Consider the following 288,358-nt stretch of genomic DNA (forward strand, 5'->3'; position numbering starts at 1 on the left):
TATAGTTTCCATTCTTGCTTATATTTTCCACATAATGTTAGTTGTTGCAGTAATACAGAATAGCTGTTGCAGGAACTTAATGCATATATAGTGCAGACCCATTTCAAGTATTACATCCTTGGGTTGACAATCAAATGAACACTAGCTATGAAAATAGTGACTTTACCAAATGAATGTCCAAACTTCGGGTTGAGACTTCAACTAGAGTTATTATTCTTATTGTTGGGTTGAACATTTTTGGCGTCGTTGTCGAGGATGGTGTCAAACTAAGAACCTATTATGGTTATTGTCTTTTCAGTTTTCAGTTAATTATTTTTTGGCATACCTGATTGTTCAAAAAAATTCATGAATCTGCATGCATAGGTGAAGAAGAGATGTTCTAGGTAGATTTTTGCCCAGTCATCCTAATCATGCAGAAAACAATTCCTCAGATATAAACCCTTTTGTTGAACTTTATCAAACCCTAGAGAATTTGAACCATCCTGAATCTGAATTTCTAGAAGGTAGTCTTTAGTTCCTCTTTGGACCTCATGAAGAATAATTTCATATAGTAACTACCCCCACAAGTCCAATGCAAGGAAACCCACCTCCTGGTGGAAATAATCCACCACCACCACCTTTGGACCCAACGTTTTTGTTCCCCATATCTGATCAACATGATAATACTAATCTCAAGAACATTCCAGGTTCTTCCCTCCCTAAATTCTATGGATTGGTGATAGAGGATCGAGACACATTTATGTTTGAGTTTTATGTTCTCTGTAGGAGTTTTGACTATACTATAGATGCCCATAGACTCAAAATATTTCTTGCCACCTTGAAGGAATCATCTTTAAGATGGTTTATGAGCTTGGGTAGTAGCACAATCAATACATGGGATGAGATGAAATGATTGTTTCTTGCAAAATATAAAGAGTATTGTAGAGGCACTAATCATTGTGGGGATGATATCTTTAGAATGACACATAAAGAAGATGAGAGTCTTGAAGATTATCTGGAGAGGTTTTTGTTTAGTGTCAAAAAGTCCAAACATAGTACTCTAAATGAAGATTCCCTCAAGTCAATATTTTTGAGGGGAATCAGTGATGAATGCACTGATTCTTTGGATCTTATGGGAGGAGGTGACGTTACACAGTCCACATGGGCTGAAATAGGACAAATTTGTAAGAAGTATTTCAGATCTGCTTCTAAAAAGAACAAGTGTTTCAAGCCAGGAGCATCTTCATCAGCATGTCATACTAGAGTTTCTAGAATGGAACCTGGCCATTTATTGAAGGACCTTAAGGAGGACATCATAAATAATATGGCTACTTAGTTGGATACACTTTCAGCTAAGAAGAAGCATGAAGAAGCTGATGCATTTCTTGCAGAATTTTGCCCTCATTATAGACAACGAAAGAAAGATTGCAGATGTAAAATGGTTACAAATGTTGAGGTTCTTGACTTCAAGCCAATACAAGGTGAAGATGAGAAAGTTTTCTATGTTGCTCAAAGGAGGCCAAATTTCCAAAGACAAGGTATGCCTCCGGATCCACTTTCTTTTTCTGGTTATAGTGGAAATTCTTATGTACCAAATAACCAATGGCAATCACCATATGCTCAAAATTTTGGTAATTATCAAAACTGGTATGGTTCTCAAGGCCAAGGGCAAAATTTTGCTAATCAAATGCCACAGTGGCAGTAGCTACAAGGGAATTGGCATCCACCTTAGGGCCAAGGAAGTTAGTTTAAAGGGAATTGGCAACCTACTCCTCAATGGAGGGGGGGTTAGCCATGGACTGCCCAGTCTTCTAGTTATCAACAACCTATTCATTAGCCACAGCCTCCTGCAATAATGCCTCCTCCTGTAGCCACTGTAGTACCACCTAAACCAATGCAGATGCCCACTCAACCAATGTCAAATCCTACTATTAAATCTCAACAACAATAACAAGCTTATTCAGCTGATCTTAATCAATACCCAACCTATTCTCTATCCCTAAGTGATATTCACCTCCGATCTGGGACAACTCTGCGTAATCCATCTCCTCCAGTTATCACTGAGGTACAAGAAGAGCAAGAAATCTCTAATCCAATAGAACAATACCTCAGAAGCAGATATTACCGCCATTTCCCCATAGATTGCAAGAAAAGGAAGTTCTCATAGAACAAGAGCAAGGGTTTGATATTATAGATCAACTCAAACATGTTTGTGTTAAAATTCCATTGTTGCAAGCAATCAAAGATGTTCCTATATATAGTAAGGCACTAAGAGAAGCATGTTTAAAAAAGTCTGGCGGGAAGAAGAAGGATCCGCAAACAGTGCATGTTATGGGTCAACTGGCAGATATTATGTTAGGCAAGGTTGAAATTCCAAAATATTCTGATCCAGGTAGTCCTGTTGTAAGTATAGTCATTAATGGCAGTCGGATAAGAAATGTTTTAATTGATTTAGGGGCAGCCATTAATGTGATGACAAGAGAAGTAATGAAACATCTTGAAATCAATAGTCTAAGGCCTACACCCATAGTTCTACAACTTGCTGATAGCTCCACAGTGAGACCTGATGGAATGATTGAAGATGTCGTGGTTATTTTGGATTCCTGGGAATACCCTGCAGACTTTACGATTCTATCTCCAAAGGCAACACTCGAAGGATATCCGATGATTTTGGGAAAACCTTGGCTTGCCATGGCTGATGCATATATTGGATGTAGATCAGGGGATATGACTATTTCAGATGGGAACTCTACAAAAACATTAGCTTTGTATTCTCCTGCACAACCCAGTTTGATCAAGAACAAGTCGTTTGGCCTATTTTGGGAGAAGAATCTGAGGGAGTTGACTCTATTAATCACCTTATGATGATTAATCGAGGGCCATTTATGCAATTACATGATGAAGACTTGATTCTTTATAAAATTTTGATAAATGAGTTGATACAGGAAAAGAAATTGCAGGAGTTGGTACCGAATATTGCAGATTTAGACTTTGTTGCAGCCATTGATGTATTGGATACTCTGTTGCCACACGAAGTCTGTACTTCTCATTTTTTTGATATGTCCCAGATTGATCTTACTACCAAGATAGAAGTTGATTTGAATAAATGTTTGAATATCAGTAGAGATCTTTCAGATACTCAAAAGGGGGCCCTCGTGGACTTGCTGAAATGTCATAAAAATGCTTTTGTATGGGATTACAAGGATATGCATGGAATAGATCCAACAGTTTGCACCCACCGTATCTATATAAAAGAAGAATGTTGCCCACTCAGACAGCCGCAAAGAAGAATCAATCCTTCATTACAAGAAATAATTAAAGAAGAATTGCAGAAGTTGTTAAAGGTCGGGTTTATCTATCCTATCTCTGATAGCCAATGGGTATCACCTTTAGTAATAGTTCCTAAGAAAGGAGGAAAATGGAGGGTATGTGTTGATTATAGAGCCTTGAACTTAGCAACAAGAAAATATCATTTTCCATTACCATTTGTGGATCAGGTATTGGATTCTTTGGCTAGTAAAAGATAATTTTCATTTCTTGATGGATTTAGTGGTTACCATCAGATTCAGATAGCCTCGGAGGATCAAGAAAAGACAACATTTACTTGTCCTTGGGGCACATATGCATATTTTGTTCTTCCTTTTGGGTTGTGTAATGCTCCAGACACTTTTCAAAGAGCAGTGATCAGTATCTTCTTTGGCATTTCTCAAGACATCCTGGAAATCTATATGGATGACTTTACAACTTATGGTTTTGAATTTGAACAAGCATTGGAGAACCTGAAAAAAGTTTTGCAGCGATGTGAGGACTATAGTTTGTCATTAAATAGTGAGAAATGATTCATCATGATGCAGGAAGGAATAGTCCTTGGTCATCATATCTCTATAAAAGGAATACAGGTGGACCCAACAAAGATTGAAGTCATTCAGCATATCAATGCCCCTGTGAAGCAAAAAGATGTAAGAAGTTGTCTTGGTCATGATGGATACTATATAAGGTTTATCAAAGATTTCAACAAAATTGCAAGTCCCTTATATTCACTACTTGCCAAGGATATTGAATGTAAATGGACCTCTGCATGCAATGAAGCTTTCTTGAAACTTAAGCATGCCTTGACTCAAGCACCAATTCTTAAAGGTGCAAATTGGTCTTTACCATTTCAAATTCATATAGATGCATCTGATTATGCAATAGGGGCAGTATTAGGATAGAAGATTGACAACTTGGAAAGTGCAATATATTATATTAGCAAAGAACTTACAGGGACCTGAGTTGAATTACATAGTCAATAAAAAGGAAATGTTAGTTGTTATATATGCACTCAACAAATTCAGGCACTATATCATAGGATATCCTATATTTGGGCATACAGATCATACTGCAATCAGATATCTCATGAATAAGCCTTCAATTACTGGTAGATTAGCTTGTTGGTTATTGTTGATGCGGGAATTTGATATCACAATTGTTGATAAACTAGAGAAGTCTAATGTGGTTGCAGACTATCTTTCAAGACTTCAATTACAAGAAGATTCTACAGTAATAGATGATGTTTTTCTAGATGAACATTTATTCCTTATACAGGCTCACACTCCCTGGTATGCTGATATTGCCAACTAGTTAGCTGTTGCTAAAATGCCAATTCATTTCTCTCCTAAGGAAAGAAGGTTGTTACTAGAAAAAAGTTTTAACTTCTCTTGGATTACTGATTGTTTATTTTATAATGGGCCTAACCAAGTCATGAGAAGATGTGTAAAGGAAGATGAAACATATGATAGCCTGCATGCGTGTCATGATGAGCCATGTGGAGGACATTTTGCTGCCAAAAGAACAACACTCAAAATCTAAATACGGGATACTATTGGCCCACATTACACAAGGATGCAACACAGTATACAAGAAAATGTGACAGATTCCAGTGTATGGGAAGACCTACTAAATCTGATGAGATGCCATTATATCCACAAATATTAGTTGCACCATTTGATAAATGGGGATTAGATTTTGTTGGCCCAATTGATCCACCTTCTAATGGTAAATCCCACATTTTGGTGTGTACAAATTATGTAACAAAATGGGTGGAAGCTCGAGCCATGACACATGCAGGAGATAATAAGCTGGTTGAGTTTCTTTATGAGGAGATATTTACAAGATATGGAGTATCAAGAGAAATTGTATCAGACCAGGGCCCACAATTTACTTCAACATTGATTGCAGCTTTGGTAAATAAATACAATATAAGGCATAAAAAATCTACTCCATATCATCCACAAGCTAATGGACAGGTAGAGGTTACAAATAGGGAGCTTGAGGTTATTCTTACCAAAACAATATCTGTTCATAAAAAAGACTGGTCTCATGGGCTTTCAGAAGCAATTTGGGCATACAGAACAACTTGGAAAACACCAATTGGTTTCACACCTTTTGAAATGGTTTATGGAAAAGTATCTATGATGCTTATTGTATTTGAGCATAAAACTCTAAGGATAGCTTTGCAATTAAATATGACACTAACTGAAGCACAAAAAGAACATATTCAACAATTGAATGCTTTGGACAAATGGAGGAAAATGGCTGCCCAACAGACAAAACTGATCCAAAATCAGATAGCAAAGTGGCATGATAAATATATCAAAGAGAAAAAGTTCAAAGCCGGTGACTGGGAAATATTGTATGACTCCAGATATAAAGATACTATGGGAAAGTTGCAAACTAGATGGTTAGGTCCATATGAGATAGAAGAAGTTTTCAATAATGGAGTTATTCGTTTGATCACAATTGACCCTGTTCGGTTTAAGCTTTTGGTGAGTGGTCACCGATTGCGTCTTTATAATAAGTCAGCTACTAAAGAGGAGTTCCTGTAGCAATTTGCCCAAACAGATGAAACATGGGTTCTTGCAGCAACTGATAAGGTTCCTACAGCAACTGAGTAGGTTCATGCTGCAATTGAGCAAAGTAATAAAGGTAATGTTACTACAGCCACTGCAGTGAACATGCTTGCCACTTCATAATTCTTCTCGCATCATTTCATAATAATATTTTCATATCTTATGGGAATATTCTTCTCCATAAATAAAATTCCATCCACGTCATCTCATTTTCTTATCTGTCATTTCATTTCATTTCGCCATCATTTTTCGTACAACTGCAAGTATGTACATATTGTATTTTATTTTAATTACGCATTTATGATTATGCCTTCCTAAATCCATGTACACTCCCCTAAATCTCGTCAGCTTGTGTGGACACGTGCTAAGTTAAGTTGGGGGCTATTTTATGGTTCGGTTTCCAAAGTTAGTAATTATTCGTCCTTTTCGGTACTTAGAATTGATTGCTTGTCATCATTATTTTTAACAAGATATTCTTTCACGCAAGGAAGTAATAAATTTTGCCGCCGAATTTGGAGTTATGTATGGAATTTTTAATTTTCAAGTCTGTAGGATATTTTGGTTCTCCGTTTCTCAGCTGCAAAAGTGTGCTATACTAACAGAGTAAGAAATGGGTGGAGATCCAATCTGCCATGAACCAACAGTCCATGATGCATTGTTGCAGGATGCACTTTGTGAGCATTATTTTAGACACCATGGCTGGATTGATTACTTTTCAAAAATCAGGAATTTTACTGAAGAAATTGTTGTAGAGTTTATGCATTCCTTCGATGAAGGAGAAGCTACGGTTAAAGGTTTAAGGGTTATTTCTACGGAGCAACAGATAGTTGAAGTTATAGGGTTGCCGCAGGAAGGAGAATTGTTTCCAGAATCAAAAGACGCAAGGAGCGCCAAGGCAGAGTTTAGACTTCCCACAGATGGACCTCTAGTGGTGGACAAGCAAGGAACTAGGAGGGTTTCCCTACCAGCAGAGTGGCCTCAGGTAGCTTTATATGTCATGAAATACATTACTTGCGAAGGGAGGTATTCAAATCTACATTCACCACATTTTAAATTACTTAGTCATCTACGACATGGCCGGAGGGTGAATGTCCCTAATTTTCTATACCACCTCATTTCTACAAGTGCCAAAGAAATGCAAAAGAATGGAAGTCATTCTGTCAGCCATCATGGTTTGATTAAATTGCTTCTAGAACATTCTCTTAGAGATGTTTCACAGATGGAATGGGGGGTATTTGAGGGCATATTGCAGTTTAGTGTTGAAGATGCTCCTGTTGAAGATGCTTCTATTGCAAATGATCCACCAGTTGAAGAAGAAAATATAGCAAAACCCTCTTCTCCCATAGTTTCTGCAGAGAATGATTTGCTTGTTGCCGAAGGAGTTGCGGTTATTATGGAAGAAGAGATGGTTGAGGCAAATATGGAGCAACCCTCCAATTCTCTTCAAATTAATTCACCAATTGCTAAGAGAAAAGGGAAGGAATTGGAAATAAATGAGACAAATGAAGAACCTATGGTTCAGCTACATGCAACTCAAATTTCTCCTGCAACCAAGAGTCGTAGGTCGAAAAGAAAAAATCCTGCAGCAGAGCCGCAGGTAGAAACCATTCCTACAACCACTCCAAAGGTTTATACAAGAAGAACACGAAGTAGGACCCAGAAGGCTTGTCCAACAGGTGATTCGACAAAGGTTATTTAAGTGGAAACATCAGAAGAAGGGAGCCCTGCAAATGTTGAAATCTAGGAAGAAGGTGATGTAGATATACTGTCAAATCTTGCTTATGTGGCATAGCAGCTTGAGGAACCCATCGAAGAGATTCCATAGCAGCTTGAGGAACTTGTTGAAGAAATTTCACGGCCTAAGGTAACACCTATTAGACCTCCATCATCCCTAAACAATTTATCTATTGCGTTAACATTTTATAGACAATGAGAAATATAGAGGGCTAGATTGCAAGGGATTATTGACAAACAATAAAGAGAAATTGAAAAGAAGGATAACAAAATTGAAGAATTAGAGGCTAAGGTTGAAACAATCACTAGTATGGTCCTCGAATTGATGCTATGTAGGGCACCTCCAAGGGTTTATTCTCTGCATTTAAGGGAGTGGTATTTAAATTTCAAATGAAACCGCATTGTCAGGAACCTTGGCCCCTCTTTAGAAACCCCTAAGGAATTTTATGATGCTTACCAAACTTCTCCAGCAACTGTGAAAAATTGGTTATTTGAATTTTATTTACATAACTATGTTGTACCCTCAGATAGTGAGTGGAATCCTTTGTTATATATTGGTGATATCCATATAAAAGCTTTAATGTCATGGATTCAAAATGAGATCAGCATGGGGGCACAAGCCAGAGCATATAGAGATTTTGAATTTGATTGTCCATTACCATTGAGGAAGGAAGCAAAAGAGCCAAGAGTTCTTTATTATGAATGGCAGAAATTACTAGTAAGAAATGATGTTAGGAAACTAGTGCTTCCAATGAGGGAGGAAATATACCAGGCATATGAGCATTTAGTTTAGACTGACAGTGCAGCTGCAATAGATGGGTTAACTCACCGCTGAAATAACTTACTAGAAAATTGAAGTAGGGAGAACCTCATTCACTGCAAAATTTCCAGACAACTATGCAAAGAGCCCCCAAATATATATAATTGGGTAGAGAGAAGACCAATAACTAGTTACCACTGATCTTTCAACCTCCTATTCTTATGTGGCCACTATTGGGATGTAAGACTACAGATCAGCCCTATGAAGCAGTTACAGAAGAATCAACCAAATAGTCGAGGCTGGAAAAGATGAAAGGATTTACTGGAATTTAGCTTCAGGAGGAACGGGTCAAGGAACCATTGGTGATCTAAGAATTAGTGCAAGAATCAGAAATTTTCCTTTTGATGTAGGATCAGCAAGCTCTTAAAGTTGGGGGGCATGATGAGTTAAGACATTGTCATATTTCTATCCTCTGAACTCTTGAGTTTTTGTCATCTTTTGGTTTGCATAGTAGTAGTGATGTATTGGAATTTTACTATATGTATTCCATATGTTAGCCTGAACCTATTAAATCATATTTTATCTTTGCTAGTTTATTCCTGCAACCATGTGATTTATTCATGTTGCCATGCGGATTGTTTAGGGCAGTATCATATGTGAAATTAATAGATGTCCTGATTAGATAAAATGCGTATGTATGTTCTTGTAGGTTATTTCTTTTGTACTATAGGGAATAAATGATATTGCGGTGGATGTTCGCCTTTCATTCCAGTTGAAGGAAAGGATACTCAAGAAGATGACTAAAGATAAAACTGTAGAAAAGTTGAGAAGCGTGAGGAACGACATAAGAGGAGCAATCAAATGATACTACTGATGTCTAACTTAGGTGGACATTGAATTTGGAAATGTCGCCACAGTATGTTATGACTGTGGTTCGATTTAGATCCGCATTTCCTGCAGCATAACTCTAGCTATCTCCTTTCTTGGTCAATTATCTGCCTCTTCTTTTCGGCGTGATTTGTGTTGTCTGTTGTAGATGATTTCTTTTTAATAATAAGCTCTTTATCTTCTCAGGGGTTGGATAGAAAGGGAAGAGGAAAGGAGCAGAGGATTTTTCCTAAGTATTTTTTAGTTTTCTTTTCATATTGAATCATGTAATGACTTCCAAAGAACAATGAATAAAAATATGTTATTATGAGCTTTTAGAGTTGTTTTTGGGAAGCCTGGTATCACTCATCCAAGGGGGCTCACTTGGTGAGTGTCCCTACACATTTGTTCAGATTATTTTTCTTTCCTTAGCTACAGTGGACATTCTTGCATTGACTGTTCCTGCAGCCACTGGAAACAGATCCACTAACTATTCCTGTAGCCAAACCAAAACAGAGTAATTTATGTTTATCAACATTGAATTTATCCATTATTTCTTTTATGAATTTATGCAGAAGTTTTCCTATAGCCTTTCTATAGTTTCAATTCCTACTTATCTTTTCCACATAATGTTAGTTGCTGCAGTAATGTAGAATAGCTGTCGCAGGAACTTAGTGCATATATAGTGCAGACCCATTTCAAGTATTACATCCCTGGGTTGACAATCAAATGAACACTAGCTATGAAAATAGTGACTTTACCAAATGAATGTCCAAACTTCGGGTTGAGACTTCAACTAGAGTTATTATTCTTATTGCTGGGTTGAACACTCACTATAAGAAGCATTAGGAGTTGTATTGCAATTATGAATAATATTTTCACCCATTTCTTCATCAAAGTTTAGAGAAAGAGGAGTAAGAACACAAATAGGAGTACAACCATCACATGTTTCATGAAACTTATGATTTGGTGATGTTGGTTGAACATATTGCTTAGGAGAAAAGGGAATCATGTCAATTGTCAGAGTCTTAGGAGATGAGTATTTTGAGGGATAACTTCATGAGCTCAAACACAACATCTTTGTCGGTGTTCTCTCACACAACGATTCCATCGAGTCTTAGTGGAAGGTTGAGAAGGAGGAGGATTATTTGAACAAGTAGGAATGTTTCTCCTTGATAGTTGAAGGTTTAGGTTGAGGTCTTTTTGGTTGAACAAGAGGAGAAGCAGACCTCTTCACTCGATAAGAGGAAGGAGGTGGAACTACGCCATAGAAAGGAGGAATATGAGGTGTAGGGAGGAGACCAAATCCATCATGAGGAGGAGCTACAGGTCTAACCTCAGGAAGAATATTGTTGTTCTCCTTAAGAGAAGGTAAAGTCACATCCATAGGAATAGGTGGAAAATCTTCCGTATAAGGGAGATTATTTATTTTTGAGAGAGGAAGAAACTCATCTTGAAGAATAATAGGAATGTAAAGTGTTGGCAATCTAGGTTGACTAAAGGATTAAATCATATCATTCTTCCATTTTTGATAAGATTGAAAAAGAGCATCGCTCCTTGATGGAAGAGATTGAAATTGTTTAGGCCAAAAGAGATCAATAGGAACACTAGGGCTTCTTTCGGATGGATGAAATAAGCTATGGTTCACAATTATGATTTCTCCATTGTGAGGAAATTTAAGACACTTGTGGAATAGAGAAGCAATAGCCTTCATGGAAGATAGCCAAGAATAGCCCAACTTCACATGAAATTTCTCAGAAGAAGGTATGATAACAAAGTCAACATCCATGGATTTAGTATGGACTTCAACAGGAAGGGTGATAGAACCAATGATAGGACAAGAGAAGCCATAAAATAACTTCACAACCACATTAGAAGCATCATATAGTTTTTTATGCAATCGTAAAGTGAAAAGATACTCTTCAATTATGACATTAACCATGCAAGAGGGATCAATCAGGGCACCACGGCAAGGGATATCCTTAACCTTTGAAACTATGTGCTCTAATGGTCTCACTAGGGTCAAATGTAACACAAGTATCCTTAGGCGTATCTTGTGTTTCTACCATATTAACCAAGTTTGGAGCCATAGAGGTGAATTCTTTAGAAGTGAGAGAATTAGGTACAATCTCAATAACGTTAGAGGTATGAGATGACAAGGGATTAGTGAAAATATTAATATGTTGATTAGGAGGAGCAACTGATTTATTCTCTTTATCATTCACACCTGCCACATATATAGTATTATTATCAATCAAGTCTTGAACCTTATTTTTCAATGCAAAACATTTCTCGATATCATGATCAAGTTGATGATGAAATTGGCAAGATGAATTATTATCAAAATAAGGAGATGTAAGTTTGGAAGGATCAATTTGTTTTATAGGAGGAAGTTTGATAAAATTTATGTGCAACAACTGAGACATAATACTATGCAAAGATTCATTCAAAGAAGTAAACTGCCTTTCTCTCCTTTCTCTTTGAAAAATTTTAGAAATAGAAGGCACACCTGTTGTAGCATTCACATGGTTGTTGTTGATTGGATCATTGAACTTGATGAGCCTTTTTGTTGGTTTGAACTTCACAAATGGTTGTTGAACACTCTCCCCCTTATCACTCAGAGCCATAGGAGTGGATTGTGTGTGTGTGTGAAAAAGTGAAATAAGCCTGTAAGCTACAAGACACAACACTTCAATTAAGTCATTACATGTATGGTTAGATTGATATAAGCATGAATAATAAAACCATTACAAATCGGCTAATTACCTTCTAAAAGATGCGAGTATAAGATTGCTCTCAGATTTGTATAAGCAATACTAGTGACTAGACTACACCAAGACGAAGGATTTAATCTATATGAGCATGATATTAAGCTAAATGGATGCAAGATGGATGAAAGATTCAAGCAATCATGAAACATGCAAAAAGAAATTAAACTAAGATGCAATAATCTCAAAAAGCAAGCACAATATATTCAATGACTCCAGAGAAAAAAGTGTGTAATAATAAATCTCCAGGGTGTTTTGAATGAGAGATGAAGGCTGAATTTATAGAGAATCACAAGAGAGACCAAGAAAAAGCACAATTTAGGATAATTGAAATAATTGAGAAATCAGATTCAGTTAACCTTGAGATAGATTATGATCATAGTTTAATTGAAATGCATTCAGAAAAGAAGTTTGAGTTGCATTGGTGATAGGAATTAATTAATTCCATGCACTTGTGATAAAAATAGGTAATTCTTTGATTTATTCAAGAAAAGAGTCTTTTCAATGCAACTAAACTTCTTTTCTCAAAAGCTTTGAGTTCCCATTTTAGAGAATGATTAAATCCCTTTTAATTGTTTTTTTGATTTCAAGTTCTCAATTTAGAAGAAGAAATAATGTCTCAAGTTTGATTTCTCTCTCAATTCAGTTCTTTTATTTTATTTTCAATTTAACTCTTGCTTTGTGATTAATTCCTCTTTTGTGATAAATTAATTCCTTTTTTTTTGCATGATTAAATGGCAAATTTATTTATTAATTAACTATGCTAGGATATTTAATAAATTAAAATAGGATAATTGATCAAAATGATTTTCTTGGAATGATTTAATTAATTAAATAAATATTTAATTAATATAGAATAATTCACTTGCCATGTGACATTTAATGATTAAAGAATTAATAATGTTTTCGAGATTGATTTAATTGCCTTTGGTTAGGACCTTGGTGATGTTGTCAAGATTAGGGGCCCATGGTTTAGGTGACCATTTTTAGGGTATTACATATTGCTCCATTTGACTCACGACCAGTTGTAATTGTGGAGTGTTGCGCACAACTGCGAAAAGGAAGTAAACTTAGATAAAAGAAGCTTTTCCCTAATATCTTTTGTAAATTAGAAGTGAAAATTCATTGAATATTATTATCAGGCACATAAAAAGAAGTTTGAGCACACAAATGCTTATATCTACCAATGAAATCAATCAAATTTTCTTTAACACCTTGTTTACAATGCATTAAATCAGTCAAAGTGATTTTAGGACCAATGTTATTTTGAAATTGTTGGATGAAATCATTTGCTAGTTGTTGAAAGGAAGTGATAGAATAAAAAGGCAAAGAGAAATACCATTGTAAGGCCTTATCCCTTAGTGTTCTTGTAAAAAAATTTGCAAGCAATCGTTGATCATAAGCAAAATCAGTACACAAGGTTTGAAATGTTTTGACATGTGTAAGAGGATCACCTTTTCCATTATAGAGTTCTAATTGAGGGATCTCCACATGTTTAGGTGGCACCACTTTAACAATATCAAGAGAAAGTGGGCTTGCAACATCAAAGGTGGGTACACTAAAATTGGATTGACTCATAAAAGCAATTTGTTGTTGTAAGGAAGACACGGTTTGAGCAAGGTTGTTAATTGTCATTTCGGTAGAAGAATTGATGTTAGACACAGGTGATTGAGAATGTGGTGTGATGTTATTAAAAGAAGGCATGGACTGAGAATAAGGTGGTAGGACATTATGATAAGTAGGCATTGGTGATGATTGGGTAGGAAAAGGGACACTTAAAGGAGGAATAAAGTTGTTGAAGGAATTGCTCCCTTGTGTCACACTGATTGGTTGAGGAATAGTAGGAACACTTATGGAAGACATAGGTAATGATGGAGGATTAAATGAAGAAGAGGGATTTCCCCCATGACCAATTGTTGCAGAAATGACATTTTGAGTTGGAGTACCCATGATGTTGGATGTGAAAGGAGGAATACCAGTCATAGGATTAATCAAAGGAATCGAAGAATTGACTTGTGTTAAAGGTTGTGAATAACCTAGGGTTTCGACACAATTCTTGATAGGCATGACATTAGAATCAATAATATGTGCAATGCCACACAATATATCAATTCCATTCTTATCACTTCGAAGCATGCATTTAAGACCTTCAACTAATGGAAGAGCTTCACTATTAGGGTACTCATGGGACATCCATTGTTGAAAATTGTCAAATTGATTGTCCAATGTAGAAAGTTGATCTAAAGAAACCCTAGTTAAAGCTTCTTCTTCACCATGGGATTCATTAATGGGGTGAATAGGCACATGATTAGGATGGGAAGAATTAACATGATCCTCATTAAAGAAGTCACCCAAATTAGGCTCCATATCCTTGATAATTAAACCTTGGGAAGCCTTAATTCCAATGCTTCGTCTAACAGGGATAGGATAGGTAGGACTAATAGTGGTAAAACTCATGCACTAGAAGGAAATTTTGAATTTTGAATTGTGGAACAAAGCTTACAAAATTGAGTAATGTAAAATGTAAGAAAATAATGATTACACGATTTGAACTTTGTTGGGGGATGAGGATGACACAATTTCCAAAAATAAAAGGAAATTGGAATTTTAAAATTAGGGCCAAGGGAATACCACTCAATTTTAAAATTAGAATTTTTAAAATCAGGGCAGACTATAATTAACCTCTTAATTTTAAAAAAATTCTTGAAATATGAAATGCTGAATTTTGAAGGTATTTTCGATTCTAGAGGGATCAAAAATCGATAAAATCAGGCAATCTTCCATATTTAAGCTATTAAATACAATCATAACAATCTCTCAAAAAAAATTTAAAAAAGCTGAGGACCGTGGTGGGAACACACATGGTTCGACCAACTTTTTTCAATTTTTTTAGGGATGGATATTACGATAATTTTAAAGCTAACCCCAAAAAATTGGTGAATTTTACAATCTCTAGATGGGCGAAATGAAGGCGCAAATGTGAAAATAGGACCCTATTAGGGTTTTGAAGAAAAAGAGGAATTGAATTGCAATTTTGAAAAGGGTCAAACTTAATGGATAGGGACACCTTGGAAAATATTTATAAATCTGAATGTAAATGAAATTGATTTGAAATTCACACAAAATCCAATTAATTTTAAAGATTAGGGTTTGATGGCCTAACCACTTAATTTTGAAATTTGAATTTTGGGACAAAGGGGGGAAATTGAAAATGTGAATTGTAGGATTGAAGACAAATCTGAGAGCAATCTGAAATCTGAAAATTAAATTGAAATCCAATTTTTGCACAAGTTCAAGATAATTTATGAAAATTAGGGTTTTAACAAGTAACCTCTTAATCTTGTAAATTTTAATTGCAAATTGAACAAGACAACGAAGAAATTAAATTTGACAATCAAAACAATTTTCAAATCTAAGATAACCACAAGCAATTTTTACAAATCACAAGTTCAATTTTAATTTTAAAAACTAGGCTTTTGGATGATTTAACCACTAAGTTTGCATAAATTTGAAACTTGTAAATGAAAATAATGCAATTTTGTTCAAAGGAAAGCATGCAAGATGTCGGGTTCACCAAAATGTAATGGTGGGAAAATGGTGAATGATAAATCAAGAAGGAAAACTACCCTTTCCCTCAAAGAGAGATGAGAGTTTCGCTATCGATTACCATTCAAGCACTCTTCACCATTACATTAGGAAGAGGGAAGGATAATTAACTAGATTCGATCTCTCCACACAAAGATGGTAGATTGAATTATGAATGAATTGTGAATGCTAAGTTGATCCCCTCTTTCTTGTTTGATTTAGAAAGGAAATTGATTGAATTATGTAGTGCAAAGTGACAAAGAATTGATTATAACTTGAGATCAAAATATGGGATGAAGTTGTGCACCTGGATCTAGCAGTAAAATGTCAAGACGAAGTTGTCCTGCGAATTTGAGGAAAAGTTGCCCAAACCGTGGTGGGAATGTACATGGTCCTTCGAAAAAACCGCAAAACAAAAAGGGTTTTTTTGCCTCTACAAATGAAGCCCGAATCCAAAAGTACAGTTGCGCACCTACAACCTACACACAAAAAAGAGAGGAAATTGGGTTGGGACTGGGGGTTTGCCTTTAGGTCAAACCCCAGTTTTGGAATTAACCAAGTAATGAAAGAAAGTACTTGCAAGTAGATGTAAATGAAAGACTGAATTGTAAATCACCTCAAGGGAGGTTGTAGTAGTAATGTTGATAGAAATGCTTGTGTGGAATTGTATGTTGAAATCCTTGACTTGAATACAACACCTAGCCTTGAAGGGAGACTTGAGAATGCTCAATGCTGGAAGAGAATGCTTGAATGATCTTGAATGCTTGATCGCTTATGCAACATGACCTTATCAAAATTCCACTTATTGAACTTATGCAAATGAGAGGATGAATTACCCTTAAATACATGTTGGTGGATTTGAATTTCATCACAGACTGACATTGGGGGAGTTTCTCGTCCGAGGCACAACCCACAATGCATGCTCTAGGAAGGGTCCTGCCCTAAAATAGGGCAGCGACAAGGGTGCCACACCCCTGTTCTGGGAGGAAAAGGGCACCACACCCCTATCCAAGGGGGGACAGTGGTGCCACACCCTTGTCCTACCCCTTTCTCTAGGGCAAAATGTGGATGGGGTGATGCAGAGGCCAAGGAAGAAGCTCTTTTTGCAAGCCGAGCAATCTCCAGTCTCCGATCAGGATAGAGGATTCAAGTTCACATGCGTGAGGACCCTAATGCAGTAAAAAATTGCTAGGGTCACAATTTTATGACACTTTAGATGGCAACTCTTCTTGGTGATTCGATCTGACAATCATGATTCATCTTATTCAGAAGCATGAGTTAACCGGTAAAATAGGGCTATCTCGGTAATGTTTTGGTTCAAAATGACTTCCAATGATTGCGGTGATTTTGGTGGTTGATCTCATGTTTTTGGTGAATGGGAAGATCCTTAGGAAGTGTGTGATCATACTCTTTTGGTTCAGTGCTTTGTTTTGTTTGAGATTGAAGCTGACTTGGAGCTACACTTTACACTTCTTGAAGCCGACTTGAAGGGGACTATTTTTTATGTTAAGACCGGATATATAAGATCGAATTGGCGATTGGTTTTTAGTGTAATACTATTGTGGTGATCCGTTTTGGTGCAATTGAGCGCAGTTTCATGTGCGCATTTGGTTTACAGATAATTTGATAGCTAACTGAGACCAAAAATAGAGTATTGGCAGAGCGAGTGCAGTTAGAGACTTAGTGCTTAACCGAACTCATTCATGCATTGTCAGATGTTATCTCAGAGTTCGTTTTATAGTACTTTCTCATTGTAATCAAATTTTAAGTAAGTGAGACTTCCCTAAAGGTGGTAGCCTTTCGGGTCATTGTAATTGAGCAATGATCTTTAGGTAGTGAGCCTGAATGCAAGTGCATTCCCCATCTATGTAATATTTATGTACTCCTGGCCATAGTATGTGAATATTGTGGGTTCCAACCCCGCCGTTGTTTTTCCCTTTCTGGTTTTCCACGTAAAAATTCGGTGTTGTGGATTTGTGGTTTATTTATTGCATGTTTATGTTCTTTTTTGTTATGCATTGCTAACCGGTGGATAAAGAAAAAGTTTGTGGATCTGATTTCTGGTAGATCATCGACTTACCCCCCCCTCTAATTGATCTTTGATTCTAATAGTATGATAGGATTGCATAAAGATTCAAAGATTTGTGTTTTGGAAATGAGATAGAATGAAAGAATTAATAGATTTTAAGAATTAGGATGAAGCTGAGGAGTGGAGTTAACTGAATTAAAAATATAAATTTTTAGTTGAGAAGATAATGACAGAAAATTAATTTTGAGTGTCAAATGAATGTGCACACTTAGTAAGAAGACTAAGTTTCTAAGTGAATACTTTAGAGATACAAGTAGAAATTATAAATGGATAAATTAGTTTACATTTTAATTAAACAATGAGGTATTCACCTAACGAGTATACATAGAGTGGAATACAAGATTGTTGTATGCACACAACACTAAGCAATAAAAGATTACTATAAATGACAATATTCTCTTAAACTCTATAATGAATTCATATTCATAACTAGGTACAGGATACTCATTCTTTCTATTGAAATCCTTATTAAAGAGTAATCATTTGATTATACATCATCCCATAGATAAGAGATCTCTTGGCCTCGCCCAAGTTTCTCTAGTCATCGTGAGAATTTATCATTTAATCCATGGCAACTTCACATGCAACTTCCAAAATCATGAAGCTTCAAGCAAATGATTAATACTCAAAACCAAGAGAACCAACATGACCATTGTCAAAATTCCAAATGTAGAACTAGGAACACAAACGTGGTATAATGATTTCTAATTTACATTAAGGAAGATCATAATCTTCAAAGAACATATCATAAACTGACACCTCACTATAGAATCAGGATTCCTCCATGGAAAACTAAGATATTGACATCTTCAATCACATGAAGACAACCATCCATCATCAAATGATGAATCTGCATCACTTTTAAAGCTCCCGTTGAATCATGTAACCAAGATCTCTAGGCATCATGATAACTATCTCCTAATTGAAGATCATTCATGTCCTTAATATGATCAAATAACTCTATGTACCAAGAGCTTCCAAAGGGAAGAGATACCATGGTCTTCAAGCCAAGAAGATACAATTGCCACACATCGTTTGTCAATAAAACCGAATACGTGATTAAACTCTCACTGCAATTTAAAGGTATAATCTAAGAGCTCCACATGAGAAAAAACCATTGCAAAAGACCATGCATATTCTAATTAAAGATTATCCATGACTCACTGTGCCCTACAACAACAAATTAGAACCAAAATATTGAAAGAAAGAAGATAAAAAATATTATATAATTTCACAAAGCTCCCATTGAAAATGATACCAAGATATACATGGCATCATGAGAAATATCTTTACCGAGGCTCCACTAAAAGTGGACAAATCTTCTCATAGACATGACATACTTCTAAGATTCAAATGAACAATTGTATTAGGTACTACCCAAAAATAATTTTCTCATTGCAATCAACATACCAATGTAATAAATAATTATGACCAAGAATTAGGCCTAGGTCCAAAAAGAGTCCTCATCATACAATTTGACAAGATTTTCAAATATGCAGCATCTTAAAGGAGAAATGAATTCTCAATGCTCCAATCTCAAATAATTGAAAGTAGATTAAGCCCCACATTAGAATCATATAGAACAAAGGTAATCATGCATAACGTGTGAATTTCCAAGACTTAAACACCATAATTAATTCACTAGAACTAATTTGCCAAATAAATGCACGTAAGAGTAACCATAGATTAATAAGAATTTCCAAGCAATCACTTAAACTTGTAACTGTCTTAATCCATAACACCTTGAATATATTCTTATCAAATATTTTAGTTAACATGTAAAACTTGCAAAAATATCTACACAAATCTGAAATCCACCTCAACATCTAGACACTCACATCAAACATGACATCTAAACCATGGAACAAGCATAGATCTACAAAACTCATTGTTGAAAACTAGAGAAAATTGTAATTGAGTAGAAAAACCAAGTTGCTTGGGAACTTATAACATATGAAACATATCAACTCCAAAAATTACAAAGAGGTCAATGGCTTATCTCATAAAGCCAACATAAGCACTCCATTTTGTAGTCCAAATAACAAATGTTTCTCCATGTAATTAGGATGTCAAAAGTGACCATCAAACATGAACACCTTCTCGCTACACATGACCACAAGATAAAGGAACTCCGCAAATCACAAAGAGGTCAATGGCTTATCTTCTAGTGCTTGCATGTAACCAAGGGCTAAAATCATAAAGCCAACATAAGCACTCCATTTTGTAGTCCAAATAACGAGTGTTTCTCCATGTAATCAAGATGTCAAAAGTAACCATCAAACATGAACACCTTCTCACTACACATGATCACAATATAGAGGTATAAAGCTACCAAATAAATAGGATATACACATATATTCAACAAGAGTTTCAAGTTATGAAAACATAACTAACCCCACAAAGTTTTTGCCTTGATCCTTAAGAACTTGATTATTTTCCCACTATTGTCTAAAAATCAAATTATTTTCCCACTACTATCTTATCACTCTGCACTACTATGCTATTATTTTCCCACTATTGTCAATATGTAAATTATTTTTCCCACTATCCAATCCTTGTCCTAAGAATCAAACAGATGAAAGCCTTAAAAAAACCCTTGAGTATCACAAAATAAAATATGGAGGAAAATAATCTTATTCAAATCATGTTTGAATTATTATGCTTTTGTAAAGGACAAAATAAAATCCCTACGTTATTAAGGATCCTAGCAGTATTTCACCAAGACTCCTTACATGATATGACGAAAAAAAGAAAACATGTCAATATAGAACCAAAGGTCGGCAAGATGCAAATTGTGCTTCATCGAAAAGCAAGGTCACATAAAAAAGGAACTTTTTGAAGAGACATGTCTCATATCTCATCGAAATGTAGGTATCGGTGTGAGACTAAGGATCTGTTAAGACCGAAAGACATCTCACCAAAAGGCAAAGTCACTTTGAAAAAGGCTTATCGAGGAGACACATTTTATGTCTTACCAAAATATCAATATCGATGTGATATTGAAGATCTATTAAGACTGAGAGGAGTCTTACCAAAGAGTAATGTCACATCGAAAGAATTAGTTTTGATGAAACATGCCAATGTGTCATCAAAATATTGAATTTGATGTGACAGTGGATACCGAACAAGGAAAAAGGGGGTCTCATTGAAAGGATATTTCACATAAAAAATATGGAGGATCTCAAGAACATCAATAAGAAAAGTTGCTCGGCCTCTCCAACACAAAATAACTGATGTCGCACCAAGTAGATGCTATGTCCACATGAGTTTTCAAATTAGAGAAAGTAATGACCATTATGAGATGCTTTTAAAACAACACGAACACAACTTCCCAATTCAGATTCAAAGGCTAATTTTATGTATAATTGATGACCGCAAATGAATTGAAGGGTTGCTGAGTCAAAGGCAAAGAGAATTTTGGGTCAGACACTGTCAAGGAACTCATAATTGCTCACAGAAGTCCAAGTAAGTATCTAAATTGGTGAAGCATTGTGCATACTTAGTTATTTTCCTTAATTTAAAAAAATGGAGGGGTCATCGAAGAAACCTAGGGCTAGGAAGAAAAAAAAAAAGGTGATATAGGAAGAAATAAAAGCCAAAAGACATAAGAGAGGGGAGGCACCTAAACTAGGACTTAATGGATCAATTCCCTGAATCTAGTCCTAAATCCAAAAGGGTAGTCCAGTTAAAGCCTGATATGGAGCGACTAGGAGATGAATTTGAAAACCAAGGGGATTTGTGGACTCTTCAGAGCGGATATGAGTTGTTTATGTATCATTACATGATAAGAAATAGGGCAGAGCCAATATGTAACCCATGGGTCCGTAATGTGGGAAAACTGGTAGTCCCTAATATTTTCATGAATGTGGATCTAATAGTGATGATAGCCAAGAATTATAAACCACAGACAAGAACAGTCTATGATGCTATCGGGGAACCATTATTTCTCATAACCAAAGATTGCATTTCTCAGGTGTTTGACCTAGATATTTCATATGATAGGCCAATTGACTTAACTATTCTAGCCAATGAATACAATAAATTAGAGGAAGTGTATAAGAGGTGGACGCTACCAGCTCATAGGCCCAAGGACAATTTTTTTTTTAGGATATTCGATACATATGAGAAACCACCATTTGATGTGGAATTGTTCGAAGAGTATTTTAAATACACTTATTATTCAATTTGTCAGGTCTTAGGTGTAGAATCCAACCCACTTATGAGCATTGCACCTATGATACTCACTACAAATATCCATACACATGATGCTCGTCCATTTGATTATGTTTCACAAATAATGGACTAGATAAACCATGGTTTGGAGATGATAAAGAACAATCCCAATGAAATTCATTTCAAACATTATCCCGTACTTATGCATATGCTCTTGTATGTTGGACAAGTGATGAATTTATGGACAAATGATCTCAAGGTCATAGAATATGATAGATAGGGTTTGAGAAAACTTGTACAAATGTGGACTCCTATATAGGATAACAGATATCCATGGTCTCAATATTTGTACTTTGAATAACACTTTGTCAAACAATTATATCAACTCTTAGGCCACCCATGTCACTACACACTTACTCAAAAAATTCAATAGTTCCTTATGCCTAAAGAATGTGATGAGAAGTAAATAGTGAATCACAATTGGGGAGACTAAAATGCCTTTAAGGATTACACAAAAATAAGGGTCTATGGATTTGAACGTGCCCCTTTCCTACTGCCAAGAACAGTTCCCAATAGGATTGCTTACTTATAAATTATGAGACAATTGGTGGTTTCTAGTTCCATGCACCTCGGTTCACATGGAAAACAAACTCTTATGGCAGGGGCATTGTGTTTTGGAGAATTCTTAGTAGCTACTACCAAGGGATATGCCCTTATTGAGTCTAAATTAACATATTATGGCTTGTCACAAGGAGAGCCTAGAAAGAATTTTGATCCAAAAGGGTTTATCGGCCAAGCAAAGAGATCCCAAAGATTACACTCATATGAGCATGTGCGAGTTGAACACGATGACATTATTCAAAATTTGGATGAAGTGTAGGCCATAGTGAAATTAGAAGCATATGACAAAGTCACCAAGGCTGAAGAATGGAAGAATAACCATAACTTGGCATATTTTGATGCTTTCTCAAATATTGAGGATCCTATTACCAGGATGAATGAGAAAATTGCTCATGTAGATGAAATAATCGAGGGGGTACTGTCATATGTTTTCAAAATAGATTCTCATAGGCCAATGGGGACAAGCATTCAAGTTTTAACTCCTCTCATGCATCTGTCTCCATAACTTACCCCTATGATATAGAGTGATATTGAAGAAATACTTGAACAAAACAGAGGCTACGTTCTCGAAGCGAATTTAGATCAAGATAGAATGATTGTGGTAGAGCCTCCTCCAATTGATGAAAGAGATGATATTAGGCGACTGACTTGCAGATAATTTATTTCAGATGATGAGTTTATTTGTACTCCTAAATTCAGGTCATTTTATACAAATACAGTGGAAAGTTACTAAGGCAAAAGGTTAATGAAATTACTTTTGAGAATGAAGATGACATGTTAAAGAAGCTCCAAGAGGATGTAGATATAGAGATGAATACCATGACCCCTGCTAAAGGAAGACAACTCATACAAGATTCTGATGTTATTATTGTACCTGGATGGGACGTGAGTTCTGCCATTGTATTCGACAACTTTGTAAGAGACCCAGACATAAAAAGGAAAATGTTGCTTGAAGATGTAGATAGAATATACTTTGACTCTAGTTTTGACCTAGACAAGAAGGCCTTATAATAGTGGGAACTGTACCCCAAAAATAAAATGCCTACTCTTGTAGACACAAATAAGGTCTTCGGTCATATTATGGTGCAAAGAGTTGGAGAAACTAATCCCATTGTAATTGCAAACTTGAACATCAATGTTACAAAGCTCAACAAAGTGTAGATAGAGCAACTGATCAAAGAAAGAGATGCTTATAAAGATAAGTAAAAATTAGAGGATGAAAGGTTGCAACTAGAATACAAGTTAAAATCAATCATTGAGGAAGGAGAGCCCTCATTTGAAAGTGATCAACGAGTTGTCCTAGTGTTATTGGAGGCTAAGGGCACAACAATTTGAGAAGATGTTGAAGGAAAAAGGGCAACAAGCAAATAAAGTTGTAATTGATATGATGCTTGAGCTTGCTACACATCGATTCAATGAGATGATGCACTACTCTAACACTTTTGGAATACATATGAAGACACCTTTAAAGCTCTTAAAGAACATAGTAGGCTTAGTGACATAATGAAAGAAAAAATGGAGCAATTAAGAGATCAAGCATCTTCGGATAAATCTAAAAGGATAAAAAAAGTGCTCACAAAACACCAAGAATTTCAAGAAGAGCTTGTGGAGGATATGGAATGCCTGGACAAAGAAGACAAAGAGAACCTCCTGGCCATTTTGCATGGTGAAGATGGTTCACTAATTCCATTGGACTAGTGGAGAGATATGTTGGAAAAAGAGCTGCCTGAAGCTTTGGAGAAGATCAATGATGAAGTGCATATACTGAACAACATGAAGATTATCATGGATAGGTGGTATACGAAGGAATATATCATGAGACATTTCATCACCAATATTGAAACTTACAAAGATCATGATTATATTAAGAATTTGGGAGTTGTTAATCTTTTCTTATTAGAGGGATAAAAACAATGTTATTTCTTAACAAAGCTATGTAATTAAGACATGTTGTTTAAAACTAAGTGGTCCTTCCTTATAAAAGGAAGTATGTTTGTTTTTAAGATCATCATGAAAAAAACAAACTGAATATCGACAATATATAAAAATCTTTTCTCTTTTATGTTGTGCAAGAAATGTTATCGAGTTCCTTTGATATTTAGTTTTGCTTATTTTGGTTACAGTAACCAAGGATTGCTCAAATAATTTTTGTACATTGTGATTATCCTATTATTTCAATCTATTATATCAAGGATGTTTTAGAATGATCAAAGAGTTCTTTATCTTTGAATGATTGTTGTGCCTGGTTCTTTCAAGGAAAGATTAAATACATGCAGAGTGGTCATTGTAATAAAGATAAATCATCAAGTATAAGAAACTAAATAGTTGACAGACTCGTATCAGGTTTCAGGTTAAAAATTATCTAAGAGGAAACATAAGGAATGTCATGAGGAGCCAACTTGACTCTGCACCCAATAGTAGTAAGGCACTGATCTCATTAAGTATTCCCTTTTTGTATATGTTATTTAATTTACCCAATAGGCCACAAATTGTACATAATTTAACCTTATAAATATGCTATAATTTATTTGAGGTAGACCCGCCTAGGTATTAGTAGAACCTAAAGTGAAGGGATTAGCAACCATATTTGGTTTAATCCATTAGTTGGCCAATACTGATTGTTGAAATTGATCATTAAAATTAGCCTATTCTTGGAGTTTAACAAAACCTATAGTTTTGAGCTCCAACATTTTGCACCAATAATTTCCTCCAACTTGGGCACCCAAAATTAGAAGACAAACACTACATTAAATGTAACAAATGATGAAATACCAATAGACACTTATTGCCTCTTTCGAAGTACCACTTGGAGAAGATTAATGATCACTCATTTTTCCTCTTCACTTTTCATTATCCATCCCATTCTTGGCATCCATATGTGGGGAAAATAATATTAAATATTTACGTCTAAAAGTCAGCTTTACTACTACTAGTGGAACCCATCATCCATTATGGATGTATTACAAACAATGGTGAGAATACATATTACAAATTTTTCTTTCAATACACTCTAAGTGCTTAAGAACAATTTTCAAGGGTTTCAGAACCGTCCAATATCACAAAGGATTTACAAGGTAGATGAGACCTTAATCTTAACAATATGTCTTCAAACATTGGTAGAGCAATGTAGATGCAAGGTAACACCAACAAGACCAAAATCATGATATCATCCAACAACAAAAAATACAACCAACATAAGTTCTACTTTGAATGAAACACTCTTGAAATAGTAATTGAGTACAAAAACCTTGGGATTGACTTCAACAACAATCTTATTTGGGAGGGCTATAGAAAAATTAGAAGTTTGGGAGGTTGGAAAGATTTATATGCTCTACAAAATAGATGCAGAGAGGCAAAGCCATGTGATTGGAAAAACATTCAGATTCTTTTTGGGCTCTTAGTGCTTCTAGTGGAACTCTATGGGTATGAATTGTGGGCTAGTAGTACATCAAACTCTATGTGGAAACAAATTGAGAGAGTTGAAAAGTGCTTGATCACAAGCAAGTTCAACATTAAAGGTTCAGTTCCATATGGAATTATGCTAAATTAAATGGGGGTTGCCTCTATTGAAGCAATTGAAATGACGTGTCTCATAAGTTACTTAAAAATAATTGACCAAATGGAAGCTAGTAAGTGGGATAAGGTTGTTTTCAATGACATCATGAGAAAACACAAAAAATTATGGACAAAACAAAATAAATGGATGAGCAAAATAGATTATTTACTTGAAATCTTGTCCTACATATAATAAAGAGAAAATATTTTGTTTTAGATAAGTTCCACAAGCATATGTGGGGTAGAATGCTAGGGAGAAAAAGAGTATTATCTCGAAGACTTCAACTCCACATGTAACCATCAACAAAAAACCTACATAGCAACTAATATTTAGTAGAGAGCCAAAATTCTTATTGCTCAATTAAGAACCAACTCTCATAAACTCCAATGCAAAACGAGGATGCAGAAAAGACTTAAAGAAGCATGAGAAGAAAGAGTGTGTATAATTTACAATATTGGGGCAACAAAATTAGAAAAAAAAACACTTTATTATGGAGTGTGATGCCTTAATAACAATCTAATGACAAGTATTTATTGACATAATTTATTTAGCGATGATACCATTGAGAAGATGGGGATACTTATTATCTCTTTGACAAGAAAATGATTGAAATGCAAAAATATCAAAATGGAAAAGAGTATGTATAATTTCCAATATTGGGGGCAATGAAATTAGAAAAAAACTCTTTATTATGGAGTGTGATGCCTTAAAGGACATCAAAGACATGCATAGCAATCTAATGACAACTATTTCTTGGCACAATTTATTTACCAATGAGACCATTGAGAAGATAGGGATGCTTATCATCTTCTTGATAAGAAAATGATTGAAATGCAAAAGATCAAAATGACAAGGTTAGCTATCCCATAGACTAGTTTTAGCCTCCTAGATGTTAATAGATATATCCAATCCAATTGATTCTAATTATTAACCACTTTCCATTTTTTCGCCCCTTTCAATCATTTTTACCCCCTTTTAAAATGCAAATGGCTAATCTCCACACAAAATGACACTATAAAAAAATCCCAGCAAAACACTGCGTTTTTTTGTTCATTTTTTGTGTTTTTAGAGTAATAGAGATATAGATCATGAAGATTTAGCTACTAAAAGTTTTACAATTCTGTTGTGTTTTGTAAATTTTAAAAACTATACAAAATACTATTTTGTGTGGAGATTAACCACATCCTTTTTAAAATTATTTGTACAATATTAATGAAATATAAGTTTAAAAAAACTTTAATAAAACTAACCTCTAGCATTTCGCTTTACCCTTCATCGCCTTAACCCACGAGGAAAAAAGAACATGTTGTAGGTGGAAATTGCTCGAAATGTGTCCGAAAGCATTGTTAGTGCCCCTTTATTTGTTGATATTGAATAGTTTGACGAGAAAGAAGACCGGCAAAGCTCTGTAATTCAAATTTAAGGGGATATCTCCTGGGTTTAAGCACTGCTGGATTTGGACGCCTGCACTATCTCTCCTCTGTGAAGGCCGAGCGGAAAACTAGTAAACATATCCAATCCAAGCATATTAATATTTGTATCAATGGAGGCAGTAGTAATTGACGCGGGTTCGAAACTTCTCAAGGCAGGTCTAGCTCTTCCTGACCAGGAGCCGTCCATGGTACGTATGTTATCTCCATAGTTTTTTTTTCTACTATCTCTCATAATTTAGGGTATTTTACATTTTATTCAACTGCAAATACTGGTAATTTTGTTTTCTCTTGTTTTAATTCTACTTATAATCCACGCAAAGACAATGCATAAATACCAGGAGGCGAAGACATATATAGCCTGTGAGAGAAGCACGAGATATTGGAGAAAGCACACTGAGCAATGAAAAACCCGGGCATTTATTCCGGGAGCTGGTAAATAAGGTGTCCCACCACAATATGTGCCTGATTATATCATTATAGTGATTGTCAAATCCGTTATGTTGGGGTTTAATTTTTCAGATGTCCAGGCGGTGAATAGCCTCCACATATTCACATTTGAGTAAATGCCGCATGATCGCCATACTGGCTGTGGCTCGTGTCCCCCAATGAAGGACTGGAAATAAGATCTCTTGATCGAGTCACTAGCCAAACTGATACTTCTCCAGTCTCTTTTGTGAGCTGCTACACTGGCATAGATAGTTTGCCAGTTGATAATGGCAGATATCCATATTTTCAATTTGTCTCTTAATCTACTCGACCCACATTTTGTGACTTATCAATTTCCATTGAATTTACACTTACTATTGTCTAAAGAAATTGATCATTACTTACCTTACTCTCTTTTACAATGGCTAATCGTTTGGTTTTGTTGTTTGTACTGCAACCAGTGAATTTGTAGAAGACCTATCTACCTTAGCCTTTACTATCTCTTTCTATCCCTCTAATATAAGTTGACCAAGGTTTCCCCTGAAAACCCATCAAAGCGAATTTTGATTTAACAATGAGGCGAGTATCCACGGTGCACATGTTAACACTGCAAACGACTTAAATCATCCCCATTAATGGGGTCAGTTTTGGGGTAGCTCAAACATTATGGTAGGATAAAGTTATCCTTTGAGGGTTGATTATTATATGATTATCGTTTCCCTCAAGCATCTTTTTAGTCGCAACTAGTCTTCATGTAACCTTTATTTTTTTTAAAATGCTTACAATCTTGGCAAATTGCATAAAATCATGATCTACTTGGAGACTGGAGCTATATACCAAAGCAAAAAGTCCATTTTAAATTTAAGGGTGAAATTTTTTCCAGTCCTTGATTAGGTTGGAAAGAGGAAGACTATTATTTTGAGAGTACCTCATACTATCTATTCATTAGATTGGAAAGAGGAAGACTATTATTTTGAGAGTACCTCACACTGTCTATTCAACCTTTATCACCTATCAAAGTAATAGGGAGTGGTTGTTCCTATTAAGAAAGACAGTGTAATCCCAAGATCATGGAGTTATAACCTACGATGGATGGCCCACAAAAACGTAGAAATAGTTTTTGGTACAATATTGTAATGAGCAAAATGGCGTTAATAACTCTGCAAACATTACAATACACCTCCGTTGTATGATCCAAAACCAAGAAGCCTGTCCATGTATAGAGTGGAGTCCATGAGCCCAAGTTTAAGAATAAAACAATACAATAAGATTTGAAAGTTTCTTCAAGTTAAGCTAACACCTAAATTGGAATAAAGAAAACACAAAACTAATTTTTTTGCTTACTACAAAGTCAAATATACAAGTTGCATAATTAACTAAGTACTAAACATAATCATTTACACCAATATCCATGCCAGATTGACTTGGAGAAGAGCGGATGGAAGGAGGAGTTTCATGCTGTATCCCCTTATGACAACTTCGTTCACACTAAACAAAGTTTAAAGACAAACAAACTTGACCTATGCCAAGCAAAGAAGCATCAATTAATATCCACTTAATGTCAAAAATGTACGGGAATAATGTAGAATAATTGTGTTTTAAAAAATATTCTTTTGAGGAGGTAATAAATATGAACAATATTCTTTCATGCCTAGTGTCCATGTGCTTTTTCAAAAGATTGAGGGTTACAAGTCTCTATCACATGAGTCATAAGTGCTTAGTTGGCATGATAAACTTAATGTGTTGTACACGTCAACAATGAACTCGAGAAGCATCACTCCACTATGATCTGTGAGAAAAATCATGTTAAAAGAACCTATTGTAACAAGATGAGTTTAAAAACCCAAAGCTCCAAATCAAGTTGTTCCTCAAGCTTCTTATTAAAGAGGAGTTGTCTTTCAAATTAGGAAGCAAAGGAGGGGAACTAGGTGATAGTTCAATAGCATCAATGGAACTCTCATCTTGTACAAAGAGAAAATGAATATTGTGCAAGAAAGAATAACAATTGGTGTGAAAAGATAAGTCCTTTCTAAAAGTGGGGTGCCATGATCATCGAAAGTAGAAATTGTGAGAGGAAGAATCACTAAAGTGTCACGTGCATCCAAGGTAGGAATTGTTGGATGATAATTAGTGTCATGAACATCTTTAGAAGAAATTATGGTAGGTAGAGCTACTAGAGGAGATAAATATAATTGACGAGTGATCCTATGCTTAATTTGCGCTTTCTCCTTAGTATGTATTTGTTGTGATCATTGTGACTTAGGTTGACAAGTTTTGCCACTATAAGAACATTCAGGTGTAGTTAGTGTTGGTGTTGGAAATAAGCCACACCCGGACCAACGATGGACTGGTCCAAGAGGGGCCAGTGGCTCAGTGGGAGAGCACTCTAGTAGTGTATGGAAGGTCCTACGTTCGAGTCCTAGCTGGTCCATGTCTCAACATGGTATCAGAGCCAGGTCCAGGCTAGGAGCCCCAAGCACACGAGAGGTGTGGCTTAAGGGGGGGTGTTGGTGTTGGAAATAAGCCACACCCGGACCAATGATGGACTGGTCCAAGAGGGGCCAGTAGCTCAGTGGTAGAGCACTCTAGCAGTGTATGGAAGGTCCTAGGTTCGAGTCCTAGCTGGTCCATGTCTCAACAGTTAGATCAAAGCTTACCCTGAATTTAACTCATTTTTATAATGGGGAAATTAATATCTTCAAAGTGGAAGTGTTGTTTGTAACTAGAAATGGGCAAGACAAGAAACTAAGTGCTTTGTGATGCTTGTTAAGCAACTTTTTCTTCTCGTCTTCATCTAAATGTACATGTTAAGTGTTGAAAATAAACCCCCAAATAATTCCATATGCCAAAGTAGATCCTCCATATAGGATTTTCTTGGGAAGTAGTTGGCATGTGTCAACTGAATTCCACATGAATAAAGAGCCACAATGATAATATAGATAAATCAAGATGAGTATAAATTGAAGCTATTACCGGAAAGCATACTAGTTGTAAGACACTTTCAAAAAAATGCCACTTTAAAAGATGCTTGCATCACTAAGGTGCGCCCTTCACGAAGAGTGCTCATGAAAATGATAATTGTCCCAAAAATTCGATCTAGAGGCTGAACCAACTCTTGTGACAATGATAAAGTGATTAGGAAAAACATATATGCATGCTAGAAAATTTTTAGGCTAGGTGGAGAAATTAAAGTTTTGGCACAAATGGCAAGATGACCCAAAATTATAATTGAAGGCAGACTTTGTTCTCGGATAACAAAATTGATCAAATAACATATATCTAGTTGTTAGAATAATATTTAATATTATTAGTGTTAATGGTCAATAATGTAACTGGCTGTTAGACATCTTAAATGTCTACAGTAACAAGTAGTTAGAAGTAGGTAGTTAATTAATAGCTACAGTGTTTTGTATTTCTATAAATTGTAATCTTTACCAGTTAATATGAACTAAGATATTTTTGCCAGTAAATCTATCATTCACATGGTATCAGAGCCTGCTATAGGTTTTAAAAAAAATTCTTCTTGTGTAAAATTTCGTGGGCTTTTTAGAAGCTTTAATTCGAAGTTTTTGAAGGTTTTTTTTAGCTCTCGGTTCACGGGTCTGTTCGAGGGCATTTTTGCCCTACCCGTGTCTGTTGGCTCCCGTGGAAGGATTTGGTGGAATTTAATTTTCGCGACTTGTGTTTAGCATTTTCGCGTGTTTGTTTTTGCATGCCTTTTTGCTTGTGACCTCTGTAAATATTTTCGGCCGTTTTTTCTGCCCGCAGCGGCTAGGGTTTTCACGTCTGTTTTTTACATACTTTCGTGTTTTTCGCCCTCTGCCCGACGCGTGACTTCTTGCCCGCAATTTTCCACGAATTCTTTTGTTTCCCGCGCGACCTTTCGGCAGCGGCTCGTTTTTTTGCGCGATTTTAACTATAAAATCGCGACGCAGAATTTTTCCACATTTTGGTTTTTCAACGACACCTGTATCTCTTCCGCCTTGTCTTCCGTGCCCTAGGATTTAACCCTTCAGTCGATTTTTTTTTCTATTTACATATTCCTTGTGGGTTTTTCGAGTGCTCTTCTAGGTCTTCGTTCGATTTTTCTGGGTCATCTGAATTTTTTTTGCCTCGAAAACTGTGCTAGGGTTTCAATTCTTGTCTGAGAATCCGACTTGCGGAATTTCTAAAAACCCTTTGTTTTTATCTTTTGGTTTTCGTGCATTCGTGCCTTGACCAGTTCGACCTTGGGGTACGTGATGGCATCTCTGACCAATATAATGCTCGAAAGTAGCCAAAAGTTTAACGGCCGCAACTACAACACCTGGAAATAGCGTATGTTGACAATTTGTGAGTATCGATGTCTTGATGCCGTTTTTCTAGGCACGTCTCAACGTCCAGACACTGCCGAAAAAGATCAGGACAAATGGGATGAGCGCAACTGCGAAGCCGTCATGCTCATCAAACTCTCTGTTACCGATGAGTAGCTACCTCAGGTACCGTTCGACAAAACTACGAAGGAAATATGGGATCATTTGAAGAGTCTTCATGAAACCTCTGACAAGAGAAGAGCGTTCTTTCTTAAGAATATGCTCTTCATGATCATGATGGATGAAAAAACATCTCTTCAAGAGCATCTGACAAAGATCAAGGATATTTGTGACCAACTAGAAGCTATTGGTTGAAAAATGGAGGAAGAAGATATGGCAGTCATTACTCTGAAGAGTCTCCCACACTCGTATGAGCATTTCATCAAAACACTCAATATCACTTCCACTGACGTCGATTTGAAGTTTTCCGATCTTTGTAACAAGCTTTTACAACAAGATTGGTGGCGACAGTAGTTTGGAAGCAGTACTAGTTCTCCCTCCACCTAGCAAGCATTCTCTGCCAAATCTTTTGCTAAGAACAAAGGCAAGGCTCAATCTTCTTAGCCGAAAGGCTCTGGTTCTTCTCAGGACAGCAAGAAGAAGAAGAACGTTCAGTGCAATTATTGTCACAAGTTTGGTCACATGAAGTCCGAGTGTTGCATTCGATTGGCTTCTGAACAAAAGAAGCAGGGAGGGTCTCAACAAAAGGCAAATGTCGCAGAGCACTCAGAGCAGAAAGAATCTGCTTTCTATGCTTTTATGGCCAAGAGAACAACAGATCCAGTACAGTCTTCTACCTAGTATATTGATTCAGGGGCTTCGTGACATTTTACTCATCGTTGGGATTGGTTCACAAAATTTGACTCATTCTTAGATTTAGTAATCTTCGGAGGAGAAGAGTACACAGTTTCTAGTAAGGGCACTGTTCAGATTCACTCAGGAGGTAGAAATTTAATTTTTCTTGATGTCTACTATGTTCCAAGCATGGAACATAATCTTCTCTCTGTTAGTCAGATCATGAGGCATTCTCCTCAATTAGATGTTGTCTTCAGTTCGTCCATCTACAACATTGTTGATAGGGAGACTCGTACTACAACCGCCATGGGACTTGAGGATCATGGTTTGTATAGACTTGCTGATTCTGGCGATTCTCAGGAGCACGCTTTGGTTGCTTGGAGTACATCCATCCTAAGTCACAAGGTTCGAATTCGAATTCAAATTCGACAACCATGAAATTCGGATGAAATTCGACAAGGGAAAAATTCGAAAAAAAATTCGGATAAAATTCGCCTTCTATAATTTTGTTTATTTTTAAATATATGTATACTTCTAATAAATTATCAGAATAGTGACCCTTGTTGGAGAAAATCCGAGGGCGACCCAGCTATTGCAGACACCCATGACCCAATAGATACCAAGCATATACAAAGAATACCCATGATCAGCTGAGTTGTGTTTAGAGGCGGATAGCAGTTCTTTATAGAGGAAATTCGATTAAATTCGATTTTTTTTATAGAAGTTTGAAATTCGATTAAATTCGAACCTCATCCATGAAAATCGCCATATCATGTGACTTAGCATCCATCAAAACACTTTGGCATCAACGTTATGGGCACTTAAACGTGCACTATCTCTCTCAGTTATATTGGGAGGGTTTGGTTGCTGGTCTACCTGAGATGCAACCTCAAAATCATGGAGTTTGTGCAACCTGTCAAGCTGGAAAGCAGCATTGGACACCATTCTCGGATAGTGATTCTTGGCGAGCCTCCAAGGTTCTTCAGTTGGTTCACGCTGATGTATGTGGCCCAATGAACACTCCATCTGTTACTGGTTGCAAATACTTCTTATTATTTGTTGATGATTTCAGTCGTAAAATGTGTGTGTATTTTTTGAAAAATAAATCAGATGAGTTCAACACATTCCAACAGTTTAAGGCCTTAGTTGAGAAAGAATCCGGTTCTCAGATTGTCACTCTAAGGTCAGATAATGGGGGGGAGTTTTGTTCCAATGACTTCTCTACATTTTGTGCTACACATGGCATTAAATGCCAACTCACCACACCATACACCCCTCAACAGAATGGTGTCATTGAACGTAGGAATCACACCATTACTGAAATGGCTCGTTCTATGATAGAGCATAGAAATGTTCCTAAGAAATACTGGGCTGAAGCAGTTTGCACTGCAGTCTACCTTTTGAATCGGTCGCCTACACATGCCGTTAAGAATTTGACTCCTGAAGAAGCCTGGTTAGGACACAAGCCTAAAGTGGGCCATTTGAAAGTCTTCGGTTCTACCGCTCATGTATGGATTCGAGACGCTAAGCGTGCTAAGCTAGATTCAAAGAGCCAAACACTTATGTTCACTGGTTACATCGACAACCACAAGGCCTATAGGTTGATTGATGTGGAGACAAATCATCTCATTTTCAGTCGTGATGTTGTGGTTGATGAGACTACTGGTCCATTCATGCCTACTACTCCTAGTCCCGCGACTCCATCTATGCAGACTCCTGATGTTGGTGTTCGTCTTCCTCTTGGTTTCCATGATGGGAGGGCTTTAGAGCATTCTGACTCTGAAGATGAGGAATCTACTGATCCAGCACCACCTGGTTTTTCACAGGAATTGCATCCAGATGACTTTGTTCCAACAACTCCAGGGGATGTTGTTCCTCCAATGCCAGATATTGGTACTTCTACCCTCAGGCCTAAATGGTGGGCCAAGACTATAGGAGATCTTTGTGATGATGAGCTTCTTGAGGATAGACCAGTTCGCCGCAAGAGAAAGCAGCAAAATACAGTCAACCTTGCACTTATGGCCAACATCCACAACATCCATGAGCCTCGAACGTATTCCGAGGCTAAAGGCATTCCTGAGTGGGAAAAGGCTATGGACACAGAATACCATAGTCTTCTGAAGAATAACACTTGGGTTCTTTCTGATTTGCCTCCTGGGAAGAAACCTATCAGTTGTAAATGGGTTTACAAAGTCAAGTATCATGTAGATGGTACTTTGGATAAGTACAAGGCCAGATTGGTTGCTCGGGGTTTTACACAGCGGGAGGGCATCGACTACGAGGAGACTTTTACTCCTACTGCCAAGATGAGCACAATTCGTCTTCATCTTGCCATTGCAGCTCAGTTTCGATGGAAACTTCACCAGATGGACGTTAAGAGTGCATTCCTCAATGGTTAGTTACAAGAAGAAGTTTATATGACTCAACCTCTTGGCTTCAAGGTTCCTGGTAAGGAACGTTAGGTTTGTAGATTGGTAAAAGCCCTCTATGGTCTGAAGCAAGCCACTCGGGCTTGGTATTTCAAGATTGATCAGTATTTGGTTGAACATGGTTTTCAACGCAGTCCCTCTGACACTAATCTGTATGTCAAACTATCTGGTAACGATATCCTTTTACTTGTTGTCTATGTGGATGACTTGATCATTACTGGCAATTCAGCACATTTGATTACAGCCATCAAACATGACTTGTGCCAAGATTTTGACATGACAGATTTGGGGCTTCTCCATTATTGCTTAGGTGTCGAAGTGTGGCAGACTAGTGACAATATCTTTATTTCACAATCCAAGTATGCCCGTAGTTTGCTTGACAAGTTTTGAATGCAGGATTGTAAACCTGCTTCCACACCTATGGAGAAAGGGCTGAAGTTATCAACCAATTCTAATTCACCTGTAGTAGATGAGACTGAATTCAGGCAACTAGTAGGCAGCCTCATCTATCTCATGGCCACTAGACTTGACATCTGTTTTGCTGTCAACTACACCTCTCGCTTCATGACAGCCCCAAAAGCTGATTATTGGATTGCAGCGAAGCGAGTGCTGCGATATGTGAAAGGCACTTCAGACTATGGCATTTTGTATAGCAGGTGCAACGATCCAAAGTTGATTGGTTATACTGACTTAGATTGGGCAGGATCAGTGGATGATAGAAAATCCACTTTTGGGTACCTATTTAGTTTGGGTACAGGTGCTGTCACTTGGAGCAGCAAGAAACAATAGGCCGTAGCTCTTTCCTTGACCGAAGTCGAATACTGGGGAACAGTCAAGGCCGCATGTGAGGCAGTTTGGCTCTGGAGGATGCTTTGTGACATGTAGATGCCGCAAGCAGGTCCTTCTCCCTTGTATACTGATAATCAAGGGGTGCTCAAACTAGCCAAAAATCTAGTCTTCCATGAATGTACCAAGCATGTCGAGCTTCATTGTCACTACATCCCCGCCAACTGGTAGAAGACGGATCAGTTCAGTTGCAGTATGTTCCGATAGCGGATCAAACTGTGGATATTTTCACCAAGTCTTTAAGCCTAGATAAGTTTGTAAAATTTAGGGGACAACTTGTTGTTTTTGATAGATTGACCATTAAGGGAGGGTGTTAGAATAATATTTAATCTTATTACTGTTAATGGTCAATAATGTAACTGGCTGTTAGACATCTTAAATGTCTACAGTAACAAGTAGTTAGAAGTAGGTAGTTAATTAATAGCTACAGTATTTTGTAACTTCTATATAATGTAATCCTTCCTCAGTTAAGATGAATGAAGTTTTTTACCAGTTCATTTCTTGAACACTAGTTGCTGCTAAATTTCAGGCCAAATAAACAAGTGTAATGTCCCCTACTAGGTTTAGGACTGTTTTAACCATAATTAATCTATTTCAACAGACTTATGTCTTAAACTAAATTTATTAGGAGACAATTCTATCTTAACATGACTAAAATCACGGATAACGTAATCTTCTTTCTTATGTTGAATTGATGATAATCCAATTTGATTTATTTTCTCAGTCTTACTTGTTCATTCAGATTATTGTTTCTATATATGTATGTATATGTATATGTATATGCATACGTATACGTATACGTATACATATATGCATATGCATATAATCTGATTGATAATACAATATTATTATATATATAAATATATTATCCATATTCTGATTTGAAAATATAAATAAACAAATAAATGAATTATATTATAAATCATTTATATATTTATTAGTTACCTGTTTATTAACTACCTATTAGATGATATATTATATATTACTACAGAATAGTTTCCAGAAATTATTATATTATTATGAGTATTAATATAATTACTAGAATTCTGCATAAGTATATTATCAGTTGCATAAATTAAACATACATATCAAGCACATCTCATGCGTACCACTATGGACAAGGATGTTACTGCCTGTAACTGAATAAGAGTTCTGATCTGATCTGATCGATGGCTACCCGATAATATATATACCCCTTTTTTCCTTCCCTTCGTGCCTATATTATATATTCCCCCCCCGTGAATGAGCGCGATCTAATTCTTATATTTTTAGAATTGAAGAGTCGCATCTTCTGAATGTGAGGAATCATGTCTCTCTTGGATCGAACCACTCATAATTAGATACATCTCTTCATAACAAAGAAGAAGTCTTTATTATGATCGTTGTCTTAATGTAGTCATCGCATCTCTTCGTTAAGTCTCATGTAATCACTGGTGATTGTCATCGTCATACATTTCTTCATAACTTCATCATGCCCTAATATCAATTATAATTTAGACTTATCAATGCCTTGGTAATCGCTGCCTCCTCATAGCTGATCAATTATCGGTTATGATTGAGCTGTTACTAACTAACGGTGGGTTAGAGTGATATTATAGTTGATCATCATTAAACTACAGGCTATTAACAAAATTGTAATCACCAATCACAGGGGTGATAGATTCAATGGCTAATGATAATTGTGATCTGTGAAACAATCTTTAGGAACACTCGATATGTCGTAGTATCACTAATACTGCCATATATCATGTTCCTTGCTGTTAGATGCCTTCGATGATTATAACCGTTTTTGATTGACATTAGTTGGCCATAGAGGTAATCATCATGTCCGTTGATCTTAATTATTACAAGCGCTATCATATTGATAAAGATTCTGAATTCTCACTGATATGAATTCTTCCTTAATTGCTATTATAGAAGACTTAATATTACCTGTTGCCGTCTCATAATTTAATCAATTTATATCGTTGGGTGGCGATACTTGATGAAATTGGATGTTTATTTTAATACACCGCTGTCATCCTTATTTGCTTATTAACACCTTGATAAAAACTAATCATTGATTAGTCACCAATATTGTAGCCTCGGGTCTAATAGATGCTAATGTTAGTATGTCTGTGTAACCGCATGCATCAGTGTATAATACTCCAACTGTATTTATTTATACATTACAGATTATATTCATATACTGTGTACTCAGAATATGTATCTGAGTCTTCAACAAAGTGTATGAGTATTCTGTACAGCTATCCATAATCTGATCAAAATTTGTATTGTATTTTAATATTGGTTCTATTTATGGTATCGTATTAATACGATATTATTTATAATGTATTTTGACAATTTATGTTATATTTTATATTTATTAAATAGCACGTTATATGATAAGTGTAATATATTCAATATATCTATTTTATGTTTTAATAGTATTTTATGGTAAAATTTCTTTAATAGTTAATATAATATTAATAATTGAAATATGAACGTTACATTAAAATAAAATAATAATAATAAATAATAGTCATAACAAATAATAAACATTAATAATCATACATTAGAGGAAAATCGTGAAGTCTCATAAATGAGACGATTTTTCCAATATTATTAAATTTTAATTAATAAATGTTTTAATTATCGTATTTATTTAATCCAATGTCCAAAGAGGGGTTATGACAACAAGTTTTATTTTAGTACAATTTTCAAGGCAACCAAAGTCTGCTACATGAAGCCTATAACAAACCTTGGCACAAAATATATAGTTGTTCAGGATGTATTGATACATCTTTCCTTAAATTTCAAACCATTTAGACCTTGTTCTTAGTCTTTTTTTTTTTTAAATAATAAAATATAATAAAAATTTAGCATAGAAGGCCAAAACTGGTTGTGATATTTTTGTTCGAACTGGAGAAAATGGAGTTAGTTTCAGTATATAGAAGATTAGCCAAACTAATTGCTCTGTGTGCAACTCCATTGTCAAAATCTCTCTAAAAATAACCCTTACAGTTCCGGAACAAGCTTAAAAGGTGCTCTGATGCTGTATTGGGAAAAAAAACATTGTTTTCATTATCATAAAGCTGCAACCTACTACAGAAAGCCCACAAGAGCACAGATAATATTGATACAAATTTGTTCCTTGCAAAATTGCATTAATTATTCTTAAAATATTACAATCTGTCACTTGCATATTCAAAACCAGGAAATTTATTGTCTAAAGGCTTTTAAAGACAAAAGATAAGAATAAAATAAGAATGCAATAAACGGTAAAGCAAGCTATAAAAGCTTTTTCAAGTTTACATCAACTTGAAATAAAAACTTATGTATATTGCTTTTTCCAATTTGAATTTCAAGTTACATAATTAATTTGGTATAATGTAAATAATTAGTAACACTAGCCGTCCCTTCTTGAACTGATATGCAGTTAATGTTTTTAGACTAGCTGCTTTTTATTCCCTTGGATATTTTTCAGGCCACAGTTCCCTCATTCCATACCTTCCCGTGCTACTATCTTTGATGCAGACTAGAGTCTTGTTTTCAATTATCCTTCTTCTCTTGTCTCTATTGGTATTTGTCTTTGATGAAGACCCATCCTTTCACATGATTGATTTGTATTATACACCATTTCCATAGGTTGACTTGTCTAGGGTTTACCCTGTTATTTGTTTCCTTCATTTGACATGATTGTTTTGTATTATATGCCTTATGTTTAAATTGACTTATGCCTTATGTTTACATTAACTTGTCTAGAGTTTAGTCCATTTTTTGGTTTATTATACCATAGATTTAGTTTTAGATTCTTTAGTTTTCTGTTCATAAAGTTCCTTCTAGACCTCTTGGTTATCCATTCTAACATGCTGCACTTTATTCCCATTGACCAAGCTGGTTATTCATAGACATTCATTTAGTATATTTCTTTGCTTGCCTATCTAGGTTCAGTAAATTCTTTCTGCTGATCAAATTTTTTATGACTACATTCAAACCAGAACACACATGTTATTGTGAACTTGACTGTCTGGTTGTTGGTTTGCTTGCTCCAACCAAAATAGTTTCATTCATACTTTGTAGATGATACCTAATAGGCAAACGAATTTAAGGATAAACATGCTAGTGCAAGCTGTATTTGGTCATAAGAGGCCAAGATCTCAGTTGTCCATTATGATTTCTCATGAAAACCTGGTATATACCTAATAGGCAAACGAATTTAATGATAAACATGCTAGTGTAAGCTGTATTTGGTCATAAGAGGCCAAGATCTCAGTTGTCCATTATGATTTCCCATGAAAACCTGGTCTTCATGTGTAGTGCAACTAGTGATACATGGAGTATTTTAAGTAATTACTCAAGCTGACAAGTATGGATCAGTGACTGATTTTCTCTCTTAACGGTTAACTTTAAATAATTTGGGAATGTAAGTAATGTGTACCGAATGAAATTTAAATTATCTCTGAAAAGAGAATAAGCAATGTTATCCATTCAACCTAGAAAGATGGTATCTAGCCTATGTTATTGGGTACACTTATTTAGGCCCCAGTTTGGGTACCTATTCACTGTCTGGTACCTAGGGCACGCTTGGACAGATTCTGCATATCTGTGGTTGAGGATGCCAAAAAACATTTATCTAATAAAAAAACATTTTTTTACTCTAACACGCCCCCAACACCTCCATTCTCCCTAAAACAGCACTATTTTTTGTTTGCAACTCATTTGACAAACACAAAACACCTAGAAAAGCATTTTTTTTCCTCCAAGCTGCCATTGTTAAGTTATGAAGATTGCTTCATTTTTTATCAAAGGTGAGGACTACAAGGGAGTAAGACCTACACCAAAAGGTTAGGAATCGCTGCACAAGGAAGATATAGCCCTCAAAGGTGAGTAAATCTTTCATTTTTCTCAAGTTTATAATAATTTTTTCAAGATATTTCAAGATTTTTAATTTTTTTTTCCGAATATTTTTTTAATTCTTGATGCATGATAAGGGGCTACAATGCGGTTTTTAATTTTTTTTCAATTGTAGTGTTGTTAATTTGTAATTTTTTTATTTTATTTGGCATAATAGCCAATGTGGAAAAGAGTATAAGAGCTCATATTTTTGAGTGAAAGCTCACTTCTGTGCCATTCCTTTACAAGGAATAAAAATTTGTCTTGGGCCAAATAAATAAAGGTTACCAAAGGAACAAACATTTAGTTATATTAAAGAACAAGAAGATGCTGACATGACTAGTAAGAGATAAAGACTCTTACACATCCTCTTGTCAAGAGAAGTTCTTAGGAATTGTTGTCATTTTATGACGCCCTTGGTCCATTAGTGTGAATCGATTAGAGATATGCTCCATGGATTGGCGCTGCCCTAGTTGATCAAGAATAGAACCAATGGAATCATGAAATGTTAAGTGTTGTCTTGTCGGGAGGCGGAAGTTCTCAAGCCTTTCTCTTCCTTGATCCTGGAATCCTGAAATTCCTAGTTCTCTGTAAAATCCCCTAGCTAGGATCTGATTGTAGTTAGTTGTATAACCAGTATAAAACATAAACTTGTTTATACAGCACAGCCAATGGTGGGAATGAACAACTTAATACAGTTTTAATTTGGAATCTTCCTTGTTTGTTCAACACATAGTGTTTCTAAATTCTATTTTGTAAACACTGATAAACATAGCAAACTTGAACAATCATTATTCACAGACATTGATATTAGTTTATTAAATATTCCATCAAGGAGTAGGGAGAGAAATATCTTTTTATGATGCACTTGGTAGGTAAGCTGTAATTGCCGATGATAGACTTCATGTAACGCCAAACTTGTTGTAGAACGCTACCCAAGGATCTTCATAAACTTCTCAATGAATAAGCTAGAATAAGATACCCCCAGATGCAGACAATTTACGAGGGCTTTGAACTATCGAAACACCATATACATCAAGTCTGACATTTTGAGTTTTCCATGGTGTGCGGAATGCTATCAAACGCTCCCCAATCTTCCACACGATGCCGACAATCTCTACTCTGCAGCAACCCAAACCTCTTCCTTCGCGGTACTGCCGACTCTACACCACACTGCGGTCATAATAGTCTTCCTGCTACAACCCGATATCGGGTTACAAAGGCACGGAAGGTGGTGTTCATTGACGTCGTGTCTTGGGTTTCAAAGGCACGGAATGGTAGTGTGCGCTGACGCCGTATCAAATCCTCCACACCTTCGTTGAACGCATTTGCAGATTTGCGTGTAAGAATACGCATACCCGCATCACACACTAAGGGATCTCCCGTCGAAACTACACTCTGCTTCCTTCAATAATGATTCTTCTCCAGAATCGTGAGACCAATAGGCTAGTCAATGACTGACGAAAGGCTAGTTAACTTCGAGATGTGTAATAACACACACACAGGAATCAAATCTTCTCCTCCAGGCATGAACGTTAAATCTAGTGTCATGCTTTTATTTTTAAAATAAGTTGGTTGTATTTCCTGTAGGAACTACCTTTTTATTTAAATAATAGTTAAGAACTATTAGTTAAATAATATTAATTATTTATATTAATGAATGGAATATTGATATAAAATAATTAATATTGTTTCAAATTTACTTTTTTGTAACTTATTTATTAGGGGACATTACAGTCTCCCCTGCCCAATGTTGCTTGCCTGCAAGCAATTGTAATCCAGCATGCTGAAGAACCTGCTCATTTTCCCAAGTAGCATCATCCAATGGTAAATTCTGCCATTTAATGAGATATTCCTTGATTGTCCTATTCCGCAAATGCCTATCTCGGGTCTCCAAAATCACTTCGGGTATCATCGCTAACTTCCCTTCCTCATCCAGTGGTGGTAGATTTTTTGAAACTTTCACCTGTTGACCCAGAGCTTTTTTGAGACAAGATACGTGGAATACATTATGTATTTTGCTTTCTGCAGGTAAATCCAATTCATATGCCACTGCACCAACCTTTCGAACCACCTGGTACGACCCATAAAACCGAGGCTTCAATTTCTTTGCTCCACTACGCTTGAGGGATGACTGCCTATAGGGTTGTAGTCTGAGATACACCAATTCTCCCATTTCAAAGCGTCGCTCGACACGCTTCTTATCTGCATAAATTTTCTGTTGATTCTGAGCACATTGCAAATTTTCCTTAAGTTCTTTCAATATATCCTAGCATTCCTAAAGCACATCATGAGATTTGGGTACATTACTCTGATCAAAAGCAAGATCAATAAAAGATAGTGCATCATACCCATATAATGCTCTGAAAGGAGTCATACCGATAGATATATGATATGTAGTATTATAGCAGTATTCACCCAAATATAACCAACGGGCCCAGGCTTTCTGATGTCCAGATACATAATTACGAAGGTAACCCTCAATCCACTTGTTTACTTTTTCTGTCTGTCCATCGGTTTGTGGATGGTAACTCGTACTGTGATTCAATTCTTTACCTGTCAATTTGAACAGTTCCCCCCAAAATATACTCAAAAATCTGCTGTCACGGTTGCTGATTATATTTTTTGGTAAACCATGTAAATGAAACACCTCTCAAAAGAACATTTCTGTGCGCTGGACAGCTGTGAATTCTGTAGTGATAGATAAGAAATGTGCAAATTTAGTTAATCTATCAACCACAACAAAAATGCAATCTTTACCTTGAGATCGCGGTAGGCCTGTAATGAAATCCATTGATATACTTTCCCATTTCTGTTCTGGTATAGGTAATGGTTGCAATAGACCTGCAGGATAAGTATGCTTTGCTTTATTTTTTTGGCAAGTGATGCATTCTTTGACATAACGAAGGACGTCATTTTTTAGTCCTTTCCAAGTGAATCTTTCCCTTATCTGCCGGTAAGTTTTGAAGTATCCGGGGTGCCCTGCTAAAGGGATATCATGCACTGATTGGAGGATTTTCTCTTTCAACTTCGAACCTAGAATCAAGTAAATCCTGTCCTTGTAATAGATAACTTCATTTACAACCTTATATTTATCATCTTGTATATTACCATCTAGCAATTCACATGCAAAAGAATCCTTAGAATATTCTACCAGCAATAAAGATTTCCAATCAGCTGTTACTACAGATAATGCATTTATTTCAGGCCTTCTAGATAATGCATCTGCAACAACATTGTTTTTACCTTTCACATATTCAATTTCAAAATCATAAGCTTGGATCTTACTGATCCATTTTTGCTGCCTGTCGTTGAAGTCTTTCTGACCCAAGAAATATCTCAAACTGTTATGGTCAGTTCTTACTACAAATTTGCCACCAACCAAATATTGTCTAAATTTTGCCAATGCGTGCATGATTGCTAACATCTCTTTGTTATAAATAGAATACAACCTCTCTAGGTTACTAAGTTTCCTACTTTCATAAGCCACAGGATGTTTATTTTGCATTAAGACTGCTCCTATTCCCTCACTAGATGCATCACATTCCAAGACAAAAGGCTGATTAAAATCTGGAAGTGCAAGTACTGGGCAAGAACTCATTACCTCTTTTAGTTTCTCAAAAACTTGTTGTGCTTCCTCAGTCCATCGGAATGCCCCCTTTTTGGTAAGATTTGTCAACGGTGCCTCAAGTTGTGAAAAACCTCTGACAAATCTCCTGTAATAACTGCATAATCCAAAGAATCCTCGCAAATTTGTAAGATTTCGTGGCGGTGGCCAATCCAAAATGGCTCTTATCTTTTCTTGATGAACTTGTACACCTGTAGCACTGATCATATGCCCTAAATACAAAATTTTTGTCATTCCAAATTCACATTTAGAAGCCTTTGCATAAAGTGATTGAGATTCCATAATACCAAGAACTATATCAATGTGTTTCAAGTGATCTTCCCAAGTTTTGCTGTAAATCAATATATCATCAAAGAAAACTAGCAAAAATTTCCTCAACTGTTTGTTAAAGGTATGATTCATGTAAGACTGAAATGTTGCCGAAGCATTTGTTAAACCAAACGGCATAACCAAGAATTCATAATGACCATAATGACAACGGAAAGCAGTTTTATGAATATCTTGATCTCTTAACTTAATTTGATGATATCCTGACCTCAAATCAATTTTAGAAAAATAAACAACACCATGTAATTCATCTAACAACTCATCAATTCGAGGGATTAGATACCTGTTTTTGATTGTCTTCTTGTTAAGAGCATGGTAATCAATACACATGCGAAGAGTTCCATCCTTCTTTTTGATCAGTACTATTGATGATGCAAAAGGACTAGAACTTGGCCTGATATGCCCCATATCCAACAATTCCTTAATTGCCTTTTCTATTTCATCCCTGAATATTTTAGGATGTCTGTAAGGAGTTGTGATAACGGGTTTGACACCTTCTTCTAATTCAATAGTATGTTCAAATCCTCTGTCAGGCGGGACTCCTGGTGGTATATCATTGAAAACCAGATTATGTGAATCTAATACTTTTAGCAAATCATCTTGATAATGTTTAGATTCAAATCCTGATACCTTGTTAGAGATTAAACATTGTGACGACCATGCCACATCTCCATGTCTGAAAATAGCCTCCATTCTTTTAGCACTAACGATCCTGGTACCACCGTTAGACATACCATGAAGCACTACTTTCTTATCATCAATCTTAAAAGAAAATTCCAATCTTTTAAAACTTTGAGTGTACTCATCTAATGTTTCCATCCATTGAATGCCCAAAACAACAGTAGTATCAGCCAAATCAATCACATAAAAATCATCAGTAACAGCATAATTGCCAAGAGTAATACTCAATTTAGGAAACCTTATGAGTACTGGACAAATTAGTTCCACTTGCTACCCCAACATCAAAACTTTCATGTTTTTCAGTTTGCAATCCACGTTTTTCCACAAGAGCGGCATCTATAAAATTATGAGTAGAACCACTATCAAGCATGACAACCACACACTGCCCATTCAAAACTCCTCTAACTCTGCAAATATTATAATGAGGTGTCCCTGTCATAGATGCTATTAACCCTTCTCCATGTTTAGTACCTGTCTCTGATTTTGTGTTCTGTGGTGTAGGTTCTATATTAGGTTCAACATTCTCTTCATCGTCACTATCTGACATAACCTCAATGTAATGAATTTTTCCCTTTCCCAAACATCTATGTCCTGGCTGCCATGATTCTCTACAACTGAAACATAGTTTTTTCCTTCTGAGTTCTTCCCTCTCTTCTTTATCTAACTTGTTTTTAGGGAAATTATCTTTATTGAAAGGTTGTTTGTCATTTTTAGGTTTAGGTGGTGGTGCTTCATTAAAAAATTTCCCCTTTGAAGATAGTTCCAATTCTCTTGCTCTTTTAATAGCTGTTTGTAAAGTAGGAGGGTTCAAGGACTTAACCCAACCTTTGAGTGAATCAGACAATCCATCTATGGATATCACAATTTTGTGTCTCTTTGAAATTTCAATTACTAAAACTGCCAATTTTTCAAATTCTGAAATGTATTGTTCAATAGTTCCAGATTGCTTAAGCCGAGATAAATGTTTTAGATGAAGTTCAGGATCTTTAGAATCAAATTTGTCAATAAGTTTCTCAGTAAATTCAACATATGTAATAATTTGATTATGACCCAAAGTTACTTGCCCATGGTGCCACCATTCGTGTGCTACACCATCAAGATGTAATGCTGCATATTTGATTGCTTCATCTTCTAATATAGGATTTAATTGAAGGTAGGTGTCAAGTTTTTGTACCCAAGCCCTAGCTGCGGTTTTCCCAGACCCATCAAAGTAAGGGATAGACATCTTACTGATTTTCCTCTGTAATTCACTGTTATTCCTTCACTGTCCTCTTGGCCTATGTTTCATTTTGACATCCAAGTACTCTCTAAATGTCATTGCTGACCTAAAATCATCCCCTAATAATAACCAATCATGGTGTATCTCATCCTGTAATTCTCTAATTGTCGGTTCGTTTTGTGGTTGCACATTCCTAACAGTGAAAGTTGGCATAAAAGGTCTGGCTGTTCCTGTTCTTTCTGGCTGATTATTATTGACAAAATGCTCATCTCTACCCCCATTGTTTGTCCCAACATTATGGTGTTATTATTTCCATTATTTTGATGCTGATTAATAAATTGGGTCATTAAATTAGTCATTCTGTTGACATTGTCCTGCATATCTTGTTGACTTCTGATTAAAGCTGTTATGAGATCCCTATTATTTTCAGTTTCTCCCATACTGTTTATATAAAAAATAATCTCTTCGTCAGTTGCCGTATGGCTGTCTTCAATTTCAAACTGGATAGAAGAGCTACTTTCTGCTAAAGGCAAGTTTTGATCTCTGTTTTGTCGGACCCTAGTATTCCGAAAGTTATAATTTCCTTGGTGCATACTCAGCTACACATAGAATTTTCCACTAAAAAACACCACTATAAAATCCCCTAGCTAGGATTTGATTGCAGTTAGTTGTATAACTAGTATAAAACAAAAACTTGTTTATACATCACAACAATAGTGGGAATGAACAACTTAATACAGTTTTAATTTGGAATCTTCCTTGTTTGTTCAACGCATAGTGTTTTTAAATTCTATTTTGTAAACACTGATAAACATAGCAAACTTGAACAATCATTATTCACAGACATTGATATTAGTTTATTAAATATTCCATCAAGGAGCAGGGAGAGAAATATCTTTTTATGATGCACCTGGTAGGTAAGCTGTAACTGCCAATGATAGACTTCATGTAACGCCAAACTTGTTGTAGAACGCTACCCAAGGATCTTCATAAACTTTTCAATGAATAAGCCAAAATAAGATACCTCCGGATGCAGACAATTTACTAGAGCTTTGAACTATCGGGACACCATATACATCGAGTTTGACATTTTGAGTTTTCCATGGTGTGCGGAATGCTATCAAACGCTCCCCAATCTTCCACGCGTTGCCGACAATCTCTACTCTGCAGCAACCCAAACCTCTTCCTTCGCGGTATTGTCAACTCTACACCACACTGCGGTCATAATAGTCTTCCCGCTACAACCCGATATCGGGTTACAGAGGCACGGAAGGTGGTGTTCATTGATGCCATGTCTCGGGTTTCAGAGGCACGGAATGGTAGTGTGCGCCGATGCCGTATCAAATCCTCCACACCTTTGTTGAACGCATTTGCAGATTTGCGTGTAAGAATACGCATACCCGCATCACACACTAAGGGATCTCCCGTCGAAATTACACTCTGCTTCCTTCAACAATGATTCTTCTCCAGAATCGTGAGACCAATAGGCCAGTCAATGACTGACGAAAGGCTAGTTAACTTCGAGATGTGTAATAACACACACACAGGAATCAAATCTTCTCCTCCAGGCATGAACGTTAAATCTAGTGTCATGCTTTTATTCTTAAAATAAGTTGGTTGTATTTCCCGTAGGAACTACCTTTTTATTTAAATAATAGTTAAGAACTATTAGTTAAATAATATTAATTATTTATATTAATGAATGGAATATTGATATAAAATAATTAATACTGTTTCAAATTTACTTTTTTGTAACTTATTTATTAGGGGACATTACATTCTCAAACCTTTCTCTTCCTTGTACTCGGAATCCCAAAATTTCCAGTTCTCAAGCCTTTCTCTTCCTTGAACCTGGAATCTCGGAATCCTGAAATTCCCACTTCTCAAGCCTTTCTCTTCTTTGAATCCAGAATCCCAAAATTCCCAGGTCCCAAGCTTTTCCCTTCATGACCTCAGAATCCCGGAACCCCCATGTTCCAAGCTTTTCCCTTCATGACCCCGAAATCCCGGAACCTGGGTTCGAAGCTTTTTCCTCATGGCCCCAGAATCTTGGAACCCCCAGGTTCCAAGCCTTTTCCTCATGACCTTGGAATCTCGAAACCCCCAGGTTCCAAGCTTTTCCCTTCACGACCTCATAATCTCGGAACCCCCAGGTTCCAAGCCTTTTCCTTATGACCCCAGAATCCTTGAACCCCTAAGTTCCCATTTCCTCTCCCCTTGTGATAGGACCCGACATTTGGCTTTCGATGACTTGCGACACTTCCAGATGACATGATCAACACTCAAGGCTCTTAATGCTCCACCAACGATTGCGATTTGTTTACTTTCATTCATGGAGCTTGAGGGGCACATTTAATGCTTTTTGCAGGGTTGCCATCAAGTGGAGTCTAGGGCTATGCTTATTTATGGTTACTTGATGGCCTTAATGTCAGGTGTGCATGCTCTAACTTTGGAGCGTTAGGCAATCCACCTTATAGAGGTACTTTTTTCTTGGGATTGCCTTGTCAGAGTATGGCCAGGTTGCTTCCATACATACCATGTTAGGTCTGTGCACCTCCTTGCCTTCCTTGATTGACATTCTTTTGTGCACACCAGGGTCAAGGCTTTCTCTCCTTGACCATTGGTCTCTCCTCTGCGACCAGTTTGCTATATATAGGTTGTTAAGCCTCATTGTAAAGGGTTCTCTCCTTGCTGACTTGAGCTACTCTTTTCTCTTCCACTTCTCTTGAAGACGTGTATATTTTCTTGCATTTCTGCAATTGTAAGTTTGGCTATTGGCCTGAGAATGAATTAAAATTATCATTCTTGCCTTCCTTCAACTTATGTATGTTGTATATGTTTTCTTACCTTCATTGTAAGTGTATGTTTTGTGGCTTTCTCTCACGTATATGCTGTGTTAACTTGTTTTTAGGTGTGAGTTGTGGGAAATCTTCTCCCCTTTTTACACTCAACAAATTCTAACCTCCATACATACGTTTGGGTTCATTCATGCAACTGAAGTTTGTGCATCTCCTGGGTATTTTGATTGATTCTTTGTGTCATTTCTAGGTGGGGAGAGAAACATCTCTTATCTTGGTGCATCGCCACCTTTCATTTTAGCAGTTCTTTCTTCCCTTTTCCTTTGCAAGCTAGTAGGATAGGTTTAGAAGTAGAATTTGGAGTGTTGTGTTGGTTCAACACCTGCACTTGGATTGAGAAGGATGCCGGCCTTCTCCGGAGATTCAACCCCTTTGGGCAAGGTCCCACACTTCGGGGTTGTTTCCATGTTTATTAAGGTTGCCGAGTTGATAGTTTGGCAAGGGTGCAAACTTTTGTGACAATAGGAACCTCCTAGAGAAGAAAATGTTTTGGTTTTTGAAAAAAGAGGCCCATTGGACAAGAGCTTTAAAAATGAAATGAGGGAGGTTTTAGATCAGAGCATTGCTTGTTGCATTTATGGCAATGTGCTTCCTTTCAACATTGTTAGATCACCCTATTGGAAGGATATCGCAAAGACCCTTTGCAATACAACTCCTAATTATGTTAGTTATGGGTATGAAAAGGTGCAAACCACCTTATTGGTAAAGGAGAAACTTTCAATAGAGACATCATTAAGAGTAATCAATGATACATGGTGCAAAACAGGTGTTTCCATCATTTTTGATGGATGGAAAGATTGCAAAAATTAGGTATGTTGATATTGATCGTTCATGTATTGGTGAAATCTATGATGGCATGGAATCCACGGTGGAGAAAATAAGAGCAATAATAGAAGCCAAGGAACATGACCCAGTAGAAACATTTTTCAAAATTCTACAAAAGATTATCAATGATTATTAAAACAAGATGTCCACCCCCTTACATCTCTTATCATTTTCTTTGTCGCCAAAGTAGTATAGCAAAAAGGCACTTTCATTATCGAGGAGGGTGCTGGATGGGGAGGTTGCTGCTGGCTATAAGGCTGCAATTATAAATATATTTTCACATAAGTATTGTCTTGAGCAAGTTTGGCCACTTCATATCTTCAAAAATCATGCTGTTTCTGTTCTTCTAGACAAATATAGGAAAAATGCTGATGAATGGCGGTATCTACATGGTCAAGGTTCCATTTACTTGCAACCTCTTTCAATTAAATTCTCTCCCAAGTATGTATCTTTTTATTTTTTATTTTTCTCATTTTTCATTTGATGCTATTATGTTAATAGTATATTTTATGAATTATAATAATATAATTTTATAATGCTGAAAAAATTAAATACTAAATGTTGCATGCAAACTCAACAAGTTGCAAGTTCTTCAACTGAGCGGAATTGGAGAACATACTCCTTCATCCACTCGGTCAAGTGCAATTGTTTGGGTGCAAAAAAAGTAGTGGATTTGCTATATATACGCTCCAACCTTTATCTCTTCTCACATAAAAACCTTGAACACAATGAGGGTGTGAGAGAATTGGAATCTAACCCCTGAGTGTGCTGATTTAGATGCTACAATTGCTCAACTTGCTGAAGTTTTTATAGATGAGGTAGCTTCTGCACTTGACACAATTAGTGGGAGTGACAATCCAGTTGATTGTGGTTCAAATGAAATTGAACCAAATGTTGACTAAGACTTCAATGCTTTTGATGAACAGGAATATGAAGACTATAAAATATTGACTGCAATAAAATGACACACACACACACACGCGCGTGTGCGTGCACGCACACACACACACGCGCGTGTGCGTGCACGCACACACACACACACACACCCGTACACTTACCTGAAGTGGTGGCTTAGTATCTAGGTAATCACAGTGACTGCTCAATAGTTGGATTTGGTGTTTGTTAAAATATTTGAATATAGGCTTAAGGTAGTGTATGAAAGAACGCACACACACACACACACACCCGTACACTTACCTGAAGTGGTGGCTTAGTATCTAGGTAATCACAGTGACTGCTCAATAGTTGGATTTGGTGTTTGTTAAAATATTTGAATATAGGCTTAAGGTAGTGTATGAAAGACAGCTTGCTGGAATAAATCAATAGATTTTAATGTTTTAGGTTGATATATCCTCTTTCTAGAAGATTTTTAAATTCAATAACAGTGAGTACTTCCAATGGGGGGTATTCCAGGGATAATATTGAAGTTTTATAGTACGACACATTACCAAATGTTTACAATCTTACTGCTGGCTGTCTACCATTCTTGAAGTGATCTTTTAGAGCATGGGTTCCTGTCCTTGCTGTAGTTGGTTTTGAAGACGTCTACAAGTACCACCAAAGGTAAATATGTAATATAGAGTTGCAAAACAAAAAATATTGTTAGCTGCCTTGTAAAAAATTGTTTCAAGATCTTTTTGAAGAACCCTGTAACAGCTTTAAAGCTCTTCTTGCTTGTTGGGGTTGGTTTATGTCGAGGTTAGTCCATTTTAGAAGACAAGATGGGAATTTTGTTCACTTTAGAGATCATTGGCTAAAATAGATCAGATTGGTGCTTCTCTGGGAAATATTGGGCTCTGAGTCTTGTATTTGAACATCAAAGACTTCAATGTTAATGTTTTCTGGTTTTCAGGAGGCCTTTACAGCACCTTAATATGTCATAATTGCTATATTGTTGTTGATCTACCATAAAATCTTCTTTGCTTGACAGGTTAATTTATCCTCTACTACTGTAGATGTTGAGGGTTTCCTGATGATTACCAAGTTTGGATATATGAGTTTGTAGACAGGGAAATAAATCCAAAAATCTGAAAGCATCAGTTTAATTGCTGGAAAAAGCAGGGCAAGTTGGCGGGAGCATGATTCATTTTTGTCTTTATGGTATGGGACATGTTTTTAATTTAAATCATTTGAGAATGTTACTGGGATGTGTTCTTGTACACGTAATAATCTTGTATCAATAACCCAAAGGCTAAATGACACCTAGACTTAAAAATATTATAGATGTTCATTTCTCAGCAATCATGACCAAGCGTAGGCAAGGTCAAATGAGGTTTGGAGCATTGCACAACAATGAAAATAAACAAAACCCTCTTTGTATTCATCTTAAGAGTATAACAGGTTTATGATCTTGGTACACAATGTCATGTAACTCAGAGTATCAATATTCACAAGGTTGTGTTGGCACACAATTTTAAGGAACTCTAAATTTGAATGTGTTATTATGCACATGATGTTAATGCATTAGTAGCTTCTGCAAGATAAGACTCTCCTAACTCTCTACTCTGTTATTAGTTTACTTATTCATGCTTTATGTTTATCAGACTATAACATTGATCATAATTATGCTATTGATATTGGATAATGATGGATTAGATTGACGATCTACTTAACTATGTTAAGCGTCAATCTAAAGGGCTATCGGGCTACTAACCCGATAGCATACTGATGTTGATTCATGTATGAATCGGCATTAATATGCTATTGGGGTATTAACCCGATAACATATAATGCTAACCGTAATTGTTACTGTTTACTTTATATTATATGCTTTGATACCGATTCATTATCGGGTATGTTTTATCTGAAACAATTAACAAATAGTAAATACCGATAGCATGCTAATGTCGATTCATATATGAATCGGCATTAATATGCTATCGGGGTATTAACCCGATAACATATAATGCTAACCATAATTGTTACTGTTTACTTTATATTATATGCTTTGATACCGATTCATTATCGGGTATGTTTTATCTGAAACAATTAACAAATACCGATTCATGATCGGATGTGTTCATAAGCATTAACCGATTCATGATACCGATTCACCATCGGGTATGTTCATAAGCATTAACTGATTCATAATACCGATTCATCATCGGGTATGTTCATAAGCATTAAACGATTCATTATCGGGTATAAGCACTGTTATCACTATACCGATACATTAATGTTTGAAGCACCGATTAGTTATGGATCGGTTAAAGATAAGTAAGGGTCACGACCAAGTGACATCTTGGTCAGACATGTCTAAAACGATTCATTATCGGGTATAAGCACTGTTATCACTATACCGATACATTAATGTTTGAAGCACCGATTAGTTATGGATCGGTTAAAGATAAGTAAGGGTCACGACCAAGTGACATCTTGGTCGGACATGTCTAAAAGACATGTCCGATCAAGGTGCCACTTGATCGTGGTCATCCTTCTACTTATACATCATTCAAACCAAAGGAAATGACATTGAAATCGATACATGTTCATTCTCCTAACCTGCAGTAAAAAGAAAGATAGCAATATTAGTGTCATAGCCATAATATCAAAATTAAAATACACCATTCTGCATATAACCTGTTCATCAAATTGGAAATTACAATACTTTTACACATGATGCTATAAGCCATGGAAGAGGACATATGTTACCTTTTCACATTGCAAAACATAGTCCCAAAAGCTGAATTGCAATGCATATGTTTAGTTTGAAAATAAAATTATCTTACCAATCTTAATGGCCAATTAAATGTTTGAGGCTTGAAAAGGATGCACTTCAGATAAATAGTTCACGACCTTTCTGCCTTTTTTTTTTGAAAAATGGGGTAAAAATTTATTAATTCAGGAATAAGTAATACAGATCAAAGGGCCAGCAAGCCCGGAAGGGAGAAAATAACCAAAGAACCAATAAGAGAACAGCCCCAAAAGGGTCAGATCTAACTCATCTTATTCTCCCTAACAATCCTTTAACAATCCTTTCTAAATCTTGAGTATACTCTGAGGGTAGTTGGCCCCAATCTCCAACATGCCAACCCTCCAAGCCTTTCGAGGCCCACTTGGCCAAACAATCAGTAGCCCTATTCCACTCTCAGGGAACATAATGAAAGGAAACAAACTCTAAGGAGTCCTTCCAACTAAGAATCCGACGGCCCACCACAGCCAAATGCCAATCAACATCATCCATCTTCTGCCTTTTCAACATATCCACAACCACTTGGGAATCAGACTCACAAATAATCTTGCTCCATCCTGTTGTGACCTTTTCACACATCACCCCATTGAGAATGGGGACCCTCCCTTTTTTCCTGCTTTCTAGGGTTTTTGTTAGAGCCTTGTGACCTTCCTGACTTCTATGAAGTTTGCCCATGTATGAAGTTCTTGACTTCTATGAAGTCCGCCCTTGATTGAGAATAAGGTGCATAAAGTTAACAAAGTCCGCTCAAGGGTGAAGGAGGTTGCATGTGGGAGAAGTGTAAAGTTTAGAGCAAGTCCGCCCTCCTTGGTCATGAAGTGTAAAGGATGAAGTATGCCATAAGTTTTGGTGCACAAGTCCGCCTTGGAAGTGTTAGGAAAGATTTTAAAGTGCATAATGCAAATGAAGTCCGCCTTAAAGCAAGATAGGAGGGGCCTAAACTCAACCAAGTCTGCCTTCATGGTGCACAAGATCTATAAATTCTGCCTTTGATTGAGTGAGAAATGCAAGAGGTTAATGAAGTCTGCCTAGGTGTGGGTAAGCTTGGTTATGAGATAAAAGAAGTCTGCCCCCCATATGCTGGTGCATTAAGTCAACCAAGTCCGCCCAAAGGTTTAGGAAGATAGAAAACAAGTGGTGCACATTCTTCACCAAGTCCGCCTTATGGATGATAAAGAAGCTCCTAAGTGTGGAGAAGTCCGCCCTACATCAGCATACACTTGGTGCACAACCTCAACAAAGTCCGCCTTGAAGCATAACAAGGTCCACCCTTGGTCAATGCTATGTGACATGAAATCAATGAAGTCCGCCCTACCTCAAGTGAAAAGAGAATGAAACTAATGAAGTCTGCCCAAGAGAGAAAACCTGCTAAGTTTGAAACAAAGGAATATTCCAAGGTGATGTCATTAAGATTTGATTCCCAAGTTTGAACTGTGACAGATTTGGAAAGTTTTAGAAAGAAAATATTGAAGATCAAGTTCGAACTACAACTGAAAATGGATTTAGAAACTTTCATCTTGAACTGAAAATTGAAAGATTGAACTTGCCAAAGAGATGACAGTTCACTAAGGTCCGATTTGGAAACTTTCTTTGAAAGATTAAAGATTGAATGTCTAAATTCGATGAATGAAGAGCGAATTAGAAACAAATTTTGAAGATCCTTTGTGTTTCCAAATATGAAATTCGAACTCTTATACAAATACCTTATTCATTCTCTCATTTTTACACATGAAGTTCGAAGTTCTGAGTATATTGAGAGCAAGTTTGAGAGTTCTTTTGCAAGTTGAAGGTTATTTTGAAGTGTTTTTTGCAGATTGAAGGTGTTTTTGAGGAAGTTTTAAGTATAAGGCTGAGTTTTCAACCTCTTATTAACAAAGTTATATTCAGATTTTGAAAATTTCTGATTGATTGGAGGACAAAACCCACTGATTTTCTGAGTGTAGCATCTGAAAGTTGTTCTTGACAGCTTCTTTTCTCATTCTTCTTCATTCTTCAAAGGTGAAAGTCCATCAAGGTTTTAACATGGTTTTGTTCTGAAAAGAAAGAGTAAATTTCATAGATTAATCTTCTTCTCTGTCTTATTTTCTGCCTTTCAAATCAAGATTGAATGGAGTTTCTTGGACTTGATGTTTTCAAAATCTGATTTTGAAGTGAAAATCATACCTTAAATTTCCTAATTACCGTGATTTTCAAAGGATTCTCAAAATAATCAAGTGTGGAAAATCCCATTTTTTGTGGCTAAGTATTGAAAAGAAAGTGAAAACCATAGATTACTTAGCCAACAAACTCACAAACTACGCTTAAAAGTATAGATTTTAATTTGAGTTGGCTTGATTGTTTTGCAGATTTGGAACATCTCGCAGCCAGGATGAAGTTTCAGGTGGATAAAGATTCCCCTTTGGAATCTAAGATGAAGTCCAAGTGGAAGTTGGTCGGAGACACTATCAACTTGAGGGAATTCAAGAAGCGAATGTATGGCCTGGACAACCTGATGCCTACAACAACTGCCAGAAAGATGATGAGAAATGGAATCGTACAAGCTGCTGGCTTCCTTTCAGCGATGTAGTGTACTGAGTTGGTGGTGGAATGCTCTAAACATTACAATCCTATAAACCGAGAGATCGTAGCACCAGACGGGAGAGTCTTGGCAAACATTAGTGAGGTTGCTATCAAGGAAGCTTTCCGCATCCCTGAATATCATAACCCTATTTACATAATCAAGGAGGAAGCAACACAGCTGTATCAAGATAATGTTGAGGAATATGAGGCCAATATCAACCATTCGTGGTTGGATAAGCCAAGGAAGGGTGCTTCTAAGCTACCCAAGGATCTTGTGAGAGCCTACTTCAAGGATATTGGAGATCTGATAGTTGTGTTGGACAGAGTCATGGGTAGTCCACAAGGCACACCATTTGAGCCTTGGATGTACTACTTCATCAATGAATTAACTATCGGAGTGACGATGATTGATTGGGCAAAGATTATAAGCAATAATCTTGATGACCAACTGAAGAACCTGGAAGAGAACATGACATTTTATATGAGTTCTTATTTGGTGTATTCTCTTGCTCGAACTTATAGATATAGAGGACTCACCTGTAGAGGAGAAGTGGGGAATAAGGAGAATCAGTTTGTTGTTTATGATTGCTAACCACAACTGCACTTGGAGGAAAAACTTCACTTTAAGAGTCAATGATGCACATTACCAGGACGCTCCAAGGTGGTCTTCATCAGAGGCTCTCTCAGGAGTCTAAAGATTTGGTCAGTAGATTCGGGCATTGGTACATCCAATACCCTAGATTTACTTATCTGAGAATTCAAGGATTCTTCGGTCCTCCTTACAAGTTACCCATGTATCCCACCAACAAAGTAGTGTTACTCGAAGTAATCAGGAAGCTTGAAAGTTTTATGATTGTTCAAAGAGGGAAGCAGAAGACAGGAGCATCTTTTCCCCTTCATGTTGGAAATGGATTGGAGACATGTTCATCAAACTTCACTTTAGAGTCAATGATGCACATTACCAGGACGCTCCAAGGTGGTCTTCATCAGAGGCTCTCTCAGGAGTCTAAAGATTTGGTCAGTAGATTCGGGCATTGGTACATCCAATACCCTAGATTTACTTATCTGAGAATTCAAGGATTCTTCGGTCCTCCTTACAAGTTACCCATGTATCCCACCAACAAAGTAGTGTTACTCGAAGTAATCAGGAAGCTTGAAAGTTTTATGATTGTTCAAAGAGGGAAGCAGAAGACAGGAGCATCTTTTCCCCTTCATGTTGGAAATGGATTGGAGACATGTTCATCAACACAAGCTGCCACTAGTGTTGAAAAGGAGCTTTCTTGGTACCCATTCTTTCAGTATAAGGCCAGAAGGCATTTTGACCCTTTTCATCGGATGAAAAAGGTTGATGGAGAGATGTTCGAGCATAAACCCGATCTTGAAGACTATTGGGCTAATGCAATGATAGCTTTGAAATCAGAAGGAGATTGTGGTCTAGACTTCCCCTGAATTTGATTAGAGTATCAAAAGTATTTCGAGTAGCAGACCAGCTTGAGGATGATCTTGAATTTGAGCAACCTCACTTTGATAAATTGAGAAATGAGCCCCTTGCCTTGGTTGATTGGTCAGATTCTGAGAGGTCTGATTTGAACGACCTCATGAGACCAGTGATTGAGTATTCGAAATAGTGGGCAATGGAGAAGACAAAGGGTCTTAGATCAAAAGGTGTTGATCTCACATATGATCTCATGGGAACCAATGAATCAATGTCTTCAAACCATGGTGTTTTATCAAGTGTCGGGTCCAAGAAAAGGAAAGAATCCACTGAAAATTCTCTGAGGGGTAAAGGAAAGAAAATAATTGGAGATGCAAGTAGAAGGTATAAATCAGACGAAGGTTATTCGACCTTAAGTACCGCATCCGCTGCTCTAGTCAGGACTACAACTAATGAACAGGAGATGAATATTGATATGGGAGATAATGAGGTAAGAGTTCCTTCTCCTTCAGTTGAAGAGATAATGGAAGAACCAACTCAAGAGCCAAATTCTGCCAAGACTGTAGAAGTTGAAGAACCCGAGCCTTCGAGAGAATTCCTTGATGTCATTGTCACTGCACCCAAGGAAACTGAAGATAAATTTGATGAGAGTGGCATGGAGCAATCGACCATTCCACATTGGTTGAGAGAAAGAATAAAGGCTAAGGCTTCTAAAGAAGCTCATTCAGAAGAGAACACAACAACATTCCTGGTTATGGTGAATAAACCAATTGAGATAAGACCACCCAAACTAGCTAAGAAGTTATCTTTAATTCAAAGAGATAGTGCAGGATTCAGATCAGTATAGATAGCTGTACCCAAAGAAGGTAAAACTCGGGATAATATTGCTCCAGAAGATTATGAGATCACCACTGTGAACCTTGGAAAGAGTACCAAACTCTAGGAAGTTTAGGAGTTTGATGATTATTGCAATACATTGAAGGAAAGGCTGAACAAAGAAGTAGAGAAAAGGAAGAGATTGGAAGAAGAGAATGAGCAGTGGAAGAAATATGTGATACACTTGACGAAGCCACTCAATCAGGAAATATCAGTTGCTCCTCCTACGCCTCCTCCACAGGAATACATGAGGGACTATGATGATATGAAGGCTACCTTTAGAGAAGCCAAGGAATGGACTTCTGAGACATTAGAGCATGCAGATACACTTATTGAAAATCTGGTATCAGCATATGAGTCTACCTCTTCTTTGTTGGCAAGAATTCAGGATTTATCTGAGAATTGGGAAGAAGTCGAAGAAATTCAGAATAGGGTTCTCCCACAATTGAAGATCATCCAGGGGCTTTCTCAGCAGGAGTTAGTGGATGGAGGAGTCATTCAAGTAGGAAGTAGATATGACCTTAGCACTTGGTATTTTACTTTGATAACCAGAGTTGAAACCTTGAAGAAATCTGAAGCCAAGTGTTTGGAAGTTGAGAAAATTGTTAAGTATATTCAAGATAAGGTATTTCATGTGGCAATAGAAATTTGGCAACAAGAGGTGGTGCGAGAAAAATATCTACATGCCGAAAATCTGAGAGCTAGAATCCAATCAAACTTTTTTAAAGTTTTAGGAACGATTCTCAAAGGAGATTTCTCTAGAATTTCGAGTTTTCTCCTCATTGATGAGAATTTCCTTGCACAAGCAGTTTACTAGGAATGCATATTCGCCACTTGTACTGATGATGTGGACATGGTCAACTTCCAAATTAGCAACTTGCCAAGTGTCACCATGGAGGAGGTGTGACTTCTTGTGTCTAGGTACATCGAATCTACAGAAAAGGAAACTAGACACTCACCTTAGTGAGAATAGTAGCTGCGCCACTTGTCTCCTTCCTATTCATTTTAACTGTTAGAGTTTGGGGAAACCCTAATTAGGGTTTTGAACTTTTAATCTGAGCCCTTGATCATTGTTCGATCTTGGTCGTTCATAATTTCTAGACTACTATATAAGGTTGCCTCTTCTCATTTGGAGAGTGTGAAGTTTTTCTAATATTGTTGCATGAAGGTCATTTTTCAGATAATATATTACATGTGTGCTTTCTCTTAAGGCTTTGTAATCCCTATTGTTTGAGTGATTAAGCAAGGTTTTCAATTTTTTCAACACATTAGTTATAATTTATTTTACGTTGTTAGATGAATGAAAGATTTGATAAGTATTGGTTTATGGTGTATCTCTGCTCATACTTTTGGTGAATGGATGATTTTCATTCACTGTGCAAAGTTAGTCTGAGCTTTCCATTTTGTATATGCTTAAACTTCCAATTATAAGCACATCCCTTGACGATTGCATCCACTGTGTAAGTTGTCTCAAGTGAGGTAGAACAACAAAGTGTGGTTTATCGAGTTCACCGAATCAATATCGTCTCTGGAATTCATAGGATTGGAGTAGATTTCTCAACCCTTATTCCTTGTTTTTTTTGAAAGTCTTAAATCCCGAAAATCCCAAAAAGAAAGAAAGAGAGAAAGCTTTAATTGATAAATCCATCTAAGTTCGAGAGTTGACAATTCATTCAAGCGTAAGCCCCTTTGTGTATTACCAGCATATCACAACCCCCATTGAGCTTATCCACACGTCAAGACCTGACAAAAGAAACCTTGGAATCGCCATATGATCTTCTAGCAATCTTAGCATAAGCGGTGATTTTGTTCAAGAGAGGGTAAATTATCTTTGGGTACTTTATTCTAATGTTTGGTAGATGATAAAACAGACACCAACACATCCAAGAGCACACCCTCTTTCAAGAGCTAAGAGAATAGCAAGGGCCTCCATGTAATTATTGGTGTGATGCCCCTTATACATTGAAAATAAGAAAATAACATTACAAGAGTTATCCCTGCCAACTCCAACTCCAGCATGCCCCGGATTTCCTCTAGAAGACCCATCCGTGTTGTCCTCATTTTTGGATTCTCAAAAATGTGAGAACCCCTACAAGTTTTTGCCCAAAAGGTGTCATTTTTTGTCTCCAAGGCATGTTTTACAAGGTACAAAACTCACATTTGATAGTGTCAAATCATTGGGGGGTGTCTTTGCCATCATTGTCCAAGTTTTGGTGAGTTTTGGTCTTCCTTTTCCTAGCTTTCTATGCAATTTCAGGTTTCAGAACAGTCACTACAGGTTGAACATTTTAATCTATGGCACGTTTCACGAGGCAGAATTTCGCCTAATCCTTGGACTGGCTTAATCCCCAATCCATCCCCAAGCTATGTTTCAAATTTCGTCGCGTTTCGAGTCCGTTTGTTATGTTTTTGCTTCAATGTAGGGGAATTTTTTGATGATTACCAGTAACTGGTAATTTGTTTTTCAAACCCCCCTTGAAGCTTTTAGGCTTGTAGGGGAATTTTTCTCCAATTGCAAGTTTTTACAAAACTTGTAATGGGGGTTTTAAAACCCCCATTACCAGTAGCTTGACTTTAAGTGTTTAAAAACTTGTAAATGGGATTTTAAAACCCCTTTACATGTCTTTATAACTTAAAGTTGTTTTTATAATGTTAAAATAAAACTTGTAAATGAGATTTTAAAACCCTTTTACATGTTTTAAGTGAAATCACTTGTAAAGGGAATTCTATTTCGCTATTACAAGTAATTTTACTTGTAATTTCTTTTCTAAAACCTAATTTTGCTTATAAAATGCATTTTTGACATTTTAAACTTGCTATTTGTTCCAAAAAACCCGATTTGCAAGGAAAAATGTTTTTTGAGGATTTTTAGCAAATTTTTGTGGAGAATTTGTTGGAGGAGGAAGGCGGTTAGGATTCCTTCCTATTTCCATGCATTTTTAGACACCTTTCACGCCACATGGAGGTTAAGTTTGTTGTTTTTTTGGTTTATAACAGCAGCCATGTTTTTCCAAAAAACCACGTTTTTTTGCCATTTGGAATGTCACGAATCAGCAATGTTATGAATCGTTTTGGCTTGGTATGCTAAGGCGTTGAGGTTAGAAAGAGTCTTGGCCATTTTCCATGCCATTTCTCATGCACTTGCTGCCACGTTTTTCAGTTTTGGGCATTTTTTCAAAAACGTTGCTAGGGTTTTGGAATGCGGTTAATTTCTTTTTAAGAGTTTTTCTTTCTTCTTTCAAAGATTAATCATCTTGTTGAAGAAGCATTTTCAGATTGGAGCAAGGTAAGATTTTTTTTCTTCTTGTTTCATTTTTCTTGTTTTCAAATATGTTGGTTCTTCCCCCCAAAAATGGGTTTATGAGAGGAAATTCCCCATTTTACAAAGAAATTTGTAAAGTAAAGTTGTTCTTCCCCTTTGGAATTTCTCCTTCTTTACTTGTATTCGGGTTTTAAAAATCCGATTGCAAGTAAGAGGAAAATTAGTGTTCTTCCCTTTTTGGACAAAGACTTAATCTTCTTTGGTCCAAAAATCAAGTTTCAAAATAAGAAAGATGTGTTCTTCCCAAATTGAGTTCTACCTCTTGATGTGTTCTTCCCAATCATTTGCAAGAGGAATGTTTTGAGTGTTCTTCCCTTTTTGGACAAAGACTTAACCTTCTTTAGTCCAAAAATCAAGCTTCAATGATTAAAAAATCAAGTTCTTCCCATTTTCTTGAAGATGATCTTCCTAAAATCTTTTCATATTCATTTCCATCATCCGTACATACCATTTCATCCACTCATTTCACACCTTCATTCATTTTCCCCATTTAAAGTCTACCTGCGGTCAGCCATCCAGAACTCGAAATTGGTCCAAAATGCACTCAAAAAACACTTGTAAATGAGTTTTAAAGGTCCAATTACAAGTGCAAACTTGTAGTTACCCATTACACATATGAGGTTGCATGTTTGTTCTCCACAATTGCAAGTTAATGCTCTTGTTTATCCTACACGTGTAATGCAGCTTCCGAAACCAGAAATTCAATCTTGAGTCCATTTTTGCATCAATTTATCTCTTCCCTTGTCAGTCCGGTTTGCACACACGATCTACCAAATCAATGGATTAAGGCATGGGCCTTATTTTGCAAGAAGATTTCAAGAATGAAGGATGATACAAAGAAGAGATACAACAACAATTCATGGTTGAGAGCATAGAATGCTTTCAAGACAAAGATGGTCATGACGTGAAAAGAAGAAGGCAACCCTTTCCCTCTTGAAAAGCTAGTACTACCCCAAGCAAGAAGATAAGGATGCAAGTTCCCATTTCGGTTCAAGATGTCTTTACCAATCCAGAATACTTCAAGTTCTAGCATCCTGAAGCGACATGAAGATCATCACAGACAAAGGATGATGCAGTTAGAGTCGTGTCTTTAGACACATGAAATAGTTTTAGTTATGCATTTGTAATTTTGTTTTGACAAGTTACATGTAAAAGTGTTTTTTGTAAAAAGCAAGTTACACATTACTTGCACTTTTGTAATTACATGTAAGACAACTACAAGTTGTGTCCGATTAGGACTGTAGTTGGAATAAGTCTTAGTTAGTTAATGAAGTCTTAGTTAGTTATTGAATAAGTCTCGGTGGTTGAGAGAATCTCTCAAGTTAGTTAGGATCCTCCCACCTTTTTCTCAAGGCTCCTCTTCTATAAATACTGGAGGGGTCTATTGTAATATTTATCTTTTGGGAAAGCAAGCAAAAACTTTGCCAAATTTACAGCAAGAAGTCTTTGAGCTTATGTATGTGAATTGAAGGTTTTTGAAGAATAATAAAGAAGGATTACTCAAGTTTTGAGTCTTTGAGATACATGTTTGAGTTTGACTCTTTTTATTTCTTCTATGCAAAGTGTTTGTAAAGGAGCTTAGTCCAATCTAATTTGAAGTCTTTGAGCTGCAAGTAGAGAAGATTAATTAAAATAGGAAATCTCTAGAAGGAGCAGCAAGTCTTTGAGCTTGCTTCTATTCTTGAGGAAAAATTACTGTTTGATAAGAAATAGCAGCAAGTCTTTGAGCTTGCATTAGTTCTTATCTTTGTGTTGAAAGAATAGATTATTCCAGTCTTTGAGCTGTTATCTTTTATTCGTTGTAAAATTTAGTATAGCAAAGGGTAGATAGGACTTCCAATAGTCAAGTCTTTGAGCTTGATATTGCTGTCCCGTCCCGAAGCAAGTGACGGAAGTCTTTGCGCTTTCAGGAAACTTCATTTCCTTTCTCTCATTTCACTTGAAAGTAGTTACTGCTGTTCATATTCAATCGCTATCCTTTTCTGTGAAGAGAAAAGGATATTGTCTTTCTTGAAGAAAGAAGGAAGACTACTGTCCCATCTTGTTTTTATTTCAGTTTTAGTTAGATAGGGGGAGCCTTCTCTTAATTAGGAGAGTTTTTACTCGTATGCTGTGGTTGAAACCACAATTTTGTATATTTCCCCAAGTGTACAAAATTTTCAACCAACAGTTTTTTGGCGACTCTGCTGGGGACACGAATGCATTCAGAAGCGTCATGCTTTCGTTTGAAGACTAGTGTCTTGCTGATTTTTTTTTTTAAAAAGGAATAACTTTTCTTGGGTTTCCGCTGGAAATACCAATACGCATCCAAAAGCCTCACGCTTTTGTTTGATGTATATTGGTATCCTATTCGTTGTTCTTGCAGTTTCTCAACCTTTCACCAAGGACATGAACACAGGTATGCTTCCAAATTCCCCACTACCAATGCCAAACATCCCTAGAAGAAGGAACACTAGAAAAAGAGATGAAGACTAGTCTCCTCGCTATTTCCACACAAAACACAAATAGAAGGCCCTTGAAACTCCCACTTCCTGAGATTCTCTCAAGTGAGACATCTGGTATGCACCACCAACCACAAGAAAAAGTTACACTTAGGCCAAGCCATCCTGTTCCACACTTGCTACCCCCAAGGTACATTTGCCCTACTAAAAGCCAACCTGTCTAGTTCCTGATAACTTGAAGCCACTGTTAACTTCCCCTTTGGATTAGGGCTCCAGGCAAGAATATCTGCTTCACTGAGTGAGTTGCACATTCTCCCAGCTAAGATTCCAGCAAGCTCCTTCCTGTCTTCAACCGAACCTCCATGACCTTTCTTTTTCTTGAACATTCATACGATCCTTTTTTTTCATTCTGCTATGCCTAAGAGATGCATTCTTTTTACGACAGTGTCTATAGCTTGTTGCGTTTTCAAAGGACTTTTTGCATGGCGATTCTTGAATCTGTTACTTTGTGTTTTCAAATTTCTTGCGGTTTTGTATAATCAGAGGCTGTTAGATTAGTTCTTAATATCCTTTGTTTTGAGCTTTTGTTCTTTGGGGTTAGAAAATTAATAATAACTTCCAAATGAATTCTGGGTTCTTGCAATCTGCAGCCATGTGATTAAACAGTTTCATAAATTCCACTTTTGATACCTTCTCAAACCAGTACATGACTATGGGCACAAACATTTGCTGATTTCATTTATTACTTAAGTTTAGATTTTGAAATGATTACGCGATGATTTTGAAAATTGCTTTTAGTTCATAATGGTATATTTTTTTGTTTGGAAAAGACTTAAAAGTATATGCAGGATATATCAGCTTAGTTTTGTTGAAGGAAAGATTGCCTGCTTGGTTATTCATCAACTTAAAAGTATAATTGGCACATGATTTTCTGTCGCAGTTTCTTTGTTTGAATTTGGAAGAAACTTGGATATGGCTACATCTGATTTTCATTTTGACTTTTGGATGCAGATAATTCCAACTAAAATGCAAGGCATTGTGGAGGATGATGAACATGCAGATAAGACAGACCCTCAAGATATCACTGTTGATCCCATTGTAAGGGGAATTGTCAAAAATTGGGATGCTATGGAAGACTTGTTGCATTATGTGCTTTACACTAGAATCGGTTGGGAGATTGGCAATGAGGGACAAGTTTTGTTTGCAGATCCTATTCTAACTCCCAAGGTAAGAAGATTTGGTGAACTGCCCTTGATTTATTCCATATTTGTTTGGATGATTTGGATTGTGAAAATTTAATGGCTGCTCTTCTAATGAAGCTTTCAGCTGTAATTTAACTGATAAATCTAACAGCAATAAATATTCATTTGCATTTTTCATGCATATTCATGTCTACTTGTACAATCCCACCAGTACATACCAATACAAATTTATACCAATATATCACATGACAAATAAAAACAACTAATCTTCATTCATAATAGTTACCAAACATGATAGTTTCAACAAAATAGATACACAGGTCTATGTACATTGATGTGCATATAGATGGTAATATCTAATCAAATAATGCAGCTGCTGCTTGAAAGTTTTTTTTTTCAGTACTAGACATTGTAGGTCATTAGTATATCGTTCTGCTATGTGCCTAGGTGGTGTATTTCAAAGCTTTTTAATTGTTTTTAATTTTTAATTTTGACCAAAAAGCAAAATTTGCCTCCCCAAACCCTAAAATGTGGATTGAAATGCATCTTAAAGACAAAAGAAAGTCATTTCTGTGAATGCAAAACAAAAATATTTCTCTTATTGTGAATGCAAAATGATGTGCGGCACAAAGGTTTTATAGGTGGTGGGGGCTCCGCCATGAAGGCCTGTTTTGGGATTGGTGGCAGGGGGTTTGCCCCTCATCCCCGCCCTATATCATGACAAAGAATGCAATAGGAGCATTGTCCCTCGACCCCTTTGTGGGTGTTGCCCCCTGACCTCATTGGTGGCGCTGCCACTAAACCCCTATGAGGGGCATTGCTCTCAACCGCAATTGAATTCATTTGATTTTGTAATGACAACACCGGATAGGACAGTAAATTTGCACATTTTTAAAAGAACATGGTAACAAAGAGTAATGAACAGTCAATGGCAACAATGTAATAATATTCACTATGCAATTCTCCTAAATCATAGACCATAAAGCGATAAGTAATTCACAATTTTTACCAATTGATTACAGCACAAAATAAATGGAGGGCTAATAGTCAATGTTACCTGAATCATACCATAATTGCTTGTATGATCATGTAGACTCTTCCCTTAAATCTTTCATTGTTCATTTCAATGTGCAATACAAACCCTCCAATGTGGATATAATCCCTATCCACCCCTCCAATTGGATTTTGTGGCTTGCAGTGAGAGAGTAGATGCTTAGACCATCTTGCTAAGCAAAGGGGTATCCACCTAAAGACCAGCTACACATGGTGTTCCTACCATTAGTACAGTAAGGTATCAATTCCATATCCCTACTACTTAGTGAGGCTTGGTATCTTACCTACTTATGCTTCATTAGAAATTCTTCCTGCAGTCCATCTGATGACTAAGCAACCAAGGACATCAATTGTTGGCATGTTATTGGCCCCAAGGCCCACATGCTCCTGGCAGAATCCATCCTACTATTTGTTGATGTGTTTTTATGCTCAATGCAACACAAAATAAAATACCAAAAGTATTCTATCCTCTCTTGATCAAAATCTTCCTGGATGCTAAATTGAATGATCAACCAAGATGACTCCAAGGTTTTTATAGTGAGGTCTTGATGTGTAGATAGCTCAATCGGTTGATGTGATTGCTGGTAATCCAAGGGTACCTACATAGAATACTTGAATGTTGAACGTTTGGATGTTGTTGGAATGTGAAAATTAGCTTAATTAAAAAGGTCAAAGGATAGTGTTTAAGAAGACTGCTCTACTCCTAAGAATGCAAGAGACAATGAACAATTGGGTGAAATTCAACTAAGCTTTGCTTTGCTAGCAATGAACAACTCAACAAAGCTAGTGCCATCTTCTAAGGTAAGCACGTGATGTTCTAATCACTATTAACAACAAGGATACCATCAAGATATGAAATAGCAATTGATGTTAAGCTCATTTAAGAATTCCAGTTGACCACACAAGGCAAACGTACAATGAGCAAATCTCGAGTGGTATGGATAAATGAATTTCACTATTAATCTTTCACAATTCCTTTCATTCATATAATCAACATGAAAGAAAATGAGAAGTAGAACTAGAAACCATGTAACTTGTTGAAACAACACATTTCACCATATCTTCATTGAAAAGAGTATATCCAATTACAAGCATTAGCAACAATTTCTTCTTCTCCTACTCTATTCTAACTTCTAACTTCTAATCTATCTATTCTTCTACTCTTCTAACATTGACCCTTACAAATGAGAAGTTTGAGCCTTTTATAGTGCTCTTAATACAATTTGATGGTTCAGATTGATTCTCAAATCAATGGCCAAGACCTTACAATAAAACCCTAATTAGGGTTTGTTAAAACAACTTCCTTTGACCAATGAGGAAATTACATTTTAGAGGACACATTTCCTTTGACTCTTGACCAATAGATGATGAGGGTAGGTAGGCGGGTAGGGGTTGGAAGGGTAGAAAGTAGGGAATAATGAATGAAGGGTAGGTGAAGGTTGGAAAGATGAAGAAAGGGGAGGGATAAGGGATGGAAAACAGGGTTAGGCTAAGGTAAGATGGAGGGTGGAGGGAGATGAAGGAAGATGGAGGAAAGACGAAGGTGGATGGATGGAAGGGAGGATAGAGGGAGGCATGAAGGATGCCGCGGCTAGGTAAGGTGTAAAGGATATGGAGGATAAGGGATGAAGGATGAAAGGATGATGGAAAGGTATGGAGAGGCGGACTCCCTTGTGTAGAGATTTTAATTCGGAAATTCAAGGAAAGCAATTGATATTCCAAATTTCACTCTTTCATACATCCCTTACCTATCAGTTATCATTTTTGTTGAGATAAAGATTTGCTTGAGGATTATCAATTACCTTGAACCTTCATCATGGAATTCATGCTTGGACACAACCTAGAAACTGCATTGCATCCTCTCTCAAGTAAGAGGTTAAAAAGATCCAAAACTATTGCTAAGGTAGGCAACTAAACTAAGACAACTACTCTATAAAGCAAAAAAGTAGGGGTCTCCATTTGCAATGGGGCAACGTGTGAAGACATCACAACACTATATATGCGGTACGAGTAATAGTCATCCTACGTAAAATGCTCCTTGACTACTGCCAATCTCGAGCATGGATAAGCTTATCCCTTTACGGGTAATAGGATTTTCATCGGTGATCACCTTAGATGGAGAAGGGTAGCCTATGCATTGAGGTATACAACTATGTTACCCAGAAACGCGTTTCTGGCTTCAAGGCACCTATTTCGGAAACCGTCCTAGTTTTGGGGACTTGGGGATGGCCGGAAACGTTTCCTAGTTGTCCCCGATACGCGAATTTTTTTGGAAACCGTCCCGGAAAACTCGGGGACGGTCAACATTTTCCCCGGGAACCGTTGACCGTCCCCGAGATGGTAGGGGACACCCAAGCCGTCTCGGGGACGGCTAGCCGTTTCTGGCTCATACAACAATAAATTTAAAAAAAAAAAAATATTATTATTTTAACTTTTAAGAGCAATTAATTTTAAAAAAATAATTTGGATCCCTGATTGTTAAAGTAATTTTTTAATAAAAAATCACTTATATAATATTATAATATTTATTATTTATTAATAATTATTAATACATAATAAATATATAATCTATAGTCTGCAGAAAAGTTTACAAGTTTATTTATATTAACTTTATTATTATCACCGATGATATCATATGGGACAGTCATGCTGCATAAGTAAAAAGAAAAACAAACACAGTTTGCAGATGGAAGGGGAAAATAAACAAGGACGACAGTCTGAGACAGAAGGAGGACGACAGTTTGCAGATGGAAGGAGGAATTCAAGCAGACTAGGGTTTGAACATAAGAAATTTTATTGTGTTGCTACATGCTATTATTAAATTTCATTATATATATATATAGCTAGCTGTCCCCTGCTGTCCCCTGTTCTGGGCAAAAATAAACCGTCCCAGAAACCCGTTTCTCCGTCCCCCCGTCCCGGAAACTCGGGGTAACATAGGTATACAACCTCTACCTATGCCCTCATAGGTTCCTTACTCCATCCGTAGCCGTAAAAGCTAGCACTTGTACCTTGCTTAGCACTATCTGGAAGAGAGGTTCCTAATTTAGAATAAGTAGGTTCCAGCTCAGCCATCTCTAGGGTTAAACTACCCACTTTGGTGTTGTTGACATGAGGGTTTCATAACCTATTCAATCTTGGGTTGCTAGATTGTTATTATCTAGGAGGAGCCTATGTTTTGAACAACGCCAATAAGGTAAACAACTTGCAACACAACAATTATGGTTGCTACTACCATTTCCGGCTTAGAAGGGTATTGCAGCTGTTCTATGCTTATATTCCAGCTATGATTGGCTCCAAAATGTGTTCTAAGAAAGGACATGTTTTCCAATGACTCTTAGTTGAAAGTAATGTCAATTAAATCCTTCATTTTTAGATCAACCGTCTCATTTCCAACCTTATAAGGTAGTAATCCCTTAGCAAATTCATATGTGCAATAGATTAACCATTTCATGACTGAACGTATATCTTTTAACTAACCAAGACTGATTTAGCAGTTCACTGATCACACCATAATAAAATACAGTTTTCATTACAATAATCAATGTAGTTTGAAGGGACTGAGTTGTATGAACTATTTTTATTTAAGCTATCTTATTAGAAAGGTTTGATACTAACGTCAAGGAGATATATTGCTGCTCTAAAATAATAAATTATATTTCTGATTTTTAACATGATCCAGCTTCAAAATTAACACCTCTAAACATCCTCACAACCAGTATGTTATTATATCTATCTATTAGTTGATTTGTTTAATGCACCTACCCAAATTCATTACTGCAGAGAAAGATATGAATTGTTAAAAATTTATAATGGATTTCTTCAAATCTATCATTCATTATGTAAAATATGTAACCCTACCCAAACTATTGTTGATAGAAAATTTAGTGGAATGATGTGCAAAGAGAATCAACAGCCAATGAAGGGTTTCAGACTAACTTACAAATGGAAATGCTGATATTATAACTAGGGTGTTGCAAATCAGCAAGAGCAATCTAAGATTTCATTTATTTATTTTTCTTTCTAAATTGAATGCACAAACCCACAACACTTAGCCTTCATAATAAAATACTTAACTACTGATATTGAAATTTTGTTCATTGGGCCATAATAGAAACTAGAAATTTAACTAAAAGAAGTGACTTGGATTAAGTCCTAGGGTTTTTCCAATGCTTGAGCCTGCAACTTTCTTCCTTGCTCTCCACCTTGGCTGCAAGCCCACACATTTTTCTCCTTCCCAGCCCAAAATGAATATTGATAATCTCAATTATAATGGGTCGTAGGGTTTTTAAGCATGCTTGGCAACTTAGTTTCTTCCTTTTTTGACAATACAAGCATGTATGCCATAACGTTTTAATGGCAAAGCTCTCCTCTTTTGTACTACATTCATTTACTCCCTTGTCCTGCGTTTTGGTGCCTGATAGCTTCTCCAATAAATTATTTGTTGCCATGCCCTTCCTACCTGTGCGTTATATATTAAATTCATTTAATTATTATTTGGCAAATTTACTATCTTTTAACACCTTTATTTAACAAATATGTAGTTAGGACGTTATCAATATTTATAGACATAATTAGTAATAACTAATCCATAGCGATTGAATAAATGTCTAGAGTCTCAACATTAAACGGTAGCTCAAACAATTCTTGCTAGGCTCGCTTATCGTCCTAAATAGTATTCAATATTGCAAATTCAATTTAACTGGATTGCGAAATATAACTTATGGCACGGGTTAACCAAAGACCTTGACACAAGGATGACATTGGACTACCCGTCTCTCACCAATGAAACCACAAAATCCATGTCGTATTGCATCCCTTTACCTACAACCAATGACAAACCTCGCACAAGTCCACCCTCACATTATTAGTCCGAGTTAGTCTAAACAAAATAAATGCAATAGATTACATATAGCATAATAAAGACAATATTTATATTCAATAATATTAGCATCAAGTTCACAACTAGCACATAACAAAATCTAGAACTCCACCCCTAGTCCAAATTACATCGGGACTAGGGTCATGGAAAAGTATTAACATGGTTCCTAAGGGCTATGACAGATTTGTTAAGTATTCTACAAGTTTGAGTTTGTGAACCTTTTTTCCAAGTTTTCCTATATGTCTTCATCCTCAATATCATCATGAGATTGGACAATCTTCCCTAATGTTACGTGACGCTTACTTTTTTTCCTTGTCATTTGGAAGATGACTTTTTTCTTTTGGGTTGATGATGTAGGTAGTGTACAATGTCTATTATTATGTTTCGATAATATGGATGGTGATAAATTTTTTAAAGACCCATATGATGATGCTTGATTAGTGATAATATATAATATATATCATGACATTCAAGTTTGACTTATTGGTATTGTAATATATTTTATTTTTATGATGGCTTTCTTTATCATACAATATATGGTGCTGTGTGTGGTATTTTGAACTTAAGTAGTGTTGCAAGTATGTTTATGTTTATAATTTTTATATGTTTTTGTATGGACGAACCCAAAATGAACCCAACCTAAATTTGTTTTTGTTTGAATCTGCAAGCCCAAACCCAAACCGCTACCATGACTGGTAAGTAAGTTATTTTAATTTATATTCAAATGATATTATTGTTAATTTAATTATAGGTCTAGGTTTGTATATTTTTAGTTCCTGCCCATGGCAGGTATACTTATGCATCCATGTTCTTAAATACATTAAATAGTTATTAGTCATTGTCCTTGGCAACCAATCAGTGTTTAAAATATTTCAAACTAAAATAAATTTTTGTTTTTTTAAAAGTTGACATCCACAATTTTTTACAAAAATTATTTAAAAACATGATTTATTTCTCATCTGATTGGTCTACATTAATTTCAGTGGGCATAAAATTTAATTTTTATCAACAAAAAATACAAAATTTCCCTATAATTATTACTACTGACATTGATATAATTACATTGCACAAATACATTTAATTTATTATTAAATTTCTATACAAATCTTGTTCAAAATAATAAAATGTCACTTCATCTATCTTTTTAAACAACAAATGTTGTTCAAATTCAATAAATGTTATTAAAAAAATGACATGTTTGAAGACAATCATAAATACGGTAAACCAAGCATTGTTTTAAGCCATCGCCAACTTTCTCAACTAACCCTTAATCTAAATTTAGTCTCCCACCTAAATAAATAAAAAATCTTTATCAATCATCCATCTAATTATTAAGGATTAGCCATGTGTTATCCATTTTCAGTGCTCACAACATAATTGCATCACATGATTCTTCTAGCATTTGCCACAATTTTTATTTGTTTTTCAAATCTATTTTTTATGGAAACAACTTTATCTTTAATAATATTGAGGTTATTTTATTGAAATATTATATATAGATTATTTATAATTTAAACAATTTTTTAATAAAATTTAGTTATTTTTAATATTAGGTTCTTTTAAGTCCAAGGGGTTGAGCTTAACTGGTTAAAACATTGGGTTCTCATTGTGGAGACCCAAGTTCAATTCCCAATAGGGACATCTAAAGTGGAATTCTAAGCTGTGACTCTTGGCCTTCCATAATGGGGAAGGTCTTGGGTCAATCTAATCAAACATAATAATAATAATAATAATAATAATAATAATAATAATAATTCAAAAATATTGCGGCTACGGCCTATTACCTACTAAAAATAAAAATAAATAATAATTCAAAATATTGCGGCTACGGCCTATTACTTATCAAAAAAAAAAAAAATTAGGTTCTTTTAAAATGATAAATAATTTGTTAATTAATTTATTAAATTTAGTTAGTTATTAATATTAGGTTATATTAAAAGATTAAAAATAAAAATAAAAAAGTTAAAATTTTAACTATTATATTAAAAGTTACAAATAAAATCAAATTTTAAAATTAAAAATTAAATAATATCTATTAAAAAGTAAAAAATTCATTTGTAATTTACTACTTATTTGAATCCTCTTCCCCTCTTTCTTTCTATCTATAATTCAAAATAATAATTAAGTTTATAAAAAAAATATTATTTATCTATATATTGAAAATTCAAATAATAATATTATTAAAAATTATATATATACCTCTCTCTCCCTTTCTCTTCTCATATATCTATATCTCTCTCCTTCTGTTCCTCTCAATTTCTATCTTTCTTTCTGTTCTCTCCATTTTTATCCCTCCCTCTCTCCACCTCTATTTGTTTATATCTACTTCTCTATATATCTCCTCTCCTCTCTATATCTTCTTAAATCTCTATTCATCTATCACTCTATCTCACAATCTTTATCATCTGTCTTTATCACTCCCTCTCCCTCTTGCTCTATATCTCTGTATTCCTCTCTATCTCCCTTTCTCTCTCTATCCTCATCTCTTATTAATAGTTTTTTCATATTATTATCATATTGTTTGGGAAAATATAACAATCACAATTATTTTCACTAGGGAAACAAAGAAATGTGATCATAGAATTTTATAGTTACATTTTATTTAAATCAAAACTTTAAATAAGTAAATAATGTTACATTCTATAAATAAAGTCATCTTTAATTCTACAAGAAAAATATTTATTTTATTATTTAAAATAATTAATAAGATTATTAAACACTAAATATACACTATGGAGGAGAAAACTATGAATAAATACAAATAATTAATATTTTAACTAAATACAACAATTGATATACTTCAACAGAAAAACATCATACAATTTTTTTTTTCTTCTCTACATTAACCACACTATTGGCATCTCTCTCCCTCTCTCTCTATTTGTTTATATCTACTTCTCTATCTCTCAACCCTTTCCCCTCTTTCTAAATCTCCTACAACTCTATCTCACAATCTATATATCTCTCTCTATCTCTCCTCCCTCGTGCTATATAGTCCTATATATCTCTATATCACTCTCTATCTCCCTTTCTCTCTCTATCCTACCTCTCTCTCTCTCTCTCCCTCTCTCCCTCTCTCCCTCTATATTCCTCTCTCCCTTTCTATCTCTACACATTTCTCCTTACTCTATCCAGATGCTTTCCTGTTTTATACTCTAAACTAAACACTATTGGGCAGGAACTTGATGCATTGCGTCTTGTTTGTATATTGTAAATTGTTAACTCAATGTTTTATTATTTATGTAGCAAGTATGTGTCTATGTTACTTTTTAAGTAATGAAAATCTCTAATAATTAATAAAATTGTGTTAAATATACAATTTTGTGCTTTTTATGAATTTCGTGTCCAGCTGCATCCAATCACGAGTCTTAAAAAATTGGCCGTATCCGTATTTGATACTGTATTAGTATCTATATCCATATTCTTCTCCATGCAACTTTAATTTATTTTAATAAGAACCATAGATGAGAGCTCTTCCACTTCAAATTACTTCTCTACCTCTTGATATGAAACACAAATTTCTGGCTTTTCTTTAGGTCTAGCAACAATCTTAGAGGACCATAGCTTCATGTCACGCTGCACTATTGGGTACAAGACTCTTAAATTCTCGTACCAGCATAAAAGCTGCATTGCTGAAAAATCAAATGAAGAATATGCACCTACAAAATGTTGTACATTTGAAGAGTTGGCAGGGAAATAAGACTGGATAGGAACAATTGCAAGGAATGACTGATGAATAGCAGCATAAAACTCTATCATTCACAACTTTTTCAGTCAAATCATGTAGCCTAAAAACCTCTTTGAAGAACAAATTAATAACTTGAGGAACCTTAAACATAGTAGGAATAGCGAAGAAATGAACATAGTTGGTGAGTCTATCCACCACAATATAAATACAACTCTTACCTTGAATCTTGGGAAGTGATGTGATGAAATACATGCCAATACTGTATAGGCAAAGGCTGCAATAGATCTGCTTGAAAAACATGCTCTACTTCATTTTGCTGACAAGTAATGCACTCTTTGATGTATTGGAAGGCTTCAGACATAGGCTTTCTGGATAAGGCATTGGCTACCACATTATTTTTGCCTTCAACATATTCTATATCAAAATCATAAGCTTGATGCTTATTCACCCATTTTTGTTGCCTATCATTTAAGACCTTTGGTTGAGAAAAAACTTCAAACTGCTATGATTAGTCTTCATCACGAATCTGCCACCTGCTAAGTATTGTTAGAATTTAGCTAAGGCATGCATGATAGCCGGCATATCTTTGTTATAAACAAAAAATTTGTGTTCTGCATTTTTTAATTTCTGACTCTCAAAGGCAATGTGATGCCTTTTTTGCATTAACCTACCTCTATTCCTTCACCTGATGCATCACATTCAAGAACAAATGAAATAGAAAAATCTAGGACACCAAGTATAGGACAAGAACTCATTACTTCTTTGAAATTTTACAAATGTGGCTTGGGTTGTTTCAGACCATCTGCATGCACCTTTCTTTGTCAATTCTGTCAACAGGGCAGCAAGTTGTGAAAATCCTTTCACAAACCTCATGTAATATACAAAGTCCCAAAAATCCTCTCAATTGTGTCAAAGAAGTGGGTGGTGGCCAATCCCTTATTGCCTAAATCTGATATGAAAGTATTTGGTAAAAAACTGATTCAATTAATGAATGAACAAAACGTTCATTTATAGATTACAAAGGAACGATGTTTCTATTAAGAAACGATTGTCAGAATTAGAAAGAATTCTAATATGTACAATATTTACAATATTGACCATTCAACTTAAATAAAAGGATAATATGAAGATATTATACTAAGAAAATCTTCTCTTGGTCTACTCGTACTCATTGTGATTTGATAATGTCCCAAGTATAACATTTTAATCATACCAAACTCACACTTGGATTCTTTTGCAAATAGAGTCTTGTAATATCTCCAACAATTTTTTTTGAAAGCACAACAACACTGTTAGGGTTAAAGAAATGAAATCCAAACCAACTGGAAAGAACTCTACACCTTTTGATCACCGAGAGCCCAAACTGGGAGGGTGAGAGCATGCGGTAGCATGGGATCGTTAGACGCAAATTGCTGAAAGTACAAATTACAATAATGGGCGGCAAGCCAGCCCCCTCCACTTTCCAACGAGAATAGAAAACTAGAAAGCTTGGCGGTAAACCAGCCAAGGAGAACAAGAGCAAAACCAAGCACGAATCACTCTACCACAATATTTCAGCGGGAGGACTGAACACTTACAACAAAGCTCAACTCAACCGCTTATGCAGCGGGAGGACCATTACAAACAAAATATCACTCTACCGCTTATGCAGCGGGAGGATAGAATTACAAATATCAAAGGTAGGTGGTGTTGGTGTACGTTTTATCATATATCGAACATTAGAATAAAATACCCAAGGATACTCTATCCTCTCTTGAAAAACCACCACTTATGCTAAGGTTGCAAGAAGACTCTATGGTGATTCCAAGGTTTCTTTTGTCAGGTCTTGACGTGTGGATAAGCTCAATGGGCGTTGTGATATGCTAGTAATACACAAAGGGACTTACGTTTGGCTTGTTCAATTCACAATGGAGGTTTATCGTTTGTGGGTTTTGGATTGTGGACTTCAAGAAAACTGAAGAGGAGATATGGCTTAGAAATTCTAATCTATTCCTAAGAATTCAGGAGATGGCAAAGACTGGGTGAAACTAATAACAACACTTTGTTTCACCACACTTAGGACAACTACGCAAAGCATGTGCAATCTTCTAAGGTTGTGCTCAAGATTTTCACACTTACGAATAACACCAACAATTGAACAATATTACTCAAAGTAGAAGTTAAGCATCCACATCAAAAGCTTAGGCTAACTTTACATATCGAATGAAAATCATCCATCCAACAAAAGTATGAGTAAAAAGTTTTACCAATCTAAACTATCAAATCCTTCATTCTTCTAACATACATGAAATAAAATCTAAACTATGATGAGGGATAAGAACCATGCCAACTCCAAAATAAAAGAGGTAATGACCATCAATTCGAACAATCCATTACTTATTACTTTGGCAATTGTATGCAACAATTGCTTATCTCAATATGTTTTGCAACATGCTCCCATGATTTACAAATGAGGGGTGAGTTCAATTTATAGGCTCCGCAAATACAATAAAATGGCCAGGATTGATTTCTAATCAACGATCGAGATTAAAACAACCTAACCCTAATTAGGGTTTCCCAAAATAGATCAAATATCCGTCAGATGAGAGACAAGTGGCACAAGATGCTATCTTTTAGGATTGCACCCCCTTCTTCTGTTGAGAGGTAGTGTGTTCAATGAACCTGGACATGTTGACTTGAATTCCCCAATTTGTGTCGAAAAATTTGCCAAGAATGGAATTTTGTCTAGAATACTCTTCTTGCCGCTAGTTTATGTTGCACGTGGGAGCTTGTCTTTGACTCTTCAGAAATGAAATCCTTCAAGGAATCTGGAATTTCTTTCCATACTTTCGCCGAGTCTGAAGACCTTTCTTTTTTGATGCCCGAAGACTCTTTCAGGTGCCTTGAATTTGGAGAAGAATTTGATTCATCTCCTCTTTAATTTCTTCTTTGTTCATCTTCTTTCTTCCTGTTTCCTCTCCAACATTTAGTCAAAATTTGATTCTTTCGGTTGTAAAAAATTCCACACTTAGCCATTTTTCATGTATCAAACCTTTATCCACCCGTTCGTTTGATTGACCCTTGATTTCATGTGCTTGTCAAATTTATTTTCCTGCTCGATTGTTGGTTTGATTTCATGTGAATTTGTCAAAATTAGTCTTTCCTCATAGCGTGCCGGCGTGATGGTCTTCTTGTCTAATGGATCAAATTTGAGGTCTCTGATCTGACATCTTCACATATTTCATTTATGCCTTGGACAAATTTGTGTCTAAGTTTGATCAACTTGCTTGGACAAAGGCTTGGACAATTTTCAGTCCTGTCTTATGTCCTGACTGTGAATGTGCCAATTTATGTTTTCTCCCTCTTAGGCTGTCTTAAACCAGGAACTTGAATGTGTCTGACATATTAAGGTTTGTGTCTTGGAACAAATTTGTGTCAGTCTTTATGTCTTGGCATGCTTCATGTCAATTGGCTTGTCCTCGGACTTGGGATATTCTTGGACAATCATCTTTCATTTTTGATGGATCGGAAAAGTTCGGACAGTCACATGTCCTCTTGTCTTTGGCACATTTCGGAAATATAATCATACAATTTGTCTTGCTCTTTGTCATGTCATCTTGGCAGGCTTCGAAAGTATGATCGGACAAATTGTCTTCCAATCTGTCAGGCCATCTTGTTCTTGGAAAGAAAAATTTCATGCTTTGGATTGTTTGGCATGCTCGAAGGCTTTCCTCTTGGTAGGGCGAAGTTCACATATCCTTGGACAATTTTTAATTTGCTCAAATTTTGTGCTTAGTTTCTTTGGACAAAATCTTTGGACATGTCTTATTCCTCAACAAATTTTGGATGACTTTCTTCCTTGGATATGAAAGGGCGGACTTTCCACATCTTTGGACAGATTTTGGTTGATGCTTCACTTCAAACTTGGAAGGTTATCACATGTATATTGGATATAAACAATCTTCCTCTTCCAAGGAGGGTTTGGAAATGATTAAAACTTCCTTGCTGACCATGATAGCAGCAGTTTGACAATGTGAATCTAGATTACTTTTTTTTTTGACAGGGCAGAATTTATTCTTCCTCGGGCAAGTCTAGTTTCAATTTGCTGTCTTGGACGATCTTGGATGAATTTTAGTTTTTGGCAGATTTGAAAGATTTCTGAGAAATCTATGTGCAGATTTGAGTTCTTTTCCCAAGGAAGATTCAAGGATGATCAATGGTTAACTAAGAATTTTATCAGCAAACCTTGGTGATGGCGAACTTGAACCTTTTGAATGTCCCTTTCAAACCCTTGGACCTGCTTTATTCTTCCTTTTGGAGATGTTCAAGGTAGAATTTTCTCCTTCAAACTGTTATCAATGGCGAATTTAAGGAGAATATCGAACTTATTTTATCCAAACCCTTGATTTTGCTTTATTTCTCATCCAAATTCTTCTGAAAATTTGATAATCTAGTTGGATTTTGGAGCTGCTTCATCTGAAGAATTTGAATTTTTTTTTCAAACCCTTGAATTTATTTTACTTCTGCAAAGGTAATCTGATAATATGATCAGGTTTTGACATGAATCTAATAATCTTTATGCCTGAGAGCTGTTCACTTTGATTTCCAAACCTGTAGACATGGCAGATTTTGAAGTTGGATAATCTGATCATGCATTGAAGCTACTAGCTTCTCTCAACTTTGGCGAATTTTGACAGAGTTTTGATGCTTCCTTCTTTGCTATACAAACTTCTTCTTGGCAAACAAAGTATTAATGAATGGACATGAGGTCTTTATAGCTTCTTAGCAATTTCTAGAAGCTTTGTGTTTTATTTTATCTTTAGAAAATTGAAACCCTTTGCCTTCTTCTAGAAGGAAGCTTGGAAGATTCTCAAAAATTATAAAGTTTTATTGTTTTATCCTCCCTCTAAGAAGTTGGAATTTATCCTTAGAAAATTCCATCATGTTTTAGAAAGTTTTATTTGTTTTAAATCTCCTTCTAGAAATTCGAATTTGAGGAAGGCATGCCACAATATTTTTTGTTGTTGTTGTTGTTGTTGTTTGTTTTGCTATTTTTATTTATTTTATTATATTATTATGTGACTTTAATTACCAAGTCATCTTACTTGCCATTTTTAATTCTCTTGGAATGCCATATCATCTTTTATTGCCAACTAGGAAATTTATATTTTTTTTATTCTATGCCATCTTCAAGTGGGCCCTACATTCTTTCTCAAGCTTTGGCGAATTTTGCACATCTTCCTTATGCCATGTTTTTAAAGTAGACTTGGGAAGAATTTTTTGCTTGGACATGAGGTGCACTTTAAAAATTGTCAGACATTTTTGGTGCATGAATAAGCTTAACCTTAGGCATGAGTTAAGTAACCCTTGCCATGAGTTAGTTAACCCTTGGTAGGAGTTTAATATTTGTCGGACAATTTTTCTTGGACAATTTTTAAATTGATCCCACTCAAATTTCTTCCACATTTTAATTGATCGTCTGCCATTCTACCCTTGAACCTTGTTGAACTTGTCTGCCATTTTTATTTCTTCAACCTGGACGAAATTTTCGATGTGCCATTCCACTTGCTTTCTTTTGACTTGGTCAACAGTGTTCATGCCATCTTCATACCTTGCTGGTTCATCTGAACAAAAATCCTAATTTGGATTTCCATTTTGCTTTTTGCACTTGGAGACCTCATTTTTGAAATCTGAGAACATGGGTAGGAATAATTCGGCATGGGGATCAAAACCCTAATCTCAGAAAAAAGTGAAATTTTCAAACCCTTGCTTTTTACACTTAGAAGCAAATTTTGTGAATTTGAAGACATGGGTAGGATCAGAATGACCTAAAGAACAAAACCCTAATCTCAGAAAAAAGCAAAATTTTCGAAGCCCTATTTTTTTATATCTAGAGGCGAGATTTTTAAATTCCGTCAAAATGGGTAGCAATAAAATAGCTCAAAGAACAAAACCCAGATGCCAGTTTTAAAAAAACTAGAATTTTTTTTTTTTTTCTAAAAATAGCAGGTTGCCAGAAATGCTCAAAGCAATTGCGATTTTCGTCCTTGAGACCTTCTGAACACTTTGGCAGCATTCAAATTCAATCTTGAGCATAAATTCTCAATCTGGCTTGGGATGAATTCTCAAAAACTTTAACTCCTCACTGTAAAAAGACTGGTGATTAGCAGATGCGATGCCAAATAGAACCCTAAAAAGCAAAAAAAAAAGGGGGTCCCCATTTGCAATGGGGCGATGTGTGAAATAGGTCACAACAGGCGGCAAGCCAACCTCTTCCACTTTTCAACGGGTATGCTTTACAATCCAGAAGTGGTTGATAGTACTACTATTCAACCTTACAATATAGAGAGAATTGATTAGAATAGAAGAACACTAATCACAATGAAAGCTACCTCTAAAACCAACTTCAAACATAAAGCAACTATTGCTGTTCTTAATTCTGAAATTGCATAACACGCAAACCAACCACTACAAGAAACACCAAAATGCTCATAACTAACACAAATCTACTCCAAATCACACCAAATCAAAAGCAAATGACTAACATGGCATACGCGACTGGTTCCAAACCTCAAACTTGCAACTCCGAAGTCCACAACTATCTGCACGCATCCCAAGGCAGCTAGGGAAGGGGCGTCCCAGCAGAAAAATTCGATCAGCAATAAAAAATCGAAATCAGCAAACTAGCATCTCCCCTTTGGAGGACATCATCGCCTATGGGATAGATAAAATCAGAGCCAATACCCATGTTTTTACGCTCAGTAGACAAGGAGGCACGATCAAAATATTGCTTCAGCCACTATACGCCCATCACACACCAGAAACACAACAGCAATCAGAAAACTGAAAATGTAGCAGCAAACTCCATCACTTTGAAGCTCAATCTATTCCTTTGGATGAGAAATAGGCTCTCTCACAGCTAGGTGCTATCTCTCAAGCACGAAACTGGTACAAGCTAGGAAGCACGCAACTTCGAAGCAAAGGTCTGGCACAATTTTGGCAGCACTTCATTATGAAAATGTTCAACGATACCAAATGAGAGACCAAGCTCCCATATTTATAGATTCTGAGACCCCAAATTCACCTCCAAATGGTGTCCAAATTACAACTTCTGCATTTGCATTTCATTTCCCACTCCCTCATGTGTTTGGTGTCCAACTCCTAGGCAAAAGTTCGAACTTTTCCTTGGTTTAAGACTTACAACTTAAAAACATAATAAACTTCATGAAAACACCTCCTTTTCTCATGCCACTGACTTAGGGAAAATATAATATTTTTAGGTGCAAAGTATTTTTCCATAAGCCGTCCAAAACACATTAAATATTAACTTTAGCATAAAGTAATAATATTTAATAAATCACTGAAAATCAAATACTGATTATGCCAAATTGAACTGATGGATTGAAGTGCTGAAAACCATCAAACTGAGCTGGGTCAGAACTCACAACTGAACAACTATAAATAGAACTGCCTGAAATGACACTTACTAAAAATAGTAAGTCCTGAAAACAACTCCAAAAAGATTGTTCTTCGAACCTTGTAGCTCAGCTTGAGAAACCCAGAAAAACCCAGTAATCATGACAACTGACAACCACTTACTGAACTGATTGCATGTCATACCACTGCGAAGCTTACATAAAACCCAGAATGAAACCTTGATTCATTCTGCCAAACTCCAACTGCTTCACACTCAAAATCCTCTTGGAAGATGGAAACTCTAATTTTGCCATAAATAGCCTACAGGCATCCTGAATAGGCTAATCACCACCAGGAGTGATCACTGGCTGGAAGGGGACATTACAAGTCTGTTGCTCAAGAATTCCCAACACTATATCTAAGTGTTTCAGGTGCTCTTCCCATGTTTTGCTATACACAAAGTGTCATCAAAGAACAATAAAACAAACTTCCTCAACTATTCTCTTAAAATATGATTCATACAATATTGAAATGTAGTTGGAGCATTGGTTAATCTGAAAGGCATAACCAAGAATTCAAAATGTCCATAATGTAAATGTTATTCAATTCTCAATTCAAGATGCAAGTTATATTCAAGGTTATCTTTTCTTTCAAATATGTGTTATATCTTTAATATGATAAATCTGATTATAGTCTTGTATGTTGCAGATGAGAGGAGCATTTATCGATTTCAATGTCCTTCTCACAAATGCCGATTGATATATATATGTATGCAAGGAGGATCAAGCAATACCTTGACCGGTCATGTCTATTAGACATGACCGATCAAGATATTACTTGATTGCACCTTTTGAATTATCGTAGCATTTACCAATTCTTGTATATCAATTAACAAACCACCCGATACTTAATCGACGTGTCTATCATATGCAAGACAACCGATACTAATCGGTATGTATTAGTTAAGCCCGATAACAATCGGTGTTCACAGGTAATCTACTAGCCGATATTAATCGGAGTGCATTGGTTAAGCCCGATAACAATCGGTGTTCACAGTTAATATGTTTAACGTAAACCGATACCAATCGGTATTCTGTGCTATGAGATTTACAACCGATGATTATCAGTAGTTAAAGCATTGATCGAACTTTGCAAGTATGGTTGAATATATACAAATTGAAGAATGATCATCAAATGAAGGAACAATAGCTTGAAGTCTTCATCATAGTTTATCGATAGGATAGATGATTGAATGAGAGACTTCATTTATCTCTCATTCAATCATTTATCTTACCGAGGCTATCATGCATTAACACATAATGGCATTTGAAGACTGTTTTGTGTACATCTCTTATTTTGATTTGGTGATAATTGGATCTCAAGTCAATTTTGGATAAACAAACTGCTCTATGTAGCTCATCAATCAACTCATTTTGATCCTAGGTATTTGGTATTTTTTTTTAATTATCTTCTTCTTCAATGTGCGATAGTCTATACACATTCTCATAGTACCATCGTTCTTTTTCTTTAGTGCTACCAAAGAGGCAAAGGGACTAGAACCAAGGCATATGTGTCCCATATCCAACAATTCCTTAATTGCTTTTTCTATTTCCTTTTTGATAACTCTCAAATGTCAATATGGAGTAGTTGTGACAGGCTTAGAACTTGTCTCAAGCTCTATGATGTGCTCAAATCCTCTATTAGGAGGCAACCTTGAGGTAAATCACTAAACACTTTACCATGCCTATCTCAAATAGTCTATTTCTCAACAAGATAACATCTCTTACCATGAAGGTTTGATGTATCTTTCATAAAGCATTGAGCTACCCACTTTATGGATCTCTTACGAAAAGCTCTCCATCATCTTTCTTGGAATCTCTCTAGGAGCACCATTGGCCATATCACGAAGTACAACCTTTTTAGCATCAGGATGGAATTTCAGCTCCATGGTTTTGTAATTTTGTGATATTTTCTTGAGGGAATGAAGCCATTGGACCTCTAATACTAGATTTGTTTCCCCTATACCAACTATGTAACAAACAACCATTTATTAAATAAAAAATGATCAAAAAATCTCATTTTTTTTCTCTTTAATCATGAATAAAGATGTATTTGAAATCAAGTAATTAAATGCACATCCTTAAGTATGCATCATTATACTCAATAGGAAATAAATTCATTTCACATTTGAATTCTAGTATAATTCATTGGCATGTACATATATCTATCTATCAATAAAGCATTCACCTTTAGATCACATAGAATTTCATTCTTTTCAATATACATATGAATACACATAGTTTGTCTTTCATGAACAAGTCTTTGGCAATATTAGTTGCATGAGGGAGAGCATCATCAAAGTGCTTTACCTTCAACCATAGATTGATGGTCCCTCATAATCTTGATTTTCCTAGATTCTTTTTAGAAGAGCAAAATCCATTTCTAAGGATTTAGAGACTGCTTGAGCATTCTGATTCCTTGATTCCAAAGAAGATAGTGAAGAGAAGCAGCTTACTCTCTTTAAAGAAGAGCAAGCAATATAGCCACCTGCAAAGAAGCCAAGAGTGATTGACTTGGAGCAGGATAAAGGGAAAAGTATTGAAATGGTTGATGTTGAAGTAGAGCCTCAGGTTGTTTCTGCACCTGAAGTTTGACTGTTTGCAATTGCTTTCAGATAGAACTCATGTTATTAACTTTGTAGATGAGACCTTGGATTCATATCAAGAGAGGAGAAAGAAGTTGATGAGCTCAATCTAGAGCCAAGTCTAGCTCATTTTTCATTATTCAAAGTTGAAAGTCAGTCAACTATTGTAGCCATGCCCAGGGAGCAAGAAGCTGGCATAAGGACTTTGGAAGTCAAGAAGCCGATATAAAGAATTGATGAGCTCCAAAACAACTCTGATTTGGAGCCAAGTTATTCTCGGAGTCATGAAGAATAATCTGAAGAGGAAGAAAATCTGCAAATTGAATTCAATATTCCTAGGTTTGGTCTATTGATAACACTCGGAAAGTGCATCGAGAGTGCAAATTCATGGAGCCAGAGAAGAGATTCTCTCATGATGGTATTTGGTAAGTTTCTTATTTTGGATCACAATGATTTAATGATAAACTTGGCATTTACAAAATCACCACAGAGAGTTGGGAACTGCCATGAACTAAAGATTGGTTGTTTTTAAAGCATTCTTCTTAGAGATGATGTCTTAAGGACTTTCAGGAGACCTCTAGGAGAAGTGCTCATGAATACGAGAGTAGCGCAGCTTAAGCATGCTGAAGTTACTTCTTTGATAGGTTTTCATACAAGTGGTCACCAACAAAGTCTGCTGGAGATTATTTATGTTGAAAGTGATGATTCTAGGAGGATTATAGATCAAATTTTCAATCTTAGAACTGCTGTTAACATTCCAATCAGTCATCCTATGTTTTCATTAGTAAACTTACAGTTGGATTCACAAGTGCTCTTAATCAATGGTGGAGTAATTTTCATTTGGAAATTATTTGGGCAGTTTTATGACCTTTATGGAAGGTATTCTTGTCCCATTTTCAGGTTGTTGATTTTGATGAAATCAGATTATAATATGTCATTTTCAGATTTGAACGACAGTAAGATTGGTCATTTGGAAGGCATTGGATTTTTGGAGGTTGTTGGCAAGTGTTTTTAGCTGAAGTATATGGTTGCTCCAGTCAACATGATCCTGTTTGGGGTGAATAAAAAAGTGAGTTATTACTGTCATAAATTGTTTTCAGCTCACGTCAATTCTGATGTAGGTCTTTTATTGGAAGGAATACCATTCAACATCCTTATTGAGGGGTTTTATGCAAGGGAATGTGTTAGAAATTGTAATAGGTTATTTTTGGAGTTTGTTTAGGACAACAGATATCAACATGCTCATGACTATTTTTCAGAGACTCATGTAATGAAAACAATGAGTGTTTACTCAAATCATCCAGTCTATATCAGAGTGGCACAATGGAAACACAGTAGAGCCAAACAGATCTTTAGAGAGTTCGATGAATTTTTGCAAAAGATAGTTGAACTTTTTGCTAGAAAGGAGGAGGTTTATTTGGTAGGTGAGTTGTAGCATAGTACTTCAAAAATAAAGGTTTACAAACCATTGAATTTCCACTTATGAATTGTTGTTTGAGACTGAGAATTGCTTGAGGGCAAGAAATTTTGGAGAGGGAGGACTGTAATGTCTCAAATTTTAGTAATATTGTTTTGTAGGCTTTTAGCTAGTTTTTGAGTTCTTCCAAAGGCTTCTTGGTTTGTTGGGAAGAACACCAAACTTCTTGGAGTGTTCTGGGTAGGTCATTAGCAGTGTTCCACGGAAACGCGTCTCCCTGTAATGTTCCCAGTTGGGGATTGGATTATATGGCGTTTAAGTCCTGCAAACAAAGGTTAGTAGGACAACAATATGAAAGATAATTAATCACATGTATATATTTATTTGTGCGCTTATACAAGAAAGAATGCTATACGCTATTCTACCTATTTAACAAACAATGTTAATCGAGTTACCAAGGAAAAGATACTATATTCAGTAGGATCTTACCTGGATTGACCCAATCCTCTATTGAGAAATATTTCTTAGTTGGGAGCAACTCAGGATGTCGTCCTCCTAAGGCCTCAATTTGGGATCTCTATTAATGAGTGAAATCATTAATGTTCTCAAGCTTGGCAGGGATCCCACTCCTGCTCAAGCTTCCCTATCTCTAACATATGCATATGATTCACCTCTACAATATATATATTGTCTCTAAGAAATGCACTACGAAACTTCCTGCTTGTCCGCCTGTATGCTGGGCTGCGCGATTTACGCGGGGTCTTTTCCTCCCGATACCCCTTGCTGGTGGCGATGACCTCTCCTGGTATACGCGCCTCTCCACACTCTTCTCCCTCCCTTCTCCGCATTTCACAGACGCGTTATTCATATGCGTCTCGGGGGCTCCTTCTGCGGTCATGGTTCGGGTCGTGACTTTTGGATGTCACGACTTGGAAAAATTCGCTATGTTTTATTTTTAATTTAGACTTTAATGTATACTTCATTTATTTTCATAGTTTGCTTTATTTTATTTTAACATCTTTCTTATTCTTCACTTCTTAATTTTTTAACCATTTAATTTCATTTATATTTTAATATTTAATTATTGTAGTATTTATTAGTTACTCTTTATTTTTAAGAGAATCATTGTTTAATGATATATTATTTAGTATTTTACCTTTATTTGGTTTATAATAATAATTATTATTTACCATTTATTTACAACTAATTATTTATTATTTTTATTTAGTTATTATTTACTTGATTTATAATAATAATAATTATTTAGCAATTACAACTAAAGAATAATGATTTATCAATTATAATAATAATTATAATAATGTTAATTAACAATGATCAATGTGTCTTTGATAAATGTAAGTACCGGAATATATTTATTAATCATGGGTAATTACAGTCCTCCTTCTCAACTTTGCTTGTCCTCAAGCATTTTAAGAGTCTCTTCCTTTTCCCAAGTAGCATCTTCATTGGGTAGTCCCTTCCATCTGATTAGGACCTCTTTCACGGTTCGATTCCTCAACTTTTCCTCTCTAGTATCAATGATGACTTCTGGCTCTAAGATAAGTTGTCCCTCATCGTCAAGTGGGGGTAATGTTTCACATGGTACAACTTGTTGTCCCAAAACTTTTTTTAATCTGGATACATGAAATACATTGTGAATGCGGCTATCCTTGGGAAGTTCTAATTCATAGGCCACTTCTCCTACCTTCCGTGTTACATGGTAGGGTCCATAGAATCATGGTTTGAGTTTCTTTGTCCCATTCTTTTTGATGGATGTCTGTTTATATGGCTGCAACTGCAAGAAGACTAGATCCCCTATTTCAAATGATCTCTCCACTCGTTTCTTGTCCACATAGAGTTTTTGCTGATTTTGGGCATGATGTAAATTGTCTCAAAGTGCCTTCATGAGGTCAATATTCTTTTGGATAAATTCTTGAGAGCTGGGTACTTTGCTATCTTGGGTGTTCCATCCTCCAAAAAATGGGGCCTCATAACTGTATAGTGCTTTGAATGGACTCATCCCTATAGACAAATGGTGGGTGGTATTATAACAATATTCTCCCAGATGCAACCATCTAATCCAACTTGTTTGTTGGCTCGTGACATAGTTCCTTAGGTACCCTTCTATCCATTTATTTACTATCTCTGTCTGCCCATCAGTCTGGGGGTGATAACTGGTGCTTGGTGTTAATGTTGTTCCTGTTAACATGAAGAGTTCTTGCCAGAACTTACTAAGAAATTTATTATCTCTATCACTTACGATGTTCTGGGGAAGCCCGTGGAGGTGGAAGACTTCTCTAAAGAATAGTTCTGCTATTTGCTGTGCTTTAAACTTTGAGGAGGTGGGGAAGAAATGAGCATATTTTGTGAGTCTGTCTACCACTACATAAATGCTGTCTTTCCTCTGAACTTTGGGTAGTCCTGTTATAAAATCCATAGATATACTTTCCCATTTCTGACTTGGAATAGGGAGTGGGTGTAATAGTCCCGCCGGATGTGATAATTCTGTTATATTCTGTTGACATGTCATGCATTCCCGTACATATTTGTAAACGTCCTTCTTTAGTCCCTTCCATGAGTATTTTTCTCTTATATGTTTGTATGTTTTATAGTACCCTTGGTGTCCGGCTAGAGGGCTGTCATGATACTCCCTTAGAATGGTGTCTTTTATTTTTGATTGAGAGGTTAGATATAGCCTACCTTTGTAGAGGATAACATCATCCCATACTCTGAATTCTTCACTGGGCATCTTCCCTTCCATAATCTCGGCGGTCAAGGTGTCTTTGGCGTATTCTGCTATTATATCTTTTTTCCAATCCTTTGTAATTTTAGTTATAGTGTTGATGTGAGGTCGTCGGGATAAGGCGTCTGCGGCCCTGTTATTTACTCCTTTAACATACTCTATATCAAAATCATATGCTTGGACCCTACTCACCCATTTTTGTTTTCTATCATTTAGGTCCATCTGGCTCAGGAAGAAACGCAAGCTATTATGGTTTGTTTTCACCAGGAATTTTCCACATACCAGGTATTGCCGAAACTTTGCTAAGGCGTGCATTATGGCCAACATTTCTTTATCATAGATGGAATAATGTTTCTCTGTCCCCGTGAGCTTGCGGCTCTCAAAGGCTATCGGGTGTTTCCTTTGCATAAGAACAGCCCCAATACCTTCCCCTGATGCATCACACTGTAGTTCAAATGGTATGGAGAAGTCAGGAATGGCCAATACTGGGCATGAACTCATGGCTTCCTTGAGTTGTTCAAAGGCTTGTTGGGCTCCTTCACCCCATGAAAAAGCCCCGTTTTTGGTCAAGTCTGTGAGTGGGGCGGCTATCTTGGAGAATCCTTTTACGAATTGCTGGTAATAACTGCATAACCCCACAAAACCTCTAAGTTGTGTGAGAGTTTTGGGCCTAGGCCATTCCTTGATGGCTCTGATTTTTTCTTCGTCCACGCTTACCCCTTTTGCATTAATTTTATGCCCTAGGTAGAGTATCTCCTTAAGGCCAAACTCACATTTCGAGATTTTGGCATATAGTGACTTTGTCTCTAGTATATTCAGTACTTCCTCAATATGTTTGAGATGTTCCTCCCATGTTTTGCTGTAAATGAGAATGTCATCAAAAAATATGAGAAGAAAGTTCCTCAATTGTCGCCTGAAGGTATGATTCATACAAGATTGAAAAGTGGCTGGGGCGTTTGTAAGTCCAAATGGAAGTACTAAAAATTCAAAATGTCCATAATGACATCTAAAGGCTGTTTTTTGCACATCTTCTTCCCTCATTCTGATTTGATGGTATCCTGACCTTAAATCAATCTTGGAAAAATAACAAGCTCCATGCAGTTCATCCATCAGCTCGTCGATCCGAGGGATAGGATATCTATTTTTTATGGTTTTCTTATTTAAGGCTCTATAATCAATACACATTCTCATAGTTCCATCTTTCTTTTTGACTAACACCACTGATGAGGCAAAAGGACTGCTGCTGGGTTGAATGTGACCCATTTCCAATAGCTCCTTAATGGTTTTCTCAATTTCCTTTTTAAACTTGTGGGGGTGTCTATAAGGTGTGGTAATCATTGGTTTTGCTCCTTCTTCTAATTCAATAGAATGTTCAAAACCTCTTTTTGGGGGAAGGTCGGGTGGAATGTCACAAAAATCCTTTTTGTATCTTCCAAGGATGGGTTGGATGTCTATATGAATTTTCTGTTCATCTGAAGGAGTTTTACCTAGTATCATACATTGAGCTACCCATTCACCTTGATCATGTCTAAGGATTTGTTCAATTTTATTACAAGACACTAGCTTGGGACACCCATCCGGCATGCCCTTTAAGATCACTTGTTTCCCTTCATGCTCAAAACATATTTCTAAATTAGGGCAATCCATAACGAACCGCCCCAAACAATTTATCCATGGCATTCCAAGGATAACATCATTTTGTATGTTTGCTACGTAAAAATCCCTTTTGATTGTATGTTTCCCAAAAGTGATTTCTACCCGAGGGACTATTTTTGTACATTGATTTATGGATCCATTTGCGAGGGCAACCTTAAATCTTGGAAAGTTTTGGGTTTTTAGTCTCCTTTTTGCCACCAGGTGTTGGCTAATGAAATCATGCGAAGCGCTTGTGTCTACTAAGGCAACCACCTTTTGTCCTTTAAGGGTCCCTTTAATTCGAAAAGGTCTATTCATGTTCTGAGTGATGACTGCTAGTGATCCCTCTGTTTCGTCGGTCCTAGCCCTTTTGTTAAATTCTTCTATTTGGTTTACTCTGCCTCTCTTACATTGACGCCCTCTTTCCCAAGGTTCTCTACATTTGAAACATAAGTTTTTCTTCATTAATTCATCCCTCTTTTGGCACCTATGTCTTGCACTCCATGGCTCCATGCATAAGTAACATGGTTTTTCTAAATTGTTTTTCCTTGAATCATCTCTTCGGTAGGGTGATTTGGAGGGGTAGACCTTTGTTTTTTCTTTGGATTGGTTAGACTCAACCCTTCTTGCTTTCCTGATAGCTTCGGCTAAATTTTGGGGTTCGAATGGTTTCACTACATTTTTGGTTAGGTCTTTGAGCCCCTCTATAAACATATGCGTTAGCCGCTTCTGGGATAGGTCAGGAATTTTAACTGATAATTCTTGGAATTTGCTAATAAATTCATCCACTGTGCCAACTTGTTTGAGGAGCACTAATTCTTGAAAATACCATTCGGAATCTTTTTCGTCAAATCTGCTGGTAAGTTTTTGAGAGAATTCCCCGTAGGAGTTTATACTTTGATGACCTAGGGAAATAAGTCCATTATGCCACCATTCGTGAGCTGCTCCTTCTAAATGGAGAATCGCAAATTGGAGGGCGTTCTCTTCTATCATGGGGCTTAGAGAAAAATAGGTATTTAGTTTTTGTAACCATGCATGGGCTGTGAGTTTCTCTGATCCGTCAAAATTGGGAAGGGATACTTTATGCACTTTGTGTTGGAGTCCTTTATCCTTATGCTTCCAGGGTGCTTCCCTACGCTTGTCCTCACAGAAATCTCTAAAGGATACCACTTCCCTGATATGAGGGTCTAGATCGGCATATGCTCTGGCAATGTCCTCGGTGCTAATTCTGTGTTGTTCTATTCCCTCCTCTTCTTGAGATGGTTCATTCTGAGGTAAGAATTGGGGTTGAGGCACCCTGGACGTTGAGCATTCATTATTATTTTCTGAATGATTAGAGCTAGTATCTCTTTTATCGGTAGTATGCCCTTTATTGGTTGAGTTCCCCATAGATTTCAAAGCTTGTAGGATGGCCTGATTGGATTCCTTCATCTCCTTAATCAGGGTGTGATTTGTTTGTTCCAAATAAGATCTCATCTCATTGGCAAATTCGTTCATGTTGGGTTTCTTCTTCCTCTGGTAGACTAACATAAACTCCATAGGATGGCAGGATTATGCTCTGATACCACTGTAATGTTCCCAGTTGGGGATTGGATTATATGGCGTTTAAGTCCTGCAAACAAAGGTTAGTAGGACAACAATATGAAAGATAATTAATCAAATGTATATATTTATTTGTGCGCTTATACAAGAAAGAATGCTATACGCTATTCTACCTATTTAACAAAGAATGTTAACCGAGTTACCAAGGAAAAGATACTATACTCAGTAGGACCTTACCTGGATTGACCCAACCCTCTATTGAGAAATATTTCTCAGTTGGGAGCAACTCAGGATGTCGCCCTCCTAAGGCCTCTATTTGGGATCTCTATTAATGAGTGAAATCATTAATGTTCTCAAGCTTGGCAGGGATCCCACCCCTGCTCAAGCTTCCCTATCTCTAACATATGCATATGATTCACCTCTACAATATATATATTGTCTCTAAGAAATGCACTACGAAACTCCCTCTGGATTCTTATAAAAAAATTCAATGTAGTCATAGTAACCATGCTCTTAACTTTAATGCGTAAGTTACCTGTTGGTCTTTGTTGACTAATTTGCAGAATCTGGATATTTCGTATGCCCTTTCTCCGTTATTATGCTCTGGCGTTTACACCAGTATGTGTCTTCCTCTGCAGTTTATTGGTGACGGCAAGGTACAGGAGTGACAACGCACTTCCTGCTTGTCCGCCTGTATGCTGGGCTGCGCGATTTACGTGGGGTCTTTTCCTCCCGATACCCCTTGCTGGTGGCGATGACATCTCCTGGTATACGCGTCTCTCCACACTCTTCTCCCTCCCTTCTCCGCATTTCACAGATGCGTTATTCATATGCGTCTCGGGGGCTCCTTCTGCGGTCATGGTTTGGGTCGTGACTTTTGGATGTCACGACTTGGAAAAATTCGCTATGTTTTATTTTTAATTTAGACTTTAATGTATACTTCATTTATTTTCATAGTTTGATTTATTTTATTTTAACATCTTTCTTATTCTTCACTACTTAATTATTTAACCATTTAATTTCATTTATATTTTAATATTTAATTATTGTAGTATTTATTAGTTACTCTTTATTTTTAAGAGAATCATTGTTATTTTTAAGAGAATCATTGTTTAATGATATATTATTTAGTATTTTACCTTTATTTGGTTTATAATAATAATAATTATTTACCATTTATTTACAACTAATTATTTATTATTTTTATTTAGTTATTATTTACTTGATTTATAATAATAATAATTATTTAGCAATTACAACTAAAGAATATTGATTTATCAATTATTATAATAATGTTAATTAACAATGATCAATGTGTCTTTGATAAATGTAAGTACCGGAATATATTTATTAATCATGGGTCATTACACCAAACTTCTTGGAGTGTTCTGGGTAGGTCATTAGCAGTGTTCCACGGCAACGCGTCTCCCCCCCCTAGGCCCAAGTTCCCTCGTCCCCGAAACCTGTCCCTGAAACTTTTTCCCTTTGCCCCCCCGTCCCCGAAGCCTGTCCCCCCGTCTCCCTGTCCCCAACGGCTGTGGAACATTCATTAGTGACTTTGGTTTATGGCAAATGAGCTCAGTTGGTCTTGGTGAGTCTACTAATGGTTTCAGAATCAGTTTCTGACTTTTTTGTGTGCTCTCAAAACTTCTTGGAGAAGCTGTCTAATTTTAGTAAGTCGCTCGGTTGACTCCGATCATCATCCCATGTGTTCATAATCATATTGGTATGACTAGAATTTGATTTTGATGCATTTTTGGTGCTTTGCACAACTTGGGTGAGTTATTGAATTCTTAATTAACATTTTAGTAATGTTGTTTAATATTGAGAAATAATAAGAGGACAACTTAGTGAAATAGCTTATTGGAGAGGTGATTAAGTGTTTTAAAAGTTGGAAGTTTAGATAAGGGGGCCTTTGCATATGAAATGTTATTACACTTTCAAAAAGGTCTTTGTGAAGGAAATTAAGTGAATTATTATATTTTTAAAATTTCAAAAAGGTCTTTGTGAAGGAAATGAAGTGAATTATTATATTTTTTAAATTTCAAAAAGCTCTTTGTGAAGGAAATGAAGTGAATTATTATATTTTTTAAATTGGTTTATTCCCTTCAAAAAGTTATAAAAGGAGGTATTGGGACTCGTGTGGATATGTTGATGAATTGATATTGTTATGTTGCTGGATTGAACTTGGAGTTTTTTCATAATCTTACGAGGATGAAAACCCTTTTTAGATTTTTAGTTCTGGATTCGGAAGATAACATCTAGCTAGATTAGTGTGGTTTAATTTCAGGAATCACCATTGTGCAGATTGAAGTTCAGTTTCTTGCTTCTAGTGATGAAGGTTTTTGATGTGTTTAGTTTGCAAATATTTGGAGAGTACTCTCAGATTTTTAGAGATTTGCTTACAAAATTTTGTAGTTGAATCCTTGTGGGCCATACTATTTCATGCTTGAGACGTTCCTCTCATGTTGAATTTTTTAAGGCAGCAATTTTTTTGTGATATTCATTGCTGTTTGGAGATGCTTCTCTTTGTCTTTGCAGGCTGAGCAACTTTGAGCATTTAAGCTAGGCCATACCATTGTACTTGTTGGCCATACCTAGTTGGGTGGTGGTGTGAGCTTATGGGAACAAAGTGCCTAGGTCACCCAGATTTGCTAATCAATTTTTTTGGTTTTCTATGGAGATACGATGACAGTTTTGTAGTTCTGTATCTTCTGTTCATGAACATTGAATATTATAGACCTGCAGGCTTGGTGTGAGATATAGAGCATGATTAGCCTTTTCTCTTATGATCTCTACTACTCCTTGGGTGGCGTTGGGAATGTTGCTGTTTGTCATAAATAGAGGATGGACTTTGCTGGATTTAGGGTTTTATTGAAGATTTAACTGTTGAATATTTTGTTATTGATGTCAAAGGTCAGTTGATGAGGTTCAGAGATTACATTTAAATCTCAGTTGAGCTGCTTGCCTACTCACTTGAGCTGCCTGCCTGCTACCTTGAGCTGTCTACTTGCATGGTTGAGCTGTTTGAGCTCCTTACTTGCCTGCTTAAGCTACTTGTATGTCTGTTTGAGCTGCTTGTATACTTGCCGGAGCTGCCTGGGTGTCTGTTTGAGCAGATTGTGTGTTTGCATCAGCTGCTTGCTTGTGTGCCATGCCAGCATTATTTGCTATGTTAGTTTTTATGCCACATCCTCAAGCGATTTTTTTGGAAGAGAAATGTAACGAATTTTCCAGATTCTGGTTGTAACGTGTTTTGGACATGTATTTTTGTTTTCATCTGTTGTGTGAATTGAGTTCAGGAGTTACAAAGGGCTAGATTTGATGATTGTTTTTGACACGTAATTATTATTGCAGACATCCTCGTGTTAATAAAAACTGTTCTTTTCTTCGGGTAGCACAGAAAGTTAAAGAGCAGGAGTATCATTTTGTCTTTAGAGTCTGTGTTTCTGAATAGGTGTGCATTACAGAAAGTGCTTGAAAGCTTGTCTTACTTTTGCAGAGGAAACGTATTTAGCAGAATTGAAGCTTCGACTTTTAGAAAAGGGAAATGTCGGCAAGTCGTGATTGATTTATGATTATTCTTTGTCTTGCTGAAAACGTTAATAAAATACGTATTAACTATTCGCAAAAAGTTTTTTGGAACGTATATTGTGATGAAATTCTTCTTTTGGGACGTTTTTTTGTTTCATTTGGAGTTTGGTGTTACGTTGAAAAAGAAACAGCTGCAATTTAAAAAAAAAGGCTGAATCGACTCTTCAGTTGTGGTGATGCAGAACTGTTTTGTCTGTTTGTTGTGGTTTGATATTATCAGGCTGCTACAGGCATGGATGTTGTTTTAATCATTTTTAGAAACGGATTGAAATGATTGTGTGCCGTTTTCTTTGTGGAGTTATCAGAGCTGGAAAAATGTTTTTTGCTTAGTGGTGCAGTGGGTTTTTGTTAAAACAAAAATGTTTTGCTATCGATTATATTGAGAGCCTATTTTTGACATGTATCTGTGGCACGTTTAAATAAGCTGGGTCTGTTTAAAAGTGTTGTGTGCGTTTCAAGAGAAAATAAAAATTGTCTTTTATTTTGGTATTGTGAGTTGGTATAAAAGATGTGAATGAGTCCTTTTTTGAAATTGGACAAGGGTTTTTGAAGAAGAATGTTGGTTATTCTGTTTCAGTGGATGTTTTCTGTGGTGCTATAATTATCTAGCAATGTCTGGGTGGTGTCACTACTATTGTGTGTTCAGCATATATGTGCCAGGTGGTGTAGCTTTGAAAAATGGCAGAGCTTATGAAGTCGATGGTTATCAATCTTTTTGTTCTTGAAGGCAGCAGAGTTGATAAATGTTTCACTTGATATTCATTTTGAGATTACTGGGTAGAGATATGTATTGTATGCTGGATGTTATACTTAGTGCTGCTGTAAATATAGAGAGGTTATTCTTATATCAGTGATTTTTAAAATTTATTGTTTCCTATTTTGAGTTGGAGCTCATAACAAAGGTTGGTGCCTCTGCAGTTTGGAGTTGATGCTCTAGAAGAGTTGTAACTCTTGAATGTAACTGGGTTGGTGTCCAGTTTTGATTATTAACTTGGCTGTTAGACATGCAACAATGGTATTCACTATTATATCATACCTGTAATTAAGAAATGAGTATTGTATCATACCTGTAATTAAGAAATGAGTATTGCAAAGTGGTTTCCAAACTTTCCTTTGATCATTCTAGCACCTATTTTCAAGGTATTTTCAGTTGGGTGAACTAGTTTCATGATTTGGGATATCTTTGGAGGTGTTTCAGCAATTTAAGTTCATATCAGCACTTGTTATCAACAAGTAATCCTTTTATTATGTTGATTATGATGCAAATGTACTATTGTTGTAAGCTTTGGATGATCATACTGGCGAAAGCCATCTCTTTCATGCATTCTAGATTGTAACACTAGATGGTAGTATTGCTAGTGAGTTGAATTAGTTAATTTGCTGATGCTTACTCCACTGAACATGTGGTTTTCATTGTAAACTCCCATCATTGGACAAGTGGAAGGACCTTGTTATTTAATTTCATGCATATCATACTGTAAAACTGGATGGTCTACCACCAGTTCTAATTGCATTTTGTGATCCACCATTTTGGTGTTGATATAGCTTGTTTTGGCAGTGAACAAGTTGGCATATCAACCTTTTTGGTTTGAGTCAAGCTTAGATATGGTTGCCTATGCAGTCTGCGTGCTTTGGTTGGCTTTCTACCAATACTTTGTAATTGCATCCATAAGATAGCTGTGTGGTTGGACACTATATGCTCTCACCTTACCCACTATGTGATTTGGGTGACCAAATGTCATGTCCCCATCTTTTTGATGCAATTCCCACATTGCATTTGTTGAATAAAGATACTTAAAAATTTCAAGTGTCAAAAGTTAATAAGGGAAAAAGTAACTTTTATAAAGTTACTTTATAAGCCTAAGTTTCTTTTTTTAATAAAGGCTTATGTTTTAATAAAGTGGCCTCTTTAATGTCAACGCCACCCCTTTGTTCAAATCACTTAAATGACAGGGCATGGTGGGACCCTTGTCTTACTTTAAAAGCCTTTAAGCCTTTTAGCTACGTAGACCCAAAAGATGCCAAGGAAGATGCTTTTTTAGTTGGATATTCCATTTAGGGTTACACCACTCCTTGGAAAAGGTTATTAGACTTTTTGGAGGAGGGAATTGGAATTATGTTATTATTTTATTTTCTGATTTTCTCAGCTCTGCATTAGCAGCAGAAATTGCAGGTGTTTGGAGGACGGAAACCCTCAGATCTGCATTGGTAGTGGAGGTGTACCCACTAATTTGCCCACGTGGGACAAAGATGTGCCTTGTCTAGACCCAATGGGGGTCAATTTAGCAACAAAACCAGCCCAACAATCACCATTAGGTATGATATACCAGTTCTGAGCAGTTTGTCTTGAAATTGCAGCAAGTGTGGGTTTCATAATTGCAGCCGTACCATTCCAGGCAGTGCCGTACCATTCTAGAAGGCTGTGCATCAATTTAAAATTAAATGGAGGGTTCTAACTCCATTTCTTGTGCTTGATCTCATTGTTGGGATTAGAAAGGGTAGTGTGGAAGAAATCATAGTCAACTGACTAGATTTGTGATTAGGGTGAGCAAAACAGTGGGAAAAGAAGGTCAAAATTGTATAATTTTGCCTGGCAAAGGTTGGATTTCCAGCTGGTAATTGGGTTCTTGCCCAATTTGTTATTGGTAATTCATCTTATGGCAAAATAAGTAGATTGGATCCACTGATCTGCTCCTACACCATCCTTCTCAGCTTGTATCCATTTTCTGGATAGCAAACCAGCCTCAAACCCTAGCACTGGATCCTCGGTATGTTTTCTGCTTGTACATGTGAATGTTATTTCACTTCTAGATGATTGTAATCTGCTGTCATATAAAAAATCAGAAGCTGATCTCTTGATTACATTTCATTTTTTTGTTGTTTCTTGTCATATGTTGCAAACCCCATCACCAAAAAACAACACAAAAGAAACAAACTCTTCTGCATCTTCTGTCTAGTCTCTAAGAACACCAAAAAGACTCCAAAATATAGTTTATTAAATTAAAATTTAAACAGGGCAGCAAAAGACCTATTTAGGGATCTTTCACCAAAAATTGTGGAAGACACTGCTTTGTAATCTCACTTAAGCTGGTGCAATTTTCAAAATATTTGAGGGTGGTGATTGCATCATCCAATTCCCCCTCCCAAAATCACCTTGAAAAGATTTGCCATGGGAGGACAAAATTCCCTTCCCATCCCCCTTAAGTCTTGGGCTAAGCCTTTCTTTCATCTTGTTGCATCTAGGTCTCAGCCTATAAGAGTTTTTAGTTTGGAGGAGCTTTGTGGAAAATTTGCTGTTTTTTTAGCCATGTCACAAAACTTAACAAGCCTATCAACCTCCCATATCCTCTTTAACATGGTACCTTCTCGTCAATTGCACACCTTCAATCACAACCCAACTTCAAATTGCAAAAGGTTCATTATCGCCATCCCCATATGCAATTGATTGCTTGGCCTTCCCTCTTATATTCAGAACCCTTTGAACGCTTACCCTCCATTCTAAGATTCTCTGAACTCCCACCACAATCATAAGTCCATAGTTAGCGCTTTTACCATTAGTAGTGTTCTCTCAAACTTGTTAGCAGTTATTGTTGGACTGACTATGGAAGCGAAGAAAAATGGGTTAAGTGCTCCAATTTTGGCAAACTGTATCCTCCACATGGCCTTTACAAACTCTTGGTGGCTTGCAATTAGGCAGAAACACTGTATCAATACAATAGATAATGTTTTTTGGAGGAATCCAATAGAAAAAGATATGTCGATGTTATTTACAAAGGTGATAGTATCCACACTCCTACAAAAGACAACATACTGCTCGACCAATGCAACAACTTGAATTTCTCCACTATGTTCCCATCACCCTCAGTTTGAATCCCTCACTTTTGAATGGATTTACAGAGTTGAGAAGTGGCAAACTTCTGGCTCCTACAGTGGCTTAGGAGACACTTCTCCTTACTTTGAAAGTTGGTATGATTATTTGCTGCAATGGCTTGTGGTTATCCCATGATAGGTCTACCATATTTCTTTGTTTTTACCTTTTTGTTTATCCATATGCAATTTTCTGTTAATATGTATCCTCTTCTATGTGTTGTATAGGAAGAATTATGCCATCTCGTAATATCTGGTTTCAATCTGACTCACTCCCCCTTACTATGAAGGAATATTAATGAAAGTTTAATAAGTTTTTCTTTTATAACTGTGTTACTAGTTCATCTAGTAGAGGCCCTGGATCTGGGTCTGATTTGTGTTTGGTCTAGAACCTGGTTCAATGCTATTGGGAAATCACATAGGGGTTAGCTTGTAGATTGTGGGTTTGTATCAGGTGAATCAAGGCAAACCCAGAATGAACTTGAGAAGATCCAACCGATCCTTGAGGGTGAAATGGTAATTGCATAATTAAATTAATGAAGATGAAAGAATACATATAGGCAATTACAGAATGATGTTTCTAAATGAAACAATTGTGAACACCACTACTAAATTAGAAACAAACTAAAACTAGCTAAAGACTAATTAATAATGATTAATAATATAATAAATACTTTAATACCCTCCCTTAATGGTCATCCTATCAACTACACCAAGTTGCCCCCTAAGTTTTACAAATTTGTTCGGGCTTAGAGACTTGGTGAGAATGTTTGTGGTCTGGTCCACAGTTGGAACATACTGCAAGACCACAGTTCCATCTTCAACAAGCTGTCGAATGAAGTGACAATGAAGCTCTACATGTTTGGTTGACTCGTGGAAGACTGGATTCTTGCTAGATTGTCACTGTACAAAGGTGAAGACCTTGCTTGAGACATTTTCATGCTATAAAGCATCCTTCAAAGTCAAACTGCCTCACATGCTGCCATAACAGTTCCCCGATACTTTGCTTCTGTCGAGGAAAGACCTATTGTGTAACGAGCTAAATCTAAGCAATTGAGAATTACATCATGGGATCTGAAAACTAACACTTGAGAATTTAGCTAGCATTTTTTTTTGAAATAAAAGAAATGATTCTATCTAGAAAGTATAAATAATACTTTTTCAAGAATGATTTGCATAAGCATAGCAAAATAAGAAACATAACTAATATATTTACTAAACAAATAATTCAAGAGAGGTTTAGTGTTTACAGCTTCTTGGATTCATCCTAAACTTTTAGACAATCTTTACAATTATGATAAGAGGGAAAGTATGATCAAGGCGCTTTTCCGCCCAACCGTGGACTTAATAGTTCCCCGTGCCACTTCCATCTGGAAAGACCCGACCCTTCACAGAGAAGAAATAGATGTTGGATCTAATGCCATCTGAGACCGGTGTTTGACCCTACACAACCCTAGTCGATCACACACCATAGGCAACTCCTAACTAGTATGACCTTTGATTGGGTTGCATATTTGGACCAAATGAACTGACTGACGCATACACTTTGCAGCGTCACCTTAGCCAAAGGTTTTAATAAGTTGCAACATGTTAATGCGTGTAGTCACTGTTCTTCACCCTACCCGGCTAGAACAAAACAAGTGAAGTTTTCCAAGTCATCAAGTGTGTCTCTTATGTTGACTCTTTTGAGGCTTACTAGGCTTACTCATATGTTTTGACTTAAAAGAAAGCATACTGGTCAAAATATGCTCATAGTTTATATTCATTCTTTATGGATTAACCTTTCATTTGTTTAATTACTTGGTTGATTTTATCTGCTGATTCCATACTTGTGCTCATGAGCTAGCATCCTGCTCCCTAATGTTCACAGCTATGAAATCCTAGCTTGATATCTATGCTGAATTATCTCTTCTCATATTTATGTTTCAAATTCCTCATCAGGTTAGGTATTTTCAATTTGCAGCAGTTAAGGGTATTTACAATTTGCAACAGTCATGAAACCCTATGCTGTATTATTTAATGATTTGTAGCTGAATTTTGGGTACTATCGAACTATTCAAAGTACCAATTTTAGACGAGTATTATCTTGGTTCTGCCTGTAGTTAAGTTTTCTGATTTTTTCCTTGCAAATTTTTCTCTCGCTTCCACCATGAGCCATGGCACTTTATTTAGCAAAGCAATGCTTGAATCCTGTGTTTCCCTTTCTTAAATTGATGTGGTAATTGTTCTTTATCATGACAATGAACAATACTCAAATCATAAGCCACCTTTATATTTATGTTATCATATTTTCTTTACGTGGTATAAACCATTAGCTATGCCGTTTGGTTTAATTCACAGCTATATTCATTCAATTTCCTATCTTATGCTTTTAAGCTTAAGTCTTGAATGAGCTATAATGTATTTTCAACTACGAAAAAGGAAGAATTTTTCTTGCATTCATTGTGAAACATTGGAATTTATTCCAATTCATAATAGAGTCAGAATACATGACCTGACTTAGAGATTGTTTGGCAATACGGTGGTTTAGAATTATCTTCCGTTGACTGGAAAGCTATGCCTCCTTCCCTCCTCTACTGGCTATGACTGTAAGAGCACTTTTATACTCTTCTCTATTCTACGATAATATATTCAGAGCTTCTTTTTTTTAATGAGATGGGAAAACCGCGTTTCAAAGACTAATCCTTTTCTGTAATATATCCCACGCTCTTCAAAATTGCCCTCAATTTAATAGATGGAAATCGGTTATATGCATTTCGAATTTGTTTCAAGCCAATTTAAACTTCATTTAACACTGAATTTCATTTCTTTCCTTGGATTCTCATTCATTTTGTGGTAATCCCGTTCTCCTCACGTTGGAAGGGCGGTGATAACAAGTGCATTTAAAAGAATGCTGTTTTTAATTCAGTCACATCAGCTAAGAGCTGATGTTCTTATTATGCTTGCACATAAACTTTATTTCAAAGTTCACGATGTTGATATTATTCATACTCACTTAAATAAGGCAAAGTCCATTCAAGTCATGGAAGAGTTTATATTGCTATACATACATGTCTATGTGTGAATAGAATCAAAGTCTTATATATATAATTTCATTTCCACAATATTCACACGCAATCATGTATGTATTCATTTTTATCATATGAATCATTAAGAGTTAAAATAAAGGATCATAATTATTTATTCGAGTGTTTTAAATTTATAATTTGCTTAAAAAGAATGCCATAGTCTATAACAAGGATGTAACAAACCCTAACTAGTAGATTGACCGTCTAGGGTTAACCATGATAGACACTGAATTGACAACACCACGCCCTAATCCTAACTCAACATAGCATGTCTTAAACTTATAGGATTAGGGTTCCAGATAGCATTAGGTCCTTCATCTATTACCTCATGTTCCTAATGATTCTTTCCCTCCCTTCTCCGAGGATGATGAATTCCTTGCATCCACAAGGTCAAAACCATTTAGCTAGTCCAAAATCTCATCATAACTCTAGCATATACAATAATGATAAAAATTAGCTCATATAAACATAATGAAAACCAAAAGATTTGCATGTGCATTGCGAATCACTATTCAAGAATATAAAGCAACATGTATCAGTGCATTTAAACATTATCAAACATTAGGGCATAGTGGGATGTAACATACTGCCTGCTACTTCTTATTGGTCCATGTTGCAGAAGCTTGTTGCACACTTCCATTCGTGGATGTAATGTTGAGCTTTTCAATGAAGTGTTTGTAGGAGCGTGGTAAACTTTTGAGTGTGATTACTACTATGTCTTCATCCTTCATCTTGTGACCAATAGCCTCTAGTTGATCGCGAATATCCTTGATCTTCGCAAGATGCTCCTATAGAGACATCTTATTGTCCATCATGATTGAAAACAACATATTCTTCAAAAAGAATGCTCGACTCTTGTTTGACGTTTCATGGAGATCCTTCAGATTTGTCCAAATCTCCAAAGCTGTTTTGCTAGACGACACTTGTGGATGCATGTCATTGGTGATTGGCAACTTAATGAGCATAACCAGTTACCGATTGCTCTCATTGTACTTATCCTGGTATTTTCCCGCCACCATGGGACGAGGAATTGTACTCAAAACAACTTAGTCTAGACATCGGTATTCAAAGATTATGAGCATTTGCTGTCTCCACGTGTTGTAATTTTTGCTGTTGAACTTGAAGCATTGATTGTTTTCCAACATGATGTTGGTCAACGCCATCCCTCCCGCTTTTTGATGAACAAAACATGAGGTAAACGAAACTGCAATAGTGCAATTTCACAAATTTTGAGGCACAAAAAAAACTTGATTTTATCACAAAAAATCAATCAAAAACTTTGCACGAAGCCCAAGGTATAGATCCCAAGGTGTTGATGGCAGAAAAAAATCAGTCAAAAAACAATACACCTGTTAGAAACCTTAGGTTGCCCAAACAGCATGAGTCACAAATTCAAAAAAACAAACAACCAGGTTGTTGAAACTGAAAGAAAACAAATTGCCGATTCGTAGCTGAAAACCTTAGCTCACAAACTGATGTGCAACAATTTTTTTGCAAAATACCCTCGAGCAACAAATCTTCAAACCTGTCGGCACAAAATGTAGTGAAGCCGAAAAAAATCCACAAATAGACACAGGTTGTGTGCAGAAATCTTTCTGAAAATTGAGCTATTGTAAACCCTAGATCACAGGGAGAAGAGTAGAGAAATCATGAGCCGAATAGGGTTGAAAAGATCGTGCAAAAAGGATGCCCTTCCTGTGCGGAATAAAAAAAACCAGACATGATGCGATTTTCATGATTTGTCGCAAAAAAAGAAAAAACTTTCTGTCGCAGAAACTCTAGACATGGACACAAAAAAATTCCTTTTGTCGCTGCAGAATATCGCGTGGCTTTGTGAGATCCATCGTTGTAGAATGTTGTGCGAGAAACACAGACAAAAGACATGCTAAAAATCTGCAATTTTACCTGAAACAGGTCCACAAGATTTTGAAACAAATTTGTTTGCAAGTTGCCTCAAAAAAATTGAGACAGAAATACTTCGATTTTATTTAGAAAAAAGAATAAAAAAAAAAGCTTCTGAAAAATGAGGTTTCAGGCTTAACCGCAAATTTTATTTGTTTTAAAAAATTTCGCAAAAAAAGTTCTTATGGGCTCTGATACCATGAAATGGTAATTGCATAATTAAATTTATGAAGATGAAAGAATGCATATAGACAATTATAGAGCGATGTTTCTAAATGAAACAATCATGAACAAACGACTAATTTAGAAACAGACTAAACTAATGACCATTAATAATATAATAAATACTTTAATAGAGGGAACCCATGGGTTTTTGGGATGTTTTCAAAATTTTTATTTTTATTTTTTTTTAAATTATTTTTTGGTATTTCATGCAATCACAGATAGTGACCTCTGCTAATTCTTTTCATAGGAAATTCCACCAGCTCCAGCTTCCCAACTATCAAGTCTCCAATGACATGGCAGAAAAAACACTGTCACCGTCAATTGATTAATTGGTCTTGCTTTTCTATTGACTGCAATGAATTTGCTTTGATCTGTTATAAAATCAAATGGAGAAATATAATTAGAAAACAATGGGAACCGCAGATCTGTCCATGTAAAAAAATGATCAATGTGGTGTGCCTTCAAAGTATTCCTTGTGAAATGAATGCCCAGTGCTATGTTTTTCCTTTAGATCTTAGTTTAATGGCAATCCTCACATTTAATAAACTATTTACTGTCTATTTAATAAGTTATATAAATATTTAAAGGGGTATTAAGGAATATTTGTTTACTAAGAAACAGTTTTCATGTTTCACAATTTAAAAATAGATATATAATGGGAATTTGGAGAATAAGTCCGAGTAAGTCTTTGCATGTGTGAATGTAGGATTTTTATATGCTTTTTTTTGTAGACACACCTGAAAAAAGCCCAGCCCCAAAATTTTGTTTCTTGCTGAATCCCAATACACGAACCAAAACCTTAAACCAAACATGAATCTGCAACATAGTTTTACAATAATATAATTTTTTTCTTTATTAAAATCAAAATAATCAGGGAAATGGAAAATGGAGCATAGTTTTCAGGTTTGACATCATATTTATGGGAGGATACTGCCTCTTATAAGGAATGCAATCAAACTTTGGCAAGCTGTCAATATTTGATTGATGTTGACTTATAATTTTGCAAAAAAAACTTTACAGTTCAGAATTATATTTTGTTTAAAAAATTGACCTGATATATGTATTTGATTATCCAGGCTATAAGAGAGCAGCTGGTGCAACTCATGTTTGAAACTTTCAATGTGAATGGATTTTATGCAACTGAACAAGCAGTGTTGTCACTTTATGCTGTTGGACGAATATCAGGCTGTGCTGTTGATGTTGGACATGGAAAGATAGGTATAACATATTGCATACAAATAGTAATTAGGCTTATGTAATTAAGCATTTTTAGATGCATTATTTTCCGTTTCTAAATGTCATTTAGCTGCTGTTGCATTTGTTTAAGATTTTGGTATCGGATGTTTTGATATTCTGTTTTTGAAAGACGAAGTAAGAGTTATGGGTTTGCTTAGAGAATCTGTAATGTTTATCAGCAGATAATCTATGGGCTTATGTTTTATCCATTGCTAAAGTTTCCTTAATTCTGAGAGTGATTGAATCATAGTTCTAAACCAATCAAAATAAAAAAAATGTGTGATATCCCATCATCAAATCCTATCAATCACATTTAATTGACCTCAAACATATATCACAATTAACTGAGTAAAATGTTTTGATGCATATTGTTTTGCTCTTTTATTCTTTCATGCTTTAAACTAAGAATGTATAATACAACAGACCATGGGGATGTTGTAATGTCCCCTTCTGGGATGACTTGAAATTCTGTGTAATGTTCCTGATCAAGTCCTTTTTTTACTAGTAGATTGACGAAAGAATGAATAGCTGATACTTATTTCAAAGTGACTCAGTTATGAAGTCTGATGGGTTCTGGGCATATAAGTCTGGATTGAATGTATATACACAGTTTACAAAATGAGTATAAATAAATAATGTTTCTGATTTACAATACGTCACCGTTCTAGAATATTTATTTATATCATATTATATATATGCTATGCCTGTTCTGAATATATACTTATATCAGATTATATATATATTATGCCTGTTCTGGGAGCCTGTGGGCAATCTACGGTTGGCTTCCACCTTTCACACTATCGCTGTGATTAGGATACAGTTTCTGAATTCTATGCTTTTGGGAAGGGTCTTGTTGACGTGTTTTTTTATGACCGCGTCTAACACAGAATAAATTCACCAACGGTCACCTTATCCTCTCTTGATCAAGATTAGTCCGTATGCTAGGATTACTTGAAGTTCAAACGGCTAATTCCCAAGGTTCTTTCAGTGCGTGGATGTGACTCAGTTGTTTGATGGGTTTGTTGATAACCCAAGGGGCCTAACGTATGTTGAAGAAACTTATGCAAGCTCAAGGATTTTTGTATGGATGATTTGCAATGAAGGCTCTAGTTTTGGATCTTTTGGATTTTGAATTATGCGGAAAGTAAATAGGAATAGGGCAGAGGAGAACTAGACTAAAAGTAATCTAATCTTATGAACAAGGAGACGGGATAACTTGCGCAAAATCCAACCACGCTGCTTTGCCAGCAACACGCAACTACACGAAGGCGGTGCAATCTTCAGAGGTTGTGTTAAAGATTTTCAAATCATCAAGAGAAACCATCAAATCGAACAATCTCTTTTGATAATCGAAATTAAACATGCACATATAACGGAGGCTCAGGCTAACTTTGCACGGTATGCAACAATCAACTGCACACCAAAAGTATGTGCACGATTTTTACAACAAGCGATCCTATCAAATCCAGTTCGTCTAACAGCATGAAAACAAATCTAATCTATGAAGAGAATGAGACCATGTGAACTCCGAAACAACACAAGAACACACCAACAATTGAACAATGTATTAAGTGTTTGCTTCAAAAACTCTTAGCAACAATCTCTGACGATAGTCTCTCCTCTTTACAAATAAGGGGGTCACCCCCTTATATAGGCCTCAAGCCATGATTACATGCAAAACCCTAATTAGGGTTTACCCTAAATATTCCCCACTCAAGGTGCAACAAGGTGGGAATCGGCAATTAATAACCCCATTATGCCCATGCACAATTAATTTAAAAGAGCCTAAAATAGCGCCCACTAGCACATTAAATGTGCCCCATGATGTTGATTATGCCTAGAATATAACCAACGCCATCATAAATGCCCATCATTCTCCAAGTGACGGCGACATGCACAAAGAATCTGTCATAAAACCATAATGAGAAGGTGACATGCAAGAAGATTCCCTATCCGGTGGTGGCATGCATTGACTGGTCCCACGTCTAGTCAATATTCCTTCAGCAATAAGTACGCCATCACTATTCAGTCAAAAGACTTTCGTCCAAAAATGGACGACCATTATCTCATTCATTAATGGTGTATGCAATGAATCTACCAACGACAGCTTCTAGTTCTCTGATGGAGACACTTGGCATATTCTCAATGTTGAACTCCATCAAGGCAATTTCTTCTTCGCTTTTGGAAAAGAAGCTTTCCCACTCTGCCACGACTTCCTGCGTTTTCTTCATTATACCAGAGAATGAAGAAACATTTGCAAAATGTTCCTTAGGGAACGAACCGACGAAGAAGAAATCGTGCAAGTGGGATTTCAAGGAGTTCACCGTTATTCCTCCCTCACTGAGTTTCCTTGAAAATAAAGTTTCGATGGCACTAAGGATTTCTTCTTGTATCCCTCTGATAGACTCCTTCAAGGTGACAGAGTCAATGTTGAATCTGTCAAGGGTGATCTTTCTTGAACAGATAGCGTAGAACCATCGGGGGGAATCATAAGCTTCATTCTCTTGGATCACTTTCCCGTCCACCAGAGTTTGCCTTGGAGTCTTCATCAAAGCCCTGAGTCGGGAAATGGTTAAGTCTTGGTAAACATCTACATCCTCCTATAGTCCTTCTGCTGTCTCTAATCTGCTAAGGAGGGCCACGAACTTCGAATGAAGTTGAGCTAGATCCTCGACGAATTTTCCTGCCTCAGCATAGAAATCCTCTACCCATTCCCGGGAATTTTGTGCCATTTCTCTAATAAGTTCTGCATCATCAACTACTTCCTTGGGAAGGAAGGGAGGAGGAGTGGATGAAGGACTTGCTTCCCTGAGGGGTCTTTTGAAACTCCTGACATATTCGCATAGGAATCTATTTTCCTCCCTCAACCGTTTACATTTTGCCTTTGATTTCAGCAACTTCTCCTTCATGGCTAAGGAGGAGTCTTCAAAGTCTCCCATCACTTGACCCGTGGAAGCATGGCCAAGATCAACTTGTCTGATGACGTAATCCTCTGTCTAATCTCACTCCTATCTTTATCCACTGCAGGTTCAGCGATGTGCAAAGTTCAGGATCCAGATTCTTCCCTGACTACCTTGGAAAACTTTTGGGGAGCCTTCCTTTCCGCTGGTCGATCCATCCTCCTCAATAACTCTTCTAACTCCTGAGCAGGATTGGTTCCTCCTTCTGCTTCATTCCCCAATCTGCCTATCAACCAATCTGGCGCGGGGATGGAATGGCTATGATCGTCTGCATGCTCCTGTTCCTGAGATTCCTCCTCCATTTCACCAAGGATAGTCTCCACGAAGCTATCCTGGTGAACTTCTTCCTGGTGCGAGAGACTTTCTTGCCTCTGACTTCTTGGTTGATGATGGCCTTGCGAAGCATTGATGCTGAGTATATCAGGCGTTGGAACGTTCCCTGGAAGTGGACTTGTGGGATGTGGAAACATCTCCACTTCCCGTACGGTCGAGGAGCTAACTGGTGAATGCTCCCTTCCTGTCTTTGCTCTCTTTTGTGGAGGTTCCTCTTGCTGGGCTTCCTATTGAACCTCGTGTGGGATTTCCTGCTGGATATCCTTCATCTTTGTTGCCCTTGGCCTCTTTGGGGCATTTTTTCCTTTGTCCATCCTGGCTTCTCTTCCTGCCTGAACCTGTGAAGAGCTTTTAGTTGCCTCACTGTGGGAATCCAGATTTCCCATTAGTTGGTATGTCAGATGGACATTGCCTTCCACCAACTTTCTTGTCTGCTTGTCGATCCAGTGCTTAGTGAATTTTAGCACTGGTTTAACTAAGATGTTCAAATCATCTACCTCAGGCTTTGACCAATCTGGCAACTGGATAGGTTGATCCTTTACTTTCTCGAATTCGGGTTGCGTCAAATCTGAATCTTCCTTCACCTGATCCAGTACTTGATGAATTCACTTATTCTGATGGTGTTGAGGGGTAGTCTGGAATGCATTCTTCTCCGGACCTCAAGGTCATCCTCAGCACTTGCCCAATAATCCTCCAAGTGAAATCTGTGTATGAATTTGACATCGGCAACCTTCCTAATCTGGTTGTAAGGATCATATTGGGCCCTGGATGTGTAAAATGGTAGGCGATAGAATGCCAATTCCCCTGCTGCATTTTCAGCGGCCTCCAAACCTGGGCATATCTCCATGAAATCCCCCAAGACAATTGGAAATTCAATAGATTGCTTCTTCTTCTTCTTCTTCTGCAGTTGATCATAGGCAGTTAACTGCCCCATGAGCTCGAGCAATACCAGCTTGTCCGACGGATATCTGGGCAATTTGTAAGATTGGAAGGAGAACCCTTGCGTCCTGATGTAGGTGAATTTGGGGAATTGTTGGAACGTAATGCCATACCTTTGGACCAAGGCACTTGCTTGTGGTGACAACCTCATGTGCAACTTGTTCTGCATAAGTCGTGTTAGGTACATGGTGAAGGTGTCATTCGCCAACCTGTAAGAGCTAACATTGGAGAGATGTAGCTGGGGGTAACACTCATGTACTTTTAATTGAGCTGGTCTGCAACCCATGATTCCTTTTGCTAGCAGCCCATCGAATCCTCCTCTTTGTGCAAGCATATAGAACAGGTAGGAGCTCATGAAAAAGGACTGGTACCTTTTCTCTTTCAGGTTCTTCAATTGTTCATGCAGGTAGTGACTGATCAATCTAGCCTAGTCGATCAGTGTATTTGAATTCATGATCTCGCCTATGTAGAAGAACATCCAGGCCTCAAAGTTCACCGAATGTGGGCATCCCGTTACTCTGCTTAGCATTTTTATCAAGTCAACATACTCCTGCTTGAACTCGAAGATTGTGAGAGTTTTGGGTATCTTGGAAGCGTGCACTCTCGGCTTCAGCAACCACTGCTTGTTGATCAAATCAGCGCACCTGGCAGGGCCTGCTTCATATAGTGCCTGAGCTCCGGTGCTGGTCCTATATGTCATGGAATAATGCGAAGGGATTCCGAAAGCTTCACCAATTGACTCTGGAGTCAATGTTGCCAGCAGCTTGCCATCTGGCGTTGAGATTGTTTTCTGCTCCAGATTGTAATGTGCTGCACATTCCAAGACCAAGTCAGGGCACTGAATAGCAGGATGAAAACCAGCTGTCGCCACAATCCCACTTTTCACCATTCTGACAGCTGTCGGGGATGGATTGTGCCCTGTTGTTCCGAACATTCAGATCTTGAATGCAGCCAAGTTGAATGTGCCTAGATTAGTATCGCTGATTTCATCCCATCTTGAATTCAACCGAGAATGAGGAAGATAACTCTTCATCTCCGCTTTGATCAATGCCTGCCTGGAGATAGTAGCTGCCTTGCTTGGTTTCGCCATCTTGGAAGCACTTCGAAATGATGAAAATAGAGAAGTTCAAATTTAGAATTTTCCTTAAATGCTCCAAGTCATGCGTCATACTTGGAAGATTCATTTGCCAACTCGCTGATTCTCATTCTTTCCAATTTTGGAGGGAGATCGAAGGATTTTCTCAGGATTTGCTCGATTTCATTCTACCTTGCCATCTCCCGCTTTCGAAGGAATTTTCATGCCTATTTTCCACATCCCTATTTTTTAGGGAACTTCCTAAATTTAGGAGCCAGGTTCATTGGATGGGGAATTTCATCCCGATTCCGAATCTATAAAATTTTCCACACTTTGTTGAGATTTGGTGTCTAAAAATAGCAAATTCGAAAATTCGCTCGAGGGGAATTTTGCTTTTTATTCCTCGTTGACTCCTTGGATTCCATGCCTTAGGCAAAATTTCAAATTTTTAGCTTGGGTGGAATTTTCGCCATGCCAAGGATTCATAGATTTTCTCTCTCCTTGGGAATCTCATTTCAGCGCCTGACTACAGACTTGGGCGCATTTTTGCTCTGTCCATGTACTTGCGGATTTTTCCACCTCTCCTTGGCTTCTTCATTTTGGCGCCCCAGTCCAGACTTGGGCGCGTTTTTGCTTTGTCCATGGACTCGTGGATTTTTCCACCTCTCCTTGGCTTCTCCATTCTGGCGCTCCAATCCAGACTTGGGCGCATTTCCACCATGTCCATGGATTCATGGATTTTTCCTCCATTCCTTGGCATCTTCATTTTGGCACCCCAGTCCAGACTTGGGCGCATTTTCACCATGTCCATGGATTCATGAATTTTTCACCATTCCTTGGCATCTTCATTTTGGCGCCCCAGTCCAGACTTGGAATATTTTGACCTCCTGTGATTTTGAAGTGTTTTGCGGAGCTTTCCATTTTAGGCATGGATTTCCAGCACTTGACCCATTTCTGGCTATCTTTGTCTGCTGCCTGACTTTTCGGAATTAGAAATGTCTGCAAACGCTTGATCCTTGTCGCCTTGTCTGACTGACCCTGTCAGTATTGGCTTTCCAAAAATAGAAACTTTCCAGGTGTCAGTGTTAGATCCCTAGACAGGGTGCAGTAATGACTTACTATAAATAGAAACTTTCCAAAAATAGAAATTACTAAAAATAGTAAGTTTGATTTTTGGCAAAATGGCGACATTCCGGGACTCGGAAAAATCCCTAAAAAATAGGGACTTTCTAAAAATAGAAAGTTTCTTCGTTTGGGCTCAAATTTTACTGGGAGGTCCCTTGAAGGGTCCTGATTCCAGTCGTATGCTTGGTTTTCCCGAAACCCTAACAAGAACCCCTAAAATATAGGACAGAAGACAAAACCCTCGAAAAAGGACAAAACAGGCCCTAGACTTGATAGAATTCGCTCGACAGAGAAGCAGATTAACTCTAACTGACCCCCGAACATCCGCAATGCGGACAGATTGAAGAGACTGCCACCACCACACACAAAAAACCAAGACCAAACGACCACAAGGGCCTAAAAGCTAGGGGGGTCCCTATCTGGGATGGGGTGATGTGTGATTAGGTCACAACAGGTCTGAGTTGGGTTCTAAGGGCCAACGCCTTAGTTCTGAATTATGATGTTCTCTCCTTTTATCCCGTTCATTAGCATTTCTCCCTTCTTCCACGACCCCTTATTAATATCTTATTGGAACGAAGGGTTGTATTCTTTGATTGGGAATGGACATACCTTTCCCTAAATTATATCTCTTCCTTTATTCTTAATCGCATCCTTTGATAAGGATTAATTAATCTTTTAGTGATCACTTCTTAACTAATCATTTGCTGATCATGAAACTCTTTTTTGTTTTTTTGGACAGCGATTATGTAAAAGATTACTTTCTCATTACTAATCATTACTTATTATTAATTGCTACTAACTATTAACCTTTTGATTGCTGCAAAGGCAGGTAGATCTGACATGCGTCAGATCTGGTCTGCCACTAATATCTGTTTATTGTTTTATGATTTAATTTATCCAATTTACCTTTCAAATGGGTTGGTTTAAATGGTTTAAATATTAAACACTATGATTGTTTATCAATAATGCAGGAACGGACAACTTAAGAAGTCTGTAATTTAATAAATGGGAGTTTTATTCATTTAATTTATTCATATGAAATCAGGGGGCATGACAGTCCTTCCCTTCCCCAAATTGCTTGTCCTCAAGCAATGACTGAATGATCATAAAGACCTTTCCATCTTCTGCTGCACTACTATGATATTATCATATATGTTTTCTTCCATATTTTGAATGTGAGTTGTGATTTGATAGTAGAAACTTGGCGAAGTTTAACTTAAAACAAGTTTTCTCTCATCATAGATATCTCTTATGTTAAAGCAAGAACTTATGTATGAGGATTAGAAGCACGTCACACATCTATGACCTCAAATGTAATGTTCTCTAAATAATTTTATATCCTCTTCGATCTTTTTCTTGTTATTCACATATTCTAGATTAATTGCAAATGTAGAGCCAAACACGGAGCATACACTTGAAAACATGAAGTATACACCTGAATGCATGAAGACATGGAACATACACAAATACTTAATGTATATGTATGAATATATGTAGGCATGAAGCATACAAATAGATACACATGTTGTCAAGCCTTGTTTGAAGTCATGCAACAGGTTAGGAAACCATTGGAACTAATACCATTAATCTCTAAAGAAAGATAATTAAGCATATGTAATGTCCCCTTTTTAACAGTCATGAGGCGATTTGTCGTTAGCTTGTTTTGCCATGGTCTTGAGGGCTAACCAGGACTTTATAGGGATCGGTGAAGGATTTGGCCTAGGCAATTTTAGTTTCAGGCCAATCGGAGGTGTTTTGACAGGGTTTCTAGATACTTACTATTTATAGTAAGTCAGTTGCGGCTTAGTGTTTGGTAATTTTTGATGCAATTTTGGTTGTCAGTATTTTGGTACATTTAATTCCTCCCTTGGGTTACAAATTTTATGGGCCGCTAATTAATTGGGCAAAAAATCAAAAGTTCTTAAAGTTAAATTTAAATATTTAAGTGACTAATTAATGCCGAGTCTAATATTAAAGGGGAAAAATTAAAAGTACCCTTTCTTTCTGGAGACATAAGGGGATAACAATTTTTTATTATATCATTCATTTATCCCACATTCGCGGTGTTTTGGCAAATGAGCCCAATTAAAGTTATAAATAAAAGCATTTAATACAGATTGAGGCATCTTGGAATTTGTGTATTCTAGAAAATTGTGTTTTGGATTCAGTTCTGGAAAAGTTTGGGTATATGGGGAGGAAATCCCTCAAGTGTAACATTTCCTATGCCTGTGAGAGACCAGGCCTGGGAGGTTGGTTTTGGCATTAAATTAACAAGCTGAGATTGAAGGGAAAAGTACGATGTTCAGAGAAGGGCATAGTTTGGCAACTGCAGAAATCTGATTGGACTGGTAAGAAGCATATATCCAGCACTATGGTCACTTCAATTAGTTCGATTCATATCCAATATCACAGTCCAATTCAATGACCACGTACTAACAACAAACATGGCGAGGTTATGAGCTCTTGAAACCTCATGACTTGAACAGGGAGACGTCTCTAAGACTAGTCAGGAGGACCCTGAGCATTCAGCAAGAAATACGACTCAGAAAAAACTAAAATAACATAAGACTACAGGCTTAAGGGTGGTCCGTATTTTTTATATTTGCTAATCACGTGTAAGAACCCTAGTGGTTCTAACTCTCCTGAAATACTATTGCTGTTGTGTTTTTTGGATTTTCAATGTTTTTGAACAAATTTAAAGCATAAAATAACACGTGCCAGGCAAGAATTGCACATAAAAACCAATAGAACTAAAATTGAGAGCAACTGCAACTATATTATGAATAAGATACCTGCTACAATAAATCCTATTGCTAATTGCATACTTGTGGGTCCTTAGCTTATTTTAAATGAAGAAATTTGGTGTTTGCTAGCCAAAACTGGGAAACTGACCAAAATGGCAGTACAAGTCCAGGAAATGATTTCTCTGAGCCATAAAGTAGGTAGAATAGCTTGCAAGGACTAAGCATTGGGAATTGTGCATTCAGAATGCACTTTGGGTAGGCGTTCCAGCCTCCCAAACAAAATGCCTCTTTTTTGGAGTCCCAAGTGCCACCCTGTTTGGTACAACCAGCAATGAATCTTGTACGGTTGGTTATTGAACTGAATACTGCTGCTAATGAGGCTTATAAATTGTATTGCCTCCTGTGAGATATTGCCAAGATCAAGAGGCAATGGAAAGCACAAATAAGAGAGACAAAATAGATGATAGGAATAAACTGTATTCTATCAAGATGCAAAATATGATCAACTGGATCATTACAAGATGTTGATTGATTGCCCGTACAAACAATGTAGATGAGCCTTCTTATATAGGCAAGGCTAGGGATATGTGAGCACACAAACATGATATGTGGCTCAATAAGAAACAAGGGTAGGTAGGAAATAGGTGTGGGTAGGTAGGAGAAACAATATAATATTCCACATGAGGTGAAATGTAACAACAAGATAAGATCAACACCATAAAAGGTGGAAATTCTCCTACACACACTATCCCAATGTGGCACAAACATCCAAGTGTCTCATACCCAAACTACTATGAAATGCATGTACCTAAGTAAACTTAAGTAAAGTGTAATAATATCCATGATGAATAATTATTTACACCAACACCCCCCCTTAAGTGCAACTTAGGGGAATGCAGTAAAGTCTTCAATGCAACTAAGCAATGCAAGATGGGTCTTGGCTACGAGGCCATGTTAGGTACTCATGTACAAATGCAAATGCATGCAAACCAATGCAATGCAATCTCTCACAAACGGAGAAAGGGAGAAAACCCAGTGGGAAAAAACTCCCCCCCAAAAGAGAGATGAATGTACAAAAGACTCTCAAAGAAGGACAAAACCTCAAAGAGGAAAAAGTCCCCCCCATAAGAGAGAAGAGACTAGGAAGCCCCCCCTCAATGTCGAATCTCCTGCAAAGATGGTCCAATGATGATGACCAAAATTCCTCCCCATAAGGAAGAAAGAGAGCCAATGCTGCACCAATAATGTCAAAGTGTGACAAAACCAGGTACCAAGTCGATGACGATGAATCACTCGTTGCAGCAAAATGAAGATCAGACATGGAGACAACCTGCTGTGAGCATCATCTGGGTACTCGGAAATAGCAGAAATACTGGTACAATCCAAGTCTCATGGGAGCCATGCACAAATGTGTACAATCTAAGTCTCAACTGGAGCCATGCACCAAGTCTCACAAGATATTCCTAATCTATGTGTACAAGAGGATTACATCAAATATGTCAACAATGACAAGATACAAAGAAGTATGACACTTTATGATAGTGCGATTACAACATTGCTCAAGCAAGAGTATACATCATGATAAAATATTCAAATGTGGAAACATGAAAATGATGTTAATTTTAGTACTTTCAGATTAGATGAAACTCAGAAAATCAGAATTTGTTTCTAACTAGGTTAATTAGATTTATTGTTTTTCCAGATTTAAGCATAGTAAGAAATGAATGCAAAAAGACAAGACAAAGTTACCCTGGGAAAACCTCCTAGGAGGAAAAACCCAGCCAGAAAAGATCCTCAGATCTGATTATGGTTTTAGATTCAATTGACAATTACACACTTATCTGGAGTATAGAAGTTGCAGTCACAAGGAAGATGATATAGAAGACTACATAACTAGCTTGTTGGCAGTGATCATGATTTACAGTCCTTCTAACTTGTCTTGTTGTGCATAACAAGGGTAATTGCACCTTTCAACTAGTTCGCAGTCCTTTGCTTGAGCCTTCAATGGAGATCACTGTCTTTGGTGATAACTTGTTGTCTTAATGAAGTTCGCTGTGATCTAATTGGTGTTCTGCTGCACATAAATGGAGTTCGCTGTGACCTAATTGATAATCTGCTGCATATGAATGAAGTTCGCTGTGATCTGCTGCTTACAAAGGAGTTCGCTACCTGAGAATATATTTCGCATTTACTTGAAACTGCATTGATGATATTGTGAGAAGTATATGCCTTATTTATAGGAGAGCAAACACTTATAATCAAGTCGGCTTGAACCTTTTAATTTGTCAATTAATTTATTTAATTTCTTTTGCGCGTAGAGGATAGGGTCGGCCCTATCAAGGTGCAGCGTGGGGACCTTTTGGAGTAGCCGAAAGGTATAGGGCCTGGCCCTATATATTGGAGAAGGGGCTGGCCCCCTTAGGCGGATTCCAATGTTGCCCAAGGCAATTGGAATCTGCCAGACCCTAATTATAAACAATGCTCCCTCTTAATTAGGGCAGAGAATCATAACCATAATCTTCCATCTTGCACACAAGCAAAGTATGGAACTACATAATCATAATCTTCCAACTTGCACACGAGCATAGACTGGATCCACCTTGCATTGCCCGCAGAGGGTGGAGAGGATCTTTTCTACCTTCTTACATTGCCCGTAGAGGATGGTCAACAATTACAATAATACCATCTTACATTGCTCGCAGAGGATGGCTTAACAATTACACTTCTCCCTGAGAAGATTTACAATACCATCTTACATTGCCCGCAGAGGATGGTTAACATTTACAATACCATCTTACATTGCCCGTAGAGGATGGTTAATAATTATACTTCTCCCTGAGAAGTTTACAATACCACCTTACATTGCTCGCAGAGGGTGGTTTGATACAACACAATGTATCATAGAGATTGAGACTCCCTCTCAATTAGGGTTTCATTTTCCATAATACCAAGTCTGTCCCTGAAGTACACAAACTTCACTTTGGATAGAGGCTTGGTAAGAATATCTGCAACCTGCTCATTAGTGCTGACATATTTCAGCTGAATAGCACCTCTTTGCACCATATCCTGAATGAAATGATAGTGGCTTTCCACATGTGTTGACCTGTCATGAAACACTGGATTGATAGACATTTTAATACAACTCTGGTTATCACAGTGAATAACTGTAGGATCCCATGGCTGACCAAACAACCCAGTAAGAAGCTTACGAAGCCACACTGCTTCTCTGGAAGCTACACTTGCTGCAATATACTCAACTTCAGCAGTACTCAATGCCACTGAGGATTGTTTTCTGCAAGCCCAAGAGATCACTGCAGATACCAAGCTAAAACAAATACCGGAGGTGCTTTTCCTGTCTTTGACGCTTCCAACCCAGTCTGCATCTGAATAACCTTCCAAGGTTATTGAAGTGTTAAGTGGATACTTCAATCCAAAACCAATTGTACCTCGCAAATATCTTAGGATGTGCTTGGCTGCAACAAGATGAACATGTTTGGGCATGCTCATAAACTGGCTGAGAGCATTCACAGCAAAACATATGTCTGGTCTAGTGTTAACTAGATACATCAGTGATCCAATCAACTGGCGGTACTCGGATGGATCTGCAAAATTAGAGTTAGCTGCAGAAACACTTAACTTCTTTAAGTTAGATTCCATAGGAGTAGACATGGGTTTACAATCCATCATTCTAAATCTTTTCAAAATGTCAATAGTATACTTTCCTTGACTTAGAAAAATTTCGTTAGATCTTTGCCATACTTCTAGACCTAGAAAATAATGCATAAGACCTAAATCTTTCATTTCAAATTCTGAAGCTAGTTCTTTCTTGCATCTAATAATAAGTTCATCTTTACCAGTAAGGAATAAGTCATCCACATAAAGAACTAGAATTAGCATTTCATCATTGGCTACCTTAAGGTATATGTTAGAGTCATCATCGTTTTTATAAAAGCCTAGACTTAGCAAGTATTTATCAATTCTTTCATACCAAGCACGAGGAGCTTGTTTAAGGCCATACATAGCTTTCTTTAACCTGCACACATGGGTTAATCTATCCTGAATCTCATAACCCTCAGGTTGCTCAATAGAGACCTCTTCCTCAATGACACCATTGAGGAAGGCAGTCTTAACATCCATCTGATGTAGTTTCCAACCCTTAGCAGCAACAATAGCTATTATCGTTCTAATAGAAGTATATCTAGCAACAGGAGCAAATGTTTCTTCATAGTCTATGCCTTCCTTTTGAGAAAAACCATGAGCTACAAATCTAGCCTTATATTTTTCAATACTACCATCAGCATTATATTTAATTTTAAATAACCATTTAGAGGAAACAACAAATTTACCTTTGGGTATTGGCACAATGTCCCACACATCATTCTTGATGATAGACTGATACTCTTCATCCATAGCAAGCTTCCAAGCGTGATGAATCAAGGCTTCTTCAACATTGCAAGGTTCAGTTTCAATGAGATTGCACATCAAAGCAACGTAGTTGGAGAATACCTGAGGTCTCTTAGTTTCATGGAAGGTGCCACTGGGAGCAGTAAATCTTTCAGCTTCTTGAATGGTGTTTCTTACCCAAAGAGGCCTCTTTTTGGTAATGACAATGTCACTAGGAATATCAGTGGGATTCATGGGCTCTGGTGGATCATCATGTTCATCTTGAGGTGGAGGTTCAACTTGCTCCCTCTGAATCTCAGGGTTAGTATCAACATTTATATCTTGTTTGTCATTAGCTTCATCAATAACACAAGAACCTTTCGATTTCTTAAAAGAAATGTCTTCTTCAAATGTAACATCCCTACTTACCTCAACATACCTTTGACTCGGGATGTATATCCTGAATGCCTTGGAGGATTCATTGTAGCCGACTAGCATGCCTTTCTTTCAGGGTTCCAACTTTGATCGCTTTTCTTTGGGCACATGAACATAAACGTGACTTCCAAAAATTCTGAGGTGACTAATGTCAGGTTTGGATCCTGTGAAGGCTTCTTTCGGGGTTATGTTCTTTAGAACATGATGAGGACATCTATTATGGATATACACTGCTGTTCTAGAAGCCTTAGCCCATAGGAAGGTCTGCAAGTCTTGATCATGAATCATAGCCATTGCAGCCTCCACAATAGTCCTATTCTTTCTTTCAGCAACACCATTTTGTTGAGGATTGTATGGAACACAAAACTCCCTCTTAATTCCTGACTCAAGACACAAATCATAAAAGCTACCGGAGGTGTACTCACCTCCATTGTCAGATCTTAAACATTTAATTCTTTTACCAGAGGAGTGTTCAGTTAATGCTTTAAACTCTTTAAATTAATTTAAGACTTCATTAGATTCTTTAGATTTCAAGAAGTAGATCCAAGTTTTCCTAGAGAAATCATCTATGAAGATTACGTAATAAAGAAATCCACTAGGAGATGCTATAGACATAGGACCACATAAATCAAAGTGAACAAGTTCTAGTTTGTCTTTAGCTCTATTTTCACTTTTGTGAAAAAGGACTTTTAACATTTTTACCTATAGCACAACCTTTACAAGTGTTATCATGGATTTGACTGAGTTTAGGCATACCTTTGTAACTTTTCAAGGGATGGAAGAGCTTGATAATGCAAGTGTCCAAAGTCTTCTATGCCATAACTCACAGGATTCAGGAGCCTCATTAATGAGGGCTTGAATAGGATTAGTAGAGAGCTTATAAAGACTATCATATCTATGACCAATTATACGAGCAGATTTAAAACTAGCTTTCTTAGGCCAAGCAAGAACTTTTCTCTCAAAAAATGCAATTTGATAACCTTTATCTTCTAGAGTAGAAATGAAAATTAGGTTTCTTTTAATTCCAGGAACAAACAAGATATCACTGAGGTGCAAGGAAATACTGGAGTCTAAATTAAGAGAAGTAGAGCCAGAACCTCTTACCGAATAACAAGCGTCATCACCAATTACCATGTGAAGGCTGGTATCCTTTTCTACTAAGCCTGAAAGGTGATCACAGTAGCCTGTGATGTGTCTGGAGGCACCACTGTCAATCAACCATGTATTGCTATCTGAAGGAACACTGCTAGACAGGGTGGAGATGAATAAGAAGTCATCATTTTGTTCTGAGACTTCATTTAGGTTGGCTTCACTTTAGTTAGGGTTATTCTGACATTCTTTAGCATAGTGACCAAATTTGTCACATCTAAAGCATCGGACACGCGAGGTATCTCTTGGTTTCTTCCAAGGGTGTTGGGAACTAAATGGTCGGAATTCCCTATTTCTTTTTGGATAAGGTTTCTTCCAATTTCCCCCTTTCTTGCATTGAGCTGCAAGCATATGGTGATTATCTACATGGGGACTTTTGGTTTGCCCTCTTGTGATGAGGCGAGACTCTTCTTGGATGCAATCATTCTTAGGGCGATCAAGGGTAGGTAACTCAGTCCTGCCACTTATGGTTTGGATAAATGACTCCAATGAGTGAGGTAGACCATTTAGGGCAATCATGACAAGGTCTTTGTCTTCCATGTTATGGCCAATTAAACTAGCTGATTCTTTAGTTCTGAAATTCTCATAAAGTGGAAAATAACAGAATTTTCTTTTGCCATTTTGATATTAAGTAGTTGCTGTCTTAAAGTAATTGCCCTACTGAGATTGTTAACTTCATATGTACCTTGTAGATGGCTGAACATTTCCCTTGCAGTGGTAAATGAGGCAATAGAGGTGACTAGGTGGTCTTTGACTGAATCAATGAGAATCTTCCTGGCCTTGACAACATCCCTTTTGAATTGTTTTAACTCGGCTGCATCTGTAGGCTCAGTTAGCTCTTTCGCTTCTATGAATTGGAGAAGATCTTCTTCCTCTAGAGCCAACTTGATTCGAACTTTCCATGCAGTAAAATTGAGATTCCCATCAAGCCTATCTTCAACTTTCAGCCCCATTGACCTGACCTGCAAATGCGACAACAATCTGAAAATAAAGGAGTACTGAATTTTAAATCTGAAAGTTTGATCTAGCCTATAGCTCTGATACCATGTTAATTTTAGTACTTTCAGATTAGATGAAACGCAGAAAATCAGAATTTGTTTCTAACTAGGTTAATTAGATTTATTGTTTTTCCAGATTTAAGCATAGTAAGAAATGAATGCAAAAAGACAAGACAAAGTTACCTTGGGAAAACCTGCTAGCCTAGGAGGAAAAACCCAGCCAGAAAAGATCCTCAGATTTGATTATGGTTTTAGATTCAATTGACAATTACACACTTATTTGGAGTATAGAAGTTGCAGTCACAAGGAAGATGATATAGAAGACTACACAACTAGCTTGTTGGCAGTGATCATGATTTGCAGTCCTAACTTGTCTTGCTGTGCATAACAAGGGTTAACTGCACCTTTCAACTAGTTTGCAGTCCTTTGCTTGAGCCTTCAATGGAGATCACTGTCTTTGGTGATAACTTGTTGTCTTAATGAAGTTCACTGTGATCTAATTAGTGATCTGCTGCACATAAATGGAGTTCGTTGTGACCTAACTGATAATCTGCTGCATATGAATGAAGTTCGCTGTGATCTGCTGCTTACAAAGGAGTTCGCTACTTGAGAATATATTTCGCATTTTGAAACTGCATTGATGATATTGTGAGAAGTATATGCCTTATTTATAGGAGAGCAAACACTTCTAATCAAGTCGGCTTGAACCTTTTAATTTGTCAATTAATTTATTTAATTTCTTTTGTGCGTAGAGGATAGGGTTGGCCCTATCAAGGTGTAGCGTGGAGACCTTTTGGAGTAGCCGAAAGGTATAGGGCCTGGCCCTATATATTGGAGAAGGGGCTGGCCCCCTTAGGCGGATTCCAATGTTGCCCAAGGCAATTGGAATCCGCCAGGCCCTAATTATAAACAACAAATGATGCCACCAACAAAGAAGCCTTGTAGAATACTGCAAATGAAGATGCCTCCGAATGGAATTTCACCAAGATATATAAATGAACAACTGACCCCCCATAAAAAGATCATGTTGGCACTTGAAAATAATGGCAAAGTGGACTTCTAATTTCAATGATTACAACTTCTCAAAATGAGATATAAGAGACTTCAACAAATACTGCTAGTGATCTAAACTGAGATCCAAGCAAAATACAAGTACCAAATAGGCCAAAAATGACCAAATATTGAAAGTATAATTTCTACTCAAAATCACTGCAAGCTAATGGCAGATTATGAAAGTAGACAAAAAATTATGCACTTTAAAAAAAAAACGGCACTTGAAAAGGAGTCCATATGAGCCCAAATGAAGCCTCCAAAGTTGTAAAAATCGGGATTTTACGATTTCCGAAAAACCTGTATCCGAAAATCAGAAAAATCCTGCACCATTGTATAGATCACGTAATTCTATCCCAAAACAAAAAAAAATTGCTCGAAAAAAGGAGTCCGGATGAGTGAGATATCGCTATTTGAAAATTGTTTGCAAAATTATAATTTCAAGAAAATTTCCGCCGCACCTTCAAACTTCAAATGCCTCTAGATTTGACCTCTGAAGTTCGATTTGAATGAAACAAAAGGCAAAAATGAGTTTCTTGAACCTCCTCAACCCAATGGTGACCTCAAATTTGATCTAACAAGCTCCAATAATAACGTGCAATAGAAAGATCCAAAATGCAAACCTCAAATTTCTCTCAATTGGCAAACCAATGACTTTCTAATGGCTCTGATACCATGTGAGATATTGCCAAGATCAAGAGGCAATGGAAAACACAAATAAGAGAGACAAAATAGATGATAGGAATAAACTGTATTCTATCAAGATGCAAAATATGATCAACTGGATCATTACAAGATGTTGATTGATTGCCCGTACAAACAATGTAGATGAGCCTTCTTATATAGGCAAGGCTAGGGATATGTGAGCACACAAACATGACATGTGGCTCAATAAGAAACAAGGGTAGGTAGGAAATAGGTGTGGGTAGGTAGGAGAAACAATATAATATTCCACATGAGGTGGAATGTAACAAGAAGATAAGATCAACACCATAAAAGGTGGAAATTCTCCTACACACATTATCCCAATGTGGCACAAACATCCAAGTATCTCATACCCAAACTACTATGAAATGCATGTACCTAAGTAAACTTAAGTATAGTGTAATAATATCCATGATGAATAATTATTTACACCAACACCTCCTTCCTTATTCCAAAATCTTCAAATAACTAACATAAATAACCTCTGATGTTGCACCTGGAAACTTCTGTGTGAAGCCCTCTCAGTTTGCAATAATTCAGCTGATCTTTCACAGCCTCAGAATCACAGATCCATGAAGAATGAATGTTCTTCAATAGAAAACCCTCTGAAACCCTTGTCTCAGACAATCTGTTGTGCGTTCTGCACACACACCCCGATCTTGACGGGGACTCTCATGTCTATCTGCCCTTGTAGGAGAAGTTGGGAAGGCTTCAAAATTGCAAATTCGGCCTTCAAGCCGAAAATGGATAGAAACGAAATTCAAAAGCTCACAAATCGTCTCATAAGGCCGAAATGTAAGGAGAAGGAGAAAATTGCTCATAAGGCCGAAATGGACATTATGATAATATCATTTATCTCTTCACCTTATGGTTCTCTTCTTCTCGTTAACAATAATATAAATATACTCATATGTTCACACACACTTGCATATTCTTTCCATATATTCTCTTATCTTTTCACATATATATTTATATACTCATATGTTCACACACACTTGCATATTCTTTCCATATATTCTCTTATCTTTTCACATATATATTTATAGATCTCTGATATATGTTGTATAATTCTGCTCAAATCTGATTCAACACATGCTTGTATATTCTCTCCACATTTGATCTCTTTGAGTGTTCTTTCTATTCATTTCATCGTTTCACTCAAATCATGCATATTTTCCTCTTTCAAATCTGCATATGGAATGATCTTCTATATCTTCTTTATGTATAAATCTGCTGGTATGTATGTATCCTTTTCTCCACTTGCACTTATCTCCACAAATCTTGTTGGTGTTGGAAATAAGCCACACCCGGACCGATGATGGACTGGTCCAAGAGGGGCCAGTTGCTCAGTGGTAGAGCACTCCAGCAGCGTATGGAAGGTCCTAGGTTCGAGTCCTAGCTGGCCCATGTCTCAACAAATCTCACTCACATGTTATCTCTTTATGTCTTCACAAAATGATGCATCTCTTAGAAAGAAGACAACTATTTGAATGGATGTGTCTTTTAGTTTGTAAATCTGTCTTGATCATGTATATATCTTCCTTACAAATTTGCCATGTCTCTATATTTCCTTCTTTATAATATTCTCTTCTCCTCAAGGTCTGCTATAAGTCTGTTCACAAATCTGCTACAATATTGCCCACAAATCTGCCATAATGTCTGCCTTTAAATTCACTCTAATGGTCCTCACAATCCCTTCATAAAATCTGCAAATATGATCCTTAAGATCTGCTCTTCACATGCTTGAATCTGCTGGTGTATTAATGATATATTTTTATTTGTCTTCCATACACATCTCTCACTTCTTCCACATCATACTCTCCACATGCCACAATATCGTTATGACTCCATGAAGAGAGGCATCTCTTAGAAAAGAGACAACTCTTTCTTACCCTTTGTTAATAATCTTACCTTTTATAAACGAATTGATTCTCTTTAAACATTTTATCTATCTTCAAATATTTATTGTGATCTTTTTATATATTTTATTTTCATCACACTTCACAATCTTGATGCAATTATTTCCATATATTTTCTGAAATCTGCATACTATCCATTGATCTGTTGTTGTGTATTTTGTGTTACATGTTTTACACATCACTCATACCTTCTCCTTAATTCACAAACATCCTTTACATCTTCATATCGTAGTGGAAGGATGCATCTCTTGTAAGAGAGATAGCCCTTACAAAAGTCACCACCTTTTCATTATCCATTCTTTATCTTAATTGATGCCTTCTAAAACGTTGTTTATTTTTATTTGACTTATTCTGGTTTGTCTTATTCTATTTTGTCTTACTTTGTTCTCTTTTGTCTTATTCTATTATGTCTTTTTCTGTTTTTGTCTTTTTAATTTCCAGCACTATCTTTATATTGATGTTAATTCTCATTTGCTTTTCTTTTGCAAAACTAACTGCAAGAACTTTTCTTGTATAATCATGTGCAAGATTGCACATCACATATAATTTCTGTGTGACATTCCTTCTTCAATCTTTCATACGCGTTTGATGTTAATGACAATCTTCTCAATCTTGTCCATTCACTTTGACATCAATGACAACATCGTCTACGCGCCTTTGACATCAATGACAACATTTCCAACAACTTGTGGGATGATGATTAAATGACTTGTGGAAATAGTGAACGCAAAAGATCAAAATTGGAGACAATAGACATTGAAGTAGTATTTTTGATTTTACATTAGTTTTGTTTATTGAGTTCATGTTTGTGATATTCTGAGCTTAATTCTTGTTTTTATGCTGGAAACATGTATATATTCATGAATTTTATATGTTTTTTGCATGGATGTATAAAAAATGAAGCCAGCCCCTAATTTTTTTGCTGTACCAGTATACCCGAGTCTTTGAATTTGAACTGGTAACCTACCATTTTTATAATTTTTTGTTTTATCAAGCTTGGTTTTTAATATTATCAAGATTGACATTTGGTAAATGCATACTCAATCTCTAATTAAATGGTAAAAGGAACTACATCTGATAATACATGGAACATGGCTTAGTCATTGCCTTTACATGGTTAATTATCAATCATAATCTGACAAACTTGGGGAAGGACAAAAATTAAATTATTACTAAAAGGCATTGCTTTGTGTTATAAATTATTTTATAATTGGTAAAAAGCCTATTCTTATAGTTGTTTGTACACGATCATACATATTTCCATCCACTCAATTTCCAGTAAGTTTTCAAAACGGATGTCCTGATTGATATTGAATTTTAGATTTCAATTTTAGCAATATATACCTGATTGAAGTATTTAAATTTTTAATTAAAGTTCCATGGTTTTTCCCCATATGGTATTGAACGAATTGATCTTAGTAATTTTAAAGATGGACATGATTATTTTGCTCCCAGTCTTATTTTGCAATTCTCTGCTTCTTCTGTATGTGGTTGAGATTTGCAAGTATTCTGTGTTCAGTTAGCGTTGTGTTTGTGGTAACGAAGTAGTGGTTAAGGATTAAGTTTTATTTGCCATTTCGGCACTGAGGGTTATCAATTGTAGGTATATTTGTTCATTTTGAAGTGTGACCAAATAATAAAATATGTATGATGAATTCTGAATGAATGATTACGTTTAGAATCATAATCTGAAAGCAAAGAAAATCAGAATATAAATTAACAAGCACCTATGATTTTAATGTGGATTTTGATTTCTTTCTGATTTGAATCATGCATTCTGTAACACAATTTTGGTGATTAACTGATGGGTCTAAAAAATGTCTACAATGCCCAGTTTTATTTTAATTTTCCCAGATATTGCACCAGTATGGGAAGGTGCCGTTCAGCACAATGCTTCAAAGAAATTTGAGGTTGGGGGAATAGATTTGACTGAATTGTTTGCACGGGAACTTCAGAAATCAAATCCTCAAATCAACATTGACCTTTCAATTGTTGAGATGTTGAAGGAGACATATGCATACACTGCAGAAGATCAGGGAGCATATGAAGAGAAACAGAGAACATTCCACACCGAAAAGCATACCCTACCAGATGGACAGGTATTGTTTGTGAACAACTATCTGTTATCTTGATAACCATTTTGTTGGCTGGTAATTTTATAAGAGCCATGCATTTTGGAGGTGTTGTTCTCTTGGTTTTATTTTAACTTTCAGTTCTTTTTCCACCGTTTAACTTTTCATTTGTCTGTTATTTGTTATTTTTCTCAAGTACATCCATAAAAATGTACATACACTCCAATCAAAGTGGATTCTTTTCCTTCACTGAGATACAGTACTCTTTACATTTCTGCCATGGAATACTCTTTGCCGATAATAAGTAGAATAAACAGAACTGTGAGGTAGACACAAACATAAATTGATTTTTAACTTAAGGATGTCAAGAAGTGTTTGAAACAAAGCAATGTTAATGGTTCTGATCGCAGTTACAATAAACAATCACTTTGAGAAGAATCGATTTATATTCTGTATTTTTAATGTGCTGTGTAATTTTATTAATATCAAGTTTTATTGATCAGGAATGCATGGTACAAACTACAAAGGTAAGAAACAGAGCCAAAGGGAGAGGATTCCTGATCAGAACAACAAACCTTCTGCAGCTTAGAAGATTCGGATCAAAGAGTGCACGAACAAAATTAACACACTAATTGTTACATTCCCTGCAAGGGTTCACACAGTTGCTATTTCTAATATCTATAGTTTCTTGTACATTCTGAAGTTGTAAGCAAAATAATCAATCAATGGGATTGTTTAGCTTTCTAGGAATGTGCTACCAAATGATCTGATCAACTTTTTCAGAATCATATAACTTGATTCAGCAACAGTCAGCTTAATAGACTGAAGTGCCTGTTTATTAGAAAAAAGCTGAATAATCAGCTTAGTGTCAAAGCAACCCATCAGCTCATCAACATTGTTGGCAGGGTTTTGCATGATTTTGTCATAAAAATCATGGTCTTTAGGGATTTTTGATTTTTTACACAAATATCTTGGAAGGGTTTGGTGATTTTTTTCCACAAAAATCGTGGTTTTTTGTAGTCTGTTTTGGGTCTTAGTACTCATCTGTAAAAGTTTTTGACAGTTTTTTGACAAAATCGTGGCTATTGCTATCTTTTAGACACAGTGGAGGGTTTGGCGACATTTCCACAAAATCGTGGTTTCAGTTTTTTGCCGATTTTTTGTCAACAAAAATTGATGCTTTTTAAGAACCTGATGTTTGTGTCTCTGGATAAAGGGAGTTTTTTGATGATTTTTTGTCAACCAAAATTGATGCTTTTTAAGAACCCGATGTTTGTCTCTGGATAAAGGGAGGGACATCTTTGTTACCCAACATCAAGTTGGAAGGATTGTGGTTATCTTGGTCGAAGTTCTACAAAACTAGGGAAGGTCTCAGAAGTAGACTCATGTCACAGAGCGTTTTGAAGAGAAGGGGGTGACCTTCTATGCATTTGTGACCAAAAGACCTACAGATTCTGTCATGTCTTTTGTCGGGTAGTTAGAACGATGACCATTAAGGGAGGGTGTTAAAATAATATTGTAATGTTTCTATAATGGTCGTCTTAGTTGGTTTAGTAACTTTCCTTTTCTGTTGTTTACGATTGTTTCTTTTTAGAAACATCATCTTGTAATCTTTTATAAATAGAGCCTTTCGTCTCTATTGTATACATTGATTTACAATGACACATATTTTAGAAGTTTCAGATTTTTGATGAATGCCGTTGAGTAACATTATTCCTTGATTACCTCACCAAACTTGTGGGCAAGAATCTACTTCCAAAGGGTCATAGGAGGGATTATCAAATTCCAGACGAGTTTAGCCCCAAGACTCATGGTGGTAGCAGACTGGATGCTCAGTCGTTGAGATTTTTCTTATGTCACTTGACTTCAGCTTATGAGATGAAATTTCTTTTGGTAGGATTCCTTTCCTCCTTTCCATATAAAATCACTAGTTTATAATGTAATTCTGGAAGAACAGAGATAGGGGCATTGCAAATTATTAGCTGGTAAATAGGAAGACTTGAATAACAGATTTGATTAGAATCAATCTGCTTGGAAGGCTAAGCCACCCATTACCGTAGCTTAATTATCTTGTCATGACTTTAAAAAGGATAGAAGAAAGCCAAGACTGGAATGATCTGATTCATAAACTCAAGATCCAATTTGTCAAAAGCTGTAGCCACGTCAAGCTTAGCCAAAATCCTTTTTTTAAGTTTCCTTACTGCTGGTGAGAAGAGCCTTATGAACAATCAAAATATTGTCATAAAGTTTTTGTCAAGAATGTAAAGTCATTGCTTGTTTGAAATCAAATGGCCCAAATACTTTTTTTTTTCACTATGATTTTGGTCAGGGGTTTATAAGAAGAATTGCACAAAGATATAGGTCTTAACCTATTGAAGGATATCTAGCATTCTTTTCTCTCAGAATCAAAACTAGAAAATTAGAATTTATAGCTCCAATCTGCTTGTGTTTTTTAGCGGTATTCACAATCATAAGGAGAAGATCAACAACAATTAAATCAAAGAGTTGATGGTAGAAGGTATCAAAGAAACCCTTAGGGCTGAGGCTTTGTCCTTCACTGAGTTGAAGACAATAACTTTAAGCTCCTCTGTTTTTGATAAGCTCCTCTGTTGTGGCTACTTGGCAAAGAGAATTTATGAATTCCCTGGATATGACATTTGGATTGTAAAGAAGCAAATCCTATCCAGACTAGATTATGTCAAACTTTAGTAGAGTTTCATAGTGACTAAGTGCAACTTCTTTGAAATCCAATAAGTAGATTTTATTACCATTCACCAATTGAATCTTACAAATCATATTCCTTTGATATTGCTGATAGTCTTAAGGTGAAAAATCATTGTGTTGGAGTCTACTTCATGGAGCTAGGTCAAGCAAAGATTTGAGTCTTCAAAAGTACTCTTGTTGCGGGGATTTAGCATGTAGTAGGAGAGAACAGAATCTCTCATAGATTTGAGGTGCTTTTTGGGAGGTGCAAGCTCTAATAGCTCTTCCAATTCTCAAAGCCTAAGAACAAGTTGTTTAGAACTGGCTAGATTAAGATGTTATATGAGCCAATTTCCAAGGCCAACTTTCAATCTAGAGATTTCAATCTTCTTTCTATCTTGAGGATTCCAACAGAGGCACCTGACTTTCCAACATCATTATACTTTAGCAGTAAACCCTTATGAGTTCACCTATTCCAGATTATATTCAAAGGAAATAGTGCCTTTACTCTTATTACTTCCAATATCCAAAAGAATAAGCCAATGATAAAAAATGACTTGCAGGGGAGGACATCTTCCTGAACAAGAATTTACTCAAATCTTTCTTCAGTAAAGTGATTTCTTGCTCTTCTATTACACCAAGTATACAATCCTAGAATAGTCTTGATATCTTGAAGCCAACAAGGGAAAAAATTTCCTCAACATACTCTTTGCATAGGTCTTTTAAACTAGGGTCACATATCTTTTCAAAATCAAAGAGGACAAAACTATAATCTCCATCAATGATCAGGTTGTTTGATTTGTTGTCTTCAATGTCAAATAGGATTGATACCTGAATTTTATCCTACTAGTATCAAAAACAAGGGAGAGTTAGTGTTCACTTTGGGCCTCAAATCTTGGAGAAAATGTTTGTACGCGATTCAGTAAAAAGGCCTATAGAAGCTCTCCTAGTGCTAATGTCATCAATTTTTGATTTGTTCTAAGTGTAAATGGAACTTTTATGGTATAACTTAGTTTCTTGTATACCTATTAAACATGAGTAATGGTCTTTGATTAGACTCTTGAGGTAGTTTTTCTTGAGGGCACCACCTAGGCCCCTTTTGGTTGTTCCAAACTTCCATGAGAGTAGAATTATCTTTTAATGGGTTTCTTTCCTTTGGAGAAACTCTTTAGAGTAGATTGAGTCTTAGCTGCTACATTATGTTAAGAGCTCTCAATTAGTGTTGGAATTTTACTTACATGATTTGTTTGAGAAGAGCTTTTGTACAATGAAGAAATGGGTGTACTTTCAAATTGTATCAAATGGGCTTAACTATGGAGTAATTCTAGGTTTGAAGTATTATTATTTTGGAGCAGCCTTAAGTAAGAAGATGGTTAATTTTCAACTTCATAGCCATTTCAATACCTCATTCCAAGTACAAGAGTTTTTCCATTTTATTACTTTGGATACCCTGTTTAGGTAATTGCATAATTTATTAAATGAATGATGATGTACATATAGCAGTTACAAAGACGATGTTTCTATTATGAAACAATCGTAAACTGAAGAAATTAGAAACTATCTAATATGTACAATATGTTACATTATTGACCATTATAATTATAAAGATATTATTCTAATACCCTCCCTTAATGGTCAATCTGTCAATTACTCCAAGTTGCCCCCTAAATTTTACAAACTTGTCTGGGCTCAGAGACTTGGTGAGAATATCTGTTTTTTGATCCTTTGTCGGAACATACAACAACTGAACTGATCCATCTTCAACCAACTTCCGAATGAAGTGACAATGAAGTTCAACATGCTTGGTTCTCTCGTGGAAAGATTGGATGCTTAGCCAATTTGACCACCCCTTGATTGTCACAGCAGAGGGGAGGACCTGCTTGAGACATCTGCATATTTGAAATCATCCTCCGAAGCCAAAGTGCTTCACAAGCTGCGTTAACTGTTCCTTGATACTCTGCTTCTATCGAGAAGTGCCCTTCGCATAACGCAGAACATGCTTCGCTGCTACCCAATGATCAGCCTTGGGGGTTGTCATGAAACGTGAAATGTAGCTCACTGCAAAACTTAGATCAAGACTAGTAGTAGTAAGGTAGATGAGACTGCCCATCAGTTGCGTGAATGTTGATTCATTCACCACAAATGAATCTGATTTGGCTGTTAGCTTCAGCCCTTTCCCCATAGGTGTGGATGCAGGTTTGTAGTCTTGCATCCAAAACTTGTCCAGCAGATTATGGGCATACTTTGACTGAGATATGAAGATACTACCTTTTTGATGAACTCCTCAGAAAGCCATGATTTGTGAGGTACTTGTCAATTTTGATGTACCAAGCCCGAGGAGCTTGTTTCAGGCCATAGAGTGCTTTCACTAGTCTGCACACCTGGTGTTCTTTTCCGGCAACCTTAAACCTTGGAGGTTGCGTCATATAGACTTCTTCCTGCAACTCATCGTTGAGGAATGCATTCTTAACGTCCATTCGATGGACTTTCCAACCAATTTGAGTTGCTAAGGCAAGGACGAGCCAAATGGTACTCATTTTTGCTGTAGGAGCAAAAGTCTCCTCATAGTCAATGCCTTCATTATGTGAGAACCCCCTAGCAAAGAGACGAGCTTTGTACTTGTCAAGGGTTCTGTCAGCTTTGTACTTAACTTTATACACCCATTTGCAACTAATGGGCTTCTTCCTTGGAGGAAGATCCAAGAGGACCTAAGTGTTATTCTTCAAAAGACTATGGTGTTCAACTTCCATAGCCTTTTCCCACTCAGGAATTCCTTTAGCCTCAGAATATGTTTGAGGCTTAAGAATACTATGAATGTTGGCCATGAGAGTAAAGTTGATTGTATTGTTCTTCTTGCTCTTGTTTCTGGATGACCTACCCTTGATGAGCTTATCAACATGAAGATCACCTGTAGTCTTAGCCCACCATTTAGGCTGGAGAGTAGAAGGACCAACATTTGGTGCAGGAGGAGAAATTGGAGCTGGATCAGATTGAACAGGTGGAGTAGCGACATCATCCAAAGGAAATTCGGGTAGAGCATCATCAAATTCAGAATCTACATAGTCCTTCCAATAAGGTGGACCTAACGGAAGACAAACACCCAAATCAGTAGCCTTCAAAGGCTAATCCTCAAAATTTTGCAGAGACAAGGATAGCTGAAAAGGTCCTCGTTCTTCATCGAATACAACATCGTGATTGAAAATAAGATGATCAGTGTCTACATCAATCAACCGATAAGCCTTGTGATTGTCACTGTACCATGTGAATGTAAGTTTTTTACTCTTGGAATCCAACTTGGAGTGCTTGGCATCGGGAATCCAAACATATGCTAAAGAGCCAAAGACTTTCAAATGACTGATCCTAGGTTTGTGACTAGTCCAGGGTTTCTTAGGAGTCTTCCCCTCAACAACTTGTGTGGGAGATTGATTAAGGAGATAGATTGTAGTGAATATTGCTTCCTGCCCAAAATTTCTTGGAAACACTCTTGTATTCCAACATTGACATAGCCATCTCAATTATAGTGTAGTTGCAACGCTCTACAACACTGTTTTGTTGAGGAGTGTAAGGTGTGGTTAATTGGCGTTTGATGCCGTGTGTATCACAAAAAATGGAGAAAGTGGTAGAACAAAACTCCCCTCCATTATTTGACCTAAGAGTGACTATGGGACAACTTGACTTTTTTTCTACTAAGGCCTTAAACTTTTGAAATACAGTAAACACATCTGATTTCTGTCTAAGAAAGTACACCGACATTTTATGACTGAAATCATCAACAAAAAGTAAGAAATACTTGGACCCAATAACAAAAGGGGTATTCATTGGTCCACATATATCAACGTGAACCAATTGTAGTACCTTGGAGGCTCGTCATGAGTCACCATCCTTGAATGGTGTCCTGAGCTACTTCCTAGCTTGACAAGCTCCACAATCTCGCTGATTTTGAGTCTGAATCTCAGGTAAGCCATGAACTAAATCCTCTCGAACAAGCTGAGCAAGATAGTGAATGCTTAGGTGGCCGTATCGTTGATTCTAGAGACTGCTGATAGAAGATGATTTGGCTGGAAAGGCATGCTCCAAAGAATTACCTGTATCCACAAGTCTGTATAGACCATGTTCCTTGATGCCAACAACCACAGTAGTGTGAGTCGCACGATCAAATTGTTGTCCAAATTTTTGGATTTTCAAAAAATTGGACAACCCCTATGAATTTTCTTTTTAAATTTGTAGTCTCTAAAGCATGTTTTACGAGGTGCAAAACTCATTTGGTTGGTGTCTAATCATCAGGGAGTGTGTTTGCCTTCTTATTCCAATTTTTTGTTAGTTTTGGCCTTCATTTTCCTAGCTTTCTGTGCACTTTTGGGTTTTCACTGCAAGTAGGAACTTTTGTATGTCATTACAGGTAAACTCATTGCAAATAGGAACTTTTTGTCCTCATTACAAGTAGTAGGAACTTTTGCAAGACATTACAAGTAAATGCACTTACTTGCAGTCGGGTCTCCAAGACCCGATTACAAGCTGGTTCATTGTTTAAAATGTCAAGTTACAAGTCAAGTGGGGGTTTTACGTCCAACATTGCAAGTAAATCAACTTTACTTGTAATCGGGGTTTTAGGATCCAATTACAAGTTTGCTTTGTAAAAGTAAAGATACACTTTATTCACTTGCAATTCCGAGTTTCTAAAGCCTGACTGCAAGTCCTCCTTTGGTAAATATGCAAGTGATTCTCACTTGTAGTCGGGTCTTCAAGATCCGATTGCAAGTTGGTTGTTCCTTATGCAATCTTTTTACTTGCATTTGGGTCTTAGAGACCCGATTGCAAGTACTCATTGATATACTTTCCTCTGAATACTCCCCCATGTTGCTTGTTGGGTTTCAAGAAGAGGAGTGCAAGTTCATGGTTGCAAGTCTATCATGACTAATTTGTAGTCGGATCTTAAGGACCTGATTGCAAGTAGAATGTATCTTATATTATGCATCGTAAGAATGGTTGCAGATTTTCCCCTTTGAAGTTCCAAATCCAACTTTTTATCGGATCCTCATGAACTGATTTGAAAAGCAAGCCATTAAGTTATCTTACCCATTAGCAAGTTAGTACCAACCATGCAAAAGAGGGTTTATTTGCAGTCGGGTCTCTAAGACCCGATTGCAAGCGATTTCAAAAGTTTTAAGATTTGCTTACTTGCCTCCACAAAACTCCCATGTTCTTAAGGCAGATTATGAATGCTTTCCCACAAGATTGCAAGACATGCACACTTGTAGGTGGGTCTCCAAGATCAGAATACAAGTGGAAGTGTAAATTTTTTTCCCTACATTGCATTCGTAATGAGTCCTCCAAAACCGAAATTCGTCCAAAATGCACTCAAAAACACTTGAAAGTGAGTCTCTAGAATCCAATTACAAGTGCAAACTTGTATTTTCCCATTACACATATGAAGTTGCATGTTCATTCTACACAATTGCAAGTCAATGCCCTTGTTTTTCCACATATGTAATGCAATCCTCAAAACCTGAAATTCACTTGTGAGCCCATTTTTGCATCAATTTATCCCTTCCCTTGTCAGTCTTGTTTGTACACATGACCTACCAAATCAACAAATTAAGGCATGGGCCTTATTTTGCAAGCAGATTTCAAGATTGGAGGATGATACAAAGAAAGAACAACAACATGACGGAGCCATACAAGGAGATGGATAAGTGATATGAATGAGTGAGAGAATGGAATGCTTTCAGGATAGAGATAGGCTTCTTACCTTAGCCTTGCAAAGAATTTTCCTCTTGAAAAACTAGTACTACCCCAAGCAAGAAGATAACATTGAAGTTCGTTGGCCAAGGACACAAAGATCATTAAGGATGCAAATTCCCGTTCTGGTTCGAGATGTCTTCACCAATCTTGAATACTTCAATTTCTAGCATCATGAAGCAGCATGAAGATCATCATAAACAAAAGATGATGTAGTTAGAGTCTTGTCTTCAGACACATAGAATAGTTTCAAATGTGTATTTGTAATTTTGTTTCGACAAGTTACATGTAAAAACAAGTTTTGCAATTACAAGTGTCACTTTCACTTGCATTTTTGTAAAATGCAATTACTGTTGCAAGGTGTGCACCCTTGGTCTCCTTGTGTTGTGCATCACAACGCTCAGGTTTGTGACATGGCTTAACCGCCTCCTTTGGATTCCATAAGTCTAGTGGTTGTATCGAGCATTAACAGGTCGATCTTTTGGTGCAACGACAACCACTTTTGTAACAAGTGGTATCAGAGCTTGGTCACAGGTTCAAACCCCTCGCTTGCGCTGGGGGGATTGTTGCGAGGTGTGCGCCCTTGGTCTCCTTGTGTTGTGCAGCACAACGCTCGGGTTTCTGACATGGCTTAACCGCCTCCTGTGGATTCTATAAGTCTAGTGGTTGTATCGGGCATTAACAGGTTGATTTTTTGGTGCAACGACAACCGCACTTGTAACAATTACATGTAAAGCAACTACAAGCTGAGTTAAATTAGGACTTTAGTTGGAATAAGTCATGGTGGTTGAGCGAATTTCTCAAGTTTGTTGGGATCCTCCCACCTTTTTCTTATGGCTCCTCCCCTATATATACTTGAGAGGGTCTATTGTAATCTTTATCTTTTGGCAATGCAACAAAATTTTGCCAGTTTGTATGTGCACTCTAAGACTTTGAGGTTTGATGTAAATCAAATTGCTTTCAATAAAAGAGGCAAGTTGTGTTGAGACTTTGTGCCAATTCAAGTGGTTATGTGACGACATTTTCTGGAATTGATTGTGATTTTTGTTCTATTGTTCAAGAGGGATTTAAATTCAATCTTGCAGACTTTGAGCTGCTAATTGTATTTAGAGTTATAGGTTTGGTTTTCAGACTTGGTCTTGTAGACTTTGAGTTGCTTATCATGTTTGAAGCTAGTGCAGAAAGCTCAAGTAAGGAGATAACTTGTAGGCTTTGTGCTGCTTTTATTTTTAAGACTTGTGCATGTAAGGTGAAGTTCATTATATAGACAGACTTTGAGCTGCTGTGTGTTGTACACTATGATCATTTTGAGAAGGTTGATAGGACAGTAGGAGTGCTAAAGACTTTGTGCTTTCATTTCTATTTTCCCGTCCCAGGAAAGTGACGAAAGTCTTTGTGCTTTCATGCAAACTTTGCTTCCCTTTATGCTCTAAAAATCCTACAAGAAGTTTCATTTATGTATTTACTGTTGTTGCTGTAACTTCTTTTTTGAAATAAGAGAAAGAATATCGTCTGTTTTGAAGAAAGAGAATAAGATGTCATCCCACCCAAATTAGATTAGTGTTAGTAGTAGTAAAGGGGGAGCCTTCCCTAAATTAGGAGAGTTTTATACTCGCACACTGTGGCTGAAACCACAATTTTGCACATCTTTCTAGGTGTACAAAATTTTCAACCAACACAACTATTGAACACTTGTGTGAACCGAATACCACATCAAGCTGAGGAGAATGCCGCATAATCTGACTCATGGAGAGATGTAGTTCCATGCCAGGAACGTAGTAGACATTGAGGAAAATGAGATTCCTCCCACCAGACTAAATCTGAACGTTGCCCTTGCCGACAACGATATACTCTTCTCCTCCAAAAATGACTGAATCAGTGAAAGGTGAGAAGTCTGTGAACCAATCATGCCAATGAGTGAAGTGTTGAGGTGCATTGGAGTCTATGTACCAAGCAGAAGACTTCACATGATCTGTGGGTCTTTTCCCCATTAAAGAAAGGCAGATTCTTTTTGCTCTAAGTGCTCTGTTATATTGGCCTTAGGTTGAGATCCTCCTTGCTTCCACTGTTCGAAAGCCAAATGATTTTGACAATCATTTATCAAGTGACCATAATTGTGGCAATAGTTACATTGGACTTTCTTCTTCTTCAAGCTATCCTGAGATTGACTGGGGCCTTTTTGCTGAGAGGACTGTGATTTGCCTTTATCGTTGTGAAAGGATTTGGCTGCGAAAGCTTGTTCTGTGGAGGATGAAGTGTTACTACTACCAAACTGTTGTTTCCAATGATCCTACTGCAGAAGTTTGGTGCACAACTCTCGAAACTTCAAGTCAACATTAGTTGTAGTAATGCTGAGCATTTCTATAAAGTGCTCATAGGATTTAGGTAGACTCTTGAGGGTGATGACTACCATATCCTTTTCCTTCGTTTTTTGACCATTTGCTTCCAACTGATCTTGATTGTCCTTAATCTTCGTCAGATGCTCTTGTAGGACATACACTCATCCATCATGATAGAAAATAGCTAGTTCTTTAGAAAGAACGCATGACTCTTGTTTGATGTCTCATGGAGATCCTTAAAAATAGTCCAGATCTCTGTAGTTGTCTTGTTGGATGGCACTTGAGGTAGGTGATCATCAGTAACCGAAAGTTCGATAAGCATGACCGCTTCTCGGATGCGCTCGTCAAACTTATACTGATCTTGTCTAGCTACGGTAGTGTTGATGTGTTTTTTAAGACAACCTCAAATATAGAATAAAGTTTCCAACGGTCACTTCACTCTCTCTTGTTTAAAATTAGGCCGTATGCTAAGATTGCAAAGAAAGATCAAACAACTAATCTTAAGGTTCCTTTTGCGCATGGGCGTGACTCAGTTAGTTGAGGGGTTTGTTGTTAACCCAAGGGGCCTTATGCATGCTCACAAAAGATCTTAATAAACTTGTGAGTTCAAGGATTTTTACGCGAATGATTTGCAATAAAACTTTGTTTTTTGGATTTTTGGGTTTGAAATATGTGGAAAGCAAATGAGAAGGGTTTAGAAAACCAGACTAAGACTAATCTAATCCTATGAACAAGGAGACAAGATTACTTATGCAAAATCCAACCCCGCTTTGCTTCGCCAGCAGAGCACAACGACATGAAGGTGGTGCAATCTTCAAAGGGTGTGTTAAGGATTTTCAAATCACCAATGGAAACCATCAAATCGAACAATCTCCACTAATAATCGAAGTTAAACATACACATATAACGGGTGTTGAGGCTAACTTTGCACAGTATGCAACAATCAATTGCACACCAAAAGTATGAGCACAAACTTTGCAACAAGCAACCCTATTAGATCCAGTTCATCTAACAACATGAAATCAAATCTAATCTATGAAGAGAGAGACCATGTGAGCTTCAAAACAACACAAGAACACACCAACAATAGAACAATGTATTAAGTGTTTGCTTCAAAAACTCTTAGCAACAATCTTAGACAATAATCTCTCCTCCTTTATAATTGAGGGGGGTCACCCCTTTATATAGGCTACTGGCCTTGGCTACATGCAAACCCTAATTAGGGTTTTCCCTAAAAGATTATCCACTTAGGTTGCAACAAGGTGGGAATCAACATTTAATACCCATTAAGCCCATATACAATTAATTCAAATAAGCCTAAAAATGGCATCCATTCGTGCATTAAATGCGCCCCATTACATCAAACTTACCCAAAATATAACATATATTCCGATGCAAGAAATAAATGCCCATCATTCCCCATGTGATGGCTACATGCGTATAGAATCTGTCATAAAACCATTAATAAGACGGCTGCATGCAAGAAGATTCCTCATGCATTCAACATGCATTGACCGAGTTGCCACTTGGCGAGAAACCCTAGGAGAGAGAAATTCCCTAGAGAGAGAAAACTTCTTGATTTGTGGAGTATTTTGATGAAGCTTTCAACTATTTTGTGCTTCGAAGGAATTTTCAAAGGTTTTTTCAAAATTTCCTATTTTTAGGAACTTTCCAAAAATAGAATTCTGGGTTTTGACGGAGAGAGAATTCCCTCACCAATCCAAATTTGCAAAAAATTTGAAATTCAGACGAGATTTAGTGTCTAAAAATGGTTTTTTCTAAAAAATTCCCGAGGGGATTTCTGCTTTTCCATTCCTTCTTGACCCTTGGATTTTCATGCCTTAGACAATTTCTCTTTATTCTTTGACTTGAACGTGGAATCCAACTTGGTGAAGGAATTTCATTATTTCCATGCCTTGGAAAATATCTCTTCAACTTCCTGACTAGGCATGGAATTTTGACCTTGATGGAGGAAATTTCATCTTAAAGCATTCATCCTTGATCCCTGGATTTTGGCGTTCTTCTCCATCCATGGGCGCTATTTCCACTTGACAGAGGAATCTTGCAAATTTGGAGTTTTCCTTGACCCCCTTCTTCTAGCGCCCCCTATCTTCCTTGGGTGCTAGAATGGCTTGATGGTGGAATTTTCATTTTCCAAGTTTTCCAAGAACACTCCCTTTTAGTGCCCTACTCTCTCCATGGGCGCCATTTGCAAAATGGGAAGGAATTTCATTGTTTTCCATTTTTCCACGCTCAACTCTATTTAGCGCCCTATCCACCTCTTGGGCACTAATTTGGTTTGTTGGTGGAATTTCAACATTTCCATGCTTTCCTTGGATACCCTGTTTTAGCACCCTTGTCCAAACTTGGGCGCTGAATTGACTTGGGGAAGGATTTTCATGATTTTTTCCTCATTCTCTTCATCAAAATGTATACATGAAATATAACATTTAAGTATAAGTGGCATTTCAATATGTCTTTTTCCTTTCTTATACTTTAAGTTATATTTCATGTATATAATGGCAGGATGTTTGAGAGTGGTTTCAGATCTCTAGGTATTATAATGCAAATTCTAGGTTTTAGAAGATCTTTTAAATTTTCAGACTTAGTCAAATTTCAGGCCATTTCTAGATCAGGATGACATTTGTGGATTGATGTGAATTTCTAGACTTAGATGATTTTTTGAGCTTTCCATTCCTGGACTAATTCCCACACTTAGTCAAATTTTGATCACTCTGCTTGCTTTTTGACTCTTTCGGATTTAGAAATGATCTTCAAGAACGTTTAGTCTTCATCGTCTTTAGGGATGAACCTACCAAAAATAGATTTTCCCAAATAGTAAGTGTTTCAAAATGTTAGGGTTTGGATAAAATAGGTCAGGAAAGCACCTACCAAAAAATAGAAAATACTAAAAATAGACCAATTCGGAGGCAGTGAAACGTACTAAAAATAGTAAGTGCTTAGAATTCGCTCAAATTTTACTATGGGTACCTTGATAGGTCCTGATTCCAGTTCTAAGTTTAGTTTTTCAAAAACCCTAAAATCTAGAACCAAAAGACAAAACCCTAAAATGACAAAAACAAGCCCTAGACTTAACTAAATTAGCTCAAACGAAAAGCAGACTTGATCAAATTGACCCCACTCACTTGCAAGCTTAAAGAGAGTGACGAGACTGCTACAAAAAGACCCAAAAACGAAAGCCAAAAGACCAAGAGGGCCTAAAAAGTAGGGGGTCCCCATTCACAATGGGGCGATGTGTGAAAACGTCATAACAGTTAGGACGTGACTCCTTACCCAGAACGAGATCATCTAGGCGATGATATTCAAAGATCGTCATCATCTGCTGCTTCCATGTGTTGTAATTTTTGCTGTTAAATCGCTGATTGCTTTCCAACATTATGTTGGTCAAAGATGACAAACGAGATTCACTGAAGAGGCAAATAACTGATTTTTGAAGAGCACAAAACTCGAGGCACATCCCAATGCAAAAAAGGAGGCAGATTTAGGTACAAACTTTGAGATTGAAAGAAGTACGATTGACACAAATCCCAAGTTCCGAATTTTGACAAACCCAAGAAATTTCGACGAACACCCAAAAATGTATGGGAAAAATCTACAAAGAATCTAGTCTTGAAAAATCTACAAAACCCTACTTGTAGAAAATTAGAGCCCTAGGTCGAGATGCAGCAGAGCCCAAAAAATATGTCAAAACCCTAGACAAAAAAACGTAGGTCAAGACCAAGACAAATTGCGTCACCAGAAAGTTTGCAGAATTTTTTTTTTCGGTTGTAGAAGACACGACACACAAGCTCCCGTCATGCACAAAATAGAGTCGCTTAGAAAAAAACGTTGGAGAAGATACGCAAGTTGCAGGAAGACGAAGGGTGGTCGCACGGGTTCCGTTGTGAAATCGTGAACTACAAGCTGCGATATTTAGAAAGTGCGCGAAAAAACATAGGTTCGAAGCGATGTGATTGTAGACTTCGCGTGAAAACAGTGCCATGAAAAATAAACACAAACCAGGGAGATTGTGGCTTGAGACACACGAAATAACAAACCCTTGGTTGGCAGAAGAAGAAGAGATGTGAAGAATCTTGCATCCAAATCCATGCGATTTAAGAAAATTTGAAGGCCACAAATTTTCACAGGCCCTAAAAGAAATTTGTTTTTCAAAAATGAAAAATTTCATTCGAAACTTTTAGAAAAACAAAATTTTATTTTTCTACTCTGATACCATGTTCAGGTAATTGCATAATTTATTAAATGAATGAAGATGTACATATAGCAATTACAAAAACGATGTTTCTATTATGAAACAATCGTAAACTCAAGAAATTAGAAACTATCTAATATGTACAATATGTTACATTATTGACCATTAACTAAATGATTATAAAGATATTATTCAAATATACCTAGGAATTGCATACATGCACATATCAACTCTCTTGTTAAAGGTCTGAGGATAATCCCCATATGTACCATGCTAGGGTTCTGCTTAACGACACCATCAATGTTCAATTTAGCTCAACTAGGTGAAGGGCATTCTACCTTGTTTTGGATGAGTACGCAAAATTTTATCTATGTAAATATCCACATACCTAATGTTGTGGAGATAATCCAATATCTTACATATATTTGCTATTGGCAACTTTCTTTTTGTTCTGGTTGAAGGTAGTAATAGACTATTTGTAGGTTTGTTCCTTTGCTAAATTGTATACTGTCGGTTTAAATTATGTCCCATAATTACACTTAAGTTGACTTAGGCTAATGCATCTCATAGTAGTTTGGATATGAGACACTTAGGGAAGTATGCATAGGGATGATGTATGTAGGAGAAATTCCACCTTTTGTGGTCTTATCTTGTTGTTACATTCCACCTTCGGTGGGTGATCCACCTTTTGTGGAATATTTTATTATTTCTCTTACCTACCCCTACCTACCTTTGTATCTCATTGAGGCACATGTCATGATTGTGTGCTCACATATCCATATGGCCTTGCCTTTATAAGTAGACTCATCTTCTTTGTATTGGTTAATCCAGTTGATCATATTTGCATATTGATGAGAAGTTCATTCTTGTCATACTATTGTCTCTCTTATTTGTGCTATTTTTTGTGCCCTTGATCTTGGCAAATTCTCACATGGTATCAGAGCCATTGGGGCTTCATTGAGTAGTCTTTGTGGAGACATTTTGGAGCACTTGATTTTCGGATCTGAGGAGTTGCGTGTTTTGGGGGCATCGTACAATGATTTCGACCTCACCATTGAGTCCGGGTGGCCTTTTCCATAAAAATCGAGTATAAATTCGCCTATATTTGGTGAAAGTGCATTTTTGGGCTTTTGTGGAAGTGTTATTTTATTTCTCCAAATAAAATAGAACCCTCGCCACTTGTGTACAACTAGATTCACAACTTTTTGCATGCTGGACTTTATAGATGATTCTCTTCTATTATAAGATATCTCTCAACATATTTTACATATATTTTTTAAGTATAGGTATACTAGTTATAAATTCAATAGTTTTTAATTTACCAATTGTTATTTTTAAAAAGCAATACTGAAATATATTATATTTTTTTTGATGTTGAAGAGATTTGTATTAAATAAGCAGGAGGATTTATGATAGAGTGGATATTTATGTTGTGTTTGTCTAGGTAATATCTTTAGGCAAGGAACGATACACTGTAGGTGAAGTTTTGTTTCAACCATCCTTATTGGGAATTGAGGAGTATGGTATTGTTGAACAATTGATCCGTTGTGCTTCATGTGCTCCTTTTGAGAATCAGCGACAACTTCTAGAAAATACTGTGCTTTGTGGTGGCACTGCAACAATGTCTGGTATGTTTTTCATTGTCATCTTTCATCTTCTAATGTATTTCAAGTTAAGGTTTTAATAATTTGTTCTTAGCAAATGTTCCTTTGAATTGTATAACACTACGATGTAATCAAGATGTTAGAAAAACTTAAGATATAGGATATTCGGTTGTTCTTTTGTGAATGCCATTCTTGTTGCAAATTCCAGAGATTCTTGAATTAGTGACTAAAATTTATTTGAGTGCACCAATACTTTAGTTGTTTATTGCTAGAAATAATGTGGCAATCAATGGTGGTTTGTAATTGCTTTAAAATGATCAATTCAAAGTCTTGAAGCCATATTTAATTTTCATTTGTGGGAGAATTTCTATGTTTAGTTTTATGACGAAATTATATTAGGTTGCCATTAGATATCTAAGACATTCAATGGAAACAATCATTCTCTTGATTTTATGGAATTAAGCTTTACAAAGAATCATAACAATCTCTATATATACTTTGTGAACACTGTGATAAAATGGAAACCCATTTCTGAATAAAAATTAAACTCTTGGCAAAATGTGTTAATTCTTGTGCATTTTTCTTAACCTCTAGCACAAACATTAGAATAGAATAGATCTGATCAGCAGTGATTGTTAGGGATCTCTATCTCATCTTTGGTTGATAAGATTTTTCTTCATGAGTCAACTTTGCCATGGTTTCAGTACTCGTTCTGCTTATGAGTGGCAATGGTGGCTGAGTGATTTGTGAGTGGAAAGGGCATTTGAGTGACTTGTGCTTGGAATTTTGTGCTACATGTAGATGAGCCTGTGGTGAGTACTCTTCAAGTTCCTACTAGTATTTACTAGAACTTGTTGAGGAACTGCCATGTACTCACCTATGCATAACAAGTGCATTTAAACCAAAGAAATGGGACTTGGACTCGGCAAGGCCGAATCAGACTCGGACTCGGGACTCGGAGTCAGACTCGGCTGGACTCGGGAAAGTGAAAAACTCAAGAAATTTAGAGATTTTTAAAGATTTAAAACTTGTTTCATGCACCCTTTATTGAATACACCTTAAAGACACAATAACATCATCAAACTCGGCTCATTTGATTACATATACAAGTATACATCGATCGCATAAGCATAAACGCAAATTGTAGCTGAAGGAAGTAACAAACATAAATATATAAATATTGTCAAATGTATACAATATTACAAAACTCATGGAATAAAAAATCCATGTCATCATATGATCATCATCAAATGCTTTACACAAATACCAAAGGTAAATACAACTACGAGCCTATGGCTTAGAGGAGTGTGCACCCTCTTGCCCCGGCCCCCTGTGAAGGCGTCTAAGGTAGGTCCTGGGCGATTTGGCAGCCATAGCTGCTCCCTGTGACACCATGCCATGCTCACCAACATCAGGAACATCTCTGTCCCTATCAGTATCTCCTATCTCTACTCGTGCTCTTTGCTCCTCTGCCATGGCTACAGCCTCAGCCTCTATATCTACCTGGTCGATCCAATCAGTGTCATCATCTCTAAAGACAACCGCAGGATCTGTCTGACTCTCATTGGCCCACTATGCTTCAAGATCAACCTCATCTAGAATGATAGGAGAGATGTCAACTAATGCATTCTTTCTCATTCTTAGGCGGAGGTTGTAGTGAAAAAAGACGAGATTATTCATCTTCTCCACAGATAATCTATTGCGCCTCTTGGAGTGTATTTGCTCAAACATACTCCAATTGCGCTCACAACCTGATGTGCTGCATGGTTGGCCCAAGATGCGAATGGCCAACTTCTGAATATTTGGTATTGTTGGGCCAAAAAAGCTCCACCAATGATCTGAGTTTGAAATGAGAAAAATAAATAAAATCAGTCTCACTCATGAACTCATTTAACAAGTTACAATATACAATAAAATTAAAATTAAGCCTTAAAATTTATTTTTACCTGGCATCATAGTTGTCCTACCATCTTTGGCGACAGGACGAGAGAAGGTCTCCCCCTGTGCATCTGAGAACAATTGTAGCTCTCGAATAAGCTCTATCTGAGTAGTACCAGCAGGTCCCATCTTCTCCATGATTGAGTATAGCCCATTAAGGACCTCCACATCAGCCTTGAAAGAAGGGATAAAACGGAATGCCGGATTCAGATAATAGGCTGCTGCATGGATGGGCCTATGAAGCTGATGATGCCATCTCCTATCAATGATCTCCCAAATGGGACCATACTTGCTTTCATCTCCTCCATAGACGGATTTGATGCCCTCCTTCGCCCTATCCATGCCCTCATATATATATAGCCCATTGCGGGCTTTTCTCCATCCGCAACTCGCAACAAAACCACCAAGGCCTTAACAAACTGCAAAATTGAAAATATTGTGTAATTTAGAATAATGAGCAAATAAGAGAATACATATAATAAGTTATAAAACACAAAGTTAAATTGTAGAATTTGTAAAAAATTTACCTTCACTATCTCATCACAAGGGACCCAAAAGTCTCACTCATAAAAATGCAGTCTGCCACATCTTTCCCTACAGGGGTGGTAGCATAGGATGAAGAAGACCACTCCTCACCAACAATCATACGTCTCAAGGCTGACTTAGAGCTAAGCATGGACTGCAATGTGTTGAAGTTTGTGGCAAATCTTGTGATTCCTGGACGAGCTAACTCCTTCTGCTCTGTGTATTGTCTCATAAGAGCCAACACCCAAGAATGATTATATACAAATTTGCACACATTTCTTTCCCTTTCTACACATCTCTTGACCCATGGGAGTTTTCCAATATCCTCCAACATGAGGTCAATGCAATGGGCAACAGATGGAGTCCAAACTATAGATGGGTGCGTCTCCATCAATAGTCTACTTGCAACATCATAATTTGTTGCATTGTAAATTGTAATTAATGGAGGTACAAACTACAAAATAGTAATTAATTTGCAAACAAAATTAGTTTGTAATCAAAAGTTTACCTGTAGCAATATAATTTGCTGCATTGTTGGTCACCACCTATACCACGTTCTCCTCACCCACCTCATCAATCACCTCCTCTATCTACTCACATAGGTAGGTGGCATTCTTGCAATGGGCGGAGACATCAATGGACTTGATGAAAACGGTGCCCCTTGAAATAAAAAAATAAAGCTAGGTCAATGATCATTCAATAAACCATTAGATAAAAAATAAAAAATTAAAGACTATATGAAACTAAAATTAATCAATCACCTGCGGAAGAAAGAAGAAAATTAAGAAGAGTTCTATTTCTCCTATTCGTCCAACCATCAGTCATGATGGTGCAACCTTTAGTGCTCCATATCTATTGTTGTTCATCTAAATCCTTCTTCACATCATTCACCAATTGAGACAAAATGGGTCCCCTCAAATCACTCTCAGTAGGGGCTTTGAACCCCGCTCCGCATATGGTAAGGGCATCAACCATTTCTTGCCAATAAGGAGACTTGTCACAAATAAATTCAATAAGATAAGTTAAGTATAAAAATTAAAACAATCAAACATAAAAGTTATAAAACATTCACCTGGCTGCAAAGAATGGAATACTGCTGTAGGTCCAAAACCTGGCAACTGTCATTTTAGCGGCATCATGGACCTCCTTGTTCCAACCCATGCCTTCAAGCGACTGTTGGGACCCAGGAGTAGTGCGAGGCACAAAGAAGGTATCCAACCTAGATTTATGAATCCTAGGTCCAATGCTAACACTCCCACTACAACTACTAGTGCTAGGAGCATGAGAAGTGGCGGTGGCACTGCCACTTATAGAAGTAGAAGCGGAAGCACCAGCAGTAGCAAATTGAGTGGGACGATATGAAGGTAAGGAAGAAGGGCCTCCAACACAACCTAACTGTGTCCCTCTTCCTAAAGTTGCCTCTCTCCCAATGGCCGCTCGATCCTCCTTTTGTTTCTTTTTCCTTTCAATTTCCTCAACCATTACATAACATTCATGTACGACCTCAGGGAGTGCTTTTAGGCATGGTTCGACATCATGTCCATGCACACTAGAAATATGGTATTTCAGTTTATATATACCTCCATGGAATATTATTTTGCAAAATGTATATTTTGTTTGCCCCTTTCCTTGCCCTGGAAAATCCTCATGATATTTCCAAGCAGGGTCCTTTCTAATGGGGGGTCTAGAAGCTGAAGTAGACATTGTAGGATAGTTTTGTGATACTTGAAGTTGAGGCAAATAATAAAGTGAAGTTTGCTGCAATAAAACATTACAAATACAAAATGAAATTAATACATATATTCAAAAAAACTAAGGTAGGGTTTGTAAATTTTTTTAAAAAAAAATTGTAGGGTTTGTCAAACCCTACTTTAAAAAAAATAAAATTTACAAACCCTACATACAACCCTACATAGTACAACTGCATACTACATGCTACATACTAAGTTACAAACATACAAAAGATTTAGGAAGAAAATGTAAAACTTTCAAAATAAATGAATAGAAAATGGATTTTTTGCATACAAGAAACAAGAAACAAAAAAATCTTCAAAAAAACAATCTCACCTGTTACAAAAAGCTTGAAATGAGCTGCAAACTCTTCCTATCCAACTCTTGATGCACCAAGTCCAAACACAATGCAGCCCCAATGTGATAAATTGAAGAAAACTTGAGCTTCCTCCTTGCTGGTTTTTCTTCTATGCACCCTTGTTTTTCTTCCCAACTCCCTTTACTCCTCCTATTTTTGCAAGCGAATGAAATGAAGTTCACTTTTAGGGGTTAGAGATAACTAAACAAAAAAAACAAACTTCAAGAATCTATTAAAAATGTTTTTTTTTTGTCTTTGTTTATGCATGGACGCCGACCGAGTTTGAGGCTCAGGACTCGCCGAGTTTGGTGAGTTTTTTCCAAACTCACCAACTCGGCGAGACTCGGCCAAGCCCGAGTCCGAGTTCCAGAGACTCGGCGAGCATGTCTCGGACTTGGACTCACCGAGTTTGGCGATTTTTGGGCGATTTTCTAATCTCTGATTTAAACACACCAAACAAATTGCATACGTGCTATAAACATGCATGAAATGTTGAAAGTACGTTTATTTATTGCGTTCACTCTTTTTTAATTCACAACTGCATTTGATCTCGTTGGGATTATGATTGAAGTGATTGAAGGAGAGAAATTTTCATTAGTTTTTGCAAATTTTCATGTATGTTTTTGTTTTTTCCTTTTTTTTTTCTAGCATTAGCATTAAACTTCTTATGCATTTCCTTTATAATGTGAGGATTTCAATTCCAAATTTGTTTCACATCCATCCTATTTAAAATTAATATATGGGTTTTGGCATTTAATTTTTTTCAAATCATGGTTTTGTAATTTTTAAATTTTTTTCAATGTTAGAATTCACAACAATTAAATTTGTTTATAGTTTTCAATTACACCCAAATGGAATTAGTGGAAATTGTGATGGAAATGACACCATTTGGAAGCATGGTGTAATAGTTACATAACCGGGTTCTTCCTCTTGACCCCTTGGTCTCAGTTCAGTTCAAACCATGTTCCGGTATAGAGCTGGTACGCTTAGGTTCACTAAATTTGTCAATACTTGTATCTTCGTGAATGATGGTGCAACAAATCTCAAAATTGTGAAAGGCATCTCAAAATTCCTCTCCCTCCTGCATTTCTCCCCTCCTCTATTGTAATGATATTGTAATATTTTCTACGCATATAATATTCTTCTATTTCCTGCAGGTAAATTTCTTGTTTTCGTTTGCTTATGCTATTGTTGCAAGGTGGTAAAGCTAGAAATCTTTTTGAATCACACCTAGAACCATAGATTCCATCGGTTAGGAGAGGTTGGGTTCTAGGTATTTCATTTTCTATGGTTGTAATGATATTAGTTTTTCAATGTTATGGTTCTTCAATAACATTCATCTGGACTATCTGACATTTGTTTAATATTTATAGTAATAATTTTTATATTTCATAAATTATATTTATATATTTTATATTAATGTTTTAATATTTCATATATTTTATGTTAATAACTTTTATATTTGATACATTTAAATTTTAAGTAATATATATTATATTATAATATTTACTACATTATAATAAATATTATTATATAATATAATAGATATATTATATTATTATATATTAATATAATATTATATATAATATATATTTTTACATTGTTTTTGTACTAATGTACCCAACAAATCCAAAACCCATTTTCAAAATTTTGTTGAATCGACGAATTGGGTTCTTGAACTTGAACTTGAACCGACAACTTAATGTATTGGGACCAACTATGGGGATGGTCATTTGCAAATATTGTGGGCTAAAGATGAGTGGAGGTATCGATTGCCTCAAATACCACCTTGTATAGATACCTAGCCGTGACATCTAATTGTGCTTGAATGTTTGATCAAAAGTTGAGAGGATAATAAATGCAACCTTATCTTTGTTTGAGCAAAAAAGTTTGGAGGAGGCGAGGGCAAAAACAACCATTGAACTAGTAACGAATCCCAATGTGTTGTTAGAATAAGAGGAAGATATAGGGACATAGATTATGGGCTCTTGTTGTGGTTCACGAGTATGTGCACTTCCTTGAGCTATAGTTGCATGTAAAACTATTTTATGCCACATAACACTTTAGGTTTGTAGTATTCACTTGAAGGAACAAGTTGGAAGAAGTACAAGCATTACGAGGTAGACATTGTTTGTGCAAATTTTGGTAGTACAACTTTGTGTTCAACATGGCAATATGCCCATATTGGGACAATGTGGTCACAACCTTGATCATTGTAGGGAAAAGGTGTGAGGAACTTGTTGTGATGTTTTCACATATCGCTTTGTTGCAAATGGGGACCTGTTTTGTTAGTTTGCATAGTTTGGCAATAGTCTTAGTTTAAATGTTGGAGTTGAAAATCTTCTTGCGATTCTGTTAGGATTTGTAAGTCTTACATATGCAAGTCTTGCTCCACAATGTTGAGAATGATCATTGAAGAGCAACAATTGAAAAGTTGTCAAAATTGTCAAGAGTTGTCAAATTGCTAGTTGGAATGGTGATAGTTTCAAAAGAGTAAATTAAAGTTAGAAAGCTTGATCACCAAAGATGATGAAATTTGGGAATATGATCCATCGCATCAAGCTTCAAAATGTTGAGTATCAAGAGATATTGCTCTATCACAAACACCTTATGATAATCTACATGTGCGGTTGAGGTGGCATCCTACTAATCATCAATCCAATCAGGTTGTGCCACAGTAGCGTGTCCAGATGCATTGAACTTGAGTCATTTAAACATGGAGCAAACGACACACGGTGATTCATTAATTATTATTTTATCTACCTAACCTCAATTCTCATTGGTCAGAAATCAAAGGACATGTCCAATTCAATGTAATTATTTCATTGGTTGAAGGTAGTTTGTTGTAACAAACCCTAATTAGGGTTTCATCTTGTAATCTTGGCTATTGATTTGGATTAGATCCAGGCCATTCATTTGTAATGGAAGAGCTATGAAAGGCCTAGCCTTCTCATTTGTAAAGGTTAATAATAGTTAGAGAATAGTTAGTAGCAGAAGAAGATAGCAAGTAGAGTAGGAGGTTTGGAGATTGTTGCCAAGGTTTGTTGTAATAAACATACTATTCTCATTGAATATATGGTGGATTTTGGTGTGCTATTTCAAATTGTTGCATGGTCTCTACTTCTCATAGATTAATTAGAGTTCATTGATTATGGTGGATGCTTATGAAGATATTGTGATGAATTCCTTGGTTCATACTTTCAGTGGTTTGCTGATTGTAAGTCACAGCGTAAAGTTAGCTTGAACCTCATCATTATGCTAAGTTCGATTGTGGATACTTGTTCAAGTTGCGCTAGTATTGGGGATTTGAGTGATGTGTTTGCAATATGAAAATCTTCCATTTCCTGAGAAGATTGCATCGAGTTTGCGTAGTTGTTCCTAATGGCGAAGCGAAGCTTGGTTTGAGGGAGTTTGTCTAAGTATCATCTGTTGTTATTATTGTTCTTAAGAGTAGTATAGGCTTGCTAAACCGTTATCTCTTTTGCCATTTATTTTCCAAGCAAGTTAGTTAGTTCCACATTCCAAGTGCTCATAAACGTAAGTCCCCTTGTGATTCCAACAAAATCACATCAATTTCACTGAGTCTACCCACAACATTTAAGTCGCGTGGTTCACATTGTAAACCTTGGAGTCATCTCATTTGATCACGTTGTATATCATATGAGGTTTCTTTGTTCAAGAGAGGATAGAATACCTTGGTATTTTATTTTGTGTTCGAGGTGCATAAAAAACACATCAACAAAACCTAGTTAGAATACATGTTAGGTGGGTCATTGGGTCAAAAAGCAATGGCAAATACAAAGTCAATTGCGGAAGTAGAGAAGGAATTATTGGCCAAGTATGGATACAATATACTATATTAGAAAAAATCAATGCTCCATTGGGATGTGTCCCTTGCCTAGAAAATGTCCCCTCTCTGTCCCCTTTTTTGTCAAAATTTAGGAAACATCCTTGAGACTTCAAAAAATTGCAGAGTACACTAAGGGATGTCTAGCTGTTCCCAGGATGGGCAGGGGACGTCTAGGAAAAAAAAACTTACAACCTTTCAATGCTTGTTTGTTTATGACATGGCCCTTAGATCTGTAAAAAAATATGAAAATGGTGTTTTTCATTGAGGTTGTGTGGTTTCGAATATGTTAATATGGGCTTGATGGTTGGGGAATGGGCTAGACGCATTGCCCTCGGATCTTGTAAGGGGTGTTTCCTGCAAGCCTCCATAAGGGTTGCTGTCTCTTGACCTTGTTGGGTATGTTGCCCCCCAACACCCATGAAACTATAAGTCTAACCTAGTAATAGACGAATGATGAATCATGATCAAAAAATCTACATATGTAATGCCCCCTTTTGGTGCTTAACCAATTTGTGCATAGTTTGCTAGTTTCCAAGTATTTCGGAGGCAAATTGGTTAGTTAGAGAGAAAGTCAACATTCTTGGAGAAGCTTTTGACCAGTCTTACAAATCAATTGTTCTTGGGTTTGAGTTCAATTGGTTAGATGGAGCCCTTTGATGCTTTCGGAATTGATTTACGACCTTTTGGGTTCTCCAAACTTCTAGGAGTACATATTTTTAGAAAGTTGCCTAGTTGCCTGTGATCATTGTCCCTAGTCTTCAATACCACTTTGGTATAATCAAAATTGCAAAGTTATATCATTTGGGTGCTTTCTGTGACTTGGAGATATTATTGAGTTATTTAATTAATATTTTACTTCAGTTGTCTAATGTTGGAAATAATAAAAGTGACAACTAAGTGTAATAGCTCAGCTTAAAGGTGTTGAAAAGTTATTTTTAATGGACACCTTGGAAAAGGGACTTTATTCACGAGGAAGCATTATTATTCCTCGAAAAGGTGAAAAATGCTTCATAAAGTCAATTATTTATTTTATAAATGGAGTTTCAGAGTGAATAAGGAAAAAAGTAATATTTTATTGCTTCAAAAAGTTATAAAAGTGTTGATTTTATTGTAGTTGTCGTCGAAATCCATAGGCCGACATTGATATCACAAAGGTTGTGATTTTATTGATATTATTATAATTGTTAATTTTGTAATGTCGGTCGTACTATTTCATGCTTCCGATATATATATTAATTTGATTACATATACTAATATGTTAACGCTAACTAATGATAAATAAAAGTTAACTTATCACGTTTGACCAACGGTTACACTGTTCATGGTATCGGGTGGTAAAGCGATTCTCAAACAAGTCGCACTCCTTCTGATCAGGTAAGTAAATGGTGACTAGTTTATATACTATGGTGAGAGGTACGTAGGGAAGAGATGTGTCTTCCCACGTGGGAAGACATATCTCTTCACTATGTAACCCCTCATCCACTTATATAGCATGCTTACATTGAGGAGGATGCACACACCGAAATTGATAAGTGTGGTGCATCTTTAAAACACGCTATAGCAGATAAAATACAACTTCCAGATCATACCTCCATCTCTTCTATTTTGATCACAGAATTTTGAAAGAACTTAACATGGTATCTGAGTGAAGTTAAGGAAGATCATATTAAAATTTGTAATGATCTCATAAACTTTCACCAGGCTCTTACTAAGATCACATTCCCATAATCCTAATGCAAACCGGAGTTAGGTTTGAAGATAGATTAGATGGAGCATCAAATTTTGTATCTTGGAAATTCAGGATCATGCTTGTTTTGAAAGAAAATAAAATTGACTCCCATGTCAAAAGTGAAATTCCTGAACCTTCTGATGATACAGAGAAAATTCAATGGAGCAAGGACAGTGAGAAGGCCCTTAAGATAATTGTGGATTCAGTAAGAGACCACATTGTACCAGTTATTTCTAAATATGAGACGGCCTTTCAGATGTTCAAAGCAGTAGCTGACATTTATGAAATCAACAACACTAGCAGAGCTCTCACCCTAAAGAATCAACTACACCATATAAAGACGAATAAAGGAGAAACAGTTACATCCTATTTCTTGAGGATCACTGAGCTTAAGGATCAACTATCCACTATTGGCCATCTAGTAGACAACAAAGAACTTGCTATGATGGCCCTAAATGGGCTTCCTACCCCATGGGAATCGTTCATTCAAGGAATCAGTGCTCGTTCTAAATGTCCTAAGTTTGATAGATTGAAAACCGATTGCATTCAAGAGGAATCTCGGCTTGTCACAAGAGGAATAAAACAAAACAATGGTAATGAAGACATTCAAGTTCTAAACTCTAATTCGCACAAGAAAGAAAAGAAGAACTTTAAGAGAAAGACGGACAACAACTCAAATGGGAAGAGGTCTTCAAAGAAGAAGAGAGACATTTTTGAAGTACAATGTTTTAGATGTGACCAATATGGGCACTATGCAATGAAGACCGATTGCATTCAAGAGGAATCTCGGCTTGTCACAAGAGGAATAAAACAAAACAATGGTAATGAAGACATTCAAGTTCTAAACTCTAATTCGCACAAGAAAGAAAAGAACTTTAAGAGAAAGAGGGACAACAACTCAAATGGGAAGAGGTCTTCAAAGAAGAAGAGAGACATTTTTGAAGTACAATGTTTTAGATGTGACCAATATGGGCACTATGCAATGAAGTGTCCAGACAAGATCAAACAACAAGCTTCAATGGCAGAAATTAAGAAAGGGAGTAATTCCAAGAAGCTAGTCTTCTACTCAACCCTCTCTAGTCAAGTCACCTCCAGTTTCAACACATGGGTGATTGACAGCGGAGCATCTCGACACATCACTGGATTTCGTGAGCACCTAGATACACTTGTGGAAAGTTCAAATGAAGAAGTGACAATTGGTGATGACTCAAACTATCCAATTATGGGAATAGGAACCTGCAATATCAACCTAAAGTCAGGCATATCCCTACAACTGACTGGAGTTCTATTTGTACCAGGTATAAAGAGAAACCTTGTCTCAGTTTCTGCACTTGAAGATAAGGGTTACAGATTAACCTTTATGGAAGGAAAGGTACTTGCTTGGCCAAAGAACTCCACCATCAAGAAAGCCCACACCATTGGAGTAAGACAAGGGAGCCTCTACAGACTTTGCACCACTCCACCTCTAGCCTTGATTCATAAGACTCCAGATTCGAATGAACTTTAGCACATAAGATTAGGGCACCTTCATTTCCATGCCCTACCTAAGATAGAGAAGATGGTGATCGGCTTACCCAAGCTAAGTCAAAAATCTGAAGGAGCCTGCAAAGGGTGTGCCTTGGGAAAGAATACTAAAGGCTCTTTTAATTCTAGCAACAGTAAATCCAAAAATGTATTAGAATTAGTTCATTCTGATTTATGTGGACCCATGTCTATACCCTCATTAGGGGGATTTTTATATTATGTAATATTTGTAGATGATTATTCTTGGAAGACCTGGATATATTTTCTAAGGTACAAAGAGTCTGAATAAATCCTTTCTAAATTTAAGGAATTCAAAGCTCTTGCAGAAAATATGACAGGTAAGAAAATCATAATCTTAAGAACAGACAGTGGGGGGGAATACACTTCTGATATGTTTAAAGATTATTGTATAAATGCTGGGATTAAGAGGGAGTTAACTGTACCTTATAACCCACAACAAAATGGGGTAGTTGAAAGAAAGAATAGGACTATAGTAGAAGCTGCTAGGGCTATGTTGTTTGACCAAAATATAGAAACCTCATTTTGGGCTGAAGCATCTAGGACAGCTGTGTACATTCAAAATAGATGTCCTCATTCTCTTCTTGACAATAAAACCCCTGAAGAAGCCTTTACTGGCAACAAACCTGACATAAGTCATTTCCGGATCTTTGGGTGTCCAGTCTATATTCATGTCCCCAAAGAAAAGAGGTCAAAGTTAGAACCTTTTGGAAAGAAAGGAGTATTTGTTGGGTACAGTGAAACCTCTAAAGCCTACAGAATATACATACCTGGTCAAAGACAAATTGAACTAAGTAGAGATGTCATCTTTGAGGAAGACATAGCATTCAGGAGGTCCAAAAGCTCTAATGAATTAGAATACCAAGATCCTCCTACAAGCTTGGATGAGGATTCCACCCCTGAAGATGTTGAACATGAAGTTCAAGGCTTACCTTTAGAAGAAAATTATCTCGAAACTAGGAAGAGACCAGTTTGGGCTAAAAAGATGCTTCAAGAAGCTGAAAATTATGCTGCTCCAAAGGGGACCTTCAAAGAAAGTAAGAGACCTAACCTATTTTCCAGTTATACTGCCTTGATGAGTGAGATCATTGATGCAAAACCTTCCTGTGTTGGAGATGCGCTCAAGCATCAAGTTTGGAAAGATGCTATGTCAGAAGAGTATTAGTCAATTCTGAAAAATGATGTCTGGGATATTGTGCCAATCTGTGGTATCTTCTAAATGGCTCTTCAAAATCAAACATGCAGCAGATGGCAGCATTGAGAAGCACAAAGCAAGGTTTGTTGCCAGAGGTTTCTCACAGAAAGAAGGTATTGACTATGAAGAGACATTTGCTCTTGTTGCTAGATACACTTCTGTCTGAGCAGTTTTGGCTATTGCAGCATCTAAAGGATGGAAAGTCAATCAAATGGATGTCAAGACTGCTTTTCTGAATGGTAAGATTGAAGAAGAAGTTTATTTGGAGCAACCTGAAGGTTTTATGATTCATAAGGCTGAATCACATGTCTGTAGATTAAAGAAAGCTTTTTATGGATTGAAACAGGCCCCTAGAGCATGGTATGAAAGAATTGATCATTATCTCTTGGAATTAGGGTTTTTCAAGAATGAAGCAGATCCAAATCTCTACTACAAGGTAATCAATGGTGAATTATTAATTCTTATTCTTTATGTTGATGATCTACTAATCATAGGAGAGGATAATTGTATTTCTCAATGTAAGAAAGAATTAGCCTTTGAGTTTGATATGAAAGATTTAGGAATTCTTCACTACTTCCTTGGATTTGAAGTTTGGCAGTAGGTAGATGGTATAATCCTTAATCAAGGAAAATACACCATTGATATACTCAAGAGATTTAGAATGTTGGATTGTAGATCCATGACCACACCTATGGAGACAAATCTGCACAAGCTAAAGGAAACAATTGCAGAATTAGAGTTTGCAGATCCTACACTCTACAGACAGATTATTGGATCTCTGATGTATTAGGTAAACACAAGACCTGATATATGTTATGCTGTAAATGCACTAAGTCAGTTCATGTGTGAACCCAGGGAAATACATCTTGTTGCTGCAAAGCATATTCTGAGATATCTTCGAGGAACTATTGGTTCTGGTTTGAAATATAAACATGTAGAACTTGACCTACATGGATTCACTGATTCTGATCAGGCTGGAAGCATAGTTGACGGGAAAAGCACATTAGCATGTTGCTTCAGTTTAGGATCAGGAATGATCTCATGGATATGTAGAAAATAGTCTTCAGTTGCTCAGAGTTTTACAGAAGCTAAATACATTGCAGCCTTCATGGGAGCAAGAGAAGTTGTATGGCTCCGAAAATTGCTTGTAGGACTGTTTGGTCTGCCCTTAAATCCTACTTTCATCTACTGTGACAATCAGAGTTGCATCAAGCTTTCAATGGATCCAGTATTTCATGACAGGTCTACCGTCTAAACACATTGAGATTCCTTATCACTATGTTCGAGATATGGTGGAAAGGAATGTGATCCGATTGAATTATATTAGTACAGGTGATCAGATTGTAGACATTCTTACCAAGCCTCTCTTCAGGATCAAGATTGAACACTTTAGAGATAAACTTGGTATGGTTGAACATGTTATTTAATTTTGAGAAAGAGTCTCATTTATTTTGATATACTAATATATTTAAAGATGTTTAGTGTGTAAACTCTTTTATTTGTCATGTGTGTGACTCCATGACTGCATGGGCCTTCTGTGAACATTATTGAAGGGTGACGACTTTTCAATAATGAACACTTGTTTCAAATTGATATTGTAAGGTGACGATTTTACAATTATCAATTTAACTATCTTGATGGATATCATGTGACTTGATATCTGTGGACATGCCATGATAGCATATATATCTTTGAGACATTATGGTAGATATCTGTTGGTTGATATTATTAAATAAACCATAATTATGATAGAGATCTTCATGGTTAATATTATGAACATAATATTCGTGGACATGCCATGAAATCATTATCAATATGGTAGGCATCATGTGACTTGATGCCAGTGCACATACCTTACTTGATAACTATGAGTTATGGTGAGTATCATGAGACTTGATATTCATTGTTGAACCATATCTCTGAATATCACTATGGTGTGATATCTCCTCTCTTCACAATCAATGGATGAATTGTGATGTTTTCTCTAACATGAAATGTGTCCTCCCTAGTTGAGAGGGAGTGTTAATTTTGTAAGGTCGGTCGTACTGTTTCATGCTTCCAATATATATATATATATATATTAATTTGATTACATATACTAATATGTTAACGTTAACTAATGATAAATAAAACCAAAGTTAACTTATCGCATTTGACCAACGGTTACACCGTTCATGGTATCAGGTGGTAAAGCGATTCTCAAACAAGTCGCACTCCTTCCGATTGGGTAAGTAAACGGTGACTAGTTTATATACTGTGGTGAGAGGTACGTAGGGAAGAGATGTGTCTTCCCACGTGGGAAGACATATCTCTTCACTATGTGACCCCTCATCCACTTATATAGCATGCTTACATTGAGGAGAATGCACACACCGAAATTGGTAAGTGTGGTGCATCTTTAAAACACGCTATAGTAGATAAAATACAACTTTCAGATCATATCTCCATCTCTTCTATTTTGATCACAGAATTTTGAAAGAACTTAACAATAATGAGATAATATAATTATATTATAATTATAATGTGTAATTATTATATTATATGATAATACAATAATTATTATATTATATTAATAATGTAATAATTGTCGCCACTTGGAAGAGTGGCGACCTTTGGTGTATAGACACCTCTCACATATACATAATGAGATGTGTGATCTCATTCAAAGTAGGATATAACAATATAACAAAAATATGTAGATCAATAGAAATTAGAGTGCTCGGGGGAGACGAATATATCGTCTATGGTTGGGAGGGAAATAAGAGTTATTGCCCATGGTTAATTGAGCATACCATAAATCCAACAAAAAGAAGGTTGAGAGTTTAGAGTTGTGGTTGTTGATGATTTTGATTTTGCCTCTGCATTTTGGAGAGAACTTGTGTTCTAAGAAACCTCTTGAGGACAAAACCCTCATGAATTTGCTAGCTTGAGTGGTGAAAGATCCTCCCTAGCTAGTTATAGTGGTTTCACTTTAGAAATCAAATTCAAGTTTGAATGGAGTTTGTTGTTTTCTGTAGAGACTTTGAAGTTTGTAGTGTAGACACTCAAAATTGGTCATCACTCCTACATTGCTAAACTAATTTTTAACATGTCTTTTATGTCGGATTTGATCTTCATCATATGTTGACATTGCATCATTCCTTTGGTTTCAGTTCATTTTAAATCCAACCCTAATCAATCTTCTTCATTCGCATTTGGTCCTAAATCATTATGGCTGACATTTTATTATTTTGAAATCATTCGAATTGGTCTCATCTTGACAATTAGACTTAATTCCCTCTTTGTTGATAATTAATTAGTCATTAATTATCAACCTCATTATCAATCAATTTCAATCAGTCCTCTATGACACTTTATTGGCGTTTCATGTCACTTTATCAATCCTTTATCAAGTCATTGTCAATTGATCTTATCAATCTTATCAGTCTCTTATCAAAATCATTATCAATCTTGGGTCTTTTTCGATCCTTTGTCCTATTTTGCTGTCAACCTTAGTCAATTGTCATTAATTTTTATCAATTATTAGCCAATCAATCATCATTATTGGGACCTAGTTCGTCATTAGGGTTGGTATCTTAAATTATTCAAATCATTTCCCTAGGTTGATTAATTAAATTAATCAACTCCTTTGTTAACATGTCCCTTTTTGAATAAATAAATTTATATTTATTTATTCACCCTCTTTGTCCATGTCATAATTAATATTTTTATATATTAATTGGCTAATTTGAGTTATGAGTGGAATTAATAATTTTTATTTATTAATTCCACCTCATTTCTCCCTCTCCCACTTCTCTTTTCTAGCTTCCCCTCCTCTTTTCTAGCCTTCCACTTTCCTCATTTTTGAATAACAAATTTCCCTCCACAATTCACTCATTTTGTCATAAAATGACATAGCAATTTGTCATAAATCCTTGCATAGCAACTTGTCATAGTTCTTTGCATAGAAATATGTCATAATTTTTGACATAGAAATGTGTCATATTTTGTCATAATCATTCCCTTTTTGAATGAATTTGCGTCTTTCAAATTTTTCATTCCAATTTCATATTTTCATGAACTTGCCTATAAATTGAGCCTATCTCTTCATCATTGACATCCACATTTTGAATAACTATATGCTGTCAAATTAACTTCAAATCCTCGAATCTTCTCGCCCTTGTTTTCAACACATTTGCAATTTGGAGTTTGAGAGCCACATACCATTTGATTAGAGAAGCAAGAAGGATAATGGAGGGGATCGTTTCAAGCATATGAAGGATGGTTTGCATTTTCTTACCTTATTTCCTTGTTTAGGCTTTATTTTTGTACCTTCATTGATGTTGGATTTATGGATTTTTCTTAAATGCCTAACTTTTCCTCTCACATGTAGATTTGTGGTGTATAATTGATGATCATTTTGTAGTGGTATTAGAAGATTTTTTAAGGGCGATCTTGAAATTCTTGATGCTTGCTGTACATCCCAGGCAGGGTGCACTATTTTGGAGTTTTCATTGTGGCTGTCATATTTCTCTTTCCTCTTGTTTGTTGGTTGCTAATGATGATATTTGTGCTGGCGATATGGTTCATAAAGAACAAACTGAAGTTTTCTGAGGAAGCCATACATCCTTGTTTCTTATGGTGAATCTGCTAATTGGGGCATGAGAGTCCTAAGCTGATTCACTTCTTTTTTTTGGAGGTTTTTCATGTTGTATGGTGGCACGTAGTACCTTAGAGAATATTCTCATCCAAATCGAGCAAAATTTGTGCAGTTATCAGGATTATAGTGGCCATACATTTAAGTTTGAGATGGTTTAAGATCTTTGGGAGTTACAATGCAAATTCTAGTTGTAGGGGATCTCATTAGGTTCAGACTTAGTCAAATTTCAATGATCATTAGTTTTTAGCATGTGTTCAGTTTGATATGACATCATGTGCAGTGATTTTGGAGTGTGTTTGGTGAAGCTTGAAATGATATTTAAGTCTGCTCATGTTGGGCATGTTGGATGAGAGTTGGTGATTTTTTCTGTGGTGTTTGCTTCCTGCTCAGACTTGTAGCAGTGTATTAACAGGGTATTTCAGACCTTTACTAGTCTGATATTCTTTTCCATTTTGACATCATATGCATCCATGGAGTTTGATATGCATTGGAGTTGCATTCTCGGTGTTGATTCAGCTTGTGACTATTTTGGGTGTTGTTAATCTGCTGGGAGGCTTGTCGGGCGTTCCCTTTGCTGTTCTGCCTGTAACATCATGTTATTTGCTTTTATAGGCAGAACAGCATGTTATTTGCTTTTATTTAGACCTGCAAACAAGTTTCCAATCATCTATTTAAGGTATTCTCTTGTTGGTATATCATAATCTTGATTTCCTTGTGTACTGGCAACTCTTTGGAGTGATTTGTCATCAGATCATTATTTAACAGCATTTGTATGAATGCTGATTATTTATCAGATTTATAGCAGCAATTGTCTCAGTGTTTGGTTTATGTTAAGCTTATTGTAAGGGTCTCCCAATTTCCAAACAATTTCCACAATAATTAAATGCTTAAATTTACACCATTTGCAAAATGAAATGATTTTTCTAATTATATATATAATAAAATTACATTTCCCATGTAATTGTGCTAGATCCAGGTACAAGCACACACACGCACACACACACATATGTACATTGTTACATCTTGGCTCTCAGGCCATTTAAGCAAATCTATACATAAAATCATACATTCATCAATGATACATAAAAGATGATATACAAATAATGAAGTCTTCGATTGCCATTAACCCTCAAGCCTCATCTGCAAATTGAAATAGGAGAACATTGTTGAGGCACTTGATGGAAATATTGTCATTGATGTCAAAGATGCAAGAAGACAAATTAGTCATGTCAAAGGTGATGATTTATATGAATTGGATAGCTGTGATTTATATGAAGAAGACATACACATGAAACCATTGAAGGATCACAATTGAAGACATCACTATGATCAAATTAATGATCAGAATTGAAGGCATCTCCATGATCAGATTAATGATCAGAATTGAAGATGAACTCCATATACAAGATGTGGGTTTGCAGTGATCGTATGCAGCAATGACATATAATAGAGGACAAAGAATAAAGAACTATGACAGCAGCTACATGAAATGGCAGTGATCATGATTGGAAACATAATAAAGCAATTCAAAGCACAGGACTGAGACTCGTCATCCTCAAGAGATATTCAGTCGACTAGTGGTACAAGTGAATGAGAAAAGAAGTTCGATGGAGACTTCATTAACTACTTCATAGCTGAAAACTGAAGTCAGCAAAAGGAGTATAACGTTATTCTAAGGCAACACTTCATTGATCTAAAGTCGAGTATGCCTCTTGGACAGCGACCACTGTTAATAGATATTCATATGTTGGGCCTTTCATCAACAATTAGATTCTTCATGTTGAGTTCCCTGGGCAGGTCGTGGAGTTTGTAGAATTTCCTGGAGACAAACAGTGCTGAGAAATGGTGTTGAGTAATCCTGAAGACATATAAGATGCAGCAGTGAAAAATTCATTGATAATAGATAATCATAATCAAGACTGATTATAATCAGAATGGTGACTCGATATAAACAGAATTAATAATAAGTATATATATATATCTGCAGTGAATAAAATTTCTATGTTGATCCAATGCACTTGGTGAAAATGTGTGATTAAAATATGATCAAGCAACATTGATCATTACTCATAGATGATGGTACAGGCAGCGATAAATATACAAACGATTTAAAAGATATTGATTGCACAGTGATGGCAATCGACTATGTTGAAGTGGTTGATATGTTTTATTATGGCGACGATATATGATTTGATCACTAAAATAATAGCGACCAATATTGAAGGAAACGATGAGTTAATGTAGAGCGGATAGAAGATGGTAGCGATGATCATCACAAGAAATACGACTTCATTCAAATATTGACCGACTTATCAAAGCCAAGGGATGGTAACCAGACTGTAGATGCAGCGGTATATATTCCAGATATGTATTATGAGAAACGAAGTATCGTGGTTATGTTTGATATGTTCCAAAGAGATGTTAAAAATACAAATACCATCAAAACAGTAAATATGATGCTTACAGTCAGAAACAATATAACTGATAGACATATTTTAATCATAGTCAAAAGAATTATGAGTCGGTAAACATGACCGATATTTTCCAGCACTTCGTGATAAAGAATAATCACGAATAAAAGAGGGTTGAACGATTAATGGAAAGCAATTGCAAAGCCGATATGTATCAGACAGGAGCAATAGACGGTGGGAATAAGATCAAGTAAAGTTCGATGTCAATATTTTAATGTTTAGTTCAAACAAGACTATGATCGGTGAACATCTTAAAAGTATAGATGTCAGTTTAAATAAAACATAATTTAATTGACTGCAAAACAAAACCATTAATTATCATAAAGTATAACTGATTATGGTTAATCGATGAGTATTATAAATTAATTAGTATGAATCGGTAAGTCAAGCAAGGTGACTTCTACGTTCCAGATGGGTATGTGCCTCTTTGAAGAGACAAGTATAGTTATAGGTATATATATTTGAAAATCTTTTTGGTGTGAATATATAGATAGTGCGGTGAGGTGTGGCACGTGTAAAGTGTTGTTGATGTGTTTTTCATGCACATGCGAACACAGAACAAAATACCTAAAGGTACCTTATCCTCTCTTGAACAAAGTTTCTTGACTGTTGAAGATCTCGCCGAAGGAACAGTCGGAGTAACTCCAAGGTTCTGATATGTAGGTTCTCTACGTGTGGATAAGCTCTTTGCGGTACGATGTGATTTTGCTGGAATCACAAGGGGACTTACTTTCGACGACCTAAACGTCTGATTTGCTTTGGATGTTACTGGAACGTGGAATTTCATCAGCCCTTGATTTTGAAAAAAGAAAAAAGGATAAGGGTTGGAATGGGATCTATTTGTAACACTAAGAACGTAAGAGCAATGAATGACCTTTGATGAAATTCTAACTAAGTCTTGCTTCGACATCCTAGGATCATCTCCACAAGATTAGTGCGATCTTCTGAGGAAAGATTTATGATGTTTAGATCACCGCTAAAAGCATGGACACCGTCAGGTTGATGCATATCAATGAAGAAGCGATAATTGAAGTTAAGCTTAAGCTGAATGATTTTAGTTGACTACGCAAGGCAAGTCTGCAATCAACAAACCACTAGTAGTATGGATATATGAATTTCACCGTTGATCATACAAATTTCTTCCATTCACCTAATAACATGAAATCAAATTTGAGAAGTGTAGAGACCATGCAAATTGTTGAATCGACCTATAGAATTCACCGTTTCTTCAATGAAGTTTACAAGTCTTTTGCAACAATATCTTGGCAACAATCTTTGCCTTCTCTTTCTACTCTACTCTAACTATTTCCTACTCTCTGACTATTCACTATTAGCTAACTATTAACTATTCTCTATTAACCTTTACAAATGAGGAGCCAGGGCTTTATATAGAGAACCCTTTACAAACAAATGGCTCTGATTGATTTAGAATCAATGGCTAGGATTATAGGATAGAAACCCTAATTAGGGTTTGTTACAACAAACTTCCTCTAGCGAATGAGAAAATTACATTCCAAGATCGAGGACCAATAGGAAGCAGAGGTAGGTGCCTCAAAGTTTGTGCCACCCTCGATGAGTCAGGTACATTGAATCTGGACACGCTGAGATGGACCAATCCGATTGGAGGAGCAGTGACTGGGATGCCACCTCGTCTGACGTCTGTGTCTTGGTTGATTTCTTTTTTGTCTCAATTTGATGAATGATGTACCTCTTTTGCTTGACCAGGCTTCTTCATTGTCAAGTCTTCCTTCTCCAGTAGCATATCTCGCCTTGAAGTGCTGGCAAATCCTTTCTTTGTCATCTTGTAATAGAATGAGGTCTTGAGGCTAACTTGAACTCCTTGAACACCCCTAGTCTTCCAACGCTTCAAAGCATCTTGAGTCCTCCCTTTTTGCATGTGGAACGTCCTTGATGATGATGGACTGGAAGAGGTTGTCCTTGTCCTGGCCTGGTCTTCTTTCATCTGCAAAACAAACCAAAAGTTGATTAAGGACACATAATAAATTCATTCTAACATAGCATTTTCTACCTTAAATCATCAACAAGAAGACATTAGAATGAAGTTTGCTCAAAATCCTCTCTAGGGAGAGGCCCTATTAGAATTTCGCTTTGGACCCTTTGGAAGGGTCAGGAGCGAAATTTGCATTCCTGGCCAATTTAGACCTCATTTCATCATTTCATAATCTTAGGCCTAGCCTTCAAACCTCTTCTCATCATAATCTCACAACTTGACAACATTTGCTTGATCCCCAGAATGCCTGAAAGGGAAAATTCACTCAAAATCATGGTCAGGGACAGGACCTATCTAGGATTTCACTCTGGGCCCTTTGGAAGGGTCAAGAGTGAAATTCATTCTAGCTCAAAATCTACATTTCTAGCGGCCAAAATCTATACAAGGGCAATCCTAAGGGCTTACCTCACCTTGGTCTAGGCTTGGCTTGGCACAAATTTTGGAAGATAGGATGGGTTTTAGGATTTTTGCTCTGGACCCTTTGGAAGGGTTAGGAGCGAAAATCTTGTTTTTGCTCAATTCCTTCAAATTCATTGATTACTAGCAACTCAAAGTCATTCTTGAGGACATCTCCAATCTCAACTCACTCCGATCCACACTTGACTTAGCATAAACTTAAGAGAAAAGAGAGGTTTTGGAGAATTTCGCTTTGGACCCTTTGGAAGGGTCAGGAGCGAAATTCCCATTCTAGGCTTGATTCTTCACTTCTCCAACTCCAAACCACCTCAAAAGGCCAAGACATTTTATCTCACTTCCATCCACGCCATAAAGACCAAGGACTTGACCTCCTGTAAGGGAAAAAAAGGTGTTTGCAAGAATTTCGCCCTGGACCCTTTGGAAGGTTCAGGAGCGAAATTTTTGATCTTGGACAAAATATTCACATTTTGATGCTTCCATTTGCTTCCTAAGGCAAGAACATGTCAAAACCTTCTCAATATGCCTTCGAAACTAAGATCTTGGTCTAGTCAAGGAAGAAATTGAGGTCTATGAGGATTTTCGCTCTTGACCCTTTGGAAGGGTTAGGAGCGAAATCCATGTTCTTGGTTGGTTTCCCACTTCCTTCATCCAATTCTCCATCAAACTTGATCGAATTCAGGCTCCTTTCTTCTCACTTAAGTGAATCTACCATCAAATTAGCTCAAGACAAGGTCATTTTCATCATTTTAGGCAGGATAGGGGGTTAAACTGAGGATTACGCTCTGGGCTCTTTGGAAGGGTCAGGAGCGAAATTCTCCTTCTAGGTTGATTTTCACCATTTCATCGCATCAAACCTCCTTTCAAAGGCTAGAACACCTCAAGGTCACTCCAACCATGCCTTAGAAGTCCAAAACTTGGCCATAACAAGGAGGATAATGAAGGTTATGTGAATTTGGCTCTGGACCCTTTGGAAGGGTCAGGAGCGAAATTCCTATTTAGGCTCAAATCTTGACTTCATTTCTCACATTTCTTCATCCAAACAAGTGTTTTGCCTTCACAAATGCCTGGGAATGAGCTAGTTCATGACTTTGGGCAATGTAGAGTGTCTTACAAAGGAATTTGCTCTGGACCCTTTGGAAGGGTCAGAAGCGAAATTCCTATTCTAGGCTTGATTCACTTTGGAATTGACTTGACTTTGGCCTAGACTCATGCCTTGATGCATATCCTTCCATATCCTTGCCCATTCGCTCAACCACTCTTTGACTTAGGTGAGATCCTGAGTCCTTGGTGAATTTTCGCTCTGGACCCTTTGGAAGGGTCAGGAGTGAAATTTGACATTTTAGCCTCTCTGTCAGGATTCATTTATGGAATATAACATTTAAGTATAAGTTATACTTTAAGTTATATTCCATATATACTGTCAGGATGTTTGAGAGTGGTTTCGGACCTCCAGGAGTTATAATGCAAAATCTAGTTTTTGGAGGATTCTTCAATTTTCCAGATAGTCAAATTTCAGGATCAGGAAGACATTCTAGACAGCCAAATTTCAGGGCATTTGAAGATCAAGATGACATTCTAGACAGCCAAATTTCAGGGCATTTGAAGATCAGGATGACATTCCAAACTTCATCACTCACCAACTTGACCTAACTTAGACATTCAAAGAGGATATTCACTCACCAAGTAAGACACAATTAGCAACAAGAGCAAAACCAGGCCCTAAGGAAGACTTTCAAAGAAACCCTAACCCGGAGCATTCATTGACTCACCTTTAGCTAAAACAGAGCCTGCTATCTTAGTGATCCCTCTGGCAACACTCAGAATGCAAAGGCTAACAGACAAAACCCTAAAAGACCTAGAAAAACAAACCCCAGAAAGCAAAAAGTAGGGGTCCCATTTGCAATGGGGCGATGTGTGAATACGTCACAACAAGTGTATACATGGATAATGCATTGATTATAAGGAAATACGGCTGTGGTGTGTGAAACACTAAGATATATCATTTGAAGATCTGCAGATAGATTTGTAAAAGAATAATAGATGTATCTCTTCATTTGGTAGAGATAGATATAAAATAGAAAGAGTGTGTATATGTAAAAATATATATTTGAGAGAGTGGCGTGTGTGGTAAAGTATGAAGAGAAGATCTTGAAGTACAAAGTGTTGTGTGTGCGTGTAGAAAGTGGTAAAAGCAGATATATCAATATATATACCAGATTTATATGAGAAATTGTTTTTAGATTTATGAAGAAGACATCATCGAAGATGCAGGTTTAAAGTAGAAAAATATGCCCGACTTGAGTAAAGGATAGAACATATATGAACGGTCAAGAGTTCAAGTGTGTAAGAAGAAAGATCAAACATATACAGAGTCAGAATTGATCGAACATATGAGGCAGATTTGTTCAGACATGAAATAGATTTAAGCAGATTTGAGCAGATCTTTGAAAGATTTGCAAGCAGATTTTATGATTAAGTTATAAGTGTTGTGTACAAGAAATATAGTGTGTGTATGTGCTGAGTATGGAATAAAAGGAAGATCCTTGAGATGTACGCGTGTGCAGTACATGAGGAGAACTTTATATCAGATTTATGAAGATTTTATTAAGGCCTTATGAGCAGATCTTGTACAGAAGTTTGGATCAGATTTGGAGCAGACTTAATAGCAAATTTGAAGAAGACTTTATAGCAGATTTGACGAAGATATTATAGCAGATTTGTGGTATTGCAGGTCCATTTTATAGTAGTATTGCAGGTCCATCATCTGTTGAGTTAGCAACATTGTCAAGATGGAAAATCAGATTTATGTGAAGTGGGTTGGTGCTCACAGATTCTGAATTGGGAGTTGGTGCTTCTAGTGGGTAGGTGCTCACAAAGTCAGAATTGGGAGTTGGTGCTTCCAGTGGGTTGGTGCTCACAAATTTCAGAAGTGGGAGTTGGTGCTTCCAGTGGGTAGGTGCTCACAAAATCAGATTTGGGAGTTGGTGCTTCCAATAGGTTGGTTCTCACAGATAGAGTTAGGGGTTGGTGCCTACGAACATTGTAAAAGAAGATTTATATAAAAACATTTATTGCCATGGTTTTCTCTTGTAAGGGTTTCCACATATATATCTTGTGTTCTATTTGTGTTCATAATAATTAGATCACATATGATTATTGGTGTGCAATGAATATGTTTATGAGATAAGTTATATACTTGTGAATGAAGTTGAAAAAGTTCAAATTGGTAAAAGTTGTTATATTGATTCAACCCCCCCTCTTAGTATAACCGTGTGCTCTTCAACATTTTTCCGCCCAACCACGAAGGCTTATGCTTCCCCAAAGTTGTTATTGACATGAAGAACACCCAACCCTACATGAAGAGCCTAGCAACCTGGAAACAAAAGGCAAAGGGGTATCTCAGTGCAAGCCTAATATTCTTACATGCAATTCCTAACATGAATATGCAATGTCTACAATTAGGATATGGTAGGGAATGTTTTCGATAAATTTGCTAGTTTATGTTCATCTATTTCAACAAACTCTTGACTTTGGCCAAAGTTCTTTAAAATATGACGGTGATTCGGAAAAGATGATCACATTCTCTGTAAATCTATATTTGGCACCCAACTTGGAAGTTAAGCTTTCCCAAACACACATGTATAGCAAATATAGTCATACAACATGCGTTTCTATCCTTCTTTCATGCAATAATGGCTATAATGAATTCATTTCTTTGTATAATTTTCATTGCCTATAAGTATCTCGTTCTTTTCCTTTTAAAAATGGAAACGATGCAATTGATTTTGTAAAGCAATTGTTCATGCATGTTCATAATTCATACTGTTTATTTTTTTATTTTTTTGATAGGTAATAGGCCGTAGCCGCAATATTTTGAATTACTATTATTATTATTATGTTTGATTAGATTGACCCAAGACCTTCCCCATCCTATGGAAGGCCAAGAGTCACAACTTAGAATTCCACTTTAGATGTCCCCATTGGGAATTGAACTTGGGTCTCCACAATGAGAACCCAGTGTTTTAACGAGTTAAGCTCAACCCCTTGGACATAATTCATAATGTTTATTGATGTTAACCATGCTCATTTTATATAACAGGTGTTAACGCATGATAGCTTCGGTAAGATAAATGATTGAATGAGAGATAAAATGAAGTCTCTCATTCAATCATTTATCATATCGAAAACTATGATAAAAGCTTCAAGCAATTAATTCCTCTTTAGTAGCCATTCTACATTTGCATATAAACAACCTATTGATAATCATACTATGTATTTTGGTTATGTTCATCGATCTATTAAATCTTGTATTTATATATATATCGATTAACATAAATAATGTTAAATAAATGATTAATGAAAACACCGATTAATATACATATTGGGTTGCATATAATATATCGTGCTGCATATATTATCGAATTGCATATGATATATCGGGTGGCAATATAATGAAGATCACCGATAGTTATCGGTGTGTTAGTCTACACCAATAGTTATCAGTTGTTAAGGCTAACACACCGATAACTATTGGCTGTTGGCATTTAGCCAACACCGATAGACATCGGTTGTAATACTACTCCCACCGATTGGCATTAACGTTGAACATGCATTTGTTTAGTATAAACAAAGAGGCACGATCAAGCAATGCCTTGATCGGTCATTTAGCCAACACCGATAGACATCGGTTGTAATACTACTCCCACCGATTGGCATTAACGTTGAACATGCATTTGTTTAGTATAAACAAAGAGGCATGATCAAGTAATGTCTTGATCAGTCATGACCGATCAAGGCATTGCTTGACCGTGCCCCATTTGTTACATACTTATATTGAGTGGCATTCGTGAGATAGGACATAGAAAACATTAAATGCTCCTCTCACTTGCCACAAACAAGAAGATAGTCAGATATATACATTAAGGAAATAATAAAATCAAATAATAGAATATAACTTTCATATTGAATGTAAATTGAACATCATTTACATGGTATCAGAGCTATAGTTAAATCGAACCTGAGGCTGTTCAATTTTATGTAAAATTCAAATCAAGTATATATTCAACATCACAATCCTATTAATGGCCAGTGCTATCAGATTTGAAGACAAACTTGTAGGAGGAGACGACTTCTCCGCATGGAAATTCAGAATTCAAATGATTCTAAAAGATAACAAAGTTGAATCATTTGTAAAGAATGAAACTAAAGAACCTGAGACTGAACCTGACCAAGCAATTTGGACAGAAGGAAATGATAAGGCTATCAAAATAATAGTTGATGGGGTAAGGAACAATATTATACCCATTATAAAGAAACACGAAACAACCTTCAACATGTTCAAAGCACTTGAAGACACTTTTGAGATATCCAATGCCAGTAGAACCTTGGCTCTAAAAAGAGAGATAAATCATATAACCACGATAAAAGGAGAATTAGTCAATGCCTACTTCATGTCAATGCCTACTTCATGCGGATATCTACCTTAAGGGATGAACTAGCAACTCTTGGATATGAGATCTAAAGCAAAGAATTAACCCTCATTGCTTTAGATGGGTTGCCTAGTATCTGGGAAACGTTCGCCCAAGGCATCAGTGCAAGGGATAACTTTCCAAAATTCGATAGGCTAAAGGCTGATTGTCTCCAAGAGGAATCAAGGCAAAATAAGAAAGGAATCAAACAAAAGAATATAGATGAAGACCTTCAAGTTCTAACTACGAACTCAGACAGAAAGGGCAAGAAGAAGCAATTCAGGAAGAGAAAAGGTCGTCACAGCAAGAACTCCTTCAAGAAGGACCTCTCTCAAATTCAGTGTTACAGATGTGACAAATTTGGGCACTATGTTGCCAAATGTCCAGAAAGAGCTAAACAAGCCACATTTGCCAAAACAGGAAAATCGAAAAGGGAAGAGGACTCCGAGAAGTATGTACTCTATTCAGCCCTCACAAATCACGCATCAAACAAAGTGAGCTCCTGGGTGATCGATAGTGGCTCATCCAGACACATCACAGGATTCAGAGAAGTACTAGGCTCCATGAAAGAGGAGAATGATGAGATAACCATCGGAAATGACTCCACACACCCTGTCAAAGGAGTTGGAAACCGCACCATCAAACTAAAGTCAGGTGTATCATTACAACTTAGAGGAGTGCTATATGTTCCAGGCATTAAGAGGAATCTTGTCTCAATATCAACACTGGAGGACAATGGATATAGAGTGACCTTCATGGACAACAAAGTGTTGGCTTGGCCAAAGAACTCATCTATCAGGAAAGCTAATACAATTGGTCAAAGACAAGGCTACTCATATGAGCTATGCACAAAGCCCAACTTAGCCCTAATTCATGAAACTACAGATGCCAATGAAATATGGCATAAAAGACGAGGCCACGTAAATTTTAGAGCTTTATCATCAATGGGAGACCTTGTCACAGGTCTACCTAAGCTAAAGCAATATCATTTAGGGGCATGCACAGGATGTGCCCTCGGTAAAAATACTAAGGGTGCTTTTCACAGTACTACTAGGAAAACAAGTAAAATTTTAGAGTTAGTTCATTCTGATGTATGTAGACCTATCTCTGTAAATTCATTGGGGGGATTTCTGTATTATGTAATATTTGTTGATGACTACTCTAGGAAAACCTGGATCTACTTTCTGAAATGTAAAGAATCAGAAGAGATCCTTAATAGGTTTAAAGAATTCAAATCACTAACAGAAAACTACTCAGGAAATAAAATTAAAACCCTAAGAACTGATAATGGGGGGGAATACACATCAGAATTGTTTAAAGAGTTTTGTAAAAATTCAGGGATTAAGAAGGAGTTAACAATACCTTACAACCCTCAACAAAATGGGATAGCAGAAAGGAAAAATAGGACAATCGTTGAAGCTGCCAAAGCTATGATTCTTGATCAGAATCTAAATATCAATCTTTGGGCAGAAGCAACTAGCACCTCAGTATATATTCAAAACAAATGTCCTCACTCTCATCTTGAAGACAAGGCTCCTGAAGAAGTCTTTACTAAATCAAAACTAGATATGAGCCACCTTAGGATTTTTGGATGCCCTGTCTATATTCATGTACCTAAGGAGAAAAGATTAAAATTAGAGCCCTCTGGAAAAAGGGGAATCTTTGTAGGATACAGTGAAACCTCCAAAGCCTACAGGATATACATACCTTGTCAAAAGAATATTGAACTAAGTAGGGATGTGATAGAAAACCTAGCCTTCGAAAGAGCCCAAAGCTCTCTAGATCTTGAAGTCTATATTCCCAACCCTAGCTTAGATAGAGATCCTACTCCTGAGCTTCAGAGGGAGAATCCTGAGGATACTATGAGTGAAACTCTAAGTCCACCTAGAGAAAACCTTAAGAAAAGACCACTATGGGCCACCAAAACTGTAGAAGAAGCTCAGAAGTTTGCTGCTCCCTTAGGAACCTTCAGAGAAAGCAAAAGGCCTAATAAATTTACTAGCTATGTTGCCCTTATGAATGACCTCTCTAACGCTGAACCAATCAATGTATCAGATGCACTTGAACATCAAGCATGGAAGGATGCCATGTCTAAAGAGTATCAATCCATTATGAAAAATGATGTTTGGGAAATTGTTCCTAGGCCAACCAAAAAATTTGTGGTTTCATCTAAATGGTTATTCAAAATCAAACATGCTGCAGACGACAGTATTGAGAAACACAAGGTCAGATTTGTAGCCAGAGGCTTCTCACAAAGGGAGGGAATAGACTATGAAGAAACCTTTGCACTTGTTGCCAGGTATACATCAGTAAGAGCTGTATTAGCCATTGTAGTAGCAAAAGGATGGAAGGTACACCAAATGGATGTTAAGACAACATTTCTAAATGGTGAGATCTTAGAAGAAGTCTACCTAGAGCAACCTGAAGGGTTTGAAATTTATGATGCAGAGTCTCATTTGTGCAGACTCAAGAAAGCTCTCTATGGGCTTAAACAGGCTCCCAGGGCTTGGTATGAAAGAATTGACACCTATCTCTCAGGACTAGGCTTCTCTAAAAATGATGCAGATCCTAATCTCTACTACAAAAGAAATAAAGGTGATATGCTAATGTTGATAACTTATTAATCACAGGAAATGATCATCTTATAGATCAATGCAAGAATGATCTATCCAAAGAATTTGATATGCATCTTATAGATCAATGCAAGAATGATCTATCCAAAGAATTTGATATGAAGGACTTAGGACTCCTTCATTACTTCTTAGGATTAGAAGTATGGCAAAATTCAGACAACATTATACTAAACCAAGGAAAGTACACCTTGGATATTTTGAAGAGATTCAGAATGCTAAATTGGAGACCCATGACCTCTCCTATGGAAGCCAACTTACATAAACTTAAAGAAGCAGCAATAGAGTCACAACCCACTGATCCTACTCAACAATGGCAGATGATTGGGTCCCTGATGTACCTAGTAAATACAAGACCAGATATTTGTTATGCAGTTAATGCTCTAAGTCAGTTTATGCGTGAACCGAAGGAAATACACCTGGTTGCAATGAAACACATTATGAGGTACCTACAAGGTACTCTAAACCTTGGTCTCAAATACGAGAAGGTTGATATAGACCTACATGGATTTATAGATTCAGATTGGGTTGGAAGTGTGATAGATAGGAAAAACACTTCAGGGTGTTGCTTCAGTCTAGGTTGAGCTATGATATCTTGGATCAGTAGGAAGCAGTCTTCTGTAGCTCAAAGTTCCACCAAGGCAGATTACATTGCAGCTTCTATGGCTGCCTGAGAGGCAGTATGGCTTAGGAAGTTGCTTGTGGGGCTGTTTGGAGAACCTATGAAACCCATTGTTATACACTGTGACAACCAAAGTTGCATAAAACTTTCAGTAAACCCAGTATTTCATGACAGATCCAAGCATATTGAGATTCCATACCACTATGTGCGAGATATGGTAGAAAGGAATGCAATCCAACTAGAATATGTTTGTACAGCTTATCAAACTGCAGACATTCTGACCAAACCCCTTTCCAGAGTAAAGGTTGATCACTTCAGAAAAGGCTTAGGTATGATAGAAAGGTAATTTGCTTTGTAATCTATCTTTGCATACCTATAAGATGTTTAATGTGTAAACCTCTTTGTCATGTTAGGACAATTTTTGGATTCTATCCCCTGGGTTCACATCTAAGAGGTGACGATCTCTCAAGATGGTGAACACTTGTATGGGGACATTATAAGGTGATGATCTTGTAATGTCCAAACCAGTTATTATGTTGGATCTCTGGTGTGTCATGGATGTGCCATGATTGTGTTGTGATAAAACATTTGTATAAAGTGTTAGTGCACATATCACAACTTGGATAAAGTGAGAAATTAATCATTCTCATATGATTATCCTTAAGTATTGCGTGTGTAGGCAATACTGATATCACATGCTTAGGTGATATCCTGTAAATCACAAGATTGATGTGATGTACTTTAGTATCACGTGTTTAGGTGATACTTCATACCATATGATTTCCATGAATGTCTAAAATGATTACTATCAATTGAATTGTGATGCTTGAATATATTATCTACTTTCATCTTACCTAGCTAAGAGGGAGTGTTAACGCATGATAGCTTCGGTAAGATAAATGATTGAATGAGAGATAAAATGAAGTCTCTCATTCAATCATTTATCATATCGAAAACTATGATAAAAGCTTCAAGCAATTAATTCCTCTTTAATAGCCATTCTACATTTGCATATAAACAACCTATTGATAATCATGTTATGTATTTTGGTTATGTTCATCAATCTATTAAATCTTGTATTTAGATATATATCAATTAACATAAATAATGTTAAATAAATGATTAATGAAAACATCGATTAATATACATATCGGGTTGCATATAATATATCGTGCTGCATATATTATCGAATTGCATATGATATATCGGGTGGCAATATAATGAAGATCACCGATAGTTATCGGTGTGTTAGTCTACACCGATAGTTATCGGCTGTTAAGGCTAACACACCGATAACTATCGGCTGTTAGCATTTAGCCAACACCGATAGACATCGGTTGTAATACTACTCCCACCGATTGGCATTAACGTTGAACATGCATTTGTTTAGTATAAACAAAGAGGCACGATCAAGACATTGCTTGACCGTGCCCCATTTGTTACATACTTATATTGAGTAGCATTCGTGAGATAGGACATAGAAAACATTAAATGCTCCTCTCACCTGCCACAAACAAGAAGATAGTCAGATATATACATTAAGGAAATAATAAAATCAAATAATAGAATATAACTTTCATATTGAATGTAAATTGAACATCATTTACAACAGGTACATCAAATAACTCAGTCAAGAAAAACACTATTATTGAGTTCTTACAAGTCTTACCATATATATATATATATATACACTATATGCTTTGTTATCAAAATGGAAGCATATTAAACAAGCTAAACCTTATTTACGGCTTTGATTGTGAAGATGTAGGGATTTGCAACAAGGGATATGTATTTTGTTGTCATGACCACCCTCAATTTTATTTGATTTTAATTTTAACAACATTAAATGTCACATCCTGACTTTTTAATTGCTTAGAAAAATGCAATAAAGTACAATTGTAAATGTATTTTGTGCCTAGAATAACGTTAAATTTCATTCTTTTGACTTATGTCGTGCAGATTTAGTTTACTATAACAAAGGTTATAGTGTAGATAAATGAGTTATTCGGTAAATCAGATACTTTTAACTTTGAAAATTGATTGAAAATCTGCCTTTATTTCTGAAAGAAGATGAAATCCTTCAAGAAGTTGATCCAATTCCTTCACAAAATCAAGGAATTCTCTTGTTGTCGCTCTTCAAATGCCTTCTTTATTCTTGAAATTAGAGAGAAACCTCTTCAATTTTGAACTTAGAAGAAGCGTAAGTGAAATGATATGCTAAGTTGAATTAATATAAGACTTAGGAGTTTGAACTTTAAGCATCCTTTTGTTTTTATGTAAACTTAGTCTCTTTCACATATCTTCTTCCTTGTTTTTCTCTCTAAAAGATGGTGACTTTATCCTTCTAGAACATTCCAAAGAATAATCTCTTCTTCTTCCTTAGCATAATTTCATACTTTAGCCAATTTTCTTCTTATCTTGATCCACCTTGGGCGGACTTTGCATGAGATGAAGGAATTTGCCCTTTTTTGAAATTTCACGTTATTTTGGGCAGACTTTGCATGAGATGAAGGAATTTTCCCCTTCTTGAAATTCCATGTCTCTCTAAGGATGGTCTATTCTTGATAGGATGGACTTGTTAAACACAGAGTACCACTGAGAGGGGGGTGAATCAGTGGTTCCTAAACTTTTTGACTTTCAAATCAACTTCAGAATATCAGTTATTCACTTAAACACTAAACAATCAACCGGTATAACAAGAAAGAAAGCCAAAGAGATCATTCACACAAGTGTAACTCTCAACACCAGATTTACGAGGAAAACCCAATGTGGGAAAAACCTCGGTGAGAAAAACTGTTGGAGACTACTGCTCCAATACAGCCTCGCAGGTAAAACACCGAATTACAAAGATTTAGGGCACCAACCCAAGGAGCACCAACCCCTGCACCAAGCTTCAACTTGGCGATGTATATTGAGATACTATTTGAATACAATTAAGGCTTCTTGTTGCAAATGAATTCTGCAACTCTTTGATCAAATAACTCACTGCCGGCTGACAGTCTTTTCTCCTCCACTGAATCTCACACTACCGGTTGTGAGATTACTTTCTCTGATCCTCGGCCTCTGTTATATCTCTCTCTCTCTCTCTCACACAGTCTCTCAACACACTGTGTCACACTTGGATGCTGCCTGCTCTGCCACATCTTGCCTGTTTAGCTTAATTGTGAAACTATAGTTATGTCGGTAGAACCCTCTCACCGGTATGCTTGCTCACTTACTCTGCAACTTTCTTAGAACGATTTCTAAGGCTAGCAATTCTTCTCTTTCGCTTAATCTCTCTTTTCTCTTCCTCTTGTTTGCAGCATCAGCTTGCTCTGTCTCGAGCTCTCCTCTTTTTTTCCCATGATTTCCTACCAAAAAGCAATTCAAACTTCAGAGCGGTTAGGGTTTCCTCTTCCCGACACGATCTTCATGAGATCCGATCTAGCCTGTCTTGGATCGATCACCTGTCCTTCAGGGATGCATTTGTACACGGTTTCCATTATCCAACGCATATTTGCTGAAAATAGCAATCTCGAACAAGATCTCCTGCCTTGAAATCTGTCGACACATAAAACGCTTCAGCTGTTTCCTTTTCGAGGTCTTCGTGAATCGGATTTCCTTTGCATTGATCCAGGTGCCAACTACTCCCTGATCTTCCTCTGTCATTCTTCCTTCCTCGAGCCGCATTGGTCAGTTACAATTCTGTGATTTGTGGCTGCTTCATTTATATCGACTGACAATTTCATCAACCGTGTCAATGGTGGTTTTATCAACCTCTGCCTATTTGCCACCTCGGCTCCACACGGCATCACCATGGTCAATCACTCTGCTCACCGACAGATAGTCGGTTCAAACTTGAACATTCAACAAACTCATACCGGTATGCGCCTTTACCAGTAAGGTCTTCTTTTGCTAACCGGCAGTGCACATTATATCGATAACACATCTTCACCTCCAGTGGTTTGTGATAACTTTAACATTCCGCCTCTTCATCATAAACAGGCAGCCAGACTGGTTTATTGCTCAACATGTTGACACACACACAACCTTCATCCCGGTTTATGCCTTACTGTTAAGCTTTCATTTTGTCTGTTCACTCTTATGTGAATTGCCATCATTCCGGTTGACATCAATGACAATTTAATGCCAAAATGCCAACAATCTCCCCCTTTGGCATTGATGTCAACTTCTCGCAAGACACTTCATACCGGTACATTTCTCCCCCTTTGACACAATGACAAAGGGTACTATGCACTCCCCCTTTGATCCATACCAAGCTCTCCCTTTGACCACTACCAACTCCCCTTGAACCACATGAAACCTTCCTAGGCAGATGACACAACTCCCAACTTGTGTCGGAGGTACTCAAAGTGCTTACCGGTAATGGTTTGGTGAAAATGTCTGCTACTTGTTCTCCAGTAGGGACATAATCCATCCTTACCTCCTGGCCTTCAACCTTCTCTTTGAGAAAGTGATACTTGATAGCAATGTGCTTTGTTCTGGAATGCATGACTCGATTCTTTGCTATGTTGATTGCACTCGAATTGTCACACCGGATGAGAATAGGATCAGTGATGTCCACCTGTATGTCTTTGAGAGTCTGCTTCATCCAAAGCACCTGAGAGAAGCATGTAGCAGCAGCAATGTATTCAGCTTCAGCAGTAGATAGAGAGACTGAGTCCTTCTTGCTGTGCCACGAGACCAACTGGTCACCTAAAAAGAATGCACCACCACTTGTGCCCTTTCGATCATCAATGCAACCTGCCCAATCAGCATCAGTGTATGCTTCCAAGATAAAATCTCGTTGTTTAGGATACCACAAACCATAGCTGAGCGTCCCTTGTAGGTACCTAAAGATTCTGCTGATAGCATTCATATGTGACTGCTTTGGTGTAGCTTGAGATCTGGCCACCATACATACTGCTTGAACTATATCCGGTCTTGAAGCAGTTAGATACAGTAGACTGCCTATCATGGATCTGTACAGAGTCTGATCCACCACCAGTGATTCATCATTCTTGCTCAATTTGCTGCCAGTCACCATGGGGGTACTTACCGGTTTACAATCTTCCAGTTGGAATTTCTTCAACATCTCCTTTGCATACTTGATTTGTGAGATAAAAATTCCTTTATCTTGCTGTAATATCTGCAAACCAAGGAAGTAAGTCAATTCACCAAGCATTGACATCTCAAATTCTGACTGCATCTGATCAGCAAATTCTTTGCAGAGGGTGTCTACATACACAACCACAATGATCATGTGGTTCCCATCTTTCTTTATGTACAAATTGCTATTTGCACTTCCCTTTTTGAATCCCTGCTCCTTCAGGTATTGATCTAATCTTGAATACCACGCTCTAGGAGCTTGTTTTAGACCATACAAGGCCTTCTTCAACCGGCACACATGTCTCATCATCATGCAGCAGAAACCCTTCCGGTTGCTCCATGTACACCACTTCTTCTTCCAAATTTCCATTTAGGAAGGCAGATTTTATATCCATTTGGTATACTTTATAACCCTTGTAGGTAGAGTAGGCTAAAAACATTCTAATTGCTTCCAATCTAGCTACCGGTGCAAATGTTTCTTCAAAGTCAATCCCCTCTACTTGAGAGTATCCTTTGCATACTAGTCTAGCTTTATGCGTAACAATCTTACCTTCTTCATTCATCTTGTTCTGGTAGACCCATTTAGTGCCAATGATGTTCTTGTTTTCCGGTCTAGGGACTAATTCCCAAGTCTTGTTCTTCTCAATTTGTTGCAGTTCTTCTTCCATGGCATCCATCCATTCTTGTCTTTTGCTTGCCTCATTGAATGTTTTGGGTTCAACTTCAGTCATGAGGTAGAGGTTAACTTGTTCATCATTCCGAGCAAGTCTTCTTCTAGTTTGCACACCATCACTCTTATTTCCCAGAATTTGCTCTTTTGGGTTATTCGGCTGTACATACCGGTTGGGGGCCTTCTTGCATGCTTCCTCTGGTTCGATGTCTGACTGAGCTTCATCATCTTCATCACTGAATTTATCATACCGGTTGATCTGTGGTTGACATCCTTTGTGCATATCCTCATCAACTCTTACATGCACACTCTCAACGACTCTTCTTAGTCTTTTGTTGTAGCATTTATAGGCCTTGCTGTTAGATGAGTAACCAAGGAAGATTCCTTCATCACTCCTGGAGTCAAAACTTCCTAGACCATCCATGTCTTTCTTGATAAAGCACTTGCTTCCAAATACTTTGAAGTATTTGACCGAAGGCTTCCGGTCATACCACAACTCATAAGGTGCCATTTTGTTGTTAGTCGTTATTTGAACCCGGTTCAAGGTATATGCAACAATATGAACAACTTCCTTCCAATAAATGTCTGACAGACTGGCCTCATTTAACATGGTTCTGTCCATCTCTTTGATTGTCCTATTCTTCCTTTCTACCACAGCATTTTGCTGTGGTGTCCTAGGAGATGAGTATTGCCTTCTAATTCCATGTTTTTCACAATAATCTTCAAACTCATTTGAAGTAAACTCTCCACCCCTGTTTGATCTTAGGCATTTTAACCTATACCCACTTTCTTTCTCCACCATCTTCCGAAAGATCTTGAATCTTTCAAATGCTTGTAATTTATCTTGCAGGAAGGTGACCCATGTCATTCTTGAGTAGTCATCAATGAAGAGCATAAAGTATCTTTCACCTGCAAGTGCTCTTATTCTAGCTGGACCACACAGATATGTATGCACGATTTCAAGTGGTCTTGAGGTGTTGTGCTCTTTTGTCTTGAAGCTCACTTTAGTTTGCTTGCCTTTTACACATTCATCACAAAATGTGTTTACCGGTTTGATGATGGGTGGAATATTCCTCACACCCCTGCAACTAGGTTATCAAAGTTTATGTGGCCTAATCTTCGGTGCCACAACCAACTTTCATCTACTTGTCCTACTTACATTGGGACTCATAGCATTCCTTCAAATTATAAACGTTTCCATCTATTCTCTTACCTTTTGCCACAACTCAACCGGTATTGTCTTTCTTTATCTGGCAACCGGTTGAGTCAAAGGTGAATTTGTAACCTTTGTCACACATCTGACTCACACTTAGCAGATTGTGCTTAAGGCCTTCCACATAATATACATCATGTGCCTTCAATTTTCCATCAATGCTTAGATTGCCTTTTCCTTTTATTTTGATGGAGGAGTTGTCTCCAAACCTCACTGAACCACCATTCCAATCTTCAAGTTTGATGAATTTCCTTTTGTCACCGGTCATATGGTTTGAGCAACCACTATCTACAACCCATAGATTTTTCCTTTCAGCATGTAAGGCAGTCTATACTATGAGACTTGATTCTGCCTTTTCCTTTTCTTTCTGAACCCAAAATGGTTTGGTCTCCTCCTTCTTGTCAGCTGCTATATTGTGCTCAGGTTCAGTTACCGGCTCTTGATCAGGATTTGTCTTCTTTTGCTTGATCTTCCGGTTTTTACATAACTTTGCTATGTGTCCAAACTCTTGACAGTTATAGCATTTTACATTTTTATTTAAGGGAACATCCTTAAAATTATTGTAGGGTACCAGTTTATTCTTCCTACAGTCAAAACTCTTATGACCATATCCATTGCACTGATAACAGACAACATTCATATCCCAGAGTGCATTAAATGGATTTCTACTTTCATAACTCATAGAGGGCTTACTGATTAATCTACAGTCAGCTATTCTATGCTCAAATTTGTTACACCGGTAACAATAACCATGAAAGTTTGAAACATACCGGTTAGGTTGTTTTGATCATGAATGGAACTGCCTCATTGGGGGTCTTCCCTTCATGTTGTTGAGTCTGGTGAATCCTTCACGATCAACTCTTGCATTTCTCCTTGGATTTGCATGTTGATATAAGAAGTGTGGCCTTCGGTTCATTGCTGTGTACCGATTTGAGTGGCGATTTCCAACAACATCTGCATATGTCTTTTTGCCGGTATGCTTGCCTATAGTGAATGTCTTCTTTTCTTCACTTTTAATTGAAGAGGTGAACATTATTTCTTTGCCGGGATTATCTTTGTGGGTCGAACTTTGACCTTCTTCAAAGCCTAGGCCACTAGTGTCTTTGGATTGCTTGTGTTTGCTCAACATCTTGTCTAAGGCCTCGGTGCTGCCTTCATACTTGCTCCTTATTTTTATTTCTTCCTTACTTTCTTCAAGCTCCTTTCTGATGTTTACTATTTCTGCTTCCAACTTTTGATGCTCCTTTTCCTTCTTTGTTAGATCAGAGGCTGTAGCTTCACATATTCTCTTAGTTTCTTCCAGCTGCAATTTCAAATCAGATATAACTTGATTGGACTCATCCAGGGATTGCTTCAAGAGATCTTGTTCATCTACTGCAACAAGCTTAAACCTCTTGAGTTCTCTTCTTGGTTTACTCAATTCCTCAAGAGCACTGATAAGTTCACCTTCCAAGTCCACTTCAACCTCAATATCCTCCTCTTCCTCATCTTCATCAATTGGTTCACCAAGTGCCATGAAGAGGTTGACTTTTCTGTCATTCTTATGGTAATCAACTTCTGATGCATTTTCTTCATCTGTTGTATCATCCTTAATAGTATATAGACTGTTCTGATTTCGGTAGCCTCTTCTTCCTTGCCGGTAGTCGTTTCTTTCTCTATCTTTGCCGACAGATTTTCTCGAACTCTCTTGACTCATCTCCATCGGTTTCCTTGTGAGGACAATTAGCAGCAAAGTGTCCTACCTTCCCACAGTTGAAACATTTAAGTGGTAGCTTTCCTTTATACCAGTCGGTTCCTCTTTTGAGCTTCCTGACAAAGTTTGCTACTTCTGCATCCGAGTCTTCACTGGATTCTTCATGAGTAGCTACTTCTTTTTCCTTTTTGGTGATGTTGAATGCTGCTTCTTTCCTTGAGGAATTATCACCGATTGTTCTCATCTCGTAGGTTGTCAGTGAACCAAATAACTCATCCATTGAAAAAGTCTTCAGATCCTTGGCTTATTCTATGGCAGACACCTTAATATCATACTTGGTGTGAGAGTTCTAAGTACCTTCCTGACAAGAATCTCATTTGCAATCTCTTCTCCAAGTCCTCTAAAAGTACTCACTATTTCATCAAATCTGTGAAGATAGTCTGCAATCTTTTCATCATCTTTCATTTTGATGCTTTCAAGTTGGCCCCTTAGTGCTTGCAGCTTGGCTTCTTTGACTTTTGCATCTCCTTCAAACAACCTCTGCAATTTGTCCCAAGTCTCGTTTGTTGAAACACAGTGCACGACTTTGACAAATTCATTATCAGACAGTCCACTCAAGATAGCATGTTTGGCCTTTGCATTATTCTCATACTCCTTTTTGGCATCCGGATCAGTGGGAGGAGCATTAGGAACAACATACCCATTCTTGACAGAAATCCACACATCAAAACCCAGGGAGGAAATATAGGTCTCCATTCTTCTGCTCCAGAAGGCATAGTTGGATCCATCAAACATGGGGGCTTTTGAGGAAGCAGACTCATTTCTTGCCATTGTGTTCAAAGTCCAGAATCTACCCAAGGTTTAAAGATAATTGAGAACCTAGGTTCTGATACCAATTGTTGAACACAAAGTACCACTGAGAGGGGGGTGAATCAGTGGTTCCTAAACCTTTTGACTTTCAAATCAACTTCAGAATATCAGTTATTCACTTAAACACTAAACAATCAAACCGGTAGAACAAGAAAGAAAGCCAAAGAGATCATTCACACAAATGTAACTCTCAACACTAGATTTACGAGGAGAACCCAATGTGGGAAAAACCTCGGTGAGAAAAGCTGCTCGAGACTACTGCTCTAATCCATCCTTACAGGTAAAACATTGAATTACAAAGATTTAGGGCACCAACCCAAGGAGCACCAACCCCTACACTTTTAAGGCACCAACCCAAGGAGCACCAACCCCTGCACCAAGCTTCAACTTGGCGATGTATATTGAAATACTACTTGAATACAATTAAGGCTTTTTGTTGCAAATGAATTCTACAACTCTCTGATCAAATAACTCATTGCCGGTTGACAGTCTTTTCTCCTCCACTGAATCTCACACTACCGGTTGTGAGATTACTTTCTCTGATTCTCGGCCTCTGTTATCTCTCTCTCTCTCTCTCATAGTCTCTCAACACTTTGTGTCACACTTGAATGCTCCCTGCTCTGCCACACCTTGCCTGTTTAGCTTAATTGTGAAACTATAGTTATGCCGGTAGAACCCTCTCACCGGTATGCTTGCTCACTTACTTTGCAACTTTCTTAGAATGATTTCTAAGGCTAGCAATTCTTCTCTTTCACTTAATCTCTCTTTTCTCTTCCTCTTGTTTGCAACATCAGCTTGCTCTGTCTCGAGCTCTCCTGTTTTTTTCCCGTGATTTCCCGCGGTTAGGGTTTCCTCTTCCCGACACGATCTTCATGAGATCCAATCCAGCCTGTCTTGGATCGATCACCTCTTTAGGGATGCATCTATACACAGTTTCCATTATCCAACACATATTTGCTGAAAATAGCAATCTCGAACAAGATCTCCTGCCTTGAAATCTGTCGACACATAAAATGCTTCAGCTGTTTCCTTTTTGAGGTCTTCCTGAATCGGATTTCCTTTGCATTGATCCAGGCGCCAACTACTCTGTAATCTTCCTTTGTCATTCTTTCTTCCTTGAGCCGCATCGGTCAGTGACAATCCCGTGATTTGTGGTTGTTTCATTTATATCGACTGACAGTTTTACCAACCGTGTCAATGGTGGTTTTATCAACCTCTGCCTATTTGCCACCTCGGCTCCACACGACATCACCATGGTCAATCACTCTACTCATGACACATAGTCGGTTCAAACTTGAACATTCAACAAACTCATACTGGTACATGCCTTTACCGGTAAGGCCTTCTTCTGCTAATCGGTAGTGCACATTATACCGATAACACATCTTCACCTCCAGTGGTTTGTGATAACTTTAACATTCTGCCTCTTCATCATAAACAGGCAACCAACTACCAGACCGGTTTATTGCTCAACATGTTGACACACACACAACCTTCATCTCGGTTTATGCCTTACCGGTAAGCTTTCATTCTGTTTGTTCACTCTTACTTGAATTGCCATCATGCTGGTTGACATCAATGACAATTTAATGCCAAAATGCCAACATTACTGTTGAACAAGGATATTTCCTCATTCTTTCTTGAGCACATAGTAAATTTTCTTGCTCACCACCATGGATTTCTAGCATGTTCATTCTGGAACTTCTATATCGACGCCATTCTTCAAATGAAGTTCTTGGCTGAAGAATTTTCTTGCTTTTTCATTTCGAAAACAAGAACTTCATTGTCATGACCTAAGTGACCTAATACATGGTCAAGTTTCCAGAAAAGCCTAAAAAAAGGAAAAAGCAAAAAGCAAAAAGGCAGGCAGAAAAGCTGCTTCCCTTATTGGTTCCAAAGTGCCAAAAATGAAAAAAAAACAAAAAGCAAAAAAAAAAGATTTCCACAAAAATAGGAAGTTGTCAGTATTGACCTCAAGCAGTTACGTTTTTCGTCCTTTGGCTTTGCCTTAGTATTTTTGTGATGTCAAAAATGCCCATTTAATCATGATTGGTCCAATTGACCCGAGGACTTAGAAATACTCTTGAAAACCCCTATCTCTAAACTTACAAAGATTGGTGACTCAAAAAACCTAAAAAGCGAAAAACAATTGGGGGTCCCCATTTGCAATGGGGCGATGTGTGAAAAAGGGTCACAACACCTTCCTTCCTTTATACGCTTTCTTCCCATGCCCAGTTGCTTTCTTCATTTCATAATAGTCCTTGAAAGTCAGATTTGCACAGATGATAGGGCTTAAGGCATAGTATGCATCATGAGATCTTGTCATGTCTTTCTTTGAATTAGGGTTTTCTTCCCCAACACCTATTGCTGCATCTTTGTCCAAAAGCTTAGCCCTGAAGGTCATTGTATTAATTGAAGCCATAGAATTGAGATTCGGACTCGACGTGGACTTGGTGAGGGTGACTCGATTCAGGACTTGGGACTTGGCAAAACATTTGGCGTAGACTCGGCAAGTGAAAAATCCAAGAAATTTAGAGATTTTTAAGGATTTAAACCTTGTTTCATGCACCCTTTATTAAATAAACCTTAAAGACACAATAAGTAGAAGCTAATTTGATCATATACAGAAGTATACATTGATCAAATAATTATAAACACAAATTATAGTTGAAGGAAATAGCACACGTAGATATTTAAATATTGTCAAATGTATACAAAACTCTTGGAATATGAAATTCATGACATCAAATGTCAAAAACAAATATCAAAACAATAACTAGAAGTCTATGTCTCAGAGGAGCTTGCATCCATCCTATGAAGGAATCTAAGGTAGGTTCCACTAACTAGTGGGGGTAATGGGTTTGAGAGTGAAGAGAGAAAAAATGATCTTTGTATTGGGCGAATTTATGCTTTTAGAGACATTTTGGGGTTTTTGGATGCAAATTTTTTTTTGAAACAAATGTGTGTTTTTGTTATTTTTTGAGATTAATTTATTTTTTATTTTGGCCTAGTTCAGGCATTGGGACTTGTTGAGTCCGCGAGTCCTGGGTCTCGGTGAGTCTCGCTTTGGACTCAAACAAGCTGGAGTTCGGGCCCCTGGGACTCACCCAGGTTCACCTGGCTTGGAACTCTCCGAGTCCAGGCAAGTCCCAGAACTATGATTGAAGCTCTCCCACTACTAGCTGAAGCTTTTTCTCCACTCGAACTACTTCCTTAAACACCTTAAACACCATTTTGAACGGGCCTCACAGTACTCAGTTGCTGGCTCATTCCTCTTAAAATTTGAACCATCTCCCTCATACTATGCCTTACGCTAGCATGGATTTCTTTGATCTCCCTAATTTTTTTTGGGGGTTTGCCTCATCTCTGTCACCCATTGCCTTCTTCTTTTCTCTTTGCTTATATCTCTGGTCCCTATCACTCATCAATCCATAGCTGGCAGAATGACAAGCTCTGATACCACTGAAATATGCCAACTTAGAGCTCTTGCAAATCTGGGCAGTGTTGTATTTACTAAACTGAAATATGCCAAAACAATGTTCTTGCAAATATGGTCAGGATTATATTCAACAACAACAATTCTTAGAAATAGATATCATTTCAGAATTCATAATAAAATTATATTTTCATTCGAAGAGCTAGGGCCACAATACAGAATACCTATTGCAGATAAAAAATGAAATCTTCACTACTATATTCAGATTTACATAGACCAATCAAAACTTGAAGAACCTGTCACATGCTCCTTAGGTTACTGAGTACATACTGCTGCTTGAGATTAATTAAATTGCTGCTTCATCTACTTTACTCTATCACTAGACAGAATTAAAGTAGAAGGTAATGTCTGCATTAGCACCCAACTATAGGTTTGGTGGCAGTTCCAGACTGTTATTCAATTCCTCCCAAATATTTAATGCTTCTCGTATCTCCTTTGAAATTCTCTTGGCTGCACCGAATAGGTTAAGGTCTTCCATGGTTGTATCTGGTCTGACCTGAAATCGCTTTAGGGTTTTTGTCCTAGATAGCCTTGTGAGCATTACACATCAGAAATTAGAAATTTGCATGGCTTCCATACAATAGAAACCCGTATAAATACATGTTTGCCTAAAGATCATCTTAGGGGAAAATAACCGCTCAAAACAAAACCAAGTCGGCCTCAAGAAAGGAACTCACCAAAACAACATGTCAACCTCAGAAGCCGACTTAATAAAAAATATTAATAATTAAATTTATTTCTAATGTCAGTTTATTATTTATTTAAAACTTTATTCATTTATTATTAAAGAACTTAGGCAAAATAGAGCAGCTGACTTGCCCCTAATCGGAGACATCAGAAATATTAATAGAGATACTCTGAATGGGTAGTGACAATAGGAGTGGAGTTTGCTGCCTTAAGTCTGAGAATTGCACAATCATAACTCAAAGGCAAGCCGATGATGATAACAAAACTAGGGAAACAGTTGGCTGTTCTATCTTTCATGAGGGTGCCTGGCAATTGGGTTTCATGCAAAATTATCTTGATTAGCCCTCTTATAAGGGACCCATCTAACACTTAAGAAAGCTATCTTTTTCACTTTTTAACTGTGTAAAGTGTACTGCCTAAAGTTATTATGACATCTTATGTTTATAACAGTAAATCACTGTCTATGACAAATACTGGTACCAACAGTGGTGGATCTTATAATAAAGATCAACATGCTTTTAATGTTCATAAATAACATGTATTATTTAAGAACAGAAAAGTCCTATTTGTGATTTAGGAATTCTGTGTTCCTTGAGGGTTCTCCATCAAGGAACACAGAATTTAGGAATTCTGTGTTCCTTGTATAACTCAAAGGCAAGCCGATGATGATAACAAAACTAGGGAAACAGTTGGCCGTTCTATCTTTCATGAGGGTGCCTGGCAATTGGGTTTCATGCAAAATTATCTTGATTAGCCCTCTTATAAGGGACCCATCTAACACTTAAGAAAGCTATCTTTTTCACTTTTTAACTGTGTAAAGTGTACTGCCTAAAGTTATTATTATGACATCTTATGTTTATAACAGTAAATCACTGTCTATGACAAATACTGGTACTAACAGTGGTGGATCTTATAATAAAGATCAACATGCTTTTAATGTTCATAAATAACATGTATTATTTAAGAACAGAAAAGTCCTATTTGTGATTTAGGAATTCTGTGTTCCTTGAGGGTTCTCCGTTAACTCATAGCGTGCCTTAAGTTAGAGAATAATCAGGAATGTAGCTTCCAGCTATTGAAAGTCGTCCTATTCCTTTGAATTAAAAAAACCCTTTTTGTACAAAAAGAAATAAATGGAAGGTTGATTATTTTGGATGTGAAACATTCCCACAATTTAAACAATGAGATGATTTTCTGTCTCATTAAATTCATATTACATTATTTAAAAGTGTTAGGCTGTGATCATTTAGCTGTAATAAGCTTTTAACCCCATATTGTCTAAATCATAGATACCAGATTTGCCACTTATATGATGAATCCCTGGGAATCCTGTGTTAAGCAGGCATAAACAAGGCCCACCTGTTTCACAGACTTTGCAAGTCTGGCCAAGTGTAGGCTAAATTGCTCAAAAATTCATATTTGTTGTATACTGTTTTTAGATCATGCTTTTCTAAAAGTGCCTAATCTGTGCCAAGCCCAAGCTTGAGTGAAAAATCAGCTTGCCGAGTCTTTGCTAAGTCCAAGTCTGTTATCTATGGTTTCCATATTTTTAAGAACTTGTACAAATTACATGTTAATTTATTTTCATCTTGCATGCCATGGAATATATTGTTTCTATATGCGAATCTTTAGAGATTGAAGAAAATCTTTGGTTTTGTTGATGTTTTAGCTGCTTGCTTACAATAATTCAATGTTTGCATTTTCCACAAATTTTTATATTGATTACTGGTATTCATAGTCTAGTTCAAGGGGAAAATATGTTTTATCTAGGATGATGTTTACAGTCCCTGAGATGTTTTGCAGGCTTTGATGATCGCTTTCAGAAGGAAGCAATTCTAGCATCACCATCATCTATCCGACCTGCACTTGTAAAGGTATATGAATGCCAATGACTTCTTTCATTTGCAAGAAAGATTGATTATCTGGTTTTATTTTTTTAAGAATTACTGAATTTACTCCTTGTTTTAATTTTTGTGCTTTAGCCTTCTCATCAAGATATTGATGCATTATTAATCTATTTCTTGATTGGAATAGTAGTGCAGTAAAAAAAGAATCCCCAAGCTTCAAAGGGCTCTATGCTTTGTCTCTTTATGACAAATATTACGAATCTCTGCTAAAGTGTGAAAACAGGGTTAATGGCTGTTGGCACATGCCAAAGGTGATGTAGCCATAAATTTAAGAGTAAGGTGCATTTTTAATTGGTTTAAGCTGCAAAAAGATCTGTTCAAACATAATGGAAGTGGCAACAAGTTAAGAAATCTGCACCTAAGGTCTTAATCATGCAAAGTCAGTCAGTAAAAAACATGGCTAAAAGGCTATCAGTGTGTGCCAAGGGAGAATCAGCCATTAAGGGTCAAGATACAGACTTTGTATTTGGCTTAGTTATGATAATTCTCTGCTCAGCATCCAAAATGGCACCAAACCAATCTGGCACAAATTTTTTATGGCTTTGCCTTTCAAAAGTTTCTCCAAGCATACTTTCTTAGTTGCTTTGCCACACAAAAACTCCACCTCTCCTTATTCCTAGTCAGCTGAAAACTAAAAATAAAAAGTTAAAAAAGTTAAAAAAATGAGTTCAAGGCATGCAAAGGGGGACTTAATGCCTGTATAAAGGCAAATTATTCTTTCAAATTCACCAAACATTTTGCCTCTACTGTTCACAGCAGAATCAGGGCTGTGTATTCATGCTTTTGCAGGCCCAAAAGTGGTTTTCAGTTCTAAAGGTGAAGGTTTTTTCATTTTGGGTCAGCTGTGGCATTCCAGTACTCTTTTGCAGCATTTCTTCAAATATTTTTTTTCCTTCTTGTATTTCTATGCTGTTCCATTATTTCACATTGAACTCTCTTTTATCCCATTTCAGCAGGCTTAACTGATCAAGATTGATACCCTAAAAACCTTGGGGCAAGCAATAAATAAGAAATCATCTTTTAGATTTTGATTTATCATGATGGAAGATTCAGTCAAAGTGTTTTGAGATTACATCTTGCAAAGTGAAACAAAGTTCTTTTAGATTCAAGGCATCAAAGTACTTCCAAGGTTGAAGGTTTCAAATTTACAGGATCTGCATATTATCATGCTTTGTATTAGTGGATTCATAATGTTTAGGGTTTGAAAAGCTTCAAAGATTTGACATATTTCAGAAGATCTACTGGTTGCTCCTAAACTTTGAATCACTTATGTACAACTGCTATTTTTAGTAGTGGTTGCATCAGACAATAGCTATTCTGGGAAATTCTATTTGTGGGTAGTGGACAAGAGCCTATTTTAGGCCTTTAGTATTTTATTAATTTTTTAGAATTAATTTGCTTTAAAGCAATTTTCTTTTTGCTTTTGTTTTTGCAATTGAGGATGTGTTCTTAAAAGTAGTAGTTTTTAGGATATTTTATTAATATTTCTTAAATCACTAAATGCTATCCTTTGTAAGCCTATAAATAATTGCCTTGGGCATATAAAATTTGAATGATAGTTGAACCATGCTTATGCTGTAGAAGTTATTTATGATTTTTTTTTGACAGGTAAAGGATGTTGGTCGTAAAATGGGCTTTGTACTACTTGTTAAGATACGTTGGTTAAGTATGTTAGTGTCGTCGAGGGTAGTTGTCCGTTGCACGACGGTCCCCCACGGGTGGTAATCGCAACCCTCGACCGTGTCTTTATATATGCTCTTGTACTTGTTGTTGGATACACTGATGTAGAGAATGATTATTGTACTAGACATTTTGGCATTAATGGAAGCATTGCTCTGAGTTTCTGGTTACTATTCTATCCTATGGTTATCATCTGACTGTTGATATGCAATATAAATAACACACCCGACGGGGCAAACAAAGGATTGATTATATTAAATATATAAATATCAAAACTACAACAGAAGTCTATCGGAAAAAAGGAACACCACCAACCCAAAAAACCATTGAAACCCAAGGGGGCAAATATAAACACTTACAACATCACACCTGATCCCCCAAAACAAGACCAAAAACAATGATTACATACAAGAACTGCCATCAAAACCAAACTATTGGTGTAAATTATGTCTCATAATTACACTTTACTTAGCTGACTTAGGATAATGTATTCATTGTAGTTTGCATATGAGACACTTAGGGAAGTGTGCACATAGGGAGGTTGCTTATAGGAGAAATTCCACCTTTTGTAGTCTTATCTTGTTGTTACATTCCACCCTCAGTGGGTAATCCACCTTTAATGGAATATTCTATTATTTCTCCTACCTACTCCTACCTACCATTGTATCTCATTGGGCCACATGTCATGCTTTTGTGCTCTCATATCCTTGCCTTTATAAGCAGTCTCATTTACATTGTATGTAATTAATCAATCTTATTGCATCATTGATAGGAATATAGTTTATTTTTGTCACATTTATTCTCCCTTGTTTTTGTGCTATTCATTGGCTTCTAGATCTTGGTTGCTATAGGCAAATTCTCACATGGTATCAGAGCCTATAGGGTGCAATGGATAGTCATTTGAGAGAATTTTGATGCAGTTTGGGGTTTTGTATTTTGGATCTTTGTATTGTAGGTCATTATTGGAGCTTGCCGGGTCAAATCTAAGGTCACTATTGGATTGAGGAAGTTCAAGAAAGTTAAAATCGTCTTTTGTTTCGTCCAAATCCGACATCGGAGGTCAAATCTAGAGCCATTTGAAGGTGGAGGGTGGTTACCTATTATAGGAGCAATTTGCAATTTCGGAGCATTTTTGACAAAATCTGTCATCTCACCATCGTACTCAAAAGGCCCAAAAATCTCAAAATCGATTATCAATTCGTCAAAATCGGCCTTCGTCACTCGAAGCTGAAAAAAACCCCCCTCCCTTGGTCATTGGTATGGATACAGTGCGTAGATATGATTTTAAATTTTTTAATAAAAAAAAATCGTTTATTTTTTTAAATTTTTAAATCAGTCTTAAAAAATTAAATTTGGGGGGCAATTTTTTATGGGACAATTTTATTGTTTTGTTTTAAAAACAAATTTTTTTAAAAATATAAATAAATTTTTGTTTTGCAGGTTGTACAGGGTACCTGACAGGGCCCCGTGGCTCGCAGGACCTGTTGGGTCCTGCAACTTACAAGTGGCCTACAATGGTAGGTGGTACCGCTGCCCTGCCACTGCCACACCGTGACAGGACGTGGTACGTCCTGCCACTTGTGTGGCTTTTTTTATTTTTTAAAAGTTTTATCAAACAAAACTTTTTTAATTAATGTTTTTTAATTTGTTTGTTTATATTAATGTTTTTTTTAAAATGTTAAAATTAAAAAGAAAAGTTTTTTCTTTATTTTATAATAAGGTTTTTGTTCATGTTTTAATAAATGTTTTTATTGAGATTTTTAGATCTTTTTAAAAACAAATTTTTCATTAATAAGCAAATTGGGAACACATTTTTTTCTTGTCTACCATACCTGTCTTGCAGCCTTCTCCAACTGGCAGCCAAGGGGGTGGGTCAGTTTGCTCCTACTTTTTTCTTGGCGATATTACAATCAGAGGCATCTTTATTTACAATGATCTACATGCATCTTTTTTGTGGCATCGTTTTCATGTTTCTAGATTTGCATCATCATTTTGTATTCTCTTGCATGAGCTATGTTGTACACACACTAATATAAAGTGCCATTCTTCTTTGTACCTCGTCATTGATGACATATTTGATGTAATCCTCTTGTACTCATAGATTAGGAAATATCTCGTGAGACATGGTGCATGGCTCCAATTGAGACTTAGATTATACAAGTTTGTGCATGGCTCTAGTGAGACTTCGAATGTACCAATTTGCCATTGATGAGTATCTAGTTGATGCTCGAAGAAGGTGTTTCCATTATTGATTTTCATTTTGTTGCAGTGAGTGATTCATTGGTTGTTCTTCATCTACATTGGTACCTTGTTTTGTCACACTTTGACGTTCTTGGTGCAACATTGACTCTCTTTCTTCCTAATGGGGAGGATTTTAGGTCAACATCATTGGACCATCCTTGTAGGAGATTCTACATTGAGGGGGGGGCTTTCATGGTCTCTCTTCTTCTCTCTTATTGGGGGTGCTTTTTCCTCACGAGGTTTTGTTCTTCTCATTCATCATTGAGAGCATGTGTGTTTGTATCTCTCTTTTGGGGGGGAGTTTTTTCCCTTTGGGTTTTTCTCTCTTTCTCCATTTGTGAGAGATTGCATTGCATTTGTACATGGGTACCTAACATGGCCTTGAAGCCAGGGCCCATCTTGCATTGTTAGCTTGAGTCTACATTCCCCTAAGTTGCACTTAAGGGGGGGTGTTGGTGTAAATTATGTCTCTTAATTACACTTTACTTAAGTTGACTTAGGATAGTGCATTCATTGTAGTTTGCATATGAGACACTTAGGCAAGTGTACACATAGGAAAGTTGCTTGTAGGAGAAATTCCATCTTTTGTGGTCTTATCTTGTTACATTCCATTTGTAGTGGAATATTCTATTATTTCTCCTACCGACCCCTACCTACCCTTGTATCTCATTGGGCCACATGTCATACTTGTGTGCTCTCATAGCTTTGCCTTTATAAGCAAGCTCATTTACATTGTATATAATCTAATCAATCTTATTGCATCATTGATAGGAATACAGTTTATTCTTGTCACATTTATTCTCTCTTGTTCTTGTGCTATTCATTGGCCTCTAGATCTTGATTGCTATAGGCAAATTCTCACACAAACAACTAACTACAAACAGAGGCACTAAGGCTGCGATACCTGACAAGCAAATGAGTTGCAACGACACCCTGGTCCGCAACGAGTACAAAAAACATCCAAGGAACCCTCATCCGCTTCTTGTTACATCAACCACCACCCACTTCCTGCTACGACAACCACCACCTGCTTCTTCAACACATACATTGGAAACATCTACCACCACCCGCTTCTCGCTGCTTGAAGAAGCGCTCGCCACCTCTACTAACTTCAACTTCTTGGCACTCTTTGAACCTGGAGGACGATTTGGGCTTGAGTGTGTGAAGTGAGAAATTCACCTACATCTCAACACACCAACCTTCGTCTTTGAGTCACCACACACCAATGATAGAAAAGAAAACAAGCCAGCTTGAGAAGCAAGCCAAATAAATGCTCTGCATATGCAATGCAACTGAGCCCACTACACACTCTTCCCAACAAGTACCATGGCGGCAATCCATCGAGAAGTATTAAATGACAATGGTACTCTCTATTTACCATCATAATAAGCCAACCCTGCATCCAATTTGCCCTCACGACAATCTTCTCAAATCTCCTCTTCTATCTTAGACTTTAATATGACAGCTTGCTTCGACAAGTCATTCGCCTCCATATTGCCTATCCTCTGTACGTGGGAAATTTTGAACTCTTCAAAGTATAATAAATGCTCCCTAACGGCCTTTAGCACTTTATCGCTTTTCCAATCCTTAGCACCACCTTTAATAATAGCTGTAGTAATGATCTGTGGATCCCCCTCCAAATGAACCAAGGAGGCCAATAATTACTTGGTCATTAATTGATGTCATCATGGCGGGAAAATGATAGCAACAATAACTCTTTTGTGTAGGAGTTATGGACATTGATATAATTGAAATGTCACTTCTCTCAAACCAACTTAAACATCCAATATTTGATTGTTGAGTGAAAAAGTGAGTGGTGTTGTTGCAAATTGTGATCTTGTGCAAATTGTTTGAAGAGTAACCAATGGTAACACCATTAGGAATTGATTTGAAGCTTCGATCATGTCTCAACTCTTTATTAATGGAGAGTACAAATGGATCCCAAGTTTTGTTTTCAATCTCATCACATGGTTCTGGAATAGATTTGTTATCTAGTTCAAAAAGAGGGTGTTATCATATGTCCTATGAGCTTCAACCTCAAACAAAGGATTATTCACAAGTTGAATTGTATCCTTAGTTCTGAACTCAGACTTAGCTATTTCCAAAACTTCCTTATTTGATTCTTTGGGATAGTGGTCATAGGTTTTATGAGTGTAGCTTAGTCTCTTGTTTTCTTCAATTTCTCCCTTGTCTTTTGGCTCCTGAATTTCTGCTCCTTGTAGGGTTTGATGATTACTTATTGGTTAAGCTTTTTCCAAAGTTTCATGAATTTCAGCTGTCAAACTCTTCATATTCTCTTCCTTAACCTTAAAGGACTTCAATATCAAACTCTTCATATTCTCTTCCTTAATCGCTGACTTGCCTTTCCTTAGCATTTGCACCTCTTTTCATGAATCGATGTCAAAGATAATCTTAATTATGTTAATCACTGCTTCAAGTCATTTGATAGTTGTTTCCCTTCTTCACTGCTAGATTTATTAATAATTACTGCATATAATCGCTGCTTCTTTATATTCTGCATGATGTATGAATGCTGCCAATATATCTTCAATATGTATTCCTTCACATATTCTTCTTTCATAAGCATTGTCTTCATGATCGATGCCCTTGTGACTGAAATGATGTATAAATTGCTTTAGTCATAATCATTGTTATGATATCCTTCAACTGTTGCCTTCTTACAAGTAATCGTTATCCTCCCAAGATCATAATTGTTGTAGTATTGATTGCTCTTTGAGTATCTTCCTTTATTGCTGAGAATGAGAATCAGCTTATTCACTGCTCCTTATTGACATCATTCATACAGATAATACAAGGAGCTTTCTTATACATTTGCTTGTTTGGTTTTACGGATTGGATGGGGACATCACAAAAAATACTAATGGTCCCACTGACTACTGTTACATATAAATATGTTTTCTCTGATATCTTCTTTTCACCTAAAATTGAAAGATCAACAAGTTTGAGCAGGTCTTTGGCAATGATTATATCACCACTTTCACAAGTTTCATGAGTGGTCATTTCCTTAGATTCGTTATCCATATTAAAATGCCTTTTGTCATGTTGCAGCTTAAGGCTGCTTCTTACACTAGCAGGAGGATACAGCTTCCGTAGTCCCTTGTGTAGACTTTATTTTCCTCTCCATTTCAAAGGTGCTTAATGAGCATATATCAAAAGTTGTCAATTGCAACAGTGCAATTAAAGTTCACGCTCCTAAACGATCCAGGTATCTCTTAATTTTCAGGTATTGTGAATGCCAGCTAGAAAATACTGAAGATACAGATAATGTATATGTGAAGGTACATCTGATTGTGCAAACTAATAATGAAAATATTTCTGCCTCCACTACCCATTAAAAAAATAAAATAGGAAAGTAAAAATCTCACAAATTTGCTGTGGGTTCGTTACCCTTACTGCAAATCACATTTCCATACCGAAACTGCATACCCATATCTGGAGTAAATCAGCCGAGCATCCAGGGCGTGAGACAAGTGAACCAGTAACTTATGTTTAATGCAAGCTTTTAAATTCTTGAGGGATGCCTATTTTTTGTTGCATTTTAGGTGTAGAATGTGAGCTGTCTGATACTCGAGGACAATTGAGTGCATGTATGGTTAGTAGAGATCTCTTTCTAGGAATAAATTAATTGTGATAAATCAATTAACATATTGTAATGATGTAAACTGATTTCAGTATAATGCACTTTTATTTATTTGGTGGTTTTTTTTTGTTTTTTTTTAAAATTATCCTTGTTTATGCATATGTAACCTACTTGACTTTTGTTTTGTCTCCAATATGGTTTCTGCATGCAGCCTCCAGAATATATGCCAGAGAACATGCCGAAGAGTTCAGCTTGGATGGGTGGTGCAATCTTGGCAAAAGTTGTATTTCCTCAGAACCAACATATTACAAAGGCAGAATATGATGAATCTGGGCCAAGCATTGTTCATAGAAAATGCTTTTAGAACTAAGATTTTATGGTATGCATGCCTTCGTTGATGGGCCACCACCAAATTGTCATGAAATGTAGAGAATCAATATTTTGAAGTTGAATATTTGACGTTGCTTGTGACAAATCTACTAATTTGTTTAATATTTCTCTAGAGCTGCTCATGGTAATATATGTTTTGACCAGTTCTATTTCTAGTTGCATGTCTATGTGAATCTTTCTTCTGGTTTGTTAGATAATTAGCATTAATGTTTTTCTACATCTTCAATATCTTTTTGTTAGCTAGAGATTATAATAAGAGACCATTTATCCAGTCTTATTCAAAGTAAGATTTAGCATTGCAGGACAGGTTTCCGTTCTTATGTACAAGGGAAACTATTGAAATTTCTGATGTATTAAGTTATTTAGATTTAATATGTTTTACTTGTTGGAATTATGGCTTCTGAAGTTTTTTTATTTGTTTCTTTTGTGCTTAGAAACAGTATGTATATATTGTGGTTACATAGGCATCTACTGCAACAATGTTGATCATTTATAAAAACGTGTCTCCTATATATGAGCTTGTGCAGTGAACCTGAAGCTAGCATGCTTCTGATCGAAGAAAATGGCAGCTTTGATTTAGTATATAGGTACTTTAAGTTTTCATTTACTATTTGGATGGTTTGTGATGAGCAAGTTCAATCTCTTTATAGTAATTTTACATATTACATTTATTCTTTCCTTTGTATGGTTTCTATTATATGATGGAACTGGGAACAATCTTTTAGGAAGCAAAATGAAATTGGTATCTAGGGGAGTAAGGGCTGCTAAGAAAAGGAAGCCTTGCACATACATTAAATCATTTTCATTAGTAGGTTAAGGTACTTAGCGCTGTTAAAATATATTTTCAGTAGGTAATTTTTCTTCTGAACTTGGTGTTTAGAGTGGATCAGTATTTCCGAGTCCAATCATCTCAGATAGGAGTAAAATGTTTAAAGGTATCTTCATCAGGTGCTTAGATTCCACATTTAATGTGTACAATCTACAAGGACATGCAATGGTAAACTTCTTTTTTCAATGCTTAAGAGTAGCTTGCTGGTACTTACTATATTGGGTTCATTTCCTATCTTATACAAATTCTGAACTATAAATAACATTCACTTGAAGGTCAAAAAGTCTCATTAGTGGCAAAGTCTACATGAAAGTTGTAGATTCTGAATATTGAGTGGCAATCTATGGGCAAAGCTTAAAGCAATTTTCTGAGTCCTTGCAATTTACCATCTTCTTCTTTGTAACTTGTATTGATTTTGTGCCCACGTGGAATGGCCCTTTGTAATTTGTAAGTAGAACTTAGTGTTATGCAACTTGCTTGATGTGATTTCGACACTTGTGAAGTAAGTAAAAATGTTACACTGGGTAGAGAGCTTGATAATAAGGAAATAGGCATATATTGCCAAATTAAAGATGCTTTTTGATTGATGCATGAGATCATTTTGAAAAAAGGGGGATTTGTTCAAGATATTGTGTTGATTTGGACTTTGAACTTACTCATGGTCTTGGAAACTGTCCTTAGTTTTTGGGTTTGGATGTTCCTACATATAAGAAGTATGTGTTGGTGGTTTGAATGCGACTTCAGTCTGTTGGGGTTATGTTGCCAAATTTTCACCATAAATTTTCTCATGTTGCTCATAGTCAGGACATTATGCTATGGCCATAGATCTGTGGCTAGTTCTGATCACACGATGATGGATTAGCTATTAGAGGTATGCTTGTGGGAGGATTGACTCCATGATGCTAGTGATTTGAGAACTTTTCTTTATAGTCATTATGAAAAAACATTGCAATTCTCATAATGTATTATAACTCCTTTTATTTAATAGTACTTTTGAGTGTGCTTTGGAGGCCAACCTTTTTTTGCAAGGGTTTCTTAGGATATATCAAGTTGTGCATTTTTCGATGCTATTTAGTTTTAGATCTAGACCTATTTGCGTTGCATATGTTTTTTATTACAAGAAAAATAGGTTTTGAAGGGATCCCGAAACCTTTTACAAAAGATCTTTAAAAGATAATAGCATTAATAAACAAGAAAAGACATTCTACAAAAAAACTAGCACAGTTTTGGGCCAAAACCAACATAAAACTAAGCCAATAACATCCAGCCATAACAGAAAAAAAAGACAAAAGACAAATTACTTAATGTTTTTAAGGGTATTAGCCAAATTTTCGCTAATCTCTTGCAAATATTTAATATTATCATTGAGCATAGAGATTTCCTTGGAAGAGGCTAAAACAGTTTTTTTCATACTCGCCCTAGTTCTTTTTGCCGCACCACCAGGAGCATTTTCCACTGTCCCTGCCTCAATAGCATCCTCATCAATTTCTAGGTCCACAACAGGTTTGGAAGTGCTAGAGCCATCAAAGAACTTGACAATTTCATCTATATTCTTAGTCACAGAGGTAAGGATATTCAGAATCATAACCAAATCGTTTTTCATGGTTGTTTCTCCTTCCTCCAGATTACTAATATGAGCTTCCAGCTTCTCCACTTTATCCTCCATACCCTTTTTCCACTGCTCTTGGTTACTTCCAACTTTTTTTCCCTTCTCTTCTTGCTACTTATCACTTTTTTCTAGATTCTTGATTCTTTCATATACCTATCTGTCAAAACCCATTCGAGTCTCAGACTGGTTTTTGAGTTTATCCAAAATAATCCCATCTTTAGCTTTATCCTGATCCCTGGTCGTTTTCTCCTTATCCTTCTCCTGCTCAGTTTCCATTTCCCTTTCCTCTTTATTAATCTAATTGTCCCGCTCTTCCATTGGCTGACTGTTAACATTACCTATAGTCACACTGTGGGTAGGGCTACTCTGATAAAAAACATCCTTAGCTCCTCCTTCCTCTTCCCCCACTTCCTCTTCTTTCCAGCTCTCGTCTTCGCCAAACTTATCGGTCTCCATCTTGCTTCCATCTTTTCCCATATCCTTATAATCAACCTCCGTATCTTTTTGTATACCCATGTCCTCAGAATCAACCTCTGTATCCTTTTGTATACCTATGTCCTCTTGAATTTTCTCCAGTGGCTTTTTTACCTTTTTTGCTCTATGTCAACTCATCTTTGCTAGGCCCACCTTCCTCAATCTTCCTCTTTCCTTTCCCTGGCGACACCGACAACCTCTTGTTTTCTTGGATAGCCAAAATCTTGCAATGCTCATAAATGAGCAAAATAAGGCCACAATGAAGCACAAGCGAATAAGAGTTCTTGCTATGCTTATTCAGAGACCGCGACAAAGACCTGAAAAGGTAATAGGGCAGATAAATCCTCTTCTCATGTCTAAAGTGATTTAAAAGCACAAAATGGTATGTGTGGACCTTGGTAAAACGACCATCCACAATAATATATTCCATAATTGCATTAAGCACACAACCCCAAATTTTCTTGATATTAGAAGCATCATAATACCCCCCCGTAGCTTTTCCTAATTTCGCTCTCTCCTTCTCTTTACGTGGAAAAAGCTTAATTGCATTATTAGGCACTTTCAGGTCTCTAAAGATGTTAAGACCAAAATGGGGCATACCTGTGACCATCGAAATGAGGTATGCATCTAGCTTAAACCTAGCTCCATGAATTTTGAAGGAGCCATTTATCCAATTTTTCAGTAGCTTTGGTGACCGCTAGGTTTACTCTGCCTTTATCATAGTCGACCAATTTTTCCATGAAGTGCGTCATGAATCCTTTCTCCAACTTTGCCCAAACCTTTGGCTTCTCTTGCCATCTGGAAATATTATCAGGTTCCTCTCTTCTTAGATCCCTCCCATTTTAGATTTCGTTTTACAATTTCTCTGCTTCTGCACTTTCAGAGCTTTCTTCCAAATGACACTCGGCTTTTTGAAAATGCACACCCACAAAGCGTGCGGAAAATTAATATACTTGTTTAGGACTCTGCCCTTCTAACATGCCATCATCACCTTTCTAAAAATTTGAAGATTAATCATTAATACTTCCATGATTAACGTGCGATCCATCTTTCCCCATGAATCTGTCTTTTCTTATGAGTTTTTTAATGTTAAAATCAATATTTCTTTCCCCATTCCATATACTTTGAGCTTTGGAAGTTACGCCAAGGTTCGCTAGACCATCCGCTACAACATTTTTTCCCTGAAAGCATGTTCAATAATAATTGATTTAAAGCTTGAAATAATTTCTCTAGCTTTAAAAGTAATATTTTTTATAGTCCACGAAGGCTCAATTTCTCCCTTAAAGCATTTAATAATGTTAAGTGTGTCTCCCTCCAACCATAGATTATCATGATTGAGATTATTAGCTATAATGAAAGTATTTAGAGTTGTCGGGCTTCAACATAATGACTAGTTTGGTTACCCAAAGGGCCAACAACAGCCACAAGGCAACTTCCAGCAAAATTCCTAACAATGCCCACATAACCATCTTTCTCAGGGTTTCCCTTAGAAGTTCCATCAAAGTTGGCCTTAGTCCATCCCTGTGAAGGAAAGCACCAGAAAAGACCAACCCTACCCTTATCCTTATTGTTTGCGTTGCATATGTTGTGGTATTGTAGGTTTTCTTTTATTTGATGATATAAGAATAACTCCTAGTTTTAGAATAATGGATTTGGTTGTAGGAGGGTATTTTTAATCTTGGTTTGAATAGAAGCTCTATGTAGGCGATCTTGCTTTTTAGTACGAGAGAATGCAAACACAAGACAAAGATAGAGATTGGAGAATCTATTTATATGTGTGCAAGTTGTGGACTTGGTCTTTTGGTGACCAAGAACCTCTTGTAATGATCATGTTCTTTTGTGTGAGGTTGTGGAGTTGGTATTGTGGCGACTTGGAACTCCTAGACAACCCCTGGACACATGGTATGGATTCATGTTTTTGGATCTACTTGTTGGAATTTTTTTAGTCTTCAAACTTGAATATGGAATTTTTTATTTCTAGCTCTTTAAGATGTGTCAATGGATTTATACTTTGCATGTTTGGGTTTTGAATTATTTTTACTTAAGAAATTTATGGGCTGTAGACCTATGGAAGATTGCTTTTAAGAGGGATTTTGGATGGAGATAGTTGTAGATATGTTGTACTTTCTTGTTGGGTTCTTGAATGAGTAAAAGTTGCAAGATGCAATTTTTTGGCATATTAGATTTGAGGGTATTTTTAGATCTAGTGCTCATGCCATGGGAATAATTTGCATGTTGCTCATGAGATGCCTCAAGCTATAATTGCTATGATATCTTGGAGGGCATGGAGCTTGGAATTCACTATTGCTAAACAAGGAGGCAAGAAGTGCCCTTGAGGATTCAAGCTATCACCCTCATGATGTTTTAGGTAAGGAGAAAATTTCGTCCAAAGCTTTTCGCAAGCCATTAAGCCTTGTGGGGTGGAGAGTCCATGTTGGTGCAAAAGTTTTGCTTCAAGTTGTGACTAGTGTGACCTTGGAGGTCAAGGATTTAAGTGATATGGAAATGTAGAGGAGCATTGTTATGGAAAGGCCTCATGGAATGTAATGCCCCCTTATGTGTTTAGGAAATTAGGGAACAACTGACTTGCAATCAATTGCAAAAGATTTCTTTCCAATCAAAATTTTGAAACGCTTAGATTGATAATACTTGCTACTACTCAATGCAAGAATGATAGATACTTTTTAAATGACTTTCCTTATGTTATACAATTGATAACATTTATAATATGATGTTATATGATATATGAAAACAATAGCATTGCTTTCTTTGATATAGTGATTTGGTGTATGCAAAGATGATCTTTGATCTAAACATCCAATCTGCATGATTCGACCAAGTGAAGGAAACTCCAGATAAGTCCAAATCAATGAGACCCTAGCCATTGATGAAATCAGCTAAGTCCTGTTTGTTATCATTTTGTATCCGGGATCCCCCAAATTTCTTAGATTCCATAAGAGGGGTATTAAAATCCCCCATAACCAACCAAGGAATGTTGTAATAACGGCTCTAAAAGGAAGAACACATTATCCAAAATTTCCTCCTACAGGCTTTATTATTGGGAGCATACACATTGGAAAGGACCCACGAGAACCCACCACTTGAATGTTTAAACCAAGTAGCCACATGGTTTCCATCATGACAGATATGAGTGCCTTGAATGAACTGAGTATACCAGAGAGTAACAACCCCCCATAGGCCCCATCAGAGTTGCTCCCTTGAGATTCGCAAAATTTAGAAAACTTAATTTTCTCCACTTTTTCTTTCGACATTTTAGTTTCTTGAATAAGTAAAATGTCTGGTCTATGATCCCTAGCAATATTACGGATTATGTCCTGTTTATGATTACTGTTAAGACCTCTAATATTCCAAGAAAAGATCTTCATTTCTTACCAGGAGAATTAAACAAAATTTCATGGATCGTTTTCTATGACCCATCCACTATGTTTTGCATGCACTCCTGCTCTCTTTGACACGTGTTAGATTTTCTCCTTGCGCTTCGAGGTGGCCCGCATTCCGCCTTCACTCTATTGTGAGTAGTGACTCCAGGTTTCTTTTGTGACTTCTTTTTCTTCGATACCACCTTAGTATAGTTTATTTCTTCGTCAAAATCAATTCCCTCCAAACTTGTTGAATCATCAGCCTTCAGGGACTGCAAGGTGTCTAGAATAACAACATTCTGTCCAAGTCAGGGAAGGCACATATAGAGTGTTGTGAAGAAGAGTCATCCTCCAGGATCTTCTTCAAATCACTGAACCCAAAAAACCGAACGATGAACCAAGAACTGGAGAATATTGACGGTCTTTGAAGGTACATTCTTCCATATCCTTGAATCTTCGATGGTTCGGGGGTGAAAGTTCTCCATCCTCTAGTTTATCTACCAATTACTTTTCCCCTTCATTTACAACCACCACATTCCCCTTAGGTATCTCTTCTTCATCCGGAACAGGGGCCTCCTCAGGAATAATCTCTTGATCCATACCCTTAACCTCAAGGTTTTGATCTTCATGGATTCTCTTTTTATTGCCTTCCTCCTGATCCGTTTCTTTCACTTCACTGTTCTGGCTTGATTGAACATTATTTTCCTTATTGATTTCTTGGCTCCCATCAGGCCCTTCCTGGTGTGCAATATCTTCCTTCTTGTTCTAAGCCTCTACATCCACAAGTTTGGGTTTCCAGACTATAGATCCTTTGTTGGAATCTTTCTTAGTATTCTGAGGGCATTTCTTTGCCCAATGGCCTGCCTTTTTGCACAAGAAATAGACGAAAGGTAACGATTCAAACTCAATAGTTTGAATTAGTGTTCCCAGCTTTGACACCAGTTCAACTGATGAAGGGAGGTCCTTAGTTCTGGACACCCCTACACAAATCCTGACATAGACCATTCTTTTCCTAGCAGCCATCATTGGATCAATGGATAGGAGTTACCCAAACACTCCAACAATGCCCTTTAAAATATCCTCATGGCAATATTCGAGAGGAGGCCCCGACAACTTTGACCCAAATAGGAATAGTTTCAAAAAAGGCATTAGATAAGTCCATATTCAAACTCCACTTCTTAAGGGTTAAGGAAGACCTCCCCATAATCCAAGGGCCACCACAAAGGATAGTCAGAATATCCTCAATGCAAGAGAACACAAAGGAGAAAAAACCCCGAGGGAGAGCCGACACCTCAACTTGCCCTTTGATCTTCCACCTCCTACTAACAAAAATCCTCACCAACTCAATGTTGGGTCTAGGCCCAGAGAAATGTCCAACAAGGGTGAGTGCCATAATAGCAATGTTGTGGTCAATCACCTGGTCAGGAATAGAAAGGGCAACCTTACCGCTCACCTTATCACAAGTGATAGAGATAGGGGGAAAGGAATATTTTCCAGTTGGTTTAACCCCGAATAAGGCTTCCCAACGATTATTCGTGGCACCAACTAAAAAGGCATGTTCCGTGGCCCCCTTGATAGGTTGAATTACCCAAGGATCCCGTGATGAAGACATATCACGAGGGACATCCTTTGGGGAAACCCCCATTGAGTGCTCGTCCCTTGGGTCCACCTGAAAACCTGCTTTTGGGTCCCCACCATCTTCAGTCTCTGCATCTCCCTGGTTGTCCTTAGTGCCAATAGATCTAGGGGATCTCAAACCCGTTCCCTGTGAAGCCAAAAGGGACCCGCCAAGATCCATAGATGCATCGCCTGAACCCTACCCTGAGCAACCTGAAACCCTACCATTTTTGTTATGAGACCTGCAAAGAGCTTGGTATGTTGTATTCTCTTAAAGCCTCCATTTCTTGATGGGTGGATAACATATCAACTTCTTGTCTTCACTACATCTTATCGGTTATCTTCTATTGTTCACTAGAATCCTTGATAGGAAAATTGTGAAATTTTATGAATAAGATGATTTTCCATAATGTCTCTCATGTTATAAATATACAACTACTTGAATTTTGTACAATTTGTTATTTCCTAATTACTATCTATTTGAAAGTGTTTTCAAGGTTGCCACCCTTGATCACAAAATTATTTATTGCTTCTTGATATTAGGTTAAAGATGGGGACATCATAATATTCCTTCTTGGAGATGCTTGCCCACAAGCATTCTTATATTGTCAAGTTGATACAAGGCTACCATGGTTTCATTTAGAGCATGGTGTTCTTCACTAATAGGGATGATCTTCTGACAATTACCAAGAAGAACATTCCAATGCTGAGCACACTCTTTAGAAGAATGTCTTTGGGTGATCTCAACCCCTTTACTATATCCATCGTAGTTTGTTTGAGTTTTAACAACCTTTGAACTCCAACTAATTCTTGGTTTTTGTAGATAAAATCTACGTCTTTTGGGAATTAATCTCAAGGAATTGATAGAAACATGTCAAAATTTGTCCAAAGGAGATTTGGAGCCATGCAAAGGTGATGGAGTGATCAAAGATGAGAAAAAAAAAATCTATTTTTTTGGTATTTTTCTATGTTTTAGTAATTTGCATTTTCGAAGGACTTCAAAGAAAATTTTGGGGTTGAGACTATCATTGGTCCCTTAATAGATGATGGTAGGGTGTTAAGGAATTGAAATTAGATCTTTTGAAGACCTTTCCAATAGTGTGAGTGGTCTCAAATTTTGAGCCCTAGAAAAGGAGTTATGACCTCGTGAGGTTGGGATCACCACAAGTCAAAGTGACACAGTTTCTAGTTAACCATCAATCCCTTATACTCAAAAAGACATGCAAGTGTGACACATGTCAACACCATGCGGTTTTCAAAAGAAAAAGGAAAAGAAGTCTCTAAAAGTTTCACTAGCATGTTGCGTGTTAACAAAGCGGAAGCCCAAGCATGTTTTGAGCTCAAAGATAGAATAAACATGCACCATTGGCTATTATCAAAGTGTAATCCATTGGGAGATGCTATGTGACAAAACAAAAGGTCACAAATGTAGACCAAAGTAAAAACCCACACCAAGGTGGTTGCAAGAGAAAGCAGTGGAATGAATAGCTACCAACATCGCCACACACAAAGGATCATAAATGATTGAGCTCACGACAGTTGCAACAACCCCCATGATGACGGTGGACATGTGGTAGGTATGTAGAAACCTATTAGGTTGCAATCACCATTTGAGATCAAAGAGTTTTTCTCTATATAATCCTATCAACGTATTGTAATAGAGGTTCACAATTTCTGCAAAAAGGACATTTAGAATATGAGTAGCATTGATATTATTCCGAGACCTTAGCATTGTATGTCCAAATAATTTTTAGAAATCAGATGAAGTGAATTGTGTTAAGTTTGCCTCTTCGTGTATCTTATCTCTAATTAATTTTTTGTTTTTAATGCTTTGTGTCATTTGTAGGATGAGCATAGTTACTAATGATTATGAATCTCGACTTTTCTAATTCCAAAATGTAAGTTTTATATATTTAGATGATGTTAAATACTCTCCTATTTCTTGCAATAATTTACGACTATGAATTAGATAATGCCATTTGATGGGCAAAATTTGTGGATGTTAATTGTTAAAGTGAGGTAACTAAGACATTCAAGCTTTGATGAACCTTAATGGGTGCTTCTTACGGAAAGATTTGAATGCCATTCTCTGTGCCTTTGAGCCTTATGCATTTCATTCTCTTCCCAATTATGGAGAGTTTGTTGCATTCCATGTCTATTTTAGTAAAGTTACATGTCTTTAGAGTTAATCTTAGGGAGGGTTTAAACTTTTGTAAGAGCATTGGCACATCACCTTTGATTTGATTTGCTTATGTTAGCTTTCTCTCCCTTTTCATCCCATACAAAATAGTTGAAGAGATAGCATCTAAAATCCTGAAGGTTGTTTAGTGAAGTGCAATTTGTCCCCCATTTGCTAAAATTCCTATAAGGCCATTTCTCTCAGGTGTAAACTTTAGAGATCAAGAAATCTTTTTTGGGCACGCTCGGTGGGACAAGGTTTTCATCGCTAGAGATTTGGTGTGTTCTTCAACATATTCAACATTAAAGAGGCATTCTGCAAGCACCTAGTGACTCTGCAAGTTCAAATTATTAGGGTGGCTCTATTGTTATGTACCCAACCCTTTGTTCAAGAAGAATCTTGGCTTTTATTTGAAGCATCATTTAAATTTATTTTATTTTTTTCCATTCTTCAACATGGAAAATTTTTATGAACAACACATGTTTCCCCCTTCTTTCCATGAAAATACAAGCAACAATATCAAGCTAGATATGCTTTTAATTTTGTTCCATACTACAAGTTATGAGCAATTTCCTAATGCTTTCCTCCCACCCACCCCTATGCAACTTTCTTGGCAGCCTGCACATGCTTACCAATAACCATAGGAGGCTTATTATATCTTCCATTGACATGCTTATCCTCCCACCCAATATCAAAATATAAGAAACTTGGAAAATGTTAGCACCAGAGAAATAATGATGAATTTTCAAGAACAATTGAAAGTTGTTGAGGAGGAGCAAGAATATTGTCTATAATAAGATCAACTTTCTTACCATGCTCAACTTTAGTAGTGGTAAGAAGAGGCTTAGAGGAAAGAACACGAGTAGTTCCTTGCATTGCAAGTAGCGACTATTTAAAAGCAACTCATGCAAGAGGAGAAATCAACCACCAGAGCTCCTAAATTTGAAATCCCAAGCATCAAACAGGGGATGCCTTCTAATGTACTTCTAATGAAAGTTCTCTTAGTCTCATTTCTTGAAAATCTTTCTTCCTTAGCTCTCTTATCCTGTTAGTATTTTACTCTTAAGATTTACCTATTGTTTGGAGGGCTAATTGGTCTCATGAACAAAGAAGAGAAGAGGTGTGGTCTATTGGTTGTGAGCTTCCATATGCTTGTAAAGATGAAGAGCTACCCCTACCACAAGAGAAAAATGAAGGTGGACAATTGCAGTTGCAAGGAATTAGACAAGTGAGATATAACAATGAAGGAGAGGATTTATTCCTCATTTGATGAGATTCCTTGCTTTGTTGACCATGAAGAGGAAAATTTTTCTGTCTACCATGACAAAAGTCTTGGAGCAACAAGCAAATGTTAAGGAGCTTGGTGGATCGTGTGAGCATGAGAAAAATCATGAAGACCGCTATGAGGTAAGGGTGATCTTATCATGGAGAGAAGCAATGAGATAGATGAATACAAATTTTGGGATGTGTTGAATATTTTTGCTTAGATCTTACCATTGAGCCATCATCTCCTTGACTAGAAGAGCACGAGCAACAACGACGACAAGAAGAGGTTGCCACACCACCAGTGAGTCGTAAGGGTCAGCCCCTATTGGTAAGAAATATAGTAAGGAAGAAGAGCATAACTACAAGTTCAAAGTTAATTGCTTGAACTTGGCACTTTCAAGAGGATGCCCCATTTGACACCTAGCCTAGCTTGTAAGCTATAAGTTGCCCTTGGTCATGTTTGTTTCTAAACATGAAGATGAGCACCAAGGAGAGCAAGTTTGACTTTCCCATTCTCTATAGGAAGATATCATTCAAAAATGGGTGAACTCTTTTGTTCCCAGTTTGTGTGAGGCATTCAGATAGTCTGTTTGATGCTTGTTATTATTTCCTTTCTACCTAATTTCCCAAGAACATGTGAAGCATCAAAAGTTGCTCGGAAAGAGATGTTACTTTAATAAGCTAGTTAATGACTTTGTTTAATTTCCTTACTGAGTTCGGAGATCATGTGAATAATAGCTAGATGGTTTTCCTTTCCAAAAAGTTTGGTTGCACATGCTACATTTTACTTAAGAGAATACATGTTTTAGTTTTCAGCTTTCCTCCAAGTGTAGTAGTGCACATGTTTTGTCGATCCTCTTAGCAACTCAGTGCCCAATGGACAACTAAGGCTATTGGTTTTCTAATGTTCATTTTTGTGCCCTTACGATTCATCATTAAGGACTGATTTGAGATATTTGGAATGAATCGAGAACTTTGATGCTTCTTTTTGGCACAGATAAAGCTTTCGATCTTCGATCTAGAAATTTTGGGTTCAAAAGGCGAAGGTCCCCTATGAGTTGCTAGACTTGTAGATAAAATCTACATCTTTTGCGGCTTTGTGTAAGACATTTATAGAAACATGTCTAAATTAATTTGAAGGATATTTGGAGCCGCAAGAGGTGATGGAGCAATCAAAGATGGGAAAAATCAAAAATCCATTTTTTCATTATTTTTCCATGTTTTAGTAATTTGCATTTTTTAGGGGACTTCAGAGCAGTTTTTGGGCTTGAGATTGTCACCAATTATTTAACTCGATAATTGAAGGCATGGTGTTAAGGGATTGAAATTATATTTTTTGAAGACCTTCCCACATTGTGAATGGTTTTGAAGTTCAAGCACTAGGTAGGGAGTTATGACCCCATCAAGTTGGGATCATCGCATGTCAAAGTGGTGTGGTTTCTAGTTAAATTGCAACACATTATTCTTAGACAGATGTGCAAGTGTCACATATTAGCACTGCACAATTTTCAAAAGCAAAAGGAAAAGAAGGCTCTAAAAGTTTTGCTGGCATGTCGCGTGTTAGTAGAGAGGAAGCCCTACCATGTTTTGAGATCAATGATAGAATAAAAGCGTTCCATTAAGTATTATCAAAGTTGAAAGGCACTGGGAGACGATTGTTATTATTTACTAAGTTGTCATTAGTTTTATGTCCTAAGTCATCCTATATACTCTAGTCGATTAACACTACCGAAATATTAAGTTGGTAAGCACTAAAGCAGTCGGTTACAGAAGAAAGGAGTCACAGAGTTAAGTATACACCGAGCTGTCTATCGAGTAATGTTCTATGTCTACCGAGCAACAAAGAAGGTATACCGAGTAATCTGAACCGAGTAGAAACGCGTTACTAGATTCAGTGAACCTAGACACATATGTGGAAACGTGTTACAAGAGTCGAGGAACAGGGAACCATTGTCACATAGGAAATTGCACTTCAAGATTTTGTATGATTTTGAGGAAGTTCATCCAATGAAATAATTTCTATGATTATTCATTCGATGAATCTTGTTTGTAAGATCGAAGCATGAACAGATCACCGTCCCAGAGATCTATTTATACAAAGTGATTTGAGAATCAAAGAGAGAGAGACATGTGTGATAGAAGAGTTATAAAGGAAAATCATAAGAGGACACATTGAGTTGTGAGTGCTACGACTGATAGAGATATTCAAAGGTCACTGAGAAAGTCTTTAGAGAACAGTTTAAGGGACGGAGTAAACAGAAGGGTTTACTGAGTTGATTTATCAATTACCGAGGTATGCTATGAGAAAGGTAATTTCATATTGAGCACATAGAATCTGCTATAACATTTCAGATGTAAAGTTGCAGATATTGTAAAGATTTTATTGAATCATTTGAGTTGTAATAGAAACCTTTAACAGGGTAAAAGACTCTAACAAAGTCTATAAATTGTAAAGCCTTTAATCAAGTGTAGCATTTTGTATAAGTGTTGTGAAATCCTTTAGCAAGGTAGATCTAAAGATCTTGATACTCCTGACAGGGTAAGCTATCAGAAATAGCTAAACATGTAGCTCTAACCGAGCAACCTTTATTATTGCAGTAGTGAAGTTGTGGGTGCCATCCCCACCACAGTTTTTCTCTCTAACAAAGAGTTTCTGCGTAACCAAAATATTTGTGTTATGGAGTGAAATGTGCATGAATGATATTTGTATAATTATGTGTTAGCTTTATATTATGAGATCGACAGTTTATAGTTTATGTTTATCAGTAAGATTGTTTTTGAAGTACTGATTCACCCCTCCCCTCTCAGCACATTAGCTTTCATTGTTGGACCTAACAATTGGTATCAGAGCTTTAATCTTGGAAAAGGGTTTAACAGCCTAAAGAGAAAGATCTTATCAATGGAAGGCTACAAACAATCTCGGAGAATTGTGAATCTTCAAGAAGAATTGGATCATGCTAATCAAGTGATTGCAAATATGTAGAGACAAATGCAAAAATCACTGAAAGTAAGAAGAAGGTTGTCTGATGATTTACAGGACTCACAAGAGTTGGTGGAACAAATTGAAACATCATCTGAGAATAGTATATCAGAAGAGACTGAAGAAATGATTGGAGAACTGAAAGAAAAGAACAAAGCACTGACTGAATAGCTGGAAGCAATGAAAAGAGAACATGAACATTTCAGCACACAGATGACTAGAAATCTTGATGCATTAAGAACAATTGAGGATAACATAAGAAACATGGAAAGGGAAAAACAACAGCTAGAAGCATCGGTGTCTGAAAAGAATTATGAAATCACAAGAATGACTAGAATTCAACAAAATATTTCTGATCAATTGGGTTATGCACATCGTGAAGCAAATCTAAACGAAAATGAGAATCAAACATTGAAACTTGAATTATCAAGATTGACCAATGAACTTGAAGCAGAGAAGAAATCAAAAGAAACATTGAAGAAAAGTTATGAAGCATCAAGGATGTTGGATGAGAAACTAAATATAAGAAGACCCAACAAAGATGCAGGACTCAGTTACAAAAGAAAAAACTCTACCGAGAAAGGGATCAACACCACCAAGAGAGGGGAATCATCAAAGCAAGCTGGAAATAAGGAGAACATCAAAGGAAAGAAGCCTATTTGCAAATACTGTGGAAAATGAGGACATACTGCCAACATGTGCCAAATCAGAAAAGGTAAGCAACCGAATGTCACTAGGTCTGATGGTTATTGTTACAATTGCAATATGTATGGTCACACATATAAACAATGTAGGACAAAGTCTGCTAGCAATTTTCAGAAGGCAAAGTTCAAGGGGTTTTGCAAAAACTGCAATAGATATGGACATAGTACCAAGAAGTGTTGGTTTAAGCAGAAAAACTATACGAGGTCTTCACACCGAGCAAATACTAGAAGCTACCGAACTCACACAGATCTTAACCAACAGTATACTGCAGTACCATGGGATTACAATACAAGGATATGGTGTGAATGTTGTGGGAGATATGGACATATAAGTGCCAACTGCATGATAAGGTTTGGAATGATCAACCGAAGATCATGGAGAAATCCTGGAATGGCATGCTTTCATTGTCATAAAGTTGGACACTTGGCTAAAGATTGCAAAGATCAACCCAGAGGAGATATTGAAGAAATAAAAATCAAACTACAGAAAATCTAGAAAAAGAAAGAAATTGAGTCAAAAAATGAAGAAAGAACCTTACCTACCGAGTTGGTTGCATCTACTTTTAATTAATCAATAAAGGTATGAAGGGACTACATTCTCTCAAGGTTAGATCTTAACAGTTCCTATTTTATCATGTACTTAATTTAAAAATCTACATAGCTAAGATGCATTAGCAAGTTTGAAATTCTATCTAGTCTTTTGGAGTACTAGAGAAGTCTGTAAGTGCAGGAAACCTGTCTAGTTGGTAAAAGCGTAAAAGGAAGTTAATTGGTTTAGTGGAACTGAGTGCATTTAATGTTTTCTTACCTAATTGCAGAAAGCCTGATAAGGTAAAATGTGTACTTAAAGTTCTTCGCGAGGTCATTTTACACTTACCAGTTATCAAGAGCAGAGCTAAGCGATTCAAAGGCGATCAAACAACTCTCGAGCGAATTTCAAGGTATTTATACAACAATCTCAAACGCATTTTTCAAGCCAGTTAATCAATCAATATCAGTTGTGAGCATCTGCATTATATTTACTAAGTCGAAAGTGTTTTCTGGTTAGTTAAAACCCTAAGCTCTTACGTTAGTAGAAATCCAAGTTTAAAATGGCTCCTAAGTTGCAGAAACCTGTTGTAGTTGAGAATATTGAGAAGCCCTCATTGAAGTATTCCTTACCTCCCAAAGTTGCATCTGAACCCGATGAGAAAACTGCATTTTCTCTTATTCCGGATAGGGTTCTATTGGTCGAAGATGTCAAATTCTACACTAAGTGCCATGTTGAAGAGCTAGGTCATACCGAGATCAAGGACATGTATGATGAATTATGCACCGATGGAATCCTAGATAGCAAATATGAGCATATCAAAGTCAAGGGATTAACCGAAGCCCTAACCTATCCTCGAGTTTTCAAACCCCAATGGGTTAAATTTGTTTTGAGCAGAGTTCATGATGACTTTATGTGGTTAGAGGAGCAACCGTTCAAAATCACCAAGGAGATCATTCACATAATAACCAGATACCCTATATACGACCATGCTCGAGCACAGAAAATGATTTCACAGAAGGAACTGATAACTTTAACCGGAGTTGAGTCTGATTGCAGAGGTCTTAAATTGAATAATGTTACAGATGCAGAGCTAAAGTTTGCAATTAGAGTCATCGGTTATTGTTTCTTCCAATCGGCAAGAGAAAACAGTGTACCTTGTGTAGCTGTAGATTTGGCCTACAAGATTGTGAAAAAGGGTATGAAGATTGATCTATGTGAAGTGTTGTTGAAAAACTTATTTGAAAATATCAACACTATAAGGAAACCTAAGAAGAATAACTCGGCAAACACACTAAAGTTTGGGTCACTCTTAGTGTGCATGTTTTTCTATTTTTAGAAATTCTTCCCATCAGTCAGTAACAAAGTTTGGGAGTTACATCGACCAATCACCCATCAAATAAATGACTTTATCAATCAGTTAGGTGATAATTTCAATGAGATAATGGATGACTACTTCAGCAAATTTCAAGAAAAGATGCATAACAAGTACAGAATCCCACCTCAGTTAGTGGAAAAATATAAGGATGATATATGTTTTGAAGTAGACACGGACTACTGTTATGTCAATGCAGTAGATCCTAGAACTCAATCTCTACCATCCATGGGTTATGAGATGGATCTTGATATTTCTCAACAACAGATAGATGCCTTTTTGACACTTCCTAGGCATGCTACCGAGATCAGGTATGGTACCTATGAAGAGGTCAAGGAAAAAGCAAAAATGAGCATAGTAGTACCGAAGGCTACAAGGAAAGCCACTAAAATGATCAAAGTGCTAACTGAGAAATTTGGAGAAGGTTCTACCTCCACTCCTATCAAGAGTGATCAACTTACAATTGAGGAAGAATCTGAGGCTCAAGAAGCCGCAATTACTCTGAGCACCGAGTTGCCAAAGGGCAAAATATTGAAAAGGAAGAAACAAGATACACCAAAGGTATCACCGACTCTTCTAGTGAAGCGCCCCAACACTAGATCATTTGCAGTGTCACTCGGTAAGAGACAGAAAAAGGTTGAATTGCCTAAAGTTACAAAGACTTATAGAAAGTTGACCAGGAGACGCATTTTGAATAAGGAGTCAAGTGACACAGAATCTGAAGACAAAAACAAATTTTAGATTGTTAAAAGCACCAAGGAAGATGTACACAGTGTTGACAACTTTTGTGCCAAATTGAAACAATATGGTGGATTTGAGTCATTCAGGTATGTAAAATATGACTCCAGAATAGAAGATGAGAAGAGGCAAATAGAAGAATCAGTTGTATGAACACTTCTCAAATTCCGAGTAGATCCATTGGAAGTAAGTAATTTTCTTCCAAATGCATTATACTCTCACATTGACAATAGATGAAAATATGCCATGGACTCGGAGAAGCATATAAGAGAAAGAGTTTTGGTACATCTCTTTCCAGACATGTCGGTAGATGATATTAGAAACCATTTGAAAAACTACCAGACAAACTTTCAAGTGAAGCATAGAGCCTTGAAAATGATGAATGGACTTTATCTTGAAGTCGAAAAGGAAACAAAAGAAAAATGGCAAGAAATCTTCAGAATTCAGACTGAAGAAACTCAAGGTGAAGTTGAAATAGTTGACATTACTGAGAAAGACCCTTCTTCAACTATTCAACAAGATGAGGATGTCATGGACACTGAGGCACAGGAACAAGAGATGATAGAAGGAAATGCCTATGCCAAACTGGTATCAAGTGAATTAGTTTTGGAACAAGTCAAGTCCTATCCTCTGGTAACTCAACAAGTTTCAACCGAGAAACCTCAAGACACTGATCAAGGCAAAGAGGGTCAACAATCTACAAAAGGAGAATCTACTTCTCAGGCCACCGGGGAACAAACTTCTCAAGCATCTGCATGCACTGAAACTGTTGCCACTGAGACCCCAAGCAAGGAATCACCGAAGGACACATCAAAGGCTAAGGGAACCGACAAAAGTGTTGCCTCTATCAAGTAACCTACTGAGGGTGATCAAGCCTCCACAACCATTGTACTCATTCAACCGGTGAAAGCCTCATCATCCAAAGAAAAGAAAGTGAAGAAGCATAGTTTCAAGGCAGATTTGTCAAAGCCTATTGTGTTGCCAAACGTTGACATTTCAAAACTGAAAGGGCAAGCACTTATTGAATTCGAAGAACTATGTAAAGCCAAAGCAAAACAAGAAAGACAAATGGCTATTCCGAAGAAGAACCGAGTACTTCAGAAGGTTAAAGGATTATTGATAGACATGCTACCTGAAGCTACCATGAATAAAGATGCTGCCATCCATATGCAACTGGATGAACTACTCACTAAATTAGAAGCATCAGGAGTAGACGCATCGGAATACCTCAGCAAGTTGAAGGACAAAGAGCTAACTGCCAAAATGATTGAAGAAGTGTAGAAAGCAATTGCCATAGGTAAAGTCAAGCTTGTTAGACTCATTGCTAAGTTGTCCCCTCAACTCAAACATATTCTTTATTTATTTCAGAAGCTCTATACATTTTCATTCTTTATTAAGGATATCAGGCATAAGACCAAAGTTATTGAACAAGAGATTACCAATCTCTCCAATAAATTGACCACCGAGCCAAATTCTATTCAGAATTTCTATACCAAGCTGCAAACTCTTATGGCTCAATAGTTAGAACTTCGGAATGAAGAGCACAAAATCAGGATGGATATCATGACTCTTCAGACCTTATTTATTCCCCACTTATCATCAGTCCAAGAGCAGATCAACCGAGATACCCACTTATCCATTCAATAAGAGGGAAGCACTTTAGATGGTTTGATTTCACTATTAGCTGATATTACAGCTCAGAATTCCCTAATGGACAGTGTCAAGGATGCACTCTCCACTGCTCTCATCGACGCTAGTACAAAGTATAAATCTATTTTTGACCAGTTGCCTCCACCTAATGGTAACTAGTTTTGATGTTTATAAAAAATGGGGAGTATACCAAGTATAAGAGGGAGTGTACTAAAGAAGAACAGAGTATTCGAATGTATAGTTAAATTTGACAGGGGGAGCATAGAACACAGAGCAGTGAACACCGAGCATTGATCATAGGAGCATGCAAATTAAGATATGTACAGTATATTGATAAGGGTGGTATATATTTGAATATATTACTATTCATTGACAATTGTATATAGTGTCATTCTAGTCAAATTTTGTAAGTATATAGATTTTGAGTTATGACTTTGAAAGGAGTTTTGTCAAACATACCAAACTAATGTCAAAACGGGAGATTGTTATTATTTACTAAGTTGTCATTAGTTTTATGTCCTAAGTCATCCTATATACTCTAGTCGGTTAACACTACCGAAATATTAAGTCGGTAAGCACTAAAGCAGTCGGTTACAAAAGAAAGGAGTCACAGAGTTAAGTATACACCGAGCTGTCTACCGAGTAACGTTCTATGTCTACCAAGCAACAAAGAAGGTATACCGAGTAATCTGAATCGAGTAGAAACACGTTACCAGATTTAATGAACCTGGACACATATGTGGAAACATGTTACAAGAATCGAGGAACAGGGAACCGTTATCACATAGGAAATTGTATTTCAAGATTTTGTATGATTTTGAGGAAGTTTATCCAATGGAATAATTTCTATGATTATTCATTCGATGAATCTTGTTTGTAAGATCGAAGCATGAATAGATCATCATCCCAAAGATCTATTTATACAAAGTGATTTGAGAATCAAAGAGAGAGAGACATGTGTGATAGAAGAGTTATAAAGGAAAATCATAAGAGGACACATTGAGTTGTGACTGCTACAACTGACAGAGATATTCAGAGGTCACCGAGAAAGTCTTTAGAGAACAGTTTAAGGGACAGAGTAAACAGAAGGGTTTACCAAGTTGATTTATCAATTACCGAGGTATGCTATGAGCAAGGTAATTTCATATTGAGCACATAGAATCTGCTATAACATTTTAGATGTAAAGTTGCAGATATTTGTAAAGAATTTATTGAATCATTTGAGTTGTAATAGAAACCTTTAACAGGGTAAAAGACTCTAACAAAGTCTATAAATTGTAAAGCCTTTAATCAGGTGTAGCATTTTGTATAAGTGTTGTGAAATCCTTTAGCAAGGTAGATCTAAAGATCTTGATACTCCTGACAGGGTAAGCTATCAGAAATAGCTAAACATGTAGCTCTAACCGAGCAACCTTTATTATTGCAGTAGTGAAGTTGTGGGTGCCATCCCCACCGCAGTTTTTCTCTCTAACAAAGAGTTTCTGCGTAACCAAAATATTTGTGTTATGGAGTGAAATGTGCATGAATGATATTTGTATAATTATGTGTTAGCTTTATATTATGAGATCAACAGTTTACAATTTATGTTTATCAGTAAGATTGTTTTTGAAGAAAAGTTTTGAAGTACTGATTCGCCCCTCCCCTCTTAGTACATTAGCTTTCATTGTTGGACCTAACAACGATGTGTGACAAAACAAAAGCATGCGAATGTAGACCAAAGTAAAAACCCACACCAAGGTGGTTGCAACGAAAAATAGTGGAATAAATAGGTGGCAATACTGCCACACAAAAAGGAACATAAATGATTAATCTCATGATAGTTGCAACAATTTCCATGATGACGGTGGACAAGCGATGGATATGCAAAACCTACTTGGTTGCAATCATGGTTTCAAAGCAAATAGATTTTCTCTATATAAGCATATGGGTGCATTGTAATAGGTGTTTACAATTTTTGCAAAAAAGGACATTTAGAATATTAGTAGCATTGATCTTATTCTAAGACCTTAGCATTGTATGTCCAGATAACTAATAGAAATCATGTAGTGGATTGTGCCAAGTTTGCCTCTTCATGTATCTTATCTTTGATTAATGTTTAATTTTCAATGGTCTTTGTCATTTGTAGGATGCGCATAGCTATTGATGATTATGGGTCCTTGCTTTTCTAATTGCGAAATGTAAGTTTGTATGGATTTATGGCTTGGAATTAGATTATGCCATTTGATGATCAAAATTTGTGGATGTTAACTGTTAAAGTGAGGTAAATGTGACATTCAAGCTTTGACGGATCTTAATGGGTGCTTCTCACAGGAAGATTTGAATGTTATGCTCTGTGCCTTTGAGTCTTATGCATTTTGTTTTCTTTCCAACAATGAAGAGTTTGTGGCATCCTATGTCTATTCTAGTGAAGTTAGATGTCTTTAAAATCAATCCTAGGGAGGTTTTTAAAGTGTTGTAAGAGATTTGGTGCATCCCCTTTTATTTGCTTTGATTATGTTAGCTTTCTCTCTCTTCTCATCCCATACAAAATATTTGAAGAGCCGACTTCTAAAATCTAGGAGGTTGTTTATGTTGTAAATGTTGTCATTTATGTCAAAGTTATAAGGACAAGATTGCCATTGATGTCAAAGCCATTGTGAGAGGAATTCATTGTCTGAATTTGATGTCGAAGAATGCTACATTAGTTACCATTAGTGATGTAGTCAAGGTAGGGAGATCTAATGAAGGACATCCCATCCTTGCAGCCTAACACAACACCAGATAAAGCAGAAAGAACAACCGGTAACATCACATAATACACAACCAGTAAACAATATGAACAATTCTTATAACAGTTTGAAGAATCACATAGGTCCAGATTGATCTCTTTGAGGTCCCTTCTCACTGGTGACTGCTTCAATTAGTCAAGGAAATGATTGTCAAAGTATCAAGGATGATTGACTTCATTGCTGACTTCATTGCATAGGTAATACACATATTGATGTCAATATACAACGAAGAGTTTATAAGACAAAATAGTTTTATTGATACTTCAAGAAAGCTCCATGTATCATCTTTCTTTATAAATGAAGTGGATGATTGCATTAATACAACAAAGAAATCTATATTAATCTAAGTTGAGATTATATTAATGTGAAGGACATTTGAGAGAAGTGATTCTATTAATAAAGGATATTCTTACCAATATATAGAGAAGAGAGTATCTAAAGAAATGGTTGAATTGTCAAAAGAGTATTAGTTACAGGCAACTTAGATAGATACGATCCACGATGTTGAGGAGCAATTAGTGTGACAAGATTGGAGGTGGACCCTCTTCAGTTTGGTGCACTTTACTCTACAATTCGTGGCATTTTCTATTGTTGTTCGTGGATGAAGGAAGAATTGTGAGAATACTGTAGACATGGAAAAACTCATTAGCGCAAAGTGTAGAGAAGGACGTGGACAAGAGAAATCACGTGGAATGGTAGTGCGATTAAGACAAAGCAAGGATAACATGGAGGTGGTTTCCCATTCATCGTGAAAGTTCAATTACAAGGATTAATATAATACAAAGTGATTACAAAGATTATATTAAGGCAATGGTTGCATTAATGAAGGCAACAATTTAATTAGAGAACACAGTAATTATTTGAAATACTATGATTACATTTTCAAATGCAAGTAATATGTATTGAATGAAGGAAGTAGCGATTACTTAAAAAAGGAATAGATTATAGATATAAACAGTGCAATAAGGGATTTAATAATCATTATGTTGGTAAACTCCTATGCAGCCATAAAAGTTGAAGGAATGATGACTTTGATTTGAAGCACTTGGATTTGTTTGAACGAACTAATTAAAATATTTGCTAGGATGAAAAATGGCACCGTGTGTTAAGTATGCAATGACTATGCTTCCAAAGTGACGATCGCTTCATTCATGCAAAGACAAAACTAGGAAGTCGCTCAAGTCACGTCAACAGATAGAAAGGATGCAAATTCATTAAGAATAATAATAAGGATGATTTATTTATCGTCACAACAGACAACACAACGAATCTAGTTGGTAAGTCAAAGACATAAAGGGTGCGATCAAAGTGGAGATTTAGTTTAAAGTCAGCATGTTGTTTAATGCACGACAGGGTACGATTCCAAGGTGCAAATCTTAATATAAGGAAAAGTTGCAATTAACAAGGAATATGTTTGCTTGCTAAAAGAAGATTTAAATTGAAAAGGCGTTATTAGTCTTGTTTTGGACATGATTCTTTTAAAAGAGGTATCTGTTTGCAAAAGATATGTCCTTTAAAATACACATGGAGATATATCAGAGAGAAAGATTGCAAGCAAAGAGTGTGTAGTGTGTGGAGTTAAAGAAAAATGTAGATAGATAAGGGCATACACCAAGAAAGAATGAATGTTATATAAAGAAGATTATTTCATAGGTATACAAGGAGCTCATAGGTAGATTTTGTAGAGGAGACTGATTTCTTTGTAGCAGAATTTTGACCAGACTTATAAGAGTTCCAAACGCAGTATAAAGAATTTTATTGTGGAGAGAATTTTGTGGTCATTTCACAACATATTTGAAGAAGCAAATTGTGAGGAATAGGATCATCTATCATCTATTAAAAGGTGGAACTTTGAAAGAGATGTTGGTGTCTCTTGTGAGTAGGTGCTCATGAATTAGAATGTGGGGTTGGTGTCTCCAGTGGGAAAGTGTCTCACAAATAGAATGAGGGGTTGGTGTCTCTAGTGGGTTGATACCTAAGAATTTGTAAAAGAAGTTTTCTATATATAAAGAAGCTATTTTATCGTAGTTTTCTCCCATAAGGGTTTCCACACATATATCTTGTGTTTAATTTGTGATAGATAATATTAGATTCATTTGAATGTTAATATGCAATGAATATGTTTTGAGAATAATTTATATTATGCTTATAATATCAAGTTGAAAAAAGTACAAGTTTGTTGTTATACTGATTCACCCCCTCGTTTCCCCCCTCACAGTATAATTGAGTTCTCAATAGTTTAGTGAAGTACAATTAGTCCCCCATTCACTAAACTTCCCATAAGGTTATTTCTCTTAGGTGTAAGCTTTAGAGCTCAACAATTTCTAAATCATCCTTATGAGGGTACCATCATGTTGATGCTCCGTTGCTTTGATTTTAGTAATTTGATTCTCATGTCCATACTGTAATTGTCACTTTGGGAATCTTAAGGAGTGTTTGTTGTCTATCTTCCAATCAAAATAGATGTCATTGTTACTCTTGACTAATGGAAAGACTTGGTCTAGCAATAGGAACAAAATCTTGATACCTTTCCTTAAGAATTCAAGGGAAAAATCCTGATTGTTTTGACTTATCACAATCATGGATGACCTAGAGTGTTGGTAGGAATCGTTGTTCATTGTGATGGAGGTGAAAAACTAAATGGTACTTACATGATCTTTATTCATTAACCTCCATGAGTTTAGAGATGGTTCAATAACCATTTAGTTGTCACCTGATGTGATCTGAATCGAAAAATAATGGTAGTGATAAGTATTTTTCTTAAGATGTATATAGGTGTTAGTTATCTCTATCAAACTCAAACATTCAAAATTTTATCCTCAACTAAGGGTAGGATTTCTTATATGATTGTACTTTCTTGTAGCTTGTTTGGAGAGTATTCTAGTGATAGCATTGTTGGGGTTGTCTTACTCCAAACTTGTTTCCACATATTATTGATAGGAATTGCACCGGGGTCCCAAGTTTTGTTTCATCTTCAACTTTACCACATGATTTCATAATAGCTTCTTCATCTTCCATATCTGATTCTTTTTTATTAGAAATATTATTCTTCTCCTCGTTAATCCTTGACTGTGAGTGGATTCCATGTACTCTTCAATAGGTTAAATCTAATCTTGGTTGACATCCTCATCACCATGAAGTTTCACATAGTTTGGATTATGATTCCTAGATTCAATCCTTACTATATCATTCTTAATGCATGATCCCTGAGATGATGTAAGTTCAATGTTATACTCCTTTTGGACCCATGCACTTAGTTCATTTGTGATAGAGGAGATACATGAAGAATCAATAGCTTCTATCACTTTAGAGGTGTCATAAACTATTTCCTCTCCTTGCTCCATGAAATGTTATATTCTGAATTTTTGCTTTTTGTGATGCTTGATGATTATATATTGGTTTAACCTTTTCTAAGGCTTCATGATTTGCAATTTTCAAACTATTTACGGTCTCTCTTTGGTGTAACAAACTTCAAGGTTTCTAATTACATTTGTTGTGGGGAGTGTATATGTGCAACTGTTGATGTAATTTTGGGATTAGAATCCTTCATTTCTTGCTTGTTTGAGTGTTCATGATTTTTATGATATTTAGGTAAGTACTTCATCCTTAGATCTATGTAGTCTCTAAGAGGCATATCACTTTGTAATCCTCCCAGAATCCAATCTTGTGAAAATTGATCTTGTAGATCAATTATGGATTCATTGTCTTCTCAGTGTTCTTTAGATGGGAACGTTATTACTATTGGCCTTGAACTTCTTGTATACTTACATCTAGTTGGAGTTTGAATGTTGATGAGTTGATTTGTGTTGCCTTCTTTGTTGCCATTATTTTTTACGTGTGTTAGCATTCCCAACAATTGAGCCAATTTCTCTTGCGTGTTTCTTTGTTCTTCCATATTTGTTTGTACTAATCTGAAATATTTCCCCATAGTTTAGCAGGTTCATTAGCTTTGATAACACTTGTAATGTCCTCTTATGTTATTGTTCAGGAAATTAGGTAACGACTAACTTGTAAATCAATTGCAAGAGACTTCTTTCCAATTAAAATTCTAAAACACTTAGATTGATAATACTTTATACTACTTAATGCAAGAATGGTAGATACTTTCTAAATGATTGTCCTTATGTTATGTAATTGATATCATTTATAATATGATGTTATATGATATATGTGAACAAATATCATTTCTTTCTTTGATATAGCAATTTGGTGTATACAAAGATGATTTTTGATCTAAATATCCAATCTGTAGTTTTACTAAACAATATGAATCATGTAATAAAAATTCTGCAATCTGAATTGGTAGCTTTCCTTGATATGACAATGATAAGTATGAAGCAATATATTCCTATCACGATGGGGTGATTTTTTGCTCTTGATATATTTTTATGAACATGTAAATATGTATGGTTTCACTTATAGCTATATAGTGTTGTTTCTGATTTGTCTTTATAAATTTACGATAGTGGTGCTCATCTTGATTTCTTACTTTAGATATATGCAATTGGTTCTGCTAATGGCAATTGCTCACTTAAGTGCTCCAATAAGGGTGTAAAAAAAAAAGTAGTTGATGATCATTGGAATGATGTGAAAGTCCCTTTGTATGTGATGAAGGGGTGTTTCATAAAGAGTTGTATCCTTCCAAAATTGGTTTTACTTCAATTTGTACTTCATCATGAGTATTCTTTAAATTAGCATTGGTTGCTTTATGATTAACATAATCATTGTTAACTAGCCAATGGCATGATTAGTTGCCTTAATCGATATTTTTTTTGTCATACACTTGAACTCCCTCAAGTGATATATATATATATATATATATATATATATATATATTTGGTGTCATTGATATTAATTGGATTCATGGTAGTCAACCTTCTTCCTAGATGATGAAGATGTTAGATATATTTATCTAGCTTAGTCGATTTTTAGTTGTTGAACAATTTAATTGATGCCTTAATCTGATCATATACCCGAACTCCTTCCTTTTAGATGGAATATCGAATCTTCTTATCAATGATATGTTTCTTGATAGTATGTACACTTGGATCCATGATGATACTCTATCTAATATCTTATTTCAGTGATAATGAAGAATGCATCTTTGGTAAAACATGATCGATATGGATGTATACATGGTTGATGAAGCATTGATATGTGCCGCCTTCATGATGAAGAGGGAATATGCTATTCATTATCTCCATTGTTATGCCAGTATGAATTTAAATAATATATCTTCATGATTATTTTTGTATTATCAATATTATGATCACTGCTTTAGTATGTATCATACCTCCTCCATGTTGTCTTGATGATGATGTTTAAATACCATCTTATGATTGTATCAAGTTATGGATCTATTGTTAGTTATTTTGATCATATTTGATCAATGTAATTAATAATAGGGTTATGATCTATGTATGTGGAAGATCTGTTATTACTAAGGTCACCATACTTGACATTATGTGAGCTTGGTATGTTGTATGCTATTAAAGCCTTCATTCGTTGATTGGTGGATAACATATCGACTTCATGTCTTCACTATTCTTATCTTCTATGCTTCACTTGAATCCTTGATATGAAAATTGTGAACTTTTATGAATAAGACGATTTTCCATAATGTCTCTCATGTTATAAATATACAACTACCTACTTGAACTATATATAATTTGTTATTTCCTAACTACTAGCTAATTGAATGTGTTTTCAAGGTTGCCACCCTTGATCACATAATTTTTTAGTGCTTCTTAATATTAGTTTCAAGATGGGGACATCACATGGAGTGTTTTGGATTGTAAATGTGGATTTTTAAAAAAATATACAATCTCAAAACAAGACACCTAATTTTGAGTCCTATGTGAAATTTATGGCTCTTATAAGTTTTATCAAGATATACATGTGTTAACTATTGTGTAGGTGGCACTTTTGGAGATGAGGTGATGATTAGGTTTTTTCATGGTGATGCCTAGCATCTAGAAGATACCGCAAAATAATTACTATGATGTTATATCATGTTTATAGTAATATTCTAAGTATTTGTCATAGCCTTTCCTCAAGTTGCTTGGAAGAAATTGAGTTTTTTCCATTGCAAGATCTTAGTGGATGTCTCATAGGGTCTATGGGGCAAAAACCACTCTACCATGAAGAGTTTTAGATCACATATTGGTGGGAGTTTTGGTAGTATTCAACAAAAAATTGAGTTGTTGCATGTTCTTGTTTTTTATGAGAGCATGCACCATTTTACCATGGTAAGATTTGGATCACCTTTTAGTGGGAGCTTTGATAGTGATAATGATTAAATGTGTGTGTTTTTTGAATAAAAACATAGCCAAGGTAGAGTATATTTTGAGTGTGTACTTTGATGAAATCTTACACTTTGGATCACAAATTCACTAGGATCTTTGCGTGGGGAGATAATTAATTGTAGTGAATTGTATTCTTTGTTTGGAGATTGTGGTTTTAGTTTTCCTTTTTGGGAACTCTTGGGAAGTAATTTTTGTTTGGAGTTCTTTGATTTTTTCTATATCCTTGAATGATATTTAAACTTAATATGTTTATCTTGGTGTCATGGTATGTTTTGGAACACTTTCAATGTGTGCTTTGATAATGATGTTTAATTGTGTCATGGGAAGCTCTAGAACACATTTAGTGTGTCTTTTGGCATGATCTGGGTGTGTTTGAGTAGCTCTAAATTACAGACAAATAATTTTTTATTGTGATGATGTAAACCATGATGTTGTGTGAGGCTATTGGAGTTTATATGATTGTGCAATGAGTTTTGGTAGTGATTTGAATTGGACGAGACTAGAGATCTTTTAGATTTTGTAGATTGAGTGTTGACATGACAAATCTAGTACTTTAGTAGACACAACATCCTAGGGAGAGACTTGGGGTTGAAAACTTGGCTAGATATGTGAATGACAAGTTTACTTGTGGGAATGAGTTTAACATGTTTTGTGGTGTAGTTTGTTGGAGGTGTGGGTGATTGGTTGTGGTAATTATTTTTGCAAGGTGTTGCATTGACAACACTTTAGATGTTTTCAAGAAGATTTGACTTTAGGGTTTGACGTTGGATATCAAGTTGAAGCAAGATATAATGTGTCAAGAGCTTGGCTAGGGAGACCTTAAGTTTTCTTTCATGAATTGGTATTGATGGGATTACTTAGTTTTGGTTGAGTTGGTGGTCACCTTTGTGGTTGTTGCAAATGCTTTGATAAAGCTTGGAATCATAACTGAGTTGCAACATGGTTGTACCCTTTTGTAGGTAGTTTATTGTTGTTTGTTTCCCCCATTCTCTTACAAGGTGATGGCAAGTGAGAAAATATGGGGATTAGGTGTTGTGAGTCTTGTGATTTTTCATGTTCTTATTTTTATTTTTATTTTATTATGTACTTAATTGGAATGGTTCTCTCACTTTCTAATATGTCTTTGACAAGTTGTAAGTAGCAGTTAGTGTCATGCAAGTAGCTTGATCTAGCTTTGGCACTTATAAGGCGATAAATGATGTTACATGGAACAAAGAGAATTAATATAAAGAGTTAGGGACTATCAAATCAAGGAGGCTCTTTGATTGACACATGAGATCATCTTGGGTAGAGGTGGATTCATTCAAGATATTGTGCTGATTTGGGTGAAAAATTTGCCCATGGTTTTAGCATACTGCATTGAAAACTATCCTTGGTTTTCAGTTTTGGATATGAATAGTATAAGATGTATGTGTCTGCGGTGAAATTGGAAGACACTTATTGTAAAACCAAATAAGATCAAACCACATAAAACCCTAGTTCTACAATGAAATCCACCACACACAATTGAAGAACCTAGAAACATGCAAAACAACAAATATGAAAGATTATACCATTCACATGCCCATTAGGGTTTGATGTCCATTGTTTCCTATCTCCATTGATCTTTCTTGATATTATCATTGCTCTTAGATTTTGTATTGTGCACAAGAGCTCAACAATCAATTGATTGTGGTTGTGTAGTTGCTTGAGTGATTGATCACTTATTAGGGTTTGATAAGGATAAAAGGATCCTCTTTTATAGAGAGTACCCTAGAAATGGAGGGATAAGATTACGAGATGGAGGGATAAATGGTTGGTTTAGATTAGAGGGTAGGTATAGAAAATAGGAAAATATTAGGGAGGTGGTTAAAGGTGTTTACAATTGACACTAAATTGGTTGGTTTCAATATGTTGTCATTGATGGAAACATGGCAACATGTTCCGGCTTCATATTTTGGTTTAGCAGTGTACCGACAGACACTCAACGACATCGGCATTGGCAGGTTGGGAGGAATTCTTTGGTTACTGGCAATGCAGACCGACATGGTTTATATTCAGGTTATCGGTATTGGAGGCCAACATCATTTGGGAGATCTGGCGTTGGCAATTGTTTTTGATATTCATGTGTTTATGTTATTGAGATGACATGTATATTCATATTGTAATTATCTTTGTAAGCTGACATAAGGCATGGTGGATTGTAAAGGGGTATATAGGTCAGTTGATTAGATCATTTTGTAGTATGTATGTATAGGAAAGGATATGAATATGTAAGGTTATGGGTTGTAATGAAGATGCGAATATATGAGAGAGATCATGTATGTGAGGATATTTATGTAAGAGGTTATTCTGGCAAAGGGTTTAGGGTTTCAAATTGGAACAGATGGAGCTTAACCAAAACTATATTCAGGCATAGAAGATGCTATCATTGCAGCTCAATCATTTCTCCAGCTTGTAGTCTGGATTTGTATGTAGTTAGTGAGGCTCCTTTTGTGATTGAGCGGTGTGTTCTAGGTTGTAAGCCTTCCTGCAAGTGTAGGCCCTTATATTTTGTAATATCTCTTCATATGGCTAGTGGATTGATATTGTGGGTCACAAATCCTATCATGATTTTTCCTCTTTGAGGTTTTCCACGTATAGTTCTATGTGTTATGGTATTCATTTGTGTGATTAGCTTATTGGTTGCTTTGCTTCTTTCAATTCTATATGTACCGATATATCGGTTGATGAATGCATGTTTTAATAAGGTTAAAATTGATAGTTCTAGTAGAACACTGATTCAGCCCCCCCTCTCAGTGTTCTTGGATTCCAACAATTGGTATCAGAGCCTTGTGCGTCGGAGGAAGTTTAACAGCTTGAGCAAGATCCTGAATCCAGAATACATGGATATGAGTTTGGAGAAGCAACTTGAGGTAGCACTTGAATATTATGATGCTGAAAGGATGAAGAACTTGAAGTTAAAAGATGAATTGAATTCTGCTTAGGAATTCATTCTTGTTCTACATGAGAGACTGTCATTTGTTCAGGCTAGGAGGAAGGAACCTTCACAGAATAAGGATAATGAAGAGAAAGATGCACTTAATGAGAGATGTTTGAAGTTGAGTCAGGACAACATGGTTATGAGGAATGAAATGCAAGTTATAACTATGAGGATGTCTAAAGAGATTGAGGACCAGAAGAAAAAGGAAGAAAATCTTGCTATATCTCTGAAAAACAAATTTGAAGAATGTGGAAGGTTGGTTCATGAAAATGATATGTTGAGAAGTTATTTAGTACAATCCCAGAGTAATGAACAAGAACTTGAGAGACGTGAGAATTCTGAGAGATGATCTGACTATTGCAAGTGAGTATAAAGAAAAATTCAAGATTAGTTCAGCACAACTAGATGAGTTATTGAAGAGACAAAGGCATAATGGAGATTTTAGTGGACCTGGATTTGAACAAGGTCAGAGTTTCGGTACTGCAAATTAAGATCAAAACCATAAGGCACCAGTAAGGTAGTTTAATGATTATAAATTTAATGGTAGATGCTTTGTTTGTAATTAATTTGGTCACATGGCTATGCAATGTAGAAATAGAGAAAATCAGAACCCTGATTCTAATCTCGGTCGATGTTCTAATTGCAATAATTATGGTCATAAGACAAATGATTGCAGAATGAATATTAAATATTATGCATGTGGAAAATTTGGACATATGACTAATCAGTGCCGGTCAAGCACTTACACTGGTTTTAGCAAAGCAATTCAAAAGAATAATGTTACATGTTATGCATGCAATGAGGTTGGACATATTGCTAAGTTTTGTAGAAGCATAAATTCATTGGTTGGTAATGATGGGTCGAATGAGAAAGGGAATGAGAAGGTAAATGAAATTCGACAAGATCATACCCAGAGATGGGTCAGGAAGTCAGAAGAACAATCAGCAGATGGAAATGCTCTGGCTACTCAATTGACAGAGGAGGATGCTCCTGCACCGACAGGAAGCTCATCCGGTAGCTAAGGCAGATGCCTTAGGGGTAGGAAAAACTAATGAAGATAGTGCATATGCCTTGGGAAGAGGTTCTGGAAGATGTTCTAGACATTGGAGATGCTTATCCGACATGAAGATGTTTAATCAAGATCCAGTATCTTCCACCATAACTCATTCATATCAATGACAGATTAGGGTTTCTTGGAGGTTAAAAGGATTAATTCACTTCATTTCTGATCACTTTGCATTTAGAGCGATTCAAAGGAAGTCTAAGGTGATTCGGTGTGATCGATATCATCTTGAGCGATTTCACCAGCGATCGGAAGAGTTCTTTAGGGTTTTTCACCAGCAACTATTCATAGGTATTTATCTTTCATCATGGAAACAAGATCATAATTTGTAGCTATGTTTATTGCAAATCCTACTATAGTTGAGGTCAAGGACTGTCCTAGGCCGATTTTCAAGCGATATCCACATATTGCTACTTTGGATGATTCGGTTGGCGTTTTTAACCGTGTCCCGGAAGGAGTCATGTATGTTGAAGATGTCAGAGCTTACATTCACAGCCATATTGAGGATTTAGGAATGAGTGATATTAAGAGCATGTACATGAGTGAGTTAATGGGAGATTCTGGAAAGATTAAGCTTGAGTACCAACATAGATCTAGGGTTTACCACATTCTGGATATTCCAAAATTTGAAGATGAGATTGTTAGATATGTTTTGAGAAGAGTGCATGGAGAATTTATCTAGTTAGATAGACCATATAAGACTTCGAAGGAGGTTATCAGGGCCATCATCGGTTTACCGCAGGTTGGACAATGTCCCGAGAAGAAGGTTTCTAATGATCAGGTCAACAAGATCACCGACGCAACATCAGACAAGAGATCAATGAGGATTAGTACTATCACCAATAGAGATATCAAATTCGGAAGCATGGTCATTGGTTACAAGGTAACTCAATCAAACCAATTGAATTCAGTTTCTAGCTCTTGCATTTATGCAACTCATAAGATGATGAGGGAGAATGAGAAGCTAGATCTATGTGGTTGGATGTTGGATGAACTGTTGATTAACCTAGGATATATCAAAGGAGAGAAGAAAGGAATATTCTGGTATGGAAACCTAATTGTCTGTTTAATGTTGTTTTTCATTAATGAGACTCCCATTTTTGGGAAGAGACAATGGGCATTCGATATCCCGGTAGGGAGGCAACTAAAACAATCAATTGCTACATTGGGTAGTCAGAGAGATGACAAAGTGTGGGGTTACTTTAAAGCATTTCAGAAGGCTATGAATTCTAGGGAGAGGGTTCCAAAGCACATTGTTGAGAAGTACTCAACCGAGATATGCTTCATGGTTAAGAAAGATGAAATTTTGATGGAAGCTATAAAGGCCCGAAAGATTTGGATTGAGGAAATGGGTTATGAAGTTGATGCTCGGATTCTAGATGCTTATGCACAGATGCTAATTGATGCACCTATAGATGAAACTATAAAAACCTTTGGTACTGCTAAGCAGAAAAAGCAAGAGGTTGAAACTGAGTTCAACTGGAAGAAGAGGGAGAAGCAGGAGGGCAAGACAAGTAAATTTGTTGAAAAGGTTTAATAGGATATCAAGGCATTAATTGATGTTGTTCCAGAGAAAGGGAGAAAAAGGAAAGAGCCAAAAATATTCATTGAGCCAATTGTAGCAGAATCTGGATCTGATGATGACATACCTTAGCATTCAAGAGGGTATTAAGGAAGAAAAGTGAAGAGACTAAAGTAGAAGCAAAGAAGCAACCGGTTAGGAAAGTTACTATCAGGGTACCGACAAAGATAAGAGAACCAAAAGAAACACCTTCAGCCCCATCCGATATTGGAAGAAGGAAGGAGGATGACACCGATCTTGCACTTGTATCTGGCAATGTAACTATCATTCCACCCAAGACTTGTGCATAATTAGTTGATGAAATAACTAAAGATGGTATCTTGAAGAATGTGCAATTTTATTATGAGCATTTGGATGGTGTTGAACAGAGAGAAGTTGAGGAATTAGTTTTTTTGTATTTGAATATTTATAAGAAAACCTTGTTAGAAATTGAAAATCAAATACCGACACAATTGTATGACATATTAGATGCTAGAAGATTATCAACAATGGAAGAGGACATACATATAAAGATTCAAAAATTGTTATCTGTTTGTGTTTCTATTAATCTAGAGGAGATGGACAGGACACTTGAAGTTGTAGATAGAAATATTTTTCACAGCATAGAATAGTAAGTCTTATGTTAGGTAGGGTCAATGAGATAGTCAAGGAGACACACAAGGCATGGGTTAAGTTCTTTGAAGAAAATTATGGTTTTTTATACTTCATCGGAACCAAAGATAGATACTATAGACATCCTGGTTGAAGGGAAAGGTAAAGGTATTGTGGGTACTTCACCCTCGATTTTGAAAAATATTAAGATATTGGATATAGAGCTCCTAGTAGAGACTAATGTACATACAAATGTTGAGATACCGACATAATCAAAGAGTGTAAAGGTTGCAAATGTATAGGTTACTAATGTTGAGGACAACAGTCCTCTGGATCAGAATGTACAGGATGAGGACACAGTTCTTAGGGAGGAACCGACAGTTACTGAGACTGCACCAAGTGGCAAAGCCAATGGTGCAAGTGAGGAAGCTATAAAAGTTAAAGCATCAGAGGAAAAGAAAGGGGAATCCGATAGGGAACTGGTAGTGAGTCCATCATTGTTGTCAATTGACACTTCACAGGTTGAAAATAAAAGCATAACGAAGATGAGTTCTATTGAACTCATGATGATGGCTGCACAAAAAATGATGAAGGATCTATGGATAAAGGGGTTATTGATCAGTCTATCACTGTTTTCCATAGAATTGTCCCAGAATGCAAATTTGATAATGAATTGAGCCCATGCGGCAAGCTTAAGACAATCACATAGCACATTTCAAAGGACTTTCGATCTTTGTAGCAAATATCAAATCGACAAGCACTGGAGATGTTTACATAGGCAAAGAGAGCTACATTTGATCAAATGATTGAGTCGGAGAGGAAGGAGATTAATGATAAGTTGAAGTTGATTGATAATGCATTAAGGCTGTGTACTAATATCTACAAAGTATGTTGTAGCACAGGTTTACTCACAGATGAGACAGATAAAATGATTAAGGATATTCAGGAGGAGATTGTAGGTATAGTTAATTCTTTTGATGGATCAAACTCTTTAACTACATCTATAGATGGTCAGATTTTGGTTTTGGAAGCTCAAGTTTTAGCTCTTGAGAGGGAAAAAGATAAAATCATAAGGAGAGCCAAAGGTCTTAGAGGATTGGTGAGTCCTCGGTTGGATTCATTAAGTGTACATAAGAAGGAGTGTATAGATATGGTTGGTAAGCCCACACCGACAAAGCTTAATGAGAAAGAGTCAGATGCCCATATGCTAAATGGACTTGTATCTATTTTCGACACTTTAAAATCTGGTTGGGATACTTATCTAGAGTTTTTGGAGAAGGCCTATCCGGATATTTTCAAATATATTCAACTCCGGTAAGGTATTTTGGGACATTCATTGTACAATCTTTCATTCTTCGTCCTGGTTTTTGGTATTTTTTGGTATTTTTGGCATTGATGTCAAAGGGGGAGTATAGGTGAAAAATATTCAGGAAATATGGAGTATTTTTGTTTAGATGGATATTCAGCTCAGGGGGAGCAGGCTCATGATGAAACCGACAGATGGAAACCATGATCATTTTTTGCATGAGTGTTGCCATCAATGCCAAAGGGGGAGATTGTTGGAAATTGACACTCAATCGGTTGGTTTCAATATGTTTTCATTGATGGAAACATGGCAACATGTTTCGGCTTCATATTTTGGTTTAGTAGTGTATCGACAAACACTTCATCGACACCGACACCGACAGGTTGGAAGGAATTCTTTGGTTACCGGCAATGCAGGCCGACATGGTTTATATTCAAGTTATCGGTATTGGAGGCTGACATCATTTGGGAGATCCGGCACTGGAATTTTTTTTGATATTCATGTGTTTATCTTATTGAGCCAACATGTATATTCATATTGCAATTATCTTTGTAAGCTGACATAAGGCATGGTGGATTGTAAAGGGGTATATAGGTCAGTTGATTAAATCATTTTGTAGTATGTATGTATAGGAAAGGATATGAATATGTAAGGTTATGGGATGTAATGAAGATGCAAAATATATGAGAGAGATCATGTATGTAAGGATATTTATGTAAGAGGTTATTTTGGCAAAGGGTTTAGGGTTTCAAACCAGAATAGATAGAGCTTAACCAGAACTGTATTCAGGCATAGAAAATGCTATCATTGCAGTTCAATCATTTCTATGGATTGTAGTATGGATTTGTATGTAGTCAATGAGGCTCCTTTTGTGATTGAGCATGTTCTCTAGGCTATAAGCCTTCATGCAAGTGTAGGCCCCTATATTTTGTAATATCTCTTCATATGGCCAGTGGATTGATATTATGGGTCACAAATCCCACCGTGGTTTTTCTTCTTTGAGGTTTTCCGCATATAATTTTGTGTGTTATGGTATTCATTTGTGTGATTGTCTTATTGGTTTCTTTACTTCTTTCAATTCTATATGTACCGGTATACCGGTCGATGAATGCATATTTTAATAAGGTTAAAATTGATAGTTCTGGTAGAACACTTATTCACCCCCCCTCTTAGTGTTCTTGGATTCCAAAAAAAGGTAAATTAAGAGATGAATGACAAGTATCATGGAGGGAAAAAGATAATGAATTAATTAATTAAATAAAGATTTATTTAATTAATAGAGGAGGTGGGACCAATTAAATAAATAAAATATTTATTTAATTTAGGGGAAAGGATATTTTAAATGGGGAAATGCTAGAAGAGGATAAGTGAATTAATTAATTAAATAAAAGTCTATTTAATTAATAGAAGGCTTGGGACAAAATAATTAAATAAATAAAATATTTATTCAATTAGGCTAGGACAATCTTAGTTGTTTATAGTATGCATTGGTGGTTTGAGACTAATATAGAAGTTATTAGTTTCCTTTAATTGATTTTAAGGTTTGGTTTTTTGTTCTTGATACTAATGATGATAAGGGAAGATTTTTGTCAATTTTTAATAATGTTCGTTACCACTAATTAATGTAATTTCTTTTACTTTTGAAATTCTATCACTTGTGTTTCTTTCAACTTTTAAATAAATAGTTTCATGGAAAAGTTATCCATTCTTGATTGTAGTTAAGAATGAGGGCATTGGTGGATGGTCCATTTTTTTCTATTAAAGATAATTTATCAAAACAAAATCACATTATGGGGAGCAACTACTCTAGTTTATAGCAAAATAAATCACCTAACAACCAAAAATAAAAATATATACATTAATTTTATACAAATTAATCCATCATATAGATCAGGTAGCACAATCATCTAGTTTCAACAACCTATAATTTTGTTACTACATTCTACCTTATCCCATTCATGGGTTCCCAAAGGAGGCATAATAGTATTTGGATCAACTTCTACAATATCCCATTTGACCATGTTCTTCTTATTCTTTTTGTTGTCTTCCATGTCTGACTTGGTGATCTTATTTTATTCTAGGTATCTTCTTAGTTTCTCCAACTCTTCTTTGTTCAGGTTATTCCTCTATTGGGGGAAGAAGTGAGCAAAATTGATTTCTATTTTGAAACAAATGTGACACCTTCTTTCAAAAGGATCATAAACTAGTCCTTGGAGATCTCCAATGTAGTTGAGACCTACAACATTATAGTTAGAAAGGCGAGTTACTAGTGAACTCAATTAGGTGTCTTCTTTTGCTTTGAAAAAACTCTTCATTCCTATTTTTCCATAAAAACAAAAAAATCTCATTAGTAAGGACAAGCCGAAACTCATTTAAATCCACATTAAAGGTCTCAATGTAACCAAAAAAAATTTCATGCAATTTCATGCCAAGTATATACAATATTACAGTCCAATCCACAAGTTGAACAAACATTAAAGACCATAAAGAAAGGGCTTAATTGCAGTCAAAGAAAAGGTGTTCAAAAGTTTCAAGTAATGCACAAAATTCATAAACTCTAGTTGACAACCCATAAGAATGCAAAACATGTCCCACAACAAGTTTTTTAAGCATAAGCAACTAACAAAAGTAGGTTTTTTATGGTTCAATAGGTTTATATCGGAGATGACTTAGGACTTTAAGCCATTTGGAGCCTCACCAATCTAGGTTCCAAGAAGTATTAAGCAAACAGTAGATCTCTATTGAGCCAAAAAAAATATTATATATCTTGTTGACTTTAACATAATAGGGTTTAGAGCCATCTTTCCACTTAAGGATGTCAATCATATCTAAGTCACTTATCATTTTGCCTGAAAACCATTCACCAAGCCCATTATTAATCATGAAATATGTTTTCTTACGGGTTAAAGGCAATCCATACTTAGTATTCAGCTACTCCCACAAACCCAAATTTCCATTAACCAAGATATCACGTAGGACCCTAGCCCCTAAAGTTTCTCAAGTCTTAGTTGAACACCCCTTGATTCAAGGCCATACCATTTGGTGCAATCTTATGCCAAATGGACTTGTTAGTTACACAAAATAGAGTGGATTTATTCATAGCTCCACCATTAGAGATAAAATGTTTGACCCGAGCCCAAGCTTTCCATAGGGTGGAGAAGATAGCCAAGCCAAAGATATCTAACCTTAATCTGGCCAAATGATGTATCCTGAATGTGCAATAGACACTAATGTTTGACTCTTTTTTGTTTGGAGAGTTTCAGGTTGTTTCCAACTAAGAATTTCCACAATTCATTCCCTTCCAATCTAAAATAGTCCGTTGTGTTTTCATATCTTTTAGGCCCAACCCTCTATGGCTTTTAGGTAGGTAGAACTAAGCCCAAGACACAATATGTCTCTTCTTGTTACCCTTACCATCCGACCACAAGAATTTCATAAAAATCTTCTAAAGTTTTGTAAATTGAATATTGGGAGAGAAATGTTGAGGAGTGGTATATAGCATGTGAAGGTAAGTTTTCCATTTCACATGTTTTTTCTCATTTTTCAAACACCCATTCCCACATGTTTTTTAGGGAATTAGAAATAGAAAAGGGGATTCCTAGAAATATTACCACTTTGTAGGGATTAGACCAAACCTATCCTTTATTTACAAGCCAAGTAGGTGGATACATAGACCACTCAATTACACTAGATTTATGAGGAGAAATCTTAGATCTCGATGCATCACAAAATATCTTGAATCATTTAATTTTGTTATGAAAATTGGCCTCAATAAGTTCAATGAAAAGCAAAGTATCATTAGCAAATTGTGCATTTAGGAGCTGCTCTTGATTAGGAAGCTCGATGCCTTTAATAGGAAGTGATATTAAATTTGATGTGAGAACATAATTTAATGCAACAACAACTTTAACAAACAAAGTAGGGGCAATTAGACAACCTTGTCTTATATATCTTTGAAGGATGACAGGTTCATTGAGTTCACCATTAATATCAATAACAATGGAAGAATTTTTGAATATAATCTTGACCCACTTATAGAATTTAGGTGGAAAACCAAATGCTTTAAGAATAACCAACATAAAGGGTCATTCTATTATATCACAATGTCTATTCAAAATTTAGTAGAATCATTACCACATTTTCCCCATCAAGGTTTTCCTAGTGCATGCCCTTCCAACTTGTAATGAGGTTTTCAAGGATGTATCTCCCTTTAATGAATCTTGTTTGATTATTTCATACTACTTTCCCAAGGACCTTTGTTAGCCTTCTAGCTAAGGTTTTGGCTAGAATTTTATAGTAGGCATTTAACAATGTGATAGGTCTCCAATTCCTTACTAGTGTTTTCTCCCCATCCACAAGTATCAACTTGATAATGCCCTTATTAGTTAATATAAGATTTGCAACATTGTAGAGCTCATGTAGCTCAATCCCTATCCAATCTATATTTTCTCTATAAAATTTAGTAGTGACACCATTTGCCTCGGGATATTTTCCATTGGCAAGAGATTTAATAGTACTCTCAATTTCCTAGGCAGAGATATCAACATCAAAGATACTAGCATAATCACAACGACTTACCATTTTTGGAACTGTTAAAAAAAAAGAAGTCCCTAGCCTCTATATTTTTGCTATTATGTTCTAAGATAAAGAGGTTTTGGAAGAAATAATGAAAGGCCTTTTTAAAAAACACAACTTCATTACTGGTTTCTCCATTGTCCATAATTGGCCCAATAACCTCTTTATCTTGCTAAAATTTATTAGATTAAATAAGTACTTGGATCCTTTATCTCCATAATGTAATGAGTTCATCTTGGCTATGACCTTTTGACATTATCATTTGTAATTCTATATTTTTTGTAGAAGGGATTTGGTTCTAATGAAACTGGCCTCAATTTGTTTGTCAGGGTTGTTGTCTTGCAATTGACTTTCTAGTACTAGAGGCTTTTGATGCAATGGGTTGTCAATTTTGTTCCTATCTAAGTGTTTTCTTTTTTCCAACTACTTGAAAGAGATTCCTTCAAACTTCCAAAAGAGAGTTCCAAATTTGCAAAGGATTCTTGTTTTTGTTTAGAGGTTTTGAAAGAATATTGGTAGTTTTGATACCATTTAAGCAATCTTGATTGTTGAGTAAGGAGGAATTTAGTTTGAAAGAGAAAGGCTAAGAGGTCTTAAGAGGAGGTGATAAAAAACCAATGGTGATAGAGGTTACAATGGTATAATGATCAAACATGACATTAGGCACAACTAAGGTAGGATTATCATCTTGGGGGACTTTGAAGAAAAAGTAGTTCTTATTGTCATGGAATCTATAAAGTATGCAATAAATCATTTTATTTAGTGACTAATTGTTACACCAAGTGTGCCATATGCAGTAGGAAGATGCTTACCCTACTCCAAATGTTCAAACAAATTCAAATTCCTTTTTATTTTAGCCCAAAAGAACATCTCATCTCTTTTCTATAGGGACTCCTTACCCCACTTTCTTATCTCCTTTGTTCTCAATCATATTAAATCCCTAGTACAAATCGACAATATTATCGGGAGGTTAATAGCCATCCAATTTCATAGGTCATATCTTTACTTATAGTCATTTGATGCATACAAAGAGCACAACCCTAGTTTTTCTGAGTCAAATACCATAGATAGTCACACTAACCTATTACACATAGAGGTGCCCCCCTAATCATTGTTTTTAATCCTTTTTTGGGTAAATTAGATTAGCAGTCCCCCCTTTACCATTCTCATGATTAGACACGATTAATTTTATATTTTTCCAAATAGAATTTAAGACTTTTTTTTGCTTGTAATCCCATTACCTTGACCTCTTTCAAGCATAAAAAATCTAGATTGGGCCTATTATTGGAAAAGTTTCTAACCACATACTTTCTATCACTTGACTCCAACTCTCTAACATTCCAACTACATATGTTGAAATTTATTAGGGGTTAGAGGGAGAAGTGATTCTTATACAATCTATGAAAGCACTTAGCAATATTATCTTCCGTACCTCTTTTGGTTACTTTCTTTTCTGACCCAGAGTTAGAAGTAGGTCTTTTTATTTTCTTTTCTTATTGTCTTATTTATTATGTATTATTCTGCAACTAAGAAGAGTTCTCAACTATTGATAGCATTGGATTAAGACTTGACATCACAATTTCCTTGTCATATTCTTGATTGCCTAGTTTGAGATTAGAGTTGATGGTTAAGGCTTCTTCTAAGCTCCCATAAATAAGGGCATTCATTATTTGCCTATTTTTTCCATCTTTGGCCTAAATGGAGTCCACAGTTACTTTTTAGGTGATCTTGGGGCCTTGAAGGGTATTAGGTTTCTATCTTGTAAGAGACTTTGGGTTGGCCATGGGAGTAGCTAAACCCTTATCATGAATTACCTCAATTTCCCCATCAAAAGAGGATCTTATAAAGACAACTAAATTTTATTTGTCATTTGACTATCACTTTTCATCTCTTCATCTAGAATATATTCTATTTCATCTGATATTAAAGTATCACTACCTTCCCCAACATTGGGACTATGGCCACCGGTTTCATGGTCGTTATAATTTTTTTTTCTTCTCGGGTTTGAGAATTGTTAATCTCTAGTCTAGCCTTGTTGGACTTGAAATCCCCAATAGGCTCGAGTTTAGCATTAGGACAATATTTTCTAATATTTTCATACTGTTTGCATGGAAAACATGTATTTAGAGAACCCAACACTTCTATTTCACTAACAATTTCTCTAATGTCAAATTGAAAGGTCACTAAGTTCAATATTTTTTATTTTGAGACTAAATCAATCATAACAATAACATTGAGGTGAGGGAAGGTAACCCTCTATTCCTTAATTTTCATAAGATTTCCAATTGGTTTCAAAATTTGAGGGATGAATTTTCATATCTGAGGAAGAACATTTTTTAATTTCTAACCATAGTTAGGGGTAGACGTAGCTACCACCTCTACATTATTTTCTTTTGGAGTCTAGGGTATAGCTTTGAGCATGGATTGCCCAATGTTCTAAAATTCCTTTTTTAACAACTCTTTCTTTCATTCCATGGGTCATAAAGAATACCACAAAAATTAAGATGAATTCTCATTTCTTCCCTCACATTGAAGCTATCCAACTATCAATGAACTTATGGGAAGGTAAAAAACTGGAGTCTAAGCAAACCAAAAACACAATGATATTCCTTAAACTTATTTCCTCTTCTTTCAAAGCCTTTGTCATGTCTTTGTTAGGAGAAATGTAGATAATTTTAGGTAAGGAAGACCCCTTACCATTTTATCTTTCTCTAATAAATCTTCTATTTTAGATGCATCCATCTTGACCTCCATTTGTCTCAAACCCCAAAAGTTTGTCACTTGCTAGTGGTGAATCCATGACTAGGTGTATTCCTCCATGGAAGACAGTCATGGGAGGGCAAGTTTCCTCAACAATATTTGCAATCAAAGCCTCTTTGAAAGTTTGTTTATGTAGAGAGCCATTACCAGAAGTTTGTTGTACATTATTGCTATGCAAAGGGATATTAGATGCCCCATTAATTGTTGTCTAGGATACACAAGTTGTTCCTTCATCTCCCAGAAGCTAGTTGTTTCTAGGGAGGCTAATTGGCCATTGACAAAGTATAGGGTATTAAATGAAACACCAAGTATCTCAAAGGTTGAGGCTTATCATTGTAATTAATGACAAGATCAACAAAACCAAATAGGGTAGGACAACAATTTGAAATTTAAACACAAGCCTATACAAAAAGGGTGAGAAATCATTCAAATCACCAATCCAAAACTCAAAAAGAATCAAACATTGCCTACACAAATAAAAATGAGACAAGATCAAGAGGAAAAAGAGGAAGAATGTTTCCAATAGCAATGAAGAACACTAATCTAAGTTTGCATTAGTGATAGTAGCTCTTTAGGAGGCATCAAAGGCGAATGACCGTTTAGGTCCCTAGAGCTCAACACTCACCTTGTTACCCAGGTAATCATAAAGTTTAGAGGACCCTATTCATGAAAATAGGTAGAATTTTATTGAAATAGTATGGTAATTCTTGTTAGCTAAAAATTTGCATTATTGTCTAATGAAACTTATTGAATTCTAGATATCAATATATTAGGGGAAAGGACCCAATAGTTGAGCATGTACCAATTGTTTTGAGGGTTGTTGATACCTTTTGTTCCAAAAATTGAACAAACAAAACCTATTGTTTGAAACAAAAAATGTCAATTTTTGTTAGGAAATGTACCAACAGTTGTTAGGAAATGTACCAATAGTTGTTAAGAAATGTACTAATATTGTAAAAAGCAACCAATTAGGTGATGCCATGTCAGCTGCACAACTATTGGGGTCTCTTTTGCACGCCTATTGGTCTCACTTTTTTTTGGGGTTGTTTTGGACACCTTGGCAAAAAGCAAGCTGATGTGGCATCATATTTGATGATGTGGCCCTGAAACCTTAGTTATAAGAAGGGGGCTTGCCAAGTAAGCTTCTGTAAAAAATTGGAGTGATTTGAAATTTCCAAGTAGGATTTTGAGAAGTGTGAAGTTAGGGTGCACAATTACTGGGTCCTTTCCCCTAGTGCATGCCAATTTTTTACATGGATTTTATTTGTGTCAAAAGCATTCAAGACTTAAAGTGCCAATTGATTTTTTTTTTGTCATACTCACAAATTGCTAAGTTGAGTCTTTTGTATACATCTATGTCTATATATTACCATCTAAGTCCATCCATCCTCTCTTAGACACTAAAGTTTAATGTTGTGAGGAGTAAAATGTGCCTCGACACAAGATGGTAATGAAGAAATTTATATCTATATTAACATATATATGACAGTGCAAAGAGATCTCCAAAATATTAGAGTCGTTAATCTACAAGTTCTTGCACTTCTTGAGGTTAGAATGTGTTACCTTCTTGGAATTTTTTTTTCAATTAGTGGCACTTAAAGATATACAAAAATATCACCTTTAAATTTTAGCCACACATTTGTACACCCACATGCACCACAAAGTGTAGGTTGATATGGGGAGTAAAAATCTTGTTAGTTATGGGGATTAGTGAGAGTAAAATTTTATGTCATTGAGAAATTAATGTGATGTTCTTGTCAAAGTCTTCTTTAATGCACCTACAAAGCTATGAATCCCATGTTAGAAAGCATAGTACACGAGAGACAATATATTGAGTTGTAAATTATTTTATTATGATAATTTAGATAGAGTTGTAGGTTATAGTCATAGTTGAAGATTTATTCAATTTCTTAATTTAACTTTGAGATACAAATAAAACCCTTTAATGAAATGTTAAAATGGTTTGCACAATTTGAAATCCACTATTTAGTGATTATAATGACGAATTTGTTATGTTAAAGTGTTGATTGTACAAGTGATTGGTTTAGTTCATAAAGTAATTTATTTTCTTAAATTTTATTGGTTATCCAACAAAAATATCAATCATTGGTTCGTCGAAAAATTTGGTTATGATATTTAGGTTTGGAGAGAAAAACCCACATTGACGTGTTTTGATTATCAATAGTTGTGGTATATCATTAGGTTCTATACCTTGAAAGTGTAAATTACACCAAACTTTTGAATAATACCTTAAAGGTGTTTGCAATGTTGTCATTGATATCAAAGTACGTTTTGTTCAAGAAGGGAGATTGTTGGAAATATGGTCATTGATGTTCGCGTGAGATTGATGGTATGATGAAAGAATAAGTATCTGGTAGAATACTGAGAGGAGGGGGGGTGAATCAGTATATTGAAAAACTGATACACAGTTCCCAAACTCAAATTCAATCACACAAAGTAAACATATCTCAGTCAAGATCAATATTCATAAGAATACTTGACATCAACTGGTTTAACTGTTATGACAACTTAACAGTAAACAACTTTAATCTTGTAAACATCAACAATGTTTAATCATAACTCAACATATTCATCTCTCAATGCTTCTAGTTATCATGCCTTATCAGAAGTTAACCAAATCAACTAAGATCATAACCACAAAAACATTCACCACTTGACACAAATGTTTATACATGGAAAACCCAAATAGGTAAAAAACACGGTGAGATGAGACTCATAAGGATAGCTATCTGAACTCTTCTGAAGTTCACCCTGTTAGGAGCCAAGCCTATTAAAGATTTACAATAAGTCCTGTTAAGAACTAATTCCGGTTAGGAATCACCCAGTTAAGGGATTTACAAATATGCCTTGATGAAAAACATAATACCCTGTTAGGAGTAACCTCACTGGAGGATTTAAGAATCCAAGCTAATGGACCACCTTGTTAGAGGATTTAATGAGTAACCAAGCTTGTTAGAGCTTACCCGGTAAAGGGATTTCACTTCTGCTGTAATTGTTAAAAAACAACAGGTTTTATTGATCTATCTGAGTAGCACTACATTTACTTGATCAAATCCTTCTAAGCTTCAATCTACTTTCACTGAAAGTGCAGATCCATTCACTGGTTAGGCAACAACACACTCAACAGGTTTCTATCAATCTTGCCAACAAACTTTACAAACAACTTCATCAACCTTAAATACAAATCAATTAGGTCGGTAACACAACAAAAACCTAATTCTCATCATCGAGATTACAAACAAGTCGGTACAATATTGACCATTAGAAATCATGACAATCTCTTCACATTCTTCAAGAAAATTCCAACCACTCCATGATCACCACTTCATTGGACTTTGTAACTCATCACGCGTTGTGCATTAGATGCAATCCACTTTGCTCCTTCCCTAGACAAAAACAAACGTGCCAAAACAATTTGAACTTATCCTCATACAATGATCACACATGTCTCCATCATTACCACTCATCAGATAATAAACCAACAAACTTGATCGGTTAGGGTTTAACAATTGATATGGTCTACCGGTTACATTGCATAGAAAGGTTTAACCCTTTACACCAATTTACCAGTTCAACTTACAAACTTTACATACCGGTTTACAACATCTTCCACAAATCTTTTCTTACCGATTACTAGCCAGTATCAAAAACAACAATAACATGAATACCATTACCGGTTCTATTGACATCAATGACAACATATCATTAATGCAATCTCTGTGCAAAATGCCAACAAAGATTGTTGGAAATATTATCATTGATGAAAAAGGTTGTTGACATCAAAGCTTGGGAGATTATTTGTTATAATTATGTTGATTGGATTTTGACTCATGTAATTTTATTATTTTGAAAGAGGTATAATTGGAGGTCGACTCATGAAATTTTATAATTATGATTTAATTTTATAGGGTTGGATTACATATTTTATGTAATTGATTTTGGTGCACTAAGGGGTATAAAAGGTGAAGTGAGTTTTTAAGTATGATTTGTGAGAAAATGTTTTATCATTTGAATACATTGTACAACAAATTCAATGTTGAGAAAATTAAATACATAGCAGATTTTGTGAAGTGTAAGAGTATAGAAAATATGTTAATCTATTGAAGAAGCAATTTCTAGAAGGTAAATTTTTTTCAAAGAGTTTGATGCTTAGTTGTGGGGTTTGGTGTCTCTAGTAGGTTGTTGCATACAAATTCCGTAAGTGGGAATTTGTGTCTGTAATGGGTTGGTGCCTACAAATATTGTAAGATTTTTTATTTTTGTTGTGGCCAGATTCAAATAATAGACCAAGCAATCCTTCTCCATGGTTTTTTCTTGAAAGGGTTTCCACATGAATGTTGTGTTCTTAATTGTGTGGATCTTATATGTTTGTTATTATTGTGGTTGTTAAATTTTAATCAAGTTAAAATTTATCTTATACTAATTCACCCCCTCTTAGTATAAGTGTGTTTCTATCAATTGGTATTAAAGAAAGTTCCTTTAGAAATAGTCTAACAACTAGAGGGTAGATATAAAGAGCACACATGACTAGTCTAGAAGGTTACTCAAATAGAGCTCTATTATTTGATGAAACAAACTATGCATTTTTTACCATAAGAACACAAAAGCATCTAAAAAATATTAGCTTTATGATATTTCACAATTAGTAGTGAATGGTTATACAACACTAATATATCCACTGATAAATCAAGCTAGAAATAAGTCTAGTGAGAAATCAACCTCCTCATTAGTGCCACTGTCAACTTCCTCAACCATAGGTTTTAGAACTTTCTTTCTTCTAGTATCTTTCTACATAGGTCTTGGTCCTTTTTTTCCACTTGTCACCAATCTAGTTGGGGTTTTAGAGGAACCAATCTTTATGGGAGGAGAGGTCGATACTAACCTAGTCCTCCTCAAAGATTTCTTCCCAAATGCCTTTGCAAATGTAGGAAAATTTATCTTTTGATAGAGCTTCTCCATTCTCTTTGGATGTCCTTTGTCTAGTTTCTCCTCGATTTTTTTTTAGGATCTCTGTAGCAGTTCCAAATCTCTTTTCATTTGGATAAACCTCCAATTTCACTAAAGTGTCAATATTTCTCCACCTCTTTTGGAGGTACCTCATAAGGTAACTCAGACAAACATGCTATCCTTGGCTCAAAAACCTCTATATAATACTTGTCTCTACTTACCAAAAAGGTAACCTCACTCTTGTATTTCATAACCAACTCACCAAGGATCTTCCATCTCACTTGCATTTTTCTTTAAAAACTTTTAAACCGTCCCTAATATTTCTTGTTATACTCATCAATATTATGGTTAAAGCTCCTCATATGTTGTTTGATTTGCACTCCAATAGGATGAAACTTGTCCACACTTAATTTTATATGCCAGGAAGCTCATTCATAAACATGAAAGCCAAACATATGATCAAAGAAGCATACTTGAATGGATACTTTGCAATCTTGGTCTTCTCAAGGTTATCAATCAATTGTTGTCTCAACAGCTCACATAGATTAATTTTTTTTTACCTTGCATCAACATCTGATAAGCAATATAGATCACAATGGCGGTAGTACAAGCCTCCTAGTTTTTAAAGTAAGCCTTATATGCCACTCCCTTTGTAACATACTTGACACTTAGATCGACTATATCCTATACTATCATCGATTTGTTATGCGACACTAAACTAGTCAACTGTGCAATGGTATTGTCCTTCACCATCTTCATCACTGAGATAGTGTTGGTGGAGCACAACCCACTCAATATTGTAATGGTATTCTTCATGATTTTGTGAGTCCTATCAAGATACATTAGATCTTCATGAATCCAACTCAAAATTATGTGTATCCATGCATGATCATAGTTGAAGCTAGAAAAGTCTTTCCAAATGTTCAAACCTAGATCCAAAATATTCTTGTATTGGGTTTTCTATGCCATCAAATCATCTTCATCAATCACTTCCATAAATAATTAAAATTCACATGGCTTACCTCTATCAAGGGTGCATGAATATATGTCATAACATCTTCAGTGTAAAAAATGTCTACTAGAACCCTAAAAAATGCTCTTTGTCACTCAACATTACCACAAGTAGATAAGGCTTGAATACTGGTCGTGACTTCAAAGTCAGATTAACAATAATCAAATCACCATTATGCCCCATACAAACTGAAACAAAAAACCTAGGCCTTGCAAAAATGTCTTAAATCACACTTGTCACACTAGAAAACTCTTTAAAATTGAATAACTCTTGAATTCACAATATCACAAGTGATCAAAATGAATTCAAGCCAATTTATTCATTGCACCCACCTACTTAGGGTTTTTAATCATTAATGTGTTTTAATGTTACACCTTCAAAAGCTAATACTCTATATTACGACTAATCACAAACATCTTTGTAGACCACCACAAACATTCAAAATGCTTTGGAAATGTCTTCACAACATTTTCCATGCTGAAAAAACTTGTGCATCCAAACCATGAGGAGGTTCATAAGATTTGCAATCAGTTCTCCCGCTTAGACAATACATATTGTCTAGTTTATGGAGAAAGCATTTGCACCCTCAATAGATATAGGTCAATCCACTACCATTTCTTCTACATTAGGTCATTAGATTTCTTCACCCATGTCATCTTCATCTTCATCTTCATCTTCTCTTCATTGACTAGGAATAGAAGTCTAGTCACTCTTTCCCTCTGTAGGACCTAGCAATGTGACCCAATTTATTGCAATTATAGCAAGTCAAACCTTGTTGCAAACCATTTCCACTCTTTTTTACATTAGACCTATTATGCCTTGCATACTCACCCCTACATTTTTTCTTGGCAAAATTGGGGCCCCCTTTTGTTTGTTTTTGTTTCCCCTTTGTTTTTTGTTTTTGGGATCTCAGAATCTTGGGCTCAGGAGGTTTTCCTCCTTCTAATCCTAGAACCCTAATTTTTTGAGTTTCCTTTTTGTTTTGTCTTGTTTTTTCTTCCGATTTTCAGAATCTCAAAACTCCAGGTTCTCGAGTTTGAAAACTTGAAACCTTGGGATCTTGAGTTCCCGATTTTTCTTTATTATTTTGCCTTTCTTTTCCTTGTTTTCTTTTTGTTTGTGTTTGTCTATGGGATTTCAAAATCTTGGTTTTAATAATTTCTTTCTTCCTGACCCAAGAACCTCAGGTTCTGTAATGCCCCTCCCTCGATCAGACTCTGTTTAACCTAGTTTGACTTTACTTGACTTCTCCTATTGTTTATGTGACTAGGTGATACTCTCTAATGTAATGCCTTTTATCATGATTCTAGGATATGTTGTTGGTTATGCATTTTATCTTTATGGATGCTTAGATGTTAGATTATATGATGAAGTACTAACCTTGAGTTGACTTATCGAATTTATGTATATATATCTTGTGTTCGTTTTCTTGTATGGGTTTGAGTTTGTATGGGGTGTGAGGGGATGATCTTCTATCACCCACTTCGAGGGGACATGAAATGTCACAACTCTCCTCCACCGGTGTGCCTGTATATGTTGGAGAAATATATGAGTGTTTTCTCAGTGATGCAGCTGTAGGTACCGAGCATTGACTTGACTTGAATCTTCAGCTCTAAGTGTGCTCTCCAACCCAATGGTAAAGTGGAATATGGAGATATCAGTTAGACCCACCCTAGACATAACCTTATTGTCAGGTATCCTTATGGTCGTAGTTAGTTTTGTATTTGCTGGTCATGCCCTTGTGTCTTCATGATACGTTAGTTGCAGTGTCAGCTTAGAGTTTGGTTAATGTTAATTAAATATTATTGCAAAAAAGATTAATTTTATAATCAAATAGTACTTGAGTTTTCTTGATCAATTATTTAATTAATGAAATGCAAATTGTGCTAGATTAAAATTAAATTAAAACATTTTATTTGGTATTTTGTGCTCAAAGGAATTATTTTTTAAAAGTAATTATTTGGTATATTTGGCATTCATTAAATAATCTATTTTACCTTTTAATAAAAAAAAAATATAATTTTTATGGGCATTTAATTATTTTATGTGCATGATGGGAGTTACAAAGAATTTAATGAATTGATTTTATGGGGAATTCTCGCATGCATTGGGAGTTACATTTTTGGGGGAAATTATTTCTCTTTGCTTTTTGGGAAGAAGCTCTAGTGGGAAGAATTCGGTGCAAGTGTTTCTTTCCGGGGAATGGCTTGAAAGAAATTGGTAAAAAATTGATTTGGGAAAAAGGAGAAATTTGGGGAAACTATGGAGTGTTATTGAATTTTTGCTCAGAAATTAGAGGGGGTTTGAATGATTTTTATAACTGCTGGAGTTTTGTGTTGGGCTCTCTGGATTCGACAACTGAGGATTATTTGGAGGACTTTGCATCTACCTATACACATGATTTCCCTATTAGCATTTAAAGGTAGGGATCCAGGTCCTCCTATATTCCATGTAAAGATTTCTTTGTGTTGTAGGAAATTTGTTGTTAAAAAGATAAGTTTCTTCTCGGATTCTCTGTTATTTGGGAAATTGTGGGTATTGGAATTTTAATGGAGAATCTGATTTTAATGCTTACTGTGAACTCTGAAAAAATTGGGAGATGGGGTTGCATTGTTTAAAAAAAAAATAAAAAATTACTCTAGTCTTCATTGGCAGATTTTGTGTGATAGAGATTTCGTGTTATCAATTAGATTATCTGTCAAATGTGTTAATATTAATGTTATTGTTTTTACAATTTAAATGTTATGTTTTTATTTATAAATTCTAATTTTATGAAATTATATCTCTCATGTCGGATGAGAACCCTTGTATCTTGTTTGGCTTATGTGATTATGTGTGTGTGTGTGTGTTTAAATACATTATTGAATTTAATTAACAATTTATTTAATTTTTGTTAATGTCGTGGGTTGCCCCCTGGCCGTGGGGAGGCTCAACCCACAGTTCGTGAGGAGCCTCAACCCACTGGTCGTGGGAAGCTCTTCCCACGACTATGGGTGAGCCATTGCCCATGGCGTGGGGATGGCTCTTCCCACAACCATGGGGGAGCCACTTCCCACGGGCATGGGTTCCTTGCATTGCTCGGTTGTGTTTGTTTTTTGTGAGCGCTTGGTTTTATTTGCTACGATAATCATATAAATGTAATATTATACATATACATATACATATACATTATATGTATATATACATGTATACATATATGTGTGTATATACATGTATACATATATGTGTGTATATACATGTATACATATATGTGTGTATATATATACACACACACATATATTTATACATGTATATATATACACACATATATACATACATGTATATATATACATATACATACATACATACATATATATACACATATATATATGAATGTATACATATATACATATATACATATACATATATACATATACATATATATATATATATACATACATATATATACACATATACATATGTATATATGTATGTATATATATGTATATACATATATACATATATATACACATACATATACATATACATATACATATACATATACATATACATATACATATACATATGCATATATGTATATATACATACATATATGTATATATATACATTACATATATGTATATGTATGTATATGCATACATACATACATACATACATACATATATATATGTGTGTGTGTGTGTATTCATATATATTTTTGTTATATATGTGCGGTTATTTTAATATATCCATGTATGTGCAGAAATTCATGAATTACATTTCAGAATCTGGTTAGATATTTACTTTGTAATTATATATATATATATATATATATATATATATATATATATAGTGACAATTTGAGTATATAATTTCTTTTGTCCGGATATCTCTGTATTTAAATTGTTGTTGATTAGATTAGATTAGAAAATTATAAGAGGAGATTTTGATTTCTTATTTGTTTGAAAGATAAATTATTAGTGTATTTTTTTGGTAGGATTAGGAATTTAACGAGACTTAATGAATTAAAGTTGAGCAAAACTAATAGGAGTAAAATAAGATGTAATGGGTTCTTTTTATAACCTTGGATTAACAAATTTAACAATGTTTTGTTGTATTAGTGAAATTATGGTCCTTTTAGTAGTTTGAATTGTATTATTTTATCCTTGGCATGATGAGAGCTTACTTTCGCTATTGAATCTTTCCTGTCCTTGTGGGGAAAATTTGGATGAGTTGTTCTATGTATTTGGCTTCTAGAGGCTATGAGAGGGAGTTTGTGGTTTTCTTGTTGTGTTGTCATATTTCTCTCTTGTCGATTATGATTTGAGTTTATATGTTTTTTGGAAGATGGATGGTGATTCCTAGCATACCTTGAATTCTCCTCATGTGTTATTTTATTCTAGCAAGAGAGTCAAGCCTTGTAATGATATTTTGGTGTTTACCCATCTTGTGATTTTTGGATGATCTTTGGTGTTGCTTGGATTCCTAGGTGCAATCTTGGAGGAGTGGCTTTCATTTGGGGCTGAGACCCAAAGTGGTTGTTGAGGTAACTCAATGAAAGTTTGTAATCAAGTGAAAACATAACATAATGAATTGGTATGGGTAGTTAGCTCACATTAATAAGGATTAATTTTTGTTTAATCTCTTACGCTTAGGTGCTTGTTTAGGGCTGAGGTAAGTAGAGAAGGGCTTGTAATGGCTTCCACCTATATTGTCCTTTTGAAAGGTTGGTGTGGTCCACTAGTGTTTGCATGGGGGTTAGGGGTCGGGAGAGGTCACCAGGGTAACCCAGGATGGGGTCCAGGACCTAGTGAAGACCTACCAGGGTAACTCACGATAACCTAGTGATGACACTCTTCCCAATTTCATACCTAGTGGTTTCTCTTGATTTTGTACCTCTGTGATTTCTTGGGCCTCTGGAAGTTGGTTGTTGTTCTTGTGAGTTTCTTTGATCTCGTCTTGTGGTTTTCTTGTGATTGTAGCCTTGTGATCCATGTGTATGTCCTTGTATCAATATGTTTCTTCCTTTCATCTCTTGGGTCTGACTGATACCCCCTAGCATGGGGGGTGGACCTGATGGTACCACATGGTTGGGTGGAGTTCTATTTGCACCCATTGGCTTTTGGTTTGACTTGCATCCCGATCGAGTTAGTTCGTGAGAAAAAAATGAAGATCTACATTGTGTTCCAGATTTTGTAATCACTTCATTATTGTAGTCTTGGAGATTATATCCTTATGGATACCTTGTAATGTAAACAATGAACCTATGCACACTCTCATGGAAATGTATTTTTCAAATCTTGTACCTTGTAAAGGACAATGTAATCTTATTTGTAAAAAATTTCATTTATTCTTATATGTATGGCTGTGTTATCCTTAAGTAACATCATTGTGGGGCCTTGAGGACTTTTGCTAGTTTGTTCTTGTATATAATTTCCTTATCTTGATGTTCTTGTATCTCAATGATATTGTATGGTATATCTTTTATTACAAAAAAAAAATTATTTGTATTTTAATTATCTTACTTGTTTAAGTCCTTTGGGCCTCATAGCGGGGCGTTACAAGTTCCCCGATTTTGTTTCTATTCAGTTTGGTCTTTGAAATTTTGGGTCTCCAATTTTATGGGTTTTCATTAGCATTCACTTCTTGAGACCCTAGGACCTCGAAACTCTGGAATCCCAAAGTTTTTTCTTTGTTTGCCTTGGTCCTCGAGAACCCGAGATTTTGGGTTCTTGAGTTTGCCTTTATTTTGTTCATTTTGGAGATTCAGAATCTTAGAATCCTGGGATCCTGAGTTCTCCTTGTTTTGTTTGTTTTCTTCAGAGTTTCAGAACCCTGGGTTCCCGAAGTTATCATGACTTGTAGTTTTGTGATCTCGGGACCTTGGGATCCTAAGACCCTAAGTTTGGCTATGTTTCACCTCGGTTTTTGTGACCACATTGTGAGTATAAATACCTTTCGCAAGTTCTTTTTCTTCATTTGTGCTTTCGATCTCGTGCGTATGGTAGTCTTTTGGCAAGTTTGTGGTTGTAGTTTCTGTGGCGTTCGTGTTTTGTCTTCCCTCCCACTTGTTGTTGAGGTTGGATCTTTACCTCCCTCATGTGTTTTTGTTTCTTTCCTTTTTAGATTAGGGTTTTAGTTTTTGGTAGTTTAGAAAATAAGTAAATTTTTTGACATTTGGTAAATTCTGATCCCTTTGGTAAATTCTTATCCTTTAGACTTAGGGTTTGCAATTCAATTGCCAAAGCTATGCATACCCTAGCGTTTTCCATTTTCTTCATGTTTGAAGGATTCCAGAATCTCGAAACCCCAAACCTCCAAGGAGTTAGAGAATGTTGTTTTATAAACTTCGGAATCATGAGATCCCAAAATTCTAGAGTCTAGTCTTTCATAAAATTCGGAACCCCAAAACTCTAGGATCCCAAAGTTTTCTTTATTATAGACCTTTTAGACCTTGGAACACTGGTACCCTGGAGTTCCAGAAAGCACTCATTGAACAAATTTGGAATCGCGGGATCCCGAGATCCTTAGGTATGACCTCCAATTTAAAAAATTTTCACTTTGAAACCTCGGAGTCCCAGATTTCCGAACTCCTTTTATTCCTGACACGATAAAATTTTTGGGATTTCAGTCCATTTATAGAGTGCTTTGAGCTTTCTCAACCCAGAACCTCAGAATCTTGAGATTTTGGATTGAGACTTATCTTCTTGTACAAGCCATTTTGGATTCTAGAACTCCGAAACCCTCGAGATTCCAAAGTCCATTACTTTATTGAAATCCAATAAAGGGTAAATTAGGTTTTAGGTGTTGATTAGTGGATTTTTCTCTTGCAGATTAAGAAGATGATATGGAAGCACCAAATGCTCTAGGGAGCTCAAGAAAGAGGACAAGGACTGAGATAAGGTTAGAGAAGGTCCCAATCACAATGAAATACCAATATCAGGGTCAAACCAATGCTTCCAAGTTTGATAATAAAGTGTAATGGATCACAAACACTAAGATTGGACATATTGAACTAGAGGCAATCATACGTAAAGTATATGCACATAATCCTAATGGTATCTAGAGGAGAATTAGAAGATCAAGATTGGTTGAGGCCATTGTCTTTCCTTAGGCAATTCAGGCTACTGAATTGATTTTAGCTATTGCACAACACTATGACAAAGATACAAGGAGGTGTATGGATACCAAAGGGAATGTAGTTGTGGACTTATCTCTAGACATGTTGGCTTTGACCTTTGGGATCCCATGGTTTGAACAAGTATTGCAGACTAGAAAATATGAAGCTATAAGGGAGTTCAATAGTGATATGAGCACAAATAGAGATTATGTAAATAATACTTGGCTCAAGGAACCTATAAAGATAGGTTTGAAGGTAGTGGACCACATCCATATGATATAATTCAAGGACTCTCGTTGTGATCTAAATATCATGTTGAATAGAGATTTTGGGGAGGAGTCTAGGCACTACCACTTATGGATGTATTATTTTATGTTCACCATCCTCAAAGGAAATCTTTACTTTGATTGGGCTCAGATAATTTCTGACAATATTCATGAGCAGATTTGCAATGTGATAGAAACCAAGAGATTCTTTATGACTTCATAATTGTTGGCTTGATGATGATTGTAATAAATAATTTCATCATATGTTGTCATTGATGAAACACATGCACACACATATGTTCATATTGTCTACCAGTGTGACTTCAAAGTTTTTAATTCTACAACTGGTATACTAGAGGTTTATATCTAACTGGTACATGGTGACAACCGGTATATGCATGGAGACAACCAATGATTATAATTAACTCAGCATCAACATGAAGATCCATTGGAGATTATAAAAGGAGCATCAAAGGATATGTTGAGACTCATTAAATTTGAGTCAATTTTTGAGGCCCAAATTGAAATTTTTCTCTGCATTTTTAAAAAGACCACCTAATCTCATCTGGAGTGGCCTAGTTAGAGAGAGGGTAAAATGGAGCCAGTTGATTTTCAAGGGGTGAGGCTTGGGAAATGTGTCCTACACCTTTCATTTGGCCTATGAAGTATTTTGCAACTTTTAGATTTCAGTTTGGATCAGTTTATTAGGTACCCATTTCAAGGGGTGAGCTGAAAGTGCATCTTAGGTGCAAATGCAGATTTTATTAAGTGGCCTACTTTGAGCTCCTATATCTTTTGACCAGTTGATCATCATGCTAAAATTAAAAGTGAATTGAATTGTATGCATATAAGTGTGCCTCCATGACAAGTTTCAATTCTTTATGAATCCATTTGCTTAGTTTGGTAAGCTCAATCCGTTTGCAGTTTGTGTTGTTTGCACAAGTCTCCGATTCAACAGACAGTCAGAAGCTCACTTTGCACATGCGTAAAAGATGCCCAATTGAGTGTCATGTTAGAATATTTCTTCCAAGGTACTACTGGTATGAAATACAACCTATGTCTCCAGTTTGAAGCCCCTACCAACCTGTTTGATCAGTTTGCCAAGATGATTTCTTGAGCCACTTCATTCAGTTTTCTGCATTTTCATTGCTACATCTTTTTAAGTGGCTATTTTCATGAGCTCACCATTTGCACCCAGTTAGCCTTTTGGTTGAACTAAGCAATCTAAGGTTTTCTTTTTACTTCAAGGCACCTATGCCTTGGATTTGGGGGTCTACGAAGATCATTTGATAGTTTTAAGAAAGGCATTTTGAGGTCCCTGCAGGTTCACAGTGTTGACAGAGCCATTTGGTCATCTTTGACCGTAAATATTTCTTCACCCAGTGTTCATCTTGAGAAACGGCTTGGCAAAGTGAATGCTTATATATCAGACAACATGCTTATTAGTTTGCGAAGTCTAGAAAGATGTTTTGACCAATTTGAAAATTACATCTTTGGGATTAAATGCGAAAATTTGGCGCAAGTGCCTAAAAGTTGCAAAACTCAGTCTAATGATCAGAAAATGGTGTTGATCTATTCCAGAGGCATGTTCAAGGTTCCTGAGGTGTTTTCAATAGTCAGTTGCATGAAAACAATTTTTTTTTAGCCAGACCCACTTTGGGGCCCAACCTGACTTACCACTTCATGCGTCTTTTTCTGGGTATAGAGTTGCATTTCAGTATTGCAGATTGTTTTCTAGTTGCATGTTTTACTTATGTTAGGCATGAGTAAATTTCACACAAGATTGTCTGTGGGCATGTATTTCATTGTTACAAATTGAATCCTCAAGGAGGCTGGAATTTGTCATCTCTAGGAGATTGTTGTGACTGTTTGTAAGTATCCTTCAGTGGAGGTTTTAAATTCATTAATCAGTCATAAATAATGGGATATGTATCTAAGATTTTATAATTTTGTGAATGAATCAAGTAATGCATTGGTATAAGGTATTGATGCATGAATATTTTGTAAGGAAAATGAATTTGCAGCTATGATTTGCATTTGCAGTTCTGTGTGTGACTCCATGCCAAATGAACAAGGCACCGATCTTTGAAGGATTTGGGGATACTTTTAGATTTCATACAAATTTAAAGAAAATATATTTCCCTTTGTGTTTAGGGGTTGTGTTCTATTCATTCCATGCTCTATTTCATCTATTGTTTATACAAATTTAGCCAATCTGTAATGTGTTTCTAATTGGTTGGGTTTGTGGAATGATCTATCTGCTTATTGTTTGATGCTGCCATATGTCTATAACTTGTTGTATTTAATGCATCAAAAGGGTGTCCCCCCCTAGGTCTAGCAAAACCTGAAGTGCCAGAGGATCAATTAGAGTCCTATGTTATGTTGTCCAAGTCCTGATGTATTTCATAGATTGAAATTGGCCATTTCATAGAAGGATTGCAGGCGAACTTGGGTTAACTAGATTTGGTGAACAATAGGATAAATGGTTTATATGTTTAACTCCAATCTATATTGATTGTTCTAACCGGTATTCATTGATTATGTGATGAGTTATCATCACCGATAAGTTTTGGTGGTATTTTTGTGATGTGTTATGATTGTTTGGCCAGATACATTGCACCTAGGTAATTGTGATATGGTTTCTAGAGGCCGACATGAAATCAATGTCTATATATTGACATCACAATGAATTATTTTGTATGAGCAAAGGAGATATGTTATGTGTAAAGGAAAAAGTATTAAGTCACGGAGTATGATGGTAAAGAAGTGTTGAGTGCGCAGAAGAGGATCTATACAAGCAAGTTGGGCTATTACTAGATCACACTACCTGTTGTTTTCTAATCATTGTAATGGTCAAATCCCCTAACTGGGTAAGATCTAACAAGATTCATTGTACAAATCCTCTAACCAATTGATCCATTTGTTTGGATTATGAAATCCTCCACTGAGGTTACTCCTTACAGGGTACTACCTTTTACAGGGTATATCTTTTAATTAAGCTTTGGGATCTTTAATAGGATTTGCTCCTAGCAGAGCACTTTGTAGACCTTAACCGGAAAATTATCTATTACTACAAATAGTTAACTTGTGAGTCCCATCTCACCGTGGTTTTTACCTATTTGGGTTTTCCACGTATAAACACTTGTGTTATGGTGGATGTTATACTTATTATGGATGTTGTTATATCATTTTGGATTGCATGCATATTGTTTAACAAACTTATTAAGTATTTATACGGGTCAATGTTTAAATTAGTTTTGTTTTTGGTGTCACTGATTCACCCCTCCTCTCAGTGCTTTACAAGTCCATTAATTGGTATCAAAGCCTAACTTATTTAAAGCCTAGTCACTTGGAAGGAAACCCTAAAGCTAACATGGGGGATATGAGCTACTTTGAGATGGCTAGAGAGCTTGAGACTAGTAGGAATGAGCTTGAAACCCTAAGGGTCAAATTGAAAGCTTCTCAAGTCAAAAGAAGAGAGATAACTGAACAACTGTTAGAAATATCTGATAAAAATTCTTTAGATGAGGCCAATATTGATGCTTTAGCCGAGGAAGTTGATAAACTAAACAGTGAAAAGCTAAATCTGAGGAGAGAGATAGAAGGTCTTACTATCCACATGAGTCAGGAACTGGAAGTGAGGAGGACTGTTGAAGATCTCATCAAGGAAAGAGATCATGAGATTGCCAAAATCAAGTGAGATAATTCTACTTTTCATGAGCATTTGAATGCAGAGAGAGAAGAAAAAGAGAACTTACAACTAGATCTTGAATTAGCATCATTTGTGAGAGAGAACCTGTCAAAACATAATGAAGATCTCACTAAACAACTCACTGAAGCAAATGGAAAATTGGAAAAGTTCAACAGAAGTTCTACCTTGCTTGAAGAACAAATTCAATCACAAAGGATGAATGGTGATACCTCTGGACTTGGTTTTCACACATCTGAGAAAGGAGAATCCTCCGATACGAAGAGCAACACTCATAAGAACAAATCTTCTCCTAAGGCCAAAAAGCCTACCGGTAAGAAGGTCTTTAAACCTGTTTGTTTTGTTTTCCATAAACCTGGTCACACTGCAAATGTTTATAGAAACAAACCTAATGGAAATGCAAGCTACAATACAAATGCTAGGTATGTATCCAAGAAATTTGAAGGTCATTGCTTCACATGCAAAATGTATGGACATAGATCAGTTGAATGTAGATATGAAGCAAATAATCCTGTACCACATATGCATCCAAGACCAAATGGCAACTAGATGAGAAACTATGATAATCGGGTCAACATGAACTAGCAAAGACCCTACGACAACCGGTTTCATCCATTTGAGATGGAAAAGGTAACAAATGTCATTTGCACCATCTGTAAAAACTTTGGTCATGTGGCTATGAATTGCAGAAGAAGAATTGGGAGAGGTAATGCAGGACCTTGGAGATCATTTGGAATGGCCTGCTATCTTTGTCATAAACAGGGACACTTGGCAAAATTTTGTAGATCCAAAAAGAGCAGACCGGTCAATGCTTCTAAAGATTAGAAAGGAAAGCATAAGGTCAATATTGAAGAAACCAAAGAAGAAATGAATCGAATATGGAAGAAGAAAAGTGATGATTCACCTGAAGAAGAAACTATTCGTTCACCCAGTGTAGAGAATCCTGCACCGGTGAACTAAGCCTTTTCAATATGGCTAAGGGGAGATTAATGGTAAATCCACTTCCGGACCCCTTGAGATGAATGATTGGTAAGAAAATTTGAATGCATGAAATTTTTATAACTTTCTGACAATCAGTTATCAACCGGTTTTACATCTGTCAAAACTGTATGTATTATTAAGCATTATAATTAGGGTTTGTAACCCTAATGGGAGAGCATTTAATGCACTAGGGAAAAAGGATAAAAGCGAGTTTTCACTTTGTTATTTTTGCCCTAACGCATACGAGAAAGAATTTTTGAGCTCTTGCAGAGCTAAGAAAGGATTGTTAGTTGAGTTTAGTCAAAGTTGCATTGTGATTTGAGTAATCAAGCTGATTTGAAGGTTGGTGAAGACTGAACTGATGTGCACTTGAGTATACAACCGATAAACGAGGTAGCGCACGTGAAATAAGGTATTTCCTTGATAAATCTTGTTTGAAATCTAGTTTATCTGAAATGGCATCGTCTTCTAAACTAGTAGAGAAATTGATGATTACATCTGAACCTATGGAAGCTGTAAAAGCGAAACGAATTGTGTCTTATAATGCCTTATCACAAATTCCTAGTGGTGTCATAGTGAAAGGAGATTTATCTAGCTACATTGATTGCAAGATTGAGGATTTAGGATGATTGTTGTTATATTCTTAGTTGAAATCCCTTTGCAATGAAAATGAAAAGATTCAACCAAAATATATTAGGGTTTATGAGAAAGGTTTTCATAATGTGGCATACTTTCTTGAAGATTATGAAGAAGAACATATCCGAATTATTCTAAGTCGTGTTCATGGGGAAAACACATATTTAGAAAGGACTCATACTATAACCAAGGAAGCTATTCAAGTTGTAACTGGTTTTTACTCAACTGGTGAAGTACCTAAGCTGAGGCGTATTTCAAAAGAGATAGTAAATACTCTAACAAGATCAACCTCTGATGGGCGTTCTTTTTCTATCAATATCAGGGACCCAACGGTAGCTATGGTTATAAGCTACTGGGTATTCTATTCTAGCAGATTGAATAGTGTTCCATCAGTAGCAGTGCATACTGCTTAGAGGATGATAGCTGAAAATGCTAATTATGACCCATGTGAGGCCATAAGGAGCCAATTATTTTTGAATCTTCAGTCTATCAAGAAGGATAGCAGTCTAAAGTTTAAATTTGGACAGTTGTTGATCGGTCTATTCTTTTATTTCCAGAATTTCCTACTGGGAATAGGTGATCTTGAATGGTCTAAGGATCTATCGGTATCTGCCCAGATTAAGAACATCATCAAAGCTGTGAAGAACACCTTCTTTGCTGCCATGAATAAATATTTCAATGAATTTCAGAAGAAAATGAGTATGAGAGTAAGATTGCCTAAGGATGTGGTAAAACACTTCGCTAAGGACATTATTTTCACAGTTACCATTAATTTCTGTTTGATGGAGGCTATTGATCCTAGAGAAGAAGAAATGGAAGACACGAGTTATGAGGTCAACTATGAGTTATTGATCGGTTATGCCAATAAATTGTTGGCATCTCCAGTGGACAAAAAAAGGCAAGATTGGATACAATTGAAGTTCAAACTGCAACAGCTGAAACTAGTATTGTTCCATCCATAAAAGGTAAAGGTAAGAAGAAGAAGGCTGAGCAAGCACCTTCGGTAATAAAAAGTACAAGAGTGACACGAAATGTCCAAACAAAAAAGGAACCGATACCTAAAGTATATGCAAAGAAGGGGACTGCATCAAAGAAAAGAGGCCGGAAATGAATTCTCCAAGCAGAATTTGAAGGAACTGATATTGAGGAGGAACCCAAGAAATTGAAAGCAACCAGTAAATCAGTGAAGCAAGTGAAGGAAGTGCCAAAGGAAACTGTGCCTTTTGATATCTCAACTTACAAGCCTGAGACTACCTTTGAGAGAACAATGAAGACATTAGGAAGAAACAAATTTGATAATGTCAAATATCATTTTGATTCGTTCAATGAAGATGAAAAGGAACAAATTATTCAATAGGTAATTAATTATTTGTGCCATTATAATAGGTTACCTCATGATCTTGAAAATGATATCTCTAATTCCTTGTATACTATTCTTTTGAATAAATGGGAGGAAGCAATAAAGAAAGAAAAAGAAATCATAGTTGATATATTTGTACAATATTTTCCTATGTTGTCAAAGGATGAGCTAAATGAATTGGTTGATAAGTACAAAGTTCATTTTGCTTACAAAACAAGAAGATTGAAGCTGATTAGTGGAAAGGTGCAACCTGTTGAGACTGAGACTCATCAGATTGCTCATAATATCCAACACATGGAAGATCTTATACATTCCTCTAAGGATGAGCAAGATACTTTTTATCGACCTAAAATGGATGAGGAAGAAATTATGTAAGCTAATGTTGTCTATCCTATCAAGAAGAAGGATGACAATATTGTCCCATGAGTCATACTTGTTGATGAGATTGAGGATGAAATAGATCTATCTAGAGAGATTATTGCACCAGATATGCATCCACCTGAAATCACTGAATCAAAGGTTACTTCAGTTGAGAAACTGGCAATTCAACCAGAAATGGATATTCCACTAGTCAAGGAACCACCAGTGAAACCTCAACTGCCATCAGCTTCATAGGACATTCAAAAGAAATCCAATGAAAAAGTTGATACACATATTTTGGAACAAGAAACAAAGAAAGAACAAGAGAAAGAGGATATTTTTAAGGTAACATCTTCTAAACTGGTAACATCATTAGTTTTATAGCAGACTGATGAAGATGATGATGACTCATTAGGCATCTCAGGGCCTATAATTGTTGATAATATGAGTGCATCTGAAATGTTGAAGATTGCAACTGTCATGCAATCTAGGGCAGACAAGAAGAGACTTAAAGAACAAAGAATGGAAGCTGAAACCATTCAGAATGTTGTGGATATTTTGACAAGTCTACTATCAAAAAACTACTATAGGGCATTTGACAACACCTATTAGAAAACTTGGTCAATTGGTTGCTGATGCATCTGACCAAATTAAGTCCCTAGAAGAAGCAGTGCAAACATATGCTGAGAAGAGTTACGGGAAGAAGCGTGGAGAGCAACTTATGAAAGAGATTGATATAGGAAAAATTGCTCTATCTCTTAATAAAGATTTATTAAGAAAAGTTATTGAAACAGGAGGGAAATATATTGATTCTACCTCTAATGTTTCATTCTTTTACTCTGATATCAATACTAAGAGAACTGAAACAGAGCAAGAGCTAGAGAAGATATGCAATGCATATGTACCACTTCAAGATTCTATTTTTGCTTTTAGCAAATCTATGGATGATTTGCAAAATAAGTTAGATACCTATGATCTTGAAAAATAAAAAATCCTTCGGTCACTGAAGGAATTGAAGAGTCTACTCACATCCCAAGTGGACATACTGCAAAGAGCCTACAAGAATGCAAAAGCTACTTTGGCTACTTTGGAAACCTGTACACTTGATTCAATGGAAGAGTTCCATACTCAGATTATGTCTACACTTGAGTTCACTGAGAACTTGCTGGAGACATGGGAACATGCTTTATCTCAGTTGAAAAGAATCTTTAATGTTATTTTTATGAGACTAGTAATGCATGAATCTTGATTCATTTTTTCAAGTTTTTGTATATGTAAAACATTTTGATACAAACTTTTCTATATATATATATATTTTTCTTTTCAATTTAGCATTGTTTTCAAAGGGGGAGTAGAAATTTGTATGTGTGTTGTGAAAATTTTGTATGATTTATGTAGTAAGGGGGAGTATATGCATATGTGTATAATTTTTTTTTTGTAAGCACACTTAGCGGTATTACTGTAAAATTTTCTAAGTGTTGCCATCAATGCCAAAGGGAGAGATTGTTGGCTTGATGATGATTGTAATAAATAACTTCATCATATGTTGTCATTGATGAAACACATACACACACATATGTTCATATTGTCTACCGGTGTGACTTCAAAGTTGTTTATTCTACAACCGGTATACGAGAGGTTTATATCTAACCGATACATGGTGACAATCAATATATGCATGGAGACAACCAGTGATTATACTTAAGTCGACATCAACATGAAGATCCAACGTAGATCATCAAAGGAGCATCAAAGGATAAATGGTTTATATGTTTAACTCCAACCGGTATTGATTTTTCCAACCGGTATTCATTGATTATGTGATGAGTTATCCTTACCAACAAGTTTGAGCGATATTTTTGTGATGTGTTATGATTGTTTGACTAGATGCACTGCACCTAGGTAATTGTGATATGATTTCTAGAGGCCGACATGAAATCTAAATGTCTATATATTGACATCACAATGAATTTGTAGCGTCCTAAAATTGTGACACTTGCAATTTCGACTGCATTTCGGTCTTCACGATGGCGACGCAACATGCAACCTGAATGGAGACCCTGAAACTTGCTCACAACACTGAAAACTGCATTTTTCAAGCACCCTGGCCTGAACCTCCTTGCACCCTGCTGTCCCGGGAGGTGGGACCAGAGCGCCCAGCGCCCTGGTCCCCAGGACCATGGCGCCTAGCGCCCTGGTCCCTGGGTCCTATTTTGGGCCCGGTCTCCTAAGGGGTCTCGGGTCTTTTTGTTTGCAAATTGGAAATTACATTTCCTGGTCGGCCTAAGGTCGGGAAAATCAGTCTATCAGCCCTAAATGACAAGTATATAAACTACATTTTTCTCTCTCATTTGGCATGAAGAGGATATGTGTACAAAGCGTGGAAATTATACTCAAGCATTCAAGCATTCAAGCATTCCTTCAAGCAATTAATCATTTCAAGTCTCCATTCAAGGCTAAGTGTTGCATTCAAGACAAGGATTCAACCATTGAAGAGGAGATCACATACTACATGCTACAACATACAACATACAACATACAACATCTAAACCTTCGCACATAAGGATACAAACATCCTTAGAACAAGGTATTAGTACTTGTTTTACAATCATTTACATTTACAGCTCTTGCTCATTTCTTGGTTAATTCCAAAACCGGGGTTTGACCTAAAGGCAAACCCCTAATCCCTAACCCCCCGAATCGTCTTCGCTTTTCTGTGTGTAGGTTGCAGGTACGTGGCTGAAATTGAAGATCTGGAATCCTTGTGCAGAGACGAACAGATCCCCCTTCATTTCGCGGATTTTTCGGAGGACCGTGGCGCCGGGCGCCATCGTCCCGACAAATTTTGCTCAAATTTGCAGGACAGTGCCGTATCGACATTTTACTGCTAATTCCAGGTTCGCAGCTTCATCCTATAACCCGAACTCAGTTTATAAGCGAATCTTTATGACTTTCTATGCATTCCTAGCTTAATTTCCTTAACAACATTCTTTACAAAAGAGGGTAGCCTTGCTTTCCTAACCCTTGAAATTCATTTAGCATCCAATCTTACATTGTGTGGGATTGGATCTTATGAGTTTCAACCCCTCTTTTGAATGTAAAGTCTCTCCTCTAAGTGAAAAACCATCGAATCCTAGCGAACCTCCCTTCTCTCTCCTCGGAGTCGAAAGAGGGGAGAGCAACTAGGGTTCGATCGCGATTTTTCCGCTTTACATTTTGGTGAACCCGACGTGAACATCCTTTCTGATTTTTCATGCTTAGATCTGAAAAAAAAATTGATTACATTTCCATGTTTGATCTTTTGCAAAATTTTAGAGGTGATTGCATAAAAACCCTAAATTTTCTTTTTAGTAATTGAACCTGCGAAATGTCTAAATGTTAATGCCTGTTTCAGATCTGCCCTTCTATTACAAATTTTTAATTCATATTTGTGCTTTAATTCTGAAAATTAAGTGGTTAAGTGTCAAAACCCTAATTTTTGAAACCCTCTTGATTCAACCTTTGTCCGACAATTTCACTGATCAAAACGTCTCCAAATCAGCTGTAACTTTGGATTCCGCAATAAAATCACAATATCTTTCATCCCTAAAAATTTGGAAAAAAGTTGCGAGGACTGTGGCGCCGAGCGCCATCGTCCCCGACATTTTTTCCGAAATTTCGGGAGTGAGATCTTACTGTATTTTCCTGCTAAAATCCAGAATTTTGGCTGATTTTATCAATTTTAACACCTTCAAAATAACAGTCAAAGTTGGTCTTGTGATTGCTTGGATTAAGGCTTCTAAACATTTAAAAATCATTGAAATTGAAATTTTGTGTCAAAATTGTGTTCTTACTGTCCTAAATCTGAAAAGTGTGTTATCATTCATTAAAAATTTCAGTGCTTTATTCAAATTCTTGCATTTTGTGACTTTTGAAATTAAGTGCTTAATTACAACAACTTTGATTTCCGCTTTCAAAATTGAATTTTGCGTGAAATTGAGTCAATTTTCAAATTTCAAAATTTGCATTGCTCTTGACATTCCCTCTAAAATCATAACATTCAAAATTTCAAGTTTCCCTCTCTTTTTCAAAATTCAAATTTTGCATTTTTCGACAATCTTGATAGGGTTCAATTTTGAGATTACAACTTTAATTTGGCCTATCTAAAGATCGTAAAATCACTCATTTTTTTCAGATTAGCTCTAAAATCATCATACCTTTCATCCCTGCAAATTTCGAAAAAAGTTGCAAGGACCGTGTTGCACTCCGAGCGCCACGGTCCCGGACATTTTTTTCGAAATTTCGGGAGACTGTTGTGATTGCATTTAACAACTTAAATCCAGAAGATTGGCTGATTTTACTGAAAATTGCTACCTCTAAATTCAAAATCTTCTCTCTCTTTCTAGTGCATGAGTTTTACAACAATAAGCCCTACTTACACTATTCCCGTTAGACGAAGCCGTAGAATTAAGTCTTTCCAAGGTTTAACTACTGAGGAGATGGAACCTAATTTGAATAGCCTTTTTAACGAGGACATGGGTAATTCCTCTAATCCTCCTAATGATGAAGAAGCTCTCCATGAGGTTTTTGAAGAACAACTTTCGAAATTGGATAACCAATTTGACGATTTTCGACAATGGATGTCTCAAGAATACCCTGATAGTCAAGCTCTTCCTTTAATTGAGGGTCTAAAATGTATGCTTCAAAGTGATAAGAATGGAATTGATATTTTGCATGGTATTTCACACATTGTGAATTTGAATGTGATGCCTATGAAAAGTTGTGCTGAAAATTTGGGTTATACACAACCTCCTACACAAGTCAATCATTCTATTCCTTTGACAACTCCTATTGCTAGTATACCTACCTTTACATCAAACATCATGGCTACTTCTATACAAGACATTTCTCCTGTGATTACTAGTCATGGGGGCAACCCTTCTTCTTCAATTAACCCTCTTCCTTCATTCAATCCGATTTCTTCATTCACTCCTTCAATGAGTGTTCCTATTACATCTCCACAAATGAACATGACGCAAGGGGGCAATTCATTTAATCATTCCATTCCTCCTTGTAGTGTTCCTCCTGTCCAATCATCTCCTATGACTAATTATCATAGGGTCCCACCACCTTACTCTTTTCCTTCTTTCAATAACATAACACCTCCATCTCAATCTAACACATCCAATATGAACTCTTCGACCGAAGCGACCATTAACAATCTTGCACAAACTGTCTCTTCTTTACAGCAACAAATTGCCTCTATGAATCAATCTAAGTTTAGTGTGCCCACATTTGACGTTGCGAGCCCACTTTCTCTTGACATTGTTCGAGCTATCCCTCCTAAACATGTTGAAATCCCGCATTTGGAACTTTATAATGGTAAAGGAGATCCTCTAACACATGTTAAGACTTTTCAAACAATTTGTACTGATTTTGCTTATGACCAAAGGTTGCTTGCAAAACTATTCACCAGAACATTAAGAGACAAAGCCCTACAATGGTATTGCTCGTTGCCTTCCTATTCTATTACTTCTTTCGAACAACTTGCAAATCCTTTCATTCAACAATTTCAAAACAATATAAGTCCTAGTGTTACTTTGATTGATTTAATGCATTGTAAACAAGGTGTTAAAGAAAAAGTGACTGATTTCATTGGTAGATATAAGCATTTGTATGCTCAAATTTCTTTTCCAGTACCTGACAATGATATTCAAAGAATCTTTATTTCTAATTTACAAAAAGATATTCGAGACAAACTTCTATTTTCTGAGTTTACTTCTTTCCAACAGGTGTGTGCAACTCTTCACAATTATCAACTGACTGTGAGTCAAATGGAACAATCACATCCTATGGCTCTGAGTGATAAGGGTGATAGCAGTCAACAACCATTTGGGAAGTTTAAACCGAACAGAGATTCCATCAAATTCAATGAAAACATCATCAACAACAATGTGAATGCAGCATCAGGTGTGCCTCCTATTTCTAAATTTTTCAAGAAAGAAAGAAAGTATACTCCTTTGAATGAATCATTGCATAGTATTATGAATAAGTTATTGGAACAAAATGTGCTTACTCTTCCTCCTATAAGACAAATTGATCCTGCAAAGATTACTTCACCTTATTTTGATAACAAAGCTTTTTGTCAATTTCACCATCAGCCTGGGCATGATACTGAAAAATGTTTTTCTTTAAAGGGTAAAATTCAAGATTTGATTGATAACAATACTATCTCTGTTTCTGGAGTGAATGATAAAGGCAACACATCTGTAGCTCCTCCTAACCAAAATCTTCAGATTTTCACTGATCCATTGCCTTCTCATACCTCTAATGCAATTAAGGCTAATGATTCCTCTCTCTCATCTGATGGTCTTGTGTCTATGACTCCGAATGTGATTAACTTTGTAGAGCAGCAAGAAATCCCTAAAGAACCTTCCATCACATTTGATTCCAGTGAAACCATTAGGGCACCTGATGGTCCTTTATAAATAGTTGCAAAAGTTAAGAATACACCTTGCCGTGGAGTGCTTATTGATCCTTTGTGCATGGTTAATGTTATTGCTGAAGAATTTCTTTTTACTTTGCAATTGAATCAAGTGATATATGACAAAACAGATGTGATTGTGAAATTATTTGATGCATTTTCTTCTCCTGCAATTGGTTCTATTACATTTCCTATTGAGGTCCATAACAAATCTCTTGATGTGAACTTTGCTATTATTCCATCTTCCGAACAATTTCGTGTGAAGCTTGGCTATCCTTGGCTATCTTCCATGAAAGCTATTGCTTCTCCTATTCATAAGTGTTTGAAATTTTCCCATAATGGTGAAGTTGTTACTGTCAATCATAGTCTCTTTAAAACAGCTGAAAGAACCTCTAGTGTTCCTATTGATTACTTTTGGCCTAAACAATTCCAATCTCTTCCTCCGTGAAGTGATCATCTTTTCAAATCTTATCAAAAGTGGAAAACAGATATGATCCTATCTCTAAGTGAACCTAGAGCACCTAAACTTGATATTCCTATCATTCTTGAGAAGGAAGTTCTTCCTTTGAAAGATAAAACTAATGTCTTTCCTCAAGAATATTCTCAACCCATCCCTATGGATGTGACTATGTCTATACCTAATAAACTTCCTAAGAGTAGACCTATACCTCCTCGTCATGATGGACTTGGTCTTCTCCCTAAACCAAAAATTCCTCCTTTATATGGAGCAGTTCCTCCTCCTTCTTTTTATAGAGAGAAGAGACCTTCTTCTTCTCCTATTATCCAGCCTAAGAGACCACAACCTAAACACCCAAGTGCTAAGGATGAGAACATTCCTCCTCCTCAGTCTTCTCCACTTCCTACTAAGACTAAATGAAATCGTTCTGCACGTGAACGCCGACGAAAGCGTCGTCTTAGAGCTCAAACTTTGCAATCTCCAAAAACACCTTCAACAAGCATTATTCCATTTTCTCCTCAGCCGGACATTGAGCCTAAATCTCCTAAACATAAGATGCATGATGGTCTTGATCCGGTGCGAGTTAAAGATCCTTTTTTTATAAATCTTGATGATGATATAGATGAAAATGTTATTCATGATGAAAATGTTACTCCTCTTGCTTCTGATAGTGAATATGAACTTGTTGATGTTGATAACCATTTATCTAATGAATTTTCTAAAGCACTTATCCTAGCTCCTAGACAAGAACAATGTGGCTTGGAACATGAACATAGCCCTTGTTTGGATCTTGTGATAGCTCCATCTGCTGTGTTGGATGTTCCTCCTCTGGCGTGTTCCCTGCCTTCCCGAAACATTGATCAGCAAGATCGGGGGGTAGATGACGTGCTAGGCTAGTTACATTAGCATAGCAGATTCTCTCCTCCTCTCTTGTGTTACTTCTTCCATATGTTATTCTCATTCTTCTATTTGTTGTCCTTAGTGTTGTTTACTTGAGGACGATGCAAAGCATTGAGATCTCTCGATCTCTCTCATGTTGACTCAAAAGACACATGTGTTCCCTTCTTCTAGGTGACCTTCCTTGATTGGGGAATGAAGAACAATTATGCATACATACATATGATACATATACATGAATTATCATACAACATACTGACCCCGAGGAAAGCGAAGTCACCTTGTGCTTTGTGTTTTGTGTCTATTATCCTTGGGTTTATCTCACACTTGGGGGCTAAATCCTTGCGATAACGTGCTCCTTTCCTTTCTCATTTCTTATGTGTATCACTACGTTAAAACAATCACCCCCGGTGAGGCGTGTGCGATCGCTTTAACGTAGGGGGGCATACATCCCGTTCATATCTTTTCAAGATACTTGAAAATTTCTTGGCAAATTTAGCCTTGCCTTGAAAATTTTTGATATCTTTCTTGCATGACTCATAGTGAGGGAGCCTTACTACTGACAGTCATGGTTCTCCCTCGTGATCTTCCCTTTTACTTTGTCAATCGAAGTCGTAAGATCCTTAGTCCATTGGGGGCTTGGTGTATCTTGCCTCCTTGACGTGGTGAAAGTCTTTCAATATTGTTTCCTTGTACTTTACCGGAAGTATGAGCATACATACTCCCGCTAAAGTGGGGGCTAAATGTAGCGTCCTAAAATTGTGACACTTGCAATTTCGACTGCATTTCGGTCTTCACGATGGCGACGCAACACGCAACCTGAATGGAGACCCTGAAACTTGCTCATGACACTGAAAACTGCATTTTTCAAGCACCCTGGCCTGAACCTCCTTGCACCCTGCTATCCCGGGAGGTGGGACCAGAGCGCCCAGCACCCTGGTCCCCAGGACCATGGCGCCCAGCGCCCTGGTCCCTGGGTCCTATTTTGGGCCCGGTCTCCTAAGGGGTCTCGGGTCTTTTTGTTTGCAAATTGGAAATTACATTTCCTGGTTGGCCTAAGGTCGGGAAAATCAGTCTATCAGCCCTAAATGACAAGTATATAAACTACATTTTTCTCTCTCATTTGGCATGAAGAGGATATGTGTACAAAGCGTGGAAATTATACTCAAGCATTCAAGCATTCAAACATTCCTTCAAGCAATTGATCATTTCAAGTCTCCATTCAAGGCTAATTGTTGCATTCAAGACAAGGATTCAACCATTGAAGAGGAGATCACATACTACATGCTACAACATACAACATACAACATACAACATCTAAACCTTCGCACATAAGGATACAAACATCCTTAGAACAAGGTATTAGTACTTGTTTTACAGTCATTTACATTTACAACTCTTGCTCATTTCTTGGTTAATTCCAAAACCGGGGTTTGACCTAAAGGCAAACCCCTAATCCCTAACCCCCCAATCGTCTTCACTTTTCTATGTGTAGGTTGCAGGTACGTGGCTGAAATTGAAGATCTGGAATCCTTGTGCAGAGACGAACAGATCCCCCTTCGTTTCGCGGATTTTTCGGAGGACCGTGGCGCCGGGCGCCATCGTCCCGACAACTTTTGCTCAAATTTGCAGGACAGCGCCGTATCGACATTTTACTGCTAATTCCAGGTCCCCAGCTTCATCCTATAACCCGAACTCAGTTTATAAGTGAATCTTTATGACTTTCTATGCATTCCTAGCTTAATTTCCTTAACAACATTCTTTACAAAAGAGGGTAGCCTTGCTTTCCTAACCCTTGAAATTCATTTAGCATCCAATCTTACATTGTGTGGGATTGGATCTTATGAGTTTCAACCCCTCTTTTGAATGTAAAGTCTCTCCTCTAAGTGAAAAACCATTGAATCCTAGCGAACCTCCCTTCTCTCTCCTTGGAGTCGGAAGAGGGGAGAGCAACTAGGGTTCGATCGCGATTTTTCCGCTTTACAGAATTATTTTGTATGAGAAAAGGAGATATGTTATGTGCAAAGGCAGAAGTATCAAGTTGCAAAGTATGATGATAAAGAAGTGTTGAGTGTGCAGAAGAGGATCTATACAAGCAAGTTGTGTTATTACTAGATCACACTACATGTTGTTTTCTAATCATTGCAATAGTCAAATCCCCTAACCGGGTAAGCTTTAACAAGCTTCATTGTATAAATCCTCTAACCAGGTGATCCATTAGTTTGGATTATGAAATCCTCCACCGAGGTTACTCCTTATAGGGTACTACCTTTTACAAGGTATAGCTTTTAATTAAGCTTTGGGATATTTAATAGGAATCGCTCCTAGCAAAGCACTTTGTAGACCTTAACCGGTCAGTTATCTATTACTGGAGATAGTTAACTTGTGAGTCCCATCTCATTGTGGTTTTTGCCTATTTGGATTTTCCACGTATAAACACTTGTGTTATGGTGGATGTTGTTATATCATTTTGGATTGCATGCATATTGTTTAACAAACTTATTAAGTATTTCTACTAGTCATTGTTTAAAGTAGTTTTATTTTTGGTGTCACTGATTGACCTCCCCTCTCAGTGCTTTACAAGTCCATCAATGTAGTATCCAAATGGTTGCTAGGAGTGGCGTATATCTAGGCTTAAACACTCAGGGCAGATTAGGAGAAGGTCTCAATGACAAGAAGGTGTGGGAATATTGTACTCAATTACTCTTTAGTGTGGCAAAAGATCATTTCAAAATAATAAATGATGCCTTCATATTTGTAGTTATATATAGATTGACTGATGATGTCGGATACCGACTGTCTCCAAAAGCCTTGAGATTAGTTGAGACTTGGGGAACCTAGTTCATTCACAACCCAAGATCAACATATATCAGATTGAGTGGGTATACAGACAATACTTTCCTCCTCCCTTGGTATTGCAACAATAAGTTTATAATTCTTGAGTTTTGTAGATAGATTGTACAAGTACAAGCCCTGATGACACAAAAGCATAAGATTGGAGTGAGTTTCCCATTTACTCTTGAGCATTACAAGTGCCCTAACTTGTAGTGCTAAAAAAACAATCCATGAACTTCAAAACCTGAATATCAAAGAATTTGATTATGCTCGAGAGTACTATGATCCTTTTGGAAAGTTGAAAGGTATGATGCCAAATTCATATGATGGACAAAAGCCTACATTGGAAAAATTATAGGTAGGTATGTAAGATAGCTTTGAAGCAAGGAATAAGAGGTTTTGTAGGCTTACTGCCTTTCAAATGAGAGCTTATCATTTAGAAGATGACACCCCTAAGAATTTCAAAGATGATGGAATAATTTTGCACCCACTTTATGAAGAGCATAAAGTAGATCATATACGTCTTTCCCCCATTAGATGGTTAGAGCCAAGAAACATAACAAAAAAAAATTGTTTCTCAAGTGGTGGTCTAAAGGAGTAGATAGTGGCTTGGACAGAGGCTTCATGACAATGTTTCTAAGAAGAAAAATAAAGAAAAAATCACCAGGAACCCTCAATATAAGGAAACCCAAGAGTATGTGAGGAAAAGAGTAAGTGACTATAGAAAGCCTACTCTGACTAAGGACACTCCTTTGTTTGTAGCAGAGAAAGAAGAATTGAAAAAATAGATGGATAGGAAAATCAAGGAATCTCAGTCTTTGAAGATAATAGCTCAACAAGGAGTAACCACTGGGTTGCTCGCCACTCCTCAACCCTTAATTGACCCTATGCTACTTTAAATTGGTATCATTCCAGGAGAAGGGACCTCTCAGGACCCAGGATCAAGACATGAAGCCACTCCTTCTCAAGTCCTTGTTGCCACAACAAAGTGATCAACTCAAGAGAAATTTATAGTTCATAATATTGATACTAATTCAAAGTCTGATAACGAACCAATATCAGTGGTAACTCAAAAGAAGAACGAAGTCTTAGGTAAAAAACTAACAAACTTGAGTCAATATTTAGGGGAAACTATGCTTTCTCAAGTACCAGCTATTTCTTAGGATGAATAATCCACTTAGCCACCTATGTCCATACTAAAATATCAAATTGTCAAAGCTATCTAGCCATAGGATGCAAAGCAACAAAAGGAACATTTGGAAATTCATGATCAAAATGATCGCTTGGTACTTACAACATAGGATCAAGAAGAACTCCTCAAATAGGTTAAAGAAAGTACAAGGAAGAAAAAGAAAAAGATAGAGGGGGAAATTATTGCACATGAGGTAGGAGAAAAACTCAAGGAGCTTGCAAAAGAGCAACAACAAGAAGATAAACTCTCATAGCCACCACCATAGAATGAAAACCTAAAGAACAACAACAAGTGGAACAAAATGATTGAGAAAAAGAACAAGAAGAATAATAGGAATACGAGCCGCTAACTCAAAGCTATGCAATGATTTCTCAAGGCACTCCTCAGGGTGAACAACAGGATGCAAGTATGCCATAGTGGTTAAGTTTCAACTTTGAGAGGAAAAGAAAGATTGTACTACCAAAGGTGACTCTACAAGATGTAGCCACTAAATCTCCTAGGAAAGCTAAGAAGGAAAAAACAATACACCACTTGGAAATGAGTGAATCAAGAGAGCTCTTGGCGAGCATAGAAACTCTGGTGCTTGCAAAAGAAGGCGAAGAGCGCATTCCCAACAACTATCAAGTTTCTCAGGTGAACTTAGGAAGGAAAACCAAATAGGGAGAAATAGCCACCTTGGATGCCACCATGACCACTATAAAGACAAGACTTGAAAAGAAGCATAAGTGTAAAGAGGAGGTCGAATCACAATTGGAGCAGTACATAAAGTTACTCATGGAAATATCACAACCACTTGACTCCAAACCTGCATATACTTAGCCTTCCTCTTCAACACTCCCTCAACAAGAAGTCAAGTCTTTATATGTTATGAAAGAGAAGGCAATGACTTTAGATACTTGAGTTGAGAACCAATATAGGAAGGTGAAGCTCTTCCTACAAGAAACCATGAAAATATATGAGGATGCTTGTCTTCTTGAAAAGGGTTTGACCTCTCTCTCAACCCAATGGGAATTCCAACCTCAAAAATTTTGAAAACAAATCAGAATGCTAAAGAAAACCAAGGACTTGGGTTGAGGATGTAATCAAACAAGAGGACCTTTTAGGAGGAGAGGATTTAAATACCTTACAACATTACATTGATAAGATGAAGTTTAAAAGAGATATTATAGATCAATACAGGGCTGAAGTTTCAAGAGGACACCCATCTTTCTTGGGGTTGTTAGAAGGATATGAAGAATATCTAGTGAAGATGTTGGGCAAACATGGGCTTATAGTTGCTCAATCAGGTTTGCTTGATCAAGAATTAGTGCTCAAATAATGAGAGGGATATGTATCAGAGAACTTCTCTTCAGAAGCTAATTTTGATACTATATTGATGAAGAGATACATTTATCTCATCTTGTAGTCTTACTAAGCAACCCAAGTGGTGGATAACTTGATAGACAAAATGGAAGAGTTAAGAGAAAACATTAGAGTCTCCAAGTTTTGGGTTGGGTACATCCCAGATCCACCCCAGGAATCAATATAATTTTATCTAGAGAATTATAGGAGTTACAAGAGGAATAGTAAGTTGTTGGAGTCAAGGAACACTGAGAGGGGGGGGGGTGGTGAATCAATGATGCAATTTTTAACATTCTTAATTTATCCTTTAAACAACTTAATGTAGATGAATGCAACCAAAGTGCAGAGACAAAGAAAACAACCACAACACCATAATACCAAGATTCTTATGTGGAAACCCGATTAAGGGAAAAGCCACGGTGGGATTCAAACCCATAATATTAATAGACTCTATTAGAAGTATAAAAATATTACATAAGGGAATGCACATGCATTCAAGCACACTGCCTAGAGCTCACTGCTCAAAGTTTACAATAAGGGCTACAACCCGGAAGGCTCACTACCTTGAAATTGAGTTACAAAGGTAACATACATGTGATGAATAATGATGAACATCTAATACTCTAACCAATACTGAGAGGGGGGGGGGTGAATCAGTACAGACAAAACTTGCTTTAATATTTTAACATTCACTGAACACAGATAACCAGTTGTCTATACCATTGTACTTAACCATAGTAATATCAGTTAAACAGAAATGCTTCAGACAACTAAACCGGTAAAGAAAAAGTACATCAAATAGCATACAACCCTTTTCAAATCTGGATAGCTATTTTACTAGTTTGAACTTGCATGAGTTGCATTAGTAATATCACAACCATTAGCTTAGCATGCACATACAACATAACAAAAACAACTCAATCATCTCATGAAAAATACACAACCTATGACACATAGATTTTTCACGTGGAAACCTAAATGAGAAAAACCACGGTGGGGATGAATACACACAATTTTGTTTTTGAACTCTTTTGAAGTCCGCTCTGTTAGGAGCCTATTCCGGTTAAAGAATTTACAATAAGGTTCTGTTAGGAACCGATCCTATTAGGGATCACCCAGTTAAGGGATGTCTATAAACCCTATTAAAGGTTACCTTGCTAGAGGATTTAAAGAACCCAATGAGCTTGAGTCACCTGGTTAGAGGATTTGCGACAAGCTTGTTAAAACTACCCGGTCAAGGGATTTTTCTTCTATTGAGATGATTAGAAGTCATCAGGTAAAGCTCCGATATGATAACAACACTACTTTCTAAGGAAGATCCTTTTCAATTCCTCTCTTCTACAATCACACTCTATAGATTCCACACCCTAGTTTGGCAAGTATCTCTACATGTGGACACAAACACAAATTTTGCCAACACAAACAATAACAAACATCATCGACTTTATAGACAACAACAATTAGGTTTGTTAGCATAAACCCTAAACCCTAAGCATTTTAGGTTTACAATTACAAGCGGTGCAATCCTAACCATTAAAATGCTTTGCATAGAATAGAACAATCTAAGAAAGATCTCAAGTCATTTTGCATCGTCTAATCTTCATCGCAACTGGAAAACAACAACCCATCACACGCTTTTCTCATACCTCTAAGAAAAATGCACATTCCCGAGGTAGACATTCAATGCATTTGATCTTCATGTGCAAGTACCTCAAATAAATCCTTCATGTGCTCATAGAAGATGTGGCATCTTGATCCTTATCCTTGTTCTTAACTAACTCATCAAAAGACATCATCGGTTGCACCGCACATGCCAAACCAGAAACCCTAGAGCTGAACTGAGACTACCAACCGATACTCAAACTGTGAACCCTGACACCGGTTCAACTATTGACATCAATGACAACATTCATTGTCACCTCTTTATCATATGCCAACAACCTCCCCCTTTGGCATTGATGACAATACTCAGTGAATCATTACTCAGTTAAAAATGTATACACCGATTAACACTATACCCATGCAACTCAAAGGATCACCATGACCTGGACTGATCAATGTGTATGCTCAACATATTCTCTCCAAACAATATATCTTCTCCCCTTTGACAACAATGCCAAAGTGGAGGCACAAGCTTCCAATCTCCACTATGTTGATCCCCCTATGGAGTAGCATCCTTCAACACATCAATCCTATAAGATATGACACTATAGTACCTGACTGATGTGGAGCACACAAATTTAGTTTACTTCATGAAGGGGCAAAACCCCTAATTCACCTCTCAAATGGGTAAATGTAGTCTTCGGTAAGGGCTTAGTGAATATGTCTGCTAGCTGCTCCTTACTGGAAACACGTTCTAATACAACCTCTTTATTTTGAACCTTTTCTCTCAAGAAATAATACTTGAGCTCAATATGCTTGGTCCTAGCATGCAATACCAGATTTTTGGAGCTATTGATTGCACTATTATTATCATAGAAAATACTCACCAGTTCAGATATAGTTACTTTGAAGCTATCTAGTACATGCTTCATCCAGATTGCCTGATTGCAGTTCATAAATGTTGCCACATACTTCGCTTCAGCTGTAGACTAGGAAATACAACTCTTCTTCTTATTTGTCCATGAGACGAGTCTCCCACCAAGGAAGAACGCTCCATCGGTTGTACTCTTTTGGTTGTCCACATTACCTGCCCAATTTGCATCGGTAAACACTTTGAGATCAAAGTTGCCATTATATGGATACCATAGTCCATAATCAACTGTCCCTTTCAAATATCTAAGAATCCTCTTTACCGCTACCAAGTGGGATTCTCTTGGACTCTTCTGAAAATGGGCCACTATGCCCATTGCATGAGCAATATCTGGTCTGTTGTACACCACATAGTGCAACTTACCGATCATCGACCGGTACTCCTTCTCATCCACCAATTCTCTATCATCCTCCTTTGTCAGTTTGTAGTCGGTCACCATCTATGTTACAATTGGTTTTCTCTCCTCCATACCAAAGGTCTCAATATCTCTTTGATATACTTGGATTGGGTAATGAAGATACTCTCCTTCATCTGCTAAATTTGTAGACCAATAAAGAACTTTATCTCTCCAATCAGAGAAATCTCAAACTCTTTATTCATTTCATCTGCAAATGTATGACTCATTTCATCATCTCCTCCGAAGATTATGTCATCTACAAATACTTCACAGATCAACATCTGATCACCTTTAGATTTTAGGTAGATGTTGTTGTCCTCACTTGTTCTTTGAAATCCTATCTTCACAAGATGAGAGTCTAACCATTCATACCATGCCTTTGGTGCTTGTTTCAATCCATACAGGGGCCTTGTATAATCTACACACAATATTACTATCTTCTGACAAAGCAAACCCATCCAGTTTCTCAATATACACTTCTTCTTCGAGGATTTCATTCAAGAATGCAGACTTCACATCCATTTGGCATAACTTGAATCCATTGAATGCGGCAAATTCAAGTAGCATTCAGACACCTTCCAGTCTCACCACTAGGGCAAAGGTTTCTCCATAGTCTTCTCTCTCTCTTCCTGAGCATATCCCTTGCATACAAGTCTTTCCTTGTTTCTTACCACTGTGCCTTCTTCATTCAGCTTATTCCTGAAGACCCATTTGGTATTTATGACATTCTTGTGTTCTAGTCTGGGCACCAAGGACCATGTTGCATTCTTTTCTATCTGGTCTGGCTCCTCTTCCATTCCCTTTATCCAGTCCTCATCGGTAAGTGCCTCTCTAGTGGTCTTAGGCTCAAACTCTGAAATCATGCAAGAGTTTTCTTTCACCTTTCTCCTTGTGAGTATCCCTGCATCTTTGTCTTCTATGATTTGCTTCGGATCATGATCTAGTTTCACATACCTAGGAATGACCCTAATTGGTTCTTCTTTCTTTTCCTCTTCTTCTTCCACTTCATCTTCTTCTTCACCTACTGCAGATTCTACCAGTATAGGAACACTGAGGTTTTTTTGGTGTTTGCAACTTGTTTCCTTCTTAATTGGTTCCTAGAAGGCTACACCCAGTTCATCTTCCTCTTGCTTGCTACTAGTTTCCTTAGTCTCCTCAAGGGATTCATCAACCTTGACATTGATACTCTCGACAATTTTTCTAGTCCTGTTGTTGTAGAATTTGAGAGCTTTGCTTTTAGTGGAATATCCTAGAAATATTCTTTCATGACATTTAGCATCAAACTTGCTCAGATGCTCACCTCTCCTGATATAGAACTTACTGCTAAATAATTTGAAGTAACTCACATTAGAAGTTCTCTCATTCCAGTACTCATAGGGGTTTTGTCTTTACCTTTCTTGATGAGAACCTGGTTCATAGTATAGATTGCAGTGCTCACCACTTCTCTCCAAAATGTGTGAGCTACATTTCCTTGGATCAGCATAGTCCTTGCCACTTCAACTATAGTCCTGTTATTCCTTTCTGCCATGCCATTCTGCATTGGTGTCCTTGGGGAAGACAACTGCCTTTTGATGCCATTCTCTTCCTAGTACTTGTTGAATTCATCATAAGTAAATTCACCTCATTGATCAGTTCTTAGGCATTTTATTCTTCTTCTGCTTTCCTTTTCCACCAATGCTCTAAAGGCTTTGAACTTTCCAAATGCCTTAGACTTGTCTTTCAAGAATGTGACCCACATCATTCTTGAGGAGTCATCGGTAAGGATCATGAAATACCGATCTCCCTGAATACTTCTTGTTTTCATCAGACCACACAGATTGGTGTGCACTAGATCAAGTAAGTTCTCTACTAAAAAATACTTACCTTTGAATGTTGAGGAAGACATCTTCCGTAGCTGAAATTCTCTGCATAAAGCATTCTCCGGTTTGTTCAACAAAGGAAATCCTCTTACTACCTTGATCTTACTAGCTTGTACAATATTATCAAAATTCATATGACAGAGTCTCCTATGCCATATGCAACTGTCATCAAATTTCTCCATCAGGCACTGACTAATCATGGCATTGAGTTGAAACAAGTTTCCTTTGGTCTGCTTACCAGTGGCAATAAGTTCATCACTCTTTCCAATTATTGTGCAGACTCCACCTTTGAACTCTAGAATAAGTCCTTTGCCATTCAACTGAGCAACACTCAAAAGGTTGTGCTTAAGGCCTTCTACCCAATGGATGTCATCTGCGCTGCTCTTTCCATTCAGTGAGATGGATCCTTTTCCTTTCACCATGCAAGGTGCATCATTGCCAAACTGGACAACACCTCCGTCATATTCTTTCAGAGTCAAAAACTTTCTCCAGTCACCAATCATGTGGTGAGAACTCCTGCTATCAATGATCCACTCATTAGAGTTGTCAATGTGAGAGACAAGGGCTTTCAGATCAGACACCTATTCCTTTATAGCTACAAACACTATGTTCTCATTCTCTTCATCCTCATATTCTTCATTGGTAACACCTTCATCTACTGCAACAAGACAATTTCTCCTACCTCCTTTATACTTTCTAAACCTTTCGAGTTTATCCTTATTATCATTGTTAGGATAGTTCACAACTATATGTCCTATCTTATTGTAGGAAATTTTTTTTAGAGGAAGCTTACCTCTGTATTTTCCTTATCCTTTTGGAAGTATCTTGGCAAGAAGACCTTCAAACTCCATCAGAATCTCCTCATCGTCCATATCTTTACTTGGCCTAGATTCATAACTGGTGCTAACCTCTTTTCCTTTTCTGGTTGGTGCAGAAGAAATAGACGCTCTAAATGCTGACTCTATCTTCTGAACACTACCATCATAGCTATTCAATTCATATGTAGTAAAATTTGCAATAATAGAGTCTAAAGATACCTTGGTTTTGTCGATAGACCTTAGCTCCTGAATAGTGGCAACCCTGATTCCATAGACTAGTAACAATGATCTCAAAAATTTGTTGAGGACAATGGCATCATCAATTGTTCCACCAGTGCTCTTGATATCTCCAACCACAGTCTTGATCCTTATGCCATATTGCTTAATGGTCTCTCCTTCAACCATCCTCATGTCTTCAAATTTTCCTCTAAGGCTTTCTTCCCTAGCCTGCTTGACATGCTCATCACCGCCATAAATGGTTTCTAGTGTGTCCCAAACATCCTTACGACTGTCCTTATCTTGTACATTAATGGAACTCAATGTCAGACAGGATGCTAATAAGGGCTTACATGACTTGCCCATTTTCTTGAATCTCTCTTTTCTAATCATCGGTCAGAGTGCCAGTAGGGATTACATAGGAATTCTCAACATAGTTCCAGTGTTGAGCACCCAAAATCTTGATATAAATCTTCATTCTATCCTTCCATATTTTGAAGTTGTCCCTATTGAACTTAGGACCTTCCCTCTTCATCATTAAAGCATGATCTTTTTCCTCAAGTGGTTAAGCATATATCATCGAGGACCTAGAGGTGCTCTGATACCAATTGATGAATAATGATGAACAACTAATACTCTAACCGGTACTTAGTGGGGGGGGGGTGAATCAGTACAAACAAAACTTGCTTTAATATTTTAACATTCACTGAACACAGATAATCGGTTGTCTATACCATTGTACTTAACCATAGCAATACCAGTTAAATAGAAATGCTTTAAATAGCATACAACCCTTTTCAAATCTGGATAGCTATTTTACCAGTTTGAACATGGATGAGTTGCATTAGTAATAGCACAACCATTAGCTCAGCATGCACATACAATAGTACAAAAACAACTCAATCATCTCATGAAAAATACATAGCCCATGACACACAAATTTTTCACGTGGAAACCCAAATGGGAAAAACCACGGTGGGGATGAATACCCACAAGTTTGTTTTTGAACTCTTTTGGAGTCCGCTCTGTTAGGAGCCTAGTCCGGTTAAAGACTTTACAATAAGGCTCTATTAGGAACTGATCTTGTTAAGGATCACCTGGTTAAGGGATGGCTATAAACCCTGTTAAAGGTTACCTCGCTAGAGGATTTAAAGAACCTAATTATCTTGAGTCACCTAGTTAGAGGATTTGCAACAAGCCTGTTAAAGCTACCCGATCAAGGGATTTTCCTTCTGTTGAGATGATTAGAAGTCAATAGGTAAAGCTCTGATCTGATAACAATACTACTTGCTAAGGAAGATCCTTTTCAGTTCCTCTCTTCTACAATCACACTCTACAGATTACACACCCTGGTTTGGCAAGTATCTCTACATGCAGACATAAACACAACTTTTGCCAACACAAACAATAACAAACATCATCGACCTTATAGACAACAACAATTAGGTTGGTTAGCATAAACCCTAAACCCTAAGCATTTTAGGTTTACAATTATAAGCGGTCCAATCCTGACCGTTAAAATGCTTTGCATAGAATAGAACAATCTGAGAAAGATCTCAAGTCATTCTGCATCATCCAATCTTCATCACTACTGGAAAACAGTAACCCATCATGCGCTTTTCTCATACCTTTAAGAAAAATGCACATTCCCGAGGTATACATTCAATGCATTCCATCTTCATGCGCAAGATCCTCGAATAAATCCTTCACCTGCTCATAGAAGACATGGCATCTTGATCCTTATCCTTGCTCTTAACTAACTCATCACAAGACATCATTAGTTTCACCACACAAACCAAACCGAAAACCCTAGAGCTGAACTAAGACTACCAATGGATAGTCAAACTGTGAACCCCAACACCGGTTCACCTATTGACATCAATGACAACATTCATTGTCACCGCTTCATCATATGCCAACAACATGAAGATGAACTATGAAATAGTATCTGCAAATGCCTAGAATAATTTCGGTTAAGCAAAAAATACTGTATCTTACTCAACTCTGTAGAACTACTTTGTTATGATATTATGTAACATAGCAGAGCACAAATCTTCACCATGTGCATGTGAAACTATGCACAATCAACCATACATGCACCACATACAACCATTGATAACATAAATGATGTCATAACCCACCAAAATTGATTCAACAAAAATTGAGTATTATTATTTTTTAATAATGTTTTATTCAATTGCATACTCTGGGCATCCATCCAATTAGGATTAGGCATTCATCCATTCGGGATGAGCTTCTAACCATATGGGTTAGGCAATTGTCCATACGGGACGTAAAATTCCATCTATCCAATACAGGATAGGCATCTACCCATGCGGGGTAGGCATCCATCCAAACGGGATAGGAGATGCTCTGGCCAGAGACTTAGACTCATCGGGACCATTCGGGTCCTGAGCCACTCACTAAGTACTACACTCTTCTAACAAGAATGCACCGAGGTCGCCATCCTTAGGAGTAATTAAAATAATACAAGCTTGAATTCCGCCTCGGAATTTGGCTTAAAGCCTCTGGAAGTCAAGCGAATCCATACGGGATTCCTTCCGAGTATGCATTGAATTAAATTGATTATCTTATCTTTAATTAGGATTCTTACTCAACCAAGCCTAGACCCCACCCACGAATGCCTGAGTACGAGGGACAACTCCATCCCAAGACTGCCTACATACCCGCTTCGGCACGGGATCAAGGCGTAAAATATGTAGTTCTATTTTCTAATCTATGGTTTGATGTAAACTGATTTGTGGGTACGCAACCCTTTCTAGGGTCAGTGTCCCAAACAGTTTCTTTGCGGTTGCTACCCACGATGGTAGCACTTAAGCGAAGGCTCAAGATGGCCTATTGCTTGTGGCCTAAACAAAATAACTAGACCCTAATACTTATCATGAGCGTCACCCAATTGCAAATCACCAATATCCCTTCGAGATGAATTAAATAAATAAAGAAAGTAAATTTCATGAGGGTATTTAACTTGACCATCCTTAAAAGGGGTTTACTATGGTGTATCTCAACGGATGTGAAAATCATTTAAAAGTTATCTTATTAAATTATCGATCCAAGAGGGATTACCCGCCCCTTGGATTTTAACTTCCAAATGTCCCTTATTACTCCCCGACGATTTATAGGGACGATGCCACATACGTCGTTAATGCAGCTTTATTAGGCGTTAAGTGCAGTAGTTCAACACGACGACATTACCCGTAAGCGTGACCCAGAGGCACCATATATACCGAATGCTGCTAGTTTTGGTTTTCCAACTTCCTTTGTTTAGTTTTCTAACTACGAAAACAAAAATGAAAGCGTAATAATTGAAATAACTACTTGAAGTGTAATTTGCATAATAATGACCATCACGAAACTTGCACAATAGTAATTGCATGAAAGATATAATTATTCCACAAATAATTCGCATGTTATGAACCATCAATGAAAGCAATTAATCTATGAGAAACTTGCATGATGTAAGAAGACTTAACGAGTCCAAAATAACGATTAAATTTAAGCATTTGTATTGTAAGTTAATCTCTAAAGACCAATCAAGTGTCCCAACGATTCTTAATGGGTTGAGTAACTAAATTTTAAAGGAATATAGTCTACAATTTTAAAACTTACTAAGGCAATTTAATTATGAACTTGCTACATATTAGCCCAAATTTTTTTTCTAAGTCGAAGTACGATATCTTAAAGCTTACACTAAAAAAAGAATTCATTATTTCCTAAATGCCATTTCTATCCAATAAATTTTTTTTTTTAATTAAATAACAAAGAGTATTAATTTACATATATAAAAAGATTCCAATTTAAAATTTCAATTTACAAATTTGAAAAGGAAAGGAACTTTTAATTGAATAAATTATTTTATTTGGGTAGTAATTAGGGTGCGGGGTGGGGACCACGGGTCCCATCACCCCTGTGGCCCTGCATGCGCAGGTCCGCAGAGATGAGGGGACCCGCGGGCCCCTCCGTACTACTGCGACGGTTACAACGTAACCGACCTGCATGCTGACGTCTATTTTGTGCGAAACGCCATGCGTTACGGGGTTTTAAGAGATTTTTCTAAAGTTCGAAATGATTTCTCTTTTTTTTGGTTATTTATATATATATATATGTATATGTATATAAATATATATGTTCTTATATATAATATTATTATTATTTTTTATACAGGAGTATTGCATTTTTAAATTATTGAAAATCACTCAGAGCAGGGTAGATAACAGGTGAATAACAATGTTGCAGATTAAATTTCAGGGACAAAATACAATGAAGCAGTAACCAGAGAGGTTCTTCTTCTCTTTTTTTTTTCATTTCTTTTGTTCTTTACACAGGGAGGTCTATTCACAGAGAAGAGAGATGATTTTTTTTTTATACACACAGGGAGATCTGTTCACAGAGAAAAGAGAAAATCGTTTGTACACACAGGGAGATCTATTTACAGAGAAAAGAGAAAATTTGCTTGTACACACAGGGAGATCTATTCACAGAAAAAAAAAAAAAGAGATAATTTATTTGTGCACACAGGGGAAAAAAAAAACTCTCACAAAGGGAAAATGTTAAACGTATTCTTACAGAGGATTTAGATAACCAGAATATGAGAGTTTTTAGAGAGATTGATTACAGCAAGATCCTTTCAAATACACAGTTCAGACTTTAAATCAATAACCAGAGAAAAGAATACATTTCAGACTTTAATCAATTCAAATCTAAAACTTAATAAGATATTCCAATGATTTAATCTGGATGAATCTAATTCTTATCAAGATTTTGAAATGAATGGATCTAATTTTTATCAAAAATAATCTGAAAACAATGAATCTAATTTTCATCAAATGACTCTATTCTCCTAAACCATTTAATCTACTTCTTATCAAAACTGAAACTAATTTCTTATCAAGAATCTAAAACAAATGAATCTCATTCTCATCAATAATTTAATCTACTTCTTATCAAAATCTGAAACTAATTTTTTATCAAGAATCTGAAACAATGAATCTCATTCTCATCAAACAATTTAATCTACTTTTTATCAAACAATTTAATCTACTTCTTATCAAAAACTGAAACTAATTCTTATCAAAATCTGAAACAAATGAATCTCATTCTCATCAAAGGATTCTAATTTCCTAAATAATTTAATCAAATCTAATCTACAACAAGAATAAGATGCACGAAACTAAGTTTGAAAGAACCTGGGTGCTTGAAAATGGTGTAGAGTCTTCCTTGATCCTCCAAATTTGAAGAGAAGTCCTCCCAACAAAATCTTAGCTGAAAATGAAAATTGACTACAAAGGAAAATTTTACTTGCAGAATTTCTTATGGAATAGCCAACCACTCATCTTGAAACTTGTACCTCTTTTATAAAAGAAATTTCAAATTCCCACTACCTAATTTTTAATTGAAAAAAAAAGAGATTCTCTCCCA

At 36.5% G+C, this 288,358-nt stretch overlaps 1 protein-coding gene across 4 annotated transcripts; it reads left to right on the forward strand.

The window, feature by feature from the left end:
* The first annotated feature begins 27,308 nt into the window (after positions 1 to 27,308).
* Positions 27,309 to 200,433, forward strand: LOC131071421 (actin-related protein 7). Of its 4 annotated transcripts, XR_009112513.2 has the most exons (9): positions 27,311 to 27,641; positions 66,050 to 66,265; positions 106,972 to 107,113; positions 128,801 to 129,045; positions 129,522 to 129,545; positions 145,457 to 145,640; positions 192,263 to 192,333; positions 195,487 to 195,563; positions 200,100 to 200,225. XR_009112513.2 is itself a non-coding variant. In XM_058007241.2 (8 exons), the coding sequence occupies exons 1-8, from the start codon at positions 27,564 to 27,566 to the stop codon at positions 194,089 to 194,091; spliced, it is 1,077 nt and encodes a 358-aa protein (XP_057863224.2). In that variant the 5' UTR covers positions 27,309 to 27,563; the 3' UTR covers positions 194,092 to 194,106. The 4 variants fall into 4 exon arrangements, 3 of the variants coding, with proteins under 3 accessions (XP_057863224.2, XP_057863222.2, XP_057863223.2); XM_058007241.2 differs by lacking the exons at positions 195,487 to 195,563; positions 200,100 to 200,225 and adding an exon at positions 193,975 to 194,106 and having other exon boundaries at positions 27,309 to 27,641; XM_058007239.2 differs by lacking the exon at positions 195,487 to 195,563 and having other exon boundaries at positions 27,313 to 27,641; positions 200,100 to 200,433.
* The last annotated feature ends 87,925 nt before the right edge of the window (positions 200,434 to 288,358 follow it).

Source organism: Cryptomeria japonica, chromosome 6 (genome assembly GCF_030272615.1).
Source record: "Cryptomeria japonica chromosome 6, Sugi_1.0, whole genome shotgun sequence".
NCBI lineage: Eukaryota > Viridiplantae > Streptophyta > Pinopsida > Cupressales > Cupressaceae > Cryptomeria > Cryptomeria japonica.

Excerpts from the sequence above, each read along its gene's own strand:
- LOC131071421 (XM_058007239.2), top strand. The coding sequence starts at position 27,564 with ATGGAGGCAGTAGTAATTGACGCGGGTTCGAAACTTCTCAAGGCAGGT. Across the intron at positions 66,266-106,971 it reads ATCCTATTCTAACTCCCAAG|GCTATAAGAGAGCAGCTGGT; the intron begins GTAAGAAGATTT and ends TTGATTATCCAG. Across the intron at positions 145,641-192,262 it reads TGGCACTGCAACAATGTCTG|GCTTTGATGATCGCTTTCAG; the intron begins GTATGTTTTTCA and ends GATGTTTTGCAG.